Source organism: Camelus bactrianus, chromosome 29 (assembly GCF_048773025.1).
Source record: "Camelus bactrianus isolate YW-2024 breed Bactrian camel chromosome 29, ASM4877302v1, whole genome shotgun sequence".
NCBI lineage: Eukaryota > Metazoa > Chordata > Mammalia > Artiodactyla > Camelidae > Camelus > Camelus bactrianus.
In genome coordinates, this window is record NC_133567.1 from 19610852 (window position 1) to 19877659 (window position 266808).

Consider the following 266808-nt stretch of genomic DNA (forward strand, 5'->3'; position numbering starts at 1 on the left):
CTGCTTAAGGAGTTACATGACTAGTCTTTGTGCTAGTACATTGCTAAGAGTAAATATTACACTTTACGCAGTTCCAGGGAGGATACGGCGCTCAATTTGCCAAGATGTCTCCAGGCCCAGAAAAGTGCTCAGTGAAAGGTCAGTTCACGTTTAACAGTAAATGTGCACGTGAAGTTCAGTCTGTAGTTCAGCTCATCCCCCTGCAACAAAATGATGGTCAGTTTTTACATGAGTATATTTTTTTATGACTTTTAATGAATTAAAGACTGTGGTTCATGGACAGGTGTTGTATAATGTGTAACTATCTTAATAAAAATGATGCTTCATACATTGTTAGAGTACCACAACTTAAAAAAAAAAAAAAAGACTGCAGGTGTACAATGACCAAATCCTGAAATGCAGCCTTCTTTCAAAAGAAGAATGAGAAGAAATTCCGACAGGTGGTGCTACGTATGAGCATGTTCCAGCTTCCTTCTGAGGGACACGAGCAGTCAGAATCATGCCTTCTCTCTGGGGACATGACAAATAGCAGAGTAAATCTGGAGGCATTTGGAATAGGTCCACACTCCACCACAGAGGTGGGCACTGGCTTAAGATGGCCACTGTCTCTAAGAGCAAGAAATTAAGACCAGCAGAAACTCAGAGGACAGCTGTGCCACTAGAATGGGTCCTCAGAGAAGAGAGTGGTCACCAGTTGTCCCGATTTGCCTGGGCCCAAGGAGGTGCCTGGCATGTGGGATTTTTAGGCCTAAACCTCTGACAGTCTAGGACAAACCAGGAGAATTTGACCATCCTAGCAGGGGCTGAGTATTGTGGGGGAAAAAACCCAAAATATAGCCAGCACAGTGAGACCGCTGTTTTGATTTATGGTAGGGCACAGGTCTGGCTTCCAAGGCGTGTGACACACACGGCCCGGCACTCAGAAGGACCCGTGCTTGGTACAACACTCTGCTGTCATCACTTGAAAGTCTTAATAATGTTTGAAAAGTTCCTCATTTTTATTTTGTACTAAGTCCTACAGGTTTTGTAGCCAGTCTGAAAATTATGTAGGAAGGGAGCTGGGGTTTCTGTTTTTATTTCTATGTGTTCTGGTGAGAGATGAAGACGGGCTTTCTCTCCTCCCTCTGCCACTCTCCCACTCTCCTTCCTCTCCTCTTTCTAGTTAAGCAAAACCTATGCAAGGTATTTCTTTACCCATTAATTTTTTAAAAGGCCACACTGTCTTATACACACGTTAATGTATAAAAAGCTGAACTTGGTTCAAATGCAGCATCTCCCCCCTGAATGTGTTTCTCCCAGTAAGGAAAAGAATGAGAAGGAGGAGAGAAGGTGGTTAAAGAAGTTTAAGAAAGTGGTAGAAATACCAGCTGGGAGTCTCCACAGGGGTGAAGCCACACATAACTCTCGATCAAAGGGAAAAACCTCCGGGAAGATGAAAGGGGTGATAATTGTAAGCTGAGAGAGTTTCATAATAGAGGTGAGAATCACAGGCACTTATCTGTGAAACTGAGGGAGAGTTAAAGTTGGGCAGGGTGGGTGGTGGCCTGGAGGGGATCCACTGACTAATCTCTTCTGTGCGAATTTTAATTCTTACCAAGTTATTTCTATTTTTCCTCTTGGATGTTAAAATCAAGCTTTTTTTTCAAACAAAAGGGTGTTTTACTGTGCTATTTACTTGTGCTTTTGTCGTTTTAAATGTGGACCATGAGGAGGACAGGGGATGGTTAGCTGAGAGAGGGTAGGTAAGGCTGAATTTGGAGTGTGAAACCGGGAGGCTGAGCTGAGCGTAAGGTTGTAAAGGTGACCTTCAGGAACTCACTGAGTTCAGCTGTGTTCTCACCCTGACCGCGCCTCCTGACGGGATCCAGAGGGGGCCAGTTTCCCAGGAGGGAGAGGTCTATTCTCGCCCATGGGGGTGGAGGTCGGGGTAGGGGACCGCATTCTCCCCCAGCCTCACCTGAACAAAGCCACCAAGCAGCAATCATCTCTTCCATCGTTGTCTGAGCTGTTCAGGGCAGCAGGGCGCCCGGGCACCACCATTTAGAAAAGGTAGGTGGAGTAGGGCCTGCTGTGAAAAACGTAGGCTCTTTGAGATTTAAAACGTATTTTTTCTTCCTGTCTTTGGATGGATAGATGTTAAAGCCATGTGATAGATGAGGTCCAGGAACAGGAGTTGTTATCAGACAGGGATTCTGCCCCAGGCGCTGAAATGATGCTCTGCTCCCTGTTGTTTCTCTTCCCCCCACCTTTGCTTGTAGGTAATTGGATTAAGAATCACTCTGTGGAGGTCTGGACAGACCATTCTAGGCTTCTCAGGGAGGGAAGAATATTCTGTAAATACAAAGTATGACTTGGCAGGAAAAGAATAATTTTTAAAGCTTAGAAAACTTGGCGGTGTGTGTGTGTGTGTTTGGGTCCTGAGTTTTATAAAACTAAGTGATGAATGACTTCTAGGCAATGAGGCAGAAAGGCAAGACAGAAGTTTCCAAGTGGCTGCCAATAAATCTAGAGCAAGGACACTAAATCCAGGTGCCCTTACTGCTTTCTTGCTAAAATTCCCTTAGACTAAAAATTGTTCCTCTTTCACTCTGCTTTAATAATATTAAGACTCGGGACAGGGTGGCTGATATATAATTTTTAAATTATTGTGCGTATCTACATAGTTGTAGAAGTAACTTTTATGAAATAATATACATCTAAACATTTTGTGGGAGTATGTGAAGTCAACTTAGATCTACTTAGATCTGTGTTGGAAAACAGGCCATATTTATGTGTTAAGATAGAAATTTCTCAGCAAGGTAAATATTTAAAATATTTAAGGAAATGATGACAATGTCAACATTTTATGAAAGATTGAGGTAATTATTATTGGATGTTGAATATTTAATTTCAAAAGATATGCATCTACTCCTCTCTGGTTTAAAACACATCCTAAGCCTTAATTAAAAATCCGTTTTTAGCAGAAGGTTTTGCTGAATATTCCACCAGAGGGCAGCATTTAATAAGAGTTTGATAGAAATTGACATTCACAGTGTAATTTATAGTTTTATAGATTTAATTTGTTTTTTAAACAATGATGTTAGAAAGTACGTACCTTGCTTTCATCAGCATGACTGAAGTGATGAAGCTATGCATGCTTGGTTTCTACAAGGGGTAAATAATTCTTAAAGCAGCACATCCTAAGTTTGAACAGGGTGTGTTTGTTTTATAGTTTTCAAGATGGAAAAGCAATCAAAGGAACTAAAAACAATTTAGGTTGTACTTTACAAGGGCTGGATTGATCCCATTGGCTTTCTAAAAAGGAGTTTAGTTGTTTTAACTCAATCTCCAACACACTGTTTACCCTCCCTGGGAAACCATCCAAATTTGGCCGCATTCCATATGCTAGAAAAAGTTTGGAGCCAGAGCCAAATGTGGGTTTGACTGAGGTGGCAGAACAGCATGAGGAGAGGTTGCAGGCTGGTTCCCAGGGGCCAGAAGCATCACCGCCACACCCGTGGGGCGGTAGTGATCGGGAGGCGGTATGCCTGGCTCATACTTGTCAGTCAGTGAAGGCGGTTTCTCTCCTGTTCACTTGCTATGCAATTTTTTTCCTGTCTTGTGGGGCTGCTTGACTTACTACAGTTTTTAAAATTAAAGAAACACATGCACATGGTAAACAAACAAGATAAGGTGGTGCATGATTAAAAATGTCTTTCCAGTCCTACACACCAGACCCACTCTCCAGAAGTAACCATCAGCAATGATTTTTTGGCATCTCCTGTAGAAAAAATTCATGCAGAAAGATGCTTATATAGGCATATGTATGTATCATACCGATAGGAGCAAGTTATATAGACATTCTCTATACCTTGTTTTTTCTGTTCAGCAATGCTTCTTGGAAATCTTCCGTATCTTATTGCTTGTTTTTTTTCAATTTTATTTCCTCAGTGAGACATACTTCTCAATGGCAGAAGCTTCATTTCCACCCCACCCCACCCCCCTTTCTTTTTTGCTTTACAGTGTCAGAGGGAGTGCTGTCAACATTCTAGGTGTTTAATAGCCGTTCTGGGATTGATTGGCTGGAGTGTTAGTCTGCTCCTGGTGAGGAAGAAGAAGGAAGGGTTATAAGCACATTAAGGAATTTGTTTCGTTCATTTCCAAAAAACAAGAACTGGAAACAGTACATTGGGTCATCTTGTCTAGTGTTTTTCTCAGCTTCTAACGCTTGACGTTGACTGCAAAAGCCGTGCATTATTTTGGTCTGGGTGTTGTCCCAGTTCCTTCCCTTTGTTATTCAACAGTGAGCTGTGCCTTTGAATTAGCAGGTGTTCGTAATCTCATTATTACGACTGGATGCTCTGTGATGACGGGGTATTAAGGGATCCTCAGAAGTCAAAGATGACTATTCATATAGGTCTAATGTTTCCACGTTATGTAGCACTGATCATGGCCCTGCATCTTAAAGTCTGTGTGTGGGGGTAGTTGAAATCTTATGCAGAAAATCTGAGTACTCTTTACCCTCTAGCCTATCAGAGCTTTTATAGCTATGTCTAGCTTTTATAACCTTGATTTGAGGAAATTTTTTTTTGGTTCCCAAAAGCTGTATGAATTTTATCATTTAGAAATCGTCACACCTGGAGACTTGATTGTGGTGTTACCTCTGAATTTTTTTTTTTCAAGTCCTTGCATAGGGAACTAAAGGATGTTAGGCTAAGTGAAATATGTCAAACAGAGAAAAACAAATACTGTGTGGTACCACTTATATGTGGAGTCTAAAATAGAAAAAAATGAACAAACATAATAAAACAGAAACAGCTATAGATACAGAGAACAAACAGGGGGTTGCCAGAGAGGAGAGGGTTGCAGGGAGGAAAGAAAGAGGTGAGGGAGAATAAGAGGTACAGACTGCCAGCTGCCAAATCAATGAGCCATGGGTGTGAAATGTACAGCATGGGGAACGTAGCCAGTAAGCAATACCTCTGTATGGTGGCGATTGTAATTAGACTTAGGGTGGTGATCACTTTGAAATGAATAGACATACTGAATTATTATGTTGTGTAACAGGAACTAACATAGTGGGTTAATTATACTTCAAAAAAGCCAAACAAACTTACAGGAAAGAGAGATCAGATTTGTGGTTACCAGAGATCGGGGTGTGGGAGGGAGAATTGGATAAAGGCAGTCAAAAGGAACAAACTTCTAGTTATAAGATAAATAAGTACTAGGGATATAACATACAACGTGGTGAATACAGTTAACACTGCTGTATGTTATATGTGAAAGTTGTTAAGATAGTAAATCCTAAGAGTTCTCATCACAAAGAAAATATTTTTTCTATGTCTGTAATTTTGTGCCTCTATGAAATGATGGATGTTCACTGAACTTTTTGTGATCGTCATTTCATGATGTATGTGAGTGAAATCATTATGCAGGATACCTTGGACTTACAGTGCTGTATGTTGATTCTATCTCAGTCATGCTGGAAGAAAAAACAAAGGAAAGTATTCCGGTACTGCTTCAAAAATAAAAGTAAAAATAGGGATCTACAACCATTTTCTACTCAATAAAGATTAAGTGAATCTGAAATGTCTGTTTTCTTCTAAGGACCCACGTGTCAGCGAATTGGACTGTTTCCCGAATGTGCTCCCACTTTCTTGCTTCTGGACTTTTTTCTCCTTGTTTGTCCTCAGAAGTTCTACTGATTTCTTAAGGCTTCAGTGCTGCCATTTGCATAAGGCCAGCAGACTTAGAGGGTCCTCTGCATGCCCAGGTGTGTCCATGGACCCGTGGCTCTGGGGAAGACAGCACGGTTAAGGCTTGTTGCCTTCTCTGAGCAGCTCTGTAGGTGATGGGGACTGCAGCCACGTGTGCAGTGCTGCAAAGGAGGTTGCAGGTGTGCTTCAGGAGAAGACAGCAGAAGTGGTAAGTTCATCCTGGGGATGCCACTGTGGTTTCACAGAAGTGATGCTTGCGTTGGTTATTTTTCTTTTCTTTTCTTTTTTTATTGAAGTATAGTCAGTTTACAATGTTGTGTCAATTTCTGGTGCACAGCGCAATACTTCAGTCATATAGGAACATCATATATTCGTTTCCGTATTCTTCTTCTCCATAGGTTACGACAAGATATTGAGTATAGTTCCCTGTGCTACACAGTATAAACTTGTTGCTTGCGTTGGTTCTTTTCAAGGGCTTGAAGGTTCTGGTTGAACAGCTGCAGTCAGTGGAAGGAGACCCCAGGTCTGAACAAAGGCTGTAGGTGTTTTCTAATGGTGGCGTGTGGGAGAATGACAAACCGACTGTGTCTAGAGGGTCAGGTGTGTGGAAGAGGCTGGAGACAGACCATGTCTAGATTCTGAAGAGCTCTGATTGTCATGCTCAGGAATTTGGGATGGAAACCATGGGAGAATCTCATGTAGGGCATAATTGGATGGATGAAGATTGTGTTAATCAAAACAGAGAACATAAGGTGTCCAGGGAGAGGAGAGAATTGTGTGGGTGGGTCTTGTACATACCGAGCATAGGGTGCATCAGGGACTTTTCATTGGTGATTTCTGATAAGAATTTGGGAGCTCAGAGGGGCCAAGAAAGCGGATGTTCGAGTGAAAGATTAACAAAGCATTTTCTTCTTCTTTATGAAAAAAATGACCTTGGGTTAACTTTCTACCTCTGCTTGCCTGGAAATCTGACAGAAGTGAATGCTAGCTGCGTTACCAGGCAACACTGCTTATGGCAAGAATGACCCACAAATGGGAAGCTGCATGTGGACTGGCAGGTCTGTGAGTGAAGAGAACTGCCCTGTGAGAAGGTACAAGTCTGGGCTTCCTGACATAGCAGGGCTTTGCCGTCCCCAGGCCTGGGGAGCTCTGGGTCTGAGACTGTTACCATAGAAGTGCTTCCCGATGTTTGGGACGGCTAAGCCAGGGAGGCTTCTGCACTGTCCTGCATGTTCTCAGGCTCTCATCTCTGACCTGTTGGTGCACACCCTTAAAACCAGCCTCCAGTCAGCTTGGAGCATCCCTACTGGTGCACTGCTTGCGGCCTCTCGTGAACCCATCACCAGGTGAGGCTTCCTGGGTTCTGTAAGTTCCCCTAGCTGAGCCTAAGACTCCAAAGGATTGACATGGCTAGAAGCGAATATTGGATTTACTTATGCATGACAGGGAAAAAACTGAATTTCTTTTTTCTGCCCATAAAAGAGAATATTCTGGCTTTGTGTGACCATTTTCCTCCACTGAACCCCAGCAGTGGGCCAGGTGTATGTCCTTAGCATCTAGCACAGTCAGTGCTGGTCATTAACAGATGCTCAGCCAGTAATTGTTGCATAACTGATATCAGTACATATTTATTGATGACTTTCCATATTTCAAGGACTCTGTTAGTTGCCAAGATACAGACACATGTCAATATAGCCCTTTCCTCAAGAACTTCATTTTCTATCAGACAGAAGGTTATATTTAAATTCTCAAATTTCCCTCTCTCTCTACCAACCAATCACTTAATTATCATTGTCATCCTTCTCCTCATCATATTTAGCATTTATTGAGCACATATTATTTGCCAGGAACTGAGTTTGGGCTTTATGCAGATTATCTGAGTCCTCATAGCAGCCCTATGAGGTAATTACTAAAAGTATCCCCACTTTACAGATGAGAAAACTAAGTCAGTGGAACCAGGATTCAAAATCCAAAGTCTGACTCCAGAGCCCACCTTCTCAGTTACTCTACCCTTCTGCTTCTTGCTGCCATCATCTCAGTGATACTTAGGTGAAATATGTTTCAGGCATTTATCTGCTTGGGCCATAAAAAGGACAAAACTGCATCTTGTGTATGTCTAGAAGTAAATTAAAGCCAGTTACTCTTCAGATGTTTCAGACGTGCAGTGGATTTAGGACTGATGTAGCAAAAATGTCTAGTTCTCATTTGCAAAACTGCTGAGTGAGAAATCATTTAAAATCCTAGGGAGGGCTTTAAAAACACATAAAGAAAAAAAAAACACGAAAAAAAACAACAAAAACAAAAACAAAAAAATCCGATTTAAAAATGGATAAAAGACCTAATAGACATTCTTCCAAAGAAGATAAACAAGTGACCAACAGGTGTATGAAAAGATGTTCAAATATCATTAACATCAGGGAAATGTGAGTCAAAATCACAATGAGATATTACTTCACACCTCAAAAATTTAAAAATAAAACTACCACATTATTCAGCACTCACCACTTCTGAGTATACATCTGAAGTAAACGAAATCAGTATTTTAGGAGAGATCTGCACTCCTGTGTTCATTGCAGGTTTATTTATAATAGCCAAGATACAGAAACAACTTAAGTGTCGTGGATGGATGAATGGATAAAGGTGTGATGTGTATATACTATGGGATATTAGCCACGAGACAATGTGTTTGAAACTGGAGGGCATTACGCTAGATGAGATAAGCCAGAGAAAGATAAATACTGGAAGATCTCACTTATGTGTGGAATCTAAAAAGAAGAAGGAGGAGGAGGAGGGGAAGGGGGAGGGAAAGGAGAACTCAGGAAGGGAATAGTGTGGCTGCCAGGGGCTGGTTCGTAGGGAAGTGAGAGGATAATACTGTATTGTAGACTTGAAATTTACTTGAAATTTGCTAAGAGTCGATCTTAAGCATTCTCACCACATATACGCACATGCAAACAAGGCAAAAACACATGTGAACACACAAAATGTTGGATCTAAAGTTAGAAATTAATGTCTAGTATAGTTCAGATGAAAGCTCAGGCTACAGGACTTTTGGGTTTTACTTTACCGTACATGTGCTAGTTTAGTTTTATTCTATACTTGTGGAAATCTCAGATAATTTTATTTTAAACTTTAATTATGCCTTGAAGAATTTTACAAGTGTTGTTATGGGTTTAACTGTAGTAGAGCGCTCTGCATACTAATACTGAATTTTATTGAGCACAGGGAACTGGAAAGACTTTAATCTGTCCAATTTGTATTGGTAATGCTTGAAAATGCCTGAAAGACTATTTCTCTTTCCTATTTTTGTAACTGACTCCCCCTTCCTCCCCTCCCTTCTTTCACCCTCCTCTGGTTTACTTGGGGAAGGACTGTTTGATCTCCTGCCCTGGCCAGGCCCGCGCATGTACTGCTCCATCATGTTGCTTGGCTCCTCTGCTCCGGGTTCTGCCTCCACTTCCCCCAACTCCTGTGCGAGGCTGCTGGGGGAGGTGACAGGAAGTTTGAGCCTCTCTTCATATTCCTCTCCCTAAGTCTCTGCAAGGCTGTGTGCTTTGGTAGGGAGTCTATATGCTATGTTGTCCAAGTGGGAGGCTTTGAGAGTGAAGTAGGGACTATTAGCAATTACACCAGAACATCAGACAGACACAGAGTGGCAGTCCCAGGCAAGCTGAAATGAAGGTCACCTTAGTACAGGAGACATTTACTGAAGGTTTGTGGATAACAGGAGGGAGACATAGGGCAAGCAACAACTTAGACTTGATTATCACTCACTCATGGTCTCCTTGAAAGTCCCTCAGAGTCCCTACCCTGGGAGATTCTTAGGAGCTTTCCGGTTTCCTCAGGCCTCTCCCTGCTGCCTGTGGCTCAGGTTTGGGGAGAGAGGGATTGGTGTGAAGGGTCCTCTTTGCTGCAGGGTCCAGTAGGGTAGCCATGTAGCCACAAGTGGAAATTTAAATTTAAACTAAATAAATGAAAAACTTCAGTTCCCCAGTAATTTCACCACATTTCAAGTGCTCTGTGGCTCCATGTGGCCAGTGGCTACCACAGCATGTCCAGGATCTCAGAAAGTCCTGTTCAGCACTATACTCTCCTCAGATGGTCCACTTCCATTCTTAGTCCCAGGTCTTTCATCCTCCCTGCCCTCCGCACGCGCACACACACACACACACACACGCACACTTACACACACACACACACACACACTTACACACACACACACACACACACACACTTCAACTGTGTGGATTCTTCTGTTTATTATGCAGAAAAATGGGCCATTCAGGCTTGCCCAAACAGCCTCTTTCTTTTCTACTAAAAAGAACTATCAGAACTCTGAGGTGTTTCCCTCAAAACCAGAGACCTATCTGCCTGGAGAGGAGCGGTCCCTCACTCCTAGAAGGCAGAAGTATCTGCCGTCGGTTCTGGTTTTTCTAAAGTTATGACACTGATTTTCAAATGTGATGTTTGGAAGCCACATTCCACATAAAGTTTTATTACTTTATCATTATATGGTGAATAAAGAAGTATAAGACGTTCTAAGTCAAATCCTTTGTTTATTTGGCTATAAAAAGCAAAGGGAAGAAAATGAAAAAAGAATTACAGCTCAGCCTTTGGCACAGCGTCAACTTTGAAACAGAAAGTATTTGACTTGTACTGGGGAAGAGTCTGCACTGTGTTAAATAATCTTGCCAGATGGCCGTCCAAACAAATGAACTGAAGCAAAACAGGCCAGATTTATGGTTTCACTGCAGTCAAAAATAACTTTTCTATTATTAAAAGTGAATAATTTCATGTTAAGGTGTGGTTTACATAACAATTCGGGGTTGTGAGATATGCTGGAAAGCAGCTGTATTGCAGAAGGTGGTGAACACTTGCCTGAGAAAAGAGGTGCTCATTTTGTCTAGTCAATGCCAAGGGTGTGGGCTTATAATCCAGTTTTTCCAAATGAGCATCAGATTGGGGCATAAGCCTCTGATTGGAAACATGGATTGCTTGAATTTTGTCACAAAACTTTCTTCCATTGCTCCCCCCCTCAAAAAGCTGAAAGGGGAGACACTGCTCTTTGTGGTTTCTTTCTTGGTAACCCGTTTTTTTTTTTCTCCCCAAAGGGAGGATCAGACTCTGTGTGCTGAAATAGCCTTGCAGGTTTATCCTGTTTATTCATCTAATAAACTTTAGAGTGCATTTTGATGTCTTTTCCTTCCAGGTTGGTTTGGAATTTACTCTTCCATTTCTGCCTTTGGTAGAATAGGTAGACAGAAGCCAGGAAATTATGTGCAAGGAAAGGGGTGTGCCCAACTCACTACTGGAGATTCTGGTCAACCACCAGCTAAGGGTCATAAACTAAGGCGCATGATTTGGGAAAATAGTACGAAAGGATGATGGATATTGAATAGAGATAAACACTTTAGGTACCTAAGGCTTAGTTCATGTCTCCCACCTGGCTCTCCTGCATCCTTCCTTTGTATTCATTCATTCATGACCCACTGTATGCTCCGCACTAGAGGAGTAGCAGGGAACAGCAGCACGGCCCCTGCCTTCACCCAGCTCCTGGGCGGTGACTAAGGGAGACCTCACCTCCTCTCTGAGGAGGTGGTGAGGAGTTAGACAGATGAAGGGGTGGGGGTGGAGGTGGGGGCAGGGAAAGGGACAGTGAAACGCAGGGGGAGCTCTCTAGGCAGAGGGAAGACCAAGGGCAAAGGCACTGGGGTGGGATTCAGGATGTGTGTGTAAGGGGCTGGAGGGCCAGCAGGTGGGGCAGGAGTGCCTTTGAACATGGCCGAAGCGGGAAGGGACTCACATATGTCAGCCTTGGCAGGATCTAGAGTTGTATCCTGAGAGCAAAGGAAGTTGGGTCAAAGTGCATAAAGTAGGAATTATATGATCAGATTTGTGTTTTTAAGAGCCCAGTGGTTTCTGCCAGGAGGATGCATTGAAAGGATGCAAAAGTGGCCGAGGGAGATCTGCTAGGTACCGCTGAGCAAGTAGAGGTGATAGAGGATGGGGGCTTCCACCTGGGTAGGAGCAGTGGAAACAGAGTTGAGTATATGTATGAGATATTTAGGAGGTAAAGTCCAATGGACTTCATAATAGATTTGCCACAAGGAGTAAAAGAGAAGGTGGTGTTGAAGATGACACTGGGCTGGGAGGAGCACATCACACTAAAGGTGGAGACTGACTGGGGACAGGAGGAGGAATAGTTCCAAAGAGGCCAGAAGGAGAGTGAGGAGCAAAGCTCTGGTGTGGTCTCACCAGAGGTCCTCTAGGAGTGGGAGGTGGGAGCAGTGCCAAATACATTCTGGGAGATTGCAAAGTCGAGCGGGCTTGTGCCCTGCTCTCCAGAGGAGGCTGCAGGGAGAGGCCATCATGGCACCAGAGAGGCCATGTAAGGGAGGTAGTGTGGCATGTCAAGGTCTAGGATGGCTTGAGCAGCCTCCAATCTCCCAGGACCCCAGGGGAGAGGCAGAAGAGTTGAGACAAGGCCAGGAGGCTGGGAGGGTCCTGGAGGAAGAATGTGGGACGTTATCAGTAGATGAGCTGTGGACTAGGCCAACTAGAGAGCACAGGAGAGTCGTGATGGGATGATGAGTCAAGAGTGGATGATGGGATGGTAGAGACAGGAGTCCAGACACCAGACGGAATAAAGTTCTCCTCAGCAGATGACAGACAGCTCATGACCTTCCGGGACAGGAGACTGTCCACCTCACCAACTCCATGTCTGATCATGGGCAAATGCCCAAAGAAAAAGGAGATGGGGGATAACTTGGGATAACTGAGTTTCATCAGGAACAAAAGAGCCTTGAGAAGATTCTAATATTATAACAATTCAGTGACTAATGGCAATCAAATCTGGAGAATAGCTGGGTTAATCATAAATGAGATTGGGATAGTTAGCTAGCTATTTGGAAGGAAAAAGTAGATTTTAACCTTTACCTGTACCAAATGTTCTAGATAGTAAATAAATAAATAAATAAATAAATAAATAAATAAATAAATAAATAAATAAATAAAAAATAAAATAAATAAAATCTGAAAGAAAGCATAAGGCAGTATTTTCTAATACTTGAGTGTGAGGGCCCCTTCTAAGCTATAAGTAAGATGTGAAATTTTAAAGAGAAACATTGACATATTTAATGATAAAAAGATTTTAAAATTTGCATGCAAAAATATCTCATGACTGAATTTAAAAGGCACACAAAATGGGTATTAATCAGCCATAAAAAAGAATGAATAGTGCCATTTTCAGCAACATAGATGGACCTAGAGAATATTATGCTTAGTGAGATAAATCAGACAGAGAAAGACAAATACTGTATGATATCACTTATGTGTGGAATCTAAAAAATAATACAAATGAATGTATATGCAAAACAGAAATAGACTCACAGGCATAGAAAACAAACTTGTGGTTACCAAAGGGAAGAGGGAAGAGGGGAGGGACAAATTAGGGGTATGGGATTAGCAAATACAAACCACTTTGTATAAAATAGATACACAAAAAGGATACACAGTATAGCACAGGGAATTATACCCATTATTTTGTAATAATGTCTAATGGAATGTAATCTGCAAAAATACTGAATTTCTATGCTGTACATTTGAAATTAACACAACATTGTAAATCAGTTATACTTTAATAAAAATGCACATACATTGGGGAAACTATTATAGCAAATAAGGCAGAAGTTTACATCTTAACAATTCCTACTAATTCATAAGGAAAGGTTAAGATTTCAAACCATAAATAGGCAAAGGACATGAACTGACATGTTGTAAATGATTAACATAAAAAATGTTTAATGTTATTAGCTATATTCAAGAAATATACTTTAAGAATGACATGTCTTTTAATGTCTATCAACTTAGGAGAGATTTTAAAAATGATAATACTCATTTCAGTTGAGCATACAGGAAGACATTGTTGTTGGGATTTTTGTTTGTTGTTGGGATTGTAAATTGAGCCAGATCATTTGGAGAGTAATTTGGCAATCTGTACTAAGGGTTTAAGGAGTTTAAAATTGGAAATAACCTATGTTTTCCAAATAGGGGAATATTTTAGGAAATCAGTATCTATCTACATGTTGTACGATTATCCTTGGCCATTAAAGTAGAAAATATTTAATGACATTGGAGAGTGCATATGCTGTAGCATTAAGTGGTTAAGAGCAACATGCTGAATTATATATACAGCATGATCACAGCCATGCAAATAAATACGCAAGGAAATAGTTGGAAAAAAATGTAGCAATCTACCCGTACTTATTTTTGAGTGTTGTAGTTATCAGTGATTTTATTTCCTTCCTACCTTTCTGCACTTCTGTCATGCAGAAGAATTCTAAGTTGGAAAAACTAGAAAATAATCTTTGTTAGAGGTAAATATGTACTTTTAGCTTTACTGTAGCTTAACTAATGGCTTCTAGTTCTAATGGTTCCAGATGATTTTGTTGGCCAATGCATTTGTCTCAAGCTATTGAAATGGACACTGCTGATGATTCAGATGATACTTTTATGGCCCTCAGTCTGTGTCAGGGGCCATATTAAACTCATTTAGAACTCATCGTACTCATATGAGGTAGGTCATATTATTATCCACATTTTATGGAGCAGGAAATTAAGGCACAGAGAGGTTAATTAATCTTACAAAGGTCACATTGCTAGCAAATGGTGGAGCTGGGATTTGAACTCAGGTAGTGTTGCTTCAGTGGTCCTATCCTCTACACGCCATCTGGTTATATTTAAGAGAATCAACAACCCTGTCTTTCAGAAAACCAGGCAATAGTAAAACCTTATGAAAACAAACTAACACCAGACAACATTAATAAATGTAAAATGACATTCTTGGGTCATGAATCTTACCTATGAAATATGAGAATTAAATTAGATGACCTTTAATACCCCTCGGATGTAAGTTCTATGACTGTATTTACTAGTAAGAAAAATTGACCTTCATTTACTGTACTTCATTTACAGTTATTTTCTCTGCCCATCACTGCCTTTCCAACCTCACCCTTTTCTATTGGAGACCCTCCCACATGGCCCTTGACACCGTCCCTCCCCATAGCCCAGTTGATTGGCTCAGGGGAAAATATATCACCCAAATCCGGCCAATGATTTCTGAGTTTGGAATTGGTGCTCCGGGAGTCTAGCCCAGTCTTGACCACACATGCTGTGAGTTCAACGTGGGCCTCTCGTGGCCACTTTTCACCATGTGCTGGGAAGCAAAGAAAGCAGCTATGTAGAGAGAGGAGAAAAGACACGCACAGGGAAGAGAGGAGTCCCGATCCTGCCGTCCCCCAGAGGCCGGGTGAGGGGACGGGACTGAAAAGGTGGGGAGTGTGGCTTTCTTGATCTTGGGTCTAGGATTCCACAACGTCTGGCAAAGCTGTCTGACCCTGGACCCTACAATACACCCCGTGTCCCCTCAATAAACCCGCTGCTTGTGTTTGCTTCATCTAGTTTGGGATTAATACTTGCTACCACCCATGTAGGACTCATGTGCAGCTGGTCTCCAGCATGTCCGGTTTGACCAACATGGTGAACAGTGAGACACTTTTATATCGAGCCCCTTTGCAAAATCTGACTTGAGATGTTTTCCTGTGATGATCTGGGCATTATCATGAAGTCAGCTAGAGTAAGGAAAGTACTGAGAACCAGAAGTGGCAATGAGGATGATACCAAAAGAGATGGTGAAGGACCTGCTAGCCAGCTGGCTGGAGGCTTCATTCTGGGGTCCAAGGTTAGCTTGCAGGTTTAACTTGGACACTTGATTGTTTTCAGGTTACCTAAGGCTTACCGTGCTTTGGGGGGTTGATTCATAGTCAGCCATCTAGTGAGAGACCCCTGGATCAGTCAGTAGGCCTGTGTCCTGATGCCCAGGGAGAGAGAGTTGTGTGCTACTCAGACCATAGATCTTGACCGACCTGTGTGCAGGGTCCCCCTCAGAGTGGAGGCACTTACCTGCCGGGCACTTCGCCAGCCCCTGCGCGTCCCCTGCAGCATCATCCTGGGTCCTGTCTCTCTTGCTCCTGTTATTGTTGGTGTCTTATCCTTGGTCTTTCTGTTTGCCAGGCAATCCTTGCATATAATTTAGAGAAAATGGGATCCAATTAAACGAATTAGAAGTGGCTGCTTCTGGGAGTGTGATGAAGGGGTGGAAAGGGGCAGAGCAGAGGACCTGCTTTCCATATAAGCTTTTTGTTGCCCTGATTTTTTTCACTGTGTACGTATATTACCTAGACAGAGACAATCACTGTAACGCCCAGATCCCCATTGTAAAATAGTGTCTGTTATGTTTAGTGTCAGCTTAGATCCTCTCTCCTGGGATGTTGACTCAAACCCTTGTGGCTTCCTTCCAGTCACTCTGCATGCTCTTTATAGCACAGACCTATGCTGTAATTTATTTCATTTAGAAATATTCATTTTTTTTCACTTACACATTTATTGAATTCTTGCTACATGCAGAGAATTTCTATGTAGAAACTGTATGTTACTGAACACTTTGTCCTACACTAGGTAATTATTAGGTGATCAGTAGAGTCATTTGGTGTTGGTGATTTTGAGAATGTACATATTCCAAAGGAACTTTAAAAAATGCTACTTAGTGGGCAGGGTATAGCTTAGAGGGAGAGCGCGTGCCTAGCATCCACAAGGTCCTGGGTTCAGTCCCCAGTACCTCCCTGTAAATAAATAAATAAACAAACAAACCTAATTATCCCCCCCCACCAAAAACATTTTAAAAAACACAAAAAGCAAACAAACAAAAAAATAATAAAGATGCTCCTTAGACTGAATAAATGTCCATGCCAGGCTTCAGAATATTCATTTCCTTCTCTCTTTACTTGGGCAATGATAGATGGAGAGCAAAGAGCGATTCAGCCTGAGGAAATGCTCTGTCTGAACAGTTTTTCATTCATTCACTGAAAAATTTATTGAGCACCTATTACGTGCCGGGTAGTGTACTACACGAGGTGGATGCTGCAAGCAGGACACAGCTGCGCCCTCAAGAAGTGTAAGGTCTTGGAGAGTATTTTTTGAGGGGAAGGTAGCTTTCATTTTTTTTACATGAGAAGACTCCATTACTTCATTAGGTGTTTGCTGCAGCATCCCTGTAGATGGTGGGCATTTGGTCAAAACTATTTTTGCAAGTATGTGATTGGCACACAGCTTTGCAGGACAACATCTCCAGATTCTCAGTATTTTCTCCTGCTCCCCCCACTGAGGGCCATGCATCTGGTTAAAAGGCAGAGTAAACCAACCAGCAGAGAGGAGAGAGGTGCTGCCTTAGGATCACAATGGATCCACAGACTAATAGCCCCTTAAAACATCCACTGTGCAGAACATCCACTGGGGAGCGTCAGGGCTGTGGGGACGCCCAAGTCTACCTACACTCTGTGGCCTCAGGACAGTTACTTAACCTTTATGAAGACCTTTCATTCTGGATAAAATGGGGGTGATGGTTTCCACACACAGCTATTGTGAGAGTTAATGAGACAATCATATGGAAGCATCCAGCACATTGCCTGGCACATAGAGGGAGCAAAGTGAGTCCCATCTCCTATCCCACTGCGTCTCAGGAAAAGTCAAAGGGCTCAGGGTCCCCTGTGCCCAATACAAGGGAATCATAGAGGTTCACTGCTGAGGAGCGGGGCTGCGGCTGGCGTGGGAGAAAGCAGTGGGTGTCCAACGGCACGACCTTCTAGTTCTCAAACAGGCTGAGCTATAAAACTGTGTCTCCACTGCTCAGTCTACTAATAGATGAAATAATGATGGCCAAGAGTAACCGAGAAAACATTTGGATGTGGTGTGTAAGCTATTTACTAAGGCCAGACATTTTTATTTTAGAATCTTCTTCAGAAATTGAAAAGAGAAAATTCTGGTATTTGAAGGCACTCATCCAGATATCTGATTCCAGTGTTTGAGTATTTTGCCTTCCATTTGGGGACTACTTCTCTGTGCGGGATGACATGTTATTTTAGGTAATTCTCACAACAGTCTCATGATGTAAGAAACTTCCCTGAACCAAGTGGTACACCAAGAGTCACAGCCCTCCCAACCCCAGCGAAGGCTTATTGGACTAGGAGTAGATAAAGATAGTGCCCAAGCCAGGCTAATTACTTTTCTTCTCTTTTATAATCATTCCCATTATAAGAACAGGGCATATAAAGGTTAAATCACATGTCCAGCTGTCTATCTTGCAAGAGGCAAAACTCAGATTTGTCCCCAAGTCTGTTGAACTCCACACCTGCTGCTTTGCTGCACAATACATATTCTTGGCCTTTGCAGGTGAATATACCAAATTCCAGCGATCCTAGCCTTGGCCTAGAGGAGGGTCTCTGCAGGCTGGCTTGCACCAGAATAGACGTCTCTTTTCCTCTGTTTGCTGGACAGCAGGACCAGCTGCATGGGTGAGCGGCTAACACAGCCGGGCAGTCATTGCCAAGGGAATGGGTGGGAGCTGTAATCATCAGGGCTGAAGTCTAGAAGAGAGCTGTGCCTTCCATGTGTTTCTAAAAATAACATGGATTGTGAGCAGTTGATACGGGGAAGATACCCCTTTGGTTTTAAATTATTTTTAACTGTAGGTAAAACCTCAGTCCCTCTAACCCCTGTGAGCCTTTCTTGGGTATAGTTGGTCATCCTTTATGTAAATAAACAGCCTCCAAATAGAAGCAGATACACAAAAACTTTTATTAAGTGGAAGTTAGACTTCATGGTAATTAACCACTTACAAATGCATTAAAATGCATGTGTGTGGACACCGCAGAAGTCAGAATGGTCTTCCTGAAAGTCCAGTGTTCTGGCTCGGCACGTGCCAGTGCACCCCAAGGTAGAAACATACACGCAGTAAACACAGGTCAACGAGGACGTCAGACTAGATTGGCAACACCATATCCACTGTTACAGCTAAGCATTACAGAACATGAAAGTCCAAAGACCAGAAGACTATTACTAAAGTGATTCTTACTCTAGACCTTTACTTCTACGTAAATGCTTCCATCGGACCAATGCAGCAAACCCTCAACTCTGGGGGGACAGCACCGTTTCTATATTTTACCCTTAAATGGGCCACAGAAACTGTAAACGTTCTGTGGCCCTCCTGATGTCCATTGCAGGTAGATGCCAGCTGTCCCCTTGGGAAAGTGCAGTTCAGTTTAACTGGTGTGAACATTTTATATGGTAAATCTTCCATCTGAAATTTTTCTTCTATTTCAGTTAGCACCAGTTTATCTGAAATATTTTTCCTGGTGTTATATATTTAGGAAACATTTTTTTGTTTTGTTTTGTTTTGAAACCAACACACAAAGTCCCAAACAATGGAAACTAAACACATTCAAAAAGTTGTTTCAGAGAACAGCATTTAGAAAAACAACATCATTTAAACATTTGACAAATCTATGTACAAGGTGCCCAAAGCTGGCGAGGAGGATGGCTGAGGAACAGTCACGGAAAAGGTTTATTAACCTGAACCCCCCACAGGCTGTGTATTTACAGTCGGATAGGTTTTCAGAAATGTAGTATCAGAACATCTGAATTTGGCTAAAAATCCTAGAAAAAGACACATCCCCGACCCTAATAACTTCTAAATAGGTAGCAAACATATCCAGTATAACCACAAGTAACCAGGTTGAGAAGTGTGTTTTTCCGTATTTTACATACACACAGTTGAGAAACTTTCTCAATGGACATAGAAGAGAACCGCGATGGCAGAGAGACAGAGTTCTTTGTTTTAACATCGTCAGATGAAGGAAAGAAATTTTTTTTTCCATGCCGAATAACGTAGGAAAGTGCTGATTAAGGAGCAGATAAATTATTAGGGAAAAGGGTTTCATGGAAACACAAAATCAACATGATGGCTGAAGAAATGTGTGTATATCCTATATGGACTTTCCAAAAAATATAAGTAATGCTCTCTGTGTAATTTTGAAAAAAAAAAAGATGATCAATGGTTTTGCTTTGCTGGACACTATTTTTATACTTTGTCCTTTGAAACTATATAATCCAACCCCTTTGGAGAATAGCTTTTTCCTTAGATTGAGAATTAAACACGATAGACACAACCTATGCTATATTTATCCAAGGCAGTATTCACTAATTCATGCAGTTTTGTTCACTTGCTAATCCAGTGTCACTAGAACATCCACCTCTAAAAAAACTGGGCACATTTTGTAACAGCCAACAGTTTCCATTTCTGCTGAAGAAGTACACTTAAACTATAAACCATTTCTCATCTGTTCACCTTAGTGGCTGAATTTAGAGCCTGAAGTTTCAATGTACTGTCTTTAGAAATGTCAGCTAGAAGTATGCAGATGGAAGTTCTACATCCCCATCATGACAGGCATTCAGGTCTGTTTTGAATAATTTGTGGTTGTGGTTATTCTCTAGGGAAAAAATTTGACTTGGATTTGATACAAAATACTCGTTATTCTTTGAAAATGCATAGTTGGTAATTTTTTACATTCATTCACTGATATTAAAGACTTTTGTAAGCAAGTACTTACCTCCAAATGGTGGTAACGTTGTATTTTGAAAGATCTCTAAAAATTGGAGAGCATTGTCACATTGCTTTTGAATTGGTGCCTAATTCCAAGTGAACGCCTGTCAGTTAACACTAACATTGTACAGGAAGAGCTATTTCTTGTCTGTCTTTCTCTTTACTTCCTTGGCAGGCACTAAAAAGCAACGTTTTCTACTGACAGCATTTCCAATAAATACCCCATTTAAGCCATTTTATAGTTTTGTCTTAACATGTTAGATTTGGTGTAGAAAACAATTTGAAAGATGGCTTAATTTTGAAAGGTAGAGTGTTTTTAAACCTCATCATGGGCTAAGGGCAACAGAGGTTTTGTGATGACCGTGGTGCTCTCACTCCTCGGCCCCCTCATTTGCAAAAGATTACCGCAGGCCACTCGGCAGTGGTATTTGATGATAGTCACAAACCCTTTGGGACCTAGCGATTTTTTCTTATCCTGAGTTCTTCCTCCAAGTATATAGATTTTGATACACGAAACACTTTGGAAACTACACTAGTATCTGGTTATTCCAGAGAGCATATGTTTCAATGGTTGACCATCGTCCAACCATTAATTATAAAAATAGGAATTTCAGGTCACATTGTAGGAAAATATTGATTAATGGCATTTTTTAAAAACATATATGATCCACATGCCTGGATTATTTTACACCCAGGACATTTTCAGTTATTGAAGTTATGGAAGAAGTATGTTTTGGGGGTTTTGAGTTCTTCCCTAAAATCTAAATATATTCTAAAGCTTTCTACCAGTGATCACAGAGGTTCCCCAAACAGTCGGGATACTTTGGAAGAAGAAGCTTTGCTCTCATCACAGGGCTTGGTCAAGTCACAGTCATTGATTTCTAATTAGCAGAGTGTAGGCGAAAAGGCGTAAAAAGCAAAGCAAGGGTTTGTAATCTGCAAATTGATGCATCCTTTTTTTTTTTTTTTCTGGTCCCCCTTGGGTAGGGGTAGTTTATGATTATGCTACACTATAGATCCCTGAGGGGTAATCCCAACTCTGGAGCCACTGGCCTCCAAAGCTCTGCCTCTTTCCTCTCTGTCTTGGCCATCTGTGCCCAAAACATGGGAAGGGGGCGCCACCGGGGTGAGGGACACATGCTCCACAACATGAGCAGATTGGAATAGTTTTCTCTTTGCAGAAATAGAATGTGGAAACAATTATAGCCTGCAGAAGCCATGTCCTTTTCACCTAATAAAGGCCAATTGAGCTTTCTCCTGCTCTGTAACCCTAGGCAGAGGTCAGGGCCCGGAGCAATGAAGTGTGAAGCCCTCTTCCTCTGCCCCATCGCTCCATTGGCTTTGCACTGGAAGGGAAGGGTTGGGTAGAGGACTTGCGAAGGAGGCTTTGAGTCAAAGTGAAAGGATTAGACACCTGCCTCACCATTCTTTATGAGGGAGTCTGACTGCATCCTTTGTGAGGAGTATGGCCCGTTGTATGCCTTACTACTCTGTCTGAACGATGACCAAAAACTCTTCAGATAAATGGAAACATTTCCCTGAAGCACAGGGGGAGTAGCTTCATCGACTGAGCCTAACATGCCAGTCACAGTAACACTTAGCCCCTTGGACCTTAGTTTAACAGGGAGGAATCAGGAGCATGGAAGCAAAAATGTTCAATCCAGAGCTTTTGGAAGCAAACGCACGTAATAACAGCATGGCCTCTTCCTCGGGGAAGTGAAGGCAAAGAGGGGAGAGGAACATTTCACTAGCAAATTCAAGGTGGTTGCGGTAAAATGACTAATAACCAGAATGGGGACTGTCCTCTCTCTCTTAATTTCTTCTCCAGAGTGCTGGTTTTCCCTCTTCAGTCAGAGATGTACCGAGAATTCAGAAGAAAATAGATGAGCAATTTAAAAAATTTTTTAAATATATATATATTTAAAAAAATTTATTATTTTTTTGGAGGGAGGTAATTATTTATTTATTTTTTAATGGAGGCACTGGGGATTGAACCCAGGACCTCGTGCATGCTGAGCAGGCACTCTACCACTGAGCTATACCCTCCCCCTGCAGCTTTTTTTTTTTTTAACTGAAAATTTTGTTCTTTAATGACAGCTCTCTTGCCTTTTTCAGGCATTGCTACTTGCTCCCCTGGTTAATTTTCTGAATTAAAAATTTATGGACTTGATCCTAGTAAGTATGTAAATGTTAACAGTTAATGAGACTTGAGAATTAATTTTTAACACTTTCATAATACAAATAAAGGGGATCTTTTCTTTGGAAGCTGGTAGTTAATTATGTGGATGACATTCAATATGAAAGGATTTTTTTTTTTAAACCAAGGACTACAGTTTAAGCATTGAATTCAGAATCTCCTCCTTCTTTAAAAATCTGTACTTAACTTTCTTTTGGAATGACAGCTTTTTCTTGTTTCCTAGAGCTTGGGTCCCTTTAAGTCCTGGCACTGTCAAGCATTGGTGCCAACCACTGCAAAACGGGCTTCTCCAGCAGAGGAGGACAATGCCCACCTGTCTCCTCCCCCAGTGTTGTATTGCTTTAGAAACAGAATCAAAGTATCATTTATCAAAAAGCCCGTGAATGAAGTAGGTGACAGGCCACCATGGGTTAGGCCCCTTCTAGAAAGCTCCAAGACTGAACTTGGGAATTTTAGGCTTTACCCTAAACTCAGGATGTGAAGCCTGGTGACCTCATGGGAGAAGGGTAAGATGAAATCCATTCATGCACTGGTCAACCTTGTAATCACTCATGATGGCAGAAATCTCAGGCCCTACCAAAGCTGTTTAAATTGCATTTGTACTGAAACATGACTTAACCATATTACCAAGTGTTTCCAACCTGAGTGGTCAGTACTTTTCAATTTGATCATTACAAATCGTAAATCTGAGCTGTTTTCACATTTTTGTTTTTTGGCATCAATGTAAGTTTACATGGATAACAAATGCTGAATGTTAACAGCAAAATAACTTTTTTCCAAGGAGTCAAAACTTTCACTCAGAACACTGTAGTAGCTAATAAACTATAATTGACAACTTAGATGGTTGGAATTTAGGAACTAGGGGCATGGTAGGTACCCTAAAGCGATAAATTTGGGGGTGATTAAGTCTGCATTTGACCATGTGAATGCGTGGGCTCTTTACTTCTATGCTAAAGACCTGGATTGCAAGGATGGGTGGAGAACATGGATCCCTGGGTCTTCTCAGGTTTAGAGTCATCCTGGGAGACTGTTCTGAGCCAGCTCTTCCCCTCCTCCCTGCAGGCAGTAACAAGGCTGGCTCACAGGTTCAAGACCACTTGAACCAGGTTGACCTTGGAGGTGGTGATGGTGACCCTAAATACTGTTATTCTACACTGGGCTCTAGGCAAGGTCAAATGAAGTCAAGTATCTGAAAGAGACATACTTTATTACATATGGGAAAGGGTTAGTGATTATGCCGACACCATCAGGACTCTGGTGTAAGATACAGGCTAAACTTAACTTAGTTCATCCAAACGAAGGAAGCAACTTCTATTTTTTTTTCCATAACACGTTTCTTCCCATTTTGTCTTTGACCTCAGACAAAGATGTTAAGGTTTTCTATGTGGAAAAACCCCATTTTTAAGGTTAGTGGACAATCTAAACTACCTAAGTACCTACCTACCAGTTCTGAAGCAAGGATTTTGCCATGTTGGAGGTGAAACTTAATGGAACTTTCACCCTGGGATGAAAATGCATGGGACAGGATGGAGTGGGAAGGGGTGTGGAGGGGCTGGCAAAAGGCTTTGGCACAAGGAGGCAGCGTGTGCTATCAGACTGCAGTGGCTCTTTGCCAGCCCCTTGTCACAGTGGTCACGGTAATGAAAACAGTCAGAAAGTTAGGATTACAGTCATTCAATGCTTTGGGGCCTGGCCTGGGCATGCCAGGACGCAGAGTGAGAGCTGGATAATACTTCAGTATATTTCGATCAGAGGCAAGGCTAGCTTAAGGATATTGTCTTTTGATATTCAAGTCTTCCATGAGAAGGATTCCTGGGGAAGAAATGACCTCTTTCCCTTCTTGGATGATAGTTGCCCAGAGAGTGCCAATGGTGAGTTTGTGGGGCTGATGGAAGAACTTGACCTGATGGCTATGGAATGCGAAATCTGCTGTTCCCAGCAGTTGAAACTGATGGCCAAAGGCTGCATCCGCCCATGTACAGGTTTTCTTTGGCCTGCACAGTGTTGGCCAAGAATTTGAATTTAGCTGAAGTATCAGGTAACATCCTATTTCCCAGTCGGAAGATCTAGCAGCCCTGGGCCTGATTTCTGCATGGTTCTGATTGTCTAGAGCTGGGGCCCCCTTCAAAGGGGCATGTGTTCTCTGGTTCACCACAATCTCTGCTATTCTCTAGTGCCCTTCTTTTGCCTGATCTGCATCATTCAGTGACAGTATCTGCCTGGTCTTTCTAAGGCATCTGCTATTTACCATTAGGAAGCTTCTATTGAAATACGAAGCAAAACTCGTTTGGTTCAAAACCATGCAGCAGTAAACACTTCTTGGGAACTTTAATGCCAACAACAGAGAGATTCCAAGAGAATGAAGGTAGAGATTTGCACACTGCCTGGTCTCAGAGATGAGGCCGTACACATCTTCCCCTAACTCTGTGCATTTCTAGTCCTCATATGTGCAGATACTAAAGCTCATTTGAAAACAAAGTCTGAGTGACCCTCTGACCACCTCATAGGAGGTGCCCAATGGGTGTACAACCATTCTGTCCCAGCTTTTTTTTTTTTGATGTTATCTGCAAACTTGACTAATCAGTCTAGCTTCTGAATTACTAAAATCTTAGAAGAAGGTGCTTTCTTGTTTTAACAGTGAGTGGGCTAGAAAACACTGTACAGCATTATGAAATGGTTTTGGCCAAGCTCCGAATTGTTTGTGTGGTTAATAAACTCTCCACATAGCGCCCTTCCTTGTCTTCCGACTCTTGGGAATACAGTGACTTCCTGATCTCAGACTCGCGAGTCTGTGAATTCTTCATGTGCAAAATCAAGCACTTGTTCTGATAAGGAAATTAAAGTTCTTTAGTTAGTGCTGAGGACGAAGTTATTTTAAATGTCACTGATCCCCTAAGAATCCTGTCTTTGGGCTCACATGCCATGATTTTAGAAATTTCCATCAAGTGATACTTACTAGTTAAATGCAGCTTTGTGCTTCTGGTAGGCTGAGCAATAAGCTTGTCCTTGTGACAGAATCTTGTCATTTTTACACTAAAGAATGTACAAGTATATTTCTCCCACTGCCAGTAAGCATATCTATTGACATTTTTAAGATTTAAAATATACTTGATGATTCTTAAAATATCTCCCCCCCAAATACTTTGAAAACACACTGGTAATGATAAAAGGAGTAGCTGCTGCCATCTTGATTCTCTTGTAATAATCTTTCCATCGGATCTGCATTTCTACTCTTGCTGCAGAGGGTTAAGTGAAAAGATATGCATCGAAACACTTGCTTAAAAGAGGCATAGCCCTTTGGAGAGCAGGAATTGCTTATAACGTTAACACTTCCTGTCTGGTAAAATATTGTATTTTAAAAAATAAGCTACAATGTATAAAACCAAGGTCATTTCCCACAAAATGTTCATGTTCTTTGTGATTACAAAACACTGCATCTTGTAAAATATTTCCAGTTCTGTTAACTCGAGAAGTTAAGTACTAATGCTTATTATAAAAGTGTCACATTTCTCAGAACTGCAGAAGCCTAAGCAGTATATTTCTTGTCTTATTTGGAAAATTAAGTTATAATTATTGTATTTAAGATTACATTTTGACACAACACATTACCATTGTGATTCTCAGACTCACAAGAAAAGTTATAAAACATGAGATTGTCTTCAAAAAAAAGGAACTATTTACAAAACAGGACCAGATGTAAAATTCCCATTTTGGTTTCTGGTCCTATGACAGATACACCTTTTAAAGCATGTATATCTCATTGGATCTGGGCTTTTTTCAAAGTCAGTCACCATAAGCAAACCAGTTGGCCTTAAATACCTTTTATACTTTCTTGCTTTATTGGTGCGCGTTACTTAGTGATACAGTTGGTACCTAAAAGTGCTAATCTCATTTTATTTACTGACTTCTGGTTTGACTAGTTACAATGCAAAAGACGTAAGGAAGCAGTTCCGATCTGGAGAAATCCCCACAGGTACGGGGAACGGGGAGAGCGTGTGTGCTGCTGGTTGGGTTATTTTCTTAGAGAAATGAGTTTTCCAGTTGACCCGTGTGCCCAGCGCATTCCCCAAAATGATCCATATTCATGAATCCTGCTCTGTTTCCACTCATTTGTATGCACAAATTCTTCCCTGCGTTCATACAGGTCAAAGCTACAGTTGACATGGTCGAGAGAAATTCTACAGGGTCTTGTGAAAAAGCAGCACCTTGTCCACAAAAGTCCATGGAAGTTTGCTCCTTAACATGCCATTAAAGCAAAATGAACATTTATAACGCCCTTCACCTACAGAATTCTGCGTGTAACTAACAACCAGTCATCCAACTGGCTAATTATAAAAAGGAACACCAAGGTGTCAGATTCATAATTACATTCAGAAACAGCCTTACATGAGTCTGCGAAAACCCACCAGGGACTGCGCTGTGGTTCAGATGCCAGCCTCAGAATGCAGGTCTATGAAACAAAGACACAGCTCTGTTTCACAGAGCATTCGTCCGCACCCCCAGAAGTCAGAACTGTCCAGTTCATGTCAATTTATCTTGAAATGATATCATGTTCATTAAAAAAACCCCAAAACCAAAAAAACTGTTCTGACTAGAAAAGATGCTGGAGACAATAGAAGCCTTTCTAGTCTTAGGATCCTCCAGATCTATTTTTTCACATACCCTTTAGTTTTCCCTGAGGAAATGTTTTTTTTTTTTTTAACAGTATTTTGCTACTTTTGTCAAGGAATCCTCTCCCATATGTACAGTTCTTGCCACTTTTCTCTAAACATTCCCAAGTGAATGCTGCGCTTTCCTTTTCCAGTGAAGTCTGATGAAGGCGGTAATGGGTTCCAGTAGTGACAGCTAATTCGGAACCCAGGGCTGCTTTCAGTGTGGCTTAGTGTGACACCAGCGACAGCTGACTTCAACTCAAGTGCTCCTGCAGTTTGATAGCGGGCACGTCTGTTTCAGAAATCTTGCAACATCCATGTAACTATTTCTTGTTGGAAAGCCCAAGAACTGTAACCCGCATCATTCTCTCTTGTAAGTTCTCATCTGCAACGCGGTTAGGACTGGACAAGGAATCGTCTCATGAAGGGCACCCACCCTGCTGGTGCCGGAGCTGTGGACAGGCACGCACATTCCTGCCCAGAAACCCACTGCCCTCTTCCTGACACTGGCTTTTGCCAAATGAGGGAGGAAACTTTTTAGCAAACAAGGTGGAGAGAAGTCCCACTCAAGATGTGCACGGCAGTCCTGCATCCCTGGGCGGAGCCGCTCGGGTGGGAACCTGGCAGCTCCCTTGGAGGTGCCCAGGGATGGTCACCATCGGCCAGTCAGCATGAGGGAGGTGAGCCTGAGCCAGGCCTCCACAGTCCTCTGGTGTCTCTTCTCCGGCCCCCGAATCACTTGCTACGTGGGTACTTCCTCCAGGCGCTCACACTGCCCTCCTATAAATGGGATGGACATCCTCTGGGAAGAACTAAGGTTTAAACGACTGCCTGATGAGCTCTCTCTGCTGTGGAGCTATCTGGAGAATGCCTGTCCATCACCAGGAAATGCCTTCTTTGGAGAGAGGTGAGACATCTTGTCTGAAGGGAAGGGTATCAGGGAGAGAAAAGTTAAAGGCTACAACATGCCTTCTTTAGAAAGACTTTGGGACCAGAACCCACTGCACCGCCATTCTTTTGCACAGACAGGTCTCTGAGATGCCCGTGAGGGGTGGGGCTCCCGGTAACTAGCCACGTGCCCTGGGACCTTCCTTCCCACCCATCTCCCTCCTCCTCCTCCTGCAGAAAAGAGACAGAAAAGAATGTGGTACCACAGAGAAGGCATTAAAAAAATCTTGGGCTTAATTTGGCACTTCATTTAGTTCCAAAATATAACAAAATAGCTCTTTTTTTTTTTTAATTTTAGTGTTTACAATCAGTGCTGTATCTTGCAACTTGTAGCCTTCTGGGTGCCTTGCAAGAAGTTTCGTCCATTTTCTTCAAGGCCAGCCAGGTGAAGCTTGGTAGTCCCCTAGTCATTACATGCCTTGGTACAGGGTGCAGGGGTCTATATGCAGGAGGTACTGAGGGTCTGTGCCACTTGGGAGCTAGAGAAGACAGCCCTGGGCTGACCAGCAGAAAGGAGCCCCCGAGTGGTGGGGAGACGCAGAAGAGTGTATGTAAAGACGGTTTTAGAAAGGAGAAGAAATCCCAGGGAACTGGCATTCAGTTCTACACTTCTGCTTACACCTGTGCATTGGCTAATACCGAGGTAAGGACTGAGCTGGGCTCAGCCAGGCCAGAGCTCAGAACTAGTCATGGGCTGTACTTCTGGGGGCAAAGTCACAGAGCCCCCACAAAACCCTCACTCCAGGATTGCTCCACAGCAACCCTCTCTCCCCACTTCTGTCCCAAAGTCCAGGGGATGGGGGATAGACTGAGCACCTTATCACTTTAATCTCTCGCTCTCTCTTTTTTTTTTTTTTAAATAAAAACCACCTTTATTTCTTTCTTTCTCTTAACGGAGGCACTGGGAATTGAACCCAGGACCTTGTGCACACCAAGCACATGCTCTACTGCTGAGCTGTACCCCCTCTGGATTAGTGACTTAATCCAAAGATCAAGGGCCAGGGAGCTTTGCTGAAGGAAAAAAACCCCTATACTCCAGGACTGCACCCCAGCCATCACTGAAGCACATGGTGCACCTGCTCAAATGGTTGACCAGCACTGGCTTCACTGCAGCCGCTGGGCAATCCAGCCCCAGCTCAGGGCCTCCTGGACCTCACAGCAGAGGCGCCTGTGGGTGAAATGACAGGATGCCTGGCTGGGGTAGAGGATGCAACTATGTCTGAAAAAACCCTTTCCTGGCTCGCCTTGTCAGTACTGAGACATCCATTATAGCTGGTGCTGGGTGGCTGGTGATCAAGGTGCACTACAGCACTTTCTCTGCTCTCTTTTTTTTTTTTTTTAATTAATGAAGGAGAAAACAGTATCTCTTACAAGGAAGAATGTTTAAAACATCATATGAGAGTTTAAAAAATAAAATTGCCAAAATGTGTGAATGCACAAATTGTAGATGTTACACCAACGAGCCTCCTTCTGTTCCTCTTATTTGAAAACAGCGTATCTGTTACGACTAGATGACTTCTTTCTACTCTTTAAAAAAAGTGTATGTACAATCGCTAAGTATATTAAACTTTGCTCTGTGCAATTTCATTTAACATCCCTATGGCTGATTCTAGGCCCCCAGCCCAACACAGTGCATCCTCTAAGGTGCTCTTACTTCTTTGCATAGGTACAGGAGGAGTAACTTTAGCAGGGCAATCAAGAGTAGGGTAGACAGAGAATGAGCTTATTTGTAGGGCTTGACAACTACTCCGCTGTCCCCGCACCACTGCCACCAAGACAAACAATAAACACACCAGGCTCGAAAGTCCAATTAAATGGAACACAGTGCAAGCCCTGGTCCTACTAAACTGAGAAATTCCTATACCAACACGCATTTTCCTTTTGGTGTTCTGTATGTTCCCTTCCGAGCAAATTCTTAATGACTAGCTCCAATATTCTGATAAGAAAAATAAAGGTTTGGACCTTCCCTTTTCCCATATAGTCTTTATATTGTCCATTAACCCATCTCCCAGACACGCTAAAGCATAAAACCTATATAAAAGTGCACTCAGAATGGATGCTGACCCCACGTGACTTTCTGAACAGACGGGGACGTGTAGGCAGGCTGTGCTCTGCTGCCTGAAGCCAACCTGCCAGGAGAGTCTGGAGTTCTCTACCTTTTCTGAAACCAGTCGCGGTGGCGTTTTGAGGGAGGGCCTGATGAGCCATTGACCTGGCAACAGCTGTCAGACGAGCGGCGATGAGCAGATCTGAGTTGTGGCTGGCATCGCATCGCATGAGGAAGCTTCGAGGCTTTCCCAGATGGCAACGTGGGCCAGGTCCTGGCTGCGTTGTGACAGGGAGTGGATGAGCCGGGCTGCCTCTCGAGGAAGGGCTTCCGAGGAAGACTCTCAGATGTTTCCCCTCAGTGACAGCGGCACGTCTTGAACTCAGCTGGGGCTGAAGTCTGCTGGTGATGTCAGTCAAATGTCAATCTTTTTTCGAGCTTCTGCCATCCAGGGCCCTTCAAGCTAACAGCTCTACCATGGTTCCATCTGGGGCCATTCTTCAAAACAAAACAAACAAACCAAAAAGACATAGAAAAGATCACGATGTGTACTGCTCCCAGAAGTCCAGTGGAGAACAGGGAAAAGACTATTCACAACGAATGCAGGGATTGTTTTTTGTACAAACGCTACTGAATAATGTGTAGCCTCCTTTCTTAAGTGTCAAAAAAAAAAAAATCTCAGAAACGGCATTATTCAGAAAGCTTATCAAAATAGACCTTTCTAGGTCAAACGGGCTTGGTTGGTTCAATTGCTACACAAGTCCACAGTTTTCAGACCTAGACATACAGCCCCCCAAAAGGTGGCTTTTCACGGGAAAAAAATAGTTACAGCTGCTGTAGGCTGGGTTCGCAGCAAGAACAGGGAGGGTAGTGACCTTTCGTGGGTTTTCCTTTTTTTCTTTTTCTTTTTTTGCTGTAATTCCACCAAGGTTCCCAGAAGTGCTTTTCCTGGGCTTCAGGCGTGTTCTGTTCGGAAGGAAAAGCGCTTTCTGAGGCCCTGCGTGGAAGGCGAAGGCAGGAGCATCTCCGGCGGGCGCCGGCCAGGGCGGCGTCGTCAGTCAGTGAACCTCTGGCAGGCCTTCTTCCAGCGGCAGGCCGTGCACCACATGTCCCGGTTCTCCATGCCGTACACCTTCCGGCACTTCTTGCCCTCTCCCCGGGGCTTCCTGGAAGACAGGTGAGGACAAGGGGTTCAGTGCGAGGAATCCAAAGGGCAGGCTCTGGAGGGCTCAAAAGAAAGATCTAGGGAAAAAAAAGTCAGGAAATGTAGTAGGAGATCCCTCTAGGTTCAGTCTTTAACCTGTGCTGGGTGTTTTCACAGCCGCTGAAATATTAACATTTGCTCCTTGAAAGAAACTTGGTCTTCTTAGTGCCTCCAGTAGTTTTTAGGCACAGAGTTAGCACTCCGTACAAATTTGGTAACCAACTGAATGAACAGAGAAATTACCTAGCACCTAATAGGTATTCAAGGAATGTTAGGTTTTTTTTTAAATCTTATCAAGGAATGTTAGTTTTTTTTTTTTTTTAATGTTCATAGGGAAAAGGAAATGATCTGTAGGGAATGCCACTGTACCCCATGATAGAAGAACCAGTGATGGAAACAGAGTCAAAAAAATAGGAGAACAAAATAGTGGCATTAGAGCCAAAAAAGGAGACAGTCAGCTACTCCAAACACAGAGTATAGAGGACTCAGGACCGAGCAGGGGCTAAGAGACAAGAGCTGGGAACAGCACCGCGTTCTCCCAAAATTCACACATTGAAGCGCTGACCCCTTGTCCATTTGTGCATGTGTCCATTTGGGCAGCTTCACAACACTGAATTTAAAAAGGGAATACAAGAAATACCAGTAGAGAGCATTACTCTTTCAAGTTTTAAAACATGTACTTTCAAATGCTCTCTTGCTTCAGGAATTTCTAGCATTCTGGTTAAGGGAATCCTGGGGAGGTTGTCCTTGATCTGGGTTAAAAACTGTATCTTGTAGTTCATTTTACACACAGGTTAATGCAACATGGCTTTAAAGGGACCCAGTAGTCAGCATTACCTATTCTGCAAGAAAACTTACTACCGTTACCCTGAAAAAACAACAAATCTTCATTAATAGATAATGGATGGGAAAAGCCATAAGAATGAAAGAGTGTTTCGTCCATTCCAGGGAAATTTTATGAAAGACTGTATCTCTGGTTTCTCTTTTCCTCTCTGTCCTTCTGTTTTTTGGCTAATTCCCTAGAAATGAGGCACGTGGAGTTTCAAGCAGTCATACCTTAGGCTGACCGTCCCTCTGGGTGGGGAGGACAAGACGGTGTGAGTGTGCTGTCTCTGCTCTCCAGTGCCCACTGGATGACTGTGGGTTGGGGACACCTGGTAAACACAAGGAAAACAGAGTTGACTGGGCAGGCTCTCCTCCTCATGCATCTCGTTCACCTCTGCTGTGCGGGCAGTGGTACCCGACCCTTAGACACGGAGGTGAGGTACTTCCTTCCCAGAGACCACATGTTAAAATGGATGGGGTGACGCTCACAGCAGAATTCAAACACATCCCCAACCCGGAAAGACCCAGCAACAATGAATACTTTACAAATCTCCATGACTTCACGTCTCTGCTTTCCAAGTTGTCCATGGTAACATAGTTTCACTTGAGTAATATTTTAAGCCGTCAAGCATATATATTCCTATTCCAAGCCTCACCGATCTCTCTTTTAAAGAAGAAAAATATCTAGAGAGGTTAAGAGAATTGTCTCAAGTTAACAGCTAGTCAGTGGCAACACCCAGGGTGGGCCTCTGCCTTCTCAGTTAGATCATCCATAGCCAAATAATAGATGGCTTCTTGCATGAGATGCCCACATGGCAGACTCTGGGGTCTGAACAGGGATAAAGGCAAGAAGCAAAGAGCCTGGACAGAATGAATGTCATCCTTTCAGTACTCACTATGTGCCAGGCTCTCTGACAACAGCTTTATTTTTCACACTACCCCATGTGATAAGTACTCTGACTGGCCCCATTTTACAGATGAGGAAACTAAGCACAGGGAGGTTAATAACTTGCCCAAGGTCATGGAACGTATGATGGCCAGGGCATGTGTTTAACCTCCCCTGGCCCCCTGCCTCTCAGGTCCCTCTTGTTCTCCATTCCTCTTGGATTTCTAAATTTTTAAAAAAATTTTAAAGCATTGAGAGAGAGTAGAGCTAGGTGAAGAACATTTTTTGTAATAAGCCTTCTTGTCTTTGTTCTGAAATAAAACAAAAGCCTTGGAAAACGGCAGCTTCCCCCGTCCCTTTACTTTTATTTATTTATTTATTAAAGATAAAGCAGGTTGCATTTATTTTTTTTGGGGGGGGAGGGTAATTAGGTTTATTTATTTATTTATTTTAATCGAGGTACTGGGGATTGAACCCAGGCTCTTGTGCGTGTTAAGCATGCATTCTATGACTGAGTTATACCCTCTCCTGCCCTCACCTTTATCTTTAAATAGCAATGGACTGCTAATACAGTGTAAAACCACACAGATGGGGAATTCTCTAGTGAAAGGATAAATCAGAAGCTCACACAGGATTTTAAATGTGGGAAACCTAGTTAATGCAGCTACTCTACATACTTTCTGTCCAAAGCTGTAGTCTAGAACATCCCTGATAACCAACAGATAGTGAAATTAGGGACTCTGTGAAAAGTCCAGGGGCTTGAGATGAGACCAGAGACCAGAGATGTCCACAGTGTCCCCAGGGAGAAGCACTTTAAAATTTAACTGTTGAAAACCGAACAATACGAGGCATCGTGGCTGGCATCCTACCGTGTAAGACATTCAGGAACTTAGGAGGAAAAGTAGCCAGTGCAAAAGCACTCGGAGTGATTCACTATACGACAGAAGGAAATGACGCAATTAATAAAACAAAGGAGAAAACACTCAATTTTGGCTAGTCAGAGAGGTAATTTGAAAAGAAGTCTGAACTGGGCTGTTCCATCTACACATTATACTTGTTTTCACACCAGATGAGCAGTATGGGGTCTGCTCTTGAAAATCCTTCTCAAATCAAAGACAGGAATGAACAGAATTCAGAACAGCAGGTCTCCACAATTCTGTAATTGTAGCTGCCTCTCTAGGTCACAAAGGTTGTCTCACATGTCATATTGAGAGCCACTCTGGGTCTCATTATGTCTATCAAAAAAACAGAAGGTCACCCAAAGGACTGATTGTTTACCTCCGGCACCCACCTTGGGGAATCGTTGTTCTGCCACAAACAAAACGAACACCTACATGTCTAAACGGTTCTCTCTCTTTTTTTTTTCCATTTTTGTAAATTCCTTTAATAGATGTTTCCTTGAATATATACAATATAAACATCCCATCTAAGCAAAGCACACCACAAGTGTATAAAGCAGCTATAATTTTAATACACATTTGCATATATTCTCTCATTTGACATTCACTAAAATATAAAAGCCCATTGACTTCTGTATTATTAATTAGGCACCAGAACCCTACGAATATCATACATTCAGAGTCTATGACTCCAAGCCCTTGGATATCGCTGCCATGCTGCCAGGGTTTCTGGCCATTATAAAGAAAATTAAAATTAAGGAAAATCAATAAAGCTATGTCCTATGAGGGGTAAAATTCTTTTCAAATACTCAGGTAAAATATTAAAAGATGAAGTAAAAACATGTTTTCACTTGTGTTTAAGTCTCTGAATTTTGATTATATTAAAATTTTTCTTTGACTTATTCCCTATTGATACTGCTAATCACTAGTCTGTGAAGTAAGCTGTTCTCTTTTAACGTTTACTGATGAGGTCACCCATTGTATTCTTGCTCTTTGAAAATGACCAGCAGTGACCGCTGTCTGTGAAGCAGGCACCTTCCATAATTACTCCAGATCCATGATACTGTTTTTAAAAAAAAAGTCCAATTCCAGGAGTATTTTCTGGAAGCCGCAAATTCCCAAATCGCCTGCCAGCAGGATACTTTCTCTTGCTGGCCGTTCCTCTAGGGAATTTAATAAATATTCACTGACAGAACACAGCAAAATTGACTGAGCCATTTTCATTTTTATCAGCTCCACGGGAAGCCTTAGTATTGGCTGGAGACCTCTGGGAATCGCCAGCGGTTGCAGTAAGAAGCTTTTGTGAGGTCCTTAGGGAGAGGGGTGAAGAGGAGAAAATAAGGTTAATATCTATTATCATAAGCCCCTTTCTGAACCTTATCAGGAGTTATAAACCCGCATGAGCATCAGCAGTGTGGGGTCTGTGGATATTCTGTGATAAGCTGTAAAAGACCCAATATCTTTTTAAATAAATTGTTAAGAATCAAGTAAATTCATGGTGCATTTTCAGACACCAATTATTTAATACATCAAATCGATATCCACTACTTAAACCCGACGGCATACTTCAGCACTCATTTATTTGCAAATCACCCATCAGCGTGGATTATTCAGGTTTGGAAGAAAAAAAGTGACTTCAGTTTCTATTATTTGAACCTTCAGAATGACATACCCACGAACAATAATTTCAAAGCCAGATTCTTATCAAGTCACTCCTAATGATGAACGCTGTTTGCGGACAGGGTGTCTTTCTTTTACGTTCAGGGTCTAAGTTCAGCTATTAATTTTATCAAGCCTTTGAGAAACATACAAATACATCACCCACACACAAAATCTCGGTCTATTTCCAACAAGTTGTAGATCAACAGCTGAAACTGTCTTTTAGTTTCTAAAATTCCAGTCAAGACACCTTTCTACAGAGAAGCTGAGCTTGTCTGGGCCACGAGATCCCTTGCTGAGTTTACAAATATCACTTAAAAAAAAAAAAATTCCTTCTGGCATTCTGATTTTTGTCTTTTTCTACAATTAGTCCTCTACATTTACGTTCCTTTGCCCAGATTTCTGGCTTTTGGTTTTTCTACTTACTGGAATGCCTGTGAAGGTAACTGGAGGAGATTGCCAAGAAATGCTAAAGCTGCTGCTGTTGGGGGTGAACTTGGCGGACCCCGGAATGGTCACAGGGGGTGTGGCCTGTCAAACAGAAAACAAAGTCGTTAGGAAAGAACTTGTCTCCTCAGTCTTATGCTGTCATTACCCAGGTAGGGCCTCAGAAACGACCTCCGCTATATTAATAACTTAGACTGAATTCTAACAGGAGGAGATTAAACCCAGTCAAAGACGAGTCCCTAGAGAGAAACTTTTTAGACATCCAAGCATTCTGAGGTGTAGAGGGAGAAAGCTTTGGACTGTCAATTTCTGAAAAGAAATTTGATTATACATCCATATACCTATTTTAGGACATCTGTGAGATACAATTCCTCGGGATCAAGTTGGGAAATAAACACTTTTTTAATACAGTGGCGGTGGGCTGTAAATTACAGCACTTTGGGAGGGTAATCTGGCAGTACACATCCAAGTTCTTAGCGTAGTGGCTATTTCACGTCTAGAATTTATTCTAGAGAAATGGATACAAAGCTGTTCATTGCAGAACTACGTATTATACTAAAAAACCTGGACACAAATACCCGGAAATAGGGAAAAGGGTAAGTAAATGATGATATGCCCACAGAGCCACTAAAAATGATGTTGTTCAACATAGAGAAATAGGTTTTCTATAATAGGTTTTGCATAATAGAGAAAGCAGGTTAAATTTGCATTTAGAACAATCTCTTGTCAGTAAGACAAACTGTGGTCTGCGAGACCATTCAGCTTGGAGTTAGACAAGTTAAGTGCTAACTAATAATCTCTTTTTTAACTCATCAAAAAAAAATGATGCTGTTGAAGAATACTCATTGGCATGGGAAAATGTTCATGAGATATTAAGTGGGAAGAACAAAGCATAGTGAAAAGAGTACTATGATAGATTCCATTTAAAAAAAATGAGCATATTTATGCACCTAGAACAGTCTCGAAGGACATACCAAAAACACTAACCAATGGGCTTTCTTGTTGTTGGGACTAGGGACAGATTTTCTTTCTTTGCTTATGTTTTTAATATTTTTATGCTGAACATTTATAATGCCTATAACAGAAATATCCCAGGATTCTGAATATATCGTTCGGGAAGAAACTTCTAGATCACTCAATGTGTGTTCCACCTCTCATTATATTGATAAGCAAAATAATTCAATTCAGTTGGATCAAGCCCATGATCTTGGACCTAAATGCAACACTGATAAACAAGAACAAGTTACTCTGTTTGACCAGCACAGAAAGAGTCAGGAATGAAATTTATTGCATCAACTAATTTAATAATTAGCTCTATTCCATGGCTCTTGAGTTGAAGTCCAGTAAATAAATGGCTGAATTCTTCCTCTACAAGTCCTTTTAGGTTTTCTACTTATAAATATAGTTGTTAGTGACACTGGTTTTGTAACTGGCAACCACTGGAAAATATTTTGGCAATACACATCTGTTCATGTTCTATCCTATGACTCAAAAATTACTCTTCTGGGAATTCAAATTAAAAAAAAAAACTGCCAGTGGCACAGAGGTATCCTAGTAGAGTTATTAATGATAATTAAAAAGCTGGACGGACTAAAAAGCAGACATTTAACAATAAGAGAATGATTAAAACAATTTGATGTTTTGATTCATTTGAATTCAGTTACATGGAAAGTGCTTATAAAGCAAAGATGGGAAAACAATTGCAAATACATAAGGAGATTTTTCTTTTAAAAAGTTACATAGGGTAGTTGAGAATTATGGGGAAAATATTTTCTTAAGATTTGAATGTATGGAAATTTTATTTAACTCAACACTTAAAAGAGTTAATCATTTCTGGGGGAAAAGGATCTTCAGCCATGTCCTGTGGGAGCAGGACTTGTCTCTAAGGTCTTCCCAGACTTTAGAGTGAAGCAAAATCTCCTGGAGGGTCCGTTAAACACAGACTTCTTGGCCCCACCCCTAGCTTCCAGTCTAGGGCAGACCCAGGAAAGTCACAGTTGTAACGAGTTCCTAAGTGATGCTGACTCGGTTGATTTGGGAAACACTGACAACCACGGCTCTAGTCTGAGTTAGCTACCAGTTTAGAAGGCAGGGCATGGAGTTCCAGATTTGGGGTGCAGGACAAAGCTGTCATTGTGCCATTGCTTTTCAGTGCTCACCTTTTCATTCATTTTACTTTTTATTTAGCAGGTACTTATATCACCATGCCAGGCACCCTTCTGAGGGTTTTACAATATTAAGGGTGTTAATCCTCATAACAACCTCTCAGGGATCAGAACTTCAGTCAGTACTGGGGAGTCCAAGAATCCATAGGTTCTGTGTGAGATCTTGGCTTTAAAAGGAGAAAAAGAAAAAGCGAACTCTGCTACTAGGCTACCTCGGATGCACTTTTTCCACTGGGTTATCCTTTACTCACAGGTCAGAATGCTACTGGTTTTGGTCAGGAGGCAAAGTGATTACTCTCATGGCCTTGCCAGTCACCTGGTAAGCGTGGTCGGTGTGCACGAGGTAGAGCGTGGTGGGAGCGGAGCGGCTCAACGGTGTCATCAATTTTGTCTCAGTTTTGGCACAAGGAGCTTCTGTTCGGCTTGAATCTGGGATGGGGAAAGTGGGAGGCGAAGCCAGGGACTGGGAGGGCGAAACCGGGGCCAGGCTGCTTAGTCCATCTGCCACCGAGTCCGTGTTGAGCTTGATCTCAGTGTAGTAAAAGTCTTCCTCTCCATCGCTGTAGTCAGAGTCCCCAGCACGCCTAATGCAAAAGAGAGCAAAACTCCTACTAACCCAAGCCATTTTCTTGCCTTGAATTCTTGTGCGTGCTGTTCCTTCTGTCAGGAATTCTCTTCCTCTGTCCTGTCTGCCTGGCAAACTCTCACTTAGCCTGCAACACTCAACTGCCCCCTTCAGGGAAGCCTTCCTTAACCTCTTAAAGCAATTTCTTCATCAATTATTCAAAAATGATTTATTGAGAGCCTACTGGACAGGCACTTTTTTTTTTGGTGTCTCCTAATATTATAGTGAACAAAACATAAAGAGACTCTGCCCTGATGGAACATATAGTCTAGTGAGAGAGGCAGACAAGAAGCTCACAATGGAATGCATCAAAAACAGTAAATACCTAGGAATAAACTTACCTAAGAAAACTGTAAGACACCGATGAAAGAAACTGAAGATGACACAAACACATGGAAAGATACACTGTGTTCCTTCATTAGAAGAATTAATATTTTTTAAATGACCATACGACCCAAGGCAATCTACAGATTCAATGCAATTCCTATCAAATTACCAATGGCATTTTTCACTGAACTAGAACAAATCATTTTAAAATTTGTATGAAAACACAAAAGATCCCAGATAGCCGAAGCAATCTTGAGAAAGAACAGAGCTGGAGAAATCAGCCCTTGACTTCAGACTATACTACAATGCTACAGTAATCAATGCAGTATGGAACTGGCATGAAAACAGACACATAGGTCAATGGAACAGAACAGACAGCCCAGAAATAGACCCACGGCACTTACGGTCAGTTAATCTACAACAAAGGAGGCAAGAATATACAATGGAGAAAAAGACAGCCTTTTAAGTAAGTGGTGCTGGGAAAACTGGACAGCTACACGTACAGGAATGAAACGGGAACATTCTCTAACATCATATACAAAAAATAAACTCAAAATGGGTTAAAGATCTAAATGTAAGATATGATACCATAAAATACTCCTAGAGGAAAATGTAAGCAAACACTCTGACATAAACTGTAGCAATATTTTTTTTGGATCTATCTCCTACAGCAAAGGAAATAAAAGCAAAAATAAATCAAGGGGACATAATTAAACTTAAAAGCTTTTGCACAACAAAGGAAACTATCGACAAAATGAAAAATCTACTGAATGGGAGAAAATATTTGCAAATGATATGACTGATAAGAGGTTACTATCCAGAATATATAAGTAGCTCATTAGCTCAACATCAAAAAAAAACAAAAAACAAAAAACAAAAAACAAAAAACAAAAGACCCAAACAACTCTATTAAAAAATGGGCAGAAGAACTGAAGAGACATTTCCCAAAGAGGATATGCAGATGGCCAACAGGCACATTAAAAGACGTTCAACATTGCTAATCATCAGGGAAATGTAAATTAAAAGCACAGGGAGGTATCACCTCACACCTGTCAGAATAGCAATCATTGAAAAGAACACAAATAACAAATATTGGAGAGGATGTGGAGAAAAGGGAACCCTTGTACACTGTTGGTGGGAACGTAAATTGGTGCAGTCACTGTGGAAAACAGTATGGAGGTTTTTTTAAAAACTAAAACTAGGACTACCATATGGTGCAGCAATTCCACTCCTGGGTGTATACCCTAAAACCCCCAAAATACTAATGAAAAAAGATACATGCACCCCAATGTCATAGCAGCATTATTTACAGTTGCCAAGATAAGGAAGCAACCTAAGTGTCCATCAACAGATAAATGGATAAAGATGTGGTGTACACACACACACACACACACACAATGGAATACTACATAAAAAAAGAATGAACTTTTGCTATTTGCAGCAACATGGATGAACTTGGAGGGCCAGTGAAATAAGTCAGAGAAAGACAAATACGTATGATATGGCGTATATGTGGAATCTAAAAAATACAACAAACTAGTGAATATAATGAAAAAGAAACAGACTCACAGAGAACAGGCTAGTGGTTATCAGTAAGGAGAGGGATGGAAGTAGGGACAATATAGAGGTAGGGAATGAAGAGGTACCAACTACTACGTATAAATAAATAGGCTAAAAGGATATATTGTACAATATAGGGAACACAGCCAAGTATTTTGTAATGACTATAAATGGAACTTAACCTTAAAAATTGTGAATCACTATATTATAACCTGTAACTTATATAATATTGTACATCAACTGTAACTCAATTAAAAAAAAAGAAACCCATAAGGAAATAGATATTTAATACATCAAGTAGTGATAAATCCCAGAGAGAAAAATTAAGCAGCATTAAGAGTGTCCTTAAGCAGGGCATGTGATGGGAGGCATTCTTTTAAGTAGAGTGTTTAGACGAAGGTTCTCTGAGGAGGTGACATTTGAGCAGAAGTTTGAACGAGCTGAGGGAGAAACCCACGCGGGCACCGTGGGACGTACATGCAGTGCCCTGGGGTGGGCTGGCACTTTCCAAGAAGGGCAGAGAGGCCGGTGGCAGGCGCTCAGGGCACCAGCCAGAGAGTGGCGGGAGGAGAGTGGGGCTGAAGGCAGAGGCAAGATCGCACAGGGCTTGTAGCTCTCAGGAAAGACTGGATTTTGTTCCGAATGTGATGGAAGCCTCTGGGGATACTGAGGAATCTAAGCAACTTTTTCAAAGTTACCATCGCCTGGAGAACAGAGGACACGAGGGCAAGAGGAGGAGTAGGAGGCCGCAAGGAGGCTGCTGAGTGGCTGACAGTGGCTGGATGAGCGGTGGGCGTGGAAGTGACAGAGTTGTCAAACTGGGGACCTGATTTTAAAGGTTAGGCACTGGGACTTAACCCCGAACGTCACATCCGCTGAGCTCCCTTCGAGGTGCGTTCATTTTATTTAGTTCACTTTATTTCATTACTTGGTACCTCTCTGTAATGTTTTCTTAAAGCTCTGTCGCCTCCCTAAGACTGGTTCTCTAGGGCTATGTTTTGTTCATCCCTTGTGTCACGCCACATGTGGTGCATCTGGCATAGAGTAGGTGCCTATTAAACGTTAAATGAGTGAGTAAAGGAAGCTGACGTTGTTGGAACACAGTGATTACCAGCCTGGATCCTGGAGTCAGATTTTCTGATTCAAATCCTGACACCTTTGAGCTGTGTGTGTGATTTTGGCAGCCTACACCCTCATATAAAATGGCATAGCACAGTGCCCCCCACCCCATACCCTCAGGTTCTGCATCGGCAGATGTGGAGTGCCTACTGTATACAGAGCTTAGAAATGCACCACACACGGTGCATTTCTAAAATAAGGCTGATGTTAGAAGGCCTCAGATTTTAGCATCACCAGGAAAACTACCTTCTGGTGCTTTCACAGTTCTCCCTGAGACATAACAGTTATTTTACTTTATGCAAAACTTTCTGTGGAAAAATACAGTCGAATAAAAGATGACATTGATTCACTCTGTTAATTTCTAGCGAAATCATGCACATCTAGCCACCTGCCTTTACGGGATGGCCTCTGGACCTCTCCCTTCCACGGGGCAGCCCCAGATTTCATGACCATGTCCGGCAGGAGCAGGGCACTGACTCGGAATAACTTTTTTCCCCACTTACAATCCCTGTGTAGAAAACTGACGATTCAGATCTCCCCTTCTCCTTGGCCTTTCTGTTCAGCCAGATGGGCGGCTTCTCCCAGCCTGGTTCCACTTCCCCTGAGCTCTCAGGCTGAGGCATCTGGGGAGGTGTCTGTCCCGTATCAGGTCAGCTGGGCTTGGCTTTCTTACAAGCATACCACTGAGGACCCCAGAGAGTGGGCTGAAGAATGCACGTCTGTTCTATTCCTGTCCCCACTTCCTTTCCAGCATGGGGCAGGCCGAGTTGCTACTGGCTGCCAAGGATTACTAACAGACACACAGGCCTGGGGGAAGTTGTGCACCCTACATGGGGGCAAGTCAGGATCGGCCCCCGGTGCACAAGAATAGAGTGAGATTTAAGAGAAAGACTGTGTACTTTTCGCACTGGCATGGTTCACACTGCAGCTACGTAAGATGCAAGATGCCTATCTCGGGGCTTTGGTGTGCTCCCACCCCCCTCCCTCCATCTGCCGGCGGTCACATAACTGAGCTCATGGATCGAGGCAAAGCCGGTTTCCCTCTCCCAGTAGAAAAGAGAGCTGAGACCACAAGCTTCTATACACACACCCCAGCCTTGCAGTCCTGCTCATCCAGGCCCATTCCCAGGCAGTGGCTGGCAGGGCTGTGACTCCTAATTCACCAAGGCACTTTGAAGCGCACAGAGTAAAAAGGGAATTTTAGGGAAGCGAATACAGTGGCTGCACTTGGAATTTCACCCACCATGAGAGCACCCAGGGAGCACAAAGGAAAATGGTGTGAATGCCACTTACAGGCTACAAATACGTCAATGCAGCACGTGTTTCCGCAAGGTGAGGAATAGGATTCGATTTTTCTGGGCGGATGGACTTTAAAACAAACCCCGCAGCTCCTGATTATAGCTTCGGGAAGTTCTTTCTAAACGTTTAAGTAACTCTGAGCTATTGACAATGGGAGCTGTCCTGACAGCGAGGTTTGAGGGGAGACACTGCATTTCCTGCCCCGAAGGCTTTAGGAATAGAAGCGAGTTGCGCCCGTCAGTGTTTCCCATGTGGTGTTTCTTGGAGGATGAGGTGGACCCTCTGGCCAGGGAGCAGGAGGCCCACTTTGCTGGGCCACGCCCACAGCGCTTGGTGAATTTCCATGTGCTGCACCCTGGAAGGGTCAGGCTGTGTCCCCGGCATCCCAGCCCTTCAGGTTAGAGAGCTAGAGCCCTGCTTCTCTCCAGGCCCTGAAGGAGACCCCCACACGAATCAGCAAAATCACCTTAGGACTGGTTTTTGTTTTCTTTTCATACCACTTGTTTTTATGGACCATGCATTTCCTAAATTTATCCCTTGCTGGTCAAAGTGACTGCAGTGTTTATTTCTCAACACTCATCTTGTTGAAAGGACTCCTCTGTGTCCAAGTGTCTGGGGACTTGATCATGTGTTTGGATTCACATTATGCACACTGGCAATGACTTACATCTTCTCAAGGTCCCTTCTAAGTCCCAGAACCCGGGACAAGAGAGACCCAGAGCCTAAAGGACAAGCTGAACCACCACTGCCCCCCAGGGCATGTTGCTCAAAACTGACTTTTATCTTTCCTTAGAAAGGTTTTTCTATAACACAAGGAGAAGGGTCAGTTGTACAAATGAAAGGCTTATTTGAGCAACAGAAACTGAGAGGGCAGGTCATCAGACATCAGAGGAACCACAGCAGGAGCGCTGATGGACCCCATGGCTCCTAAACCCTTTTCAGGCCGCACCTCAAAGCCATGACCGCTCTCCATCAGGAAAAAGGCGCACATTCCCTTTGACAGACAATTTTGGGGGTCCAAGGATCCCCTACCCTAGTGTTTCATCTCTTACAAGTCACTCTCACATACATTTTATTTTTGACCCTCACACATGACCCTGCAGGAATGATACCATTAGCTTCATTTTCAGGGGGAACTGAGAGGCTCAGAGCAGTGACTCCCTTAATATCAGTTCGTAAGTATGTCAGGAAGGCTTTACAACTTCAAGTCCACGTTCTTCCCACTTGCCATACTGGCCTCTGTCATCTGTGGTGGCCACATCCACAGTGATTAGGAAGACCAGGCAAGCCCAGCCCCTATTCCTGTGTTCAGACTTTTCAAGGCACAGGGCAGAGGGTAAGTCTGAGTGCAGGCAGTCCTGGACTGAACTGACGGCGGCTACACCAGGCTCTGAAGGCAGGGCTGCCTTACCCAAGGTGAATGGTCCGGATGTGTTTCTGGATACCTGCTGCAGTGCTCAGCACCTTCCCGCAGTTCTTCCAGAGGCATTTGAACATCACCTTCATGGAGTTCTATAAAGGGGAGAAAGTGACATGAAAACTAGCCCAGCAATTTTTTTATGTCGTCCCAAAGTACTTTTTTCCTTCATTAGAGAAGTAACAGGTTCCCATTCTCTTGACTACAACTCAGCACGCCATTCTAGGAAACCCTCTATCTGGCGGGGACTGTGGTGGCCTCAGATGTTTTTCTACATCCTTCCTGAGTACTGAGACCTGCAGGAGCATTTAGTTCACTGTCATTAAGGTGGCCACAAGGTCAGTTAGGTGTTAATGGCAGTATCTAACGTTCACGGAGCGCTCGGCACATGCCAGGTGCTATGCTAAGAGTTTATCTCACGTAATCCTAAAAGATGTCTAATTATTATCATCACATTTTACAGATTCATGGAAAGCTTCAGTAAAACATAGCCCAGTCAGTGAGCCAGCTTCTAGCAAAGCTGGGGCAGGAATCCGGGGAGTCCGGCTCCGGGAACCACCCTCTCCACCAGGACACAATTCCACCTTCTTCCACAAGGATCTCAGCCGTTACCATGATCGCCACTTCATTATCTTAACTGGCTATAAATTTAGTTTTCAGTGGAGGTCATGGTGATGGTTGAATTAGACAGTTTTCTCTTCACTCTACGTATGACTTTTTCTTCCAACCCTGTGTACTCTGCACAGGTAGCTACTGGAGGGAGGTCTAAGTTCACCAAAAGAGAATGGAAAATCTGCCGCAGGAAAAATGACTGTCTCATTTGTAATGACTCAGGTCATTAGGATAAGCAACTGGAGGGCCTTTTTTTTACAGTCTGGGTTTATGGTTAAAGTTCTTGTTGATCTGCAAGGTGGCTGCACACGTGGGCCCAGAAATGTAATTACACCCAGTGGGGAGACCAGAAACTGTGCTTAAGGATGAGCATTCCCAAACCCCCTCACAGAGGGGAGGCTCGCTTTCTCCTCTACCTCTTCTTCTTTTTTAAAAGATTTATTTTTAAAAAATCTTATTTTATTTATTTAAAAAAATTTGAGAGGGGTGGATTAGACTTATTTATTTATTTATTTTATTATTATATTTTTAAATGGAGGTACCGGGAACTGAACCCAGGACCTCGCGCATGCTAAGCACGCGTTCTACCACTGAGCTACACCCTCCTCCCTACCTCATCTTTTTGAACAAGACATCTCACATTTACTTCCTTTGAATAACACATCTTGTGTTTATTACCCCATCACCCCAAACTGTCAGAGCTCTCGTCCCATAATCTACTCACGCCCAGTATGTGCCATCTCTAAATCTGGGGGCAATGCTGATGAAAAGCTTTGGAAATGCCTGTCATTTTGACCCAGTTCAACTTCAGGGATCTAACCTAAGCAAATCATTCAAAACGTCTGCAAAGATCTGTGTATAAAGATATTAACCACACTGACATTTCGATTAGTGAAAAATCAGAAATAATCTCAAGGTTGACAGTGGAGGGGGGATTGGTTAAACTAATTCCATGTAACTGTATATTAAGGAATCTTAAAAATGAAGTTGAGAAAAGCTTCTCTGATGCGAAGAAACAAGCTCCAAGGCTAGGAAGGGAGCTGCTGGTACTCCTCATTTGCCCTGCAGGTTTCTCGCTGCTCCCTTCCCCACCCTGCTCAGTGCCCTGGAGGTTGACCTTTATGTATCAAGGGGCCCCTCACTGGCTCCTGGGTGGCATTGGCCAGTGGGAGGACAGGGAGGAGGAGAGACTGGAAGGCAGCAGGGTGTGGATTCTCTCAGCATCCTTTCTGCCTGGCCACGGGTGGGCAGCGGCTACATTTTTTCCTCCAAAAGTTTCTACCTCTACTGGCTATTTCCAAAGTGTTGGTCATCCTCTGGGTTCTGGAAACCCCTCTTTACTTGCCTCTTCAGGCTTCGGGAGGGGGTAATACTGTTTGCCCCTGGGGGTACTGAACCACCCCTTCTGATGTCCCCAACCCTAGTCACACCTTTTTAAAGAGCCTCTTTATTAAACTTCTCAATTAACCCATTTGAGTACCACCAGTTTCCTTGAGGACCTTGACTGAAATGGGGGGAAAGTAGTTATACAAGAATATAAGCAACATTATATATTTGGGGATGGGTAGGTAATACAAATAGAAATTATTGCATAGTGGAAATACCAGCGAAGGGTATCTTATTTTGACATTAATTTCCAAACGTAAAAATTACCCTATTTTATTTGATTTGTTTATTTTTTATCATACAGATTTTTTTTTCCCCAAGAGGCCCTCAAAGTGTTATGCCTCTTTTTGTTTGTTTGTTTGTGTTGCTGTTTTTTTTTTTTTTAGGGGAAGTAATTAAATTTATTTATTTATTTAATTAATTTTTTTAGCGGAGGTACCAGGGATTGAACCCAGGACTCTTGCGTGCTAAGCACTTGCTCTATCACTGAGCTATGCCCTCCCCCCACAAATTACCCTATTTTAAATGAAAGACAGAAGTCACCCTATGATACTTGCTTGACTAATTTTGGAGAACAAAAGCTTACTAGCACGGCCATCTCAACTGTAATGAAATCAAGCGACTTTCCCTCCACCTAGGCAAAGGGCGGTTTTGTTTTGAAATAGGGGGTACTGGGAATTGAACCTAGGACCTCGTGCGTGCTAACCACGCCCTCTACCACTGAGCTATACCCTCCCCTGGTGAAGGACGTCCTTGGGTCAAACCACAAGGTCCCTTAAATGGTGGTTAAGTACTTTTCAAGATCTGCTAACTACATCCCATGGAGACAAATCCTTTGTCTACAGACTACTCACTGTTATGCTAAAGGACAGCCAGCCATGGAAGGAGAAGAATAGGAAAAAATAGCCAAATCAACAGTGCCCAGATTGCCACATGGGTCCAAGCTCGCCCAAGGAAGCCCAAACCAAGCAGAACTGCTGGCAGAGTCCCGGCCGCCAAGCCTGAACTTCAGCCCATCTGTGCTCTGCCCTGGCTCCCCGCCGCAGCCCGAACAGATGCTCACAAGGCTGGAGTGTCCGAGCTAGAGGGAGGCCACTGTCGGCTGGGAGCCACAGTGTGCTAGGGTCTTCCACACATCTGCCTTCCGTAGCTGAAGCCCCTGGCGGTTACAAGCAGGATTCATGGAATCTACACGTGCCCAACGTGACATTCGCAGCAGCTCCCAGAAGAGCTCTCCAGAGTTACCCAACTTTGGTGCTGTGGGCTACGACAGTTGGAGAGAACTTCCTGGAGGGTCATCCCCCTTGCAGAAACATCCAGAATGTCTCCAACATCAACTGCTTTGGGGCTATAGGCTGAGATCTTTGGCCAAGGCTCCCCTCGTCTTCTCTCTGCTTTCCTTTCCATGGCGAGCTTCCGTGATGGCTTGGAATTGTTTCATAGATAAGAGTATGTGGAGTAGCTTCTATTTTCCTGCTCAAATCCAGACTGGTACACAGCACTGCTGACGGTCACCTTCAGTTCCAAGAGTGAAAACATGGCTGGATTTTGAAGTTTTATGTAACACACCCAGGGATAAGTTCAATTAAAGCTACGTTCCAGAGGGTCTGTGAGCATCACATATCCAGTTTACCTTACAGCAGCCTGGGGTTAACGTCAAGCCACCTTTTCTGAGGCAGTTGAGAAGCTCCTCAGGGGTGCTTTAGTTGGGATTGAGGTGTGTGTGTGTGTGTTGGGATGGGGGGATGGACGCTCACATATCAAGCTCCCCAGGGAGGAGAGGGACCAATTATTCTGCACAGGCGATGGTGCTGCATTACACATGCTTCCTCAGCCTGCCTCGTGGGAACCCACACCTCTTAGCAGAGGCTCCAATGTCTCTTTCAGGATCAAGAGGTCCACTCAGACCCTCAGGTTCCAAAAGACCAAGAAGTGGTGTCTTAAAAAAAATCAGTAACTGCTTAGAAGGTACAGGGGTTCCAGTTCTCTCCTTTACTGGGAAGGCAGCCTTACACATGTCACTTCGCCACTTTGGGGCTTTATTTCCTTATTTGTAAAACAGGAGGACCGAACAAGGTGAGCGATTTTGGATCCATGAGGCATGTGGGGTTAATGCAAAGTGATAGGTAAATTCAAATGTATACCAAGCAGGGATTAAGCACCTCCCACCTAGATGTGCTGTGTATAGATGCTGTGGTAATAAATAGAACTTAAAAATAACAAAAAGATATTTTTGTAAATGAAATAATACAAAATGGATTCTTTTGTGTCTGGCTCCTACACCTCAGTGTAATGTTTTTGAGATTTGTCTGCTGTCTCGTACAGCAGTCATTTGTTCTCTTTTATTGTGGTATAATATTCCACTGTATGAATGTACCACAATTTGTTTATCCATTTACCTGTTTGCAGAGATCTGGATTGTTTCCAGTTTGGGGTGACAATGAATTAAACTGCTATGAACATGTGTCTACAAGTGTTTTGTGGGCATGGTTTCATATCTCTTAAGTAAATACCTAAGAGTGGAATTACTGGGTCACATGGTAAGTATATATTTAACTTTATAAGAAACTGCCAAACTGCTTTACAAAGTGGTTCTACCATTCTGCATTCCCAAGAGCAACGAATGAAGAGTTCCTGTTGCCAACGCTTGGTATTCTGTACACCAAAAAGTGCACACTGTGGGGGTGGGGGCAGGTACGGCTCGGCGGTAGAGTGCGTGCTTAGCATGCACGAGGTCCTGAGTTCAATCCCCAGTACCTCCATTAATAAAAAGTGCGCACTGTATGATCCCAGGGCAGTGGCTGTCTGTCTGGGGTGGAGGGCGGCATCTGACCACAGAGAACACAAGGAGTGCTTGCCTGGATCTGCATGGTGGTGACTCAGGTGGAGATATTAGTCAAAACTCACTGAACTATACATTGAAAATGGGTTCAGTTCGTTGTGTGGAAATGATACCTAACTATAGAGTAGATTTCAAATGATTTCTAGAACAACAACAAAAGCATTCCTGAATTAATAGAAATCCCTCGACATTACATATTTGCTCAATCAGTGAATTCTAAAAGGGCATCTCATCTTTGGGGACACGTGTACATTTCCTGACACAATCAAGCAGTCCCGTAACTTGGAGAGGTGGGGGCTGGGCTGGATGATTTCCAAAGCCCTTCGAGCTCCAGTGCCTGGGCCAGACACTGCCAGGCAGGCTAGTCTGAGATGCTGTCATTAGATTGCCTAGACCCCACTCTTCTTTGCCCCGATCCTCCCTGAGGTCCATCGGCTCCCCAGCTCTGGCTGGCAATGCTGCGCCATCGCTGTGAAATCCTCCAGTGTGACCCCGAGCTGCTGCTTTTCTTAGCACCGCCCTCCCCAGCAGATGGCTCTATTTCTGGGTCGGCAGTTCTTCTTACAGAAGGCACTTCTCTGCTCAAAATTAGTGGGTGAGGAATTAAGTCAGAGCAGAGACGGCAACAAGTGTACTCGTCTGGGCCTTGGGGCTCAGTCATTCACAACTGAAAGCGATTCACTGCTTTCTGACTCTGCAGGATTGGACGTGCAGGGTGGAGCACATGGTTAGATCCCTGTTTACTACTGCACAGCTCTGACTGAAGCACCTTATGTTAACGGAGCAATTTTCGCTCCGACTTGAGATATCTTCCTGGTCCACAGGTAAAAACGGTTCACGGTCAAGACAGCTGTGAAATAAATGAAAATGATGACGGCTGGAATTTCCTGACTGCCTTTGAGTTGTGCTGATATTCTGAAGTGCAGAGTCCTGAGTCAAATTTCCTCACAGGGCCCCCAATTCCTGTCATGGCTGCCCTCACCTGATGTAGCCTGACCTCTCCCAATAACCCTGAACAAGCCCAACGTGGCTGGGATGGCCGAGGGGCCCAGAATGTCCTGTGCTGCAGTGACAAAGATGCGGTAAACGTGGAGTCAGGGTGGAGGGTGGAGGCAGGGGGCCTCCTCTGCCCACACCCAAGCTTCACAAATTTCCATTCAATGTGTTGTCAAGTGGGTAAAAAGGAAAAAAAAAAATTAGCAGCTAGCATGTATGGCTCCTGTAATCCTCACAACAACTTGATCAATAGGCTGCTATTAATCTCCACATTTTACAGATGAGAACACTGAGGCTTAGAGATGTCAGCTGACTTGCTTAAGGTCACATGAGTATTGGAGCTGTTTGATCCTGCTGAGGCATGGACAAATCCAAAATCTGACAGAGTCAGGGATCTGACATGGACAAAAACCACATTAATAGTTATCAGTGCTTCTTGATGTTCTAGACGTCTTCAGGAACTGATGGTTTGAACTCTCTGCCTTCATAGACTTGTTTTCTCCCAGAAGGCCTCGAGTGGCTATATTTAGGGTCATTGCATCACCTCGTGGTCAGGACGGGAACTGCACCTTCCCGGTAATCCCAGAGTCCTGGCTCACACTACCAGGGTTTTCTCTGAGCAAGGAAGTCAGTCTGAAATTCCAGAGGAAAAATTTTGCTAGCACAGGGCTTGATGCAGTTTGGCTGGCTGACCTCCAGAGCCAGGAGAAAGAAACGTTTCATTTTATTCTCTTTGCATCCTCTGCTACCTTGGCTGAAGGGTTTGCTAAGAGCGATGCGTGCTTCATGCGGGAAGCGGCCCTCCAGCCTGGAGTCCCACTCTCTGTCTTGATTTCTTTGTGAAGCCTCTGCACCCCACTCCCCACTCTGCCATGTAATATTGGCTGTAGCTGGGTCTCAATATTTTCTTTCCATGTTACTCTCTTCTGGGTGGTAGAGGGAAATGTGGTGTGGAGCCTCTGAATTAATTTGCCTCAAGAGTTTCACCGATGCTGTTTCACCTAAGCTGATCTTATCTGCCGTATTAGAAGCGACACAATCTTGGGCAATTCACATAACCTCAGTGAGCCTCTTCTGCACAATGGGCATATGAACATGCCAAGGATCTGGGGGATAATTAAATGACATGCTGCATTTAAAAGCATTTTGGAAACTATTACTAAATATGCAAATGTGGTTATTATCAGCAAATGTTTCTTGCTTACTCCTGAGAGCAGGAGATAATGCCTTGTCTAGGAATGAATCTCTCTTCTTTACAAAGCGGAACAGGAATCACCATTTAGAGGTGAGAGAGAGGGGTCCAGGCCGGATGGAGGTGGGAGAGATAAGAGAGTCTCCACACGGAGGAGGAAGATCAGGGTCGTTGCTTCATAATCAGTACAGGGTGTGCCTTCTCCTCCTCCGCTTTGGGGTCCTAAACTGTCTGTTACAAAGCTGCCACATTCCAGGGGGGAGGGTATAGCTCAGTGGTAGAGTGTGTGCTTAGCATGCACAAGGTTCTGGGTTCAATCCCCAGCACCTCCATTAAAAAAAATTATATATATATATATATATGCACAATCTTATGGTTACTAGGGAAAGGGGGTGGGAAGGGATAAATTTGGGAGTTTGAGATTTGCAAATGTTAGCTACTATATATAAAAATAGATTAAAAAACCAAGTTTCTTCTGTACCGCACAGGGAACTATAGTCAATATCTTGTAATAACCTTTAATGACAAAGAATATGAAAATGAATATATGTATGTACATGCATGACTGGGACATTACGCAGTACATCAGAAACTGACACATTGTAACTGGCTGTACTTCAATAAAAAAGTATACAAATAAGCCTAATTTATTTTAAATAAACTCCCCTCCCCCTCTAAAAAAAAGAAAACAAAGTTGATACATTCCAGTACATGGGGTTTTAGGGCTTTTAAACTCTTTCTACATATGGTTGGTCACATTTAATCTTCACGATTGTCCTGAGAGAGGCTTGATGATACCTGTTGATTTGTTTGTCAAATGAAGAAGCTGATGAGCAGAGGGGTGAAATGCTTCCCTCGAGTTCTCAGGGTAGCAAAGCTGAGTTTAGAATGTGGATCTTCTGATTTCTGATCCGGGCTCCTTCGTTGAACACTTACCATGTTTTCTCTTTATAATACAGAACAGGGGCTCCCACACCTTTTCGACCATGAGCCACAGTAAGAGATACATTTTGTACCGCGGACACATAAATGTACGATTGAAACAAATGCATCAAGATATAATACTTGTCTATTCATTAACGTGTATCAACTCATTAAACTGATTCATCACCCACTAGTGGACTGAGACCTGCAGTTTGGAACATACTGATCTAGAAGGTTCTCAAACAGTCCCCACAGGACATGTGACCATCACAACTGCCCATGGTCTCCATTGGATATTATGAAACTGAGGGAATGAAGAGGAAAATAAATGACTGCAGAGTTTCACCAACTAGTACATATTGCCTAATGGATTAGGCAGTTAACTCTTAGAAATCTTGAGAAATCTGATTTTTAAAACTCAAAAGTAGCTGTATTACAGTTACTGTGTTTCTACCCCATGGTGAGCACAGTATTTATCACTCATAATTATTGTTGCCTCTTTACACATCAGTGTCCCCCCGCTCAACTTTCAACCTTAAAGGAAGGGGTTACGCCTTATCCTCAGGGCATTGAGCACTGGGCCTGCTGGCTGCTCGATAAATATTGGTACACTTAGTACATTAAAAAAATAAGTTGCAACCATCCTGCTTTCTTGTTACTCTCACTAATCTAAGTAACTTAACGTTCAGAAGGCAATGGCTTGGTCTAAGGTACACATGAAAAATTAGGGACTATGACAGACAGAGAAAGACAAATACCATATGATATCACTTACATGTGGAATCTAAAAAAATGACACAAATGAACTTATTTACAAAACAGAAAGACAGAAAACAAACTTATGGTTACCAAAGGGGAGGGGGGGGGAAGGTTAAATTAGGAGTTTGGGACCAGCAGGTAGAAGCTACTATGTATAAAATAGATAAACAACAAGGTCCTACTGAACAGCACAGGGGACTAGATTCAATATCCTGTAATAACGTATAATGAGAAAGAATATATATGTATAACTGAATCACTATGCGGTATACCAGAAACTAACACAATATTGTAAATCACCTACACTTCAATAAAAAAAAATTGGAGACTATGAGCGTCATCCTGTTGGTACTAGTCTGGGGAAACGTAGGTCTGAATAGAGGGAGAGGTCATAAAGAAAGGAGGAGGAATACAATTCTTACTCACTCATTCACTCCTACTGTCCAGACTCCTGCAGAGTGGGTCTGTGCCCTTCAAGGAAATACCACTTTATAGTGAAATTTATTTTCTTTTCCATTGGTGACTAGACTATCCCCTAATCGAGCTGAAGCCTACAGGATTCTGACCAATGCAACGTAATTGTAATGTGAGAGTGTGAATCCTGGCTCGGGGCAACATGAGAAATGAAAAGCTGTGGCGGGCTCTCAGCGTCGCTGGCTCCCTGTGCTGCGAGTCCCGTCCACGAGGCTGGGCTGCACTTGATGGAGCCACGACCACGTGCTCCGAAGGCCCCAGAGAGGAAGTCTGTGCAGCATGAAACGACAGAACATGAGTCCGGGTCCTCGCAGCCTGCTTGCCTGCGGGTTCCTGCTGATACAAGGGCCAGCCTTTCTCCCTGACTAGTCAAGCGAGGACCCAGTGTGTCTGGGGACCCACAGGAGGCCACAACAGCTCCAGGCCCCCTGTCCGATGGACTGGCGTGTGAAATAATGACTCTTCATTCCACCGCAGACTACATTAACGCCCTGCGCTCCAGGCAGAGAGAGTGGCTGTGGCACCACCACCAGTACACAAGCTGCAGGATGCTAAGAGAGATGCAGGGAGGGACGGTGTTGGACCAGTGCCATCTCTTTGTTTTTCTCTTTGAAATGAATTGGGGGGAAAAACAAAGGCCTTGCAGGCCTCCGCGTTTTCTTTGGATTTTTGTTTATGAATAGTCATTAATAATGAAGCTACCAATTACAAATTAAAAGACTAATATATAATAAAGTAATGGTTTCATGTTTACATGGAGATTTAAAAAACTCATGTTAAACTGTTTTCTAGCTACAGTAGTAATATTTCTTTATTCTATGAAATAGACAGGCTTCAAACAATTGTGAGTGAACATCATAATTTAAACGTATGCGAAGAGAATGAAAAGGATACGCGCTTCATTTCTGCAGACCTGGGTCTGAATCCCTTTCTAGCCTCCATGACAGCAGCCAGTTAAGCGTACAAGCTCCCCAGTCCTCAGTCTCCTCATATCAAGATGGGAAAAGAACACTTACCGTACAGGACTGCTGTGAGGATCAAATAAAAGTGTAATCAATGAATTTATTAAATCAATTACATGAGATCTCCTTTTTCACTTCTGACTGAATAACCACATAATCTGGGGTATGTAAGTACTCCTTATGTTCAGATGTTCGCTTTCATGTATGTTTCACATCTGGTTTTATAAAAATAAGATGCAAAATATTCTTCCCAACAACGCTTCAGGGCTCAGCGAAGCAGAAAAGAGGGAAACATATGCATTTTATTTTACAGATGACAAAGTGAAGTCCCGCAAAGACAGCGAGTTAATTACCAAAGCAAGCCTGAAGTCCAGTTTTCTAACTTCCAAATACTGGTTAAGTCCCACGTTCCCCGGTGTTAACTCTCAGCCAGTGCAGCAACTAACAACCAGGGGAGGGGGTGGGGATGAGGTGGGTGGGGGGAACGCGTGCTTGGAAGAAGCGCATCAATACTTTAGTCATTTTTATTTGTCTTCTATCAGGACCCTTCATTCATTTGGAAACTTTAAAGAAAGTTGGTGGGGAACAGAGGTTGCTTCTGTCGATCAAAAGGGGCGAGGAGGGGAGGTGGGGTGCCGGAATCACCACCGCAGGCTCAAACCGGCCCTTGGAAGGCGGACGGAAAGCACGTTCCCGCAACTAAATCCCCGAAACCAACCTTTCGTTTCCTGGGAATGGGCTCATCAAAGAGGAGGTTGCTGGCCTCCGCCTCGTCGATGCCGTCGTCCGGGGGCGCGGGGCTGCGGAAGGGCTTGAAGCTGTCGGCGGACAGCGGCGGCGACGGCGTGGACGGGTTGGACTGGTCGCTGGGGGCGCTCCAGCTCCAGTAGCCGCTGCTGCTGCTGCTGGAGGGCACGCCGCCCGCCTCCTTCCAGGATCCGCTCAGGCCCTCTGCGGGCCACACAGGCACAGCGTCAGCGCCGCCGGGGCCGCGGGGCCGGGGCGGGGGGGGCGGGGGCGGGGGGGGGGGCGGGGGCGGGGCGGGGAGGGCGGGGCGGCGGGGCGGCGCGGGGGCCTGGACGCTACGCTGGCGGAACGCGGCACCTGCCGCCCACTCGGCAATGCGCACCAGCTGAGTATGTGTTACTCTACGTAGATCTCAAAAAAAAAAAAGTTGCATTCGAGTTTATAAACATTTAGTTATTTTTAACCACACGAGAGCAGGTTTTTCTATTTTCTGATGTGTGTTGCTTTGTGCAACACTACTGCCTGAGGATGAAAGTAGAGATGATATGAAAACAAGAAAAAAAAAAGTTCTGTTCTGGGTCACTAAGTTTGAGGAGCTTGGCATTTATGGACTGTATTTCTTTCTTCTTTTTCTTTTTAAATTTATTTTTTTGGGGGGGAGGTCATTAGCTTTACTTATTTATTATTAGTTTTTTTTTTTTCCAGTGGAGGTATTGGGGATTGAACCCAGGACCTTGTGCATGCTAAGCATGCGCTCCACTCGAGCTACACCCTCCCTCTGCAGACTATATTTCTAAGGGGAGAATCATTTGTGGTATTTTACCCCCTAACTTCAACCCCACCACCCACCCACCTGCTTTTTAACTTTTTAAAAGGAATTTCTTACAGGACTGTGGTCCTTGGAAGACATAGGTAAAGTTAGTCTAAGATTTAAGAACCCAAGAGACATAATTTCTAATTAGTTACCTAAAGCCATTTACCATCCTGCTTATTATAACAAATAATAGTCTTACTTTGGGTGTGTGTTTTATATCTTACAAAGCTCATTCACACAATCTTACGCATTCTCACAACATCTTTTTTTCAGAGTAAGGATTACCACGCCCATTTTGCAGACGAGAACCTTGAGGCACCAGGGAGTTAAGTGACTTGTCACGTAATTATGACTAGTAATTACATAACCCGGATGGGCCCTGGCCCCAAACCCTGGTCTACCAGTTGGCCTTCAGTGAGAGCAGCCCCTGTGCTGTGAGCATCCTTCTTTTCATCTGGCAAAGCTGAGAGCAGAAAAGAATTTATTGGTAATAATTACTGCTAAGATTGGAGTTAAATTTTACCTTTCCACTTGTGGGGGAAAACATGATGAAATGCTTGCTAATGTAGAGAGATCTCTGCCCAGCTGGAATGTCTTCAGGGGGCTCTTTTAATCACTGAAGATTTGCTTTACTTTTCAAAATGCCCAGTCTTAATTAGCATTGGTATAAATTCTCCTTTCTTTTTGAATCATATCTCCTCCATATTAATGTGCATTTTGAATATATTAAAACTATATTCTAACTACAAGGAGGAAAAAAAAAATCCCAAAATGCCTCATTAAAAAAATGCTGTTAACATCTGTGTCATTAGTAATGACGTGAAGACAAATGGGAGACCAGCATTCATGGAAAAATTTCCTGACTACCTTCACCTAATTACAGATTTTTAGCATACTCCTCAACTATGTCAAGCAAAAAGTTTGGTTAGATGAACCAAGTTTTAAGTTGAAGAGCAGAAGTAAGTTAACCATCTCATTAAAGCAAGGCTCTAACAGAATGGAGTGGCCATTTATGCAGGCTAACACCTTGACAGCAACAACACCACCAAATTAGCATCACCCTCCCGGCAGTCTACACAGAGACGGATTCACTCCCTGGACCTGAGCCGCCTATTATAAATAAGAAAGCTCCATTCAATACAACACGACTCCAAAAAGAGCCTCATGTAAAGCCTCGGTAATATTACCTGGTGTGACAGACGCACTTGGCAGGCCCAGGAGGCTTATAAATATCCCGCAGCGTGCACTCGTAAAATAAAATAAGTTCATGATGCTAGATGTGTAATCATGTTAAGTGTGAGGAACTGAAATTATTTTGAGAACCAGCTATTGTTCCTGTGCGGTTACCCTGCTTCAAGCCAGTGCCAAAAGTTAATTTGTTTACTGGCGAATGACATTTCCTTTAGAAACATTTTCATCAGAAGGACAATGGGATATAGAAAATATTTCGCAAAAAAGTCAAAACCCATTCATAATAGTTTTTAGAGAACAGTGTCTCCTTAATCTTAAACAAGTATTTACCAAAAAATGCAGACAGGCATTTTGCTGGAATCTCACCCTCTTTGCAGACCTACATCCTAACAAAATGATCCTTTTCCAGTAAAGTGAAGGATCACAGGAGTTTCCAGAATTTCACTGATATACAAAAATCCTGGAGATAATCCTTGTTTCTTTAAAAAAGCCATCATTATCATAAGTTGCTTTTCCCTTCTAAGAATTTGCTTCCTGTTGCAAAATAAATGATAGACAATTTGGGATTACTATTTGGGTAGTTATTTTTTAAGACATAATGAATACTTTATAACTATGCTAAGAAAAGTTTGTACTGGAGAAGCAAAAAGTTTCTTGATTCTAACATTTTAAGGCAAAGGAATATTTAAAATGTCCTCAATTAAAAAAATCGAATGGTAAAAGTTATGATTACATCACAATTACTTTTTTCTCCCTGAAGATTCCATGACATTCTGTAATTTCTTTTTCCTGGAATAGGTTTTGGGGATGACTTCAGTTTTGCTTTTACTATAATCTTTCTTTAGCAGCTTGGCCAAGCTGAGAAAGACAGCAGAAAAGATCAGACTCATCTCAAGAGCACCGTATCGACTCTGTGGGAGGAGGTGACATTACCCCAGCTCATGGTGAATCATCACGGTGGCATTCCTGGTTTCTGGTGTTAATCTGAATTCCCAGCATCTTGATCCCTCTTCCCACTTACAAATGGGTTGGAGCCGGTTTTGGTGAGGACTCAGTGGATGTCCAACAGATTTATTTTAATGCCTCATGCTCACAACTGGATTATGTGTGAACCATACTCTATCTCATAATTGACTAGGCTGGCTTTTGAGAGAATGTCTTCCCTGGCTGGTAAGTTCCACTCAGTGGTTTTGGTGGCTTACATTTCAGTGAACTACAGTGTGGCTTCCGCTCCACGGGTAGTCAGCCCATTGTGGATGCTCTTGCCAAAACCACCAAGTTCTTCGTGTGTAGAATTCAGTCCTTTCCACGCTTGACCTTCTGAAACATCAGATGTCACTCCTTGAAACATGCTTTTCCTTGGCTTCCATGAAATCCCACTCTCCTAGTCTCCTCCATCTCCAGTACCCCCTCAGCCTCTTCCTGGGTTCTTTTCCATACATGATGAGAAACCTCATAACTTCCCCCTCAGCCATCTTCTCTTCACCCTCCACTTCTCCACTACTCTCTCAGGGCGATCGCATCTTCTCTCCTGGCTTCAAAAATGTTGCCTTCCCATTCCGCAGCAGCCCAGCTCTCCCGGGCTGTACCCAAATCTCCATCAGATGCTGCCCCTTGGAGGATCCTCAGGTCCTCCCTACTAAACGTGCTTCAGACTGGACCTGTCATCGTCTTCAGCATCCCCACCTCTTGCTCCAATCATTCACTGAGAGATGTATTCCTCTGCCTTCATTCCCCGTCTCAGGGAAGGGACCTCCTTGCTGAAGCACAGCAGCTGCCCGGAAGTCACCCTTGTTACCCGCTCTCCTTCATCCTCTCTGTCCATCGCCAAGTCCTGTTGCTTCAGCCTGCTTCCCATTTCTCAGCTATGCCCTGTTCGTCCCCACTGTGACCACCAGGTTTCAGGATACCCACCTGGTTTTTGTTTTTTCTTTTTGCCTGTAAACCCAATCATAACTTTCAGTGCGTAAATCACTTGACAGCTCTCCTATATAGCCTCAAATCAATGTCCAAATTCCTAGCCAGGACCCTTGTGGTATGTTTCCTGCCAGACTCTCCCATCGCATCTCCCTTGCCCTCCTGATTTATCATACTGAATTACACGAGTCAGTCCTGTACTGTGACTAAGATAGCAGCTCTGGAATCAGAAAGATATGGAATAGAATTTCAGCTCTGCTCTTTCCAGTCTGTTAATCCCCAGGTGCCTCAGTGTACCCATCTGTAAAATAGTGGTAACATCTCATAAAATTGTTGTGAGAATTACATGAGATAAAGCAAGCTGAGGATTTGGCACATAGTGAAGTGCTTAATAAATGCTCGCCATTAATACAGCCGTGATAGTCTTTTTTTTTTTTGTCCCCAGGGAGATTGTTCACTACCTGGGAGTATGGACATGTTTCAATTTTGCATTTAAGCCATCTATTACAGTACCTACTAAATACGTATTGAATGAAAGAACAGATTAAGGGGTCCGGGGTAATGTTTTTTCAAAACATTTAATCTTCAGAGTTCTTGATTCAGCTCTCTCTCCAATCAAACAGAATAAAAAAATGCTGGGGAAAAACTTCATTAGACCAATCTCCATTTATCTGGGAAAAAAAAAGGACCACAACTACTCAAAGATGTGATGGGGAAGGGTGGTGGGGATTCATACATGTGAGCTGAATGGATGGATGTATGAATGAGATGCAGTGGGGTCTTCAGGACGATGAGGTGGCTGGTAGCTCTGGGGTCCATTTCTTCCACATTTCCCCTTGCTCCCTGCTAATGGGCAAGGGTTCATTGTTCATCGTATTTGGCAGGAATGGGGCCCCTCAAAGACAAGCTCTGTTCTTGGTGTCAGGGGTCCTTCCCTGTGCCGGGTACCCCGGCTTACCGTTCTGCCGCACAGGAGGGCTTCGAACCAAAGGGCTGGTGGACAGGCTGGTGAGTACCATTGCCGCGGTCACCTTGTCCATGTCCAGTTCCTCTGAAGACTTCCTGGAAAACAGGGAGGGGCACTGTTAACCCGGCTCGCTCTGCATCCTCCGTGCCTGTACCACACGCTGCTGCCCACGCTCACCCCTTGAGCTCATCCCCATGAAAATCCAGTGTTTTGTCAGTTTTATTGTACAGGTGAGGAAGCTGAAGTCTAGAGGTGAAGTGACCGTCAAACATACAGTATTAGGAAGAGATGGGTTCATTCATTGGTCATTCGCCTAACAGGTGTTTACTGGGAAGACTGTACTGGGCGAGACACTGTTCCAAGGCGTGGGTAATGCGTGGTGAACCACGCACAAGGCTGGTGGGGAGAAACACAATTATCAGTGAAGAAACACAAGGAACAGGAGAATTTGATAGTGACAAGGGCTAGGCAGGGCATGGACCGTTTGACATGACAGTGACCCTGGGCAGCTGCATTCAGCGGGGTCAGGAAAGGTCTGTCTGAGGAGGTGAAGTGTGGAGGAGGAGAAGGGGAGATGGACTCCAAGCAGAACAGACAACTGTGTGAAGGAGAGGCCACCAGAATGAGGACCGGACAGTTGAAGGGTGACCCGTTGGTGTGAGAAGGGGAGCAGGCTGAGCTGGCTAGGGGGCTAGTGTGGCCGCAGAAGGTGCTCCGATTTTATTTCAAGTGGAACAGAAAGTCACCAGGAGGCTTTAAGCCGTCCCAGTGACATAATATGATTAATATCTTTAAGATCATGACCTGAGCAGCTATACGGAGAAGGGACTTTAGGGAAGGCAGAACAGAAGCAGGGAAGCCACTTAGGAGATAATTGCTGGGAGTCTGGACAAGAGAAAACATGGTGTGGATGAGGGTGGGGGCAGCGGCAGGTGGCCTGGCCAGACTGGCTGCTGTCCTGGGTGCGGGAGGTGAGCAACCGGGAAGGTGTCCAGGTGTTGGGCTGAACATTAACTAGAGCCATTTGCTGAGATGGAGAGAATGGGGGGAATGCAGCCTGGGCTGTTTAAACTCTGCTTTACTGCCCTCTGCTAGAGGAAGGACCGTTCCTCCCAGAGGTGGTCACCAAGTTACCCTTCCAGTGAAGCGCCTCTGAGACAAAGAGATTACTCTGGTTCATTAATTTTGGCCAGTTAACTCTGAATCAAGGTTCAGAAGATAAAGACAATTGTGAACTGGAGCCAGCTTAAGTTTATTTCAATAAATAACTTAATATCGAGAGGCCAAAATGCATGTAGTACTGTGACATCAGATAAATAGTACCACCTCCTGAGAGATGGGCATTTTCGTATCAGGGAACAGTTACAGAAGTCCGACAGAGGATTAATAAGCCATATCGAAGGAGGAACTGACACTTCGACAGATGTGGCTTTCACTCACAGGTATGCTGTATAATTTGGAAAAGCAATGAACTTTTAGAGAGTTCTTAGAGCATCACTTCACAACACAAAGGGAAAGGAGACTCTTGAACTGGAGAAAAACCAAATGGTCCCCAGTTTAGTTGGGCTGGGGAGCTGGTCAATTAATATCATCATGTAGTTACAAAAATTATTACACTTTGGCCCTCCAGTGTTCACCACGCTGTAGTAATTCAGTTAGTAATTCAGTTACTAAGCAAAGGTTACTCTTGCAATCCAAGGTACCAAAAGATGGGAATCTTTGAAATTTTCTTCTGTCGTTTTCAAAGCTCCTTATGCTCTCTCTTGGCAAATTGATCCATCAAAAGACAGATTACTTGTTTCAGAGAAAAATGCTTCTAAAAAGCAAGCCCAAGGGTGCACAATGAAATTCGCTCCACAGAAGTTTTCAAGATAATTTCATACACTTAGGGAACAAAACTACTCTCTCAGCTGGCATACCATCAGGAGATTTTACATAGCCACAATTTACAAGATCCTCGCACTTGGGACCAAAGGTGATGCCAGTTTTTTTTTGTTTTTTGTTTTTCCCCTCGAAATGAGGCCTCCTGAAACAACACCAGGGAAAGAATGTAAAGCACCTGAAGGTAATTTGGAGCGTTTTTTGACTCAATATGCCCATGTAGGCGTGGTCACAGAGGGAAGGAGTTACTTGGGGGCCCTGAAGGAGAAAGGCGTGCTAGAGAGACCGCAATGTAGATGGTGCGGCTCCTCCGGGTGTCTGCCCTGTCAGAGCCCAGCTGTCAGGATCACTCCACGCCAGCAGGGGGCGCGCCCGAGCAGGCCACACTGCCATCTCTTCCAAGACTGAATGACAGGAGTTGCTGACTTCTCTTTCCAACTGTCAGTCTTCTCTTTCTCTTTGTTTACAAAAGGTTTAAGAACCAGGATGAGAGGCCCATGAGTCCGGCACAGGGAAATGGCATGACTTTGTGGGGAGAAGGTTCCCTGGCCACCTGCCCTGCACCCCGAACAGACTTGCTATTCAGTCATGGCTTTTCCCTCTTCCACATCTTGGTTTCAGGGACCTTCATTTTTCCTTCCTCAATCTTTTTTGCACCTTTTTTGATTTTTCGCATTTAATGTGAACATTTTGTTTCAGAGGTCTCATTGACAATTAACTCTGGAGCTGATTTGTGTGTTCTTTAAGTATGAAGATCAATAGAGAACGTATCATGATTAAATATGCATTTATTTTGCATTTCTAAAAGCTGATGCTTCAAAATTATTGTTGAGTAATAACAAAGCAGATTTCCGACAAAGAGTGAAAAGAGGAGTAATTAATAGTATAACTCGAGTGTTCTGGGACTTGCATTACCTTTAAGTTTCCCATTGGCATTGGAGGTTACTAACAACAGCAGCAAATCAAAGGAGCACGCTGCTAATGCCTCAGTTAACCTGTATTTCTCAGGAAGTATTGTTACCACACCACGTGAAGCATTGCCAGATGATGTGGCCTTGTGCTGAGCTGTGTTTTTGTTTTTATCTTTGTTTAATTTCTTTTGGTACAGTGCTATCTAATTACTGATTAATTGGTGCTGCAAATTCAAATCCTTATAATTAAACAGAAAGAGATGATATAGAAAGTAGAATTCGTTACACTTTGAGAAAAATCTCTGCAAAGGCCTTCTGGTAGATTCAGAGCTGTTGAGCGGGGAAAAAGCCCACTGGGGGTGATGTTAAGTATTCCCTAATTTAAAACTGAATTTGAATCTACTGTTGAAAACCTTACTAATCACTTGTTTACAAAAGGCTGAGACCTTTATCAGTTAATCTTTTCTCTCAGACTTAGTGGAGTATTATAGGACCTAGTAATATGTAGAATTATTTTTTAAATAATAGTAATATTCATTGTTATTCTATACGCGATTTGTCCCTCAGGTTGACCTGGCTTTGATGGATGAACAGGATTTCAGGATGGGAGAATCACATTTCAGGCAAGGAATTAGGCAAGTCCTTGGCTTGTAATCTGCTTAGGAGTCCTACTTGAAGGATGTGGTGGGAGATGAGAACACAGCGCCTGGGCCAGTTCGTGGGGCCTCATGTGCCAGGCTAAGTGGTTTGTCGTATTCTTGGAAGCGGAGAGAAGCCATTGAACCTTCACGAGCCTAGGGAAGCGAGAGATGATCAATCTGTATTTTAGAAACGAGTCAAAATGGAAAATTTAATGGAAAGGGAAGAAGCTAAAGGTAGGTTCTTTGGCTATTTTTTATTAAACCTTAATTCAAACCCAAAGTAATAGACTAAGAGACAACTGCTCCTCTCTGAACAGGCCGTGTTTAGTGAGTACAGAAATCCCAGCTGTCTGCTAAGGACGTGTCTCTGGGAGACGCGGTGAAGACAATGGTTAAGAGCACACGCTCCGGAATGAGTCGGATCATGTGGCTTCAAATCCACTCTGCCAGCACTGGCTGTGTGACCTTGGGTAAATTACTTATCATCTTGGAGTCTCTGTTTCTTTGTTAGAGAAAAGAAAAGATAAAAACAGACTTGTTGAGAAGATTAAATGAGAAAACAAAATGGGAAGACAAACGCAAGCACCAGCACACAGCCTCACCCGTGGTCAGGGTTCCGTGACTGTTCGCTATTGTCCACCTTCAAGTTCAAGAGCACGCCCATCGCACACAGCCCCCAGGAGGGAGGAAAGTGTCAGGTTACTTCACCGGCTCTTCCTCCTCAGCACCAGCACCAGCAGTGGTTACTTTGCTCTTTTGTGGGGGAGGGGTTGCAGTGGTGGTGGTGGTGGTGGTGGTATTTTTCACGAAGACCAAAACAGTTATCACTTCACAGGAGGTGCTCTGTAAGAGGTGGCAGCTGGCACAGGGAGGAGCAGCTGCCGGGTCCCTCCCTAGAGCGTCACATCCGGGCTTTGGCAAAGATACAGCTCCTGACATCCTTGAGGGCTCTTGAGGGCTGTCCACAGAGAGCCAAAGCCTAGAGTGTCCATTTGGATTAAAAAAAAATTCTTTTTTAATGTAAGTATTGGGGATTGAACCCAGGACCTTGTGCATGCTAAGCACGTGCTCTACCACTGAGCTATGACTCTCCCCACCCCGTTTGGATTTTATGTTGAAAAAGTTTCTATTTTCAGTCCTCACTCCTGGAGTCTATGTGCTGTGTGCTTGGGGCACCTTTAGTTACTGGAAATACAGTCTCAAGAAAATTCGGCAGAGTCGCTGCCCTCCTGAGCTCTAGTCTGTTGGAGAACCAGACTGTCCTCAGACACACAGAAATAAACATCCACTTAGAGAAGGGACAAATGGCAGGAAGGCATGGTACGGATTTGATGAGGACCTACCCAGATGTTCCTGGCTGGGGAGACTGAAAGCAGGTGTTGGTGTTGCCTCCCTGAGGGTGTGGACCAGCCCTGAGCCGGGTAGTTCAAGAACACAGGCAAGGCTACCTTCAAAGGAAGGGTGAGGCTGAGCGCAGCATGCGTGCCCTTGGAGAGGGGCAGCCTGGGTAGGGTCTTCAAAGTTCCGTAAGGCTACTCATCCTTATCTTAAAGGCTCTGGGGAGCACTGAAGTGTTTCAAGCGGGATCAGGTTGGGAGAGGTCAGGTCAGGTTGGGGTGATGCTATCAGATTTGCTTTTCCAAAAACTCACTCTGGCTGCCATGTGGAAAATGAGTTTCTGGGATTTAACAACTGATCTTTTATCTGAGGAATGGATTGCCTGGTGACTGTGGCAGCAGGTTGCAGAGTGACATCACCTGTGACATGAAGGGGCGGGCAGGCGTGTGTGTGGCATCAGCGACACGGCCCCAGGCGTGGGGTCTCACGCACAGGGGGGCGCTGCCAGTCTGGCCCCGAGCGCCCGGCTAGTGTTCCTGCTGCAAGAGGCACTTTTCTTCTTTTGAATCACTTCATGCCTGAATGCTCTCTGCTTGGAGGGTGCACCCAAACATGGTCTCCCCTGGCTAACCCACCAGCTAAGACAGAAGTGTTTTATACCCCCGAGAGCCGCAAAAGACATTTATCTGCAATTAAAGTGCTGTAGTAACAAATGGAAATAAAAATGAATAATACATTCCTTAGATTGGCACTAATCCAGTTCCTCAGCAACTCCCGAAATCTGCTGTCTAGACTGAGTTCCATTACTTGTGGTAATCTTCAAACTAGGCCTAAAGTCTGAGAATAAAGTCTCTTCCACTCGAAAGGACAAGGTGACATCCCCAGTCTTAGAATTCTGGGCAAGCTTTTACTAAGAGTTTGGAAAACTGGACTCAGTAACTGTTAAACGTGATGAACGTTCCGTCTCAATGGGGAGGCTGAAGAGCCAGGAGAGAAGTGACGATGCCTGGACAAGGTCTTTACTGAGCGACACAGAGTGGAGTCCTGGGCTCGGGTGGAACCCACTTGACACGAAAGGAGGAGCGTCTGTCCCTCACAGCTGGAGGGAGGAAGACTGAGGTGGCCTGGGTGCAGGCACATGTGAAGGTGTGGGGCCCGGGAAGTGGACCGTGTTGCTTTTTGGAGGTCCCTGCTTTAATTCCTTCCTCAGATGCAGATACGTTTCTCCAGAGTGGGTGGTGGGAGAGGGGACTCTGGAAAGCTGAAGGTTTGACATTGCTGTTAAGGGTCACAGGAGAGAAAACTGAACTGGACACCAAAAGACAGGCAGCAGTGAAGGCTCTGCTGAGGTTGGGAACCTTGATTCTGTCCTGGTGGTGACCAGGGGTGGGGGTCTGATAGTTGGCACAGGAGTGTGTGAGGGTAACTCCTGGACAAAGAACATGCTGGGTTTTCCTGGGGGGATGCAATGAAGAAGTGTGCAAGAACGTGGAAGGTTTTGGTAAAACTGCATTTGGAGTGGTATCGGTGGGAGCTTGGCTGGATTAGGAAGTGAGTGAAGGCTGGAGGAAGCTGAAAGATGGGGGAGCAAATGGCGAAAAACCGGAGATCTTAATGAAGTCAAAAAATAAGTGTGGTGGAGATACACATTACTATATATAAAAGAGATAAACAACAAGGACCTACCGTATAGCACAGGGAGCTATATTCAATTTCTTTTAATAACATATAATAGAAAAGAATCTGAAAAGAAAAACTGTATAAGTATGTATAACTGAATCGTTTTGCTATAAACCTGCAATGAACATTGTAAATCAACTACACTTCAGTAAAAAATAAGAAAAATAAAATAAAACGCACTGCCCCCTAAAAAAAAAGATGTGGTGGGAGCAAAAGAGAGAAAGAGCTAGAAGAATGGGAGATAGTGAGCAGGAGAGGAGTATGGGAGGCGAAGTTTCTATACAGAGAGGCATTCTGGGAGAGGCGGAGTCGGGGCGAAGGTTGCTGGGTCATGAAGATTGAGGCTGCATATATAATAGTCACTCATGTCATTCAGGATAGGAAAGCTGTGACAGGGTGGCTCAAGCCTTTAACAAAGGGTGAATGACCAGGATGGCAGGAGAGTCAAGAAGGGCAGAGGTGGAAGGTGGAGGTTTACACAAGAGTGGAGGAGGTAACAGCTCGTTAACAGAAATGGGGACATGGAGACGTACATTCTTGGGCGGTTCCCTACTGCCTTCAGGATAAGATTCAGGCCGCTGCGCAGGACGCTGGGGGCCCTCTCTAGCTGGGTCTCCCCATCTCGCCCCCACTTCATCACCAGTGCTCAGCAGTGCACTCCCCACAAGAAGATGCAGCCTCCTCCCTGTATCTTTGCACAAGCTACACCCTCTGCTTTTGGAACAAGCATCCTTCTCTTTCCACCTGGCCTGTTTCTACTCACCTTCCCATCATCAGCGCAGTCCCACCCCTGGGAAGCCTGCCTACACCTGCCAAGCCGTGCCAGGCGCCCCGCTCCAGTGCTGTGTCCTCAGGACTCAGTCTGGCATCTATTTCCAACACCGAGCACAAAAACCTGGCTTAAGGAAAGTTCTTAATGAAGGGTTTTGGGACAGAGCAGCATTAAGTAGTGGCGGTCCACAGTGGCTGAGGAGTGGCAAGGGGGCCGGCACGGAAAACGTATCTGCAGGACTTCTGCAGTTTTCCTCTGCTCACGCTTTCTCATCTCATTATAGCTGGTAATTCATTCAGTTTCTCCCGTGGAAAACAATCCCTCAAAAACTCAGCTAGTAAATAAATCATTCGCAGGAATGTTTTCCTACTGGCCCTAAAAGACGTTGGCCTATGGATGCAGAATTGACTTTGTGCCGGCGTCTGGGATCATTCTTCTGTATTCACAAAAGCTCACAGACCCATCAGTGAACTCTGGAATGGCGGCAATAACATTATTAAATAATAAGTTCCAAATCCCCTGAAAACAATTCTGTGTGATTAGCTGGACTTCTTGATGTGAGCGGGCTGCGAAGTGTAGCTCAGGGAGGCATCGTGAACATCCCAGGATGGCCTTTTTGCTTTGTACGTTTGGCGTTTCTGATTGCAGCGAACATGTTCTCCCAGGAGCCACGAGGCTGGTCTTAGATCCACGCAGTTTTCTCTGAACACAAAGCCTTCCGTGAACGAGGAAGCCCTTTTGGGATGGCCTTTTAGGCACCAGATGATAGAAGACCGGGGTGGGGGGAGCACCTCAACTCTGCTCTTGGAACAGTGTGTGTTGTGTGTGTGTGTGTTTATCTTTGTGTCTGTGTGTTGATGTCCTGTGTGGGTCTCTCTGTGTATCTGTGAATGTGTGATTGTGTGCATGTGTCCTGTGTGTGTCTGTGTCTATGAGGGTTGATGTTCCGTGTGGGTCTGTGTAAGTTGTCTGTGTGGTCTACGTGGGTTGATGTCCTGTGTGGGGGTGTGTCTCTGTGTCTGTGAATGTGTGTGTATGTGTATTTCTGTGTCTGGGTCTGTGTGTGAGTGTCTACATGTAGACTCGTGTGCGCTCCGTGCTCAGAGGAGGACTGGAAAGAAATCGCAGGTGTTGGTGCCTCAGACCCTGTCTCCCGCCCGGGGACAGCGGCCTCTTTCTTCCTGGCCCTCTGGGATGGCAAAGTCCTTGCTGACTCTCCCCATCCCACCAGCATCTCCCTGCTAGTCAGCAACGGCCGAAGCAAGGCTGTCAGACTGTCTGGAAGGGGCTCGTGGACGTTTCAATGAGCTGCTCACCGGGCTGCCGTCTGTCCAGGCTATTAGGTGGTCAGTCTCCAAACCTGGGGGGAGCACCTCATCGGGCGGGGGCTGTCATGTGTGCAGGGGCGGTGGGGCGCAGGCAAATAGGGTTGAAGCCTGAGTCATTCAGGCCATTTGCAGGTTAACAGTCTGCAGGTTAAACGTCGCAGTTGTCCTCAAGAAGAAAACTGCAGTCACCAAATCACAATCGCATCTCTCACTTCCATATTTCTGTCCAGGTGGGGTCATTCCAGACTTTCTGGCGGAGTTAATTACGTTATTGCCTGGAGGCCTGAAATCCATTTAGACCTCAGTGATGTAAAGAACTTCTAGCTACGTTTATGGTGATAACAGTTATTTTGTGAGGAGAGTCGGGAGAAAACAAATCTAATGTTTCCTGGTTTGCCAATGAAGGGAAAAAAAGGTGATTTTTTCCCCCTTTTGATTAAAAAAAATTAAGTTAAAAAAGACTGTTTCTTCTGGCAAAATCTGAGTAAGATTTGTAGATTGGACCAATGTCAATGTCCTGGTTTTGTTACAGTTATTAAGTTATTAAGACATGAAGAGTACATGGGACCTCTTTGCACTTCTTTTTAAACTTACTGTGAATCTGTAATTATTTCAAAATAAAACAATAATAAATAAAGAAAGAAAAAAAGATTCTGTTTCTTGTTTCAGCTGCTTCTCTTTCCTGAGATAGTGACATCATTATGTTGGCAACAGGTCTAAATGTGGGGCTAGAAGCCAACTTACCTCACTGTTTTTCCAAAGAAAAGGCTCGTATTGTTGCCAACCAAACTCCACCCTGCAACAGGCTTTCCAGGAGCAAGAGAGGGAGCCCCTCCATGGGATAAGGCCACTTGGAGCCACCACTGCCCACGTATTGCAGGCCCCGGGGTTCCCTGACGAGGGAAGGGCCTGCCCTCCAGGAGCGGCCATCCAAACTGGGCAGAGGAGCACTGTCAGCAGGTCGATGAGCTAACTTGCTGTCCTTCTCCAGGCTGAGGGGAATTTGGGGCTGCTTGTTGTTGTATTTTTTAAATTTGGGCTTATTGCATGTTTAGCCTGTCTGGGACCTGCTTGCAGATTTCAGCCACTTCTGGCTACACTCGTGGCAGGAATGACGTCTCCACTGTCTTATGCCTTGAAGAGAAGGATGAACTGCTATGTGATGTAACTGAACTAACCCCTTTTTAAGCTACTCAAGTTCCAGATTTGGCTTAAAAAAGAAAACATGTAATCTTTTTTTTTCCCTCCAAAAATTGTATCTTCTTGCATCTTCCTTCTAATAATAGCTAATATTTGTTGAGTATTCCCAATGCCAGATGCATGATGTGCATTATTTAAAATTATCCTTTAAATTTATTGACATGACTGCCCCATCTTACAAATGTGAAGACTTCGGTAATTTTCAAAGGGCACTAGGTCAGGCTGCTAGGCCTGACTTATCCCAGCAGCCCAAAAGGGTCTTCACTCCACACACTAATGCCACTCTCATGATCTTCTCTATAACTTTGTTTTAAATTTGAGATATACTTGTCATTCTACAATTAAAATATATTTGTTAACTGAACACAATTTGTTTTAGATTACACATTTTTTTCTATATTACACTTGAAATTATCTTCAAGTGAAAAGGATTTCTTTTATATACATAGGTGATTCCACATTAATGAGAGTACAGCATATCAAAGCTCAAGTCGACAAAAGTAGATTAAATTATAGGCTTATTAGTCATACTAAAAAGGGTTTTGCTTTCAAAAGGGTTCTGTATGGATTTCCTTTAAACAGAATTCTTATACTGTTCTTAAAATGCTTTGAAAGATTAAATTTTAATTCAACTCATATACCGGAATTCTAGCCCTTACGCAAATACCTGTTTTATACTGTTGGGTTGAACCATATGAAATTGCCGATATTCACTCTTTTTTAACCTACAAAAGTGGCAGTTTCATATGGTTCAATCTGGTATTTGCTCTTTTTAAGCATTTATCTTTTAAAGGCCAGAAGTGAGCCAGTTTGTCCTCACTTGAAATTGATTGTTTCAGATCAATGAGCCAGACAATGGGTCTCTTTCCTGAGGTCTCTACTGTGGGTAATTTTATTTCTGGAGTTGGCTTTTATTGAAGATAATCTCCAATTAATATAATTCAAACAAGCGTCAATTCAATATCTGCTTTGTCCAAAGGACTGCTCTGGGCAGAATTCCTTGTCCCACAGCTTGTCAATGTTCTCCATGAGACACTTGGAATGACGCCATTCTGGGAAATGAGTGGAACCACCTATGTCGCCCTCTAGAGGATTTCCATACACACACAACGTCACTGGCTCGACTTCCTGGGTTCTTTCATTTATATTTTAACCACGTTACCCATATGTTTCCATCAATTCATACAGCTGTTAGTTGGTGAGAGGTCAATTCAAACTGTCCATTAGGTATCATGTCCCTAGAAAATGGTAATTCTATCATTCTTAAATTTGTTTATAACAGTACAATCTAAGCACTATGAAATCAAACCTACAGATTGAACACCCAAAGGCTGAACAATTGCACATTTAGCTGTGTATGCTCCACGTACAAGGAACATGACTTCCCAAAGGAATAGGCAGGAGAAACTGATACAGTCAGGAACACAATGCAAAGGTTACTGCTGGACATAATAGCCGATCAGCAACACGGCTGGATGGCTATTGGCCAGGGCATATCCAGTTTCCTGTAATAAGAGGTGGATGAATACAGGTTAGAAACGCCAAGTAGGGCTTAGGCTAAAGCTGAGAGAGGTCTACAGTCCAGGGAAAGCAAAGCATTGTAGTTACTACTTCACATTTCTTCTGAAAACAATATACACGGGCTTATAAGGCTCAGATGCTGGAATTAATATTTAATGTAAAAGCATTACTGGAAACAACTGTATAGCTATCAGGTATAAATAGTAATTTCTACCTCGGCTGGTAATTTTGCACTCATTTAGGTTGTCATCCTAGTGTGGCAGCAGTTTACAGGGGCACTTACTGTAACAGCACGTTGATTAAACTGGTGGAATTACCCATTCAATCTATCTTACAATTCTGTGCTATTATGAAGTTCTAAATATTTCAAATGCAAATAGGCCTCCATGAGTTGACAGCTCAGTGGTTACCTGTCTGTCTTCTTTCCTTTTTTTTTTTTTGGGGGGGGCGATTAGGTTTCACTGATTTATTTATTTATTTTTTAACGGAGGTACTGGGGCTTGAACCCAGGACCTCATGCATGCTAATCATGTGCTTTACCACTGAGCTATACCCTCCCCCTCTTTTCCTTTTTTTGAATCATTAGGAAGGCTTATAAATTTGTTTTTCTACATACTTGAAATGAGCTAATAATCTTATGATGAGGAATTAACGAGCATAGACTAAGACTCTGGATTTATTTGAAATCTGATGAGAAAATGAGCCAATTAAAATGATTATAAAAATACGGAGGGAAAAACGCTTTTCTGTATGACATGTCACTGACTCCATGAACATTTCTTTTCTCACTTGGTATTTCTATGAAGGTTCGTCTGGCACAGACAGAAATAAGCACCTGCTTTCATTCGTGGGCAGGTAAAACTTCTAGAAGTTTAGGGAGACAGTCATAGCTGCTGAACAGTCTGAATCTCCCAAGAAGCAGTCACCAAGACGAGATCAGTTCCGTCAGTAACTGACCAGGGAAGATGCTTATGAAGCGCGGAGAGGGTGGGAGCACGAGAAGGCGGGGAGAGCCTGACTGTCGCCTGCCAGGCGTGACACCCGTGAGAAGGAAGAGAGGACAGGAAGTACTGGGTAGGAAGTACCCTGGAGCAGTTCTAAGAAACTCTCAGCTCCAGCTGACGAGTGTCCTGAGCAAAGGGTGCCCATCAGAGGAATCCCAGGTCAGGGAGAATGGTGGGCTCTATCAGCCCTGCTGTGCTAGGCCCAGGAGGGGAGCAGCCAGGGGAAGGTCTTACCAGCTGCAGGGGATTCAAAGGAGTGGCAGCAAGAGGCCGGCCAGCACTGTGTTCCCTGAAGCTGCAGCTTCTTCTGCAAGGAGATCTGAGTGGCGGACCCCCATGCCCTCCCCAAGTACTGTTTCTTTTCGGCAATCATGCAGTTTAATGCACGGATCTTGTTTCTTTCCAACCAAGTTCAAAAATCCCCAGGCTGGACACCTTCACCAGCTTCCCTGAGATACACTCCTTGAGAACCAGCTGTCTGCCTGTGTGTTTTTCCTGATCAGGCCCGGGTTACATCTGCTGTCATGGTACAGAGGAATAAGATGGGCAGGTTAAATAAAGCATCTGAGAGGAATGCCTGTCTCCAGAACTGTCCAAGGACCGCTCCAATATTTACCTTTATCATAATTCCTTTGGCTGGTGGTCCTACTGGGTCAAACCCAGGGTATAACCTACCTCCTTAAATAAATCGTAACAGTTAACATTAACGCAGCATTTGCTATATGCCGGCCACCACTCTAGCCTTTACTTTCAACTCAATTAAACCTTATAATAAGTCTGCGAGGTCAATACTATCATTATTCCCATTTTTTAGGGATGAGGAAACTGTGGCACAGAGAGGTAAGGCAAAGTAAGTGTGGTTATTGGATTCCCATCTTGGCACTACCTCATGTGTTTTGGAACCACTGTTTGTGTCCTCCTCAAATGCTTACGTTAAAGGCCTAACCTTCAATGTGATGGTGTTAGGAGGTACAGCCTTTGGGAGGTAATTAGGTTTCGATAAGGGTATGATAATGGAGTCCCATAATGGAACGAGGGCCCTTATAAGGAAGGGAAGAGACACCAGAATCAGAAGGCAGCCATCCACAAGCTAGGGAAAGGGCCCTCACCAAGAACTGAATCAGTTGGTACCTGGATCTTGGACTTCCTCGTCTCCAGAACTGTGAGAGATAAATGTCTATTTAAGCCTCCCAGTTTATGGTATTTTGCGAAAGCAGCCTGCAAAGGAATTCCTGGACCCAACTCCAGTGTGTGTAGGTGGAGGCTTCCCCACACCAACAAGCAATTCCTGGATGTCTGAGATTTCAGCGCAGATCTGACACCACCTACCTGGGCTCGAATCAGAGTCCACAGGTAAAGGGCTCAGTCCCACAAGACCCCCCCAATGCAGGCTGCCAACTGTGAGTCCAGGTAGTTACCTGTGTTTCTGACTGCCTGACTCCAAGCTGGAGAGTCCCATGACCCCCTCCTTGGGTTCAGTTAATTTGCTGGAACTGCTCACAGAACTCAGGAAAACCACCCACTCAACCAGACTACTGTCTCCTTATACGACGGCATCGCTCACCACGCTACTGCCTCCTTAGACAAAGGCATTGCAGGGTATGCAGCAACAGCCACGTGAAGGGACGCACGGGGCCGGGCATGGGGTGGGGAGGGGGCACAGGCTTCCACGCCCTCTCCGAGCGTGCCACTTGCCCCAGTCTCCACGTGTTCACCAACCCTGAAGCTCTCTGAATCCCATTCTTCTGGGGTTTTAGGCGGCTTCATTACATAAGCACAACTGATTATATTTTGCCCCTTCGTGATTAATTCAGCCTGCAGCCTCTCTCCCCTCCCTGAGGACGAGGGTGAGACTGAAAGTTCCAAATCTCAAATCACGTGGTTGGTTCTCCCGGCCACCAGTCCCAATCCTTGGGTAAGATCCCAAAGTCACCTTTCCTGAAGCATCTTCAGGACTGAGGACAAAGAAAGCAAATACCATCCCATTGCTCTTATTGCTGAGAAATTCCAAGAGTTCTGGGAGTTGTGAGCCAGGAACTGTGGATGAAGACCAAACATATTGGTCATTCAGGTGATCAAATATATGTATTTCTTACAAATCACAATATTTGCACAGCCTGAGCTAAGACAGTGTTTTGACCTGGTGTGCTAGGGAAAGAGGTTGGCAAGAGTTTAGGCAAGTGGATAAGATGCCAGATATGTGAATACAGTTTGCTATACACCGAAGACCGCAGTGCCACACTCACTGGACCAGCCTGGCAGCAGGGAGGGGAAACCTTGGGGTGTCCTGCAGCACTGCAGGGCAGGCACCCAGAATCTTAGACCAGGGTTAACACCACTCTTCCATCCGGCGGTACTTCCCAGCGTACTTCTGGCCACAATCTGAATTGCTTCGAGAGCTGGGCATGCCCTAGCTTGCTGGTGACAGATGTCAGAGACTATAACCAAGCAGCAGCTGGGAGGATGGAAACTGACAACAGTCCTGATGGCCGTGACAGTTGTGATAGGAGCAGCGGTGGCAGCAGAAGTGAATGGTGGCAAACCAGCAACAAACAGTCTTGTGGGTAGTGGGACTAATGATGTTTTGGTCCCATAGAAAGAAGAAGAGAGAAACCCACTGTGAATGATGGGTCAGGTGTAAACTCTGAATTGGGAAAGAAAAATGGGTAAATACATGTTCGCAAGATTTTGAACATTATTTCAGTGAATCGATGGAATCCTTGAAATGGATCCATAGCCTCCAGCAGGTTAAAAACTCGCTGTTTTAAAGAGAAACTATGGAGCTCAAAATACATACCCTGTCTTTCAATGGCCCTGTGCTGAAGAACAGAACACTAGTAAGCTTGTTTTATAAGAAGGCATCCCAGGGGATTGTGGAAACCACCAGCTGCTGAGGCTCAATTTTTTTTTTAATCTCTTATGTTGGTGAAAGTAAAAGGGGGCAGGGGCACAGAACACCAAGCAAATGACATGACTTCTGTAAAAGCAAATTATGCCTTGCCTGTTGTAAGTCCTTGAGGAGATGAATATGCATCTGAGTAGAGGGGAGGCCGTGAAGGGAGTGGCTCACAGCCCTCCACCTTCCTACTGATGCTTTGCTGCAGTGTCTAGCAGGTTGGACCACGCACGGCTTCCAAACCACTTCAAATTGCAGCAGGAATGCACCAAAGGTGACTCCTTTAAAAATGCCTTTAATAGGATTCCATCTTATGGACTATTTTTCAAAAATGGAGTTATCAGGGGATCGAGGGAGCCTTGTCATGAATAGAGAACCAGCCTAGAGAAAACGAGGTAGAAATGAATGGACACTTCTCTGGATGGAGAGTGTTAACCACTGCGTTCCTGTGAAGCTGCTCCTTAGACCATTTTATACATGATCTGGATGAGGGCACAGAAAAAAATTTGGATTTGCTGATGATCCTGACTTCCAGTTGATGAGGAGGGATTTCAGAAGATATTTTAAGCGTATGTTAAATAGACAAAAACATCCATACAACGGATGTGAGACAGTGCAACGTAGGAAATGCATCTAGAGAAATAACATATCACAAACTTCCAGGCACAGGAGATCTGAGTGATCGGTTACAACCCAGAAGAGTTTACTGGGATTAAATGAGAGACTCCACTAATGGGAAAACTACCTCGGGGTCAGCCAGTCGAACCCGTCATCTGAAGCCGCCACTGCCGCCTTCCACAGCATCCTGACCACGTGAACGCTGACCCTCTGCTCCCACTGTGAGGAACCCTTCACCCCAGAGGGAGGCCCTTTTTCGTTCAGACAATTCAATGTTTAGAAAGTTCACCCTCGTGTTGAGGCAACATCAGCTTTTTCCTTAGTCAGTTCAGTGTTCCTGGAGGACAGAGCACAATTCTGATTCCTCTTCCACATAAATGTCACACAGATTTGAAGGGCCAGTATGCGCCCTAGGTCTTTTTCTTTTTTAAACAGGTTAAACATCCCATGTGTCTTCAGTGTTTTGCTCGGAGCAAGTCTAAATGTCCTAATTGTCCAAGCTGTTTTTCCATTGGTGCGATAGCTTTAATTTGCTTCTGTACGCCCAGGACTAATGCAGTATTTCAGGCATCAGGGGACCAGTGCTCTATGAAGGGGACCTTGTTCTGGAGGACCCCCTTTTTATAACAGATTTATTAAGATATAATTTATCACAAAATTCATGCTTTAAAAAAAAGTGCACAATTCAGTGTGGGGTTTTTGGGTGGTTTTTAGTATGTTTACGGAGTTATGCAGCCATTGTCACTTCCAGAATGTTTGCACCATCCCCAAAGAAACCCCGTACCATTTGCAGTCACTACTTATTCCCCACCCTCTGACAACCACCAATCTATTTTCCATCTCTACAGATTTGTCTGTTCCAGACCGTTCACATAAATGGGCTCATTCAATACGTGAATTTTGGTAACTGGCTTCTTTCACTTAGCACACTATTTTCAAGTTTCATCCATGTTGTAGCCTGTGTCAAAACTTTATTGCTGAACTCTATTCCCTTGGATGGATATATCATATTGTATTTATCCTCTTGTTAGCTGATGGTCTTTTATGTTGTTTCCACTTTTTTGGGGGATGAATATTCATATGCAAGTCTTGGTGTGGCCATGTGTTTTCAATTCTCTCTGGTACATACTTAGGGGTGGAATTGCTGGGTCCTATGGTAACTCCATGTTTAACCTTCTGAGGAACTGGCAAACTGTTTTCCACAGTGGCTGCACCATTTACAATTCTACCAGTGATGCATGAAGGTTCCAGTTCCTCCACGTTCTCTTCAATACTTGCCATTATTATCTATCTTTTTTGGTAACAGCCATTCCAGTGGGTGTGAAATCACTTGGATGTGCATTGCTCTAATGACTAACAATGTTGAACATCCTTCCATGTGCTCATTTTCCATTTGTATATCTTCCTTGGAAAAATGGCTGCTTAAGTCCTTCACCCTTCTTAATTGGGTTGCCTTTTCATTATTGAGTTGTAAGAGCTTCTATATATATTCTGGATATGAGACTAATATTAGGTATATGATTTGCAAATATTTTCTCCCATTCTGCGGGCTGTCTTTTCACTTCCTTGATAGTGTCTTTTGCAGCACTGAAGGTTTTAACTTTGATGAAGCCCAAATTATCTAACTTTCTTTTGTCATGTCACCACAAGCCTCATTCAATGGACTCTTGCTTCGGATTCTAGAAGAATATGTTGCAATCCTAAAATGACTCCTTCAGCTCATTATACCTAAGAAACAATTGCCTAGCTCAAGTTCATAAACTCTACCCTTATGTTTTCTTCTAAGAGTGTCATAGTTTTACTTCTTACATTTGGTCTTTAATCCATTTAAGCTAACTTTTTAAATATGGTTGAGGTATGGGTTTAACTTCATCCTTTTGCATGTGGATACTTTAATTGTCTCAGCACCATTTGTTGAAAAGACAATTCTTGAATTATTTTGGCCCCCTTGTAGGAAATCAATCGACTGTAATGGGGACTCCTTTCTAGTAACGATACTGGACATTTGCTTTTCATACTGTTGACTCATACTGAGTTTATTACCACCTAAATCCTCTGAAGTGTTTCACAGTTGTTATTGTTAAGCTAAGTTTCTCCCATCCATCCTGTGACGGAAATTGGGGCCCAGATAACTGACTTCATCTTTATTGCTCTTAAATGTCACCAGTTCAGCAGAATACATTTCAATCCTAAAATGACTCCTCCAGCTCGTTACATTAGAGGGGGCCTGATAACACTGCTGCCTCTTTTCCCCGGATGCGTAGCACCAGCCATCTGGAGTGTGGGTGCGAATCCTTTCACCAGCAGCTGCAGCACTACATGCATATTCTTCCAGTCTGAGAAAACACCATTTTGAGGGAAGTTTGTAGAGACAAAAGAAATAATATTTGACTTAGGAGGAAGTCCTACCGAAGCAAATGCAAACGAGATGTGCCAGTGGGAAAACCTTCTCCTGAACCTCTATCACCTCTGAGTTGAAACTCTATCAGCACTGAAGAAAAGCAGCCTTGTCCTCAGAGCCAAAAACAGTGCTCGACGCATCCCACAGATGTGTGCTGAACAAATGAAGGAATTAAGGAAAAATTCTGCACTGTTCAAAACTCTGGCCTCCTCTGTAGGTTCTTGTCCACAAGACTTTTCCAAAGTTCATCTGAGTATCAAGATTTCTGGTTTTTTTTTTTCTTTCAATTTTGTTTCTAAATTCCTTTTTTGATCAATGAACCATTGACTGTTCCCAAGGCTCTAAGGAGGTATTAGCGACTGGGAGCTCTTGGTACCTTTACACAATCTCATTCCATGAGATTACTGGACACTCTTAATGATCTCCCCTGGATGGCCTCCTCTGAGTACCTCTGATCTTTTTCTTCCTGGCTTCACATATTTACAGCAGCAGTTTTCTGCAAGAAAAGAGGGCTCCAGAATTGAGTTTCTCTTAGCAACCACTGGCTTCCATTTGATTGATAAGTCATCTCTTAAGTGCAATTGTGAGTAACATACAGGTCCCATTCTAGGTCACATACAGGGGACGGTACAAGAGCCTAACAGGGCCAGGACTGTGATATTTCAATATGTCTCTATTTTGTTCAACACAAAATCTCTCTATTGCCACTGATTTTTCTTCTCTGCCATTTTGCCTCCATGCACACAAGGAGAAGTCAGATTTCATATTCATCAATTCAACGGATTCCACGGAAACAATAGTGATTTCTAAGATGAAAAAGAATTATGGATGCGTGCTGATCATACTTCTTGGCTGCCAAAACCGAAATTCTGACTCATCAAATTAAATTACTCATTAAAATACAGGCCAAAAAAGTATACCCTGCATTCAGGTGCTGATGTCTATCAGATAGGACAGGGAATGAGATAATATCACAAAAGAATAATTCTCACTCCCCTGCTCCCATGGGCAGAAATACAGGCTGCATTTCTAGGATTACTGCTAATTTATTAAGTCCACATGAGATGAGAATTAAACTGCCCTTCTCCTTTGTTTTCACTGAGAGTCTCTGAGATGTTTGTTTCTGTACCCCCAAAATAAGCATTTTAATTTTTTCTCATGAGAGGGGCACTGGGACCCCAAAGGAGGGCTCTGCGAGCTTCAGAACAGGTTCTTGAGGGCACAGCCGTTTGGGGACAATATTCCTGGGTGACACTTCATTTACCGCAGTGATTTTGCTATTTGGGTCAGAGTGGCATACTCCTAGGCTCTCTGTACTACTGTGGCTTCAGACTTCTGTACTGGGGGATGTGGGGCTACAAGGAAGCATGAGCCCCAAGAAATGGGGTGAGGTCAGAGGCTCCTCCACTCCCACCTTTCAGAGACTTGCTTATAAGGTTGGTCTAATTCTGCATTCCTTCTAGCTTCCTGCCCATTAGACTCCTCTGCCGACAAGCCCAGCTCCACCCCAGACTAATGACACCAGAATCCCTAGGGCGGTCCTGGGGCAAACCTCCCAGGAGACTCTAAATGAGTGGCCTAGGTTAAGAACTACTGAGTCTGATTCAGGGCTTAACAGGTGAGGAACCCCTCCAGACAAGGGGTTGAAGACTTCTACCAACTCCTTTCAGAGGGACTCTCTCGGTGTCATTTAGTTTCTTTCCTCTTTTATGAGAAACACCAGGAATAGGAGCATTAAACGAAGTTACACGATGTACTGGAATTACGGGAGTTTAACTCCAAAGGCTTTGTCGGTGCTTATAGTTCACAAAACTTTAGGATTCGCTTCAACGCTTAACAGGATCCATATCCTTCTGTCCAGCATGCTTTCTAAAATAGTTCTTTCCCTTGATAGGGTCAAAGGAAATCCGATCACTTGAAAAATAAAATCAATGACTCACAGAAGACATCTTAGTTCATCTGAGACTCTCCATCCTTGGATCACCCAAAGACATCTTCCTTTAGCCTTCCAGCTACAGGTGCTTAAGTATTCAAGAAGACACCTACCATCCTCAAACACTGATACTGATTGCTCACAGGAAACTTACGATGTCAGGATCTGATCCACAGAACAAGTTTTTGGACAGATGTCTAACTGCATGTCCAGAAAACTTCGACGAATCCATTTTGAGTCATTTAGTCTGTTTTTCTTCATAACTTAGCAATTTCAAGCAAAATAGTTACATCGTTGGCACTGGTGTCTGTTCAGTATCCTTAAGATTGCACGTCTGCTCCTAAACCCTGAAAACGAGGGCTCAAGAGTCTATTCAAACTGGGATTACAATATTTGTCGGTTTTATCTACTGAGGGAGCTTTATATTAAATTCTACACAGTAGGCATGTGCTGTCAGGAACAATACCTAAGTGCCAGATCAGCAAGACTTGTTACTGGCTGTTATTCATTGTCAGCTTCTTCTGCTGGTTTGGCTTATCTGCCTCAGGGAAAACTAAGAAAGACCAATTAAAACACTGCTTAAACTTTATCACACTTCCATTTTTAAGTTGCAAAGACATTCCATACTCTAAATAACTCCAGGACTTAAAGCCTCTCTGAATACTTTTAGTTAACATAAAAGCCTCCTTGACAGGGAAAGTTTTAAGTTAAAAAAAAAAAATAGATGAAGCGTCTTAAGTCCAACTATAGTCCATCGATTGCTCTATAATTTTTGCATTAACAGCAGAGCTGTTACTTATCAGTGTGAGAAGACAGTCAGATACCCTGTTGCTCTGTCACAACACCATCCAAGCACACAGCACCACTTATCCACTTATTTTCTGGGTAAACATTCATTGGTTCCTACTATGTGCAACTTTGCGACAGGCACTGAGGACAGAAGATAAAACCAGAGAGCTGTAACTCATGAAATTTACACATTAGCAGGAGGATGAAGAAAAACAGAGACTTTGCAGCCTGCGAAACTGGCTTAAAGTTTCTGTTTGGCTACTTCCTCTGTGACTCAGTTTTCTCAACTATAAGTGAAAATAGTAATTCCTGCTTCTCAGGGCATTGTGAGATTTGAGAAATAGTAACACAAAAGCTTCTGTCTCCTCCCTCGTTCTCTTTGCCAACCTGAACTCTAGGTTCTTTTGACGCTGTTTCTGCAAATTCTTCTGTCTGTTCCCTTCTTTTTATATCCTCTTTCCCAGTCACTGTCCTCTTATTGGGATGATCACCAGTTGGCTAGCTCATCTGCTTAGTTTTTTTTACTCACCCTCCTGGTCACCATCTTTAGTCAATTTTTCAAACTGCCTCATCTGTGATCAGGTTGAAGTTGACCTCTGATGGTGATATTTCTCTTCTCCAAATAAAAATTCTTAATAAGTCCGTATCACCTGCTGAATGAAGGTCAGACTCCTTGGCATGGTATTCAGGGCCATTCATGAGTTGATTCCAATCTAGAATTGTCTCCTTCTTTCTCATATATTTACAGGGTTGAACTTGTAATAGGGAAGAATGAATCTGACTCCACATTAGGTCTGCTCCTTTAGCTCTAGCCCTGTGCTCTGTCTCCTGTGCTTAGTCCTGCTGGTTCTGCACCTGTTGTAAAAGACTGTTGCCTGCGGCCTGAAATATACAGGACAGCCCATTCTCAACGCTCTGATCTTAAAGGGTATAATACTTCCCCATTCACATAAAGATAAAAAGTTTCAGAACAGGGAATAACATTTGCCTTGTTGGAGGTTTACAGGGACACCATGACCTGACCTTCTTGGACAGCTGCAAGAACAAAGGATTCTGACACCAGGAAGTTTGCAACAACCAACCACACCTCCTCTGCTTTTTAGTATAGAAGGAGCTTGAATTCTGATTTGGGGAAGATAGTTCTCCAGGACATTGGTCCCCCATCTTCTCAGTCTGCTGGCTTTCTGTATAAAAGTTGTTATTCCTTGCCCCAACACCTCATCACTGAATTATGTCATGTGGTGAGCAGAATGAGTTTGGAGTTGGTAACAAACTAGTAGGTAAATGTTCAAGTACGCATGCGTGCATTTTTCTAGGCTAAGCTTCAGACCATTCAACAGATTCTCAATTAGCTTGGGGTTTGGGGTGTTTAAGAACTGCTGGACTATGCCTGCGTGGTCTTTTGTCTCTACCTTCCAGTGATCCCTTGCCCGAGCCAGCCCCACAGACTTTTTCATTTGCTTATTAAGGTTGGTGTTGTCTATGAAGGTATCTATGGAGCTCTCTCTGCCTGAAGTGCAGAGACTCCCAGCTTGGCTCATCTAAATCCCACCCGCTCTTTAATGTTATCTCAAATTCCATGTTCTCCAGAAAGTGACAATCACGTCCCCAGTTAGAATTAATTACGGTCTATATTATGCCCCCCACACACACTTTGGACTTTAATTATATTATTGTGGTAGTTTGCATCATTCTTCCCAGTAGCTCACTTTCCCCTGTACCCATGCCCTTTAGGACTTGACACTGTTTTCCTTCCTCTAGAGGCAGAGCACCTTCCTCACCCCATGGTGTTTGGGGGTGTCAGTTCGGAACTGAGGCTTCAAGGCGCATGGCGGGTTTCTGTTGTCCCCTCACACTTCTGCCATCACTGTGAGAAGAACACACTCTGGCCAGCTTACTTGGCCAGGGAAGATGAGAGTCATGTGGAGCAAACCTGAACCCAACCTCCAGTCCAACTGACGCCCAGCCCTGCCAAACCCAGTCTAGATCCCCTGACCCCGGGGCAACCTGCATGGGAATGAGTAAGCAGATATAACTGGTTGCTTTAAGCCACTGGCGTTGGGGTGGTTTCCTCCTTGGTATTGTTATGCCAACAGCCGGCTGGTACAGTTTCTGTATTTTGGCTTTTCACATACACAGGTCTGTTCCGTCCAATAGGCAGGAGCAATACTCTTCATCTTTGTGTTCTTTAGAGACTTAAATCCACTTCTTGCCCAGAGTGGGCATACTATATACATTGTTGTTGGTTTCAATTGGATAACAAGCACTTTATTAAGGTTTAAAATCACCAGAGGGAGCTTCTGGTGAGTGATGTCTTGCTTATCATCAAAGACCACCGAGTGTGCGCCATGTGTGTGGCGGTACCAAAACAATCTGACAAGCCTCCGTGGAATACTTCCAGGACAGATCAGAGCAACAATAACCACTGATTAGTACACAAATAACTGTTAGTTGCTAGGCCAGTAATGGCAGGGTTACTCTTTTCAAAATGTGACATAGGTCAATTATCACAAAGCTTTTAGGAGCTAGGACAAAGGATCCCCTATGTGTCTTGTAAATAGCAGATTTGGGGTCTTTGACATGCACTCAAAGGGGTTTCTAGCTTCCACAAATCTTCTTTGGGGGCATTTTCTTGCTTCTCCCCAAGGGTTTTGGCTTGTTCATGGCTGTTTAACTCAAAAGAGGTTTGTTTATCACTCTGCTTTTAGGAAACCTGCTAGGAGCTGAGGGCTGGGAGAAAGCAGGTCACGGTTGCAGCTGAGAGAAGTAGGTTACTCAGCACATGAGAAATGAGCCGACTCCAGATTGAGAACTGGGTCTGTCTTCCAGCCCAGACTGGCTTCCACATAACTGACCGACGCAGGAAATCTCTTAGCGTGCTTGACATGGAAGACACTAACACTGATGGCATGCAGTCATCTGTCTAGTATTCTAAACACGCTGCTATCTCATTTCATCCTCACAGTAATACCACGGGAAAAGGGAAGAGCTTTAGAGATGTTAATTTGTCCAGGTCCCACGGATATTAAATGCTAAAGCTCGGCTTTGACTTCAAGTCTGTCCGTCTGCCTCTAAAAACCCATGCTTTTCTCAGGACATCACTGCCTCCCACTGGGGATCCCTGCTGCCTCCTTCCATCACCAGATGTGACTCCTTGGATATCAGCCTCAGCCCGGTTACATCTGAGGTTGACAAGGCCCCTACAAGGAGATTTATATTTCTGTGCCCCACCTCCTCACCAAGGAAGTCAGCCCCCAAGGCTTTCTGCTTTCTTTCCTTTTTCCTACCTGTTCTCAAAGTTTCACGGCCAACGCCATGCAGGTTATGAGAGAACTTCTGAACTTTCTTTTTATAAGTGTTTGTGCACAGGAAGTGCTAAAGCATCAGGTGAATTTTCCAGACTAGTTGCGGCCATAGGAACTTCCTAGATACACTCCTTCCTGTATTAGTCCAGAATGTTCCATTTCAGCAACTCGGCATGGAGGAGGCTGAGGGTCCAGGTCAGGAAAGGAGTCATTCTTCTGCTGCCCATGGTCTTTTTCTTCCTTAAATGTGTGTAGCAGCAGTAGTAAGAGCTGCTAAAGCCGTGAGGGAGGAGGGGAACCAGCAGAAGGCTCTTCTCATTCCCCCAGTGGTGAAGCAGGAAACAGGGACAGCTTCCACTGGCTCCACTTTCTCAACCAGAAGGGAAAACAGAAAGGCTGGGACCGAAGCCTTATTGATCAGCCCCTGCCCTTGGCTTAGTCTCATCAATACCAGTCAACCAGCCAGTCAGCAAGGGAGTCAGTGAGGTCGGCGGTCAGCTGACCAGGTGGTCAGATGCTCCCGGGCCAGGCAGAGGTCAGGCGTCCACAACACAAAGGCTGATATTCAATGCCTCATCTTCTAGGCCGGGCCTGGGCATCTTTACAGAGTACGACCCTCACTCCTCTTGTACCACTTATCACACGGTATTCGATTGTGGCTCGGCTGCTCACACCTTCTTCTTGACTCTAAGCTCTGTGAAGGGCAAAGCACTTCCTTTTTTTGATCCTTGCTCTGCATCCAGAGCCTAACACAGTCTGGCCTGTAGGTGATGCGTGAACAGAGATTTGCAAATGAAGTGTTAAATGTTGAGAAGATGAAATTTTCTTTGGAATGATGTAACGCTAAGGAAAGAGAAAGAGGAGGAAGCTTGAGGTTCCTTAATATAAAAAGGAAGGAAATATGCAGATGCTACAACTGAATAGCTTAGGCTGCATGAGAGCAGGGAACTGGGGAAGGTATGGAAGGCTGAGCAGGAGAGGACAGAAGTGGTCACAGAGGCTCTGTATTAGAAGTTGCACAGGGGTTGTCTGTTTAATTAAAATATACTGGTATTTATATAGTTAACCATACTCTGTGATGTGCTTAAAGGTATTCTAAGAATTTTTTTCCCAAAGGCACACAAAAATGAGAGAAATAGACACCATTTTTGGTAAAAATTAGAGCATGTTCAGAGTTGCATAAGACTTTTTAATATCCATTTTCCCCATGTATACAATGGTTTATTATGTTTTTGTAACTAAACTGATTAAGCAGCTTTTGGATACTAAGAGATGCCCTGTATCATTCCTGACCTGTAATTTCTAAAACTATGGTTATTATTTAGCATTGATGGTCTAGTGGAAAACCTCTTAACATGCTTGCTTGGTTGGTTAACCCAAAAAGCTTATTAAAGAGGAAAAAATCATAAAAATGCTGTACATGGACCTTATATTTTTACTTTTAATTCAAAATCAAGATCTTTGAGTAGAGGCTGACTAATTAAGAACATAGACCCTGGAGCAAGACTGCCTGGTTGTATTGCTCTTAGCTGTGTGATCTTGAGCAAGTTACTTTCTCTCCACCTCAGTTTCCTCATCTGTAAAATGGGAATGAAAAGCTATCTACCTCACGGGGCCATTGTGAGGATTAATTAACAAATACAAACAAATTAATTAGGACAAGTCCTGGCTCACAGTAACCTCTTAATAAGTATTAATTATTGTTGCACAAATTATGGATTGTATAAAATATTTAGTTGTGATTTAAAGTGAAACAAAAATGTAGACATTTATCAAGAAAGAGAAGTGCATCGTTTAAAGATTTTTCCAGTCTTTTATAATGTTTTGTAGCACCTAGTGTGTCATTAATTTTTAAAGCATCTTGCCTTTTTCAAAGCAATCAACTCAGTTTTTATAGAAATTATTTGTCCTTACACTTTGTAACTTGTGTGTACATTTTCTACAACTGATCTGAGAATATATTTGCTATGGGGTAAGTGGGTTCTCTTTGTCTGTACCCCAAAGAGGCTTCCCCCACTTTATGAAAAATGGCCACTTTTTCATCCATCTTTCTATAAATTGCTCCAGCGTGGCAGGACCTCCAGGGTGGCAACTCAAGCCAATCGGAAAAATTAGCATTGGTGTCGTAAAAAGTGAATACTCTGAGTACTGGATTAAAAAAAAAATCTTTTGCAATTCAAGTGATTTCCAATTCTTTGGTTTCAAGAAAACTAAAGGAGAACCTAAGATGTCAACTTTGAAATGTGTATAGTTTTCAAAATTCTCTGAAGTTTGCTCAGCATTTGTGAGCAAAGAGCTTTGAAGACCCTCATCTAGAGAATAGCCTATCAGCTTTGAGTTTTAAGCATCGCAATGAAAAACACTGGTTAATCCAGGGAGCGAGTTAACAGACATTCTACTGTTTTAAAGTTTCAAAAGATCTTTCTCACCATTGCTTAGTTAATGAGGGAAGTGCTATTTGGTGGTGACTCACACCCTGATTCTTAACTGGCTTTTATGCTTCCAAAGCCATTCCAAACCTTTAGGTGGAACTGCATATAAAAATAGGACTGCTTTGAAGATTCTTAGAAGGGATTACCTTTAAATAATATTTTATTATTACCAATAATTATCTTGTGATTTTGGAATTTTCAGTTATTTCTCTTCAATGCTACTCAAAGCACTTTGTGGACTGTATTCAGTTGGTGTTTAACAAAGCCTGATGAAATATGTAAGAGGTAGTCAGAAGGGGGTTAAGTGATACTTCTTTAGGAAGTCAAAGATGGTGTCAACAATATATCAACTAAAACCAATGACTCTTCCTATTTATACAAACATACTGGATACAGAATAGCAAGGTCGTATTAATGACCCGCTATCCCCTTTCCAAGCTGATGCTAGGTTTGGGCTCATTCAGCCACATGCAAATACACATGCATGTGTGTATGTACATGACAAATAGGCACCTGCAACATGGCATTCCTTAGGCTGCCTTCTAATGTAATTTTATACACTGTCTCCGGCTGGCTTCATCCGTCATCATGGTTTTAACTCTCAATGGTCACAATGATTCCCCTAAATATCTCCCATCCAGAACGTCTAAAACTACATTCCTGTGCACCGTAATGGAGCCTTTGTCCAGACAGCTGCAGAAGCTAGAAACCTGGGAGCTGTCCAGCCCTCTCCCCACTTCTTGACCCCTATACCCAATTGATCCAAAATTTTATTGATTTTACTCCAGAAATAACACTAAGATCGTTCTCCCATTTTGATATTTTACCACCACTGCTCAATACTGGCCCTTGTTTCTTCTGCTGAGTCCATCTCCCAAAACAACAGCCACTTAACTGGTCTCCCTGCCCTGGTCTCCAATCCACTAACTCCATCCTTTACATCGTTCAAGCAACCTCTTCAGAGATTGAAGGAAATTGTGCCATTCCAGGTCTGAGAAATTTCTAATGTCTCTCCAATGTTTATAATTTGAATTCACATTTCTTTTCTTTTCCTTTTTCATTTTTTTTTTTTTTTGGCTTAAAACTCAAATTTATTACCTAAACAGTCCTGGAGGTCAGAAATTCTAAAGCCAAGGTGTCAATAGGGTAGTATTGAGGCTCTAGGGGAGAGTCTGTTTCCTTGCCTTTTCAAGCCTCTAGAGGCTACTTGCAGTCTTTGGCTTGTAACCCCTTCCTTGCATCACTCCATCTTTCTATCACTGTGACCCTCCTGCCTCCCTCTTACAAGGACCTTGTAATTACATTGGGTACACTGGATAATCCATGTCTCAAAATCCTTACCTTAATTACATGCCAAAGTCCCTTTTGCTATGAAAAATAACATTGAATTTACATTTCTAAGGGTGGTTTATAAAGCCCTTTATAATCTGCCCTTTGTGTACTTTTACAGTGAAACTTCCCAACCCTTAGCTCTGGTCATTCCACCCCTCTTACTTTTCCCTGAGTACACCATACTTGCTTTCATCCACTCATTCAACTATCTGTCACGTGCTTTCTCTGTGCTGGTCACTAGTTAATGCCTGGAGCCACATCAGTGCAGACGTGACCCTGTCCCTGTCCTTACAGAGGCTACATTCTGGGCTTTTCCATGGCCCGTTCCTTCACACTGGTCCAGTTTTCTCACCGGAGAGGTCATTTCCCACCCCTCTCTCCTGTCTAGCAAACTCCTGCTTCACTTTAGGACTCAGCCTATTCATGAGAAATCCTGGAAGGCTGCCTGGACCTCTCCCTCACGTCTACCAGCTAGATATTCCTTCTTCAGGAAATGAACTCCAGGAGGGCCTGGGCGTGACTTGTGCATGGCTGCACGCTCAATGCCTAGAACAGGGCCTGGCATATAGTGCACTTTTAATAAATACTTATCAAATACATCATACCTACCAAAATACCTACCTAGTTACGTGTTTCTACCTTGAGACCACGAGCTGCGAGTTCCTAAGGGTCAGATGCTTATCTAATTTGCTCTTTACCTCCGCTGCTTATCACAATGCCTGCTCCACTGTCAGCAATCAAAAGTGGTGAATATAGCCACACAGACTTACATGAAGAAAACACAACCAAACAAAAAATCCAAAAGCATTGGGAAAAATGCTGTGAGGGGTTAATATTATCCAACCCCTGGAGTGGGAACGGGATGTGGAATATGCATGAGAATTCTAGAACTCTAGGAATAAGACACAGTGTTTGTGTTATGAGTAAAGAGACATATATACATATGATTAGTTAAAAATACTGGCATGCTTCTGTATGTAATTAGAGGTTCGAGCAAAACGCGGTGGCAGCAGGGTGTAAGGAAGCCACTCTGGAAGGCTTCCTGGAAGAAAACCCAGCCCTTGAAAAATTTACCAGATAAGACCCAGGGCACTCAGTTAAATCTGATAATTTCAGATAAACAGTGAACACACTTTTAGTATTATGTCCTATGCAATATTGGGGATATACGAAAAATGTACTCCTTGTTTACCTGAGATTCATATGTAACTGGGCCTCCCGTATTTTTATTCATTAAATTCAGCAACGCCATCTCTGGTTTGTGGAACAGCTTGAGGACAAGAAGAGCAGGGATGGAAAAGCACAAAGAGAATGGCCAGTTATTGAACACGTAAATTGGAGTCTCAGGTACATGGGGGATGGGGGAAGAGGAAGTTACAGGGATGCTGTCAGGGAAAGGAAGGGGGCCAGATTATAGAGGCTTTGAGTGATCTTGACTTGTCAAAGAATATGTCGTTGTCCTGGGAATTTATGTTCAGCAGTGAAACAGAGACTTTACCCTTTATGAAAAATAGAGCGTACACAAAAATTTTTGTGGACATAACTCATCTCCCTGGGGACTTACTGTAACACTGATTATATGAATTCTAAACACATCAGAAGCCATACAGAGCTTGCCCTTAAATGGAAAAAGATATATTTTCAGAAAGTTAAATTAAATGTTTACATTTCACCAAGAACAGCTCTTGGCAATACTGAACATTCAAAATTTTTCTAAATAAATTTCTACTGTATGGTAATTTACAGATATTAAATTAAGATGAAACAAGCTAATGAATATCTACAGCAAAAAGAATAAATTATGAACTTGTTTAGACACTAAATGTTGGTTTAAGGAAGGTTTTAAAGTCATATGTTTAGATAATGAGCACATGAAAATAGTGGCTCTCTAAATCACAGATATAAAACTAATGACTAAAATACTAACACGTATTTATTTTTTATTAGTTATTCTAACTAGTATGAACGTCTTACTTTAAAACAAATCATTCAGATTAACAATCAACAAAAACAAATTAACAATCTGGTTGTTTTTGCTGCTGTGCAAATATCCATATTTGTGTTTATTGATGTTTTAAATTTAGCTCTGAAAAAGCAAGAATTCACATGACATATTTAGAAATCCCTTAAAAAAAATCTAAGCATTAAGGAATATTTTCTGCTATTTTTTTTAAAGGTATAAAAAGATATTTTTGAATAACTGGGTAAATCTGAATACAGACTGGACATTAGCTGCTAATAAGGAAATATTTTAATGTGGTAGGGTTAAATTAAAAATAAAATCCTTTTCCATTAGTACGTACTCAAGGATTATGGGCACGATGATATGTCTGGGATTGACCCTTAAAATACTCCACTTAGAAAGAAAGGGAGTAGCTGAAATAAAACTGCCAAGATGTTGATGGTTGAAGTAGGATGACGGGTATGTGGGGGGGTTCAGTACATGATTCTATTTCAGTGTATGTTTGCAAATTTCCATCATAAAAGGTAAAAAACAAAATAGGTGTTTTTCGTGAATGAATAATTTCCTTGAAAGTACACCCTCCTTCCACTTCAAATTTTACACCCTCCTTCCAATTCAGATTTTAAATATGTATACTGACACAGTGTTACATATTTCTCTTGCAGTGACTGGTTAATAAAGCAGCAGAGCATGTGTATCTTACTAACGATCACTCACTTTTATCAAGTACACCCCACAGACCGGGCACTGCACTTAGTGACTACTGTGCACTGTTCATTTAATGTCTGCAACCACCTTTTGATCTAGGCTTGACTACTATGCCCATTTTACAGGTGGAGAAATTGAGGCTTGGAGAGCTGACATTTCTCACCGAGGTAAAGATAGCACCTGTCTGTGTTGGGATCCAGGCTCAGGCTGCCTGCCTCTAAAGTCTGTATGTCTAACCCTTGCCCATGCTGCCAGGTGGATTAGCAGGACTACGGATGTACTTATAATATATATAATAGTGAGAAGGAAGTGGGAAATGGCTCGCCCGTTTCTCCCTCGCCACAGCCATGGCTCGGGGCCAGACCTGTGATCCCCTCAGATCCAGCCTGGGTTCAGCCACAGATCAAGCCGTTGTTTGAAGCAGAAAAGGGGAAAGATGCTGCTCTCAGACAAAGAGGAGGAGCAAAGACAACCAACAGAAGTCTCTTCTCACTGACAACAGTTCTGCAACTGTTTTTTTTCCTTTTCCCCAATAATACAAAATAACTAAAACGCACAGTTTGCCTTTTTTGTGCCTTCTGATGCCTGGTTGTATTTTGCAGGGCTTCGCCTCCGTTTTAAATCATTCATCACGCGGAGCCTCTTGTTTGGCGCAGGAGGCGGGGGCGGGGGGCCAGGAGGAGGGGGCTGGGGCAGCGCGTCCTGCGTGTGAGCGACCGCACAGCTGCAGCCCTGCGAGACCCCGCCCCATGAGCTCATCCCCTGGCAGCGCCGCGGAGGGTGACATCATGCTTCTGCAGGGCTCCGCCGGCCCGCCGCCGCCGCCGCGGGAGCGCTCTCGCTTTTCCCGAGGACAGGAAAAATTAGCCTCGGTATTTCTAGCTGTTCCTGAGGAAATGGCATTTTATTCAAAGGTGTCGTGGGAAACTGAACACGCTGCCTGCATTAGTACCGGTTTCTGCGCCAAAGAAAAACAGAGCCTATCAGTAAATAAGTCACTGATTACTGTCCTTATCAGACTATGAAGGTAAGCGACGTTCTTCGAAAACAGGGTCCAATTACAATGGCACGAGATAGTCTCGGTGCTTCTTCAAAGTTATTGCAGCTGAAGAGTATAAAAAAAACCCACAGAAATAATATTAAATCGTAATGATCAGTGTATTTTTAGCTCTTGCTGTATACTAGGAATGATGCTAAATGTTTTACATATGTTATCTAATTTAATCCCTATTACAATCTTACAAAGTAGTCATAACCTTCCCCCTCTACCCTCCCTTCACACGCACACTTCACAGATGAGGAAACTGAGGCCTGGAGAGGGAGGTAATTTGCTAAGGTCAGACAGCAGCAATTGGCAAAGCCAGCTGGACTCTGATCCAAAGCCTACATTTTTTTAAAAAAAAATTTATTTTAATGAAGGTACTGGGGATTGAGCCCAGGACCTCGTGCATGCTAAGCATGGGCTCTACCACGAGCCACTAAGGGGTAAACTCTTCCCCGCAAAGCCCTCACTGATCATCGCTGTGCTACATTGCTCTGCAGGCCACAGGACAGGCCTATGCATGGTCACGTTTGATAGTTACTCAATAAAAGGGAGGATTGTTTCCACTGAGAAATCACAGACTACCAAAACTGGGGTGTCTGCCACGCTTGCCATTTCTCACCTCACTAGACACTCCATCTTGTAAAGGAGAAAGTCGAGGAGAGTAGTATTTATTAAGAACCTACTGTGAGATAATAGAAAACATAAATATAAATATAAATTACAAACATAAACATAAACATAAACATAAATATAAATATAAATATAGGTCTCTGCCCCTGGTTCCTAACACAGAGCTCCTAAAATTATAATTTACTAAATGATAAGAACTAGGAGCATCTTTAGTTCTAATACTTAGTCTTTGACCCCGGTTCCTGACACAGAGCTCCTGAATCCCTTGGGATTTTCTGGGTGAGAGGAGTGTCTTTTGTTCTAATGAGGTGGCTCTTGGTGGGCTTCTGCGTTGGGGCTGGTCATCAGCAAGACCAAGCAATGACTAGAAGCTTGGAATTTTCAGCCCTACCTCCCAGTCTCCAGAGAGGGAACAGGGACTGGAAATGGAGTTAATAATTGATCATGCCTATTGTGATGAAGCCTTCATAAAAATCTCCCAAAGTCTGGAGAGCTTCCAGGTTCATGAACACACGGAGATGCTCCTCGCCCCTTCCCACACACCTTGCCCTATGCATCTCCCATCTGTATCCTTTATCAGATCCTTTTATAATAAACTGGTAAACAGTGAGTAAACTCTTTTTTCCAGTCCTGTGAACTGCTCCAGCAAAAAGAAGGAGTTGTGGGAACCTCAGATTTACAGTTGATTGGTCAGAAATACAGATAAAACCCAGACTTGTGATTGGTGTCGGAAGTAGGGGGGATAGTCTTGTGGGACTGAGCCTTCTCCCCGACTTCAGATGCCAGTGGAGGAGAAGAAAGACTAGACAGAGAAGGTGGGAAGAAAACTACTAAAAGGAGAGGAAACGTGATGTGGCAAAATGCTCGCGCGTGTGGCTCTACAGTCCAAAGGATTTAGATTTGGGTACCAGCTCTACTACGAAAGTTGTAGACTCAAAGGCTTTCTCGGTTTCCTCATCCATAAAATGGGGTGATAAAACACTTCTCATAGCATTGTTGTGAAGATCAAGTAAGATCACATACAGTTCTGAACTTAGTGCTGGGCTGATTAGGTATAACGAACTCTCACCCACAGAGAATAGATTTTGATTACTACTGGAACTGCCCCCCCCCCGCCCCAGGGCCAAGGTCAAATTTCTGATAAGCCCTATCAGAGAATCACCCGGATGATGGCTTCTTATCTGTGCCTAAAATATCTGTATATACAATTACACGCCCAGTTCTAACACCTATTAAACTAATTAGGCAGATTGATTTTAACAGCACCAAAATCTACGCTATAGGATACTGGAAACAGAACACTCCTGGGGAGTCGCGCTAAGAAAGGGACTTCAAGCTGCAGTCACACGGCAAAGAAGTAGATTTTTAAAAAAGTAATTCCTATGAAAGGATTTCGTCTCACATTTAAAAGGAGAAGCACATATACTTCCGAAAAATATTCTCTGTACACTTCATGACTATATCTGAAATCATGCTGCTGGTTTAGCAATCCTTCACAGTAGTTGTGGATTTAGCTAATCATAATCCCAGGTGACAAAGTAAAATAATTATCAACAGTAAAAAATATTTTTAAATTTCTAATAAAGAAGCTAGATGTATTTTCTCCAACTGTGGGAACATCCGCATCCCCTACTATTTTAAACTGAATGTTTGCAAACGACATTACTTCTGAACTTTGCCCCAAAACAGTAAAGCTGGCGGTACAAACTAGGAGGAAGTTAATCTCTGTAATGAAACAGAAACCCCTCAAATAACATGAGGTGAATTTGTTACAAAGTGAGAAATGAAAGGGGTGATATAGATGTTTCATATGCCCACGTTTTCATTAAATTTTGAAGAAAGAAATAGAATCGTATAATCTGATAACTGAAACTGACTTCTAAGACACTTACTTTAAATGCTCTTCTAACTGGAGCATTCCAGCTTCAACTAGTGATTTGGTGGCTGTCAGAAGGAAGCAACTACTTTAAAAACAGTTTGGGTTTAACCCATTATCTCTTAGACTGGCCTCTCTTTTTGAATAAATACTTGCCATTTGAAAACAAGCTGCCATGTCATGAGGACACTCAAGCAGCTCCTTGGAGAAGCCCACACTGAAAGGAACCAATTTCCCATCTATATATAAGTGAACCCTCTTCAAATGGCTCCAGCCCCAGCCAAGTCTTTTGATGGCTGTCCCCAGCCAATATCTGATGGCAACTTCATGAGAGACTTCGAGGAAGACCCAATTAGCCACTCCTGAATTTCAGACTCACAGGAACTATGAGAAAGATTAAGTGATTACTGCTGTTTTAAGTTACTCAGTCTTGGGATGATTTGTTATATAGCAATAAATAGCTAATCCACCCATCAATTAAGTTTTAAATTTCAGTTCTTGTTTTTTTCAGTTGGTTCACTTTTATAGTTTCTAGTTCTCTTCTAAAATTTCCAGTCTTTTAAAAAATCTCATGGAACATATTAAGAATATATTTTTTAAAAAGTCACCGTGTGCTAAATTTTTATGTAGAGACTTGCGTTTCCATTACTTGTTCTTTTTCTTGTTTTTTTTTTTTTTTCATTCATACTGTTTTATCTTCTCAGGGACCTGATTACTATTAATTAAGTAGTAGACATGGTAGGTGAAAATCTGTAGAAATAATCTGAAACCTTGATGGCATCCTCTTCCTTGAGAGATACTTTGCTGTTGGCAGGTTTAGAGACCAGCAATCTGGGGTCATCTTGATTCAATTTCAAGGATTAAAAATGATTTGAAATTGAGCTTCAGGCTTTTAGAGGACAGTCGACTTTCAGTTCATTCTTACTCCTAGTGGGTAGCTATTTAGTGTCTTAGTCCAAAGCCTGGAGTATGTACTAGCCTCATTCCAGCTTTGGCAGATTCTAGACTCCAGTTCCATTCCTCTATTCTGTAGGGCTGTCAGGAGGCCTGTTCAGCTTCTCAGCCTTTCAGGTATGTCTTCCAGTGGCCCCTCATGGCAGGCTCACTCCTTTCCTTTCCTTTCCTTTCCTTTCCTTTCCTTTCCTTTCCTTTCCTTTCCTTTCCTTTCCTTTCCTCTCCTTTCCCTTTCTTTCTTTCTCTGTCTCTCTTCCTTCCTTCCTTCCCCTTCCTTCCTTCCTTTCTTTCTTCCTTCCTCCCTCTCTTTCTTTTTCTTTCTTTCTCTCTCTCTCTTTCTTTCTCTCTCTCTTTCTTTCTTTTTCTTTCTTTCTTTCTTTCTTTCTTTCTTTCTTTCTTTCTTTCTTTCTTTCTTTCTTTCTTTCTTTCTTTCTTTCTTTCTTTCTTTCTTTCTTTCTTTCTTTCTTTCTTTCTTTCTTTCTTTCTTTCTTTCTTTCTTTCTTTCTTTCGTCTAATAGCATCACTTCCACAAACCACTCTCATACTGTAAGAATCCGTATTCTTTAAATCAAGTTTTGAACAACTGCCAATCCACTCATTTATGACAAGTCAGCTGGGCAGAGCAGAATATGAAAAAAAGAAAACTTTTGATAGAAATAAACAGTTTCGAGAGAACGTCAAGCAAATTCCTCTAAGGCCAAATCACTGGACAGGCAGGCCACTGCTCCTCAGAGTCAGCCTCCAGAAAAGGGCCAGGCTGTGGTTCTGTGGAGAACCCAGTAGAATATCCCCTACTGTTTTCGGGATCATTTGATACTATCACTATATCGGAAAGCCTACCTAAAAATTAGTTACTGAACAAAAGAAAGAAAGAAATGTTTCAAACACATAAGGAAATCTTATTTTTATAGTAATAAGACTACTAGTAAATATTCACTTCTCGAAAAGGTCAAAATTTAGACCAACCCTCCTACTTAGAATACTAGCTGTCTAGTATAAGATCGAACAAGATAAACTAGAACTTAACCTGTCAGGTACCTTTGATTAGGAATGGAGGAAACAAACCTTACGTGTAAAATGTCATTTTAAAAGGAATATGTATTAAGTATGTATTACAGACAAAACCTCTTTTTTCCTGCTGAAATATAATTTATCTAAACTAGAAAGATGAACATTTAATCACAATGCCTTTGCAAGTTTTACCCTGTATCCCAACTGAGTAACAGGAATTTTAGAAGAATTACAGAATGAGAGAATCACACTCCTGATTTATAGATTTGGGACTCAAATGTTCAGAGTAGGTTATTTGTTGATTGTATTTTTGCCTCCATCATTATCTATTGGTGGCTATCGGCCACCTGAAGCTGGTCCTCACACTATGACATATCCACTAAAGGCAGACTGTATCCAATTAATCATCAAAATCAAATTTCTCGATTCATCACTACCATGTCTCGGATTTGTCTCTCTCTCTAACTTTTCTACTCTTTCCAAATCATCTTGCAAATGGTTTATTTCTCTTACCCTCTCCCTCTGGACACATCCTCTCGGTTTCTATCTGCTTAAGGACCTTCAGTGGCTTCTGGGGACTCAGCCTGGTCTTCAAGACTTCAACGTCATCTGATCTTGGTCTCCGTATTAAAAATCACTTCCCATTACTTTTCAAACAAACCTCTACTTTACATAAGTCAGTCATTTCCGTGTTCCCCACACGGTGCTTACTTTTTGCTTCTGAGATTCTCTTCCAACTTAGATGCTCTCCTTTCTCCTTATTTATGCAAACTGTATCCATGATTTGGTCATCAAATACCAAGGACCAAGCACTCTTATTTATAAGGACCAATCACTACCTTCTCCTATATATCTTGTCTCTTAAACCTGATTCATGCTTGTAATTCCTTTTCTTTGAAATTATATTTTATTCATGGTCTAACATGCAAACATTTGAAGTGCATTATATATCAGCTTTCATTTTATCAATGGTGTTGCAAACCTGCTGAGTCAGGGGATAGAATCTTTATAACCCTCTAAAGTGCCACTTGCAAAATCCATGCTCAACAAATGCCTTTGAAATATATTCAGCCTAGTATCCAAATCTAAGTAACAGGCTTTTCATTGGACCATGATCAGCCTGCTCAGCCTAGGAGTTACCATTTGTTCCACTCCTTTTCCAGCTGCCCAGATGACAAAGCAGGAAGGTTAGAACTCATTTTGGTAGAGACCTGACTCCTGCTGGATTATTTCCTTCCTTGGGTTATGCAAGGGGATGAAATGACAAGCTCTTCTATGTTAATTATAGGTTCTCTACTTCATGGCTCCATGTTTTCAGTATAAAATATGCAGACCTTTTTTCTTGGCCAAATAAAGGATATTTAAACAAATTGGTAAATATTTCCTAGATGACTTAAGCAGGTAATTCTTTTAGACTCATATTCAGAAAATGTTGCTTTGGTACTCACATTTGACAGAGAGAAAGAAAATATAAACAGGAAAGAAGGAATTCCAGTTTAGTACATTAACCGAGGAAAACATTAACTGTCCTTTGGAATACAGTCCACAAATAGTCTGTTTTGCTGCTGCAAGGTCAACAGAATTATCCTGTGGTTTCTCTGCCTAGTTGATAAACTCCTTTAGTTAAAGATTGCTTCATTCCTTTCAAAGGAGGCTGCCTGTATGATCACATGCTATTTCAGTGGACAGTTTTTGAATCTTTTTTTTTTTTTTTTGCAACACATTTTCCCCAATGCATAAAGCCTATTTTGATGAAATAGCAAGAAATACAACCTTCTGCTCCTAAGTTCAGAAGTCTTAGAATTTTGGTAGCTCTTATTTAAAACTTACTGATTCTATACCAGTGGTCCTTTACTCTGACTGTCCATGAAAATTACTAAAGAAGGTTTTAAAACATATTGATACTTGCCCATCACAGAACTTTTCATTTAATTAATCTGGACTAAGGCTTTGGACCCTAGGGTTTTGTTTTGTCTTAAAAGTTCACCAGGTGATTTTAATGTGCAGTCATGGTTAAGAATCACTGTTAAAAGTGGAGACAAAATGGGAGGGCCAGAATAACAGGGGAAGAAAAATAAGTTTCTGAACAGTAATAATAAAAACTACAATTTACTGAGTGCTTATATATGTCTACCAGGCAGTATGTGAACCATGTATCATACCCTGTCAGTTATCTATCGCTGTGTGACAAATTACCCTAAAGCTGAGTAGCTTAAAACAACATTAGTGTCTCACAGGTTCAGGAATTTGGGAGTCACTTGGCCTGGTGTTCTGGTTCAAGGTTACTCTTGAAGTTGTAGGCAAGACAGCCAGGACTTCAGTCATCTGAAGGCTTGACTGGGGCTGGATACCCCTTTTATAAAAAAGCTCAGTGGCAAAGTGGTTGGCAGGAAAATAGAGTTCTTCACTGACTGTTGGCAGAAGGGCTCAGTTCCTTACCACGTGGGTCTCCTCCGAGCTGCTTGAGTGACTTCGCAACACGGCAGCTGGCTTCCCCCTCCCCGAATAAGCGATCCCAGAGAGAGCAAGGAGGAAGTCACTGGCCTTTTATGACCTCGTCTTGGAAATTACACATCATCAATTATGCTACATTTTACTCACTAGCAGTGAATCACTAAATATAGTCTTTTTTCATTAATGTCCTTTTTTCTCCTCCAAGATCCATTCAGGATACCACACTGCATTTAGTTGCCATGTTTCCTTGATCTGGGAAGATTTCTCAATTTTTATAAGTTTTTCAAGATCTTGATTTTTTTTTAATTATTCAAGTAGAGTCAGTTTACAGTGTTGAGAGATCTTGACTGGTTTTAAGGAGTACTGGTCACTTATTTTGTATCATGTCCCTCAATTTAGGTTTATCTGATGTACTTGCTCATGACTAGACTGCAGTTACGAGTTTTTGGAAGGATTAGCACAGGGGTAGAGTGCGTTTCTCATCACACCACCTCAGGAGGAAGATCATATCAACACAATGGCTCTCTCATCAGGTTCACCAGGACCACTAGATTAAAGGGGTATCTATCAGGTTTCTCCACTACAAATTTAGTATTTTTCCTTTTCCATGCTCCCTTCTTTGGAATTGAATCACTAAGTCTAGTCCATACTCAGAATGAGGGGAATTAAGGTCTACCTCCTGCAGAAAGGGTTTCTGCCCAAATTATTTGGGATTCTTTTGTCGGGAAGATTTGGGTAGACGTATTTTAAAGCTGCATACATAAATTCTATCATTTAGTTTTTACAGCAATCCTATAAGGACTACTGTTATTCCTCCTTTATAGATAAGACATCTACAGCTCCAAAAAGTTGTCATATGCCCGAGGTGACACAGCCAGTAGACTGGACCTGGTATTTAACAGGAAGCAAGTCTGATTCCAGAGTTTATATTCTTTTTACTGAACCCCTTAACCTTTGCACTAAATAAGAATTTGCTTTTAGCATCATTCAACTGTGGTTTTAATATTCTAGAAAATTCCCAAGAACTCGTTAAAAAGGGCAATACAGAGCTTGCTTGATTATACCTTGTGGCATATAGTTTCCCAGATGTATGTCTGATTTTCCCAATCAGACTTAGAAAGCAGTGACAGAGTTTCATATATTTTGCTTCCCCTGAACACCTAATACGCAGGCACTCAGGAAATGCTTATTGGCGGGAGAGAAAATGACTCCTCCTCACAGTTTCCCACGCTGTCCTGGATGTCTACCAGGGGATGCCAAAACTTGGAATGGTTGATCCCTTGGTACTCAGCCCCAGGGCTAAGAGCTGAGGGCATGACAGGGTTCACATCAGAATGACTGACTAGAACCTGGGGAAACTGTAGGCTAGAACTGTAGGAAAAGCAGGAAGTGTTCATTGAATCCCTCTTTCTACTTTAATGAGCAATTGTGACTGGAGAGCAGACATCAATTTGGGTTATTTAACAAATGCTCAGTCCACTCAGGCAATGGGTAGAATTTTTGGATTTCAAAAATAGTGTGTTATTGTCATCCCACCAAAGATTAGGAATCACACTTCTGGGTCATACGTAATAAGTCATTTTCTCCAAATCTTGGGTATTTGGGAATCTAGAATCCAGGAATCCATTAGTCTTTCCATCATCCTCTCTTACATGGCAGACAGACATCCAGATGGCCCTGGTGGACGTTTCACACTTTGGTTTCATTGGAACACTGTCTCCCTGGGATACAGAAGCAAACTTCTCTAATGCAAAGGGAGGCAGCAAACCTCCAGTCTTCTCTCCCCATCCTTCCTGACCCTGTCCTGTTTACTGTGTAGATGGATAAATGGAAGAGTCCAAAGGAAGGGGCTAGTTCAGGATATGTTAACATGCTAACAAACTTAGGAGGGGCTGAGCAAAGCCCTCCCTAGGAAGAAAATAGTTCATCAGACAATTCACTGCAAAACATTTTCCTTCCCTTCAGCCTTCTAGCAAGAAAGGATGTTCGGTAGCCACATCTGGTTTCTCTCTCCTCCATTCAAAGCAGTCTCTTAGAGCAGCAGAAAAGGAGGGGAAGGTTGCTTCCTCGCCTATGTCAATAGTTAAGAGACTCTCAGGTCTAGATCTTTACTTACAGACTCCAGGGAAAAAGAAAAAGCCTTCCCACAAAACAATATGAGGCGTAAGGACTCAGAATTTATAACTATGCTTAAGGATGCATCTCTGTGATGTTAGTCGGTAAACATTCTTACGTGTCCCACTAAATAAACATGAACTAAAATGTGCACTGGAAAGAGAGAAGCATGTGCCTGGGGATGTTCAGAAAAGCAGGCAGGTTTCAGAGCTGCCCAAGCAGCTCTCCCGGCTGCACGGTACCATCCTGCACACTTCCCATTCTGGCTGATCTGTGAGGGCGACTGGTAGCTCAGGCAGTCCCGAGTCTCTTCTCCAGCCCATCACCGTCGGCACAGTGAGCTGGGGAGGGCCCAGCAAACTGGGATTCAAATCCCCACTCTGCCACCTACTACGCACGTGACTTAAGCAGGTGAATCACTCCCTCTGTAGCTCAGTTTCCTCACATGTGACACAGAGTCATCAATGCCTGACTGCACAATGGATGCTTCAGTACATGATGGCTTTTATAATTGTCAAATGTCCCTTTCTAGTTAACTTAAGCCTTAAGGACAGTGAAATGTGGCTCTAAATTAAGAAAAAAAGTTAGGAATTTTCATGATAAAACCAAGTGTGTGGCTTCGAGGCTGCGGAAAAGGAAGACATTTCTAGAGTCGAAATGAGGTTAGTGTAAATTGAGGTGTGTTGCAACTGTAAGTTAAGTGCCATATTTTGAAGACTTATTTTGGAAAAAAATCTAAAATATCTTATTAATAATTTAAAAATGTTGATTACATGTTGAAATAATAATGTTTTGAACATGTTGGGTTAGACAAAATATAATTTATTAAAGTTACTTTTCACTTTTTAAAATGTGGCTACTAGAAAACTTAGAATTACACGTGTGTTTCACTATATATTTTTTTGGCCCATGCTATTCTAAGAATGCTGAAGTAGCAGCAAGAGAAATACTTCATTAAATTACACCCTATGCCATGAAAGAGTTAATGCATCTCCCCAAGACACTGCTTGAAAGTAACTCAATCACAAGACAACATGAAGCCAAATATGTCACAAACTGCTAATCACGTCATTAAATATAGTCTCCCCTGTTGCAATGTGTAATCACTTGTGAGAGCAAAGAGCTTAGGGACTTTCAAATCATGGAAAATTTCAAATATCCATTCGAGAAATCTTCTTGTCATCCCTGCTACATTTGTCTTGATCTAATCTGACTGCAATTTAATACAGATATTTTTACCACAATCCGCAAGTGCACTCAACTGGCACAAATATACTTATTTATGTACAGAGCCAGGGAAAGGGTTATCTTTGCTTAAAATAATGTGCTTAACTAATGGACTGTTGCTTTTACCGTTGGGGAGGCCACAGATAATGGCAAGACACACATAACTAACCAATATTCAACATTCATGTAGCTAATTACATGGTTTATTTAAACTAGAGGAAAAACAGATGCATCTCCATTTTTGATTGATCTTCAAAGCTCAGTAGATCATAAACTTTTAACTTATCCCCTTGTGGCAGTAAATTGCTATAAAAAGCAATCAAAACAATATGAAACAAACAAAAAGAAACAACCCCTGTGTGTACTGATGAACTTTCTTTTAGAGCAATCTCTGTTTAATCATTTAAGAAAAACATTTACATTTGGTATGGTCAACTTTTTAAATGTATAAGAATGAAAATTGTGGGTTTTTTTAAAGAAGCAACCCATCTCAAAAAAAATTAATTAAAAAAAAAGGGAGACCTATCTTTTGCATTCCTGTTACATCATGTAGCATTCTTTTCCTTAATTTTTCTATAATATAACTTAAGTATAGGTATTGTCATCTCAACATACTTAATACAAAGAATTTAAAATTCCTAAATTCGTAATTAGGGAACTAAATAATTTTACTTCTTTTTGAGCCCCTCTGGAATTTTAAAGTCGTGTTACATTATATTTTTGATGGCAGCCCTTCCTTCTTCAGTGTTATTATCTACTGTACTAAACTTTAAAGATAATCAAGATAAAAAGAGAAATTTCAATTCAAGGAATCCCTTGAGCACAGAGGGAAATTCCTTAGTTACAGCTGCTGGGGCTGTGACAATTATGCAGCTAAGTTCCAGCACCAGAAAAATGTTCTAAGAGGAAATCTAACTTCCAGAAGAAGTAACACTATGTGTTGATAACGTCTGGTATCTTAATACATCGGCCACTTAACCCAGCCAAAGTTTTAAATCAGGGAAATACCTTAAACTTATAATAAATAGAATTCTCTAAAAAATTCCCATTTAGTTTTTCTAGAAAACATGTGTATCTCAACAGGAAGGATTCCTACGCATAAGTGTATCCATTAAAGAATTACTTTGCAAACTTTGCAATTCCTCTTTCTGAGCACGGTCAAATTCCACAGATCAGATTACAGCTGCAAACACATGCACTTCAAGATGAAGTGGAACACGAACTTGGAACCGAGCGGATTCTAAAGACAGACAGAGTGTACGAAACAGGAACAAGCAGGCCCTTTGGAAAGATAAGGAAAACATCAAAATCGTCTCAAGTGCTCTTAGCTGATTAAACATATTTCTGCCAAGGGAAAGTAGATTTAATTCCCTACCTTGTACCACTCCGACTTTCTCAGGAGTCCTGTGAGGATTGCAAAATGGTGCAATCATTTTGGAGAACTGTGAGAGTTCCTTATAAACTTAAAGAAATACCTACTCTATACTTTCAGGTATTTACCCAAGAGAAATGCAACCTCACAAGGAGAATGTCCTCAGAACTGCCGTGAAGATTAAATGCGATCCCGTAGGTGAAGGTGCTTTGCACAGAATTGTGCGCGTGGTAGAAGCTTATTAAATATTTTCAATCTCCTTTTGTGTTTTGGGGTGTAATCGAGTATAGGATTTCAATATTGCAGACTTGGGCTTATGTCCTGGCTCTGCTATTCACCTGTTGTATCTATTCATCCAACCCTTCTGAGCACCTACTCTGGGTCAAGCACTTTTTTAGGTGTCGGGGATATCATATTGAATGTGTTGGTCCAAGGCTGTACTCTCATGGGGTTTCACTTCTAGTGCCTTGGGTAAGATATTGAAGTTTTCTGAACTTCTGTTTCCACTGCCATAATTCAGGTCATTTCAGCACCTTTGATGGACTGAATTGAAGGGGGGGGCACACGAACCAATCAAATAGAACTTGTACTTTTAAGTGTTTTACAAATCCAGGAGAGGCAGCAGAAATGGATACAAATTCAATGGAGAATAGGAGGTGCTGTGAGAGGGATAAGGACTCAGTGCTGTGGGGGGCTCTGAACTCTGCTTGGTGGCAAGGAGACTGGTCAGAGGAGTGAGTCAGGGAAGGCTTCCTGGAGGAAGAGCATTTAAATGCAATCTGCAGAGTAAACCAGGCAAAAACGTATTCACAAATTCACTGTATTATTGGAAGAGAAAATGAGAAGATAGTTGTGAAAGCACTAATCAGTCCATAAAATCTTTTATAATTTAAAACATCTCTATTTCCACTTTAAGGGCAATAGTATTAAAATGCAAAATTGGTGTGTAGTTCTGAATCCAGTTTATACCCTCTCTGACAATATGTTGTCTTCCCCAATGCCTGTGCTTAATCTGAGCTTTCCACATCTGCTTCCTCGACCCCAGAACTTCGAGCTTTCTGCTTGAAGGAATCAAATAACTGAATACATTGTTTATTATCATACGGGGCCGATTCTGACTTCCAGTCAAGTTTCAGGGATTGGCTAAATTTACAGTCTGTGGTGTAGCTCTGTGGTCAGCCACACTGGCCTCTAAGCATGAAACAGGCTTTGGAAACAACCAAGATTCTTGCTCTCCTGGAATTCATCGAACACTTAATCATTTTTTTTTTTTCAATTTAATTAAAAGGCTCTGTTTATGGGACTTCAATATGGTTTATACCATAAATACCCAGAACTTTAAAGTGGCACAAAAAACACTAAGGCTGCTGAAATACTTTTGATCTGCATATACTGTTTGTTTTATATGCTCTACATACCTCTAGGGAAAAAAAAATGGAAGTAGGAAGTGGGACTGGGGACAAAGGTTTAGAAAATTCCTCTTTCCAAATACTGTGGCATTAAAATGAACTTGGATAAAGGATGCCATTAGGTAAATGCAGACTCTGTTCAGCACATCCTCACCCCATGGCATGCACTGAGGCTGACTGAAAGTTTTCATGATCGCGTCAGCAATTAGCATGAAAATCACTCCAACCACATGAACCTTGAACTATTTAAGTAGCTTTAAAAAAAAAAAAGTTTAAAGTACTTCATTCTCCTCTTAGGAGGCTGCAACAGTTGTTAAATAGAGTAATACTTCTATTAATGGGAAATGTTTATGGAAATGTTATATTCCATCTTCAGAAACAGCTGTATTATGGTCAGATGTTAGAGGTGTTTTCTGGATTGCCAGCAAAAAAGGGGGGTGTGATAAAAAGATGCCCCTCCCCCAGATAACGGCAAGTGTACACCCAGAAACCAAATCAGTAGTATACGTAACAAAAGTGAGCGCCGTGCAAAGTTTAATGGAACGCTTTCCCCAATCTGAGTATACTCAGAGCCCTCTTGTGAACAGGGAAAGTGTTATGATGAAAGAAGAATGAAAGATTTCCTTATTCCTTGGAAAGGACAAGCTGATCAACAATAAAAGGTGCCCGAGGCATCTGGGTTAAGGCCATCGTTAGTCCTGCCAGCCCTGCCATCAATGCCTTCTACTCCCGACCTTGGAGTTCTAACTCTGTCCTGGAAGAGCCTCACAGGCTTCTCTCACAGCGTGGTGACCCAAACCAATGTTTCAGCAATATCCTGCTCTTTTTTAAACCACTATATAAAATCCACATCTTAGATTAGTGGAAATGGTCAAGGAATGAATGGGTAATGATTGTAGGAAATGGCAGGAGAAAAAGCAACTTGTAATATCACATGATATCACTTATATGTGGCATCGAAAAAAAGGACCCAAATGAACTTATTTACAAAACAGAAACAGATTCACAGATACAGAAAATAAACTTACGGTTACCAAAGGGGAAAGGAGGGGGGGAGGGATAAATTAAGACTTTGGGATTAGCAGATACAAACTACTAAACATAAAATAGGTAAACAACAAGGTCCTGCTGTACAGCACAGGGAACAATTATATTCAATAACTGGTAATAACCTATAATGAAAAAGAATATGAAAAAAAACATATGTGTATAACTGAATCACTATGCTGTACACCAGAAACTAACACAACATTGTAAATCAACTATACATCAATTAAAAAAAAAAGAAAAAGAAGAAGAAAAATGGAAAAGCAACTTGTTTTTGAGTGGGAAGAGGAAAGAGTAGGAGAAAGTTCTGGAAAGAAAAAGACTGACCAGGGCAGGGGAGACTTGGCTTAGAACCAGGAAAGACAGCAAATTTTGGAAAGAAAATAAAGAAGGCAGTTAACTGGTCTGAAGGTGTCTTCTCCAATTCTAGTCCTCTAGGAGCCACATGGAGCCTGGAGAGGAAGGCGGGGAGAATTTCACTTCAACCCCTGTTCCTTTAATATGTGTTTATTCAGCATCGAACTGTCTAATCTTTGCTGTGCCTGCTGGGGATCCAGCAGCAAACCAAGCCCTCGCTCTCGTGGAGCTTAGACTGTGGGAAGGTCTAAAGCAGCTGGAGATGCAGGCTCCTCCCCCAACTAGCGAGGTGTGCTTTCAGCCCCTCTGCCCACAAAAGAATGGTCCCTTCCGCCTCCTAAGGACTAAATAAATTTAAACTATCTTCAAATGACCAACAGCCTTTACCTCCCTAGGAGATTACAATCCATTGAAGTCAAGGACTGTATCTTATTTTCTTATGTTATCATTTAATGTAGAGCCTGATGCATTTAATTAGCATGTAGTTAGCGTTCGGCAAATAGCTTCTGAGGAAAACTGTCCCTGTGGGGAGCAGCAAGAAGTGAGCCCTTGTGACGCCGCCCCGGGGGAGTCAGTCACCCATCCAAGGGGGGACCCATCCTCCATCCCTCTTCCGTTCCTTCTTTCTTTACCCGAGGTGATTTTTCAAGCTGGATTTGGTCCATTTGGATTTTTCCAGGAGTGTAGACCTTCTCTCTCCAGGTCTGTGCTGACTCCTTTTAGGTGTTTGTTCAAACAGAACTACTTTAACTTTGGCTTGAATTTAGTACCCAGGAAGCTTCTAGTCACCTGTCCTTTAGGTCGATCAGGACTCCTCCTGGGTGGGCAAGTGAGTTCAGGCCGGGAGTTCAGAGGACTCTTTCCCACTCAGCAAAGGGATGGTCCCTCATTCCTTCCAGCACACCCCCTCAGGCAGCTGCGACGCTGATCAGGGCTGGCACAGGGAGTGATCCTGGGGGTTCACTTAGATCCATCCAGTCTACTCCTAAAAGAGTCAACGAGGGCCGGATGTGCTAGAACTGGGGGCCAGCTGTTACTCCTCACTCTCGCTCACTCAGAGGGGTGGGGACTCCTCACATCCTCAGGCAGCATTCAGTAAGCATTTGTCCAATAGAAATACAATACCAGCTCATATGTCATTTTGAATTTTCTAGTCACCACATTTAAAAAAAGGAAAGGAGAAATTAACTTTAATAATGTATTTATTTAGCATCACATGTAAAATATTGTCATTTCAGCATGTCATCAATATAGAAATTATTAGTGAGATCTCTTTTATCCTTTTCCCCAACCCCATACAAAGTCTTCCAAACCCACTGTGTATTTTAAACTTAGAGCACATCTCAATTCGGACCAGTTGCATCTCAAAGCTCAACGTGGCGACTGGACCAGATCACTCAGCTCTAAGGAGTATAGGGAAATCTCTGAGGACATCTCAGGGTGGTTGTTCGCAGACATGTCTTTTTGCCTTAATATCAGTTTAAGAAAAACAAACGGTTCAGAAACTATCAGCACTAACAAATGATGTGGGAAAATGTTTACTTTTGGAACAGACTACATACTAACTTAATTTTGACAAAAGAATGTTAAAGTGACACTTCTGCTCCATTTCAGCCATTGGAATCTTAATATCTGGACACATCTGAGAAGTGACAAAGCTGAGGACACTTTTCACACTTTCATCCGGTGATCACCATAATGATCACACCGTGAAGTGAAGAGGGAGCCAAGATGCTTCTCACCGCTGGGGCGTTCTGCCCTGACCAAAGGATGCTTCCTGGGGTCTGCCCACTGCATCTTTCTGGGTCTTTGTTTACAGCGACAGGACAAGAGCCCTGCAGAGCGGCAAAGAAACAGACTGCATCTTGGTTTCCAACCTGTGGACCATGATGGTTTTGTGGTCCGCATGGACACTAACGATTGTCCCTCGACAAAATAATATTTAATTTTCAGTCAAAACTATCTATCGACTGCTAGTTAACATATAATGGAAAAGAATCTGAAAAGAATATATATATATATTTATATATATAAAACTGAATCACTTTGCTGTATACCTGAAACTAACATTGTAAATTGACTACACTAACTACACTTCAATAAGAAATTAAAGATAGAGACCCTGTCTATTGACTGCTAATTACGAGGTAAGCACTGTTTCTGGGGCTACACATTGTCCCCCTTCTATTTGTTACTATTTCCCAAATATACATAGAAGATATCATAATGAGTAAAATAAAAATTAATGTAAAAGTATTAATGAATTACTAGTAGTTACCTCGTCCTTGCATCTTCCCCAATCAGTGGAATCTGAAAGTACACGTGAGGATTTGTGAAGTTGCCTGATGTTAAAGTGTGGTCTTTCGGCATCACATGTCACTATCTACCAAGTTGGTCACCACTGTTCTGCTTTCCTTCCAGTGGTCTGGCTCATTGTCAGCCAGGATTCTCTAAAGTTGAGAACCTCCCACTGCTTCTTTGTTGCTGAGTTCATGTCTCTGGTTAAGAAACACTGGTTTTGAACCAACTACATGCTGAGATTAATTGCTTAATGTTAATACATTCAACACAGATGATTGCATTATATAACACGTACCAGCTACTCTGCAGTATCTCCTTAGGCATAATAAGCTTTTACCGTAAAAACCAAACCAACATTAATCTGCAAAGCTGTCATTTTACGTCCACTGCCAAGAAAAAAAAAAAGAAAAAAAAAAACAACAAAGTGAGATAAAGTAAACCTTTATCAAGGAATTGGAACCAATTATCAAACCTGTTCTCTTCATCCCCTTTAGGCAATCTGATTTGTAAGCTGAGGTTCCAAAGTACATTTTATTTAATTGCTGAGGGCGAGAGCTTCAGTAGGTGTTTCTGAGTTAAGCTCTTTATTGTACTGACCTGCTCTGCTTCTGGGGAAACTGAAAAACAACCTTTTAAAGCTAGCATTTCCAAGCTGGTCTACTCAGCCTACTAGCTCTATTTCCTTTCAACTGCATCAAGAGTAAACAGGTAGGGAAGATAAAGAGCCTCCCCTGTGAACAAGCGAAAGTAGTTAGGTTTCAAAGCTGGCTGGTAGCGGGGAGGGTATGGCTCAGTGGTAGAACGCAACCCTAATATGCACAAAGTCCCGGGTTCAATTCCCCAATGTCTCTATTAAAAAATAATTAAATAATATAAAATAACAAAAATACAGGGTCTGAGCATAAGTCTATCATAAAACAAAACAAAACAACAGCTGGTAGACAGTAGCCAGCAACAAACACCCTTCGGTATTTCTGAGCAAACACAGGCAAAGCAACGTTTTTCCTACCTTCTGTAAACAATCTGTGTTTAAATCAGGCATACACAATACCTTCTAAAAGCTGGCCACTGTTGGGTGTTTAATGAATCCCGAAGAGTAAAGAAGCCAGCTAGGTGGTGACTGTTTGATCCACACACCTTGGCTGGAGACCGGAGTGCACAACAAACCCGCCCAGGCTCATGCTTCTGGGTTCTTCTGTCAGGAGAGCCTGGGGCTGGAGGGCAGCACAGCCCAAGTCGCCCCTTCCCGCTAGAAGGCGCTGAGGAGCACTCAGTGCGCACACACGGGTTACATTCATGAGGAAACAATCTTCCTGCCCACCCAGCACTATATTTAGAGCCATCTCTTGGCGTGCAAACGTATATTTCTGGGCTTTCTGCCACTCAGACAAAAAAAAGGACAGGAAAAACTGGTTTGGTTCCAGTGCTGAACCCAAACAACAAACGTTAAATGTGGCCTTCCCCATTGATGCATTTTGGTGTCAAACATCACTCCTCCTTCAAAAGCAGTGAGCACGGGATGTGGCTCTGAAGAATGCTTTTTTCTCCTCATTCTAATGAGTAAAATGTGTTCCACTCTCTAAAGGGATATTTAGTAAAGAAGGGAGCGGTGGAGCAAATTTCTAGGAGAAGGGCAGAATCTCTGGAAATTTTTCAAGTCTGGGGTGGTAGACTTCCCCATAGACGCTGGAGTCCCTGGGAAAAGTTAAACCCCAAAGCTCGCTGTGGAGCTGATGGAAAAAGAACATGCGATGTTAGATCGCCAGGCCCCTCCAAGCCTCAAATGCAGACCTGGGGAGAAACACTCCCTAGCATTTTGCTGCTTTGCCAGGGAACAGCTGGCATTTGAGAACACCAGGTTCTTCACCAGGAGAAGAGACCTTGAGACACACACCCTGAGCAAGCAGCTCCAAGTCTTACTCATACCAGTTCCAAACCGTGGAATGCCGGGCTGTCTCAGAAATGAGCAAGGCAAACAGCTTGCCCCAACTTAGTGGGCCCTTCCCTACTTTTTCCTTCCAGTGTGTCTCTTCTTATAATCATCTTTACAGAGTTTATCTCAACAATTCTGTTCGCACAAGACCCTGCCATGGCACTCACTGCCTAGAAAAGTGGTAGCTGGACAACCGATCTCATCCATAAATGGAGCCTCCAGCAGGACAGTCTTTCAGTGGTTTGGATGAATATTTCCTCCACAGGTCACCTCTAATGACTTCAACAAACATATTAAAGGAAAGAATAAAAATATCTTCAGTTTGGCGGTCATTCTTCCATGCTAAAATTAATACTATGACAAAAAAACTAAAATAAGAATTAAATTAAAAAAAAAAAAACCCTGCACAAAATTTCTTAAAAGTACTAAATGATACGGATGCAAAATAGGTTCACAGGATGTGAAGTATGAACACCCTGAAAGTTGGAGAACAGTGCTGTGCAAAACCTCTTCTAATTTGGGATTTCACAAATGGACAACGGCAAAGGAAACTGACTTGCTGTCAAACAGAAGAACATGCTCAGTGTCCAGGCCTTTGGGACTGTTCCCAAGGCTTCCTTCCTCCAGGCCCAGGGTGGATTGCAGGCCCTGCTCCCCTGATACTGAGAATGGCCTCTCGATTTGCTCAGGTTAGAGGAATGTCAGTGGACGTGACACGTGTCATCTTTCTAATGCTGGTGCTCAGACCTCTGTGTCCTCTTCCTCGCCACATTTACCTGAGCCCTAGATGGACAAGAAGCACAAGCCAGAAATAAGCCCTTGCTGCTTAAATGTTTAAATCCAGTGAGATTTGAGGGGCTTGCTTGTTACCACAGCAAACCAAGTCTAACTGACCAATACACTATATTAGTAAACAATGAACAATAATTAGCAGAAGATAATTGTGTCACAGGTCCTGGTACCAAGAAAGCACTCAAGTCCAGCCTTACAAAGGTCCCCCATCCCCCACAGCTTAAGATGCATAGCCAGTCAACTTCTATGATACCTCCTAGCAGCTCTACCAAAACCCAAAGCAAATAAAACATGTAAGAAAAAGCAGCATAGAAAGAGTCCAGCTAAGGAAAACAGATATGATTGCTGAGAAACAAAGTGATTCCCAGAATCTCTGACTCCGTGATTCTCAACATGAGTGCTCACCTGGGCCCAGCCCCAAAATTCAGATTAACTTGGTTCCAGGTAGACACCAGGCATCTGTCCTGCTTCCCAGGCTCCCTCTGTGGTTTCAGTGTGCAGCCAAGCTTAAGAACCGTGGCGTCGCATGACTGGGCTCTGTTATTTTCCAAAACTCAATCCTGGGACATTAAATATTATAGGAAAAAAGAAACGCACCAAACAGTACCCTTAAGTAGCATGTTCGTGTTACATGAAATGAGTGTCCTTGGATACTGGGGTTACCAGTTTTCCCTTCGTCCAGCAGTAGAACTCATTCCCAGTTCGTGGTTTGTTGGTCATCTCATACTCTTATTCTATCCCTGGAGTCACCAGCAGCAACAGCTCTAACACCAGCACCACAGGAGGTGACTCTCTCCACCAGTCAGGGATACAGGACTCTGAACGCGAGTTCAGTATGGATTCAGGATCAGGTACCTGTCATCTTTCAAAGACTTGTAATTAACTTGGTTAGTTAAGAAAACAAACATTCAAAAGTTTATTTGACCTCACGCATAAAAGTACTCCTTCCTCATTCTAACCATAGGAGAAACACATGATCACCACAGTTCAAATTGTTTAAATGAAAGGAACTCTGTGTTTACTAATCTATATTATGATTTACTTTAACTATTTCACTTCTAGACCAGGTAATATTTGCTACACAAATAATAAGAATAATTCAACTTATTATATGTTCAACAATGCTGTTTCATTTTCTAACCATGTATGATTTTTAACCATGAGATAATATATACTAAAGAAAATATGAAAATACAGAAAACCAGATAGAAAACAAGTACTCATGTCTTATGTGTGAAGCTGGTAGAAGCAAGGATCTTGAATTATGTGATTCTTAGGCTAGTTTTTATACACTTTTTAATCCAAGCAGCTAAAAGCGAATGTCTCAAATAAATAGACCTTAAGATGTTAATCAACACCCTGGCTGTTCTCCCATAACCATGTTTACAAGGAAATTCTCCCACTTTCCTCCTCTCAGCTTTTTTTGCTGCTTTCAAAATTGCCCTCTTACGCCGGCATCTTATCATTTTGAGCACATCCAGGCCTACTAATCACTGTGAGCTTCAGAAGCTACAAAACTGGCTTCTCTGGGGTCTTCTTGGACAGTTTAGCTGACTTGAAATCTCTGTAACAACCCAAATGTACGGATATCTTTGGAAGAGATAAACCAGGCCAAAGCAAGCAGAGATGGTGGCTCAAGGGCATGTGTGTTGCAACACAAGTTTGCGTGTAGATTATGTGGCAGCTGCAGGACAGAATGAAGAGGAAATGTTGTTTTTGAGACAGTTTTCAGAAACACTCAACAAGACTGAAAACAAGCAGAGGGTAAGTGTGATTACTCAGATGTTAGAAGAGAGGCTTTAATACTGAGAAACAAGCCAACTGGGGATTTCTCCTTTCAGACTCCTTAAAAACAGGAAACTTTATGTTGTATGTCCTTCTGAGTACATCTCCCATACGTAATCGCCCCTAAGTAGAAATAAAAAGGCTCATCAGGAAAAATTAGCCAGCTCCCACCTTGAGTTGGACACCATAATTCACATCTTTCTCAGCTCTCCCGCTGACGTCCTATCCATCATGAAAAGGTTTGTATTCACCAACAATAAGCCATGCTCCTTTTAAATTTTTCTTTTCTAGGTGGAGGTCATGGGTTTACTCTGAGCCAACTACTTACTAATTCTCACTGGAGCTCTTAAACCAATATAACGTCCTCGTGGAAGAAACTAGGCAATAATCTGACACCCAGTTTTCTTTCTAATTTTAACTGGATGACATAAAGGTGACATCAGAAAATAAGGGCACTTAACATCACACACTATTCAACTCCGTTCCACCCGCTCATACTGGTTCATGAAGGGCGATCAGGAACACCTCTTCTGACTCCGTGTTTAGAAATGTTAAGTTGCTTGAAAATGGTCAAGTAGGAGTATTTACACCAGAGAAATCAGCTAATGATCAAAATCAGGGCTTCCCTTTTCTTCTGGGGAGCTAATTATTAAATATTTACCAGAAAAACACTGCTTCCATCCATCCATTCAATCATCTAACAAATGTTTATTGAAATCTAATATGGGCTAGTGGACGTTGTGATAAACTTTTTTTTTTTTGGTTTCATTTTTTTTTATTGACGTATAGTCGATTTACAATGTTGTGTTAGTCTCCGATGTACAGCACAGTGATTCAGTTATACATACATGTATTCTTTTTCATTATAGGCTATTACAAGCTATTGACTATGGTAATAAACTTTGAAGGTTTGAAGACAAACCTACAGTCTGTGCCATTAATCAGCTTAGAGTTTAGTTTACTAGAATGTGTGGACCAGTTAAAATCCTAGTCTATCCCAGCTGAGTTAGACGGTCCTCGATGGTGTTAGCATCTTGAGAAATCCTAAAAAAAACTCTAGTAGACTATTAGACAATGAAGGGGAACCTCACTTTTTAAATTAAACTTTTTTTTTTTGGAGAGAACAAAGACTAATTGTTGAAATATTTGATTTGGTGATTTTACAGGGGCCTGGCACACTCACTAAGCTTTTTTAAAAATTAAACTTTTTATTTTGAGATCATTGTAGAGTCACATGAAGTGGTAAGAAATAATACAGAAGTAACCCACCTATTGTACCCACTGCCCTTAACCTCTTTATTGTATTGTGCACAACTGTAGTGCAATATCCCCACCAGGACACCAACACCAACACAGTCAAGGAAGGGAACATTTCCACCACCTCAAGGATCCCTCGTGTTGTCCTATGACAGCCACACCCCCTTGCCTCCCACCTCCCACCCTCTCCTCAACCCCCGGCAGCCACTATGTATCTGTTTTCCATTTCTGTAGTGTTATCATCTCAAAAATGTTAAATAGAATTGCACAGACAGTAATATCTGGGAACAGCTTTTTTTTTCCCCCCACTCACCATACCTCACTGCCAGTTTGTTTGTGTCGCTGAGTAGTATCCCACAGTGTCAGTGTATCACAGTTTATTTCAGCATTTGTCCACTGAAGGTCATTTAGCCTGCTTCCAAGTTTTGGCTATTATGAATAAAACTGCTCTAAAACATTCAGGTATAGGTTTTTGTGTCAACATAGGTCTTCATTTCTCGGGGATGAATGCCCGTGAGTGCAATTGCTGGGTCATATGGTATTTGCATGTTTAGTTTTTTAAGAAATAGTTTTACAGAGTGGCTGTGATATTTTACATTTCCATCAGCAAATATACGAGTGATCCAGTTTTTCTGCATCTTCGCCAGCACTCAGTGTTGTCATTGTTTTTTATTTTAGCCATTCTGACAGGCGTGCAGTCTTTGACTGCGGTCTTGATTCGCACTTCCCTGATGGCTAATGATGTTGAACATCTGTCTGTGTGCTTATTTTCTATATGCATGTCCTCCTTCCTGAAGTGTCTGTTTTATATATTGCTGAAGTCTATTTGCTGATATTTTGCCGAGGATTTTTGAATTTATATTCACGGGAGATAGTGCTCTGTAGTTTTCTTTTTTTGTACTATCTTTGTCTGGTTTCGGTATCAGGGTAATATTAAATTCAAGAGAAGAAAATCCTGTTGTAGTTACACGTACTTTTGTTTACCATGTTCTTTTTCCTTTCCTGATGTTTCAAGTTTCTTTCTTCTATTGTTTAGAGAACTTCTTTCAGCTATTATTTTAGGGTAGATCTGCTGGTGACAAATTCTCTTAGTTTTCCTTCACTTAAGAATGCCTTGATTTTCAACTCATTACTGAAGGATATTTTTGCTAAATATAAATGCTGGATTGATAGTTCTTTCCTTTCAACACATGAAAAATGTTGTCATGTTTTTTCTTAATGGTTTCTGCTGAGAAACCTACTGTCATTCAAGTTGTTTTTTCCATGTAGGTAGGGTCATTTTTCTCTGGCTGCTTCCAAGACCTTTTCTTTGTCTCAGACAAAGAAGACTTCCAGAAGTGTAATTATGCTGTATCTTACTGTGATGGTTAACTGTATCTGTTAACCTACCTAGGCCACACTACCAAGATATCTGGTCAAAATTATTCTCGATACTTCTGTGAAGGTTTTTAAAGATGAGATTAACATTTAAATCAGCAGACTTCGAGTAAATCAGATTAGCCTCCATCATGTGGGTGGACCTCATCCAATCAATTAAATGCCTTCATAGAAAAATGACCTTCCTCCCCTAAGGAAAAGGAAATTCTGCCAGCAGACTGCCTTCAGACTTGAACTACACCAACTCTCCCCTAGGTCTACCCCCTACCAGCCTGCTGCGCCAGTTTTGGACTTGTCAGCCTACACAATCATGTGAGCTAATTCCTTAAAATAAATCTTCCTCTCAGAGAGACAGAACCAACAGAATGTCTGTGTATGTGTGTACGTATTCTGTATATGTGTGTGTATCCCATATGTGTGTGTGTATTCTATACATACATGTATATATGTATCTATACATGTATATATGCATGTATATATGTGTGCACTGTATATACAATACACACATGTGGATATATTTTTGTTTTATAGACACATGTATATATACATATATAGGTATAAATGCACACACTTTCTATTAGTTCTGTATCTTTGAGAGAGAGTTTTTTTTTTAAGGAATTGCCTCACATTATTGGGGAAGCTGGTAAGTCCAAAATCTGCAAGGTGGATAGAGCCAATAGGACATGTGTGTGTGTGTGTGTGTGTGAGAGACAGAGAGAGAGAGAGGGAGAGTGAGAAGAACCCTGACAAATCCATTTGGCATGAAATTCTTTAGGTTTATTCCATTTGAGGTTTGATGGGTGTCTTAAATCTGTAGGTCTAAGTATCTTGCCAAATTTGTGATGTTTTCAGCCATTATTTCTTCAAGTACCTTTTCTGCCCCCTCTCTTTCTTTTCTCCTTCCAGGGATCTGATGACACAAATGCTAGATCTTCTGTTACAGTCCCACAGGTCCCTGAGGCTCTGTTCATTTCTTTTTAGCCTAATTTCCTCTCTGTTGTTCAGACTCAGTACTTTCTATTGTTTTGTCTCCCAGTTCACTAATTCCTCCTCTGACCCCTCTGTTCTGCTCTGTCCATACACTGAGCTTTTATTTAGGTTACTGGATTTTTTCAGTTCTGAAATTTCTATTTGGTTTTTTCAGTATATCTTCTATGTCTCTGCTGAGGCTTTCTGTTTTTCTTTTGTTTCAAGCATGTTCATAATTTTCAGTTGAAGCATTTTTATCATGACTGCTTTTAAATCTTTGTCAGATAACCCTAACATCTCTGTTGTCTTGGGTGTTGGCCTCTACTGATTGCCTTTTTCATTCAGTTTGAGATCTTCTGGTTTTTTTGTTTTGTTTTGTATTATGAGCAATTTTTCAATTGAAACCTGAACATTTTTTATTATGTGATGAAACTCTGGATATCACGTGACCCTTCTGTTTTAACTGGTCTTCTCTGACACGCCTCTGGCAAGGGAAGTGGGGAGGTCTTGTTAAAGTGCAAAGTGGAGGCAGAAGTCCAGATTCCCCACCTGCATCTGTTGACATCAGATGGGGGGCTCCTATTGGGTGGGGATGGGAGTTCCAGTTCTCCACATGGTCTCCACTGAGGGGGGTCATTACTGGCCAGTGGAGATGAAAATCTAAGCTCCCCATTGGCCGCTGGGAGTGTTGAGGCCCCACTGATTCACAAGGGTGGAAGTCTAGGCTTCCAACTGTGCCTGGGCTGGTGTGGGTGGGGTCAGGCCCACAGTGTTTCCTGTGGTGTTTGACTGAAGTAGAATGGTTATGTTTAAGGGTTTTCTGCCCTCCTAGGTTGCCCCTTTCCTGTCTCTGGGCTAAGAGAGAGCAGGCTTTTTGGTGTTGTTTCTGGAGCTTTTTTTGTCTGTGCCATTGGCGTTTCCTGTGTGCCTGCTCCATCAGCAGCAAGTCAGGGGTATATGAAGGACAAAGAAAACCTAGGGGACTCCCCCCACCCACCCCCTAGGTGTCCCTCTGGTCCCGAGGTCTCTAGTCGGTCGGCCTTCTTCTCTCCACTTTTCACCTCTGTGTTTGTTTTATATAAAATGTCCAGAGTTTTTAATTCTTCTTAGGGGAAGGAATAGGGAAAAGTATATTTACTCAGTCTTCTGGAAAGCTACACTCAGCTATTTTTTTTTAAATTACTTTATCACTTTAGGGATAAAAATAAAAGAGCACCACTGGATCCCAACAAATCAGTTGATATTCTTGCCATAATTATGGAGCATCAAATATCTTGCTTATAAAAACATGATTTTGCTTAGATTAACTGCAAAGAATTTGCTGATAATCTATGTAGCGAAGGCTGTGGGTCTGTTTCATTCTCTATTTACACGACATAGAATCGTTTTTGAATTAGCATATCAACTTCTCTCTCTTCAGTTGGATGAAAGCATGGATGCTAATGATTTGGCTGTCCTATCAGTCTGCCTTTCTAAATTTATAATTGTGGATCTGAGAAGCCACGAAAAGTGCTTGAAGGTAAAACAAATTATAAAGCTATTTGCAACGAGTTATTTTTCAGCGTTTATAGAGTAGCCTGGTACAGAACACCCATCTGCATAGGTAAGACCCGTGTAGTCTGAACACAGGTGGGGCCAAGTCTATGGTAGGTAAAAATTTTAGAATAGTAACCCCTTACTTAGTGGAATATCCCAAATATATCATTCTCTAGGAATATCTTTCCTCAGTCTAATTGTTGATTTACTTCAAGTGTGGTGAAAAATGATAGGGTGGAAAAAAAGAGAAAATTATACAGCAAGGACAACAATAAAACACAGTTGTTTGAATATTTATCTTTCCAGACAATTCTAGAGTGAAATGGCAAGTGATGAACATTTGCTCTAATACGTAGATAAATGCTTCCTTACATGGGAGACTTCACTGAATTATTTTTCTTCCTTGATGGGGGAAAAATTCTACTATAAACGGTAAACACTTTGGTAAGATGAACGAATATTTATCTTCATGCTAAAGAGCAGCTCGTAAAGTTGGCTTTAAGAATGTCATTCGTATTACACACGTAATTTTTCAACATTTTAAAACTTCGCATTTCAAAATAATTTTTTTCATGCACTCTTCATAATCATTATTTTTAATAGCTGCACAATATTCCTTGGGGCACTATATTATAATTCATTAAACAGTCCATTATTGCTAACAAACAGTTAACTCACTTGCAGTGTTTCACTTTTATAAATAATAATATGTGACAAAAAAATAATATGTGACAAGTTTTTGCACATAGTTTTCCACCCTACCCTCGACTTTGGATTATTTTCTTAAGCTAAAGCCTGTGAAATAAAATGACTGAATCAATGGTATGATGATTCTTATGACTCATTATAAGAACTGCTAAATTATTTCCCAACAGACTTGTACGACTTTATAAAGCCACCAGCAACGTAAGAGGATGGGAACTTGTCTGCATCCTCTCCAGCTAGTCACTGTTATTGAAAAGAAAAGAAAATGACTTTAGAGTTGAAATATGAATTGCTTAATCTGCACTGATTTATTGGACAGTTGTTTACTAGTTTGACTTCTTTTATGAAATGTCTGTGGTGGACCTTTGCCATTCATCTCTTCGGATTTAGAGATTATCTTAAATCAATTAGAATGACTTTAAAAAATATAATAATCAAAATATTAATGTGCAAATTGTTTCACCAGTACTTTAATATTTTTTAATGTAATACGGTTTTCACTTCTATGTAGTTAAAATGTCTGATTCTTTCCTTTGTGATTCATTCAGTTTATTCTAGGCTTAGAATGTCATTCACTATAATTGCTTTTCTTCTTCTTTTTATACCTGTGTATATTTTTTACTTTCTAGTCAATACGATTTAGTTCAGTGTTTGTTTTGAGTGGAAAGGCAAAGGTGATTTTTTTTTTTTTGAAAATTCCTAAGAATTTTTCTCACTCTGATTTCATGAATAACCCTGCACCTCACTATTACCTACCACGTGAGAAATTCTTACTTATGCCAGGACGTTTGGCTGTCTGTTTCAGCCCACTGGTCCCTACCTAGCTTTGTGTAATTACTGTTTTAACCACTGCAGCAATACAGAATATTGCATGTGGTCAATGACTGGTCAAATGAAAACAGAACCTGGCCATCACTTTACTAAACTCTAGAATTACTTCTATTAATTTCTCATTATTTAAAATTTCTAGGTATGTGATCAAAATATAATACTTTTATCTCTTCTTTCCCAGCACTTATACATAATATCTTACTGATCTGACCAAGATTTTATTAAACAACACTGAATATGAAAGATGACAGTGATCGTTCTTTTTTCTTAAAGACACTGAGAAAAGATGCTTCCAAAAGAATTCCCAAAATATTCTGAACGCAAGCCACTTGAACTTCTGCTGAAAGCCAGGAAATACAATAACTTAACAGCCATACAAGTATTTGAATTTACAACTCTTGTTTGATGGAATCAATTCTTGTAGTTTTGTTGTTTAAACATTTAATTTTTTATATCTTTAAAAAAATTATTTTTGTGTTCTCTATTTTTAAATATTCTGTTTATTGTTTGTTTTTTGTTTTTGTTTTGGGGGAGGTAATTAGGTTTACTTATTTACTTCAGTGGAGGTACTGGGTATTGAACCCATGCTAAGCACGCACTCCACCCCTGAGCTATAAAAAGTTTAATTTTTGATGCACTTCATATATCTATTTTAGGCCAAATCCAGCACAATATCTTTTTTTAAAAGCAATTTTTAAATAAAAGTTATGCATGCAGAAAACAGAAAGTATTTTGTCTTACTTGGTGTCTATAATCAGACGTATGTACCTCTAAATAATGCCCAGGTACTTCTAAATAATGTGGGCAAGTTGACCACAAAACAGGTGTTAGCAGCTGCCTAGCACCCAGCCGTCTCTACCTCCCTTCCCGCTCCACCCTAGCCCTACTTCCCTGGGACTGCTGTCTCAGATCCCCACACAAGCGACCTCACCTCTTTTCCTTACATCACCATTTTTCCTCCCTTCAAAAGATCATGTACAAGCCGTGTTTTCCCTTCCCAACCATCACAAAGCGTCAAAGTCATCACAAGAGACTGTTACTCAGTGCACGAGTGCCTTTACCCAGGCTCCCTTGCCATAGTCTGACACTCTTTCCTACATATCTCAGGAAAATCATTCCTCACTTCACTCCCTCTGCCAGCTGAAAGGCAAGACAGGCATCAGTAAGACTGCACTATAAGAGCTGAAGTCAAATGAGACTTAATATAGCTTCAGGTCTTTGAGCGTCTGTGTCATCGAAAAGACCTAAGTTTCCTGTAGACACTCACAAATCTCCACGCCCATTCTCACCCTGTGGGTTCCTCTGATTAAACTTGTTTTTCTCTCCTCATCAGCATCAAGAGTAAGGAGGCTCATCTTATTGGCTTTTTGTGCTGTTTTACTTGGTTTGAATGAGTGGTACTGGACTGGTTTCAGCTTTTGCTATCAGAAGGGGACACAGCACCATCACCTGTATGATGCAGTCCTGGAGGGGAGGACAGTGGAGGCGGATGAAGGACAAAGGGGAGAAGCTGGGGTCTTGGAAACTGGCAAAAGCAGCAGCTCTGAGGAATGGTCAACATCACCTATCAAGTCCGAACGAGGGCCAGGACAAAGCAAAGGCCAATGGCAGCTCCAGGGCATGCAGTGGTGGGCAGTGGGGCATTCCCGGGGAGTGCGACATGTGTCCAGCTCACTCCTTTGGGGTCATAACAGTACTATAATGCAGAGTTCAGTAGCAACTAAAAAATGCATCTGGGATTGCACAGGGAAGAATGAGTGGTGGTCAGACAGTGTCTAGATCTTGGCCACTGGGATGGACTGCCTGGGTTGGAATCCTGAATCTCGTTTTGTTAGCTATTGGATCTTAGCATCTTTCTTCACTTCTCTGGTGCTTTGGTCTCCTTTATCCAGAAAATAGTTATAACGAATCTCATAGGATTATTGTAAAGACTGAATCCACATATGTAAAGCGTTTGGAACCATGTTTGGTGTATACTGCTACACGTGCATTAGTTATTACTTCTAAAATCATTATCATTATTATTCTTTAGGCAGCAGAGTTTCCAGGTTGAATGAGAAACCCCATATGCCAGATCTGGACACAAACTTGGTGTCTTGCAAAGGACACTAGCACCTGACCGTATTCCTAAAATCCAGACAGCTTTAGTTTTCAATGAACAGACTTTCCAAACCCCAACACAAGGAGAGACTTGGAGAGAAAGATGAAAATTATCTAGCTGGCTTTTCTTTTTCCATTTCTTTGAAGGATGTGCTTCCTGCCAGGTGGCAGGGCTCTCCGTGTGGACAGGTGGGGTGGGGAAAAGACTGACAAACAGTATGTTTTTAAGAATACATTTTATTGCCAATGTATTACATTTTGGCCACATTATGGGTTAAATTCGCTTTGTTTATTTACTAGCCTTTCAAGTGAACTTAATAGCTTTGCTTCCATGAGGAAAATGTACACTGAATTCCATTAATAAATGACTTATAACTAAGGACAATTCATTTGTTGGGGAATTTATGTATGTCTGGAAGACATTTAGCAATATTCTAAAAGGGCCTGCAATAGGATTGCTTGGTAGAAATCCCAGGGAACTTTCAAAGAGCAAAACCCTGTGAGACCAGAAAGCCTGACACCCAGCCCAGTATCAGCTTAATCAGGTCCCTACTTGCTCCGCTGCAGCCTCTGTATCGGGGCAGGTTAATCCCGGCCATCCAGCTGTATCGCCAAGTCCTACGATCATAGCAGCGCCTCCAAAGTTTGCTCAAAATCTGGTTCTCAGCCAGCGCTCAGCCCACACCCTTTACTACTTCCAACTGCGAAACTCAGACTTGATGTTTGGAAAAACACATTTTAAATCCTCTTTAGAACCATGTTCACTGACTGCGCTGAAAGGCTGAAAGACCGGCCACCTTCTAAACTCATCCAGCCTCAGGGACTGCCAGAGCTGGGTGCCGCCTGCAGCCACCAAGAGAGTCCTCTGCCTGGAACCCCTGCCTTACAGAAGAGTCTGTTAGATCATGACTCACGAGGCAAGTGCAGTCTCCTGGGGCCATTTTTAGTGGGAGCTGCTACAAGGGCACCCTTCCTTCTGAGCACCACTGTAGTTTGAAAAGAAATCTGTAAATTACTAGTGACTGGCAGGTGTCAGAGGCGCACGGTACCTTTCCTTTTCCCAACACTTTCTCCCAGCCATGAACTTTAGAAAAGCGGAAGTCTCTACCCTTTGGTTCCTTCAGGCTACTCGGTGTTTGGCTGCAAACTAGGTTGTAAGACAGAAATCACTAACAAATGAAAACCCTGTTTCACCACCAACTCTCCATTTGATTAAAAGGAACAGCATCACAAAGAACACTGAAATTTGAATTTCTAACAATACTCACATCCAGCAAAAGACAGAAGGTTGGTTTATTTAGGATGGTTCTTGCTAAAGACATGTCATCTCTAGAGACGGGGTCCAAACGGAAAAACTCAGGTCGCTGTTTCTGGTCTCAGGTTTGAATTTGATGAGTTAAACTCTGTCAGTGGTTATTCAATATTTACTTACAGAAGTCCTTGTATTAGCCATCAGGAAATAGAATAAAGTAAGACAACAATGAATAAATGGCTAACTTCTGTACGCTTAACTATATTCCAGGTACTTCACAGGCACTTTCTCATTTGAGCCTTACAATAACCCCAGGAAGGAGTTATTATTATCATCACCCCCGTTTATGAGGAAAGAACTGCAGCGAGGAGACCTTAAATAACCCGCCCAAGGGTCCAGGGCTGGCAAGTGGCTGGAGGGCTACACGGCAGGCTGACGCAGAGCCCTGGCTGTTAACCACCGAGTAACACTGTCTCTCACAGTCCTTGACCCGAGGACTTTAATCTAGAAGCAGTTGACATCTAGAGCCACGATAATGCAAGTACAGACATTAAGGCATGAGGCAGGATAAGGTAAATACCCCAAAAGGTGCAGACGGCTCTGAGATTCACATCCGATGGGAAGGAGTGGTGAAGCGCTCATGGGGAGACAGGACCTTGGATGGGCTTTGAATGATGTTTGGGTCTTAGGTGATGCAAGGATGGTGATGATGATGGAGGAACAGCCAGTCTTCCAGTCTTCCAGGAAGGAACAGTGTGGGTGAGTTCAGGAAGACGGCAGGAGCAGGGAGGGTAACGGCAAATCGCACAGTTTGGCTGGAAGGTGAGGGACACGTGGAGAAGAGGAGGGAGGAGGAGGTGGAAAATACCGCTGGCAACATGACTGCAGAAAGCGCCTAATTCCAGGCTCAGAAATGTATCCGAAATTTTTCAAAGAGAGGGATACCATCATCCATTTCTAAGTAAGGAATCCCCACTGATGGCATGGAATCGTAACAGTACTGGAGAGGGAGGGATGGGAGCTGCCAGACTTGGAAGCAGAATGGTTGCTGGGGGAAAAGGAGGACGATGGCATGGGCCCCGGGCTGAATGGTCACATCCCCAAAAGAGACATCCATGCCCTACTCCCTGACCTTATTTGGAAAAAAATGTCTTTGCAGATGCAGTTAAGTTGAGGATCTTGAGATGAGATCATCTTGGATTATCCGTGTGGGCCCTAAATCTAACGATAAGTGTCTTCACAAGAGAAAGTCAGGGGAAGATCTGAGAGAGGAGAGAAGACATGGAGAAGAAGACAAGGCAACGTGGCCGTGAAGGCAGAGCCTGGAGTGACGAGGCCACAAGTCAAGGACTGACAAGAGGCATGGGAGACAGCAAGGGGCCAAGTGTGGCCTCGTCTCCAGGGTCTCCCGAGGGAATAGAGCTCTGCTGGATTCTGGACTTCTGGCCTCCAGAACTATGCAAGAATACATTTCTGTAGTTTTAAGCCACCCAATTTGTGGTCATTTGTTACAGCAGCTCTGGGAACGTACAGAAGCATTCTTACTATGAGGTAGAAAAGTCTGGAAGAGAGCTGATTTAGAGAAATGCTTAGAAACTGACCATTATAATGTATACAGTTTGCAGAAAAAATTTGGCACGTAGGCTAAGACAGTAAGTTGGGCAGAAAAAACAGGGCAGAATCTTTTCCTTTCCTACATCCCAGCTTATTATCATTAGTTTGGTTAAAACCTGTTAGTTTTTTTTTTTTTTTTTGCATTTCAATAGAACTAGCTTTATTATTATTATTTTAAAACAAAAGAAATGGTCTAAAAGCAAATACAGATATGTACCAAGGGATGGATGTGACCTGGTACTTACAAAGGAGCTGTTGTGTCGCAAATGAAAACAGTATGTTAGGAGAGAAGAACCTTTCAGGTGCCGTCTGCTTGAATAATCTGGAGACGCAAGCTTGTCTGTCTAGGTGTATGTTACGTGCGCGTGGACCCCTGTCTCCAGGTTCTGATTCCTTTGGTCTGGGATGGGCTCAGAAGTGGTTTCGAAAGCATCCCAGGAGAGTCTGACACAAGCGATCCTTTAACACAGGGGTCAGCAAGCTTTTTCTATGAAGGGCTGGATTGTAAATATTTTAGGATTTACGTGCCATGAAGTGTCTGTTGCAAGTACCGGAATCTGCTACTGTGGCAGAAAAGCAGCCTTGGACGACATACGACAAATGAGAAGGAAAGGTTTGTGACGCACACCGAAATTTGAATTTCATAGAATTTTCCATGTGTCATGAAATATTATTCTGTAAAAACATGTCCTCCCCTCAACTATTTAACAATCTACGAAAACAGGTGGTGAGCCAGATTTGGTCCACGGGCCGTAGTTTGCCAATCCTAGCGTTCACATGCTGTGGTTTGCAAATTGCTGCTTTAAATGTTAGAGCTGAGTTTTTTTGTTTTTTTGTTTTTCCCAAGCCAGTGGCATGTCATGAAGCAGCAGGAGAGAGAGGAGGACTGAACAGCTGATGAACCAGGACCATGCCCAGCGTGCTGGCAGCCTCTTCCAAAGCAGCAGCCCATGATGTGCAACCACAGTGTAAAAGGGTGCCACTCATGGGAACGTGACCCTCCAGGCATGCTGTGCACTTAAAAATCAACGGAAAGCCATCGTGTTGGAGCAGTGATGGGCAGTCCCAGTGTAGGGACTGTAGCCTATGCGAGAAAGCCTGGTTTCCTCTGCTTTCACGCCGCCGCTTTTTCTCCCATTGAAGAATGTCTCAGAGGATGGAGGCAAGGGAGGGAGAGGGAAGACAGTCTCAAATTCACTCTAATTTTTAAGCCCTTCATAAATTCCAATGTGTTAAATGCAATTAGCAACAAATAAATTTCAATGTATTTCACAATGGTGGCTTGTGACCTGCCACCAAAATTATTAGAGAATTGTGACTCAGAGAAAGCAGGTTGCCTTCTCCATTCCTGGCCAACCATCACTGCTGTCTCCTGTCTGTACCTCTGGCTTCGAGTTAGTGCAGCTGGGGTAGATTTATTTGCAAGCTTCCTCTGTGTGGGTCACAGACACAAGCAAGGACACATAACAGAAATCCACGACAGAACCAAGTTTCAACAAGACCTCAACAGGCTGGAACTCTCAGCTCAAAATAATAAGATGAAATTTAACTAGGACAAATGTAATTGTCTGCATTTACATTTAAAGAGATTCGATTATAAAAGCACAAGTCGGAGGAGAGACTTTATGAGCAGCTGTGCGATGCACAAGTTCACAGAATAAAGGCCTCAGGGATGTTTTTAACCACAGTCTCCACAAGAGCTAGTGAGATGGAGCTGCTAAAGTACTTAATATAATTTTTTGGCCGCATTAACGCAATTACAATGTCGAGATGAATAAGAGTCCACGGTACTCTGAAATAATCAGATGACGTGTAGAGTCCCTCAGCAATTCTGGGCTTTCAGTTTGTAAAGGGACGTTAAAATAAAATAGTAGGAAAGGTTATTTAGTAACGGGTGTGTAAAGGGGAGGAAGACGGGGGTAAGAGAGAGACTGAAAAATACATTTCACTGAGAATATCTGAAGGGGCTGGAGATGTCAGCAGTGCTTTTGAGGAAGGACTTGGAAATATTTAGAAATGAAAGAAGTATCACATTTTGAAGGTTAAACTGCACAATTAAAGCAAAATGGGTCAAAGCTATACATGTACAAAGTCTGTACATTTGGAAAGCAGACCTGAAGGTATCAGATGGAACGTAATGTGTGCTCCAACAGAGGCGTGGATGTCTACCAGGAAACGGGGACAAAAGCGAGAGTGACAGAAGCAGACGACTGTCCGTCTGGCACTGCCCAGGGAGAGGGGCCCGTCCATCTCAGAGGAGTGAGCACAGTCTATTCAAACTGGGTTTTGAAGCCATCCCACATTTAAACCACACAACTTCAGTCTCTGCTTGTTCTTACCCCATGTTCTAGCAACATGGTTAACCTTGGGGTAATCTGACCTCTATTCAGCTTGCCTACTGGGAGACGATGTAGTATATTTCTTATTTTAAAAATTAATAAGCTTTATTTAAAAAAATAGTTTCAGGTTCACAGCCAAATTGAGTGAAAAGTACGGAGTTCACACACACCCTCTGCCCCCCACACGTGGACAACCTCACCTGCTAACCACATCCCCCACCACAGTGGTGCATCTGTAACACTCAATGAATCAACATTCACACATAATTATCACCACAAAGTCCATAGTTTATATTAGGGTTCATTCTTGGCATTGTACATTCCATGGATTTTCACAACAGCACGATGACCTGTATTCACTCTTGTAGTATCGTTCAGTATAGGTTTGCTCCTAAAAATCTTCTATGCCTCACCTATTCATCTGTCCCTTATCCCTTGAAACCACTGATCTTCCTACTGCCCCATGGTTTTGCCTTTTCCAGACTGTCCTATAGTTAGAACCATTGAGCATGTAGCCTTTGGCTTCTTTCACGTAGTAACATGCATTCAGTTTCCTCCACATCTTTTCATGGCTTGATAGCTCATTTCTCCTCAGTGCTGAATAACATTCCACTGTCTGGATGAATCACAGTTTATTCACCCATTCATCGATTGAACGACACCTTGGTTGCTTCCAAGTTTTAGAAATCACAAATAAAGTTGCTATAAACATCTGTGTGCATGTTTCTGGGTGAACACAAGTTCTGAACTACTTTGGGTGAATACCAAGGAGTATGATTGCTGGATCATATGGTAAGAGTATGTTTATTTCTGTAACAAACTGCCAAACTGTGTTGCAAAGTGGCTGTATCATTTTGCATTCCCAGCAGTGAATGAGCGTTCCTGTTGCTCCACATCCTCACCAGCATTTGGTGTTGCCAGGGTCCCAGATTCTGGCCATTCTAACAAGTGTGTATAGTGGTATCTCGTTGTTTTAATTTTCAATTTCCCAATTTGCAATTCCCCAGTGCAATGTGGAACATCTTTTCATATGCTTATTTGCCATCTATGTATCTTCTTTAGTGAGGTGTCTGCTAAGGTCTTTTGCCCATTTTTAAATTGGGTTGTTTCTTTTCTTAGTATTGAGTTTTAAAAGTTCTTTGTGTATTTTGGATAAAAGTCCTTTATCAGATATGCCTTTGCAAATATTTTTCCCCAGTCTGTGATTTGTCTTCTCATTCTCTTATCATCGCCTTTCACAGTGCAGAAGTTTTCCATTTTAATGAGGTCTAGCTTATCAATTACTTCTTTCACGTATTGTGCCCTTTGGTTTTGTACCTAAAAGGCAGCACCATACCTAAGGTCTTCCAGCTTTTCTCCTAGGAATCTTTAAAAAAAAATAAACTTTGCTTTTTAGAACAGTTTGAGATTTACAGAAAAACTGAAAAGATAGTACAGAGGTCTTCTAAAGCCCAGCATCCAGTTTCCCCTACTTAAATTAATACGATACTTATGAAACATTTAATAATTGAGTATCGATACATTCTCATTTACTGAAGTCCATAACTGATTCAGAATTTCTTAGTTTTTCTAACGTCCTTTCTCTGTTCTGGTATCCTCGCCAGGACACCAACGCTAAATTCAGTCATGATGTCTCCTTAGGCTCCTCTTGGCTGTGACAGTTTCTCAGACTTTCCTTGCTTCAAGACCTTACAGTTTTAAGGAGTGCAGGTCAAGTATTTCATAGAACTTCACATCTGGGATTTGTATGATGTTTTTTGCATGGTTATCCTGGGGTTATTGGATTTGGGGAAGAAGATCACGGAAGAAAAATGACATTTTCGTCACATCATATCAAGTACTAGCACAAGTCCATCACACTAGTAACATGGCTTGTCAGTGCTGATGATGACCCTGATTCCCTGGCTGAACTGTATTTGCTAGGCTTCACTGTAAAGTTACCAATCTGTCCTCATTTCTATACTGTACTCTTTGGAAGGACGTCATTTTCTGAGCAGCCTCTACTGAAGGAGTGGAGAATTATCCTCTATGTCCTTGAGGTGGGAGTATTTACATAAATTCCTTTGAATTCTTCTGCCAAGAGATTTGTTTACTTTCTCCCTTGTAACTGATTTATCAAATTGTTTATTTATATACATACATGGACTCGTGGATATTTATTGCACATTTTGGATTATCATCCAATTCTGCTTTATTTTGTTGCTTTAATTGTTTCTGCTTTGTACACTGGAAGCTCTTTCTGTTGAACCTGGGCCCCTTTGATGTGCACCCAGCAATGTGATTTGGTTTTGTTTCCTTTGTTTGTGTCTTTTTTTTACTTCCTTACTTTCTGGCATGATGAGATTCTCCAGGCTCATCTTGTATATTTCTTGTCTCAGTCCTAGAATCAGTCATTTCTTCCAACCCTCGGTTCCTTTTACTAGAGAACCAAATGGAAAACCCAGATATGAGCGCGAGGTGTGCTTGCTGCTGCTGGCGTGCTGTTGCTTCCAGGCCATCTCAGCTGACAGAGGAAGGAAATCTACGTGTGTCCACTAACCCGCGGATCCAAGCATATCTATAGATGTGACACCTGCATTTAAAGCCCCTGCTCATGTGAGTTGCCTAGGTGCTGAGTCACACGCAGGTATCTGGTCACCTCTGAGAGGTATCCAGCTTTTGCATCTGCCTGAAGCCCACCGCCCTGCTACACTGCCATGCACTACCCCTCCCTCGCTTCAGACATCCATGGGGATTTTTCGTCTGGAGAATAAAATATTTGGAAAGATATAATAGTTGCAATCAAATATTTGAGTATGTGTCACATGAAAGAGAGATAATTTGGGGTTGCTCCACAGGGCAGAACCAGAACCAACCATTAAGTTTTACGGAAGACAATTTGAAGTTAACATTAAGAAAAAAATCTGTAAAAATCAGACCTTTATTTTAAAAAGGAACGAGCTGGTTCCAAAAAGTCATAAACTCTGTATAGATAGATGTGCTCAGAGATTGGGTCACCATCAGCTTGTCCAGTCCACCGGGATGTTGTGGTGGAGATTTTCACGGGGTCATATACTGGACTCACTGATAGCCATGTCTCCTAACACAAAAACGTCTTAACCTATAATAAGAGCTGCTTAAAAAAAAAAAAAAAGATCTTAAATTCCAAGACCACAATCTAATCCCAAAAGATTAGAATTTATCATCAAGAAATGGATAAATAAGACTCCCGATTACTATCAGACGAAAAGAACATATTTTCGTAAGTCGCCTTTAGTTGTAAAATACAGAAGTAAAATATACGAAAGAACAGAAGAGTCTTGTTTTCATTGAATAAGTGTGACTGAAGGAGAGGTGGACAGTATCCACTCTAATTGTTAAGATTACAGCAAATATTTGAACCATTGCAATAACCTCTCACAGAGAGAAGATTTAAAGCGCAGTTTTACACCTGCTGCACTCTGTGTGCCAGTTCATCTGATGAGAAGCTTCTGGGATTGCATCCAAGGAAGTCAGGCAATTCTGAACACCTTTTTCAGAAGTGCTGCCAGATTTTTTTTTTTTTTTCTCTTTACCTCTCCTTTTCCTCAAAAAAGTGTGCGCACGGGAGCACGGGTAGGTACATACACACATACGCTTTCACTCTCCTTAAATAAGTGATAAAGATCTAATCATCTCACCGACTCATCACTGGCAACCCAGATGTTCCTACTCAAGAAAAGCATAACACAAACCCCACAACGATTAGGAGATGAAAGAGCTCTCTAAGGTAAGCTTTTAATAAACACAGCCGTGGCATCCTGTGACAGGTCGCCGTATTTAAACATGCAGAATGAAACCATCAGGAATTTAAATGAAAAAGATGTATTTCAACTGAGTCAATGAGAATGGCTGACTCATCTCATTAAAAACAAATTTTTTTTTAATAGCAAGGCACATATTTACTGCCTTGTGTTCATCCCTTTCCAGGAAATTTTCCAGTAATAGCAATCCCAACTCAGTCCCATTCTCCATCCCTCCCATTTCTGGAGTCTGTGGTCCACAACGGAGCTTGCGCCTGAAAATGACCAACGAGTGCCACCCGTATGTTGTGACAGTTCTGTCCAAAGAGATGTTGGGAAGGCGTGAGGCAGTCTTGAGGAAAGGCACATTCAGGGAAAGCTCTTTAAAAGGGGAAACTCAACTTTTCACCTTTTGCCCTTTGCCTTTCCTCTCATCTCTGCCTGGAGAAAGGTGTTATATCGGAAGCTACAGAAAAGGATCCTGGATGACAGCCACCAATGAAAGAACATGGAGAGAGATGTCACAAGAAGCGTGGGCTTCCTATGACATCCGGACCTGCCATATCAACTGTGAAGTGGTTCTTTGAGGCTTCTTGTTACATGACGAGGGGAAAAAAACTAATTTGCTTAAGCCACTCTACATGTTTCTACTACATGTTGCCAAACCAATTTTACCTAGAAAAATAATGTTGAGCACCCTTAAGTAATTTAAAAATACCCACTTGAAAACAGCAAATAGACTAACCACTACCTAACTATTCTTACAGCAGGTCTCCTAAGGACCTCCACTCTGAAATACTGCTGTCTGAGTTTGAATACATACGTGCTCCTGAAAGTTAACGTACCGTTTTCATCAAGAATAGTTTAAAATTAAAGTGGCCATTGTTTGGGGGACACTGGATGCCAAAGCATTACAAAGTGTTACAGTCAAATGAGATGCTATTAGATGCGTCTCAATTAGTTTCAGTTACTGAGCTTCCCTAGACGAGGACACACGGCTGGACCCAAGGGAAAATGGCGGTACACATCCTCCAAGAACACTCATTAGGAAGAAGCCAGAGTGACTGTGAAAGACACAGACGGCACTTTTAGTGATAGTTTTAAAGGGATGAGATGATTAAAAACTGGCCTAACGTTCTGAGGAGCTTTGATGTACAGCACCTACATCAACATGTGCTTCTTTTTTAAAATTATAATCAGTTTACCGTGTTGTGTCCATGTCTGGTGTACAGACAGTCATGCATATACACACATATATTCCTTTTCATATTCTTTTTCGTTATAGGTGGTTACAAGATATTGAATAGAGTTCCCTGTGCTATACAGGAGGTCCTTGTTGTTTATCTATTTTATGTATAGTAGTGTGTATCTGCATATCTTGAACTCCCAGTTTATGAGAATGCCTTGGTGTAATGGTGCCAGGCCCTGGTGGTACGGGAACTAGCTGTTGATTATCATGTCTAATTTTAATCATCATATTTTAGGTTGATATATCAGCAAAGACAGACTATATGGTAAATTTAGGTGAAGTATTATAATAGGCTAAATTAAACTGATTGGTAAAGATGGAAAACACCAAGAACATGAATAATAACTCAAACCAAACCTTGTGGTTCAGCTTCAACAACGAACACTAGATGAATACAGCAAAGTAAGTGTCCCCAAAGCATCTGCCATTACCCCAAGGTTGTGCTTCTGTTTGATGGGGATAGACTATTCGACTCAAGAAAGGCTGTCAAGAAGAAATAGTCAGGGGAAGGGAAGGTCTTCACAAATGTGTTACTTGTATGTTAAGATCAAGTGACTTCTCAATCAACAGGTATTTCCTGATGAGCTTGCACTTCAGCATCTGGTAAGAGAATAAAGGTAAACGAGGTGGGAAGATCAGCGTGGGGCTGTGGGGAGCTGGTCAGAAATGCCACAGCCTTGCCAGCATGCTGGCTCAGCCAGAAGCTGCTGTTCTCACCCTCGAGTGTGCGTCAGTCCCACGTGGGAGGGATGTGGAACAAAAACTATGATGCCTGAATCCCACCCAAGAACTCAGGTTTCAATGGTTTCAGGACCCAGCCCAGGTAAAATATTATTTAAGAAATACTTCAGGTGATTCTGAAGCCAGTTAGGGTTGAGATTCCCTGGGCGGGAGTGATAGGGGATGGGCCTTGAGCTGGACCCTGGGGATGGGCAGGACAATAGATCAGTGGAGAGAAGAAAGATGAGTATTCTAGAAGGAAAAACAAAAAGGGATGGAGAAAGGAATGGCCAAGGGCAAAAGACAGTGAAGCACAGTGGAGACAGGCTGTTAGAAAATTGTGGGAAATAAAAATTACCTACATGTGACACGTACAGACGTAAGACGGGGCCAGATTATAGACGTTTCTTTAAATGGTGGTAGGAAAGGGGAAACTACGGGTAAGGAAGTGACCAGGTGACAACAATACGGGGGCAAGACCAGTGTGGCAGGAGCCTGATGGATCAGTGCCAGCGCAGAGAAACAGACGCGGGAACAGCAGCTAGAAGGCAGATGCAGACGTCCCAGGTGGAATGAGGAGGTGCCAAACTGAGTGGCGACAAACCGGGCAGAGTGGGCGACCTTGAGGGGGGAGAAAAACCTCTGAGGGCGTGGAACCGGGATCACTGGAGGATGCTGAGGGATATCAAAGGAAAAGGGGGAGGAGCAAATGAGAAGAGGGAATGTCAAAGGAGCTCAGGACAACTAAGGGAGACGTAACCAATAATCCAGCTTGAGAGAACTTTGTGAAAAGGGTACAGAGAAGGTCCGTGGCAGGGCTCGTGTCCCAGTGGGGAGGGAGGGTGAATGATGGAACACAGCCCGCACAGTATTTTAAGATGCAGTGTGAGGCTAGGGTGGGGAGGGGAGAGTGGGCACTCTGGCAAAGCATCCAGGTCAGAGCGGAGCTGGTTTAGTAAAGGCATGAGATCCTACTTTCATCCAAGTGAAAAAGGACTGCTCTGCTGGCCAGTATATTCAAGTGAAATGGAATTGAGATAAGAAGTCAAGGTGTAAAAGAGTATTTTCCATGTGCAGACCGACGTGCGCTTTCGGGCGGAATGGGATCATTAACAAGGACCTTCTGTTCACGCTCTGCCCTCGGGGGAGAAGCCCATGAGCAGGGAAAGCGGGATAATGGTGTATCAGTAGCTAGAGCAGCCCCTGTCCCTGGAGATCCTTAAGCAGAAATAGACGCAGAATCGTCCTAGATGAGGGTAAAGAGAGCGCCACCTCCTGTCAGAGCAGGTGGTGAGTGCAGGGCTCCGAGTTACGAATGATCCGAATGATAGGAGGCGAATGATCAGAGGCGAAGGCTTTCCCAGGTGCAGGAAATGACTGGGAGCTTGGAGGCTCACACAGGGGCATTCCCTGTGGGGAGATGACCACTGAATCCTAGCTCTGGGAACCCTGGCTTGTTATCTTATTAGCAGACTGATCCGTGGGCGTGCATAGCTCACCCAACTCCCTTACTCCGAAAGGGACTCCTACCTTCACTTCCAAAACACTTCCTTCCTCTGTGCAGGGAGAACCAGCTGAGGCTCCCGCTGACAAGGCTTCTCTCCGGGCACAGTCAGCTGGGCTCACAGCACGACAGCAGCAAGGTCAGCACGGGAGCAAGGCACAGCCAGGGAAGGAAGTGGGTTTCGTGCGGAGGAAGAAAGGGCCCAGGAAGCGATGCATTATAGTTGGAGAGGTTAAGTTTGAAGTATTTCCAGGACATCCATGCAAGCACGGCAGAGCCCAGGAGAAGGGCCAGGCTGGACTTCCGCTTGGGAATCCGCTCTCACTGGTGGGGGGGGCGCCTGACCGGTGAGTGGGTGGGTGAGCTTCCTAAGGGGACAGCCCATTGTGAGCCTCCCAAAATTTGCTGAGTGATTGGGGAAAGAAAAACAGCGCTGAAAGCAGAGGCTTGGGGCACATCTTATGGGGGTGGGGGGAGTAGAAAGAAGAGTAAAGAAAAGAGACAGAAAGGAGAGGGTCGGTGGGTAGGAATACTGGCAAGTTCGACACCATGAAAGTCAAAGGCAAGAGATTCAGGGTAGTCCCATTTTCACCTATTGGACTGATAAGGATTTTAAACGGAGAGAACTGCTCAGGTTTTCTGGGAGAGCAGTTGCTGCTGGGGATGCAAGCTCGAGCACCTTCTGCAAAGCAATTTGGCAACAGACATCAAAACCTCCCCAAAGTATGCATACTCTTTCATCAGGAATATTTTTTCTCGGGTTTATCATTTGGAGATATGAGAGAAGGCTTAGCGCCAAGATAGTTCACATGCCTGCAGTTCTCTGAGATGAACCCCAGCGATGCCTGCCTCCTGGAATTCATTCCCTTGCAGAATACCCTCCCTGAGTGGGGGCTGGCCTGGGGACTTGCTTCTACAAACAGAATGTGGCAAAGGTGTCGGGATGTCACTCCTTTGATGAGGTTACATAAGACGGCGACTTCTGTCCTGCTGGCGGACACTCTCCCTGGCATAGTAAGTGCATGCGATCCTTTTAACGCGTCTGGAGTAAGGAAGGATTCCTCTTGCTGGCTTTGCTGAAGCAAACTGGCTTGTTGTGGAGGCCCATATGGCCAGGAACTGAGAGCCACCTCCAGCCAGCAGCCGGCTAGGAACCGAGGCCCTCAGTCCAGCAGCCCTCGAGGAAGTGAACTGTGCAACAGTCACATGAGCTCAGAAGTGGCTGCGCCCTTGTTTGAGCCTTCAGATGAGACCCAGTCCTGACCGACACCTTAACTGCAGATCTGTAAGACATCCTGAAGCAGAGGACTCAGCTAAGCTTTCTAGGAAACAGCCCATAAAAAAGATAGCCACCCAATATAAAAATACTCTTCAGAAGACAAATTAATTCCTTGGGGCAGCAAGATATCATGCTGAAAAAAAAACTAAAAAGTTATTTTAATTTCTCAACAGGTCTCACTGATTCCCAGGGAGAAAGCTATGCAACATGAAGTAACAGCTCCTAGACCAAGGAGCTCAAACAGCAGAACTACCGAGGTCCATGCAAACAGCTGCGCCGTTCATTACAAATTCTGCTTCCGTCTGGAAACACACAAAGCTGTGCCTGGGTGCAAACCTACAAGTGGATGTGCGCGATAGTAAATGTGTAAAATGACGAAACTGCAACTAAACTTGAGGCTTAGGGCTGGAGGAAAAACTCTCAGGATTATTTTCCCTGTCTGGCCTATGTGGTCCAATGAGTAGAGCTCCAAGGAACTTCTAAATGTAAGTTTATGAGAACAGAAGTGAGGAGCCACAGCATGAGTGTATGCTGCATGAAGCATCACATGGGGATAGAACAGTGCAGAGCGTGAACACAGAGCTGAGCAAGTCCGCATTCAAAACCAGGAAATGAGTGACATATCTTATTTCCAGGATGCAGAGAGGACCCAGCTGCCTTTCTCTCAACTCCCAACACACACAGAGAACCTCATGAATAGCCAAGAAGCGCCCGCATCCCAAAATGTAGACGATGCAAATGAATGACCCTTGGGCTTCTGAATGGAACTTTTTCTTTTAAAAAAAAATGCTGTTCATTCTGTTTAAATGGCAGAGTATAAAAATGGCACTGTAACTTGTAATTTCGGGATATAAAATGTGAAACATAAAACAAGGGGTTATAAATCAGCGGGAGACCAATTAAAATACTTAGACTGTCATTCAAAAATATTCCACCGAATGTAATAAAATGAGTGGGTGGTTGGTTCTATTTTAATAACCGAAGGCTGCAGGAAGATTTTATTTCTTCAAACTATCAGCCAAATATATCCAGGACTGACTGGAACATGGAAGTACACTTTTACATTATGTTGAGTGAAAAAATGAAATGAAGTGTCTCAAAACACTATTTGAACAGTGTTCTGATTCACAGCAAGGCTCCCTTGAGGATACACTTTGCTTTATATTCAGTATTTTGTGCAGTTAATTTTCTAATCAAATTATATTCTGCTGTTATTTCACCATTTTGTCATAAATATGAAATCAACCAATGGTTCTCAGTGAGGGTGTGCTGGTACTGGGGGCAGGAGAATGCCTTCTTGTACTGGACTGTTCTGCACAACCAAAATTGCCTCCCACACATTTCCAAATGCTTCATGAGTGAAATGGGGTTTTGTGACAGTGATGACACGATGACACTAATCACCCAATGCAAACAACTGATTTTGACTGTGGCAAAATCTGTGTCCTTTAAATGGCATAACCATTTGCTCCTTTGAAAAATAGATCCTTATTTAGAAACCAAATAAAACCTGGAAATACTGTTGAAATTCCAAATTGTAGGATTCTCCCCGATAATACACATAAAAAGTTGCAAGGAATAATTGTAATCATGCACCATGCTGAAGTATTAAATCACAAGATGTTTTAGAGTTGAATTGTATTTATCTTTTAACTTGTAGACCTGAACCCTAAGGTAAAGGCTGACTTCTCCTCAAACAAGACAACAATTGATGATGAATTCTGATGTTTCCTGACTGTCCATGCTGGAAAGAGATTTTATGAGCTCAACTGGCCCAGTGGCCTAAAACATCTGTAAAAACAGGTGACAAAATCCAGGTTTTTGTATGCCCGGGGTATGCAATCAACAGAATGGAAGAATCCAAGTCTCTTAACTTTTAGGGGACATTTTTTTTCCTCTAGTTTACAAATTTGGGGATTTTGAGACCCCATGATATTAACAAAAAATTGAAAACTAACCAAGAGGTCGCTAACATTGTAAGTTGCCCACAATTTGAATATTAAAAACAACCTATCATCTATCACCATGATTTCATAAAAGTAAAGCCATTCTTTTTAAAAAAAAAAATTGATGTGTGTATTTATTTATTTGGTGGGGGAGGTAATTAGGTGTACTTATTTATTTATTCTTAGAGGAAGTCCTGGGGATTGAGCCCAGGACCTCATGCATACTAAGCATGTGCTCCACCACTTGAGCTATACCCTCCCCAGCCAAAATAAAGCCATTGTAACACCAAAAATGTAGGAACTACACGAAAGACTGCCTTTAGGTGGAGAACTTCATCATGGAGCAGAGTGTGGAGGATCCAATATACCACTTGACTATTTTACCGATTCTTTATTTCCTATCACCACTGCAGGCATGCAGTCAGTGTCTACTAAGGTTTATGAGGTCTTTTTAAAATGCTACTGGGATGGAACTATCAGTAGTATGGTCACACTGCAGAAATTAAATATCTTACCACTGACGTAGACAAAGACTAATATATACAACTTCATCCTTCCTCAGTGGACCAGTTGCTTGCTTTGGAAGTTTCAAGCTTGGGGAATCTACGCAGTCATGGAAAGGAACTATCACTGCCTTAAAGCAGGCATCCCACGCTTTTCCAGCACTTTCGCCTTGTGATGCTGCAGCTCTGGCGAACGTGGAGAACAAAGTGGAGCAAGGAACTCCCCGCTCTCTGATAAGACACTGCACTGCGTTCCTGAGTCCACAATCTGGAACCAACACCGACACAGGGGACCCAGCCTTGGTCTAACATCTCCTCTTAGATAACACACGAAATGTTCCTTGGCAGTAATGTCAGTCAACTGAGAGAAATAAAGCCCCTGAGACTCAAGGAATGAACATTAAAACTAGATACCCCATCTTTCTCCCTGTAGGATTATTACTTTTTTTCCTTACTAAATTAAAAAAAATGTGTTTGTTTGATTTTAGAGTCCAAAGGTACAGGAATAAGAGAACAAAGATAAGGTATTTGATCCAATGAATTAAACATCCCTTTTCCAAAAGGTTGATTATAATTTTGACTAGAGTAACAGTGGTCTTTTTAATTTTTCCCTGAATGGTCAGATTTACATGAAACCATTGCCTGGCTTTGCTTTTCAGCTTTTCTCCCTCACTCTACGGTTCTCGCGTCTGCCCGCAGCCCTGCATCACACTCGTGGCACAGATCACCCCCTAAGCTGCCACCTGCTATCGCCTCCCACCTTTGATCCTTTGCCATCATCAGTGTAGTCTTCAAACAGCACTGCTGTGTTCTAACTGCAACAACAAGTGCGCTCCTCAGTGGAAAAATACCACATTCCAGCTCGGTGAAGCAGGTGGTGTGTGCTTCGTAGGATGGAAGAGAAAGTGATATCTCTTCCTCTCAAACAAGGAGGCGACCATCAGCACATCAGCAAATGAAGTCGTGCTCGATGAATTCTAAGTGCCGCCTCACAACTGAAAATGTGGTAAAGTCTGAAAAATCAGCTTTTAGAAAGTGTTCAGGTCCATTATTCCAACCCAAACTCTGAGCTTTAAAAAAAAAATAAAAACAAAAAATGATTTTCCCATCTTTCAAATAATGCAGATAGACCAGATGATTTTCAAGATGCTCATAATTTTTCTTGTTCTGGGAGATGTAAAATCTGACACTGGCATAAAACAATGGCCACCACACTCAGCATTACCCTGGCACGTACCGTGTAGATGCCTGACACGTTTCAGAGGCATCATGTGGACGAAATACCATATTTCATTTCTAGCCCAGGCAGACAGAAGAAAAGGCTTGCGTTTCTGCTTTATGTGGACAATTAGAATTTTTTTGTGTTCTGTTTTATTGAAGTACAGTCAGTTTCCAATGTTGTGTCAATTTCTGGTGTGCAGCAAAATGTTTCAGTCATACGTATCAATTAGAATTTATATAATTAAATTACTTAGAACCTGGGAAACAAAGAGAAAGCAACAATCATATTCGGACTTTGAAGTTTCAGCTGTAGGTTCAGAAAAACTCAGTGCTTTTTCATTTCTGTTCTTGGAAGAAGGTTTTCCCCCCTATTAAGGCTGTTTCCTCTGAAGCCAAATAGGACACGTGGAGTTTCAATGATGTGAAAACCAAACACCCTAACCAAGAGTGGAGCCACCCCTATGCCATTGACAGATCCTTGCAAATGCAGAGAACTCTGCCCAGTTCTGACTGGGGCTAATAAGGAGGAAGATTGATACGAAACAGAGAGATGTGCTTCATGGCAAACTCCTCTGCCAATGGGTAACTTCTCGACGTGACAACTGCTGTTCAGGGCCATGCTGTCCTCGGGCTGATGCCATAGCTACACAAAGAAATCGTTTCTCACTTTTGCACACGGTTTTACCACTCATCGAAGGAATGGCTGAAGCAGAAGCTCCATTTTTGCCACAGATGCTGGAGCAAATTTGCAAACTGGTGTGGTTTCACATGTGATATCAGAAGAAGCCAACATCAGACTCAGTCAGCTCTGCTGGGCACGAATCCGAAGGAAATGCAAGGAGCCTAATTCCAACATAATGACGACTCCCTCTCTTTACAGAGGTGGTTAACAGAAGGGGGGATTCAGTTTGTAGAGAAAATTCTGAGCCTGGACACATCAAACACAGCAATGAAGATCTGTGGACACCTGTTCCTTTCTGGATGTGCTGCTCTGGCCTCTTGCTGGTGCAGAGGGTAGGCGGGAACCTTGTCCCTGGGTGACACGGTCAGGTGGGTCCAGTGGTGGTGGCCCTTCAGCACTGCTCAGCAGAGTTTGCCATGATGTGATGAATGAAGTACGGAGCCCTCATGGCCGAGAGCAATGGATGAGAGCTCATGTACTCAGGTTCCTACGTCCTCAGTGGAGAACAGTGTGTGGGTTTTCTTTTCAATTGAAACATATTAGTTGATAGACAATATTATGTTAGTTTTAAGTGTACTACTTACTGATTTGACATTTGCATACATTATAAAATGATCACCATGCTGAGGCTAGTAACTATCCCCATCCAAAGTTACCGCAACATTATTGACCATATTCTTTATGCTGAATACCACAGCCCTGTGACTTATTTATTACAGAACTGGAGGTTTGTGTTTCTTAATCCCCTATGCCTATTTCCCCTACTCTCCCAGGCCTTTTACTCTCTGTATCTATGAGTCTGTTTATGTTTTTATCCCTTTGTTTGTTTAGAGACACATGTAAGTATTATCATGTAGTATCTGTCTTTGTCTGATTTATTTCACTTAGCATGATACCCTCTAGATCCATCCATGTTGTCACAAAAGTCAAAACTTCATTTTTTTAATGAATTCCATTGTGTGTGTGTGTGTGTGTGTGTGTGTGTGTGTATATATATATATATATATATATATATATATATATATGCTGCATTTTCTTTATTCATTCACCCATTGATGGACACTGAGGTTGCTTCCGTATCTTGGCTACTGTAGATAATGCTGCAGTGAACACTGGGGTGCATGTATCTTTTCCATGAAGAAGTGACTGTTTGCCAAATCCAGTCAAAACAGATGCTGAGTGGGGCAGGGCCATCCAAATCCTTTCATCATTTAGGGATGAAGCCGTACAGGTAAAGCTCACCTCAAGAAAAGCCAGTCTATGAAAATCAAGATGTAAAGGGGTGGTATTTACTTTAAAACAAAATGTTTTAAAGGGGAAAGCACTTCTAGTAATGTGCTCACACTATGATTATGTTTTGACTATTCAGGTTGGTCTGTAGACCATTCGTAAGTACAATTACTGTGCATTCGACTTTTGCGTTTGTTATTACAGCTTTATTGCTAAAGGTAACTTGGATTGATCATGTCTAAAACCAAACCACTTATTTCCCTCCACTCAGTCGATCTTCTTTCGTATTACTTTTTTTTTTTTTTCTTTTGAATAGCACCACCAACCACTTTCTCCATCCAGATGCCCAAGCCAGAATTTCTGGAACCATCCTGAGTCCCCTTTCATCCTTACCAGGCTTCCCGCCTCCTTTATCCCCCAAGTTTGGCAGGGTCTGCACCTCACGCTCTCTTGAACGCAGCCCTCTTCCTGGATGCTTCTGTCCTGGCCAAAGGTTTCACAATGATCCCTCTCAGATTTCTCCACCAGTCTCTTACTCTTTCTGCCTTCAGTGTTGAAACCTGTATGCATGTCCTCCCTACCTCCTCATCTCCAGGGCACACCAGGTGACTTTCCTGAAATGTCAATCTACGCTATCACTTGAATGGCTCTCCATAACCTAACAGATAAAAATCAAATTCTGAAAGTATTCTGAGTTAAGCCTAACTCCCCAGCGCTTGGCTTGGCCTGCCAGAACTGCTAATGGCGGTCACCACAGGCAATGTCAGAGTATCTGGTAGCAGCTAAAAAGGCTCTCTCAGACTCTGGAAATGAAGCTGCTGTCCTATTTTTCAAAAAACCAGAATTGTGGCTATGTCGATACAACCTTTTACCTAGACAGAATTTAAAGATCTCCATAATGATTGTAATTGTACAAACACATCAGTTATTCACAACTGAGAATCATTTTCCCTTTAGGAGACTGACTGGAGTTGTGCTGCAGATTTTTTCCAGCTCAGTATTCCCTGAGCCGTACATGCTGCGGTGTCCCTCTCCTTACATGGGGTACTTCTTCCTCCCCCACTAACCCTTAAGAAACGCTGTCATAGGCAGCTACTTTTCCACGCCGTCATTGTGACTGAGGCACCTTCTTCATGTGTGTCAAGGCAGAAGAAAAGAGAAAGCACTGGCTTAGGGATAAATGGCAAGTTGGACTGAGATGTGTAATTAACCGACGCTTTACTCTGAACCCGCAACCTCCAATGGTCGTCATTAGCCACTGTGCCCACGGAGCCCCTGAAGGGTGCCCAGTCCAAACCGAGATGTGCCATAGGAGTAAAATACACACGGGATTCTGAAAACTTAGTATATAAAAAAGAATGTAAAATATCTCATTAGTAACATTTCATATTGATTAACTAATATAACAAGTATTTGAAATAGTGGTATTTGGGATATGTTGGGATATGCTGAGTTAAATACTATATAGTATTAAAATTTTTTCACCTGTTCCTTTATCCTGTTTGTAATGCAGCTATTAACATTTTTTGAATGACATATGTCACTCATATTAAGTGTCTACTGGACAATGCTGCTCAAACCTGATTCTTTTTAAACAAATAAATGACCACCATCTTGTTTCATTATTTGCCTTTCTGTGATAAAAGCAGAATACAGAATCCATTTTGGCAGTGGGAGGTAGTGGGAATCCAATTATTTCTACCACCCGATTGTTTAATTTTGAACAGAAGTAGGGAGAAAAAAAGATGTTGCATAAAATCTAAACATAAGCCAATTCTTCAGAGGCAACCAGGGGCACCACGAAAGCAGAATAACGGCGCTCCTAAGCGTTATGGGGTATTCCCACACACCCAACCTGTGCAACAGAGTCAGTGGTCCACTTGGCACAATGCTGCTACCGGTCCACCTGAAGTTTCGGTTGTTAAATGCTCTCCATTTTGCTGCCAGAAGTGATTCATACAGAAAAGCACTTATCAATTATTCAAGGACTCTTTGGAAGTGGTGAATCTCACACTTAAAAAAAAAAAGTTAAAGTATAGAGTAATAAACTATAGTTGGTTTACAATACTGTGTTGGTTTCAGGTGTACAGCATAGTGATTCAGGGTTTTTTTTTTTTTTTGCAGATTATATTTCATGATAGCTTATTATGAGATATTGGGTATAGTTTCCTGTGCAATACAGTAAATCCTTACTGTGTATCTATTTTATGTACAGTAGTTTGTATCTGTTAATCCCCAGCTCCTAATTTGTCTCTTCCCGCTTCCCTCTTCCCTTTGGTAACCATATGTTTGCTGTCTATGCCTGTGAGTCTATTTCTGTTTTGCATATACGTTCAATAGTATAATTTTTTAGATTCCACATATAAATGATATCATATAGTATTTGTCTTTCTCTGTTTGACTTTTGAATAAGCCTAATATTCTCTAGGTTACACTTTCAGTATTTTATTCAGTAGTACGCAAATGATGCAGAGAGCATATCCTTTGTTAATAGCAAAGTGACATAAATTATTAATCATTTGAAAAATTCATATTAATACCCAAAATTCAAAATTCACAATGCAATTATAAACAGGTGGCACATTCTAATTTGGCACTAATATGTGCTTATAACATAGGGATATAAAACAAAATTATTGGACTTTGGTGAATTTTAAATGCCATATCTAAAGTCAACACAAATAAGAAATGTGTAAAGTTTCCTTTCAAACAGACACACATACACAACCTGAGCCAAATTTATGTCACAAAACACACGCTTTTCTAAGTTATGGCTAAGAAAATAAAGTTAGCGTCAATCAGTGTTATCAGTGTTAGTACAGGAAAGAGAACTGCTGGTTCTCTAATTTATCTTATTAACTTCTTTCATAGTTTTATAGAATATTATGACAGTGGAGTTGCAGCGTATGTGCATTTAAATTACAGAAATTCAACTATAAGCGTCTGGCAGGAAGAGAGAGCTTAAAACAACAACAACAACAACAGACAGAAATCCTACTACTCTGTTCAATGAAATTTTGAGTAGGAAGGGAGAGAATAATTGTCTGTTTTTCAACTGGTTTCAGATCCCAGGGCTTTCATGGTGGGTACTGGTCTCACAGGTGATTGAAGACTTTGTAAATGGTAACTTCATTGTTACTTAACCTTGACTTAATTGTTGACTTCAGGATCTAAATCCCCAGCAAGGTGTGACTGGACTGGGTACCGATGGCACAAAGTGCTCATTAAGTCACAATGTCAATTACATCGGTTCCTAGCAATTTCCTGTCTCTGTCCCTCTATCCACATGATTACACTTGTGCTTTGGAAAGATCATTTTGGCTGCTGTGTAACAAACAGACAGACTGCAGCAAGAAAACGGGAACAACAGTTACTTGCTGCCCCGAATTACTAAAATGATGGGAAGGGATGGAAGCAGATAAAGGTTTCCTGGAAAAGATGGTCTTTCTAAGCTACTTTGTGGAGATTGCTTCAGTTTGGTACATTTATATTCCCCTCCCAATACGTTTTTTTTTTCCCCCGAAAAGAAAATGTTCAATAAGTAAGCTTAAAGAGATCTTTTAACCTTTTTCCCCTTTCAGTAGTTTCATATTGGTTACAGTGTTTGTGACCTGAAAAAGTTTTTAATACATGTAAATATTAAACACTTGCTCCAGAAACTGCTATGTTTTTGGAGATTCAGAAATAATGATACCAAGCTTGCCTTATCTCTCATGTAACTGCAAGTTTGACATAAAAGACTTTGCTCTAAATGATATATAGAACATTAAAGACAAAGGAGAAAATGTCGAGAAGGCCATTGAAAATGGTAGCCAAATTAATTCACAATTTTCTGTTGTACCCAGAAGATACTGCTGGTAGCTCGGATCCTTTCCTAACTTTAAACTCCAACGTTAACAAGTTTCTTAAGTTTTTTATAAAAAATTAAACAATTCTCAGAAAGGCGATTTCATTTTACCACACAAGTGATATATGTGACATCACTATATTTTAAAACCCTGCAAAACAAACAGTGTATGGCTCAGTTTTCTCTCTTTTTTTTTTCCCCAAAAGCAAACTAACAATCTGGAGTATTCTAATAAACTGCTGTTAGGTCTAGGAACCTTTTTGGCCAAATTTTTCTTTCTCTGTCGCTGCTGGTTTGCTAATAGATTTCTTTAGTTGTAGAGTTATAATTAGGAGACAGTTACCACTTTGCATAATCAAACTGTAATTGCTATTTGGGTGAAATCCAACCAGTTTAAGCATCAGTACTTCCAAAAAAACAATGCCTGGCAAAAAGAGAATAACAAATGCCATGCTCTAATGATCCAGGTTATCTAATAATGTTTGTCTAATGGTTGAGGTTTTTTTCTTTTCTTTTCTTTTTTTTTTTTTTTTTTTTTTTGAGGCTGGATAGGAAGCGATACTGGAATTGTCAATGTATTTTAAGGCATCATAGTTGTAACTGACAATAAATGAATGTGCTCTGACAAACACTAATGGTGGTAATAAGAAACAAAAATTCACTTGGGGTCAGAAACCTACAGGTTTTAAGTCTGTCCCTTGTTCAATTTGTGCTCTAGTGGCTGAATTTGTTTCCAGCGCCCAGAGAATTTCCAGGCATACACATGTCTTGCTCTAGAAGCCAAAAAGCTCAGTTGTAGGCCCTGGCTCTGTAGGGTCAACGAACATAGCTAGGTTGCCAGCTGCCCACCCTCCTGTCCACTTTCTGACCTGGTTCTTCAGCCTTCCTAGGAACTTTGTCAGTTTTTCAGAAAATTCCACCCTTTGTTAAATCAGCCAGTCATTTTCTGTTGCTTACGCCCAAGAAACCTCACATCTACTTCAAAAATGTATCTCAAGTCTGTCCACTTTTCGTCTCAGCTGTCACCACTCTAGCCCAGACTCCCATGACATCCTTTCTGCACCAAGACCGTAGCTTCCCGACTGGTCTCCCTGAATCCATCCTTGTCCTCTTCCAACCCAGTCTACACGTAACAGTTCACGTGCCCATTCCTAAACCCAAAAGAAGTCACGATCATTCTTCTCCAAAAAATTATTCTCACTGACCTAAATATATAATTAAAAACTCTTTAACGCAGTCAGTACAGCTCGACAGGATGTGGCGCCTGCTTCCCTCCCCAACCTCGTGCCCTGCGGCTCTCCCCCATTCTCTGGGCTCAGCCACCCAGCCTTCTTCTCACCCCGGGGCTTCCCTGCATGCGCTGCCCTACGTGGAACGCTTCCTTTCCTCCGTGGTCCACCTGCCTAGCTCTTCTTCACTCTTGAGGTGTCAGTTAAAATGTGCTTCCTCAGAAAGACCTTTCTTTATGCCCCAATCTAAAATAAGTCTTCCTATTTATGACCCTCATGATACCCTGTACATTCCATCTATTAAAATTATTAGAATTTATAATTATGTATTTATTTGGGGGTTGTTTAGAATCTCTTTCTCTCTCTCTTTCTCTCTCTCTCCCCTCAATTCTACGAGGGTGAGAAATATGTGTAATTTATTCTACCTTGTATTCCAGTATCTGGCACATAAAATCCACTTAATTAATAGATTTATTGAATAAATTAAAAACTGAAATGGTCTTTTGGTGATTGAATACTAGTAGAAATTTCATCAGGTCATTCTCATTCATATCATCTTCCTGGTCTTGTTGGAATTGAATAACAAGGCACTGTTTGTTCTCATTAAAAGTCCTATCTGTGTATGTAGTTCTTGTTAATAGATGTCATCCACAAACTATTGGCAAGGCATATAACTGGCTTGTTGTTGGTTGTTAGTCAATTAATGGAATTAGACTCAAAAAGACATAACTCATCTTCTACTGAGTCTGTAATGAGAACTCAGTATTCATGAATGTTCTCATAATGTTAAGCAAGAAACTTTTTTTCTAAATACTTAGAATGATAACCCTTAGAAACAGGAAGAAGGAAAAGAAAACAGGTTACCATTCATCCCATTTTTCTCGATTCTATCCAAAGTGGATCCATAGTTGCTGATGGTGGTTCAATAACCCTGTGGAACCTACAAGCAATTACTAAAGCTTATTTTTAAAGCTGTGGGGTTCCAGCTATTGTTTTTGACTGTTCCAAAGATTTCCTCCCTTTCTTCATGAGAACAGGCAAAGGCATATGATCCAGGCTGGTCACAGTGCTCTATAACCCGGCCATACTGGTTGGTCCCCGAATGGCTCTGACAAAAGCTGGGATCATCAGAGTCCTTACTGGAAAATTTTTGGTGAAGAGAGAATGGAAGATAACCGCTTGCTTTGTGGCTCCCACTGAACCTCTTGCTTCTGCTTAGGTGCTAAAAGGTTAAAAAAAAAAAAAAAATCTGGTACCTCCTCTGTTCATCTTCTCTACCAGGTAGAGAAAGCCATTCATAATGCTAAGAGAGTAGGGGGTGGGCAAGGAGAAAGACTTAATGAAATCAATATGTAGATACGTACAAATTTTTATTTAAATTTTTCAAAGGATAACTGACTATACTATCAAAGCTTTAAAGAAGAGTTAATACTGATTATTTCCAAACTCTTCAAAAAAAAAAAAAAAAAACAAACAGAAGAGAAGGGAACACTTCCCGACTTAGACTCTAAAGCCAGAGAAAGATATTATAAGAAAAGAAAACTACAGGTCTGAATTGCCTATGAATATAGATGCAAAATCTCAACAAAATTCTAGCAAACCAGAGCAAAGAACAAATATCTGTGTGCGTGCATGTGTATGTATGCATGTGTGTGCATGTTTGTGTAGGTATGTGGGTTTTTTTTAATTAAGGTATAGTTGATTTACAATAGTATATAAGTTTCAGGTGTACAACACAGTGATTCACAAAATTTAAAGGTTATTCTCCATTTATAGTTATTATAAATATTGTTGATGCTCCCTGTGCTGTACAATATATCCTTGTGGCTTATTTATTTTAAAAAAGTACTAGCAAACCAAATCATGCAATAGATAAAAAAGATGATACTCCACAGTGCTATTTATCCTAAGAATGCAAGATTGGTTTAATTCTGACAATCAATTAATATAATATAAAATGAAGGATAGAGTAAAGGGCAAAAAGCACTCGATCATCTCAACAGACACAAAAAGCATTTGACATGAATTCAACACCATTTCACTAGAAAAACACTCAACAAACTGAGAATGGAAGGAAATTTTCTTAACCTGACATAGGGCAGTAACCAAAGTCCCACAGTTATTGTCATACCTAATACCAAAGACTGACTGCTTCTCTCACAAATCAGGAGCAAGACAAGATGTCCACGGATATTCAACACGGTACTAGAGGTTTTAGTCAGGGTAACTGGGTAAGAAAGAAATGAAAGGCATCTAGATTGAAAAGGAAGAAGTAAAACTATCTCTATTCACAGATGACACGATCTTGTATGTAGAAAATCCTAAGGAATCCACAAAACCTATTAGAACTAATAAGTAAATCCATCAAGGCTAGTAGGATCCAAAATCAGTATACAAAAATCAGTTTTATTTCTATTCAGCAGCAATGAAAAAAATCTGAAAATAAATTAAGAAAATTTCATTTACGGTAGCAACAAAAATAATAAAATATGAATAAATTTTTTTATAGTACAAAACTTGCACTCTGAAGGTGATGCCTTTTTAGACACAATAGTAAAGACAAGAAAAAATTAGAAAAGCAAATAATCCTAAGTAGTGAAACAGAAGTAATGAATATATGAAAATTTTCGATTAAAAAACTAAGGAAAGTAAAGAGGTCTATAATTTTACAAAGTCTGACAAATTTGGTAGCAGAATAGAAAAATACGTAATTTTCCAGAGAAGATGCTTTTGATTTCACACAGAAGGAAATGAAATTCTAATTACGAAAAGTGAATAGGTAAAAAAGGAACATTTATTCCTTTTTCAGAGATACTGTTTTCCTAGGTAGCTGTCAGAAACCGCTCGAACAAATGCAGAACTTTTCAAACAATTGCTTATGAAGTTGCATTAGAAATGGGTTTTGGTAACAAAATACATTTCACACATTAAAAACAAGCAAGCTCTCGTGCTACAGCATTTCCTTTCTTTTCTTCATTCAACAAATATTTACTGAGCCCCTAGTATGTAAACAAACATTGTTCCAGTGCTAGGGACACAGCATGAATGAGATGAACTAAAATCACAGCCAACGTGGAACTGACTTTCTAGAGGAGAAAAATGACAGGCAAGAAAACATATCAAGGACTAGCATGCAAATTCTACTATGAGTCCACTGTCATTTGGCCATAATATTCTCCTTTGGTTCAGTGCTGCCAGATAGGGTTTAAGTAAAATTATGATGTGGTAGAAGCCTTTTGATATTTCAAACAAACCCACTGGGCCCAGTTCTAAGCTGTAACTGTCTTAAAAGGATTACCATGATATAAACCAGGGATCATCAAACTTCTTCTGTGATGAGTCACATATAAATATTTTAGGCTTTGCAGGGCACCTATGATCTATGTCCCATATTCTTCATTTTTTTTTTAACCCTTTAAAAATGTAAAACTACTCTCATCCGGCAGGCCAAACAAAAACAGGCCAGAGGCTGAATCTCTCCAACCGGTTCAACCAAAAGATCTGAGTACCCTTGCTTTTAAGTGGCTATGCTCAGTCCTACATTTCATGTTTCTTTTATATTTTTTTATATTTATTCTTTTGCTCTTTGTTATTCATTTGCCAAAATCGAATAAAACATTCTTTTCTAGGGCTACAGCAGTTCCAACTGCTGTAGCCTCGAAGTCAGCTCTGAAGAACACGGCCACCTGCTCTATTTCACACAAGCAACAGAAGAAAGTTCTTGGCAGAAAACCCTTCTTAAGTCTATATGCTTGAGAGAGACACAGCGGAGATAGCACGCGCTCTCCCCTGACTTCCTGGGCAGACACATACAAGGTCTAACATCCCCTTACCTTGCTGGAGGAACATCGATGTTGGAAGAAACAACTTTACGTTTTTGCTCAAGGAGACAGATGGAGCGAGTGTTTTCTTTCTCATGGTCAAGCACTCGGTTGGCTTTTTTGGTGTCTGCTGTTTTCACATCTTCCTCCATGGCCAAGGGGAACAGGTGCTGATGAGACATCTTTTTACTAGAGTCACGTTTTAAGTCCTCTGGTTGAAATGTGAAGGTCATTTCCCGCTTAACACTCCCCACCTGTGAAGTGAAAGACAAAAATTCTCACTCACCCAAAATATCAGCTTTGCCCAACTAAGTGCAGACGGCTGTGAGGAGAGATCACAGACTCTGCTGTCCTTGTTCATCTTGAAGATTTCATAGTTTAAAAGGGAAAAATGTATCATAGAAATAAAATAACTGACATTATAAAGTAATATACATCCGATGCCCACCTGTTATATAATGCAAACAGACATCACACACCCAAGAGAAGCCTTTCAGATGAGCAAAAGCTTTGAAGGCTTGAAAGCATAAGACTTCCAAAAAAAATCTAAAAATTTAAAACATTATTGTCTCTCTTCTACAACTGAGAAAACTCAATAAAGCAAATAAATTCTTAAATATTTCATGCTGATTATGCTTAATAGAAGAGAACTAATGCTCATGTTCAATCAAGCCTTATGTCTTTGACTATGAATACTGATCTTCACCACACTCTTTAGTTCACCAAGAATTTTTTATCCTTAATCTAGCTATAGCAGTTAAGATCTTAGTGAAATCCTTTCATTAGTTTGACAATTAAAAAGTCATATTAATTTTTCTTAACATTTTTGATGAAATGCAATGATGATTAAAGTTTAAGATGAATATAAAATTAAACCTCAGGGAATTAAATCTGGTTATTTCAGAATTATAATGACTGAAAAAGGAGACTAAAGTTTAAAAAAAAGGTTTTTGTAAGGCGATGGGTATTGTAAGTGACATTTGGAGCGAACGTGTTAAAGTCCTAGGTGTACCAAGAAGAACCAGTCAATCTGGTAACCTGGAGCCTCATTTATCAGTGGAGCACATTTGAAAATATGCACGTCTGTAAGACATTTCACAGGTCCACACGACAGCCTCTCCCTTTTGTGGAGTTAGTGTGTGGAGTCAGCAAGTCTTCATTTCACCCACTTGTATAGAAGATACACTTGTTTGTTTCATTTTAATTTTAGGTAGGAGGAAAAGCACAAAGAATTCCATCAAATAGAATTATAGTAGTTAGGGTCACAAACATAGTGTAGTTTCAGAATAAAACATGTGTGTTCAGTAATAGAGATGGGCAAAGCATGATATCAATGATTAGAAATTCTCAGATTAAAAGAAAAGTCTGTGGTGTGTGTGTGTTGGAGTCACAGAATCTGCTCACAAAGTATCTTCCCCAAGCCCAGGGATGACTCGCGCTTTGGGGTCACCTTGGCTGGAATGTATCTTTCACGTGAACACAGAACTCTATACCGAGCTCCTGGGTCTCCACGACCTGCACTTGTTAGGGCGGAGAGAAGATCTTCCATGGAGTTCCTGCCAGACCTTGGCCCGGCTCCACCGGAAAATGGTCAGCCACTCTGGTCTGCTCGTAACTCATTCAAAAGTTACCATATTTCTTAGAATGCATGAATTAATGAAGTACAATTAGAGAGAGTCCAAGAAAACTGAGTGCTCTGAAGAGCTAACTGTTCCAATGACATCAATCTCAATAGAAATGAGTAAGAAAATGTCTCACATTTCTAAAATGCAACACGTTTTTAATAAAAAATATAGTTTGGAAAATTGACTGATGTAATTATAAATATTTTAAATATCCATCCCTAATCACTTTCAATGTAACATTTTCTGTCTGGAGGTGGAAGTGAAAAGAAGGGATTTTCTCACTTCCGTAACAGCTCGGTCCCAGCCTGTGTTACAACAGGCATATGCTAAACACCAGGCATTAAAGATAAAAACAAAGATCTGGTCTGATGATTATAAATAGTTTCTCCCTAAGTGTCAAGTATTACATTAATTAAATATTTAAGTAGTCGTTAGTATTAAGTTGTAGCAATAACTCACATCCACACCTCCCTTGGGGCCAACTTTACTGCTTAAATGAATTCAATCCAAAGAGAGGTGGGGTTGGGGGAGAATATTATAGGAAATTTAGCTTTTAGATTCAAAAATTTCAGACAGAAACCCAGCATCTAAAGCAAATTCATACAAAGTAGAATAAATTTCCTATAGAAATGTTATAATTGTAAGTCATGCTCTTAGCCAAGACTTCATAATAAAATAAATTACAATAATATTCAACAAAGTAAACTATAAATCACCCCTAATATATTCTAAACGTAAAATTAATCTCTCAATAGTAATCAAGAAATTTTAGCAATGTAATGAATTACAAAGACTATTTTTTTAAAGCGGAATTAAAATAAGTTGGAAACAACCAAAGAGGATGAAATAAACGTGAGGATGAGTAGATTTGAGAGACTCTGAGTCATCTGTTGGGATGTTTGTAAGACTGGTGGAAGGAATGGGTGACTGGTGTAGATATTCATTATATCCCTATGCTTTAAAGTTTACACACACATATAGAACATGTTCTTTTTAATGTTCTTTTACTCATATCAGATATTATATTTAAAAGATTTTTAAAAGGAGAGTTCACAGGGGAGAAGAGAGTGGAGAGAGTAGCTGAAGTCAAATCTCGAGACGTGGGCTCAGAAATGACCCAGACAAACAGGGCGGTGGCTGGAGAGGATTTTGGACGAGGGAGAATGTTCTAAGGTGGGAGGTAACAGAGCTTGTCTGAAGGTGGAGGCAGGACGGAAAGAAAGGGATGAAGAAGGGCTTGTGGCAGCAGTACATGGAGGCAGCGCCAACATCCAGCTATTATACCCCTAGCAGATTAGCAGAAGAAAGCAGCAAAAAGAAGATATAAACCCCAATTAAATTTGAACTCCTATTAGATTAGCAGATGAAAGCAGCTGAAGGAAGACAGGATCCCATTTATATGAGATTTCCAGAGAAGGCAAATCTATGAAGACAGAAAGCAGATCAGTGATCGCCTGGGGCTGGGATTGAGAACAGAAACTGACGGCAAATGGGAACCTGAGAACTTTTGGCAGTGATGGAAATGTTCTAGAACTAGACTGAAGTGATTTGTACAATGCTATGAATTTATCAAAAAGTCACTGAACTGTGATACAATGGGATGAATATTATCTATCGTATGTAAAACTATACCTCAATAGTACTGTTGATTAAGGAAGAACGAACCAGGTCAGGAGTAACTAGTGTGGAAGGTGTATTCCCAAGAACCCTCAGGCCAGAAATTAGGAAACTGTGCCACAAAGGGGCAGCCACGCAGTGGTGCGACTATCCAGGCTGCTACAGTAGTTGTGCTGTTACATCCTGTGCACAAGTACGATGGGGATGACGTCCAGTCCCTACTCAAGCCAGGTTCCCAAGCCTCTGCACCCATGCAAGAGGGATATCTTTCTAACTTATCCACCTGGAGAAGAGCTTTTTGCACTTCATCTGCCCAAAGAGGGCACTCACTTATTTTTTCCCAATTTCCATAAGGCCTTGGTGACAAAAGGAAACCCTTCTGGTGATCTGCAGGACCTGCCCCAAGTTAGCTTCCTTCCTTGAAGCTGGTATCAATTAATTATGTGACTCATACGAGCAGATATTTTTGTTAGCAGAAAAGTTGAGGAAATCCGAGAAATCACTCTGGGCTGCAGCTCATAAAAAGGCAAAGGGTTCCACAATAGAAGACAGCCGGTAAGAAACAAACAAACAAAAAGTCTAGAAGCCCTGGGTGACAAATAATGAAGACAAACAGCAAGACTGTTGACTAGGAATTTCAAGGAGAAAACACAAGGCAGGGGTTTAGGAATAATCATAGCCTGGATTTTTAAAAAGTGTCTCCTGCACAAGGAAGGGTTGATCTGACTGTGCCCACAGTGATGAGACTGGAAGCTGGAAGGCAATAGTATCTGATTCTGGTTGTCAAATCTCAAGATGGACATTGACAAATTGGAACAAACACCACAGAGTGATCAGGAGGACAAAGGATCTTACTGGGAGGAACTGGGAATATTTTGTCTAGAAACACAGAAGTTCATATAGCTTCTCTTAAATCTGTGTACGGCCCGCTTGAAGAAGAGGAATCTGAGTTTGTCTGTGTTCCTCTAGAGCCAGGATCAGTGGTGCCCCCTTCCACTTCCGGCTAACTCCATTCTGACCGTACGGTTCACTCTCCTCCTCTTCTCTCGCCTCTACCACATTGTGAACGAAACATTTTGTGTCTATCAGAAATATTTACTACTTTTTACTTGCCTGTGATGTCACTGATTTCATGGGCTCCTAACCTGTTAAGCAGGTGGAATCTCAGAGACTACCTAGTCTCACTTAAAAATTTCATTTTTCAATGTATCTGTAGAGACTGAATGATGTACTTTTCATTTTTTAAAATGTTCATTTATCACAAAATATATGCTTGTTGGTGAATTTCAATAAAAATGTGTATAAAATAAAACAGGGAAAGCTTCCTATTCCTCCCCACTCTCCTCTCAACCCTGCGCAGTTAGGTCCAACCTCTACGAAGAACAGCTTTTAACTATTTTATTTTATTAAAAAATTTATTTATATAATATTTACATAGTATTATATAATATATATATTATAAATTAATATATATTATAAATATATTAAATAATATCTGTATATTAATATAATATTTAATGTGTTATTTAAATTTAATTTAAATTAAATTTAAGATGTTTGAATACTATAACATTTCACAAGATCTAATTTTTTAACCCATCCCGTCCTCATAGACATTGAGGTACTTCTCAATTTTTCATCATTAAACTTAAGGCCACAATGAATACCTTTGTTTTATGTATGTATATAACTTTATACAGCTGTGTGAGCATTTCTGTATGAAAAATTCCTGGGGACTAGAACTGCTGAATAACCAATCAGAATTTTCTTTGTGGGGGAACAAACTATGGAACCCCCATATAATGACGTACCATAAAGTCACTAAAAAGAAGAGCATCAGAGGAAACCCACAATCCATTAAGAGGAACACATTTGATTGTAATGTATTACAAGAAACAGGCAAGCTGCAGACTAATATGGTAGGCATGACTTCACCACTTTAAAAAAACAAAGTAGTTTGCTAAAAAGCGACACACTTTAAGAACAGAAGACTGGATGGGCTAAGAGAGCTCTTGCACTGCTTTTCTTATATAGTTAGATCTACAACACACACATACAATTTTTCATTGGAGAGATTATGGGAGATTTTTACTTTTCTAAAGTTTTCAAATTTTGAAAATTAAAATAAACAATTTTTTTTAGAGATTCACAAAAATTACGAAGAATAATGCTCTGTGCTGGTCAACATAGAAGGGGACTTTCAACCACTATGGATGGGAAGACACACGTTGCAGGAGGCCAGCCTAGGGAAAGGCAGAGAATTTCACTGTGCACCCCTTTGTTTCAGCAATTCTACACCTAAGGAGAAAAAAAATCTAAAAAAAGCACACAAGGATATTTATCTCAGAACTTCCTACAATATTGAAAATGCTAATTCCCTAAACATCCAGCAGTAAATTCAGGGTTAACTAAGAATACATAAAATGTATGGTTAAAAACAAAAACATCTCTCTTTATTTATTGAAATGGAAAAACATTTAATACATTAATTGAAAAAAGGAAATCCAAATGAGTTTATGAAATACAATTTTGGGGAGGAGCGATGTGTGTGAGTGAGTATGTATGTATGTATGTATAAAGAGAAAACTAATGCTGAAAGGACATTCCAAAATGTTAAGAATGGTTTTCCTCAGGAGCAGATGTATGGTCCAATTTTGCTTTTTACCCTGTTTATAATTTTTATAATATTCTTGTATAGTTTGGTATTTTAGAACCTATAAAATTATTCATCTCAAAAAATACACTACATTTTTACATAATTAAATTTCTCAAGAATATGGCATTTATATATAAATTTGTTTAACTAATACTTTTTTCTTCTACTAGTTTTCAGTTATTAGTACCTATGCATATATTAAAGGGGAAAATGAATTACTTAAAATTATCCATCCAATTGCACTATTACTTTCATTAATTATCAGTACCTCTCAATCATACTGTACTACAATAACTACCATTGAATTCCTTCTTCCTACTCAACACAGAAGCCCTTCTTACAGCACATCACAGACACATGCTTTTTCCAGTGTGATTTTCTTGCAAGGGAACAGAGCTTCAGTGTTCAATCATATGAGAATACCACCAATTACCCAGTTAACTGACAAATAAAACTCAAAATTTTTATTCCAGTGAACAGCTTTTGTTTTCTTAGAAGAAGATAAACAGCATATCTATAAATATGATATATTTGGGAAGATTGCAATTTTTTAAACAAGAAGTTAACAGTATCTATTTAAATCGCGGATTTCTCTAAATGGTGTCCTTTGTAAACTGGATGCCACTTTCTAAGACAGGGACTGAAGCTCATCAGCTTTTCTCAGTATAAAAACATCTGGTTTCCATAAGCATTTTCTAACAGCACATCAGAAAAGAGAATGGCTTCTAACATCAGCCCACTTACTTGATCAATCCTTCTTTCTTTCCACACTCAAGTGTGTTCCAGGCCACCTTAATCCCGATACCCTCCTCACGAATATACAGTAATAAGAGATGCCAAAATGCACGTGTAAACACTCACTCTTAGAAACTGTCCTCACTTACTCATCTCAACCCAATTAAGACTTGGGGAGTTGGCTCTGGAGATTAACTGGATTTCCAGGAAAAATCTGCAGAAAGCCAACCCATTTGTCTTTCTGTGTAGTTAAGAAAGTAGCATAGACAATGGAATACTACTCAGCCATAAAAAATAATAAAACAATGCCATTTGCAGCAACATGGATAGACCTGGAGAATGTCACTCTAAGTGAAGTAAGCCAGAAAGAGAAAGAAAAATACCATATGATATCACTCATATGTGGAATCTAAAAAAAATGACAAACGAACTTATTTACAAAACAGAAACAGACTCACAGACAAAACAAATAAACAAATTTATGGTTACCAGGGGGGGAAGGGGGTGGGAAGGGATAAATTGGGAATTTGAGATTTTCAGATACTAACTACTATATATAAAATAGATAAACAAGTTTGTACTGTATAGCACAGGGAACTATATTCAATATCTTGTAGTAACTTATGGTGGAAATATGAAAATGAATATATATATGTTCCTGTATGACTAAAGTATTGTGCTGCACACCAGAAATTGACACAACATTGTAAATCGACTATAATTCAATTTTAAAAAACCCCAAATTAGGAAATATTTACTTCTATAAAGTCCAGTATTGCATTCAAGCTCAGCTAAAGTCACCTGTATATCTGTTCCAACCAAATGTAAGGAGAGAGAGGAAATCAGTATCAATATGGGTCGACCTCACTGGAGTTAACTTTTACTGTAGAGAATTTTGAAATTGACACATTAACTAGGTATTCCATTTATTTTATTATATAAGTCAAAGTTTAATTCAACCAGCCACACCCAGTCCACATGAAAACCATGTGGCCTTTTGACTTTAAGTTTTACGCAGATTTTCTACTGCTCAAAGGGTCAGTGTCCCTAACTCCCTTGTTGTCTAAGGGTCAACTATATATTAAAAAATCTAGTGAACAAAGGCAAACTGAGAGAAGAATTTCCAGAGAGTCACACACAAAAAGAATGGAAGTTATGTGTTGACCACAATGTCAATATAAGCCCAAATTATGGCATGACTGTTCAAAAGCCCAAAGAAATATTAGGTTTATTTACCCCAAAATACCATGTATCAGGCACTATATCCTGGGTACAGCAATAAGGAAGAGTATCATCAGGAAAGAATTTAATAACAACACTAACTTTAGTAGTTCTTTTTTTTTATTACGAACATGAGTTAGCAATTCTAATCATTTAGAATTATCTCATTCTAAATAATTTCTCTTCCTACCTGGGAGAATCATTCCTACCAATCTTCCTCCCACCTCCAACCCTGGGTACACTTCCAGAAAACAGATTTGTCTGACTGTCAAATTCATGCGTCTTCCACCAGAGCAATGTCTTTCAAACTTTTTTGACCACAGGCCTCAGTATGAAATATATTTTACATATGACCCACAGTATAAACACACACACACAACACATACATGGTAGCTAGGTAGATATCCAAGCAATGTACACAGACTATGATCACATAATTGATGTAAAGATTTCATAAAATAATACTATCATTACTGGGGGGCAGTGCACTCTAATATTTTTCACTCTATTCTTTTTCATTGAATAAAAAGAAAGAAAAGGGAAAGGAAGGGGGGAAAAGATGGATCTTTTCCTACTAAATTTATTTCATAACTCATTATGGGACCCATCGTTTGAAAAATAGTGCACTGAAGTGCAGTATGCTATTCTTCCTTCTGGATACAGGTGGACAGAATGCAGGTGGCGGGGAGATGTTAGCCTGGGTTTAAGCATTAACCATAGGAATTCTCAAGGTAGAAAACTTCAGGGCTGAATTTGCACACTCCACCTCTGAATTGTTTTGTTTCGTTTTTTCGGTCTATATTATGCTCCAAATAGCTTTTATTCATCTAACCTCAAAACCTAGAAATAAACGTTGGTGTTTTTGTTTAAAAAAAACAAAACAAAAAAACAAAAACAAAAACCATGTGGCCTTTACCTTCAGAATACACCGGAATCCAATCAGTTCTCACTCCCTCCACAGTTTCCATCTTGGTCAAGCCACCATCATCTCTTGCCTGGATTTGCACAATAGTCTCCTCCCTGGATCCCTGTCTATGTCCCTGCCCCACCTCCTCCACTCCCAAGTTCCTTCTCAATAACAGCAGCCAGCCTTGTCCCTTAAAAACCAGAGCCAAGTCGGGGGGAGTGTATAGCTCAGTGGTAGAGTGCCTGCCTAACATACGCAAGACCCTGGGTTCAATTCTCAGCAACACCATTAAAAATAAATAAGAAGTAAACCTAATTACCTCCTTAAACCCAGGGGGGAAAAAAAACAGAGTCAGATCATTCATGTCCCTCCTCAGCCCAGAACCCTCCAGTGTCTCCCCATTCCACATAGGATAAAACCCAAAGTTCGTGCAGTGGCCTCCAAGGTCCCATTTAATTTGGCCTCCTTCTAACGTCTTTTTCTTCCTCTCCCTACTTCCTCCTCCCACTCTTACCTCTCCCCTGACCCTTGCTGGCCCTGAACAGGCCAGGCACACCCCTGCCTCAGGGCCTCTACACTGGCTGTCTCATCTTCCAGGAATGTTCTCCCTTCATTTATCCACACTGCTTGCTTCTTCACCCTTTTAGTCTCTGCTCAAACGTCTCTTTCTCAGTGAAGCCAACTATGGCCATTTAATTTAAAATTGCAGTGCTCCCCTCCCACTCCCTATCTTCCATATTGTGTTCTCTGTTGTTGTTCTACAGCGCTTATAATCAACTGCATAATTTATTATTTATTGTATTTACTGTCTGGGCTGCACCACCAGAATCTTGGTCTATGAGAGGAAACATTTTTTGTTTTGCATACTGATGTTTCCCCGTACCTAGAAGAGCATCTGAAACAGAGTGGGCCCTCAGTAAGTATTAAGGAAGTAAATAAATGAATTTTCAGGTGATTATATGTGTTATATGGTAGCACCTACTAATAATAGTCTAAAGAGGATGGATGCCAAGTTCCAGGAGCTGCAAAGGGTGGGGGTCACAGAAGCCCTCAGTTCAAAAGAAAATTTCCTAAGCTACCAAGAAGGAAATAGTGAACTGTGCTATAATATGGGGAATAGATGAAAAATAAATACAGGATGGCCACCACATTAATCCCTTCCTTATCAAGTTCTCATTTTTTAAAATTGATTTTTATTGAAGTAGAGCTGATTTACAATGTTTTAGTTTCAGGTGAACAGTAAAGTGATTTAGTTTTATTTATATACTTTTTCAGACTCTTCCATGATAGGTATTAAAAGATACTGACTATAGTTCCCTGTGCTATACAGCATGTCCTTGTTGTTTACCTACTGTATATACAGTAGTGTGTATATGTTAATCTCAAACAGCTAACTTATGCCTCCTCTCCACCCCTGTCCCCTTTGGTAACCATAGTTTGTCTTCTATGTCTGTGAGTCTATTTCTGGTTTGTAAATAAGCTCATTTGTATCATTTTTTTTAAGATTCCACATATAAGTGATATCATACGATATTTGGCTTTCTCTGTCTGATCAAGTACTCAATTTTATTTCATGGAGGACTTTATTTTTAGGAATGCAATCCTTATTTTATAAAAAAAAAATCTGTAGAGAAAATAGGGTTTGTTTTACTTTTAAATTCAGGGACTCTGAACCTCCCTTCTACAAATATCACCAGGTTAATCCAGGACAAATCTGCAGAGAGACAAGAAGGTGGAATTTCAGAAGCAAATCACAGTTCAAGTTCTATAATTTTCAAAACTCCTGGGGAGTGAAGATTCCTCTAAGAGCAGGGCATGAAGCAACCTGGTCCCCAGGGACGCTCGGGAACACTTCCACCCATCTGTCTGGGGCTCACAGCAAATCCAGCCCACTCACTCTCCCAATGAATTCTAACACTTACAGTCAAGAATAACGACGATGATAATCAATGTCATCTTTAGCACATTTGGGAGGAATGGGATTTGAGCCTCACCTGAAGTCTTCCCTTAGAAGTTTCTTCCTGAAGAACAGGCAGCTGTTTTGCTGAGGGGCAGCTGCCCTGTAGAAGACTTGTCCATATCAGTGGCTGTAACTGCCACATAGAGACCACAGACTGCCACTGCCTAGGGGAGCTGGGGCCCCTGGGCACAGAACAGGCCTTCGCTGTCTCTGACCTTTCCTCATTGCAGCTTCTCCCCAAGGGATCTCCCAGTCCCCTCTTACCAGAACCTTACTCGTCCATCCCACCAAACAGAGGGGCTACTCCGGAGATAACATACTTCACAGAGCCTTTCTATGCCCCCTACTGGATCCCATCCCCATCTCCCTGAAGCCTCCTTTTTTCCTCTACTGAACAGACAGCCTCGGAGCAGCCTTGTCCCCACCTGGCCTGGACCCTAGCCACAAACACACATAGCAAAATAGAGGAGATTTGTGGCAATTCAAGCAGTGTGCTAGAGTTCATGTTCCTTGTGGGTTTTATGGTTATTTGCCATTGACCTGACCAAACCACACATTTCACAAAAGTGGTTAGACCAAAACTTTTTGGTAAGTTGGAGAACGTAGTTCTGATAGGTGTAAATAAAAGATAAATCAGTTCTCGAAAAGGAAAATGCACAATTTCTCTGGACACAAACAGGACCAAGAAAATCCTTTCTTTCTGGAGTCTGATCTGAGAGACCAGAAACTGATGACAAACTGGTGGCTTGAAGTGACGGGACAGGTGACCAGGCCTGGCCATGGGCACGTGAGAAAGTAGAGGAAAGCAGGGCAGAGAGAGGAGGAGTGGGGTGGAGCAGATTCTGGAGAGAAACAGGAACAGAGGCAGGAGGGTCCTCGCACCTCCCCCCTCATAATCAGAATTCCCACCCCACCCACCTCCCCCCACCTTTCTTTTTTGCAAAACCTGAGCTGGTTCAACTTCTTGCAACAAGAAAAGTTAGACTAACTAACGCAATGCCTTGAATTCCTTTGGCAATAAGGACTATAAATACAGCTTTTCCAATTCATCAGTGGTTGCCACAGGCTAACACAACTTCTTTAATTTTCAGAGCAGATTAAGAAGCAGATTTTCAGTTTAAAAAAAAAAAGCATCTCAGTTGTTAAGGGTTCTTCCTTAAATATACATTTTATTTAAATACAGTTTGCCATTCCTCTGAGCAGTAAACAGCAGGTGAAATTAAAAATTGAAGTTGAAAACTAATGAATTCACATTTTAGCTTGAGCTGTGCTCTGAATTCACAGACAGCCAATTACTTCTACTAGCTGCACAGATGACTGAATAAAATCTGCTAATAAATGCAGCTAGAGTGCATTCAAGAAATCAAACAGTACATATTTAGAATAAATTTGTATAGCTCCTTATCATAAGTTGAATTCTTTAGAATAAAGGTCCGACAGATACATAAGAGAGTAGATGGGAATATGAGAGAAATACCTTCCACTTCGACACAGTCTTTCCTAAGAAGGTAGATGGCTTGACAGCAGGACTGCGCCCGCCCTTGATAATGAGTATAGGAGGACCTTAAGATAAAAGGTGTGCTCCTGGGGTGACAGCCTGGTCACCATCCTCCTACCTGCCTCGCAGCCTGCGGACTTCAGGCTTGCTTAGCCAGCTATAATAAATACACAAATGTGTGTGTGTGTGTGTGTGCCTGCAAGTGTATGTATGCACAAATGAATAAATACAACACACACACACACACACACACACACACACACACACAAATCTCCTAGAGCTTCTGCTCCTGCTAGAACCCTTTCTGGTACAATATAAAGCCCGGTATAAAGTCACTATGCTTCTCCATCCCTCTCCCCTAGTGGTCCAGATGCTAGCTGGAGGCAGAGAACAAGCTTTACTCAGTTTTACATCCCAGACACCTGATATATGCATACTTGGCACATGCTGGGTACTTGGTAAATGTTTATTTAATTAACTTAATTAAGGGATGGTAATATGGCAATGGGGCCAGCTTGTAAGAACTGAAAGGAAGATTTGTAAAATCAGGAGACATTTTGATTGGCATTCCATATTCACAATACTCTAAAGTATACAGAAGACAATAACAATAACAGCAGCAGTAGTAGCAGTAATAATAATGGATACATTTATTAAGCCCTTGCTAAGTACCAGACACTGCATTACAGTTTCCTCATACACAATATTTCACTCCAATCTCAAAAAATCCTAAGAGGAAGACCTTTTTATTTTTCTAACATTGGGGTGCATGTGTCTTTTTTAAAAATACATTTTTATTGAAGTGCAGTCAGTTTACAATGTCGTGTCAATTTCTGGTGTACAGCACAATGCTTCAGTCACATAGGAACATACATACATCCGTTCTCATACTCTTCTTCACCATAGGTCACTACAAGATACTGAATATGGTTCCCTGTGCTATACAGTATAAACTTGTTGTTTCTAAGAGGAAGATCTTATTAACCAAACTTCATAGGTAAGGAAACTAAGGCACAAAGAAGTTACGTAATTGACTCCTGCAAGGTCTTACAGATCTTTTCCGTCATTACTTTCTCCTCTCTACTGGATACTTCCCATTAGTAAACATGTTCCAGTATCTCTTATCTTTAAAAAAAAAAATCTTCTTTTGATCTCTGATCCTGCTCAACCACTATACCTCTGCTCTATCCTATCACAGTCGAGTTATTGATAAAGACATTTACATGAGCTGTCTTCACTCCCCACCTCCTATTTACTCTCCAACATACTGTCATTGATTTCTACCTCCACCAAAACAAAAAGAAAAATCATGTTTTTGCTAGAGTCACAGTGAACTCTGTATCACTAAATTTAATAAATGCATACTTTTAAATTTCTATTCTCAATTTACTTTCCATTCTCTTAATACAAAACACAATTAACATCCTTGAAGCATCCTCTTCTCTTGGCTTTATGATAACAAGACCAATTTCAATTCCTATTTGCAGAGCAAGACGACAGAATTCTCTAGCTACTTTAAGCAGACAGAGAGTTATTGGTGGTTCCTAAATCTCTAAGAAGCCTGGAGAATCAGGCTGGGATGTTCAACAGGACAACTACACAGAGCCACAGGAGGAAGGTCCAAGCACATCACAAGTCTGCACTAGCAGAAGTACCATAGCACTGCCTCCCACCACTCAAAGCCCACGACGGGTACTAAAAGCTAGAACTTCCACGACAGATGCCCCAGCAGCACCAGGAAATTCTGACACTGTGTTTTGCCAGAAGGTTGATTTTGCACATGGCTACCCTTCACTGCCTTACTTGTGCCTCGTCAGGTGCCTCATATGGGTGCACAGCCTTGATGGACCTAAGTCACACAGAATTTAAGCTACAAGGTATCCTGGGAAATTCCAGCCACAGCAGCATAGGAAAATAATATAGAAGGGAATGCAGAGATGCTGAATGAGCCAGTCTACAGCATCACCACACATTTCTGGATTTCTATATTTTTTTCTTTGCAGCCTCCTCTGTCTGCTACCCACAAAACATATTCTTAATCTATGTACTTTTCTCTATTTCTATTGCCACCATCATTGTTGTCTTGGACTATTAAAATAACTTGTGGTCAAATCTACCCACTTCTACTCTTAACTCCCAAGAATGTTACTGAGAGATTCAAATAGGAAAGAAGAAGATCTCATAGCTTTAACACAGCATATACAAATTAAGGCTAATAAACTGCTGTTCTTAGTTATAATTAATAAACTCTTTAAAACATCATTTAAGTAGTTAACTATCTATGTGATAGTTACTATGCCACTTGAAGGTGCCAGAAAGATCCCTCCCTGGTTGAGGTATATATTCCAATGACTAAGAATGATGCCAGAAATTATATCAATAAGGTTAAATCATATTTATATCATTGACCCAGCATCCTTGGTTAAACTATAAATATCCTACGAAAGGGAGTCTATGTTTTCTGTGCAAGCATATAAAACTGGAATCAAATCCCAGCCCTGCCATTTGTTAGGTGATTGGTGTGGGGAAAGTTTATTAACCTCTCTGCACTTCAAGGTCTGGTTCTCATCTACAAAATGGCGATGATAGCCTGGTGGAAATGATCAAATGGAAACATCTAGTAAAGTGATTGATAAATAGGCAATGAACTGTAGCCCTTTCTCTCTGGCAATACCTTACTGGGAATTAGTTTGTCAGAGTAGTTAATATCCACTTGATGGTAAATGAAAAACAAAGTGCTGTAGAATCAGACACAGGCTTCGTGTATCAAAGGGAGCCCACAGACATACAGAAAAAGAGGCTCTCGTGGGGAAAATGGGGCTGTGCTCAGGGAGAATGGTATTGGTCACCAGGGGCAGCCAGAGGCAGGTAAAGCTTCTCGGAGCCTTGGGTGGGAAGTGGGTCACAAGAAAAACAGAAATAGCAATACAACTATTGCTATTATATTATAGAGATAATGAAACCCATCTCTCTCTTAAAAGCTTTTGCCTGGAGTGAGCCCAGTGGGGTGCCATCAATGCCTCTGACCACTGTCCAAATCATCCCGCTTCCTGAGTTCTAACCTCGCTCAGAAAAACACAGGAAACAGGAACCACAGTGGAAGATGGGCAGGAAGCAGGAAGAGGAAGTGTTCAGTGATAGCGCATCACTTCTTGTTTTGCTCTGTATCCCAAAGCTTGTCCAACAACAGTAGCAATCTTTGTTACATCGATGGGATCCTACATGAGTCTCCTTAACAGAGATAGAGGGCGAGCCTGCAAGCTGGAACACACGCCAAATAGATGTTTACCTCCTCACCTGCTGACCCCTTTCATCTTCAATTCAAGAAATGAGCCAAAAGGCAATTCTCCTTTGGCTGTTGCCAGAATGTACCTATGATCATTTCCCACTGCAAATCACATAGAAGAAATAATTTCCATTAATTTTTTAAAAATATATTTAGTCTATGGATTAATTCAACTTACAGTTTTTTAAAAACAGAAATTCAATTGGTATAAACTTTACTAAGTAAAGTACGAACTTCTGTATTAGTTTGTATGTTCGAGAATGGTGGCATTTAATTTACTACTTTCAAAGAGAGAATCTGTAAGAGGTGGAATTCTGCAAGTAGTTTCACAGGCTCTGCAGACTGAAATCCTCCTTATAAACACAACTATGTGACCCTGACCTCCCTGGTATAAGAAATGAAACTTGGCTAGCAGCCAAGAGTACTTACCACGGAACCTACACAGAGCAAATGATTACTATGTGCTTATGAATGTCAAAGATCACACATTCGATTTTTTAGAAGTTGAAGTCTTTTGTTCATATGTTAGCTATAAAGGACATTCTATAAAAAGAAGGTAAAATATGAATAAGCCACAATTTATTCACTACCTTCAAAAGGCAAATAAATTGTTTACAGCCAGAAGCATGTACATTCTTCCAGGAAAACAGCAGACAAGTGACAGACACTATATAAACACCTTCTGTATCTCTGCATGACACACAATTGTCAAGTATATGTTAATACATTAATTTCCAACTAAAACATCTCTTAATTTTCTTATTTAAAGATCATTTTCAGGGGACTCTTTATAAAAGAGGTTGTAGAAAAGATTTCAAAGGAGATAAAAATTCTAAAACTTGAATACTTATTCCAGCCCACACATACACCAATCTCCCTTTTCCCAGTGATGATAAGAAATAAAGGCATTTTAGTAGATCTTTGAAAAGTGTTTGCTTGAAAAGCAGGCATTCATTTAACGAATATTTTACTAGGTATTGTAGGCATAAGGGAGAATAGTGGTAAATACATATACATATGCATATCTGTGTGTATATGTATGTGCACGTGTGTGTATACTAAAAATATGTAAGTCCCTACACTCATGGAGTTTGCAGATCAGTGGAAAGGAGGCACATAAGTAAATGAATCACACAAATGTAAGTAATACTATAACTGCAACAAATGCTCTGAGAGGGAAGTATATGGAGAAGCTATGAGCACATGAAAGGGGAAAAACAATCAGAGGTCTGGGAAGCGCAACTCTGAGAGTCTTTGTCAGTTTGCACAGCTACAACAAAACTACCGTAGACAGCTGGCTTCCACAACACACATTTGTTCCTCACAGTTCTGGAGGCTGAGAAGTCCAAGATCAAGTTGCTGGCAGGCTTGGTATCTGGTGAGGGTTTGCTTCGTGGTTCACAGACAGCGGTGTCCTCACATGGCAGAGTTAGGGCTCTGGGCTTTATAAGGATATCAATTCCACCATGGGGCTCTACTCCCAAGACCTCATCCAAATCTAATTACCTCCCAAAGGTCTCACCCCCAAATACCAATCATACTGGGGATTAGGCTTCGACATATGAATTAGGGCCGGGGGAAGGACACAAATCAGTCCACAGCAGGAAGTGATGGCTGGACTGAGATCTGAGGTGAGGAGGAGCTGGTTAGATGAAGGGTGGTTGTGGCAGGAAAGCCTGGCAAGTTTAAGAGCTTGAAAGAAAGCCAGCAAGGCTGCAGAACAGAGTGAGGGATGGCACAGGGCATGAGACCAGGACAAAGAGATAGAGGGGGCTGGACCACATGCTATGGGCTGAACTGTATCCCCCTCCACACCCAAATTTGTATGCTAAAATCCTCACTCCTAGTACCTCAGAATGTTACTGTATTTGGAGACAGAGCCTCTAAGAGGTGATTAGATAAAATGAGGTCATATAGGTGGGCCCTAATCCAATATGGCTAGCGTCCTCATAAGAAAAGCAGATTAGGAACATATTACACAAACACCAGGGGACAACCATGTGAGGACACAGAAAGGAGGTGGCCATCTTCAAGCCAAGGAGAGAGAGCCCAGGAGAAATCAAACCTGCCAGCATCTTGGTCATGGTTTCGGAGCCTCCAAAAGTGTGAGAATATAAATTTCTGCTGTCTAGCCAACAGAGTCTGGTATTTTGTTATGGCAGCCTTAGCAAACGAAGGCCACACAAGGAGTGGTAAAAACTACGGTCCTGATCCTAAGATCAGAGAATCCACGGGTGGGGTTTAAACTGGGGGGAGCAAGGGTTACAGAGCAGATGTGCCATTTGCTCTGGCTGCAGCGTCAAGGTGAACCACGGAGAGGCTGAGTGGATGCAGGGCACGGAAGGCTGAATAACATCCTCCAAAGGCATCCACATCCTCATCCCCGGGACCTGGCAGTGTTACTTATGTGGCAAAAGTAACTCTGCAGGTGTGATTAAGTTAAGGAGCTTCAGATACAGAGATTATCCTGACTTATCCAGGTGAGCCCTAAACGTAATCACAAGTGTACTTACGAGAGGGAGGCAGAGGGAGATTTCACAGTGGAAGAGAAGGGTATGTAACAATGGAAGCAGCGAACGGAGAAATGTGCTCTGAAAATGGAGGAAGAGCCTGCAACACAAGAAATATCCGTGGCCACGAGAAGTCAGAAAAGGCAAGGAAATGGACTCACCCCTAGAGCCTCCAGAAGGAACCACGCCTGCCAACACCTTGACTTTAGCCCAGCAAGAACCATCCTGGACCTCTGATATCCAAAGTAGTAAAGGTATATATCTGTGCTGGTTTAAGCTACTAAATTTATAGTCATTTGTTACAGTGACAACAGGACCCTGAGACACGAGGAGACCAGCCAGGAGACTGTAAGCCTTGTGGAGAGATGGTGGGATGGTGGCGGCACGTGGTGAGGAGGGGACCTGAGAAACAGGAAGTGAAAGCAACAGGAGGGGAGGCTGGATTTGACTCGGGGAGAAGCGAAGGAGAGGGAGCCAATGAGAAGCATTTGTGTTCTCTACTTCCCTAGCACCACCAGCAGAGTCGGCCAGAGCAACGGATTTACCGTCCCACTTTGGGAGTCTGGGATCTGACCAGGCATTTAGAGATCTGAAGGCAGGAAACAAAAAGCTGCTGTCCTCATTTTACTTCACCTTGAAGCTTCTACATTTAAAAAATCTATCTCCAAACTAAATAAGCTGTTAAAATTTTATGTGGAGATGATCAAAACTCTTGGTTTTAAAAAATAGTTGCAAATGTGAAATATTTCTTGACTTGGACTTCAAGAAAGCCTGGAGTCCCTGGGATGCTTACGGTGAAGATTTACAAATGGAAGGCAGAGGGGACCTATTCTCTTCTTCTCTGTTCTATTTGCTTATTATATATGTATGCTCTCCTCAATACATGTTTGGCCTCTTACGACCACCAAAACCTAACTCACACAGAAGAACATACACTTAGTAACATACGGCCCTGCAGCATCTACGTCACACCCTTCCTCACTTCTGTGCTGGTTCTGCTCCCACGGGGCTCCACACAAACACAGTCATCAGCAGGGCCTTCTTGATGCCAAACCCAATGCAGGTCATTTCCTGCACTTGCACTTCAGCTTCCTCACACCGGAAGCTGACCCTGCCGATAAGAAGAGTCTTGGCTACATTTCGGAAGTTCAAGCATTTGATTAAAAGTGGTGTTGATGTGACTTGTGCTATTTACCTTTCTCACACTAATGTTGTTCTGGCTTCCATCAGAACGAAGAAGAGTGAGTCTACTCCAATACTCTGCCTTCCTCTTCCAAGGGTAGAAGTACTCCACTCGTCTACATAGCAAACTTCTGCAAACATTGCCAAGAATTTGAAAGATCTTTCAGTGTGGAGAAAGAAACTCTCTATCTTAAAAACTGTGGGCTTTACTGTTAGTAAAATGGTAAGAAACTTCCTTCAGGATCATGAATTCAGACTTGCTTATAAAGCAAGATTTTGAAACAGCAGAGGCACACCCAAATACCACAAAGAGAAGAAGAACACACAAAAATCTGCAAAATTACAGCAATCTGGGGCAGTTTCACTCAGGTGCTAATGGCCCTGAATGACATGAAGTTCTCCACATGAAACCCCAGTGGTTCATCTTCAGTGGGGAAGGAAGTACGTGCTTTAATTTTAGAAGATTTTAATAAAAATTGCTAAAGTAAAATGGCTAAGCCCCTAACCTCTGTGACACCAAAAGCTATGTTGCACCATTCACTTCTACTAATACAATAAATAAAATGAAGACTGTCTTGTTGTTTTCTATACCGTTGGGTTTTGTGCTGAATGTTGAAGAGTTTGAAGCAGCTACCTTGGATTGTTATCCGGAAACACTGTTCGTGAATCATGCATGACTAAATCAACCTTTCGGTTTTGCAGAGATTTGCATCCCTGCCTAGGCAATCCAGGGCCACCATGATCTCACTGATGTACTCAATTCATTGACAGTGACTTACACACTCTTCACTGGTGTAGCAGTGGGCTCTTAAGTGAAACTGACATGTAGTTTCCAGCAGCATCTATTCATTTCCCAAGCAGAAACTTTAAATATAATAGATATTTTATCTTGGAGGGTACAAACTAAAAGGCATACCAGACTTACTGAGTAACCCAGCTTTTAAAGCAGACACTTAATAACACACACATACAGACAGACAGACAGACAGACACACACACACACACACACACACACACAGACACACAGACATTCAGGTCCTAACACTTCTACTTGGAAGATACTGTTACCAGTACATTTTTAAATGAATCAAGAGGTCTTTGGGGTTTGCTGGGGAACTAAATAGGTTATCTAAACCAAGTAGTAAGTCTTCCATGAAAAATGCTATAACTATAGCATCATCAGAGCTCTCAAAGGAGGCATTTCTAGCCAGTTTACTGAAGTTTTTTGGGTTTTCTTTTGGTTGGACTTAACCTGGTTTCCACTCACTCCATCTTCATTGGACATAAAAGACAATTGGTCAATATCCTTTTAGATTTTCAGAGGTAACAAGATGCCAAGTCTACCTCACCAAGATCACAGAATACAAGATTTAACAATGCAAAAAAAAAAATCACATTTCTATATACTTACAACAAACACACAGAAACTGAAATTTAAAACACAGTTACACTTACAATTACTCCAAATAAAATAAAATACTTAGGTATACGTTTAGCAAAAACATATATAGAATAACCTGTTTCCAGAAAATTCAAAAGCACCACTGAAAGAAACGAAGGAAGAAATACATGGAAAGACACATCATGGCAATGGACTGAAAGACTCCACATAATAAAGGCGTCAAAATCTCAGCAAGGTTTTTATACACACAGATATGCTCATTCTAAAATGTATATGGAAAGGCATAGGACCTAGAAACTAAGACAATTTTGATAGAAAAGAATCAAGTGAAAGGAGTCACCGCACCCCGTATAAAGGCTTCTTCTGTAGCTACTGTACTCAGGACAGTGTGACGTTGGCAGAGGGAGAGATGCAGGGCTCAAGGGAACACAACAGAGAGCCCAAAAAAGACCCACACAAACATGTCCAACTGATTTCTGTCAAAGGTGGAAATACGGTTTGATGGAGGAGAGACAGTTTTTTTAAACAAATGGTGCTGAAGTGTTGGACATCCACAGGCAAAAACACGAACCAGTCAACCTACACCTCACAGAAAGTAACTCACAACACACCGCTGGTGTGAGTGTAAAATGATACCGTCACTGTAGGAGAAACGATGGCATCTTCTTGTAAGACGAGGTGAAGTATGCCCTTCCCATAACTGAACCAGCAACTGTACTCGTGGACATTTTTCTGAGAGAAAAGAAAACGTACAGAAATGTACATTCATGTACAAAAATGTGTACATGAATGTTCACAGTAGCTTTATTCATAATAGCCCCAAACAGGAAACAAACCCAATGTCCTTCAATTAGTTACACCAGCGGTGGTAACACCAAACCATGGAATACTACCCGGTAATTAAAAGGAACAAACTGCTGATGCATGCAACAACTTGGTGTTGGTTTGAAACCATGGGAGCTCCCCAGGTGAAATCTGGAACTGGTCCTCATACACGGAGAGCAAAAAGAGACGGAAGAAAGAGGCAGCCACTCCGGATTGGTGGGTGGTGGTTTTAGTAAGCAAGGGAAGTTACACACTAGGCTTGTCTTGGGTGACTGCAAAATGAGTGGATCTCCACATACACCCAACAGAATCTTAAAAAAAGAGTTTATACAGGGTTCAGCCACTATTTAGTGTAGATGGTCTTAGCAACCCCTTACTTTCTTAAGGCTACATCCATGAAGCAGCTCCTAGTGTGGGAACAGTGGGCAGAACGAACATTCCCAAGAGAAGGCAAGCAGGGAGGAGCCTCCAATTGCCCAGTTCCAACCCACACGTCAACTGGTGGTCACATTCTCCACAACCTCCTCCAACACTTGGAAGAATCTCAAGGGAATCATGTTGCATGAAAAAAGCCAATCTCAAAGAGTTAAGACTGTATGATTCCATTTGTATAACATTCTTGAATGACCAAAATACAGATACGGAAAACAGATGAGTGGTTTCTAGAGATGAGGGATGCCAAGGTGGGAAGGAGGGAGCTGTGGCTGTACAAAGGCAACCCGAAGGGTCTCTGCGGTGGGACTGTTCTGCATCTTCACTGTGGTGTTGGTCACATGAATCTGCACATCAGATAATGCTGTGCACATACACGGGTGCATGTAGAACGGTAAAATCTGCGTGAAGTCAATGAATTGCATTAGTGCCAATTTCCTGGTTGTGATATTGTGCTAGAATTATGCAAGACGTTCCCACTGGAGGCAACTGGGTGAAGAATATACAGGATCTTTCTGTACTATTTCTTACAACTCTGGGTGAATTTACAATTATCTTTTAAAAGTTTTTTCCAAGAATTAAGAAAAAGGTAAAAATAAAAAAAAGAATATATAGTCTATTTCCATTTACAGGTGAAGAAAGGAGCAAGCAGTAAGATTACACTGCTAGGTAAGAGCTGGGTCAAAAATAAGACTCAGGCCTGTGCATTTTCCACTATACCATAATTCTTAACACAAATAATAAACTAAGCAATTTTATTATTGTCCCATCCCATTCTGGGTGATCAAAATAATTAAGGTTATATAATTAAATTTAATTATATATATAATTAATAATTAATATAGTAATTAACTTCAGTGAAAAATGTAGTTGAAGATACATGGAATAATATTAAGAAAATAAGGGAATATTAAATGTAAGTATTATGTGGTTCTAACTTAAATATAATAAAAACCCAGAGAAAAAAGGTACAGACTTCTGTTTGTCACACAATTCTGCAAATCTGAACAAATCCAAGGCAAATAACCTCATTTATACAGAATAATCCATAAGAAAGAGACTTCTTATCCAGATGCCCAGATCCACCTCCAGATACATTCCACGCTTAGGATACTATGTTATGGGCACAAGGTGGACCACCACAGGGATGACCGGCTAATGGCTACCAGATACCTGCGCTACCCTGCTCCCCACCTGCTCCGCAGCAAGCCCACCACACAAAACATCCCAGGAGAGACCAAGCCCTTTTCTTCACAGAAATAAGCCACACATGGCAAATACATCTAGCCTATCTGAGGTGGAATTCATTATTTCCCTCAGACACAAGATTTAAATTTATTACTATTGTAATCTGCAGCTCAGCAATGACAAAGGCATTACTGTCATACTCAGTTCCATCTTGCTAGCATACACTTCGCAACAAAACCCTGTGAAGGGCTGGAAAGCGGGGTTCTGCACGTGGGGCTGACTCAGTCTGCACTGCGGTGAGTTCCAGTAACGAGGAACATCATTTGGATTCTGGCAATGAAAGTGGATTTTTAGGCACTGTTTACCTTTCTCTGAAGATGATGGATTTTTAAGGTCTGAGGATAAAGATTAAAACTTTTACAATAGTTTTGTAACATCTTGGGAACTTGTTATAAAGCTTAACGTTCAATGAAATATGTTTCTTTTTTAGAAATCAATTTTTCTTGCTCTCCCAGTCAAATATGTGCTATTATTGCACTATAACACTGGGATTCCATTCAGTTCGTTTGGCTATATTTCATATCAGTTTTTCCTGAAATTTTTTTTGTATTCATATTCAATGGTCACTTCTTAGGACTTTACTCAAATTTTTTTTTAACTTGGCTGATTTTGTACCTTTATTTATATTTGCTTTTTAATCATGTACTGGATAGAAATTCATTCTTAATTGTGACTATTATTGATATATATATATATATATTGATATATATATATATATATTCCTTTTCAGATTCTTTTCCATTATAGGTTATTATAAGATATCGAATATAGCTCCCTGTGTTACACAGTAGATCCTTGTTGTTTATCTATTTTATATATATTAGTGTGTATCTGTTAATCCCAAACTCCTAATTTATCCCTCCCTCTCCCCTTTTCCCTTGGTAACTGTAAGTTTGTTTTCCATGTCTGTGAGTCTGTTTCTGTTTCGTAAATAAATTCACTTGTTATCATTTTTTTTAAGATTCCACATATAAGTGATATCATGATATTTGTCTTTCTCTGTCTGACTTACATCACTAAGCTTAAGTCTAGGTCCATCCATGTTGCTGCAAATGGCATTATTTCATTCCTTTTACGGCTGAGTAATACTCCATTAAATATATATATCCCATCTTCTTTATCCAATCCTCTGTCGATGGACACATGTAAGGTTGCTTCCATGTCTTAGCCATTGTAAATAGTGCTGAGCTATGAACACTGGGGTGCACGTATTTTTTAGAATTAGAGTTTTCATCTTTTCTAAATATATGCCCAGGTGTGGTATTGCTGGATCATACGGTAACTCTTATTTTTAGTTTCTGAAGGAATCTCCATACTGTTCTCCATAGTGACTGCACCAACTTACATTCCCACCACCAGGGTAGGAAGATTCCTTTTTCTCCACACCCTCTCCAGCATTTATTATTTGTAGACTTATTGATGATGGCCATTCCGACCTGTGTGAGGTGATACTTCATTGTAGTTTTGATTTGCATTTCTGTAATAATTAGCGATGTTGAGCATCTTTTCATGTATCTGTTGGCCATCTGGATGTTTTCTTTGGAGAAATGTCTATTTAGGTCTTCTGCCCATTTTTTTGATTGGGTTTTTTTTTTTTTGATATTGAACCGCGTGAGCTGTTTATGTATTTCAGAAATTAAGCCCTCATCTGTCGTACTGTTTGCAAATATTTTCTCCTATTCTGTAAGTTTTTTTTTCATTTTGTTTATGGTTTCCTTTGTTGTGCAAAAACTAGTAAGTTTAATTAGTCCCACTTTTATTTTTGCTTTTATTTCTTTTGCCTTTGGAGACTCACCTAAGAAAACATCGCTAAGATTTTATGTCAGAGAATGTTTTGCCTATGTTCTCTTCTAGGAGATTCATGGAGTCCTGTCTTTTTAAAAAGTTTTTAAGCCATTCTGAGTTTCAGTTTTGAACATGGTGTGAGGGAGTGTTCTAACCACACCGCAGACCCTTCAGGCTATCTCCGGACACCCAGACTGAGTCCTGTCCCCGGGTCTGTCTGCTGAAGCCCGAGTTTCAGCACCAGCGGCTGCACACACCAGCAGGTGCGTGTCTCAAGCTGGGAAGTGAGGCAAGGTGGTGGCGAGGACCGTCTGTGCTGGGCTTTCTCTGTCCTGCTGCCGCCAGACAGTAAGGTCTCCCCTGAGCCTCGGAGGCTCCCCATCTGTCCAGGCGGATCTCCCAGCCTGTGAAGGGGGTTCCCAGGGAGAGGGAATCTTTCTTGTTTCATAGCTGCCCGCCAGGGGCGCAGAACCCGTCCTGATTCCTTTTTTTTGTTTGTTTCCCTTTTGTCCTACCCAGTTACATGGTGATCTTTCTTGCAGCTTTGGTTGTATGAGATCTTCTGCCGGCGTTCAGGAGGTCTTCTGTGAGAACCATTCCACATGTTGATGTATTTGTGGATGGAGGGGAGCTCCACGTCCTTTACTCTGCCATCTTGATCTCTGCCCCGCCTCATGGCTTGCTTTTAAATTACAGCCCCATTATTTGCTTTATATATATCACATGCATGATATGGAGTTAAATTCACCAGAAAGTTGTCTTTTTTTGCTTTCGACTTGTATTCTCTAATGTAGAAACTTCCCTGTCTGCACACTGTTTTTCTCAGAATGGATAGGCTATTACAATCTCTTCATAGCTTGTTATTTCTGTATTTATAGGAACACAACTTAAAAGTCATGTATAACACATGCCTGGGATAAAAAGTACTTAATGGCCTCCTTCCCTCCAAAATTACAAAAAAACAAAAACCTCCTTATAAAATGACAATGCTTCCTACGTGACGGCATGTCACCGGCAAAGTCAGCAAAGCTGACGCAGTCTGGCACTAAGGCTTGTCGCCGTCACCCCGTCCTGCCACGAGGCTCCCTCTGGTCCCCTGGTCTCTGCACTTGCTACGTGCTTCTCGCTGTTGTATCCTCTTGCTTTGCTTTTTGCCTAGAGTGTCATTCTCCTCATTCGCCACTTTACAATCTGCTTCTCAGCCCTGAGCCTTGGTTCCAACATCATTTACTCCAAAGCCCACGAGGACTCCACTAAGTAGTTAACTTTCCCCTTGCTGGGTTCCCGGAACACTTCTGAGCTCGTTCCTACAGAACTCAAAAGGCTGGACCGTGAATACTGGCAAACATGTTTGTTTCCCCTATTTGACAGGAACACCTCAGGTGGGGACCATGGGAAAGCGCCTGACGTAAAGCAGGTGACAGACGGAGCAGGCTTGCTTCCTGATCGGCCCCGGCCATTGGCCTGCTAGGTTGGGCTACTGTTCCGTTTTTGGAAAACAGGAGCAAGTTTACTCTCATGATCTATAAAAAAGGCAGGAGCCAAGTACACAGGCTAGGACATTTTTTTTTGTTTTTCCAGCTGACCCGGGCAGGGATCTCTCAGGACTCCCATTTAGAAGTAAGAGCTGAGGGGGGAGGGTATAGCTCAGTGGTAGAGTGTGTGCCTAGTATGCACGAGGTCCTGGGTTCAATCCCCAGTACCTCCAAAAAACCAACTAAATAAACCTAATTACTTCCCCCTCCAAAACAAACAAACAAAAAGATAGAGCTGAGAGAGGAAAAATCCATGCTTGCTCAGGATTCTGTATGTAACTAGCCACGTAAGGGTGGGGCTTACTTTCCTTAGGGGGTGAATGAACCAGAGGGCAATCCCACTTGCAGAGCAACAGCTGGGCAAGGAATCCAGTGCCCTCAGGCAACTGGGAACCCCCTGAAAAACACACTCTATGTTATACATCCAATGTACTAGGACACTAAGGTTAGAACATCATCTCCTGGAAGATCCGCACCCGGAAAGGAAGGGCAGGGAAACAACGTGGGGCTTTGCTGACAAGAACCCTTCGACAGTTGTTGGGGGTGAATGAAATTATCTGGAGATGTACTTCCGTATTGTTGTACTCAGGCTAAAAATAATCATCCCCAAAATGTTAGTACACATATGCCACATAAATCAATTTTTAATAAAGGAAGTTTCTACTGCTTTGACTGATAAATGTAAAAACACTTTATTGTAAATTTCTCTGAAATGTGTTAGTTGCTTTCTTGCTTCTCTAATGAGCACAACAAACTTTTCTTGATAGTACAATGTCACGAAATGGTTATTAAACTGTAACAGAGAGAGATGTGCCCTCAGGGACTCCTTGCCACCATATTAAATGGACCCAGAGTTTTAAAACTTCTCATTTGATATGCTCACTGGCACAGTGTTTTAAATATCGATTCCATATACTCGGTCAACATCAGTTTCATGCTTGCTGCTCTTAGGACATTGTTAATGTGAACAGATGTAATCTCTTCTGCTAATTCCCAACTTTTAATTTGCTGTGGGCCAAGAGATTACACAACCACATTTGTTGGGACTGAGTGTTAAGAGGGAATACGGCAACAGGTTCGGGTTTCCCATTGGACTAAGTACTCCTAGAAAATAAAAAATAATCATTGCTACTTTTGTGTCCCCAGATGCCTCGCATGGGGTTTTGTATGCCACAGCACTAAGTAAATGTTTTCTGATTTGAATTATACAAGTGTGAATTGTATTTTTACATCTATTTCAGCTCCTCAAGTGTTGTTAGCTTACATTTTTGTTTTAAGATCGGTCACCAAGAATAGAGTTTGCCAGATAAGTGATCCCCCTATGAATGGTATCACTCTTGGGGTCTGGAAGGACATGCAATGCAACGTGAAAAATGAACGGAATTCTAGATGATTATTAGCTCCGTCTTTCTTATGGGGACTTCTGAGTTACCAGGACAAGTACTGCTTCTATGATATGAAAAAGCTACATAAAACCAAGGTTATTTTAGCAGTTTTGTGGAAAACAGACTTTAACGAGGAGGGAATGGAAGCAAAAAGTAAGCAATGAGGATACTATAGTAGGCTATACTATAGGACATAAGAATGAGGAGAGTAATTATTAGGGAAGAAAAAAGTGGTAGAAAAAAATAAAAATAAATAAATATGACTTGGTAGTAAATGAGATACAGAGAAGGAAGGTGATAGAGGAAAGTCAACATTATGTTTATACAATGGCATGCTTGTTCTTTCATTTTCTATGTATTTAAACATGTATGGAGCACCTGCTCCTACTCCAGTATTTTTATTGGGTACTGGTCCTACTTGCTAATGGAGAAAATCAGAATCAATGGGTGTTTTGGAGAGGAAGGGGAGACAATGATGAAGGCTTGGAAGTCACTGGGAAACAAGATGAGTATTGCGAGTTTGACATGGGCAAACAGAAGACTAAATAAAGAATGAGTCATAACGGAAAATATCAACATGAAAATCGACCAACACATGGCAGGTGAGATAAAAAACGGGGGAAATCGCAACGAAAGGATTCAAAGTCATTTATTAAGCCATCTTGAAATAGCCATTTAACCTCTGGCCATGGTTGCCTCATGATTAAATGGAAATGACCGTATGTGAAATGACTGTAGAGAGTGCAAGCACTGTAAGAACCCGAGACACAGTCAATGTTCTGCTGTCACCAAACCCAAGTGGACAAAAAGGGGCAAAAACATTCATTTCCCAATACACATTTATTTTAAACAGTAAAGTCTTCTCTCCCAAGTGATATGCTCCAAGTCCTATATTTTTCTCTATTTCTACTTCCCAGTACCTTCCTGTCAACACTGCCAACACTGGCGTTTCTTTTTAAAAAAGAAACGCCAAACTACTGAGCAAAGGAAGGATAAGAGGGGCTGCCTGAACAGAGCTCTCCTTTGCAACTCACTGGGTGCTGCACAGCAAGAGAGCCATTAGAGAAACTTTACCTAACTTCGATGTTGGTATCATAGTCTGAAAAACTAACCTTAAAACAAGGCTTTGAAACAGCAACACTGAAATGGAATTTCTTTACATAGATACAATTCGATTCCACTTCTCTTCTTAGTAAACTAAAAGCATGAATATCACTTGCTAATTGATCCTGGCCAACAAAGCTTAAAGTTTAAAATTCTACTCTCTTTGCTTAGAACAACAAGAGGAAAAAAAAAAGGTGGAGGGCAGTGGGGAGAATAGGAGTCAGCAAATATGAGATTAGACTGGCTTTGCAACTTAGCAAATTATTAACCAGTGCCAGGTTTCCACATTTATAAAATTAAAATTGTAATATTAGCTTTATGCTTTCACCATCCTTGCAGTGGTCATTTCATATTGTTATTATTTATTTGTCTATTTCTCCCACTAAATGGAATGTTCCTTGAGGACTACATCGTTCTTGTTCAACAGTATAATCTCTGCACTCAGCAAAGTGGCTGGTACAGGGTAGCCATGAAATGAACGCAATGTTTGGATATTCCCAGATAAAAGTAATGGCAGAGAAAATTTATTGTTACTGATCTACTTAATTGTGTCTTTTGATGGTCATACATACTTAAATCTGATAAAGTCTAATTCATCAATTATTTTTTCTTTTATAGTTAGTGTCTTCTTGTCTAAAAAGTCTTTGCCTGTCCTAACATTGCAAAGATTCTTCTCCTCTGTTTTCTTTAAGAAGATTTATAACTGTTAGCTTTTATATTTATACCTATGATCCGTTTTGAATTAATTTTTGTGTATGGTGTATGGTAGGGGTAGAGGTTTTTTTTTCTTTTCATTCTATATGGATAATCTTTGTAGGACCATTCGCTGAAAAGACTTTTCCATTTAATTTCTTTGGTGCCTTTGTTGAACCATCTGTGTGTAGGTCTACTTTTTGTTTCTTTGTTTCTGTTGCAGGAATCTACCTTTCTGTCTGTAGCGCCAGCAGCACGCTGCCTGGATAACTCCCACCTATATAGTAAGTCCTGAAATCAAGCAGAGAAAGTCTTCCAATTTTGTTCTTATTTTTGTATTATAGTTATTTTGCATTTCCATAGACATTTTCTATTAGCTTGTGAATTACAGAGAGTCCCATTCAGATTTTCATTGGGATGGTGTTAAATCTGTACAACAATTGTGGAGAACTGACATCCTAACCATACTGAGTTTTCAAATAAACATGGTTTATCAGTTAATTTATTTAGGTCTTCTTTACTTACTCCCATCAATGTCTAATAGATTTCACACTTTTTTTTAAAATACATTTTCATTAATTTTATCCCAGAGTATTTAGTTTTTGATGCCACTGTAAACATTTTTTTTAATTTCTTTTTTTTTTAATGTAGTACATGCAACTGATTTTTGTAAACTGACCTTGTACACTGCAACCTTGCTAAGTGCACTGATCACTTCTAGCAGTTTTGCTATTCCTTAGGAGTATCTCTGTAGACGATCATATTATCTGCACATAGAGGCAGTTTTACTTTCTTTTTGTCTAATCTTTATGCCTTCACTTACTTTTCTTGCCTTATCACACTGGCAAAACATCAACCACAATGTTGAATAAAGGGGTTAGAACACACATCCTTGTCTTGCTCCTGATACTGGTGGGAGAAATGATCTTTCGCTACTAAGTGCGATGTTAGTTATAGGTTTCTCACATATGCACTCTGTCAGTTTGAGAATTCCCATCCTACTTCTAATCTGTGGAGAGGTTTCGTTTTTTTAAAATCATGAATAGGTGTTAAACTTTGTTTTCTCTGCATCTATTGAGATAATCATGTGGCTTTTCCCTTTCAACGTAACTAATATAGTTAATCATACCAATTTATTTTCAAGTATTTAACCAAAATTACATTCCTGGAAGGAAAAAAAGAGAAATTTTGGTTATAATGTATTATCCATTTTTACACAGATCTGATTTGCTAATATCTTCTTTAGTATTTTTCGTGTCTATGTACACATGAAAGTCTGTAACATTCTTTATGTGTAATGTCATTATATGGTTTTAGTACCAGGGCTATGTTGGCCCCATAAAATTTATTGGGGAGATTTCCTCTTTTTTGATAAAGATTTTTGTAGGATTAGTGTTACATCTTTCTTCCTTAAGGATTTGATAGATTTCACTGGGGGACGCATCCAGGCCTGGAGGTTTCCATGTGCAAAAGTTCTCAATTATAAATTCCATTCCTTTAACAGATAGTAGGTTATTCAAACATCCTGTTACTTCTAGCAGTCAGTTTTGTTAATTATATGTTTTTCAAGGGATTTGCCCATTTCAGCCAAGCTGTCAAGTGCACTGGCATAAAGTTCTCTATTAACATAAAGTAATATGTCCTAAGTATCCTTTTTTAAAATTATCCTAATTATCTGTAGATCTGTAGTGACATCCTCTTTCATTCTGGATATTGGTGATCTGTGCTTTCTTTCTCTTTTTAAAATCAGTATAGCTAGGAGTTAATCAATTTGATCTTCTAAAAAAAAATCAGCTTTTGGTTCCACAGATTTTCTCTATTGTTTACTATTTTTTATTTCATTGATTTCCCATCATATCTTTTTTATTTCCTTCCTCTTTTTTTTCTAGCTTCTTTGGATGGAAGATTAAATCACCGATTCAAAGGTATACATTTCCCCCTAAGCAATGATTTAACTTCCACAAACTCTAATAGGATGCATTTTAATTTTCAATTAAATCTCTTTTCTAATTGCCATTGTGATTTCTTCTTTCTTCCAAGTGATTATTTAGAAGAATACTGATTGATTTTCAGATATTTGGGGATTTTCTAGTTACCTTCTTAAACTGATTTTTAAATTTAATTCCATTGTGGTCAAATAATATACTCTGTTTGATTTCAATCCTTTGAAATTCACTGAGACTTAGCTCCCCCCTCCCCAGTATATAGTCTATCTCCATAAATATTTATTATACAATTAAAAGGAGTATTTATTTTTCAATTATTCAGTGTAGTGTTCTAGAAATGTTAACTAGGTTAAGTTGGTTGACAATATTGTTCACGTATTCCATATTCTTACATTTTTTGCTACCAACCATCAATAATTGAGAGAGTAATTGCAATATTCAGCTATAATTGTAGATTTGTCTATTTCTCCCTTTGGTTCTGTAGGCTTTTGCTTCATACATTTTGAAGCTGCATTATATATGTATAAATAGTTAGGATTTTATGTTTTCTTAACAAATTGACTCCTTTAACACTATGAGATGCTATTCTTTATCTCTGATCACAGAGTTTAGGTTCAAGGGCTAGAAAGTGGTCTGGATAGGGAAGCCGTTTTCCTTTCGAAAAGGGATAAATTTCCTTTGCTAAAGTAAAATGATAAAACATAAGACCAGGTTTATAAGCTCAAGAAGCCACTACTTTGCGTGGTAGGGACTCTCTCAAGGCAGGGCAGAGTTCTCCCCTGTCTTGTCTCCTCCGTGACCCACTGTTAGTGCAGGGTGCTAGGAACTACCCTAAGCTATGGATAATGATAGTAGAAAAAAGGGTGCTGGGGTAACAGCTGCAGGTCTGCTACCCGAGGCTCGCGCCCCAGCCATTCTGATCTATTACAGCTTCACTTGCTCATAACTCTAACTTGGGTCACGCTTCCCCTCCGGAGGCCAACAGTACTAGCTGCGTATGAATGATGTTTGTTAAGTAAATTTTTTCCTTCATTTTTCTTAATATAGCTCTTTTGATTTTGTGTTTTTGAATACATTATTCGCAGGGGCCCTCATCTCTGCACTGTGTCCTCAGGGGTAAGTCAGCAGCTCCAGGTCTGCAGAGCAGGAATAATTTTACCCTAAAGAACAACTTTGACTTACCTCTCAACTGGACGAATGGAAATGAGCCCTGAACAGGAATGTGACACAAAGAGGTTAAAAAAGGTCTCAGTTGGCAAAAAGGCCTGAGTGAAAACAGAGAGTCAGGCTTGTGTGTGTGTGTGTGTGTGTGTGTGTGTGTGTGTGTGTGTGTGCGCGCGCGCGCGTGTGTAAGCATACACACTCTTGCATGTATAAAAATCTCAAGACAGTGTTAGGTAAGCAAGATTTTAAGAATGAAACCTCTGTACTCCTCTCCTGCTGCCGGGGATGTATACTTGGAACAAAATTAGAATCCTTAACCTTTCAAAGCTCTGTACTTCTGTGCGGCTTCCAGATGGTCCTCTAAACAAGAGCTTCTTTGTGGTTCCAGGGCCAGTGTCCCCTGCTGCAGGGGTAATAATAGTGTCCGGGTAACTAATGGAGAAATGGGGATTCTACTGACAATGTGTGAGAGCAACACAAACCTACCTCGCTGAGCACCGTGCGCTGAAATACAGCACATGTAACAGAACACAGTGGGTGAGGTGTATGATCCTGGGCCCCGTCCTCCCAGATCCTCCTCCCTCCGGTTTTCAGCTTTATCCAAGCTTTGGAGGACTTCACAAGTTGCTGGCTGGGTGTCTGCTATGTGATCTAGTTTGTGTAAATATAACGTGTGGGTCTTTCTCATGTTGTTTTGGGGTGTTTACTGTTTATACATTTCTTTTTGTATTGAAAGAAAAATAACCAAAGCATTTTTTTTTTTTTTTGGACAAAAGAGTCTGCACCAGGCAAGAGGATCTTAAGCTCAGTGCCACTCTGCACAAAGCGGGAGTTCCTTACCCACACCCTCATCCCGCTCCTTCCCTTACTTCCTATGTTGGACAAGATCTTCTGTCCTGAAAACTTGACTCCTTCCCACCTTTAGCCAAAACAAGCAACAAGACACATACACAGATTTAATTCTTGGGATGACTCTAAATCCTAGAAGACTTGTGTAAAACCTGAATGAACTAGGAGCTCTCTAGACCTCATTTCCAACCCGTATCCCTACGGTTGAGGTTGCGATCATGTCAAACACTGACGCTGCCATCTTTGTGTGGACCAAATATGTGTATGAGCCTCAAATCCTAAGAGAAAAATAAGGGCTGGACAGCAGGGGGAGGGGCTTCCAAGGATCAACTCAGGAGTGGGAGACTGAGAAAGGAAAGAACGTCTATCCAGTTCACTCAGGGACTCTTCTGCTGATATCAGAGTGGACACAAGATTATCTAACAGGATGTAGACTGGATGTTAATTCAACTCCATGTTGACTGCCAGAGAGCAAAGTTGTAACTGGAATTTACAAGAAGGGAGCGAATACAGGTGGAAAATGAGACCTGTCTGTGTCCTTCCTCTGATTCCTTTCCCCTTTTTCCTGAACTGCAGGAGACCGGACTCCCTGGGGCCGTGGTGACCTCATCTTTGGGCCACATTCGTTAGACAGTTGATTTGGCTGTCCTGGATTCTTCCTCCCTCCTCTGGCTGTTTTCTAACACATGTTAACCCTCCTCTTCCTCCTGCCTCCTTTTCTTCCTGAAAAAGCACAATGAATGTATGGAGACTTACTGGTCCTGAAAAATAAAGTGTAACAACACTAATACAGCCGCATGCAAAGGAGTATGGAGGGGTGACTGCTCATGGGGACAGGGTTTCTTTTAGAGGGTGACAAAAATGCTCCAAAATTAGATTATGGTGATGGCTATACAACTCTGTGAACATACTAACAAACACTGACTTGTGTGCTATAAAAGGGAGTGTTACATGGTACATTACGTGAATTATACCATAATAAAGCTGCTGAGACACAGAAACAGAGTCGGAGCATTACATTTGAAGTGTCCCAGGGCTCAGTCCTAGGCACGTGCCCTTCTCTACCTACACTGCTCCCTGGGTGCTCCCACCCAGTCCCCCTACCTAAGTACTGTCCATGTGCCCAGGACCTCTGATTTCTGTCTCCAGTTCCGTCTTCTCCACTGACCTCCAGACAACTTGACATCTCCATACAGGGGTCCAACAGGCACCTCAAACTTGACATAGTTAAGACAGAACTCTTGATCCCCCCTCTCCAACCCAAATCTTTTCTTCCTCCATGCATTCTTGTTTCAGCAACGCGCAACCATCCGCAAAGCTTACTGTCTGTCTCTCTAACTAGAGTGTGAGCGGGAGCGCTTCCCAAGTCTTTTCTCTCCTGTGTCCTTGGAGCTGACAAAGAGTGGGAGCTGAGTGAATAGTTGTTGAATGAAACCACCACAGGATTGAATGAAATAGTGCCCCCCTCCGCCCCCCAGCAAACTTTTTAAACAATCAAACCCTTAACTTGTCACGGAATTTGGAGGTATCTCAATTTTAACACATAAAGATAGGTATAGTTTACTGACAATGAAAAGTACATTGTTTCTATTACGGTTTTCAAAGTAAAAATAATTTTCTCAAATCACCTCTGCTAGAAAGAAAAATTCAAGTGACAAAAATCAATACAGGGAGTTGAGAGAAAGACCTATTTGAATAGAAATCTCCTTTAGACGAAGAATAAACAGCTGGAAAAAAATTGCAGTCACCAACAGATGGCTAAGAGCACATTTTCAGAACCCCTTAAACACCTACCAGACACTCACGTACCGGAAATGCAAACAGCAGGCCCTGCTCCCTTTCCATAAACCCTACCTTGGGTCATTCCAAACCTTCCAGCGGCTCCTCCCTTATTGTCAACCACCTCTTTCCCACGCTAAGATGCTACCGTGCTCAGCGCTCATGTAGGGTCAGGGGTCCATTTTCCTCCCTTTTCTGAGATAATTTTTACTACAAGTAATATTTGAAGACTTTTTCCTTTAGATATTCTTCCCGTGTTCATTTTTGTAAGTTCTAAGATCTTTATTCTAATATTGCTACTACTTTTCTAACATTTCATTAAACTAGTTTTGAGTTGTACATGAACCTGCTAATTGAAAACACTGTCAAAAGCTTACATTTAAAAGATATTACTTATGACACAACATTGTAAAATGATTATAAATCAATAAAAAATGTTAAAAAAAACATGAAAAATATTAAACTCGGGATCCTAACCCAAATTAATAGATATTAGTGAGGTTTGTTCTTCAGCAAGCACTTTTCGCCGACTTGTAAAACATCATGTTGAAACTACATGAAAGTGTTTATGACAAACCATGAAAATTGTATTTCACATTGTTTTAATTTAAAATTTACTCCAAAACAAAGCCATTCTCTTCTTAAATTTCCACTGTTGCTTAGGTAACAATTTCAATTATTTTTTAAATCTGTTGGTCCCTAATGTTTTCTGAAATGTTTGATAAATATATCATTTGGTGAAAAATTACCTTATATAAATATATATGTATATATAAATTTTTTTTTCAGAAACTGCCCCATTCTCTGGGGCTTCTTTTCCACTTTCCAAGATTGCCAAGTTAGCTATGAGAGCCCTTTATAAATTATAATGCATTAAATGTTGAATAATACTGAAATAAATATTGAACAACATCCAATAAAGGAACTGAGCGTTCACAAATGCTTACCCCTTTTATTTGCAGTTTTCATACTGCTGTTGACAGAACACATGTCAATCCTAGTGAACTTATATGTTCTTTACATTTAAACTATTCTGATATTTTCAATCTTTCTTCTCTTTGAAGATGAAAAACATATCATTAAATACACCTGCCTGGACCTCAGCGCCTCATGATTTTCTGCTCCCTGGCAGCTTTGAATTCTGTCGTGACAGCACCGCTCATCTTTCCTGTCTCCCCCAGTGGACTCGTCATGGGGCCTGGTTTACCAAGAGAAGTAGTGTTTTCTACCGGCTTTTAAACTTCACACACAAGAGTGGTATTCACAGATGTACAAGTGAAATTCACCACATAAAATACTCCTTTTTTTTTTTTTGTTTAGAACTTTGATACTGAAGACATTAGCGGCTTTATGAGGAAAAATATTTCAAAGCTTGCATGACCCACTAACAATATTTTAACCCTTCTCCCTGTGCGTGTGACAATTTCTTTCTTTAATAATGCGGTTTTACTTATCTCAAGTATAAGTCACTTATCCATGGATTTCCCATTTAGAAAAATAATTATATCCCAGTATTTCCCAAAAGGTATCCCAAGGGAAAGAGGTGGAAAAAAACGCTCTGTAGTCCAATAAATATGTACATGCCACAGTCCATAGGCACCTCCGCAGAAGCTCAAAATGGCCCTTGGCGTCCCTGCTCAGTACCTTCTTCATAGGCATACGGGTGTTGTACTCCTCTTTCACTTTCCTCTACGTTTAAAACACTTTATAACAAAAAAATTCTGTCTTTTTAACTGGTATTTCTCCAAGCTGTTCAACCACAGAGTCCTTTTCTCCCCATCTACCCAAAGAACAAAGAATGACTTCTTTCTGGGGGGAGGAGGGGTTTGCATGCTCAGCCATTTATTTGTTTGTTTGTTTGTTTGACATATAGTTGATTTACAGTGTTGTGTTGATTTCTGGTGCATAGCATAGTGATTCGCTTATACATACATAGATATATATTCTTTTTCATTATAGGTTATGTTACAAGTTACTGAGTATAGTTCCCTGTGTTATACAGTATGGACCTTGTTGTTTATCTACAATTGACTTCCTCACCAAACAAAAGTGCCACAGGTCCTAGACACCAGTGCAGGGAGGATAGAAAGGGCAAATCCATGCCTCAGAGGTTCCCAGCCGCATGCAAGTTACAGGTGAAAGGTGACATCACTGTATTTCCACTGCAGCTTTTAACGACACACATTCAACGTGTGTGGTAAGCCTCGTCCCGCCCCTCTGGCTTCTAGCCAGGTTTTTTCCCAATATAAGGCCCGAACGGTCTGATGAACCTAAGAGCTAGAATGTTTCTGTCCTCTTTGCACAAGTAGATGAATGATTCCAGCTGACTTCCCTGAGCTGGAAAGGAAGAGTCAAGCTCACCGCGGATACGACGGACAACCACAGAGTTCAGATGAATGGAGTCACTTCAGGAAGCAGTTCTCTGAAGCACCTTCAAAGCATGGGACAAGGAGGAGGTCGTAATAGTCAAAATAACCGTGAGATTTTGGATCCTTGAACCATAAAGGAAATAAACAAACTGCCATCCATGTCTAATTTCAGGATCTCTCTGGGCCATATTTAATAACAACAGGCAATGACAGAACAATATTATCCCAATTTTATTTTAATAACTCTGAAGCACCGAGACATTAAGTAACTAGATAAGGTCATGCAACTAGCAAGGGGAGAAGCCAGAATCTGAACCGAGAGCCTGTGTTACATCGCCTCTTGATTTACACAGGGGTAACGGCGCGGAGAAGGGCAGGGGGCAGGATCATCTGCTTTGATTCAGTCTTGTTCCCTCCCATCTTACTAACGAGCCCACAACAAAGGTGTATTTTCTTTCTTTCTTTCCTTCTTTCTTTCTTTTCTTTTTTCTTTTTTTGTTTTGTTTTGTTTTTTGATGGAGGTACTGAGGATTGAACCCAGGACCTTGTGCATGCTAAGCATGCGCTCTACCACTTTAGCTATACCCTTACCCCCAGAGGTCCTATTAATGGACCCAAATTATCCTGCCTGTAGGCTTTATCAAATCATATCTCAAGGAACACAAACTTTTAAAAAATTGGATTTAATTTAAAATGTCAGAGCACTTTTGACATTCATTTATTTAGACTACCCATTCCCAATACATCTGCATCAGGGTGATTTTATTTTCACTCAACCTTCCATCAAATCAAGAACATAAGGAAAGCAAGCGTGTCACTGGTAACTGTCATCTGTAACAAGGAGACCACGCACTCTGGGTCAGTCATCTCGGGGCAATGCACAGGCAGGACCTTCTTAATTCTTTGCCTCTTAAGCCTCCTTGGTCTCCTGCAAGATGAACGAACCCTTCTGTTATGTTACTGCAAGGTTCTTACCCTAAAATTATAGACTCCCCCTCAAAACTCTAGAGTCGAGTCTATTTCCCCTACATATAAATTGTTAACACTGGATTTTCCAAATAGTATCATCAACGAAGTGTGAGAATTTAATCACTCTAATTCCACTACACAAATCTCACAGTTATATTCTGTTCCATTTCATCCAGTAAATGAGAGCAACAAAGGTTATTTGCCAGATTTGGTGATCTAAACTCATTCTTTGACCAGTCTTCAGGAATTACCTCCTGGACAAATAATCTTCTTCAAATAGATTGGCTACAATCGTTTCACGGAATGACGTCAAAATTACATCTCACACTGTGGTAGCCAAGTAAGGTCTCTTGGCGGATCTAATCTTTTAAAAAATTTTTTCAATTATTCTTTTTTTAGGATTTTTAATTAATTTTTAAAAAATTTTTTGAGTGGGGAGGTGATTATGGTTTTATTTATTTATTTTTAATGGAGATACTGGGGACTGAACTCAGGACCTTGTGCATGCCAAGCATGTACTCTACCCCTGACCCACCCTCTCCCGCTTGGCAGATCTAATCTTGATCTTAGGGATAAAGAGGAAAAGGGGCTTAGAACCTCTTTATAGACAACTTGGCAGGAATCTGCCAGGCTATGGGCTCCCCAGAAGTGAAAGTTGGCCTTATTCACTGTTATTTCCTGCCTGATTATCAGGAGCATGGGAAGCAGTGGCCCAAGAGAAACATCTCTTGAGGGAACGAACAGAAATGCGGGCAGCAAACCTAAAGAAAATCATCCTTATTTCAACAACAGAGGTTCAGCTAGGCTGGAAGGTTGGCGATGAGGGCCTCTAAGCAATCCCGAATATTCCAGGAAGTCCAGCGGAAACCGTGTATTTACCTTAATATGAGCCGGCACAGGGCAACTCAGAGGTCAAGGTGCCTCCACCTCAGCAGACCTCACATCGAGTCCTGGTACAAGACTGGTTGTTCCGTGCAGATCAGAAGTTCTGACAGTGCACTTGGCAGCGGGGAGGGAAAGCTCCCGCTCCTTGCCCCGCCAACCCCCACCTGGGGTGGGAGGACACGGTCCAAGCGCTCGCAGAGGTCAAGGACATCCTGGCTGAAGCCCTCTGCTCCTTCTCACCAAGAGGCATGGGTCAGCGGATTCCAGGTTAAGACCTGACTTCTTGCTTTTCCTCCTCTCTGTCTTAATGCTTGTGCTGCAGAGCACTCCATGGTCAACTAGTAGTAAAATCTGGGGAAGGAGGCGAGGCCCTGGTTAAGGGCTGAGTATAAATGACATGTTCTAGGCCAGTTTACTAGAAGCCCCGCACCGGAGAGTAAGGGAACCAGTTCACAATGAAATGGGGCCGATTCGCCATTTATTATCATCCTCTGAGTATACATGTCCCTCGGAAACTGCAGAGGGAGGGGGGCCGGCCCGGGCAGGATTCACAGAGGGACCGCCTATCCCCCAAAGCCACAGGTGAGACCACCTCCGCCTGAGGTACTTTAGGAAGGAAGAACATTCCAGAAATAGAAGCTGATAAGCAGTGAGTAGTAGATCACTTCAGGAAATTGTGATTTCTCTAACCACAACTCCAAAGGCGCGAACTGCAGATCATTCCAGGCACAAAAGACTAACCCAGGAAGGAGGGTGACGATTTGGGGTTGGCAGACCAGAGCGCTAATCCCGGCCCCTCCTAACTTGCTCAGCAGCTCGAGCCGGACAAGGCACTTCACCTTGCATGGTCCCAGTGTCCTGAGCCGTCAAAGGAGGATATTGAGTTACTAGATAATCTCTGTTTCCCTTCCAAGTCTGGCAGTTGACAATTCAGCGAATGACAACTTGGTCTGGTATCATAAGCACATGCCTCTCCCTCCAGCCAACATAGACCATTTGCAAGACACATACTTGTTAGCAAATTGGAATTCGGCGCTTGCTGCACGGTCCCTGCCAAAGGCTTCTTAAAAGTCATCTGATAGTCAAGAGATAGTCTAATAGACGTGTTAACCATCCCCAAAGAGCTGGCACACACGGAGTAGATCCCACTCGATTAATATTGATTGAGCCCCGAAAGTGGGTGTTTTGACACATACTATCTCACTTAGAAGCCTTTCTTCCTGGTTTTCCAGCAGGTGGACTCTTGATAGAACTCCTAGCAGTCTTTCGTGTCCAGCTTTTACCTCAACTGATTATGACAGTACATTATCAATTCTGTCAGATTCTCCTGCTCTTGTCCCTAAACGAATACACGCATCGTGGAGCACAGTCCTGGGCCTTGTTATCTCAGCCCCCTACTGTTCTGCCTTCACTGAGTAACAGTTTATTTTAGAATCCTTCCTCCGTTTGACAGTGTCCTTGTATTTTTTTTTTTTTAACTCTGGTTGAAGATATTGTTTACCTAGTGTTCCTCATTCAAGGGTCCAAGAGGTGATGGGCTTTTTTTGTTTTTTTTTTTTTAGGGGATGGTGGAATCTTACCACTGCCAATAAATGTGTAAGCTTCTTTGATCAGAAACTGAAAACTGTGTGAAACAAAGTTTTTCTTCTTGTCTCTTTCAGAGCCTAAATTAGTGTCCCTTATAGTAATCAAGATCTCAGATACTTAGCAGCATGTATTCCTCTCTTTCCTCAGCTGTGGCAAATCCTCCCAGGTATAAATGGGCACAAACATCACAAATAAATACAGGGAGATGAACAGTACAGCGTATGGGCGTGAACTGTGGCGCCACTGGTGACCACGTGGCCTCAGGTGCACTACGTCACTTCCAAGTCAGTATACTCAGCTGGCGAATGGGGTCATGTTGATTCCCAAGTCAGAACTTCTCATGAGATCCTTCCTCCTTCATATAAAGCAGTTAGTACCGTTCCTGGCTTTAAGGATTTAGCAAATATTCATTCAGGTTAACGTGATCTTGGAACCCAAGTTGTCCTGCATTTCCTTCCCGTTCTTTTATTGATTTTATTGGATTCCTCTTTGTTTTCTCCACTCCACTAACCCACGACTTTTTCGCCAGCCCCTGGCCCCTTCCTGTCCTTACTTTTCTTAGATCTCATCATTACAGTCACAGCAGGGCCAACTTGATCAGCACAATGCTCTCTCTCTCGTTCCACAGCTCACCTGCCTAAACTGCATCTCTGCTGAATCTAGCTCTCTGCTTTGTCTACAAGAGACGGCAGAGTGTGAGGCATAAGGGTACTAGCTCTGGAGTTAGATGGCCCAGGGTTCAAACACCTGCTCTGCCACCTAACGCCAGTGTATCTTCAAGTGCTTATCACTTCTGTAAAATGAGGATGATGATAGTAAGAATGCCTGACCAGGGATGTAATGAAGTTTAAATGAAACGACACATTTCGATTTGTACTAGCCACAGTAATTAAATAACTTAATAAGCACTAGCTAGGATCCCTTTTGTTATTATTACTCTGTGCTTGAGCCAGTGGAACGAGGCTGGGGTAATCACACACCCAGGCAGACTGCTTACACTGTCAGTGTGGAACCGCGGCATCAGGTGGGTCCTCGCGACAGTCAGGCAGCTCCGTCGGATGGTTCATTTGCTCTCCTGCTCTCCCACAACACTGTCTCCTGACTTCAGCTCTGACTTCAGATCTCCTGCACTCTCAGCTGATGGCCTTCCCTCCAGCTCCATGGGGAAAACAGAAGCCTTCAGACAAGTACTGCTTCATCTGACCACCATCCAATATACAACTACCCACATCTGGACTCACTGTCTCTGCCTTCTCTCTAATTCAGTGGAAGAAGGAGCCTTGCTCTGTCAAAGGCCAATCCTTATATTTGGGTCCCAGGTCCCCTCTCCTATGACTTTTTCCAAGGACTTCCTCCTGCAGTTTGCTCTCTTTTCTCTGCATCTTCGGTTCCTCCCTAAGGTGACCCTCAAAGATCCTCACCTCCTGGTATTCATGCTCTTGCATATCTTCTTGCTTTCAGTGTGAGTAGAACCCATCATTCACCTCTAACCAATAGAATGTGGCAAAGATGATAGGGTCCTGCCCCCATGATTAGAGTGCCTTATATGAGTCTCCATCTTGCTAGCAGACAAGGCTAAGATTCTCCTTGCTGACTTGATGCAGAAAGAGGCCATGTTGAGGGAACGACGTAACAACACCCTGAAGGAGTGGAGGTGGGGGTGGGGTGGGGCTGTAGGCGCTGAGGGCAGCCCATGAGTAACAGGCAGCAAAGAAGCTGGATCCTCGGACTAGAGATGCAAGAGAGTGAGTTCTGCTAACAACCTGAGTGAGGCTAGAAGTGAATCCTGCCCCAGTCAAGCCTCCAGATGAGAATGCAGCCCACCTAACACCTTGATTGCAGCCTTGTGAGACTCAGCAGCAGACCGAGCTAAGCCTGGCCCAGACTCCTAACCCACAGATACTGGGAGAACGGTTGTAAGCCAAAAAGTGTGTGGTATTTTGTTACACAGCAATAGAAAACAAATACACCTCACCCCCTACACACCAGATCATTCCTATCATGCTGTGGTCACTACATTAGAGTCTACAGAATCCTGTCTAAAAAAAATAATCTAGACCATATGCCCTCCAGATTCTCCCCCTTCTCTCTATTCTTCTTTCCAACAAAAGAGTTTAAAAGAATTTTTCATGTCTCACTACATCCTCACCTCCACTCACTGCTTGGGTCTCATCACTGACTTCACATTCTTTTGTTAAGGATACCAATCCATTCCCTGTTATCTAATCCAAACGTACACATCTCTATCCTTATCTTCCTCAATATCCCAGGGGTATTCAACACAGTTCACTACTTCCCACTTTTGGAACTATTTCTTCTCTTGCAAAGTCCAGGAAGGACTTTTCATTTTCTAGTTTTCCTTCAACCTGTTTGGCTGCTGCTTCTCAATCGTCTTTGCTGGCTTCTCCTCCTACACCCAAACTTAAACAGTGCTGGACCCCGGAGTCTGGCCCAAGGCTGTCCTCTGGTGTGCACTCACTTCCTCATCCCAGCTTTAAATGACATCAACATGTCTTCCCAATTTTTCTCTCTAGCCCTGATCTCCCCTCAGCTCCACATCCTATAGCCATGTGCCTACGTGCAGTTTCCATGCAGATATCTGAGCATCAATCTCAGACTTAACACGAACCCTCCCCCAATTCATCGGCAAGTTACCACAGGTGGGTCTTCACAATCGATCCTGAACTTGCCCACTCCTGTCTACCTCCACTCCTAGTCCACACTGCCCTTACCTCTCACATGGACTGCAGTGACTGCCATCTAACCGGCCCCCTTGATCACCCTGCTGTCCTGTACGCTTCAGTCTAACCTCTCCAAAAACACAATACACCTTGTATGCCTGTAAAACTTTCCAAAGACTTCGTACTCTAAAAGGCCCACAGGCTCTACGCTGCTGGCCTCTACCTGCCTCCCTAACATACTCGTACCTGTCAAGTTCCAGCCACACCCACCCTTTTCCCCTTCCCACCTCAAGACTTTTGCAATTCTTACTCCCTCTGCCGGAAAAGATCTTCCTAAAGCTGCATGTCTTGGATCTCAGATCCAATGCCCCCTCCTCAGGGAGGTCTTCCCTCTAGCTGCTTTCTCCTCTTCCTCTTAGACTCTGAGTTACCAGTCTCATTTCCCTCATGGCATGCGTCCCAAGCGCCACGTTTATTTGTTTGCTTGCTTGATTGTTGCTCTGGCTCTTCTTACTAGATGTGGGCATCTGGAAAGTGCTCACTGCTGTGTTCTGGAATAGTACCTGGCACACAGTAGGTGCTCAATAAATATCTGAATAAATGAATGCATCAACATGTATGATAACATTCTCGTACACATTAAAATAAAATGATCTGATTTTATCCATTAGAAAACCTCTTCAGATGCTATGTCAAGACATTCGGCTTTAAAGCAGTAAAAGATTATAAAAATTATACTTCAAATCACTCAATATATAAATTCCTGAAGAGTTATGGGCAAGTCAAAACATTATAAAATGAAGCTCATTTTGAAAGAATTGAACAGAAATTTGTTTAGAGGTGTGAAAAATCTTTTTTAAATAATGTGAATTATCACACACCAGTTATTTTGTTTTTATAGATTTAATTTTTTTCATGCATTGGATTTGCTTTGATCACGGAGCATAAATTATAATTAATTTTTCTATCACAAATTGTGCAACCGCTGTTCAAACCACAAGACACCTTTTCAGTATTTCTAGACAAAAATGCTAAGGAGTCACTACTCTTGTTACTTAATGTCACTGATGCCAAGTGACTTAATTCCAAACCCAGCTACATCCTGTAACCATACAATGCAGGCCTTTTAGTAGACCATGGTAATGAGGGTGGTCATGGTCTGGATTCCAACAAGCAACTGTCAAAAACTATCATCCCAAGTGACCATTTGCTGAAAACTTCTCACTCCCAGAACTGGTACTTCCAGGGTGGTCTAGGAAATAAGTTTGTGCCCATGTCTATTCTGGGCTATTCTATGTTGATGTTTAACATTTCTTTGGAACTGCAATTTCATGCTTTGAGGAGTTAACTTGCTTCTGCAAGCCCCTAAAGATTTTTTTATAAAATAGTCTCTATTAAGTTCATCTGTTTACTTATTTTCCTTCCAGTTATACCAATATCTTCTGAAAACTCCAGTAAATAGCTATTCAGTTGATTATAAGCAACACTCTTGAGAAAAATCACTCACTCCATCGCTTACCACTTGCTGCCCTCAAAACTTCTTAGCAACATACACTGTGCATGAACCTCAACGTGGTTTGCTTTGTCCAATCACATGCCTGAAAGCCCAGCCAGTCAGTTGTGTAATAATAAACCCCTTATCTCCTGAAGATACACAAACGAAAAGATCTCTTGGCGCTGCAGTGCACAGGGGACTTCGCCAGAATTCTCAGCAGAAACACAACCATTTAAAATGCCAAATCCCCCCCTCCCCACCTTTTTCTTCTCATCTGCAATTTTGAGGAGGCAAATAAACCCAAAATGTTAAACAATGTCGAGTTTAAGCAGGGGAGGGGAGGCGGGCACTGCCAAAAGCTGCCAGCAAAATGCATGTAGAAACCCAGGGCTTGGGTTTTGCTGTCCTGGGCTTACCGGTTCCCTCACAGGCGCCTGGAATGGAAACTCATCGACAATTGTTCTTGGATGCAGAAGGGACTGAGGGATTGACAAGAGAAGCCGTTTTCTAGTTTCTATGAGCTTGACTAGTCCTCAGAAAAGGAGAAGGGGACAGTCTTGCTTCCTCCGAGTAGAATCCTATTTCACTGCCTCCTATGTCGCCCGTCCCCACCGGGCGCAGACCGGCGCCTACCTCGTCCCATCTCCAAGTTCCCCGCCTCAGCGGGGAAAAGCGTCCCTTACCAGCACCCACGCTAGACAGCACACCCGCCCCGGCCTCGGAGTAAAGGGGGAGCGGCCGCCCGGGAAAGGTGCTGGGGCCCGGGCGGTGAGCTCATCGGTCCCTTCGCTCTGCCCCGCGCGCGGCGGCCCGCGCCGCCGGACACACCCCTCCCGGCCCGGCCTCTGCGATCGCCGGCCCCGGCCTGAGCCCGCGCCGCGCCGGGGCCCCGGGCCCGTCCCCTCCCCAAGCCCGCGGGACCCGCGCGCGCCCCCGCACCCGGCACGCACCTTCAACGCGCCCCGGGCCGGGCCCTTGGGGAGCGCGCGGCCGGGGCCCAGGGCCACGAAGCGCTCCTCGCCGTCCTCGTCGTCGTCGTCGCCGTCCACCACCTCGACGACCACCTCCTCGTCCTCGTCTTCCTCGTCGTCATCCTCCTCCTCCGCGCCCCCTCGGGGCTTCGCCTGCACTCGCCCGAGCCCCCTCCGCCGCCTGCTCCCGCCCTCCTCTTCCTCGTCTTCCTCCCCGAGAAGCAGCAGCACCGGAGACGAGGCGGCGGCGGCGGCGGCGGCCCCGGCGGCCCGAGGGGGGCCGGTCCCGGTGCTGCGCGGCAGCGGCAGCGGTGGCCTCCAGCTCTCTGGGGCCGGGCCCGGGCCAGGGCCCGGGCCCGGGGCGGGGGGCGGGAGCCCGGGCAGCGCGCCTTCCCGGGCCGGCGCGGGCGCGGGGCCGGGCGGCTGCAGCGCGGCGCTCCCCCGGCGGCTGCCCAGGCTGGAGCGCTTGGCTAGACGCCGCGCCTGCATGCCTGACCGCGGGCTGCCGGCCGCCGCGCCGAGCCGGAGAGTTTGTCACCTCCCCCTCCTCCTCTTCCTCCTCTTCCTCCCCGGGCGGCCGCTGTGGTCGCAGGCGCCCGGGGCGCGGGGCTGCGGGGGGCTGCGGGAGCCGCCTCCCCGCGCCGGCGACTGCCACTGGCTGCAGAGGCGCGGGCGCCGCCTTCGCTGGACCGGCCCGCGGGGACGCCGGCGGCCGGCGGCTACGGCGGGGCGGCGCGGCGGCCGCGGGCGGGGGTGGGTGTGAGCGAGCGGCGCGCTGCCGCCTCCGCCGCCGCCGCTGCTGCCGCCGCCGCCGCCGCCGCCCCGGAGCCGCGGGCCGCGCTGCGCTCCATGCGGCCGGCGGCCGGGCCCGCGCGCTCCGGGCCTACAGCTGCCGTCCCCCGGCGCGAGCTGTTTGTGTTGTGTATTTTCCACCGCCGCCCCCCTCTTCGCCAGCCATTCCTCGCAGCCCTCCGGTCCCCCCGTGCCGACAAAACCCGGACTGGATTTACTTCGCCTATCCACAGCCTCCGAAAATCCGGTGCTGCCGAGCCGTCGGCCCAGCCGCGGGGGCCCTCGCTAACCCGGGGCTGCCCATTCCCTTTGGAGGGAGGAGGGTCGACTTCGCTGGAAGTAGGGCTGGAAGTCCAAGTCGGACTTGGAAGGGAGAGATTTGCCGCAAGTCTTTGCCTGGCAAGGCGGCTACTCTTGAGCTTCCGTGAAATCGGGGGAGGTGGACCAACCCGAGATTTGGGGGCAATTCCTCGCATCAATCATCAGACTCGTTTGGATTTTGGAGGTTCTGTTTAATGACATTGCCGGCCCATCTCTGTCTCCCTGAACACACCGTCCTAGGCACAGCCTTGAGCTCTTTTGGCGTTGTGCTAAGTATTGCAGCTTTTATTTCTGCAGTATTTTATTTATTTTTACGTGGAGTGCCTGATTATAACGACCAATTTCCAGGAAGCCTTCGGCGCGCACCAATGTGTCCACTACTGGCACTGCCGAGGCCTTTGGAGAAACAAACCGGGCGCGAGGGAGACAGTTATTTTATTGTATTTATTTATTTATTTTTGAGACATTTTAAAAATTAACCTGAAGTGAGATCAAGTGTGGAAACCAAGCACACAACTAGTTTGCCACATAACTAATGACATTGTCACTTTCTAAAGATTGTTAGGTGTGACAAAGAAGTGTCATTTGCTACGGTTTGGGATTAGGCTCTATGGTAAGCCCTGTGCCTTACGTTCAAATCGTCAGCCAAGTTCCACCTCTGTAGGTGAGGGCTGGAGAGGATCTCACTTATCAAATACTCTGGCAGGGCCTTCATGAAGCCCGTGTAGATGTCCTCGCTCTCAGCTCCCTTTCATGGTAATTACTGTAGGAGATCTAACATCACGTGCCCTGTTAGACACTTGAAGGCAGCTCATTAAATGCTCGCTTATGGTGTCTTCCAACTGTTGAACATTTCCACTGGGATGATGACAAAGATTCTAAAATGAACTTTTTGTTCTCCCTGAATCAGATTAGCTTCCTGATGTACCTATTTCAGGTAATGACACTCTCATTAGAATCATTCAGGTCCAGAATAGTGGTATCGTTTTACCTCCGGCTGCTACCTTATTCCTAGAGGCAGTTGCCCACAAGTCCAATCCATTGTACTTTTTGAAATGCCTCTCAAATCCACCTCTTCTTTTCCATTCCCAAAGCTCCTACAGAATTTCGTGACTACAAAAGTGAAAGTTTCTAACAAGCTCTCTGCACCCAGTTTCTCAACAACACACCCTCCCTGACCCCCTTCAGACACCAGCACCAGATTCATCTTCCCTGAACTTCGTTCAGATCGAGGCATTTTTCTGGTTGAACTTTTCATTTGTAAATATTTCATTCGAGAATTCAGAGACAGAAAACACAATGGTTTGAGCATTTTAAGAGATGGATGTATTTGATCAAAGCATGGAATGACAGGGGTCTGCCAAGGAGTAAAGTAATCAGTGAGTGTTTGCAAAGAATGGGAAGAATGGGAAAGGGTCACTGAAATGGTTCATCTCAATGGCAAGAAATTTACCTTGGTCGATTTGGGAGATGATTTTAGAGAAAGTCAGCGGGGTCCTTCTCTGACCAGGAAGAATAAAGATCAGAGAGAATGGGGTGGCTAACAGGTACAGGGAGGGTGGTGGAGGGGCACAAAGGTGTAAGACAATTGGGCTAGTGGTTAAACACATGGTCTCAGGAGCCAGAGTACCTGGGTCTGAATCCGGGCTCTGGAACTTACCAGCTATGTGCCTTTACTCACCGTCTCTCTGTGCCTCAGTTTCCTCATCTGTAAAATGGGGATAACAGTAGTACCTATCTAATGGTAAAGTTGTTTTGTAGAATAATGAGTTAACAAGTGTAATCATCTTAGAAGAGTGCCTGGCACCAAGAAGGTCTATATAAGGCCTTGTTATAGTAAATGTATTGATGGCAGTGTATAAACAAGGTGGCTGGGGATACTGTCAAAGAATAACAAGGTACTCCCTCTTAGCAAGCTCAGAACTGTCAATAACTAGCAAGGACCTGTTTGTAAAGCCCGGCTACATCTTATTAAGGGGCTATGGGCAGACCAAAGATAAGTATTTTATGTCTGAAATTGACATACGTGATGAAAAGCAAGTATTTTCCTGAAAACTGAGAGAAAAGACAGAGTACAGTGAGTTAGTGATTAGTATTTGTGATTTAGTGGAAGAAAGACTAATTTACACCACTGTACTTTCTTTCAAAATTGCTTCATGTGCTTTGAAATCAGCTTGTTCTTTCTCTCAGGCCACCTCAGTGGAGCCCACACACACCCATTTTCTGGCCCCACTAGGCCCGAGAGGCTGAGCTCTGAACGGGAGAAAAAGACTGACCGTTGTATTGGGACCATTAAGTTAAGGCTAATGGCACAAAAGAGGTTTGGCCGAAGGTAGCTTTGAGGGGTGAGAAGGATCTTGATTGGCAGGGAGAGCAGCGTTATCCAGGCAAGTACAGACCAACCTCATGAAATCAGAGCACGTGTAGCTACAGCAAGAAGTAAAATCAAGTTACCTAATTCATCAGGAATCAAGAAATATGTCATGACATGGGCTCATGGCACACGGCTCTTGGCACTCGTAGGCTCCGGAGTCAAGAAATAGCTCATGATGCCAAACACATGGGGAGGAGTCAGTGCTCCTTCCTTCTTCCACGTTCCCTAAACATAACAAGTTTTTACTTCTGATGCTGGAAATGCTTGCTATGGAGGATGAGGTGTGCTGCTAAGTCACCGGATACGGAAGGCACGTCTTCCAGACAGTCCGGTTTAACACCTCATCGTTTAAAACATGCCACCATTCATTCAATATGTATTTATTGACCCCTGCTCAATGCCAGTCCTGGTTCTTGGCACTGGTGTGCAGCAGCCAGCAAAATAAGCCCCTCGGGGGAGGTGAGTGGACAACCACCAAAGAAAATAAGTGAACTGTATGATTTCATAGTTGCCACAAGCTCTATAGAGAAAAATAGAGCAGAAGAGGAGGTAGGGAGTGCCGGAGGTTTAACCTAAAGAAGTAAATATTTATTTATTTATTTTTTGGTGGGGGAGGGAGGGAGGTAATTAGGTTTATTTATTTATCTTTTTTTTAAATGGAGGTCTTGGGGCTTGAACCCAGGACCTTGTGCATGCTAAGCACGCGCTCTACCACTGAGCTATACAAGAAATAAATATTTATGTTTAACATTTCTTTAGTGTATTTAATTTCTTATTTATTATGATTTGTAATTATTTATTATATTTATTTATAATGATCTATAATTATATTTACTGAAATATATTTTTAAATATATCATATTTTGTAATATATTTAACATGAATAAATATATTAAAGCAAGCCTAAGAACAGTATGGATTGTAATGCGATTTGAATGAAACTGGCAGCAGTGGGCCATTTCAAGCATTGCAGTGGACTCGGTCTTCTTCCCTTGGATAGGATGTGTTCTCCTCTGCATTCCATGCACTTGGCTGAACAGTTTGAGAAGCGCTGATGAGGGAAGACCAAGGATTGGCTGCGGAGAAAGTGCCACCTTTCAATCACAGAGCAACTGGATGCCTTTTGCCTGGTTTATTTTGATCTTAAATCATTTTTAAGCCTTTGAATTCTGAGCCCCAACAATACCCAAAGCTTTTTTTTTTTTTTTTTTTTTTTGCATGTACTGAGAAGTTGTACGAAGAACATCAGGCTCAATTTAACATATTGTTCAATTTTTTTTAAATTTAAGATTCAGAAAAATAATAATTACACATCCCAAATCATGAGGTGTAACCATAACCAGGGCAGAAATATAACGAATTTTTACCCTCTCGCAAGAGCTCGTTTATGTCCTTAAGAACCTTAATTAGATGGATTCCTTGAGAATGGTAGCTCCTTTTAAAAACTATTTTAAAACTAAAAGTGAAAATTTGCCCTTTAAACAGGTTATAAAAGGAAGATTAAGTTAGTTTTTCCACACTTCTGGGAAACTTAAAAATGATTTCAGATGATGACTGTCATCCCACCGTATGAAAAATAGATTAAGGTTAAGAGAATCACTCATCTATTACACCCTTCAGGCTGAAAGCCTGTGTAAGTCAAGCATAAACCTCCACCCAGATAAATGTTTCTCCCATGAGCAATTAACTCAAACCCTGTTTAACAACACAATGTACTGTCTACATGGTTCTTTAAAATACCTCCCAAAGATTTCTTTCCAGTTTATTATTATTATTAATTTAGTGAGTATAAAACTGATAGTATTACTTTCTTTTTTATTATGTAACATGTATTTGCTATTTTGGGGTGGTATGTGTGTGTGTATGGAGAGAAAGAGATTTTCTTTGCTTCCTGATCATTTTAGTCATCTCATATTGACACTTGAAAGGCAACAGAAAGAACACTGAACTGGGATCTCAGAGGCTTGAGTTCAAATCCTGATCTGGGGATTACTTACCATATGACACCTGTTAAGTCTTCTAATCTCTGCAGGGTTCACAGCTCTGAGGTGAATGCATTGTACTCTTTAAGGTCTTTCAACTCTTGGGTTCCATGATGACTGACCTGAGTATGTTTTAAGTTTAAGATTAAGCCAAATGCCCATGATTAAAGTCCACAAATGGGGTCTAATATGTACAGCTACAAATGTATAGGCTCTCTTATAGACATCGTCTCTAAGCCAACGTGACGTGCTGTGTCTTAGAACTGCCTTCCCTGTTCCTAGCAATATCACCTTTAATTTCATGGGCCCTCCCTGCTTTGCTGGGAATGCAAAAATTATGAAATTTTGCAAACACTTGCTGGCATCTTATTTTACTAGTTATCTTCTTAGTAATAATAAGATGCTGTAACAGCTACAAACCAAGTAGCTGCTATCTTATATTATTTGTATTAACATCTCTTTCCACAAAGTGAGGATTACCCCCACCCAAGATGTATACTTACTTCCTACTAATGATATTTTCGTATCTCTGAAGCTTTGTTCTCATCTTTCGTTTCCTATTGCTTTTTTAAATCTGAGACCTTTCTGGTACAAGTAACTGAAATCCTACCCACCCTAAAGAAAAAAAAAAAACGGGGAAAGGGATTTATCAATTTGGGTAACTCATCTACGAGTTTGGGGAAAGTTAGATTTGGGGCCCATAAGATGTGTGGTCCTCTGTCTCTGTGTGTGTATGTGTGGGGGCCGGTGGGGGGCGGAAATGTTGCTTCATTATGTGGTCAGCTAGAACCAGAGACGGGGGGCAGCTCTGGCCACACACCTCTCAACCCTGTGACTCGGAGCAGAGGAGTTCTTTGCCACGTGCAGCAGTTAAAGAAACCCCAGTACAGGAGCCTGGATGCCCTCTGAATTATGAGTCCACATCTGTGGCCAAGAGTGGAGTGCTGTGGCTGGCGGCCTTCACCAAAGCACGTGGCTTAAGGATGGTTACTGTCCTGAGCAGAAAAAGAACATAAAAGGCCATCATGTCTTATAAATATAACCAATATGATCTAAAATCTGAAGCACAAAATCAATTCAAAGGAAAAAAAAATCACATCAGATCTAATCTCCCTACCCAAGGACAACCACCAATATTGTTTTGATATATTTATTTCAATTTGTTTTCTATGCATTTTTTTGTTTCATATTGTTTTTCCACCTGGTTTTATAATTTAAGCTTTCACTCACAAATGGTCATATAACTTGTAGATGGATCATGAGCTAGTAGGAGAAGAAATAAGTCATGCAAATATTGCAAGAAAACATGCATGAATATTTTTATAAGCCCCAGGGAATGACAACTGTTATAAACAGGATATCAGGTTGGAGCCATAGCAAAAAGCTGATCAATTTGACCAGAGGAAAAAAGCCTTTAAACTTTATGGCAAAGACACCTTTAAAGAGTTTTTAAAGGTAGAAGGTGGTTGGTTTTCAACATAAAACCAAGGATTAAGATACAGACAAAAACAAATAATTCAGTATTATTAAAACAATTAGATATAATATTTACCTATCAGACTGGTAAAAATGTTAAAGTGTTGATAATATTCAGGGTGACTGAGAGTAGGGAGAAATGGGCGCTCTGTATATACTACTGCAATATCTTTCATAATTCTAAAATTCACTTTTGCCACTGGAAGTCAGTGAGTCCACCTCTAGCTGTGGACTCTAGAGAAACATCAGTTCATGAACACAAAGGAACACAGAGAGGGTCTTGGTCGCAGCACTGGTTTTAATAGTAGAATATTGAAAGCAGCGTAAATATTCATCGAAAGGAGAATGGTTTAAAAAGAAGCCTTTGACAACATGGGAACCACCATGCAACAGCTAAAAGGAAGGAGGGAGGTCGCTGTGTACTAAAAGGGAAAAGGTTCAAAGTTTTCAATGGAAAAGGCAAGTTGTAAAATTATATTTAAACATGCTCTCATTTGTGTTTAAAGTAAAACCCCACAAAATAGACTGTACACTCTAAATAGTGTGATTTCAGATGGAAAGGTGGATAGACAGATGAGAAAGTGTCTGAAAGATACTTCCTAACCTCGAGGCAGGTGAGTGAATTGAGGGAAGATAAAGGAGGTCTCCTACTTTCTGTACCTTTTGCTTTTAAAAAACTGTATTCAGATATTACATAGGTCACCTTAAAATAACAAGTAAAAACCGTTCATAGCATAATTTTTACTACAGACTCTTCTGTCCAACCATTGTGCCAAAATTTCACCGTGTCTTGCTATTTTAAACAGGGCGCTGCCAACCTTTGTACAGAAAACACTATGTATCTTTTGGATTCCTTCCTTAGGATCAGAGCCAGAAGTGGAATCAGTGGTCCAAGGGTGTGCGGCTTTCTGAAGGAGTTGCTGCAGTTTACAATCTGACAACCATGGGAAAGTGGCTGATTTCCTGTGCTCTCTGTGGCTTTGATCATATCATATCTCATTCTTTCCATCTTTCCCTTCCTTTGCTACTTTGATAAATGTTCCATCAAATCTCATTTTGTTTTAATTTATTTCTTTGATCATTAACGAAGAAAAGTATTTCCCCATGTGTTCAAGTTTTATTTTCCCTTCTGCGAATTCTTTTCTTATCCTTTGCCCATATGCCTACAAGAGGCTGAGTTTTGCTCTGCACTTATATGAGCTCTCGACATTAAAAGTCCTCTTGTATAGTTTTTGCAAATACTTCCCTAGTTTCGTTGTTTCTTTTTAAATTTCTTCATGTTTTAGATTTATCTGTGGGTCTTTCTTTGCCTTTCTTTGCTGATTTTATTTACGAATTCTTATCACTGTTTTTTCCCCTGAGGTTTTTAATAATAATCTCTACTAAACTTCATCCTTTATCATTTTCCTTCAATTCTTTTTTCTTAAAAAGAAAATTTTTTTTTGCCTCCAGGCTTCCTTTCAATTTTCTTCATATGTTATCCAACAGATTAATTTCCTTATACTACAGAATGTGCCATTGCTGGGATGAATTCTTAAAATTAAGTTTTCAGATTCAATTCTCATTTACTTAGCATTGATTATTTGCCTTCCTGTCTGTATTTCAGTAAATAACCCTTGGTTCATCCTTTCCTTCTAACAGAAATATTTTTAAGCTTAAATAATTATCATAAAAATGATCATATTTCTAATAAGTAATGTTTTTCAAAATACCAAACTTAATCCCTTTAAAGTATTGGACATGAATACAAATGTGAACATACAAATAGCTCATCTGTGGGCACATTCTGTAATAATGGACTTGGTCTATTTCTGCATTGTCCAATACAGTAGCCGCTAGCCCATGTAGCTATGGAGGACTTGAAAGATGGCTAGTACAGATGAAGAACCAAAGTTTAAATTGTATTTAATGCTTTTTAAAGTTTATTAATTTTTTTGGTGGGGGAGAGGTAATTAGGTTTATTTAGTATTTGTTTATTCTTAGAGGAGGTACTGGGGTCTGAACCCATGACATCGTACATGCTAAGCATGCGTTCTACCACTTGAGCTATGCCCCCTTAAATTGTATTTAATTTTAACTAAGTTTAAATAGCCTCTTAGCTAGTGGCTATAGGATTGGACAGTGCAGGCTCAGACCTTCCAAGGGTCCTTTTCTACCTCCCAGATCCATTTTTAGGTGAACGTAGCTGAGCTACCTCAGGAAACAGAGATTACACTCGTGATGCTTTGCTGTAAATCCGAAATCCAAACTGTCATAACTGTGTTTTCTCATCTGCCTTCCTAATTTTAAGAACCTAATGTTTTTTGAATTATTAGCTTATATTTATCAGTTCTCATTTATTACCTTCATCAGGCTTCCAATTAGGCTATTTCCAGGTTCGTGGGTGGTGAGACATGATAAGTACCTCATCTATCCCCTCTGCCTCCAGTACTATTTTTATCTATGCCATTTCAGTTCCTCTGTTTGTTATTTTATTCTCCAGCTATTCTAGGGAAAAAAGTACCTGAATTAACCCAGCAACCTATTACAAGAGTCTTAAAAGCCATAAAATATAATGAGACATTAGCACATGCTGATATAAATGCCCCTGGGATTTCTTAAAAGCTAGTTGTAAATTTTCTTTTGTTGTTGTTGTTATTATGCCTGTTAATATTTTTAAAAAGAGAGACAGAATTTGGCAGAGTGTCTAAAAATTCCTTTATACTAGGGGATAGAATTTTCCCTTAACCAGTGTAGATACAGACCGTCCATCTGGCCCACATGCCTGGAAGGAAGGAGGGCAGAGGGTGGGCAGTAGAAGCCCTGATCATCTTCCATTTCTGTCATTAGGGATGCAGAGATTTCTTGCAAGCTTTTTCTCTCATTTCTTTAAAAGTGATGGTGGAGCTGCTTGTTCCACCACCTCTTGTATATAAACCCACTATCCGCACACCCCTGGTAGCGTCATCACAGCCACAGCTCCACTTGATGGACGTCTTGCTTCCCTTTGCCACATTGCAGGTAAGGCTGACTTTCAAGACCCTTGGTCTAAACTGAAATTTCAAACATGACCCAGTCCAAATACTGCTCTTTTCCAGAAGTTAAGGGAAGGGAAGAGGAGAAAAATGAAGAGAAAACAGAAAAGGAAGGAGAAGAAAGAGGACAAGAAGGGCGAGCAGCAACAAATAGAAGGATGGTCTTGGGTCTTCGGTAATTTACTAGGTTATAAATAATACTCCACACATAAGAAGTTTTCTTCTATTTAGCCTAAGTGTGTCCTTCAGAAAATTAGGGCTATTTTCCTTTATTCAATTCTCAGTGAAAATGAAAAATAGCTAGTTGTGATCTTGGATATAAAAATCATGATCTTCACTATTTTTTAAATCTTTCCTGATAGGTTTTCAATACAGACTATCGGCCACGATACCATAGTCATTTCACCCATGTTGTTTTATGCGTTCCCCCCACCGCCCCAGCTTCTTCTCTATTATTCTACTATTAGTGATACTGTTTTCCTGTTAGTTTTAAATACTTCCCCCCATGCTCACTCCATGTTCAGCTCCTTGTTCTCAATGACCTCTGCATCCCTATCAGTATCTTACAAGCCATCACTCATTCCCTATCTTCTAGAACCTAAAATCTAATGTCACCCTGAGTATATGAGCTGCCACCTTTCAGAATGGCATTCAGCTTGTTACTTAGGACTATACATACTCCTGGCTGGAACTGGCTGCCTAATTTGCAGAGCCCAAAGAAAGATGAACACACAGCGCTACTTGCTCAAAATGACCATAAATTTCAAGACAGACAGCAGAGCATTAAACCAAACATGGGCTCTTCTAAGCATGGTGTCCTGGGTGACAGATGACACCCCCATGAAGCAAGCCCCATTTCCAGCTTTGTCATTGACACTGGAAAGGGTGGGAACAACACACTATTGGTTTCTTCCACTTCCTTTTCCCCAGATTCTTCTCTTTCCTTAGAGAAGGAGAATTCCATGTTAGGAACTGAGAGTTATTTTGTGCTTGGGCTCATGGCAGACTCAGAACCTATCTGTTCTAGAAGGACTGAGGATCTTGTTGGGGTCATGGAAGAATTTTTTGAGCAGGTGAGGAATGTGGCTCAGTGGGCATGTTAGGAGGATTATTCTGAAAGCAGCCGGGAAGATAGACTTGAAGGGAATGTTGTAGGGTCAAGGAGTTCTGCCTCAGTCCAGTGAGAAATGAAGAGAGTCTGAACTAAAGCTACAACAGAGGGTAAAGTGAGGAGAGAGTAGACTTGAGGAATATACAAAGCAGAAATCAACAAAACCGTGTGACCAATAAGATCAGGCAGCACGAGAGAAGAAGGAACAAAAAAACCCTTTTTTTAAACTCAGACTCACGGGACTAAGTTGAACTTAGCGAGAGTCACAGGGGAAACGAAAGCAGAGGGAAGCAGGCTTAGTGGGGAAGATGGGACCATTTGGGAAAATGTTGCATTTGAAATGCTCATGGACATCTGGGGCAAGTCATGTAATCACTTTCTTGAGTGTACTGATTTAGGAGCTGTGCTGGTCCTTGGCCAATTTTCCATTGGATCCATTCCTTGCTCTTCCCTCAATTTGCTCTTTATTGCACGTTGTCAATCTTTGCAGGCTGTTTCTTTCAGAGTCTCTTTTCTGGGGCTGCTTGCTTGGTTTAGCCAAAGAGAAACTGGTGGGAGATTAGAGGGAGTAAGGCAGAAGCCAGGAAATATCTCCCCGTCTCTGCTCTAGGAGTGTCCTCCCACTGGGCTCGTCTCCTCCAAGGCGCTGTTCCTCCACATAGACCAGTGGCTCCAGTTTCCCCCAGATCACTAGAGCCACTGGCCAGGGCATAGCCCCACCTCTTCCTGTCATCCCTCCAGCCTAGTGGGTAGTAGCTTCCTGTCATTAATTTTTGCGTTGTCTCAACACCTTCTTGTTTGTTTTTTTCCCTCTTTCCCATCACCGGTGGGGATAAAATTTCTTATATTTTAAAATGTAGAGTGTTTTCTTTTTTTCTGCTTGGATCCTACCTGATACAGGACTCATGAGCACACATTGATGTTTGTTAAAGTAAGTGAATGTTTTGAGATGGCAGATGAGGACTGAAAATTGTCGACTGAGTTTGGTAACAAGTTGGTGATATTAACAAGAGCGTTTTTCAGGGGACTCATGAGCATGAAAGCCAGATTGCAGTGAATTTTAAAAACGGCTGAGAATTAAGGAAGTAATGAGTGCATATTTCAGTTTTATTTTTTTTTTTCTAGAAATTTAACTGTTAAAGGAAGTGGGGAAGGAAAGAGGATAGAGAGAATTTTTGAAGATGGGAAAGACTTGGATATGATTAAAATAAAATAGAGAAGAAAAAGAAGGGGTAAATGAGAAAGAGAGATGCTAAGAGCCCAGTAGATAAATTGACTGCATTGGCAGAGGGTCATTTGTTTGTCTCAGATAAAAGGAAAAAACCTCAAGAATGATGTAGATGAAGATACTTTTGTAGGTGGAAGGTCAGATAAGAATTTGATTTAGTACAAACTCAAGGGCTTCTATTTTCTCTGTGTAATAGCAGAGGGTGTGCTCGTGGGTTTCCAGAGAGTGGTGGAAATCAGCACTGGTCCCTAAGGGGAATGGGAGAAATAGCAGATACAGGTCAGGGCCAAGTCATGGCAAGATTAAAGAGCGGTTGAAGTTGGCTCCTGCAAATGGTGTTTCTACTGTGATGCTCTCCAGTTTGACAATCTCAACCAGTGATGGGTTCCTTGGTGGACCTTTTTCTCCTATATCCCAGCTTTATCTTAGACAAATATCTTGAATCCAACCAATTCCACCATCTCAATCACTTTGCTTTTATCTTGCACTCATCATCTCTAAGTTGGACTCCCATGCTCGACTCCTAACTAGGCTGATTGCTTTCACTTTTGTCTGTCTGCAGGCAAACCTTTACATAGCAGCCAATGGTCTTACATACAGAAAACAAAGTACGCCCCTCTCCAAGAGCCTCCAATAATTTCCCGCCACATTCAGAAGAAATAGAAATGTCCTTACGAGACCTAAAGGACCCCGTACCATCTAGCCCCATCCCACCTCTCAGTGACCTGCTCTCCCCTCCTTCTGCTCTGTCCACATCGCCTTCCCAGTCTTTTTTGATCACACCAAACTCGTGTTCATGTCAGGCTGCCACACTTCTAGTCCCTCCTGCCAGGGTGCTGCTGCTGGCTCCTGCACTCCACTCAAGCATCTTGCTCAGGGTTCATGTTCTGAAAGAGGCCTTTCCTCCTGACCCTGCTAAAACTGCACTCCAAATCTGATGCTTTTTTCTTCTTTAGAGCACCTATTACTAGCAGCTAAAATATAAGCTCCAGAGGCTGATACATCGTCTGTCTTGCAAGAATAGTGCCTAGCATTTGTAGATACTCAAACATTTCTTTCCTTAATTTAAAGTAATACTCAAATCTAAACAGACATTTCTCCAGTGAAGACATCCAGATGGCCAATAGGCACATGAAAAGATGCTCAACGTCACTAATTATCAGAGAAATGCTAATCAAAACCACAGTGAGGTATCACCTCACACAGGTCAGAATGGCCATCATTAAAAAGTCTACAAATAATAAGTTCTGGAGAGGGTGTGGAGAAAAGGGAGCCCTCCTACACTGTTGGTGGGGATGCAATTTGGTGCAGCCACTATGGAGAACATTATGGAGGTTTCGTAAAAAACTGAAAATAGACTTACCATAGGATCCAGCAGTCCCACTCCTGGGCATATATCTGGAAAAAATTCTAATTCAAAAAGATATATGCACCCCAGTGTTCAAAGCAATGCTATTTAGAATAGCCAAGACCTGAAAGTAACCTAAATGTCCGTCCACAGATGATTGGATAAAGAAGATGTGGTATCTATCTATACAATGGAATATTACTCAGCCATAAAAAGGAATGAAATAATGCCATTTTCAGCAATATGGATGGACCTAAGGATTATCATACTAAGTTAAGCCAGACAAAGAAAGTCAAATAGCACATGATATCACTTATATGTGGAATCTAAAAAAAAGATACAGGTGAAATTACTTACAAAACATAAATAGTCTCATAGACATTGAAAACAAACTAATGGTTACCAAAGGGGAAAAGGATTGAGGGATAAATTAGGAGTTTGGAATTAACATATATAAAATAGATAAGCAACAGGTATCTACTTCCTGTATAGCACAGGGAACTGTATTCAATATCTTGTACTTATAACTTATAATGGAAACTATAAAGATTATTACAATATCTTGTAATAACCTATAATGGAAAATATAAATATATATATATATCTATATATATATACACACACACACACGTGTGTATAACTGAATCACTTTGCTGTACACCTGAAACATTGTAAATCAACTACATTTCAATTTAAAAAAATGAAAAATAAAGTAATATTTGGCTCTTCCATCTCTATCCCCATAAGAATGTTTATCTAGTCTAGTGAGCCAACAAACTGACTTTTGCATCTTTCTGCTGCAAGCGCCAATGTTTCTCAAACTTTAACATGTCTCAGAATCACCCGGAGGGCTTATTAAACACAGGTTAATGGCACACAGCCTCAAAGTCTCTGATTCCGAAGACGTGAGGTGGGGCCGGAAAACGGAGCCATGAACAAGTTGCCAGGTACCTCTGATCCTGGTACCATACTCCGAGAACATAAGAAACACCTGCGACAAACATCACTTCCAGCAGGGTCCCTCCTCCTCACCTGTCTCTCCCAACCCCATCACCCCTTCTGCAATTGCCAGTAGCATCACAGAAAGCCAGGAGGACTTGTGCCTGGACTCTGTTCCTTGAGAGAAGGGCATTCTTGTGAGATGAAGCACAAAGTTTCCATTTCTCACTCTTCGGATTTTGTGTTGTAGTCAGATTCTGAAAAAAGTCCGTGGGAAAAAATGCTTGTGGAACATTATGCATTCTAGTTATGTCAAAATGTGTAAAGGGAATGCTTTTCACTTTCATGCCCTTCATGTCAGGCTTTAGGTCAGTGCTTTCTGTGTCTTGCAGAATACGCCAGGGTCACCAGCACTTCCACAAGGCTGTGGCTGGCCACAGACAATCAAACAGGGCTCTGTGGTGGCGATCGCAAGTCTAGGCATGACAGATTGTTTAACTTCTGCCCTGTGCTATTCAAGGGGAACAGGAGCAAGATTCCATTCTTGAGCTGTGGCTGAGACTTCTTATTTACTCCAGTGGGTCATGGGGGTGGTGGTGAAGGGGAGAAGCTTCTGGAGGTTTTCTCATTTTAAAGGTGTGTGTGATGGTCTGAATGTTTGTGTCCTCCCCAAAGTTCAGATGTTGAAACCTGACCCCCCAAGGGGACGGCATTAGGAGGTGGAGCTTTGGGGCGGTGACTAGGACATAAGGGCAGAATCCTCATGAATGGGATTAGTGCCGTTACAAGAGAGGCCTGGGAGGGCCCCCTCACCTTGTCTACTATGTGAAGTTGCAATGAGAAGACCACTGTCTATGAGGACGTGGGTCCTCAATGGACGCTGAATTTGCCGGTGTCATGATCTTGCACTTTCCAGCCTGCAGAACAGTGAAAAACAAACGTTTGTCATTTGTAAGCCACTCAGTCTATGGTGCTTTGTTATAGAAGCCCGAACAGACTAAGACAGTGTGGATTTGTTTTGTGTGTGTGTGTGTGTGTTTCAGCTTCCACTTAGATGGATCATCCTGGAGCACTTCCGGTCCTCTAAGAGGCTTCTCTGTTTCTTCCCCACCCCAACCTTTTTCATGCACATTTAAACTTGAGTGATAATTCTGAACTCCATAGTCCTTCTGCTTGCTCCCTGATAATCTCCTACAGCTCATTCCCCAGAGCAAAATGACTAAAGCTCTTTCTGAGAATGTAATGGCTGGGGTGGGTGCAAGGGGACCCATTCAAAAGTTATCATCCATTAATACCCTAGCCAGAATTTGTCTGTGATGGGCTAAGCATGCTCTTAGCAGGTCTTTGAACTCAGGAAAGAAAAGTTTTGTGGGAAAATGGTGGGGAGGTGGGATCAGAGAAGGTCTAGGGTAAAAAGAGTGGCAGACAAGTGACCCTTGTGACAGAATTGTTGTTAATCTTGACTGTTATGGTGAGGACACAAATCTACACGTATGACAGTATTGCATAGAACTAAAGCCACACACACACAACTGCATGTAAAACTGGTAAAATCTGAGTAAGTTGGAGTGTATGAATGCCAATATCCTGGTTGTGATATTTACACATGGTACTAGATGTCACCACTGGGAAACTAGGCGAAGGGTACATGGGATCTCTCTGTGTTATTTCTTACAACTGCATGTGAACTTACAATGATCTCATAATAACCATTTTAAAAAAACGATTTCAGCAGCAGCGTCACCAACCCTACCTGGGTGTTCACCTGTGCCAGGTAGACCGTCCTAAATGCTCTTCTCTTCCTAAGGAAGAATGTGCCTATCATCACTCCATGGTTTCTGGAAAATTCTCCATTATACATTGGCATCAAATAACCACATCTGTTTATTGTGCGCTTTCTAAGTGGCCAGCCACTTTTCACAAATCATTCCATTAAACCTTCACAGCAAGTCTGGATGTATTATCTCCACTTTATTGATAAGAAAATGGAGGCGCAGAGAGGTCTTGTCCAAAATCATATAACCATCGTGAGCAGAACCAGTGGAGATGCTTAGATGGGTGGAGCCCAAAGCTACTACCCAGCCTCTGAGCTCTGCTGCCCCCAACGCGGAAACTCCAGACTCAAACAATCATTTAATTTCTCTCTGATGCTAAATGTTTTTCAGTCTCCTGGTGTCCACTGACTAGGCGTGAATCTGCTTTATTTTGCTGGGCTGTGTGACAGATACAGATCTTGCCTATTTATTTTGCAAAGCACACTCTGGGAACTTTCTTTGCTATGTTAATCTAGTCACTACTCAAGGCTTGGACAAGTTTTTTTTTTTTTTTTCACTTACATGGTTCAGTACACACAGCGGCAATGCACTATTTAATGTTTAATAACATCATCACGATGATGGCAGTGACATTTTGCGTTGAGGGTCTGCAGGAAGCAATCAGCATCTCAAACATATAAGCTATCAACTCGTCCAGTTTCTCTCACCCCCGTGTCACTGCAGAGCACCTGGTGGGGTACTGAGGACTTAACTGGTTATCTCTCAGGCCCCCTAAGCGAGGGGGGAACATTCTATTTCTCCATTGCCCTATAATCCCAGAGACTAGACACGCGGAGTCAGAAGGAATTGCCGAAGTTAAGCAAAGAAATTCACAGCACCCTGCCGCAGGCCCCAGGTGACCACGTGGCTGCCTCCACGCTTCCTGTGGGCCTCGCACACTTTCACTTTTCTCCTGGGGCGCCCGCCCACTCCGAGCGACTCCGCGTCCTGGTTTTCCCCGGGCTCCCTCCCGGCGGCAGCCGGCTGCGTGTAAACACGCCGGGCTGCGCGCAGGGCCGCGGTGATTGGAGGAGCGGCGCCTGGCCTCCCCGCCGCAGGGCCGCCGAGCTGTCAGTTACGCGTACAGTGCGGGCTAGATTTTGGCGCCACAGCTGGGAGTGAGGCTTTTGTTCCAAAACAAAAACAAGCGCCTGAATGGCAGGGCTGCCAGCGCCCAGCCTGGCGAGGCGGGCATAAAGGAGCTGCCTGGTGAGTGTTTGTGACCTGTCATTAGAGACAGCTCCCTCTGCTTCTAAATGATCACGTGGAGGCAAGGTGGCAAATTATGTTTGTCCCCACCACCACCACCCTGCTCAAGCCACCGAGGTGACTGTTAGACACCAGGCTCTAATAACCAGCCTGTGAGCTCAGGTGGGAACGCACCTGGGTGGTAATCCACAGTGTCTTTTCCAGCACTTTTTGCCTCCTCTGTCGAAGAACTTCTGTTTTCCCTCTGCAACTGGAAAGGCTGGCCTTCTGGCTGAAACAAGTTAAATGATGGATTCATTTATTCCAGGAAGACAAGCAAGGCATTGAATGTCATAATGCGGTTCGCCTGATTTGTGCTCTCTGGTTAAAAATACAGACAGTCAGTCTCTAGCATATGATTTGTTTGCTTTTTGCTAAGTTAGAACACATCCAGATCCAAGTTGTTACCTACTTTTGAGAAAATTCTTATGGGAAAATCTGAATCACAAACCAGACAGATTTAGGGGTGAATATTCTTATCTCAGAAAGGATCCTTCAAACTCCAAAAGCATTTAAAAGACTTGAACACTCCCCTACGCCCACCCCCTGCCAGCCTCCGGGGTAGGGGCAATATCTACCTCAGTCAGTGGTGCTGATTCATAAAGCATCACAATTAAAAATGTATTCCTTCTACTGTAGACTCAGTCTTGTTGGAATGAAAATGCTTTTGAGGAAATGATGAGGTTAAAAGGTAGTCATTTACACCTCAGTGTAAATGAGTTTAATCACTTCCTTCTTGAGAGCAGATTGTCAAGAAGGGAAGAGACTAGTTGCAACTGGGTTCCTGAAAAGAGACAGAGGAACAATAGGAATGGTAATAAAGGCAAAAAAAGAGTCTGGGGGCCTCAGAACATTGATGTTTGGGGCTTCACAATTCTAGGAAAAGGTAGCTTTTTAAAGAGAGTAGTTTTTTGGTTTTGGATTTTTTGGGTTTTTTTTTGGTATTTTGTTTGGCTTTTGTTTTTCTATCTGTCTGATAGAACTTTCTGTGGCAGTGGAAGCGTTCTATAGCCACACTGTTCCAATGTGGTAGCTACGAGCCAGATATGGTTACTGAGCACTTGAAATATGATTACTGTGACTGAGGAATTGAATTTTAAATTTTTTTTCATTTTAACAGTTGTGTGTGGGTAACGGCACCTCTATTAGGCCATGCAGCTTTGGAGCATTTGAAACATTGAATTTGCCCACAAATCTTCAGGAATAAAGAATTACATGAAGTTAGTGTGATGGCAGCTTCTCAGATGGCCCCCCAGTGACCCTGCCTCCCTGAGGAGACAGCCTCCTTTTGAGCAGAGGCTAGACCTGCCAGCATGCTTCTAACAAGAGAATATGGCGGCCCACTTCTGGCTTCTCTCCTCGGCATGGCTGCTTTGGGTACACTGCTCTCCACAGGGGTTAGGGCGGGCAGCCGGTGGTGACTCCATCAAGGCCCTGCTGCCAGCACCCTTCAGCTATGGGCCCCTTCAGGAACTCCCAGACTGGGCTTAAGTGAATGGCCGCCCTGCTCCTCCAGTGAAAGGCCAGCTTGGAAGGAAAGCCCACAGGGAAAAGTCTGCAAGATGAGTTGTGCTGCTGTCACAGGAAATGGACGCTGGATTACAGGCATGGCAGCTCAGGCAGCAGGAGAAGGTGCAGGAAGAAGAAAGGAGGCAGAAGAATGCTCTTAAACCCCACAGGGCCTCTACTGCAGAACCCACAGCCAAGTCAGTAAAAAGCTCTGGCTCCCTTCCCCAGCCTCTCTCCGGCTTTCTTTTCTATCACCTAGATGCATCATCCCAGCCAGAAGAAAGCCTTCATAAAACGTGCCCCATCTGTCTTCAGAGCCGAAAGGATAGACACCTGTAAGATCACTGCTTGGAAGGGCTGGCTCAGTGCCCTCATCCCCGGCTCCATTCCAGTCCAGCAGAACCCTGCTCTGGGGTATTTGCCCCTCGTTTGCAGGCCACAGGACTGGCCCACCTATGAGCAGTAGCTGCTCTGCGAACATGAAAAGGGGGAACACTTTTCCTGGTTTTATCCAGGCACTCAAGCTTTTAACAGCCCATACACAGCTCCGGCCACGTGCAGCAATGCATTTCATAAATGTTTTGATGATAAAGGAAAAAAAAGAGAATATGGCAAAAGTAGTGGGGTGTCACTTCCAAGGTCAGGTGAAAAAGAGACTGTGACTCTGGTCTGGAGCACACTCTATGGCTCTCTCACTCCTCTGATCTGAGGACAGCCAGTTGCCACTGTCATCAGCCGCCCTATGGGAGGTCCCTCTGGAAAGTAAGTGATGTCCCCAGTCAACAGCCAACAAGTGGCTGAGGCCTGAGGTCCAATACTCCTCAAGGGACTAACTGCTGTCAGCAGCCACAAGAGAGAGCTGGGGAGTGGCTTCTCTGCCATTAGAGCCTCGAGGTGACTGCAGCCCTGGCCGACACCTAGAGTGCAGCCTTGTGAGTCTTGGAGCTAAAGTCACCCAACTAAGCCATGATGAATTCCTGACCCACCCCCGAAAAAGTGAGCTAACAAATGTGTGTTGTCTTAAGTCACTACATTTGGGGGAAATTTATTACACAGCAATAGACTGTAATATGGTTAGGCCTATTTAAAATACATAGCTCAGTGGTAGAGCATTTGCTTAGCATGCATGAGGTCCTAGGTCCCAGTACCTCCACTAAAAAAAAAAATTTTTTTTAAATACATTTGTACTGGTTAGGGGATCATTAGATCCAGGAAACCTCCAAATATCAGTGTCTAATGCAATAAAATTTCTGTTCTTTTAAAAGCCCAATGTGGGTGGTCTTCTGATGGTCATTTTGGGGCTCAGCACCTTTTCAGTTTTGACTCTACCATTTTTAACTTAGAAATCTGTTTTTATTCCAGCCAACTAAAAGACGAAAATTGCAGAGTGGAGCCATGGGTGAGATGTTTTGGTGGGAGAACAGCCCTGGAGATGACGCATACCGGTTCTGCCCCTGTTCTGCTGGCCAGACCTCAGTCAAATGATCCCACTGAACCATCAGTCAGACTGGGAGGCCTGATCTGTGTCCAGGGTGAAGGAGGAGCAGGTTCGGGGACCTTTGGCACGACACAGCATGCTTTAGGGTGGTAAGCTCCTTGACCAAAACAAGCCTTTTCATGCCTGGCCAGACCCCATGATGGTGCAGACAAGACCTCTTCACACACAACAGGGCATGGTGATGACAGAATGGGAAAGAGACTGATTGTGCTCCCTAGCTCACGAAGTTGTCAGAATGTTCTAGTCCTCTAAGTGTCCATGAGTTAGCCCAAAGTTAACCGAATCAAAATGGTTTCTAGGAAGGCCAGGCCACAATTTTGGAAATGATGATGGAAAACACGTCGGTGCATGTTCAGAGGGGATTTCCGAACTCCAGAGTGGGAGCCGGGATGGAATTCCATGAGCTGAGGCATTCCTCAGATGTGATTCCAAAGGTACTGTCAAGTCTCTCATTGCTTCTGAGACCAGCTCGGATTTTCCGGCTGCTGCTCCCAATGTGACCATCAGTCCTAAGGGGTATAGATAAAGGAAAGGAAAGAAAAGATGACTTTGATTGATTTTTGTGGCTTTAGAACATATTTTTTTTGTACAATTTTATTTATTTTGTGGGGGAAGGTAATTAGATTTATTTATTTATTTTTAGATGGAGGGACTGGGGATTGAACCCAGGATCTCATGTGTTGCTAAGCATGCACTCTACCACTGAGCTATACCCTCTGCCTGATTTCTGCGGCTTTAAATTGAGGAGCTGTCACTCTTGTATCAATACATTTTTAAAAAAATATCACCCCTCCTCTCACCTCCCTGCACCCTTCCACCTACCTCCCCCTTAACCTGGTAGCTTGTCCCCAACAACTGAGTCAGTGAAGATGAGGTTGTTAACTGAAGTAGTCACATAACCAAGAAAGAAAGAAAGGAAGGAAGGAAAGAAGGAAGAAAGGGAAGGAGGTTAAAACAAAGAAAGAAATTAAAAAAAAAATAAAAAGAAAGAATGAAAAGAAAGAGAAGAATGTATGGGGCATATCTGAAGGCAGATTTCCCGGGTGCTAATGGCGCTCAGGCTCCTCCGAGGCTGAGGGCGCTCCTCCAGCCAGAAGCCAGAGAAGCAGCTGCTCCAGCACATGCTCAAGGCTGGGAGTCCTGCCCTACTAGTCTGGGCTTCCTCTGTGATACAGAATTTTTAACAGCTTTATTGAGATATGATACACAGAACATGAAACAAACGCATTAATTTAAATGTGAATTTAGTATATTCACAGAGTTGTGCAACCATCACCACATCTAACTTCCGTACGTTTTCATCAAAAGAAACCCTGAACCCATTAGCATTCAGTCTCTCCCTATTCCTGACCCAACACCCTTAACGCAGGCAACCACAAATCTACTTTCTGTTTCTATAGACTTGTCCATTCTGGGCATTTCACGTAACAGGAGTCATATAACATATGCTTTTTTTGTGACTGGCTTTTGTCATTTAGCGTAAAGTTGTCAAGGTTCACCTATGTTGCGGCATGCTTCAGAAGCTTACTTCTTTTCACTGATGAATAATAGTCCGTGGTATGGCTATACCACATTTTCTTTATGCGGTCATCACTCATTGGGCATTTGGATTGATTGTATTTACTTTTGTGTCTATTTAGTATACACCCTGCCAGTGGTCCCAGAGTTGTGGGCGGGATTGGCAGAATGCCAGACTAGCTTCGTATCCACCTGGCCTCTTGTAACAACTTGCCTCCGGAAGTTGTCAGGGAGCATGAGGGCTTTTGTTTTGATCCCTGGAGAAGGATCTGAAACTGAGGCTGCTCTGTGCCCTGGTCAGGGTACACTAAGACCCAGGCTTCCAGGTGGCTTCCCTCTACCCCAGGACCAGCCCAATGTGGATAGGACATTGAGGGAGAGTGAAAGGACCTGACCTAACCCAGCCAGCTGCTAGGGAGCCACGCCAACTCTGATCAAAACGCCAAAGTTCTCCGAGGGCTTGCTCTAGCAAGAAACCCTGCCTGAGCAAGAAACTGGAGGAAGATGTAACTGCGGCTTTCCTCATAGCTGTAAGACATTTTTCTAAACTGTCAATTTTTTTTTTTTTAAAGTGTGGTCAACTGTGCTAAAGGAAAGGCTGGATTATCCTTCTACTTTTTCAATAGAAACACATTACAAAATTATTTTCATAAGAAGAAATAATAAGAGTACAGAGAGAGGAGTGATGTCAGTGAAACTGGTAAAGAGTGCCAACATGCTTCTCCATAAAAGCAAAGAAAAACCTGGCAAAAATGGTCAGAATCAACTTTTTCACAACTCTGGAAACTAACTAAGGGCTTGCAGTAATCGGGGAGTGCTTATTCAAGGAAAATAGTGCATCTCAGTAAGAACAGTCAGCTTTGCAGCATTTTAATCTAGCCTGGGCCCCAATCCCACATCCCAGCTCAGAGGTAGCCTTGAAAAGACAGCCTGCTTTTCCAGTACCAGAGGGACAGAATGGACCTTATTTACAAAGAACTGTAATTTTTTTCTTTTTATCTGGTGACTCCATGGAAGATATCAAAACATTTGTCTTTATTTGCCCTGATTTGGAAGTGGACCAGTTCAAAAGCTACTGGGAAGGAGTGGGGCATTTGTCCAAAGTATTTACAGGCAAATATTTTAGTTGTTGCTGCCTGAGGCTATAGATAACAGTCAGTATAAACCACAAAGCTTGGGACGAAAGGCTGGGAAGTGAGATGTCCTTAAAGGCTCTGAAAACACACACATATTCCTGGGAATCTAGAATGCCATGGGTGCTCAGGAACAACATGAGAAAGCTCTAGGATCTGACCTCTGGCTGACCTTGAGACTCTGCATCAGGAGAGGGCGAAGGCTAAGGCAGAGCTGTGAACTGCCAGGCTGAGTGATGACGACACGCCCACCCCACATACACAGAGCCCCTTGACCAAAATTTTGAAATATTTTTGGTATCAGGCATTTTTACGGAAATAATCTGTCCAATCATTAGCTGACCACTAATCTAACAGAACAGTGACTTCAATGGCCAAGTATGGCAAAGAATACAGGCTTTTCAGAATTAGTTCATGAAAGTCATTATATAAATAAACAACAATAATTAAAATAAACAGCAAACAATAAACCTTGAAAAGAGAAGACAACCTAATTTCCAGAGTTGGCCACATTATAATATTCAAAGTGTTTGCTTTTCAACTAAAAATTATGAAAATGCAAAGAAAAAAAAGAATATATGATGCAAACACAGGAAAAATAAAAGTTAGTAGAAGCTGTCCCTGAGGAGGTCCAGACATTGGACTTACTAGTAAAAGACTTTAAATGAACCACATGAAATATGTTCAAAGAGCTAAGGCAAACCATATCTGAAGGACTAAAGGAAAGTATCAGAATGATGTCTTACCAAATAAAGAATATCAATAAAAAGAAAGTATATTTTTAAGGGGTCAAATAGAAATTCTAGAGCTGAAAAGTACAATAACTAAAATTAAAAATTTACCAGAGTTGTTCAACAGCAGATTTGAGCAGGTAGAAGAATCAACAACTTGCAGAAAGGTCAACTGAGATTATCCAGCCTGAGGAAAAAAAGAAAAAAGAATGAAGTAAAAAATGAATAAAGTCTTAGGAACCTGTGGGACACCATCATAGGCATAAGGCCAGTCCTAGAAGGAGAGGAAAAAGAGGAAGGAGGAGAGAAATGTTTGAAGAACTAATGGCAGAAAACTAAAATTTGATAAAAAGCATACTCTACACATCCAAGAATCTCAATAAACTCCAAGTAGGATAAACTCAAAGAGATCCACAATGATCCACATTATAATCAAACTATCGAAAGACAAAAACAAAGAATCTTGAGTGCACAGAGAGAAAAATGACTCATCACCTCCAAGGGCACCTTAATAAGATAAACAGCTGATTTTTTTTTATCAGAAACCATGGAGGCCAGGAAGTAGCAGAACAAGGCACTTGAAGTGCTCAAGGAGAAAAAAAGTCAATGAAAAATGTCTGATAAAAGTATCTTTTAAAAATGAAGAGAAATAAAGATATTCCCAGGTAAACAAAAAGAGAGTTTGTTGCTACCAGACTCATCTTACAAGAAATGCTGAAGAAAGTCCTTAGGCTGAAACAAAAGGACACTAGATGCTAATTCGTAGCCATATGAAGCAAAAAGTTCTCCAATAAAGTTAACTAAATGAGTAAACATAAAAGACAGTATGGCTACATTTTTTGTTTGCAACTAAATTTTTTTCTATCTGATTTAAAGACAACTGCATAAAGCGGTATTTATCAATCCATCCCGATGGACACACAGTGTACACGGATATAACATGTAGTGGTAACAGCAGTTAACAGTAAGAGCAACAGAGGAAGGAAAACTGAGCAATGCGGGAGCGAATATTTGGCATACTGTAATTAAGCTGGTATTAATCTGAACTAGATTGTTATACATTTAGAGGTTAATTGTAATCCCCAGGGCACCATTAGGAAAAGAACTCAAAAATATGTAGTGGAAGGAATGACAAAGAATTAAAATGGCACACTAAAAAATATATATTTAACCAAAAAAAAGGGCAGTAATGCAGGAATTGAGGGCCAAAAATATATATAAGACATATAGAAAGCAAATAGCAAAATGGCAGGAATTCTTCCTTACAATGTAAATGAATTCAACCTTCCAATTAAAAAAAAAACCAAATTGATAAAATGGATTTAAAAAGATCCAATTATACAATGTCTTACAAGACTCATTTTAGATTCAAAGATTACAAATAGGTTGAAAAGGTAAACCTACAGAGACAGAGAGGAGATTGCCAGAGCAGACTTGTGGAGGGGAAAGTGGAAAATAATTGCTTAATGGGTATGGGGTTTCTTTGTGGGGTGATGAATATGTTCTGGAACTAGATAGAAGTGATGGTTGCACAACATTGAGAATGTACTAAGTCCCACTTGAACTGTTCACTTTAAAGTGGTTAATTTCATGTGATTTGAGTTTCACTGAAATAATTTTTTTAAAAAGAAATACAGAACTGTTACAAGCTTACAACATGAATGAATCTTTAAAGTGTTGTGCTAAGTGAAAGAAAGCGGACACAAAAGACCACACATACTGTATGATAAAATTTATATGAAATGCCCAGGATAGGCAAATCCATAGGGACAGAAAGCAGATTAGTGTTTGCAGGGGAGAGGGACACCGGGAATTGGGACTGACTACTAATGGTGACAGAGATTTTAGGGGACTGATAGAAATGTTTTGCAATTAGATAGTGATGGTTGCACGACATAGTGAATATACAAGAAAATACTGAACTGTATGCTTTCAAACTGTGAACTTTATGGTATATAACTTTTGTCTCAATTTTTAAAAAGTATCAGAGAACAGACATAGGGGAAAAGAGTTGTAGAGGTGTGTCAGCCAGTTAATTCATAACAGTGATTATAAAATTATTATGCCATTTTTCTGAATTTTGTGATGCTTTCCAGCTTTTAAAATTTTTTTTTTATTTATTTCTTTGATCAGGGGAGGTAATTAGGCTTCTTATTTGTTTATTTTAACAGAAGCACTGAGGATTGAACCCAGGACCTCGTGCACACAAAGCATGTATTCTACCACTTGAGCTGTCCCCCTGCCCGCTTTTCAGCTTTTTATTATTTGTAGTTTGTTGTGATGTCTTCTCTCACTCCAAATGAGTATTTATTTTGGTATCTATTTTCTGTTTTTTTCCTCTTTCCTAAGAAGGCTCTTGAAGTTAATTAAACTTCAGGTCCCACAAAACCAGAAACTCAGCCCCCCGTTGCTCTACAAGATTAAGGAATTCTGTCACCAAGCAAGCTGTGCAGTTTCCAGGGGAGTCACTGCCGACTCCTCCACATCTCTCTACCCTGACCCATTGGTCCCTCACTCTCCGGGGATGCCCTTCTGTCCCCATCACTTACACCGCCACTGCCTTCATCCGGATTTATAGAGCCAGGCAGACTCTGGCAATCACCTACCTGTTCTCCAGTTTCACAAACCACTGCCTCCAATCGTCCTCCAAATGGCTGCCAGGGAAAATCTAGCCGAAACACATATTCTCTCCTTTCTTCCCTTCTCATCTCTACCGAGAAGCCTTCCAAGGTTCTTTATCTGTAGGATAAAGAACACATTCCTGAACAGGCCCCAGCCTGTCTTTCCAGACCCATCTCATAGTCTTTCCCTCATTAAAACATGTCTCTGCATCACGACTCATGCCCAACTCTTCCCTGTTCTCCAAACTCCCAAGTTTTCCATGTCTCTTCTTATCTCCTGTGCAGTTCTTCTCCCGCCCAGGGTAACCTCCCTCCTCTTCTCGGGGAGTTCTTCATCTGTCTGTACTTAGCTCAGGTGTTGTTTCTACAAGGTTTCCCAGTGCCCTCTGCGGCTTTTCTCATCTCTGTTTGTACTTACTGGTACAGATACACATGCATTCTACGCATTCACCTGTTTACAAATCACCTCAACATTTTGAACTATTTCCCTATATATGTGTGTGTGTGTGTCTCTGTGTTTGTGTGTGTGTATTATGTATATATAATATATATATTACTGTATGTATATAAAACATACAAATGTTTTAAATTTGTTTCCTAAAGAATTAGGGGTCTATCAACATACCTAAGGCAGGGATAGCATCTTATCTATTTAAAAAATATTTTCCTTGGTAGTTACTGCATTTTCTGCATACAGTATGCACTTACCCACGTGCCAGGCATTGATATCATGGAGTAAATGCTTTCTGAATGTAACTGAATTACAAGTATCTATATACATGTGTGTGTATTTAATAGTTCTTTTCCTTAAGGACTTTAGATATCGAATAAAGAAACAAGCGCACGAGCACAATGAAGGCTACTAGTATTATAACTCAGTGTCAAGCACTATACTGCAGGCCAGTGAAATGGGAGGTGAAGAACCTTGAGACTCCTAACGCAGGGAGAGAATTTTAAGATTTTCAAGGGGAGACAAGGGAATTATTTGATCCCGGTGGGATGCATTTGAGTAATTTAGCATTTTCTTTGGGTGTATGATCTTCTTGTACTGAGATGAAAGACATACAGGAATTTAAGAACTTTTACGACCCCAGTGAAGGTTCCCTCCCGCCAAACGGCAACATCATTTTGCAAGGGAGAGGGAAATGGGGACCCAGCTAGGTACACTGAGTCCATTTGTGGAACCAAAATAAAAGGAAGCGCATTTCGTTTTCCTCCCAGGGGAGGTGGCAGGCAGGGCTTTGCCAAGGACTCAGTGATGGGTTAGGAGAAAGTAGAAGACACCTTCCTCACCTTGTTTTGCTGGACTAGAATTCCCAGAAGACTGCAAAAAACAAGACAAACTTACTCTATTTCTTTGTGTGGGAGGAGGAGGGGAAAGTCACCTCTCTTCTGGTACGCTGACGCAAAGGAGATTTGTAAGCTCCTTGGGGAGGCATGTGGCTTACTTACTACGCATATTTTAATTTATCTTAATGTCTTCGGCTTTCTTCTTTTCTCTCTCTCTGTGATGAGTCTGCTTTGGAAGGCTTGCTCGGATGCTTTTCCCCTTCCTTTCTTGCTCGCGACCCAAAGCCTGCCTGTGCCCAGCACCCAAGCACCGCAGAGACACTTCGGGAGGACTTGACTCTGCCTGAGAGTATGAAGGATGACGTACCAAGAGGAGAAGATACTCTCTGTTCCGGAAGAACTGCTCTTTAATGGGGGGACTAAATATAAATCATGAGATGAACCAAGGGAAGTATTTTGGGTATTTAACAGAAAATCTCAAACCACAGCAAAATAAGTGACTTTGACACTTTGTTCCTTTTTTCCTTCCTTCAGCAAACCACTGAGTGTGGGCTATGTGGCTGGCACTGGGCTAAGCATTTGAATGACACTGATGGATAAGTACCCAAAGGAGGGAGACTCAAAGAATCGTGCAAGTAAATGTAAAGTGTCACTGTGTGCTCAGAAGAGAAGTTAGGGCTGGAGTGGGGTGGGTGGGGTGGGGTGGAGGCACTCTTAGGTAAAGAGGACCTCCCAAGCCAAAGCCCTGCAGCCAGAGGACACGGCCAGTTGGTAAGATTAAAAGAAGGCCAGTGTGGCCATGACAAGATTTGAGTTTTTAAGAAATCACTCTGGTTGCCTAGAGACAGGAGCCAACGTTGATGGAGAGAATTCTTCGGGAGGACATGGGATGGCTCACAGGACCCCAAGTCTGGAAGCACAGCTGGGCCTCAGGGGAGCCTGGAGCCTGGCCTAGAAAGCTTCTCTCTCTCTGTCTGTCTCTGTGTCTCTCTCTCCTTCACATTCTTTCCCTGCTCCTTCCCGTGCCTGCATTCCTCTTTGCTGTCCCTGCACCCCAGATTGGACTTTACCTGATCTTCCAGTTCAAAGACCCAGGGGAGACCAAGGAGATTGCCTAGAAGCTCTGTGCACCCCCTGCCCCTCCCTTGTGGATTCCTTGCTGAGTTAGTTGAGGCGCAGAAGCATGTGGGTGTGTCACATGTGGATTTAGTGTCTCACCCCCAGAGTGCTCAGGGAAGGGAATTTTCACTAATATGTAATGGCCCAACTCCATGTTCTTCTGCAGTGACCAAACAGATTTTAAAAACAGATATGAGGGGTGGCAGTCCATTACCCTGACAGAACAACCATCATTCACTTGACAAACGTATTAACTGTGTACTAGGTAATATGTACTAGGCACTGTGACTGGTCTTGGGGAAACAAAAACAGTCCGGGACCTCAAGCTGCTCATAACCTAGGTGGGAGGCAGGCACATTAACCAACAGAACTTTACATCCTTGAGCACTTTGCAGAATACTTCTTGTCTTCAGTTCAATTTAACTCAATTCAGTTACCAGATTACAGGCACCATGAGAGGGAATACAAAGATAAATGCCTGGACTCTAGCCCCAAGGAGTTCAGAGTCTAGGAGGGAAAACAGACATATCAACAAATATAACAGTGCAGAGTGATAAGTCAGCGCTTGAAGTATGTGAAAACTTCACAGGCAGGAAAGAGAAGGGAGTGGTTATCCCCATCCTCCAAATCCCCACCCCCACCTGGACAGAGTAATTGCTAAAGTAGTCGGGGAAGAGGTGACACCTACTCTGTGCTTTGGAGGTTGCTCGGGCAGTGGGTTGGGGCACAAAGACATAGCCTGATGTTGCTGGAGGATGAAGTGACGACGGTGGGGGTGAGTGGATGAGAAGGTACGGAAGGCAGCAATGTGAGAGGCTTTATGTACCCTGATCAGGAATTATACAAGTTATGGGGAGCTCCAAAAGACCACAGCAGGTAGAGAAATGTTGAATGGTGCAGGAGCATGGAGGATGGAGGGCCGTGCTAGAGGCAGAGGGACAATCTGGAAGGCTATGACCAGATTCCAGACAAGAGGTGATGAGGGCTTAAGGCAAATCCATGGCATTGGGGATGGAGTAGAGAGGCTACACACACATGCAGGAAAACTGTATAGATGATGATGCTACCGGCAGAGAGAGATTCTAGAAAGACAAGGGACCATGGGAAGAAGAGAAAAGGACATTATTTAAGTTGGAGGTAATTAAGAAAGATTGAAGTGGAGATTTTCAGAGAAAAAAAAAGTTGGGTATACATGTCTGGAGCAGGAGGAAAAAGCAGAAGTGAAATGTAAATATGAAATCTTCTGGAATGGAGATGTCAGAACCAATGGAGAGGTTGAAATCTCCTAAGCAAAGAAGATAGGAAAACCCAAGGCAGGACTCAGTCTCTCACAGGATCGGTAGATAAAACGGTTATGGGAAAGATTTGTAAACTAGGAGGGAGAGGGGTTCCTAAAATGGAGAGGATTTCAAAGAAAAAGTGGGCAAAAGTATCAGTTGCTATTACAGAGGGACTAAGAAAGCCTCGGTGAGGATTTGGCAATTAGGAAACTGCTGGAAATCTTTGCCTGCGTTGTTGGGAATGGGAAGCCAGGGTTGGAGGTGAAGAAGTGGGGTGTGAGTCGAGATGACTCCATCAAGAAGCTTGACTGTGAAGGCACGGAGAAGAAAAAGGTCAGTAGTTAGAAAGGGGCACTGGGTTTTGGGAAGGGTTTTATGCTTCAGAATCTTGAACATGTTTATAGATTGAGGAGAAAGAGCCTGCTGAAGGGGAAACTGAAAAGGGAGAGGCTCCCAGAGGGACAGAAGGGGATGGATTCTGAAACACAGTTGGAGACATTAATCTTCAACAAAAGGAAAAACGCATCTTCCTTTGAAATTGTCAGAATGACAATGGATGTAAGAAGGTTTTGCGCGTGCGTGCACGCATACGTGTGCGTGTGTGTGTGTGTGTGCAAGGAAATTTTAGAAACTTTCAGCCTGATGGCTTCCATTACTCGAGTAAGAAGAAAGCCATTTTCAAGGCTGAAGGATCAGGAAAGGAGATAGGCACTGAAGCGCAGACAATATTTTTTTTATCTGCTGTGGACATTGGAGTGATGGAACTTACAAGGTGGAGCTCACTGGGCATTGAAACCACTGGAGAGAGCATAGGTTAGTGGAGACAGCCATCCAGAGGTTCAAATGCCTTGTTCATCTCCCACTGCCAAACCCAGGTCTGACACACCTTTGAGCAGGTCACCTAATTCATAGAAGCTCAGAGAGATTTTATGTGTTAAGTACTCAAGTTAATAAATTAATATAAAACTAATGCAAAAAGAGGAAGGTAAAAATCACTGAATCCGTGGACTCTGCCAGTGGTGACAGAAGGCAGGTTTTCCAGCATTAGACGAATGCTGTCTAGCTGTTCGGGCTTCATTGAAGGCAAGACAATAGAAAATGGGCTTAAATTGCAGCCAAGTGTCAGGAAAGAATGATGTTCTAAGTAAGGGCTCTAAGAGAGGGCAGAGAGTAACCTGCCTTTGGGATCGATTCTTAGGAATAAATCTGCCTCAAGTGGTTCTGACTCCGTCCTCAGAATGGTTTATTTGGATTTTCTGCATTTCCTTTTAGCTCTATGCCAGAGTTTGATGTTAAGCAAAAAATAATATATAGTTAGCACACCCCATACAATGGAGACAGCACATGGTACGTTGTTTATCTTTGCTTTACTTTTTATCTTATTCTCTTCTCTAATGGGTGCATTACAAGTAGCTACTATGTAAAAATAATCTGGACATTAAAGTTAAATAAATCATATGTAATTATTAATTGTGTCATAGCCCCATCAAAAAAAAAAAAAAAAAAAGAGAGAGAGAGAGAGAGAGAGATTCAAAACCTCCAATCCTCTATCCTGCCTTGTTGGTTATCTCTAGCTTGATTAAAGGGAATGATACTCATTTGTAAATGCATTTGGCAAACTTACCCTGCTATTGTTTCCATTATTTTGCAAATTACAGACATTGAGATGAAGGCTCTGTAATTTCCTAGCGTTCCCTTTATTCCTGCTTGGAAAACTGGTATTGCCCTGGCATACTTCCACTTTGCTGTTATTTCATTTGAATGCAGCAAATTCTTTATTATGATTAACAAAGACTTCAGCTCCAGTCCTCTTTGAATATCAGTCTGCTCTTGGAGATGAGTTGATTTTGAGCCCTGCTGTCTCCTTGAATCTCTCTGCTTTCCTGATCTCAAAGATGTTCAACAACAGACACCCATGTATTCTGAAATAACATGTTTTTTTGTGTGTTCTCCCTTTTGAATTTGTTATGTGTTTAGTAATTTTACCATCGTCTGGAACTTTTTTCTCTTGTTTTCAATTGTCTGATTCTAAATGCCTCCTTCACTCACTACTTAAAAGACAGAAAATATTCAGGCAGTTGGGTTTGGTAATCTTGCTGTTTTTAAGCTCCTTTCTCTTTTCATTTTTTCAGTTTTCCTTTTTCCTCATACACACATCTCTTAAGGTTTTACAATATTTTGTAAGCAGTCTTGATACCAGTCACTTTGAGGCATTTCGAATATACAGATGGTTTTCCTTGACCACTGTATATTTCTAATTCATTTGTTAATCATTGCACTGGAATCACTGTTTCCCCAAATCAGGCTCTTTCTTCTTAAATCTTACCTGGATGTCCACCCAATATAATACCCCTGCAGTAGTTCCCACACTGAGAAGGTACTAATTAAATATTTGTCTCCTAAGACCAGTCTTATTGTTACTTGAAAAGTGGGTTCGCCTCTTGGTGGGTGGTGAGCCAAAAAACCCCCCCAAGACCAAAAAAACAAAAACAAAAACAAAAAAACCCCAAACCAAAAAGCCAACCAAGCCAAAGAAGGAAGGATTTATTACTTGCAGCTGTAAGAACACCACACCAGGATCTTTCCCAAAGCAGTATCTCTTGGAGGATCAAAATTGGGGAAGTTTTAAGCTAAGGGTACATGCATATTCATGAAGGGGCTTGAACAGAGAACAATTCAGCATACAGTTGGGGCAAAGGTCGCCAGAGTCCAAGCTTTAGTGGACTGAAGTCACGAGTTGATTGTACATCCCAGGAGGAGGAACTAGGACTCCGTTTTATCACTGAACTGTTGTTTCTTGATTGCTTTTCCTTTGTTCCTGCACTCCCTCACTTGCCTTAAGGTCATAAATTACTGAGACTTGTTCAAGGATAAGCATTATGGCCAGGTTTAGATCACAAAATGGCTTAGATGGAAAATAACTTCTCTTGTGTCAAGAAGGCTATGCCTGGATCTCTTTTTCCAGGGACCCCCTACCCTATCTGTCTGCTTACAAAATTTAGAAAGAACCACATTCAGAGGGCTCTTCTAGACCACAGGGTTTGGTGGAAGATGCTGGAACAAAAACAGGTGCATGACTGACTTGGAGGCTCATCTTCCACGATTAGACATCAATGTACGGAGTTCTCTTAACCTTCTTTCCCCTCATCTTCTCTTGCCTTATTTTCCCCCTCCTCCATCTTCAGTCACCCCTCATTGCTTTAACTCAGCTGTGCTGAGGAGAGGATAGATGAGGTCCCCTTTTTCATACTGGGTAGGTAGCGTTGCTGGAGAATAGGTTCTTGTCTCATGCAAAAACAAATTCAAGAGAGGGGCATCATAAAGCGAAGTACGTTTATTCAGAGAGATACACACTCCATAGACAGAATGCGTACCCTCTCAAAAGGTGAGAGGGAAAGAGGCCATGAAGCGTGGGGTTGTTAGTGTTCATGGGCTGGGTAATTTCATATGCTAATGAGTAGGAGGATTACTCCAGCTATGTTGGGGAAGGGGCAGAGATTGCCAGGAATTGGGCCCCACCCACTTTGGGGCCTTTTACAATCAGCCTGGGAACTGACATGGCACCTGGGGGAGTGTCATTTACCATGCTAATGTATTACAATGAGAGTATAATGAGGCTTAAGGTCTACTGGAAGCTGAGTCCTGTGCCATCTTGGTTCTAGCCAATTTGTCTCGTCTTCAATTGCTGTGTCATCCCTGCAGTGGTTGCGTCCTGCTCACGTCCCTCCTGTCTCAGTAGCATTGTGGAAAATGAAGATACTCTCAGCAGCAATAATATCTCACATTACTGAGAGCTTAGCACGTCCCAGCTGCTGCTCCATCTGCTGTACGTGTTTTATCTCAGTTCATCTTCTCAACCATCCCATGAGATAAGTAATAGCATGAATGTGGGTCCTGATAACTCAGAGCGGTTGAGGAACATGCTAAGGCCCCCCAGCTAGCTACTGAGTAGCAGGTGCAGGATGTGAACCTGGGGTGTCTGACTGGAACTGCACCATGCCAGTGCCGGGGGGGGGGCCTTAGTGAATTATTGGCATGCTATGGTGATTATTACCCGGATATTTATCTCCCGTGTATTGAGCACTACTGTATGTTAGGTGGCGTTTGACTCTCTCATCTTGTCAACTAAAAAAAAAAAGAAGAAGAAGAGAAAGCACAATATGAGAGTTGTGAGTTAAGCTTTATTTGGGGGAAAATGAGGACTATAGCCCGGGAGACAGTGTCTCAGATAGCTCTGAGGAACCGCTCTGAAGAGGTGGAGGGGCGGTCAGTATATATGAGATTTTGGTGAAGGGGGTTACGTGCAGTCAAGCACACATTTTTGCAGAAGGTTGCTGCTGGTCTCTTGAAGGTTACTGCTAGTCATGAGAATCTGAGCTCATAAAATCCTCTCGTGAAAATATCTCTCTGAAGACCTGTTCTGCCAGTTTTTCCCAGAGCACAGGGTGCCTCATTCCTGACCTCCGCCCTGAACTCCTTTTAGCGTGTGCTGAAGGTCAGCGACTGCAGTGGCTTGTGACTTCATCCTTGTAGAGGCAGATGGCAAGTGTCAAATTTTAGTTGGCAATCTCATTTAATTTTCACAATAACCCATGGAATTATGATTTCCATTTTACACTCAAGGCAACAGAATCTCAAAGACATTCTGTAAATTGCCCAAGATCACTCAGCTAATAAGAAGGACTGGCCTTAGCGCTCCGGCTAGCCCCTGCCCCCTTTCACCCCTCTTCAGACTTTTCTTTGGAGGATGTATTGAATTTTTCCTCATTAGCTTGTAGAATCTAATGAGGTCACATGGATGACAATAACTCAGACAATAACTCAATGGCTGGTGTCATGGCTCACACATGTCCCCTCATGCTGGGAGCTGCTTCTGCTCTGTGGGGGCACTGCTGCCTCCATGGGGCCCTCCTCCCCCAGGATGCATATTGTCCAGTGGTCTGTGACAAATGGGGAGAAGGACTCAAAGCAGCCTTAACTCAAACAGAGCTGCTTGTGCCCTCGTGCCCTGATGTCTAGAGCTCCCGTTTTAGTGTTCCCCTAAAAATGTAAGAAAAGCTCTCCTGCTTTTCATTTACAGTCTGTCTGCTGTCTGAGTGCATGGGGACCAGGGCAAGGATCAGGACCTCGTGACAGGTGCCATTCTGTGTTCAGAATCATCCTCCAGTCCACCGACTAAGTGGGCCTGTACCAAAGAGCCCCTAATTCCTGTCTGGGGAAATTCCTTTTCCCCAGTCTATGTGGCCTGGGTGGAGGGTAAGACCTGCCTCTTACTAGGGGAACTGAGGGGCCAGAGCCTCCTCCTCCACAGCCAAGGAGTGAGCATGTGATCTCGTTTGACCGATCAATGGTCTCCCCTGAAACTGTGAACTCTGAGTGAGTGGTACAAAGACAATAGGGGTGGGGAGGCCTTAGGTTGGTCGTCCCAGTAGAAATGCTGCCCGCTGACAGTACAGCTCCTGCCGTGGGTCCTGAGGCCTGGCCCTCACACTGCCCTAAACGTCTGTGGTTTCCAAGCCTCTAGCTGATGCTCTGAGCTGCATCCTTTCAATAAACGGTCTTTTATGTAAAATAACCATGGTGCATTTCTGTTGCACACCATTAAGGAGTCAGACTGAACTGCATATGGGATTACAACGTAAATGTAGCAAAGAACATCTTTGTGGCCTTTTTTTTTTGTTCTCTCCCTTTCATCCACCTCCCCTCATCTTCTCCTCTGCTTCCAAATCCTCATGGATCTGGTGCTGCCCCCACTGCACAGGCCCTCTCATGGGGCTAATTTTACTAAGCTTACCCTCTCCACGACTTAGAGGTCTGGATTTCTTTTTCCACTTTTTACCACAATTCACATGACAACATATTTTGTGTTTTCTTCAGCAAGAACTGCTGTCCAGCAGCCGTTTTTATGGTTGTAAAGGGATTTCATAAAACCATGTATTTTAAATTACAGAATACTCTTGAGACAAAGCCTTAGAGGAATGACATGGGTATTAGATAAAAGAGCAACTGCTCTGGCCCACAGTGAGTTTGAAAACCAGGGCTATAAGCCAGTCCAGGAATACTCCTCACTCCCCAAGAACCTTCCGAGCTGATGATGGCTCTGAATGGGCAGCAGAAAGCGTATTTGACTGGACAGCCTCTTCCCATCTCTGCCACCACCCCACCGTGTAGTTTTGAATGAATCACTGAACTTTTTGGGTTTCACTTTTTGTGAGTGGAAAAATAAGGCATTACTTCAGATTTTCAGTATGTTCTTTCAGTACTACAACTTGGATGTTACAGGTTCCATCGGTATTTGCATTTTAGTAGAAGACTCTTGAAATTTTCAAACTCTTGAATTCCAAGCCAACATATCATAACTATCAGAAAATTAAGCTTTATGACAGGCTAAAAGGACAAATATTTTGGGTTTGCTTGGTTGGGGGTGAGAGAGAAAGGAAGGAGAAGAGAGGAGAGGTATCTCAAATGTTACAGTTCAGGCTTTCTGGCTATTGCAACTCCATAACCAATTCCTTCTCTCATTAGACTAAGGATGCAAAGACCCCAACCACCACACCAGCCTGGTAAGGAGGGGCTCCCTGTTGTGCTTTCATATTTGGTCCAAGCACAAGACAGACATTTTCCTGGTCCTAGTGTAGCATTACCAATGATCACTCAAATGCAACAATATCATCTCACCTTGGAGTCCTTTTGAGACAGAAGGGAAGGGGGCCAGGCAGGACCATGAAGGAATGACACAGCAATTGAGGACAGAACATAAACTGGTTAGAACCCAGATGGCGGAAGAGTTGACTTCCAGTGGACCTTGAACTTCCAGTGGACCACTCACAGGCACCATGACAGTTCCCAGGCTCATCATAAAAGGCCAAAAAGTGGGCGGGATCCAATTTCTGGAAATCCCCATCCCTTCCCCACCATAGTTGGAATAATCCTCCCACTCATTAGCAGATGAAATTACCCGGCCCATAAACACTAACCACCTGCACACTTCGTGGCCTCTCTCCCTTCTGAGTGAGACAGGCCACGTTCTGTCTACGGAGTGTGTATCTCCCTGAATAAACTTACTTTCACTTCACTGTGCCCTGCTTTTGAATTCTTTCCTGTGTGAGACAAGAACCTATTCTCTGGTAACACTGTGGTTCAAAACACAGTAAGTGGATCCACATTTTCTCCTTGAGGAAACAAAAAACCCTGCTTGCCATCCTGCAGGAAGTGCGGTGGTTTCCCTCCGTGTCTCTGTATTGCTGTCCCTTGAAATGATGGTGCTATATTTATATTATTATCTCTGTTACAACTCATACCAATGAATGTTAGCTACAATAATGCCCATAATAGTTACTGTCTCTTCAATATTTACCCTTAAGATACCATGTTTGTAAATACTTTTAAAATATTGCCATTTACTTTCAACAATGGTACAAAAGAAATGTCCTTTTATTTTCATTGTAGATGGGAAAACCAGACAATGAGAGTGTCAGTAACTTTCTCAAAGCCACATAGACTGTAGGAGGCAGAGCTGGGATATGAACCAGCACTCATCTGTCTCAAAGCCCTTACTGCTGGAAAAACACACACACACACACACACACACACAAAAACCACAAACCTTGAAGGAGAAGGATATATTCCAGAGCTTGGGCAGATCACCTCAGGAATTGGAGGCAGACAAGCACCTTTTTATCCCTATTCATTTAGACTCAGGGCTCTCTAAAAGCAGGATGTGGAAGGCACGAGGGTTTGCCACAATATTTGCAGTTCATAAGTTAGAAATAAGCAATCAGCCCCTTTTCACGTAGGGCACTATAATAAACACTGCACAGCCCCTGCAATTTGGTTATGCAAAGAAAACAGGAAACAAGCACATTTTCATTGTGGCTTGAGTCTGAGGAGGGCTGGCTAGATTTTCTTGTCAATACCGCATTTACTATCCTGGTCACGTGAGCGGAGACAGGAGGATGAGTCACAGTTAACTGACTACTAAATTAGGAAAATGTAATCCATTTGTTTCTTTCAAATTTGATCCCTCCAAAGCATTTTAAAGCTTTTTCCCCTCACCAATCACAGTCACCACCTAAAGAGCTAATTCATTCCCAATTTGTGCTAATCTAGCTCTGTCTTATAACTAAATAAATGATCATTTTTGTAGCATTCCTTTCCTATGTGAGGCTAGGGCTTTGAGTGTATTAATTTTCTTCTAAAGAGGCCAAAATCCTGTAGACCTTCTGCATTTGCTTTTCTCAAGCCTGGCCCTCACTACTTATCAAAATACAATGCATCACTTTACATAGTTTATATTTGCTAGCAAACAGCGCTCCAGTTCTTAACCAATAAGAATCACAGATCAGCAGCTCTGCAAGGAATCTAAGAGGTTGCTTAATGTGACTTCCTCATTTTATGGGCAAAACTGAGAGCCAGCAAGGTTTAAGCAATTTGATGAACTCAGGTCTCTGGGTGTCTATCTCCCCATTAAAGCCCCTTTCTCCCTGTTGCACACCAGCCCTTGTGGAAATCAGTGCCTGATTTTCCTTAGTGCCTTAGGGAACCCTGGTCTGAAAGAGTGAAATATATGATGGTCAAAACAATCAAACAAACAAAGAAAACAACCTGTCCACTGCCTGTGCCAGCCGGCAAAGGGGTATCAGGGTGGAGTCACAGGGTGGGAACTCTTCCGTAGAAAGTAATGCAGCTTAATCTCTGGACCTGCACCCATTCGCTTAGTTTACTTTTAACATTTGCTGACTTGAATCAGAGCCTGAATTCTTGTTTCACCCAAGGTTAGTTAGCAATGAGGTCCGAGAGATCTGGATTTACACAGCATAGACACAAGACTGCCTGTTACTGATCTTTATTTTCAGGGTGTGCTGCTGCTCTGTGGAAATCTCTGATTAGTGTTTCTCTAAACGAACAGAGCTGTGCAAAGCACACTTAGTGAACACCGAATAATTGCTGTCAGTGATGGTATTAACAGGGATAAAGAGTGGGACAAGATAGAAAGGGTGGTTGTCAGATAATTCAGGATTGACTAGGTAGGAGAGGGGAGAAATACGTTGAGACGTGGGTGGCGAGGGCAAAGAGATGGGCACAGGAATTGTGCGGGAGACCATGGAAGAAGCAATGTGAATGCAAAAAAAAAATGTATATGTGCGTGTATTAAATGAGAGGGAGACATAGCAACTTTTCCATGAAATTCTAAGCAATGGACTAGTTTACACAAAGCCATCTTAAAGCCAATGGTGTGGTTAATACTTTGTGGGGTGAAGGGAGTCAATGAACTTAATGCTGCATGCATAGCTTTGCAAGCCCTGACTTGTGAGGTAATTCACGTTTCAGTTTTACAGAGAATGTTCACATCAAGGGGCCTCATGTATTAACATTACTGGGTGCAATAAAAAAAGAATAATCAGGGCCTTTTGGAGAGTATGGACGCATTTACTAGGCAGTACAACAGATTTCAGGACATGAGGCACTAATATTTGGCCGCACTTCTGTGGAGCAACAGCTCTGATTATAGAATGTTCTCAATCAGCGTGTGACTCTAGAGGGAATGAATATTGAGCCCGTGGCCAGGGCTGCAACCCCAGGTGGCTCTGACTGTCCTTTAGTAAAAGGATTTCCACATCACCTTCACCCTCCAATATTCTGGACATTTAGTTAATTAATTAATTAATTAGTTTGTTTATGTTTGTTTAGGGGGAAGGTAATTTTATTTATTTATTTATTTGATGGATATTAACCCCTTATGGGTCATATCATATGCAAATATCTTCTCCCATTCAGCAGGTTATCTTTTCCTTTTGTTTATGCTTTTCTCTGCTGAGCAAAAGCTTTTAAGTTTAATTAGGTCTCCTTTCGCTTTTATTTCCTTTACTTTAGGAGATGGATCCAAAAGATATTGCTGTGATTTATGTCAAAGAGTGATTTGCCTATGGTTTACTCTAGGAATTTTATTAGAGTATCTGGTCTTACATTTAAGCCTTTAATCCATCTTGAGTCTATTTTTGTATATGGTGTTAGAGAATGTTCTAATTTCATTCTTTGGCGTGTAGCTGTCCAGTTTTCCCAGCACTACTTATTGAAGAGACTGTCTTTTCTCCATTATATATTCTTGCCTCCTTTGTCAGAGACTAATTAATCATATGTGCATGGGTTTATTTCAGGGCTCTCCATCTTGTTCCATAGATCTATGTATCTGGTTTTGTGCCAGTACCATATTGTTTTGATTACTGTAGTTTTGTAGTATAGTCTGAAGTCAGAGAGTGTCAGTTCTCCAGCTCTGTTCTTTCTCAAGGTTGTTTTGGCTACTCAGGGTCTTTTTATGTTTCTATACAAATTTTAAAATTATTTGTTCTAGTTCTGTGAAAAATGCCATTGGTATTGCATGTGGGATTGTACTGAATCTGTAGATTGCCTTGGGTAGTATGGACATTTTAACAATATTGATTTTTCCAATCCAAGAACACGATACGTCTTTCCTTCTGTTTGTGTTGTCTTCAATTTCTTTCACTGGTGTCTTACAGTTTTCAGAGTATAGTTCATTTGCCTCTTTAGGTAGCTTTGTTCCTAGGTATTTTATTCTTTTTGATATGATGATAAATGGGATTGTTTTCTTAATTTCTCTTTCTGATACTTAATTGTTAGGGTATAGAAATGGAACAGATTTCTGTAAATTAATTTTGTATCCTGCAACTTTACCAAATTGATTGGTGAGTCCTAATACTTTTCTGGTGATATCTTTAGGGTTTTCTATATTTAGTATCATGTCATCTGCAAACAGTGACAGTTTTACTTCTTCCTTTCCCCAAGAGAGAACCACAAACAGCCTCAGACCAAGGACTCTTTATAAGGCCCTGGTATAATAGAACAGTCTGGGTATAACTGAAAATTCTTATTTATGTATGAGTTAATATTTCTTAAACCTTAGTTTTAAAATCAGTTTGGGACATTAAATCTCTCAGCTTCCCACTGCCACCTCCCCCCATGAACTCTGAGGAACAACCACCAAACCAAACCAAACCAAACCCAAAACTGTGCTTTGAATTCTTTTACGTTTCAAAATTTCCAGTGCAGAGGAAATTGTTTAAAACGATTTACTCCAACACAAATAAATGTGAGGGAGAGGGAAGGAAGAACTTGCCAGCTCACAAGACCACTTTTTCTCTACTAACTGCCTGTTTTTGCTGATCTGACAAATTAAAGATATGCTATTTCCTCACAGCATTTTGGTCATACTTGGTAGCAAGATTTTGAAGGAGAAAAAAGTGTCCTGTTTGCTTCCACACACAGGCCTCTTGGACTTTGGTTCCCTGAGTATGATCCTGAGTTTGGAAGCCTTCCAAGTGACAGAAAATTGGCAGCTTCCTCATCACCAATTCCTCGCTGGCTCTTCGGGGAGAAGGGAGTTCTGCTCGGGACTTGGCGGCATTCTTAGCTTGGCGCCCAAGCCAGTTACTCAAAGTTCAAGGAACTTGACAGACAGAGGCTCTTTGTCTGGTGAGAGATGTGAACTAGCTGGGTGGAGCCTGCCACCTCATGCCGGCACCTTCTGTCTCCTTCCAGGGAAGCTTGTTTCTGACCAGGCTCACAATGCCGTGTTCTATGTGAGGAGATCTTTGTCCAGGGAGGGTGGCATCGGTCCCTCACTGGGGTGAGCACTGGACCTCTCAGTATCCCACTCCGTACAGCCTCATCCTGTCCCACAGGAGTAGCGGTAGCGTGTATGCGTGTTTTATCTAAACAGTTAAAAAAAAAAAAAGACAGAAGGCTTAGACAGATTTCCAGGAAACAGATTGTGTTAGTCTAGACTAGTATAATCCAGCCAATTTAATTTCTGAATTTGTGATCATTATTTCCTAAAAAAAGAGTTAAAAAGTGAGAAACACTGTGTGCACTAAGCTTTCAAATGACCAATTTCAACTGCTATAATGGCATCAAGAGAGTTAATATTCCAAGGATTAGCTTTATATATTGTTCCTATGGGGAAAAAGCCTTGTATCGAGGGTGTGGAGAAAAGGGAACCCTCCTACACTATTGGTAGGAATGTAGTTTGATGTAGCTATTATGGAAAACAGTATGGAGATTCCTCAAAAAACTAAAAAAAGACTTACCATATGATCCAGCAATCCCACTCCTGTGCATGTATCTGGAGGGAATTCTAATTTGAAAACACATCCTCAATGTTCATAGCAGCACTATTTACAATAGCCAAGACATGGAAACAACCTAAGTGTCCATTGACAGATGACTAGATAAAGAAGCTGTGGTATATTTATACAATGGAATACTATTCAGCCGTAAAAAATAATAAAATAATGCAATTTGCAGCAACATGGATGGATCTGGAGATCATCATTTTAAGTGAAGTAAGCCAGAAAGAGAAAGAAAAATACCATATGATATTATTCATATGTGGAATCTAAAAAGAGAAAAAAGAAGGCACTAATGAACTAATCTATGAAACAGAAACAGACTCACAGACTTAGTAAACAAACTTATGATTGCTGGGGAGAAAGGGGATGGGAAGGGATAAATTGCGAGTTCAAGATTTGCAAATATTAAGTACTATATGAAATAAACAGCAAGTTTCTTCTGTATAGCACAGGGAACTATATTCAATATCTTATAGTAACGTATAATGAAAAAGAATATGAAAATAAACATATGTATGTATATGTATGACTGAAACATTATGCTGTACACCAGAAATTGACATATTGTAAACTGACTATACTTTAAAAAAAAAAAAAAAAGAACCTTGTGTGGATCTTTAAAAAGTCTCCTTCTTTAAAATAGCAAAAGCAACACATGTCAGTGTTGAAACTTTAGAAAAAAGCAAAAAGAAGAAAATTAAAATCATGTATCTTCTTCTATCTAGATAGAAGTCCACACTGTTCTGTTAGGTAAGAGTTGGCTTTGAGTTAGGTAGAACAAACTCAAATTATGGGTTTAATGATATGCTTCTGGGCAAGTTGACTTACCAATGCATTTATTTTCTCTTTGCAAAGTGAAACACCTGTGTTAGAGGAGTGTTAGAAGATTGTGGAAAAGTTTTGAGCACAAAAATATTTGCTGATTGATAATGTCTGTATTTTATCCCCTCAACTACTGATCATAGCTCATTATTAATTTTGTACCACCTAGTGGTACAAAACGTCAGAACATGAGCTTGTTTAATTGGTCTCAAACTTCGTTCTTCCCTATATTGCTGTGACGTGAATTTATGGCTTCAGGATTCTGGTTCTTGTTTCTATTGCTTACACTTGTCTGGAAGAGGAAATATACAGAGTCGTGTTTTAGAGTCAGCAAGTCTGATTCCATCACTCCATTATTTTTGGCAATAAATAATGTTGGGGCAAGTCTGAGACCAACTTGTTTTTCTTCCTTATAGGTGATTAATTTTGCCTGGTAGATGCCTGAAGATTTTCAAGTTCAGTGGTATACTTAAGATAAACTTTGACATTGATATTCTAATTTAAATGTTCCTGGCATATGGTATTCACTTTCATCCATAGTTTCAATCATATCTTAAAATTCAAATAATTCTCTTATATCTTTGAATACATCTTCTATTTTGAGGCTTTTTTTTTTAACTCAGATGTATGAATTATTCTTTTATTGGATTATGTTTATCTACCATATACATTGTCTTCTGTATAATGGCTTTGTTTTTTTAGATTTGTATTCACTGGGTCAGTAATTTAATTTTCAGCAGTTTTTATTCTGGTTTAATTTTATTAGCTCTAAATGTTGCTGCTTTGCCTTTCAATTTGTTTACTTCATCTAGGAATCATCTTTTAAAAAAAAAGTCTCCTTGCCTTTCTGTCTTACTGATTTGATGTTTTTATTTGATTGTACTATAGGGAGAAGGGAGGGTGAGTAATATACTTCTGTTGCTTGAGTTTTATTTTTATTTAGATTAGAATTTTTGTCTTTTGCTTGCTGTGATGTCTTCTCTCCACTTTATTTTCTTCTGCTTAATGTTTTTAAGTCAAATTTTTTATTTTATTGTGTACTTATTTTCTTGTATTCTTTTATGTATTTTAAATTAAAATTTTTAATTTGAATTAATTGTAGATGCACATGCAATTGTGAGAAATAATGCAGGGAAATTTAAGGTATCCTTTGTTAGTTTCTTTCAGTAATAACATCTTGTAAAAACTATAGTACAATATGACACCTAGGATATTGATATTACTATAACCACTCTTATTCAGATTTCTGCAGTTTTATTTGTACAGGCATATCTCAGAGCTATTTTGGGTTTGGTTCCAGATAACTGCAATGAAGTGAATATTGCAATAAAGCAAGTCATATGAATTTTTTGTTTTTTCAGTGTATATAAAATTGTTATGTTTATATCACACTGTAGTCTATTAAGTGGCTTGCTGGTCATATGGTTTAACTATTTGAGAAATTGCCAAATTGTGTTACAAAGCGGCTGTACCAATTTATATCCTCACTGGTAATTTATGAGGCTTCTAATGTCTCCATATTATCACAGAATTTGGTATTATCTTTTTTTTTTTAATTAGAGACATCCTATTGTATGTGAAGTAGTATCTCATTGTGGTTTTAATTTGCATTTCAGTTAATGATGTTGAGCATTTTTTAATGTGCTTTTTGACATTATCTTCTTTGCCCAAATATTTATTCAAATTTTTGCTCATTTTTTAATTGGGCTATTTTCTTATCATTGAATTCTAAGAGTTCTTTATATATTGTAGATACAAGTCCCATGTCAGATACGTGATTTAAAAATAATTTCTCTAATTTTGTGAGTTATTTTTTCACTTTCTTGATGGTGTCCTTTAAAGCCTAAAAGGTTTTAATTTTAATGAAGTCCAATTTATCTATTTTTTAATTTTGTTGCCTGTGTTTTCATCATATCTAAGAAATCACCATCTAATCCAAAGTCATGAAGATTTATGCCTGTTTTTTCTAAACTTTTCTGAGTTATTTTTATATATGGGGTTAGGTAGGGATCCAATTTCATTCTTTTGCATGTGGATTTTGGTTGCTTCAGCACCATTTGTTGAAATGTCTATTATTTCCCTGTTTCATTGTCTTTGTATCCTTGCCAAAAATCAATTGATCATAAATATGAGGCGTTTTTTCCTCCCCCGATCTCTCAGTTCTGTTCCATTGAGCTATATGTCTGTTCTTACAGTAGTTGTCAATGCCTCTTCCCTGGGCTTGTGTGTGTCCTGTTCCTCCCTACCCTCCCATCCTAATTCTTCCATTTACATGACTGCTTTTAGATGTCATAATTTCCCCTGGAGTCTCACCTCTGCTTCTTCTCTAGAGGAAGCCTTAGATGTTCTATTGCACTCATTTGCCTGTAATCTCTTGGTCCCAGGTACCCATGGGTCTGCAATCATTCCCCAGCTCTCCCTGAAGCCAGTGCTTTCAGCCACCTCCAACTATGTCACCATTCCCAGCTGAGCTCTGAGTCAGGCGTGACAGAAACCAGTCACGGGGGTAACCCTCAGACAAGCCATCCTGAGAAAGGAACTGGTATTTGGGTGGCTTCCTCCTTATTTTACAGTGACGGGGTGGGGATGGGGCAAGGTGAGCAAAAATACCAAAATTTTCCACTGCTTTGAGGGTGGCTTCTTGTTTAGGGATTTGCTTGGTTGTGGCAGATCCCACCTGGTGTCTATAGTTCCCACAAAACTGCTTTGGTCTCTGTGTTGCTTTCTTGGTGTTTTGGCGAGAGAACAACAGCCTGGAGCTTCCTAGTCTGCCATCTGGCTGGCATCACTGCCCTGTTATGCCATCTTCAAGTCTCTCACAGCTGTATGTATTCCCTGGGCTCCGGCAACAGTGTTTCTCACCCTTGGCTGCACAATAGGTCACCTGGGGAGTTTAAAAAAAAAAAAATCCTAATGTCCAAGCCACATCCCAGATAAATTCATCAGAACTTACAGAAGTTGAACCTGGCCATCAGGATTTTTTCTTTTTTGATACATAAAATTTACTGTTTTAACCATTCTTTAGGGTAGAGTCTATCAAATCATTTACTTCAGTACATTAATATGTTGTGCAACCACCATCACCACCCGTCTCCAGAACTTCATCATCCCCAACAGAAACTTTGTGCCCACCAAACACTGACTCTTCCTCCCCTCTTCCCCTGCAACCCCTGGTAACCACTATTCTACTTCCTGTCTCTAGGAGTTTACCTATTCTAGGTACCTTGTATAAGGGGAATCATACATTTGTCCTTTTGTGTCTGCCTTATTCACTTAGCATGTCTTCAAGTTTCATCCATGTTGTAACACGTGTCAGAATTTCCTTACTTTCTACGGGTGCACAATATTCCATTGTATGCATATACCACACTTTGTTTATCTGCTCAACTGTCAATGGACACATGGGTTGTTTCAATCTTTGGCTATTATGAATATGCTTCTACGAACATTGATGTACAAGTATGTGTTTGAGTCCCGGCTTTCAGTTCTTTTGTGTATATACCCAGAAGTGGAATTGGTGGATCATATGGTAATTCTGTGTTTAATATTTTGAGGCACCTACATCGGTATGCCTTGAAGTTCCCCACATGACTCCAGGGTGCAGCCCAGTTGACTTTCACTACAGTAGAGCCTTGCCTGAATCCTTCAACTAAATGTAACGTCTTCCTTCTCTGAGCTCAGTTGGCATTTTAATGAACTTTTGTTATGGCTCCTGTTTATTTCTGTGTTATTTATATTGTTATACATATTATTTGTGCTAGAGGCTGAGTATACAGTGACAAGCACAACACCCATCAAACTAACTGCTTTCATGAAACTTACAATTAAGTGGAAGGGACAGATATTAATTACACAATCATATAAATGTATAATTACACACTGAATTATCTGCTATGAAAGAAAGAAACACAGTTCTATTGAGGGTAAATTGAAAAAGAAACTGACCTAGACCAGCGGTGGGGGTCAGAGAGTCTTCCTTGAGGAAGAGATACCAGGGTTTAATTCTAAAAGATGATGACTTAAGTACACACATAGTGAAGGTCATTTCAGATAAAATAAACACAGGTTGGATGGATGAAAAGAAGGTCAGTTTGTCTAGGATATGGGTAGCAAGGGGGCGTTGTTGCAAGATGAAATTGGCTATTTGCAGGGGACACAACACCCAAAATCTTGCAGGTATTTTAATGATTTGGGTCTTTATGCTAAAGCAATGAGGAGCCATTGAAAGGTTTTAAGCAGTGGGGTGACAAACTCGGCTTGGCATTTAGAAAAGATCATTCTGCTGATGTGTGGGGAGAAGGGACTGGATGGGGTTAGAGTGGTTGTGGGGAAACCAGGCCATTACAGTGGTCCAGATGGGAGAAGCTGGTTCCTTGGACTGGGTAGGTAGCAGTGGTGATGAGGGAAAGTGTCAGAGTTGAGAAATATCTCAGATGGATGACCCCTGATGATGGATTGGATACAAGCAGCCAGGCGAGGACACTGTCAAGGCTGAGGTCTACTTTTCTGACTTCCCCAAACCTTTTAGATGATAACTATGCTTGCTTGATTAAACTTTGCATACCTCCAAAGTGTCCTGCACAAAACATGTGCTCACTGAAAAAAAATCTGTAAATGAATGAAAGAGTCAATAAACCAACCATTGTACTATTATATTGAACACACCCATATCAAGCATGCTAATAATGCCACCCTCTAGATGCTTTTCTTCTACAGATGGATATTTGCACGATTATCTCAATTGAATAAAATTCAGAATACTTTCTCCTTCTGCTGCAGCTAGCATTGTGCTAGGCACTGGAAATACATGTAGAAGTAATTTATCGTCTGCTTGTGGGTAGTTCCAAATACAATGGAGAAAAAGACATACAAATAAATAATTACAACTAAATAAAATTGTAGTAATAAATGCACGCTTTAATTGCAGGAGTACAGAGGAGGTAGTGATTAATTTTTTTTTTCCTAAGAGAGCTAGGAAGATTCCCAAGGCAGAAATGTAAGGGTGACATATTCCAAGCTGAGCTTTCTTTCCTTTCTTTTTTCTTTTTTTTTTTGCATGTTTTAGGGAGTGGCAAGCATATTGCGTGAACAACGGGATACCAGACTGGGAAGAGTGAGGAGGCCAAAGTATATGTATTCCATGGTACACTGGCCCTCAGATATTTTTGTAAATCAAAGGATTTCATGGTCAGATAACTTTGGTAAACACTGATAATTACATCTTGGAGATTTGTGTGCACATTGGCATAGCAAAGGCTCATAGGATAGGAATTGGTTTAACTTTGTTCAATACAGTATTTCTCAAACACATTTGACAGATAAAACCCCTTTTCTCTCATATAGCATACCACACACATTGACATCCTGCAAGAGACGGCAGTTTGGAAAGGGCTCTATTGGACTATAGATCGGAGATGGTTTGTATGGTTTTGCAGTCATTAGGGTCAAGGCATACAGTGTGTTTTTGGCTACTAATGAGTTTACATGGTGTGACAATGAATCTTTCAAATGGAACACTGAGCTGAGCCAGAAATGATACAGAGCAGGGTCCAACGCTCCTAGCAGGAGGCAAAAGGGGAGAGACACCGATTGAACATTTACTAAAACACCCAAAATGCCACTTCAAGAATAGAAAAAGACCGATGGCTAGACTCATAAATCCTCGTGACTCTGTAACTGGTGGATTGTTTTATAAACACCGTGAGATATTGTCAAACTGTCATAGTGGCGATGTTATTATTGCTAACTTGTTTAGTGTTGTTTTGAACTATTAATCCTTTTCAGACGGCTGCCCCAAATTCTAATATTTGAAAGGGTTCCATGAATAGAAAAAGTCGAGACCCATTGTTGCATCCTGGTCAGTGTCTGAGGGACAGCAGGGTGTCATTCCCGATTCTCAGTGGCCAGCCATCGGTGGGCGGGGGTTCCAATCAGATGAGCAGAGCTCAGAGGCTGGGGGTCTAGAACAAGGCTATTGTTTTTGCATGTTCAGCATTTATTTTCTTTTCTGGTAAAACACCCTGATTTTCCTTTCGGGAACAATTTCCTGAAATCTATTTTGCGTACTTGAGTGTACAAGAGCCATCGTATCCCCATGTGGTAGAATAATAGCATGTTACTCTGTTCTTCAACCTTCTATATCATTTTTCTGTTTATAAATTCTTCTGCTACCCAACTGCATGGGATTCTTCTCTGATGATTTTGTCCTAGGGAGCAAAATCTTTTTATTTTTTAGGATCCTTCATACAGGTCCTAGACAGTACATGTCATATTGCTGGGACTAAAACTAAAACACATGAAAGATGACTAGATCTAGCATACAGTATCTCCTCAATCAGTGATAGACTTGCGAAAGCATTTCATTGCAATGTAAATTACAGGGTACACACCCCCGCCCACGCAACTCTTATTGTCTTTGAATATTTGTTAACTCTTATTTTCTCTTTTCTTTCTGGCTTCTTCAGGGCATACCCATAAGTTCAGATCAGATGGCACCCTGGCAGCTTCAATATTATTCCAAGAGAAAAATAGTATTATCTTGGTATTCTGCCCGCAGAAATCTGCTTTTGTATTTTCTAGGGTTAAAGGTCTTGGTTTGCAAGCCTCAGTGAGCTTTCAAGTATTTTTATTTGATTTTCCTTTTGAAGCTCCTGCAGCTCTTCCAAGTCTAGAGTAAAGTAATTCTTCCTTCTGTTCCTGGATTTCTTTCAAAACAAACCAAAACAAAAGAAATCTCCATTCTCTAGTCCTCTCTGTTTGGAATATGGCTTAGAGCTCATCTCAGAAGACGAGTTTTACCTGAGGAAATTTGGTCCCAAGATGTTGATCTTTCTTTTACAATTGTACCGTCATCCACACTTCACTTTACATTTAAATGCTTTCACTTGGATGAGAGGAGTTTATTCAAAATCATATGTACTTTTAGGTGAGTCTCATATATTTTTTCATGACGTCAGATACTAACACTAATAGAGTAGTGAGAATAAAATCACTTCTCCATTAAGAAGGTTTTTATCCCTCAAAGTAAAATGTAAAGGAAATGCAAATGATCCAACAGAATAGCTCTGATTTTCACTGCCGGGAGTGGTAGACACTGTAATAGAGAGGATGGTAGATGAGCCCAACTTGTTTCAATAAAACTCACTAGGATTTAGGACGAGACGACCATGACTTTTTTGATGTTTGGAAATGTTGAAAGGTTTCAGTGCCAGAGTAAACAGAAAGTAGACACAGTTGCCATCTTAGATATATTTTTTAAAGGTCTCAGAAAAGTTTGCCCTTCACGCATTTGTATTAGGGCACAAGGAAGGCCTTGGTTCTGACTTGACGATGTATGCAGGGAAAGAAAAGATTTGTCACTGACACAGAAGCTTCCCAGACCAAGACTGGATCAAGCAGGATGTTAAAATGATGCACTTTATATGAAAAAGCAGGACATTGGTGACTCAAAGGAAATCTATAGCATAAACAGGTACAGTTAACACCCCCAGTGATCTGAAATCATTATGGAAAAATGGAAACTTCACACAGGTACAATGTTTAGATAACATCCATTTATTCATTTATTAAGAAAATAATTAAATTTCTACTATATCCCAGGCAGAAAGAGATAGCCCCTACCCTAGTGCAGTTTAAGTTCCAGTAGGAGACAATTTATGTAAACTAAATAGATTAATTTTTTTTCTTATTGGCAGTAATTCTTATTTTATTAAGAAAATGAACAGAGAAATTGATAGTGGTAGGAGTTGGGTGTGGACGAGGTGAGGACTGCCCAGGACAGTTGGACAAGAACTCTTTTTGGAAGCATCTGAACCAGAGCTGAGTGATGAGAAACAGCCAGCCCTGTGAAGGGGGGCAGTGGAACATTTTCAGCAGAAGAACAAACAGCGAGAGCAAAGACTTTGAGGTCAAGACTAGAAAGAAGGCAAGTGTGCCTAAAACAGAAAAAAAAAAAAAAAAAAAAAAGAAATCGGAAGGTTATCCACGTAAGCACCAAATTTCGATGCATTTTTTCCTCTTTTTTGTCAACTTTACTGAAGTATAATTTACTTTAAAACAAAATGCATGTCGTTTAAGACTAAAACTCATTGAATGCTGACCTGTGTATTCACTTTTGCTTACTCCAAGATCTCATACATTTTTCTCTGGTTTTCTTTTAAGAGTTTTATAGTTTTAGCTTTTACATTTAGGTCTGTGATCTACTTTGAGTTCATGTTTGTGTTTAAGATAAAGGTCAATGTTTACTTTTTCCCCAAAGGTATTTACTTGTTGAATCAGTTGTTGAAAAGACTGTCCTTTCTCCATTGAATTACCTTGACATCACTGTTAAAAATCAATTGACTCTATGTGTATATCTCTGTTTCTATTTTGAACCATTGATCTATATGTCTCTATTTTTATTACTGCCATACTGTCTTGATTATTTGAATTTTAGAACCAAAGTATCAATTTCTACAAAAAAACCTGCTGGGGTTTTGATGGAAATTGCATTTAATCTATAAATCAATTTGTGGAGAACTGACATCTCAGCAATGTTGAGTCTTCTGATCTGTGAGCACTGTATATCTCTCCATTTATTTGGGCCTTTTTAAATTTCTCTAATCAATGTTTTAAACTTTTTTGTTTACATGTCTCATATATTTTGTTAAATGTGTTTCTAAACATTTCATGTTTTAATGTTATCATATATAAACTTTCTAAGGTTTATTTTCTGATTTTTATTGGCCATATGTAGCAATCCTATTGATTTTGAATATGTTGACCTAGTATTCTGCAATCTTGCTAAATTTACTTATTCATTGTACTAGGTTTTGCTTGTTTGAAATGGATTAGAAAAGATATTAGTTGAACACACAGTCTTATATGTTTGCAACTGAAGTTGAAGGCAAGAGGCAAGCAGTGGTGCTCAGGGTTCAGCACATCTGAGAACGTCTGGAGGCTCTGTAGAGGGGGCTGGGTACACATGAAAACAAGCATCCTCCTGGGAAGGTCCTCATCCTAAACAGCCTACAGACGAGTCATGTTTGCTTCAAGGATTATGAATTTTTGGAATGGAGAAACCTACGCGAGGCAAGATCTTTATTTGCAATAAAGACCCTAAAAAAGCTATTTCACTAAAACCTTTAAAAAAAATTGAAGTATAGATTATTTACAATGTTATGTCAATTTCTGGTATACGACATAGCAATTCTATGTTTTTGTAGATTAAACTCCATTTAAAGTTATAAAATATTGGTTATAGTCCCTGTGCTGTACATTACATCCTTGTATCTTATTTATTTTATACCTAGTAGTTTGTACCTCTTAATCCACTTCCCCTATCTTGTCCCTCCCTCCACATCTCTCCCTACTGGTTACCACTAGTCTATTCTCTGTATCTGTGAGTCTGTTTCTGTTTTTATATATTTTTTGAATTTCATATATAGGTGAAGACATACAGTATTTGTCTTTCTCTGTGTAACTTATTTTGCTAAGTATAATACCCTCCAGGTCTATCCATGTTGTTGCCAATAGCAAAATTTCATTCTTTTCTATGGCTGAGAAATATTCCATTATGCCCATATACCATGTATGCTTTATCCATTCCTCTGTTGGTGGACACTTAGGATGCACCCATGCCTTGACAATTGTAAATAATGCTGCTATGAACGTTGGGGTGTATAGATCTTTTCAAATTAGTATTTTTGTTTTCTTTGGATACATACCCAGGAGTGGAACTGCTGGATTGTATGGTAGTTCTATTTTTAGTTTTTTGAGGCGCTTCCAGGCTGTTCTCCATAGTGGCTGCACCAATTTACATTCCCACCAACAGTGTACTGGGGCTCCTTCCTCCACATCCTTGTCAGCATTTGCTATTTGTAGACACTCTGATGATAGCTGTTTTGACAGGTGTGAGGGATTATAGAGTTTGTCTGACATGAGTATTGCTTCCCCTGGTTTCTTTCCATTTCCATTTGCATGGGGTGCCTTTTAATCACCTCTTTTTCAAGATGTATGTGTGTTTAGGTCTGAAGTGAGTCTCTCGTAGGCAGCATACAGATGGATCATCTTTCTGATCCAGTCAGCTGCCCTATGTTTTTTGACTGAAGCATTTAGTCCGTTGATTTTTAAGGTGATTATTGCTAGGTATGTACTTAATGCCATTTTGCTCCTTGTGTTCTGGTTATTTTTTGTGGTTCTTCTCTGTTCTTTCCTTCTCATGGTCCCTTCCCTTGTGGTTTGATGATTTTCTTTAGTGTTGTGTTTGTGTTCCTTTCTCTCTAGTTTTTGTGCATCGATTGCAGGGTTTGATTTGGGGTTACTATGGAGTTCATATATGTGGACCTATAACCATATCTATTTGTTTTAAACTCATAGTCATTTGACCTCAAACACGTTCTAAAAGATCTACATTTTTTACTCCTCCTCCCCCAACGTTTTGTGGTTTTGATGCCATATTTTATATCTCATGCCTGCCCCTCAACTGTTTATTGTTATTATAGTTGATTTCACAATTTTTATCTTTCAATCTTTGTGCTAGCTTATTTAAGTGACTGACTCACCACCTTTACTATATGTTTGCCTTTAGCAGTAGGATTTTCCCCCTTTCTACAGTTTCTTTTTTTGTTGTGAGCCTTTTCTTTTCCAGTTAAAGGAGACCTTTTAACACTTCTTGTAAGGTTGGTGTAACACTGATGAGCTCTTTTACTTTGTGCTTGCTTGAGAAGCTCTTTCTCTCTCCTTCAATCCTGAATGATAATCTTGCTGGGTAGAGTGTCCTAAGTTGTGAGTTTTTCCTTTCAGCACTTTAAATATATCATGCCACTCCCTTCTGGTCTGCCAAGCTTCTGCTGAAAAATCAGCTTTATGGGAGGGTCCTTTGGGAACCCCTTCCAATGGGGAGGTATCTGTTTTTTCTTGCTGTCTTTAAAATTCTCTCTTTATCTTTAACTTTTGCCATTTAAGTGGTGATATGTCTTGGTGTGGTTCTCTTTGTGTTCATCTTGTTTGGGACTCTCTGTGCTTCTTGTACCTGAATATCTGTTTCCTTCTTCAGGTTTGGAAATTTTTCAGCTGTAATTTCATTAGATATATTTTCTACCCTTTTCTCTCTCTCTTCTCCTTCTGGGACCCCTTATATTGTGAATGTTAGTATGCTTGATGTTGTCCCAAGAGGTCCCTTAAGCAATTCTCACTTTTTCAAATTTATTTTCTTTTCGCTGTTCTGATTGGGTGACTTCCATTATTCTGTCTTTCAGATTGTGTATACATTATTCTGTGTCACCTAATCTGCTATTAATTCCTTCTAGTATATTTTTCATTTCAGTTATTGTATTCTTCTGCTCTTACTGGTTCTTTTTTATATTTTTTATTTCTTTGCTGAAATTCTCACTGCATTCATCTAGTCTTTTCCTAAGTGCAGATATCATTCTTATTTCTATTTCTTTGAACTCTTTATCAGGTAAATTATTTATTTGTGTTTCATTAGGGTTTTTTCTAGGGTTTTTTTTCTCTTGTTCTTTCATTTGAAACATAATCCTCTGTCTTCTCCCTTTGCATCCCTTTCTGTGTCTCTATGAAATTAGGTGAAACAGTTACCTGTCCCTTTCTTGAAGGGGTGTCCTTGTGTGGAAGTGTCCCTATGCCATCTGCCTGTGCCCGGTGGCTTTGGTGGAAGAGCTGGCTCTGAAGTGAGCACTGGCCATGTCTCCCCCGGGATGTGCTGGCGGCTCAGCCGTGGTGGGAAGCAGAGCTGGAGTGGGAGGGGCTAGAGCCTGAGCTGGGTATGAGCCAGGCAGGGTTGTTCCAACACCACTGGCTGGAGCAGGATCCCTGAGGGAACCAGGTTTCTCCTGGGTAGGATGACAGTCTCTGCCTTGGTTAGAGGTCAGATCAGGGCTGGAGGGGGTTGGAGCCACACTACTAAGCAGATTTCCCTCCGTCCCAAGTATGCTCACGGACAAGTGCTCTGCCAGCGGTGGGCTCAGCTCTGGAGCTGTTTTGCTCCCCGTTGAGTGAGTGCACTGATGTGTACTGGCCGTGGCTGCCTCCACCCTGGTCAGGGGCAGGGCTGGGGCCGAGTCGGTTCCATTCCCTCTGCCTTAGTGGGGAGCAGTGCAGGAGCAAGAGGGGCTGGAGCAGGAGCTGGTGAGGGCTGAGGGCTGAGGGCCCTGGGGGCCAGGTGCCTGGCTGGACAGAGCCCCAGGCACTATTCCTTTGCCACCTCCGTGCTGTGACTAGGAGGAATCAATTCTATGTGCTAGATCTTTGAGAGCAGAGTCTCAGGTTCTGACAGCCCTCCAGTGAGTCCCACTGGTTTTCACACCAGCTCAGGGTGCTCATCTTCCCGGTGTCAGGCCCCGGGCTGGGAAGCCTAATGAGTGGCTCAAACTCCTCGCTCCTCGGTGAGGTTCCCCAAGCTATAATGCCCGTCTCATCTCCTGGGTGCCCCCCAAAGGGTGTAGGCCCCAACTGGATCGCTTCTCTTCCCCTCTACCAGACTCCATGTGGGTCTTTTACAGCCTTGGTTTTAGAAGAGCCATCCTGCTAGTCTTCAGGCCTGTTTCAGCGAGAGTGGTTCTATATGGAGCTGTAGTTTTGATGTGTTTGTGAAGGAAGGGGAGCTCAGCATCCTCCTACTCCTGCATCTTGATCCCACCTAACAACATCTTTAAAGGCAAGTAATCCTTAGTGAGCCACTTGGGATAAAAGGTAACCAGACTCTAAACAAAGAGGAAATTTTATTTTGTTTTTTCTGGTGATATGTGTGTGGGGTGGGGGCGGTGGGAGAGAAAGAGAGAGAGAAAAGGAATTTAATTTAATGAGGATTTAATGAGATAGCAGGACTGACAGGTAATTCAAAACTAAGCAGCTGGCAGAGAATCCACATCTCTCTCCTCCCTTTCCCCACAAACTCTGCAAACACTCCCCACATCACAGAAACTTAAATGAAGTCTATTATATTAAAAAACATAAATGATGTGTATGGTTGATTGCCGAGGCATGAGCAGGAGCCAGCAGTGTTCAGGAGAATAAAGGAAAAAGTGTGGCAGACTTGGGAGCTCTACAGGGCTTGGAGAAGGAGGTCAAACTGACCTTGCCCATAACTCAAGGGCCCGGCCACTCCAACTAACATCTGGAATTCACATGTGGCAACGAAGCCTGCACCTGCCTGTCTCACCTTTTGCGTTCATAGCAGTGTTGAGAAATGGACACACGTGCAATTTTGCAGAGGGCTCGTCAGCGTAAGATTGACGGCAATTCCACAATCCCAAATGTCACATTTGCTGGTCTGTTTTCCACCTGCTTGGGGAAGAGCTTCTCTGAGAGTTTGCATCGGGGACTTCCCTGTGCCCTCTGGTCATTTTAACTCCGCATCTGAGACTATGCCCAGATAGTTCATCTATTCATTCATTCATTTATTCACTCATTAATTTAAAACAATTTTTGAGAACCTACTATATGCCAAGCATTGTTTTAAGTACTGGGGATTCAGCAACAAATAAAAAAGACAAAAATATTTATCTTCATAGAGTTTATATAGTAAACTATTTCTTTTGTACCAGGACTTGGGGCTGATTTCATAGCATCACTGGAAGGAGAAAATAACCACATGTCATGATAAATGCCCTAATGGAGGTAAGTGCAGGTTATGGTAGAATTGGTGAGCATGTCTTAGGGAATCAGGGAGGGCTTCCTGCAAGTGGTGTTGGCCTTGAGTAGGACAAGCATGGAAGAAAGGTAAAATTTTCCTCCATCTTCTTAGGGGCTTCAGCGGGGACTGACATAAGACAGATTAACAAAGGAAATACATACACGTTTTATTTACGTGGACATGGGAGCCACAGGAAAAATGAAGACTCAAAGAAATGACTAGGCCTAAGTATTTATATACTGGGTTGAACAAAGAGTAGCGATTGTAAGAAAGTAACTAAAATATATGGGGGAACCAAAGGAAGATAAGAGTCATTTTAACAAGGTCTGTTTGCACAGATTTTTCTAGGCCTTCCTTCCCTGCCTCTGATGATGAGAAAGTTTCTTCCTCCTAGGAGTGAGGGCACCATTCACGTGGAAATTTTCTCTCCTGCTTTTAGGAGGAAAAGGGGAGGTCAGAGTGCCTTCCCTGCATCTGCCGTTTTTCAAGTGTCTTTCACTCAAAATAATATGCCAAACAGTATATTTTGGGGTGGCCTGGCCTGAACTCCTTCAAGTGAGTTAAGTAGGTGAGAAAGTGAGGCAGAGGGACAGTCGTAGGTGCAGAGGCCTGGGGGACTACCCCAGCGTGGCTCTGGTATTTGATGGTCTAATATTTTCTTATTGCTGCTACAACACATTACCCAAACACAGATTTATAGTTCTGGAGGTCAAAAGTCTGGAACGGCCTCACTGGTCTAACGTCAAGGTGCCCACAGGGCTGCATTCCTTTCCAGAGACTCTAGTGAAGAACCCATTTCCTCACTTTTTTTCCAGCTTCTAGAGGCCATGGCATTCTTCGTCTTGTGGCCTCTTCTGCATCTTCAAAGCAGGCAGCCTAGCATCTCCGAACCTCTCTGTGCTTTCACTGGCCCTGTGGTTTGATTGGGCCCACGTGAAGAATACAGGATAATCTCTGCAGCTCAGGGTCAGCTGATTAGCAGTTTTAATTTCACCTGCCATCTTAATTCCCCCTTGACATGTGAGCTTTACATATTCACAGGTTGTGGGGATTGAGACACGGACATTTTTTGGGGGGGGCATCTTTCTGCCTATCAGAGATGGGGAGCTCCAGAAGGATATTGTAAGCAGAGAAGCCATGTGATCGGATTTGCATTCAGAGGAACAGCCTCTACAGTCGTGTGGAGACTGGGCTGGGGGTGCGGGGAGGTGTGGCAAGATGGGGTGGAGCTAGGGTGCAGAGACTATGAGTAAAAAGCCCAGTTAAGAGACCAGTTCAGTAATTAAGTGAAAAATGATGAGGGCCTGTACACATGCACTCTAGGGAATGTAACCCTAGGATTCTTAGAAAAAAATTAATCTAATTAAGTTCGAGACACACCCCAGAGTAAGGAGAAGAGGAAATTGTTTTTTAATCCTGGTTTAACGCAGGAACATCTGTGGAGCAGAGGCAAAGTCTTCATGCAGCATTTCCTTACTTTTCCCAAGAAGAAGGTTTGCTTGGTTTGTACAACGGGGCTGTCGGACTAGGCCATCTCTCAAGATTTCTCCATCCTAACTTCTCCGATTCTGTGAAAAGGAGATGGGGCTTATCTCCAGCTTATTTAGATTGGGGCTTAAAAATAAATTAACACATAGGACTGAAAAGACCTGTGCGACTATAACAACAGAGCCAATGCTTGGGCTCAGAGTCACCGTGTCACTGAAAGACAGATGAGAGCAAACACTTCCATGAGTCCCCAGAGCTGGGAGACTGATATTCTCAGGGTGTTTTCAGAAAAAACTTAGCAGGTTTTAGTTTCAACTCTCTTTCACCTTGCAGGTGGGAAGAGTGAACTGAGGATGTGATTCCTACTGTGTCCATCAGGACTCCTGGTGGCGACCGAGGGGAGCTGATTCTGCCTTGGGAGGATCTGGAGGACACAGAGATTGGCTAGGGTGATGATGTCTGGGCTGGAGGGCTATCAGAAAGCAAGGGAGCACGGGGGCCTCAGAGCTGGGGACACACACAAGGGGTTGCTGCAGAAATGTCCGGAACATCGTGCAGCCCCTGTTTCTGTACAGTATATGACTTCAGATTGTTCTCTCCATCTTTGGGTTGCTAGGTGGAGAGTCAAAGTTCTGCTTGGTCTGTTGGTCAGGTATACAAGCCCTTAGCTGGGAAGAATCTGGCCCCTCCCTCAGCTTGGTTTCCCATCTAGCCCCCTATTCACAATAAAAAATCTACGAGGAAGGACAGACCCCAACAAATGTGGTTTGTGGGAGTGGAATGACTGGTAGCTAGGTAGCCAAAAAATGCCCAGTGTCTTCTAATCCATCTATCTTGCTTTTTCTCTCTGGCCCCTTCACCTCCTCTTGGCTGCCTTTTCGTTTGTTAACTTGCTGTATAGAAGGTACGCCACATCAATTTAGACTGGTGTAGAATATCAAAACGAATATACGTATGTATATGTATGACTGGGACATTGTGCTGAACACCAGAAACTGACATATTGTAGCATGACTGGGACATTGTGCTGTACACGAGAAATTGATGCATTGTAACTGACGGTACTTCAATTAAAAAAAATACACTGGTATAAGATTGGGCCCAGTTGCCAGGGTGAGTTAGAAAATGAGATTTTAAGAGTCACTTTGATTCTTTTTGAGATTGTCCTCCTGTTATAGCACCCTGAATGCTGCAAATCTAAACTCCAACCCAGATGGAACTTTTCAGCCAATTTCTAATTCGTCTTGCTGGCGCACAAGCTGCTTCTGAGGGCTTCCCAGCCACGGCTATGTGGGCAGACAGAACAAGCGTGGAGAACAGCCTTCAGGGACCATCGCCTGGGAGATGGGTGCATTTGCAACAGTGATGTTTGACCACTCTCCCACAATGCCTGTCCGGTATCCTGGCATGCGTGTGTTAATGCTAGTCAGTGCTCAAGGCAGAGATGAGCTACACTGACTGCTTTGTTCTCTGGGAGTGTCTGTTTCCTGTTCAGAGGACCGGAGATAGAGAGGGCTAGTCATTATTGCTAAATTTCACTGTGATATTGGTCCAAAGTGAGTAAGCAAAATGAAATCCAGCCACTTGGGAAGAGCAAGGTCTGGCTTAAGGGATCACCCTCCGTGTATCTGGCTGAGAGGCTGGAACCAGCACATTGGATGACAAGAGAGCCACCAAGGGCGAGGCTAGCTGACTCCAATTCTGTGGTGGTCCTCATGCTGGTTGCAGAGAAGCAGACAGGACAGCCACTTTTCCCTCTTTCTGCATTATTATAATTTTGCGGGGATACTCAAAGACAGACCCACTGTGGCTGGAGGCTGGCAGAGGGGCAGATCCTCAGACACTCATCTCAGCACAGCCAGGGGGTGTGGGGGGTCAACGCAGTGACAGGTCCTGGGAGGAATTGACATCATCCCCCAGAGTCAGGATGTGTTCCTGATTGTTATCGAGTCCAAACTTGTTCTGCTCGCCACACGACAGGCCAATAACTGGGGGATAAGGTGCTGGGGCAAGGAGTAATGACTTTATTCAGAAATGTGGCAGACTGAGAAGATGGGGGACTAATGTCCTGGAGAACCATCTTCCCCAAGTCAGAATTCAGGGTCCTTTTATTCTAAAAAGGGGAGGGGGTGCGGTTGGTTGTTGCAAACTTCTTGTTTTCAGAAACCTTTGTTCTGGCAGCTGTCCACGTGGGTCAGGTCATGACGATCTTGTAAACCTCCCACAAGACAAATGTTATTCTCTGTCCTGCAACTTTTTATCTCTATATGAATGGAGGAGTGCTTTACCTTTAAGGTCAGAGCCTTGAGAATGTGTTATCCTGTATATCTCAGGCTATAGGCAACATTCTTTTACAAAAGACTAAGCACAGGAAACAGAGCACAGGGTTAGACATAAAGGAACAGATCAAATACGGAGTTAGATTTGTTCTTTCCTGTTACATGATCTTGATGACTGGAACCTGGGAGGCAAGGGGGCGATATCAGGGAGAGCAGATGTGGAGAGAGACAGTGGCTGGACTTGCACTGCTGGGTGGGACAGGGACGTGGGTGCACCCACAGGCACCCGAGATCACCATTTAGAAAGAGCCCATTCCTGGAGACCTGCCCACCGGGATCCTCCCTCAGCCTGCGTGAGACTGTGGGGTAGCACCAGGGGGCGGGGACTGAGGTCAGAATGAGAGGTTGCCTCCAGTGTGCATGTCCCCTGATTCTCCCCGTCAAAGAGCCAGAATTTGGACGCCTGCAATGACAGAGAGACTGAACCTCCAGGTTAAAGGTGTTTCACATCTTTTCTTTCCACCTTCCTTTCCTGTGCTTGCACTCTCCCCAAACCCTGGAGTCACCTAAAGTAGCAAGTAGAGGGAAAGCAAGACAAGCAGATTTGGATAAGAAGAGGGAAAGAGCAGACCCCCCACCTCCATCACTTCTGAGCCCTGCAGAGAGCTACCGTCCAGGGAGTCTGCGAGAGAATTAGGTAAGAGTTGATGTTCAGTTAGGAAGTAGTGGTCTGAGTTATAGACTAGGAATCTAACTCAGGTTTTTAAACAGATACTTTCATAAGTTGGAGTGACGTGAATACACATAACTGGAAAGAAAATGGTGAAATATGGCAACCCCATTGCCATTCATTCATTTATTTTTTCATTTTACAAATACTAACTGAATCTTGCCAGGAGACGGCTCTGTCTATAGAGCTGGTCTTTCCGTCTTTAGCAGTGAGGGGGACAAGCCCTTTTTGGCTTTCTACAGCTGTCATAATGTTCTCCTGGTGGCTCCCAGGGCCAGCCTCCAGAAGACCCTACCCTGTCCTTTCTCGCCGTTCCCAGCGCTGTGTAGTCTAAAGGGCTCACGCAGTAAATCAGAAGAGCGATTCTGGGCGGAGAAGGATCTCTTTTTTTTGTACTCCGGCAGTTTGTTTCCTAAATATCCCTAAACGAGTCAGGGACCAGAAGTGGCGAAACGTTAACCCCTCCGAGTCCTGCCTGACGGCTTCAGGAGTCCCAACACCACCTGCCGCTCTGTTCCTGCCTCGCATCCTGGGAGGAGGGAGCCGTTTCTCACCTCTCTGTCGCTGAATTAGAAGTTAACCGCTTTCCGCAGCTGAATTAGAGGCTTGTACCGCAGCCAAAACACAGTGTGGATGAGACAACTAAAGATGTCTTTTTTCAAGGGAAACAAAGAAATTAATTAAAGCCAGACAGGAAGCGTCTCCTGTGTGGTGTCTGGCGTTGAACCCTCCGTCGGGCCTGCAGGCGCCCACGGGGAGGGGGCGATGTGGCGGGTGGTGGTTGGGAACCTAAAGCAGACTCTGGGGTTCATAGAGGACCCCTCATGGGATCGGCGACTGCCACCACTGTCAGTGCTGGTGAGCGGGCTGGTGGCCCGTGCCCACAGCGAGGGAGTCGGTGTCCTGCGTGTGTGTGTGTGTGTGTGTGTGTGTGTGTGCGTGCAAGTGTGCAGGGGCCTGTGTAGGGCCTGGGTGGGGGAAGGGTTGGAAGGACATTAAAAGAGTCATGACAACGATAAATGGGTACCTTTTCTTTCCCCTGTGTAAAGGGACAGGGTCTCTGAAGGAAGGAACAAAGAAAACTAAATGTGTCGGGAGGAAAAGCAGTCAGGCTCTTCCATCAAGGTTATTTCATGCAATTCTTTGAGGTGAGCAAGGCCCCGTTTTCAGAGATGAGTAGAGCAAGATAGACAAGAGTGGCCAGTTAACCTGGCAAAGGTTAAATGGCGAACAGACGGCATTATTGGGATGTGAATTCCGGTCTCTGACAGCACAGCGAGGAGGCAGAATCCCCTCCCCTGCGCTGCCTCTCCGACAGCCCCTCCTTGAGTGCCTTCCAGGGCCTGAGCCTGCTGGGGACTTACTAAGTGGAACTAACCCCAGAGGAAAGTCACTTTGCCTTTCCAGGCCTCTGGGCCTTCATTTGCAAAAGGAGGCAGATGAATGAGGTGAGCTCAGAGACTCCTTTCAGCTCTAATATTCTGTTTGTGAACCCCGAAGGAATGTGGGCAGTGCGGTGAGGTGGGGAAATCCAGACTCTAGACCCAGTCGGCGGTGGTGGAAATCTTACCGCACCATCCATCCCAGACTCACACAGCAGCCTTTAGTTTCTCAAAAGCTGACTTGGAATCAGACACGAATCTCCACTCTTCGACTGCAGCCCTCCTGCTTTCAGAGGGAAATGCAATGGCTGGCACATTGAACTCTCAGTAATTGTTTTATGAATGAATGAGAGATTGAATGGAACCCGGGGCTCTGTTGGCCCTGTGTGTATGTTGTGGGAGGGATGGGGTGGGGGGGGCGGGTGGTGGGTGGTGGGGAGTGAAGGACCTGTGTGCAGAGGCACGTGAACGTAACAGAACGTAACATGATATTTACTACCAAGGCCCATTAGTGAAGTCTAGGATCTTTTTTTTTTTTTAAAGCAAACAAAGATGGCGTTTCAGTGGGTGGGGAAGTGACTGACTTTGACGTGGTTACCTTGTAGACCCAGTTATACAGCTCAGCACACGCTGTTTCGTGGAAGAGAAGAAAAGAAGCAAAACGTTTAAGCTGCTGCCTGTTTGTCTCTGCTGCAAAGAGGGAGACCTCGCCCAGACGATGTGTTGTGTCTAGGAGCCGGCTCATGAGTCTTAGAACATGTGATGGAAGGTCTGGGGCTCTGCGGAGAGTGGAGAACGGAACTGCGCAGTGTGTTCAAAGCAAGAGACTGGGAGGCGAGCGACGGGAGGGAGGAGGGACGTCAGGGGCGGCACCGGCGGGGCAACTGCGATGCTTAAGATGCAGTTCTAACTTTTACCTGCAGCGGCATTTCTCACCTTTGGAAGTGCTTCGTGTGAGTGGTTTCAAGGGAAACTGAAAAGGTGGGGTCTGGGTCATCGAAGAACAGGGAAGAGACCAGCTGCAGGAGCGAAGGAGGGAGACGGATGGCTCAGCGCCAAGCTCGAGCGGTGCCTGCCAGGACCCCCGCGCTCCACAGCAATCTCGGGACAGCCTTGAACTTCCCCCTGTATGTGGGCGCCGCGTTTGCTGAAATTGCGGAAGAGAGCGTGACCATAGCTGAGATCATGCAGCCTGGTCATGGAGCCCTGAGGGTGCAGGGCGTAGCAAAGGCAGGGAGAGGGCATTTGCTTTAGGGAAGAGTCAAAGCAGAGCCTGCATGCACACGGCTGCTTTATCCCAAGACTCAGTGGGAAACCACTGGTGCCAGGGGGTATGAATATTTCACATTTTCCTGAGGAAACAATCTGTTAGTTTTACCCTTCCCCATATAACAAGATATAGATGGTAACACAAGTGAGAGTCACTGGGGACAGTTGAAGGTCACCAGACCCAACTAGTTATGAAAAAATGAAGTGAGAAGCCCCCCGGGAGGGAAGACCGCGTAGGAAACAATGCTAACAATAATTGTGATGGACAACAAGAATCTCTGGACTTAAAGCGCTTCGTTTTCAAAGCTTCCCGGTAATTAACGAGTAAGAGGAGAGAGTAGGGAACATGTTTGTGGGAAAATAATTTTTACGTCAATGCAAGAACTGTTCCTTGGGTGTTACTGGACTGAGCAGTCGAGAGTGTTTAACTCCCTGTTGGTTCTGCCTTCCCGCTAAGTCTGCTTTATTGAGCCTCTGTTCAGTTACTACACTGGTCTTCATTCGGGGGACTGCAGTCTTTCGTTCAGCGCTGGCCATGATGATGCTATCATGTAACACTTACTCCCTGGGGCTGGGGTTAATGTCCGCTAAGTTAATGGAAGAGAACTGTGAGTTTTCGGCAAACCCCTGTTTTGAAGCCCGCATGTGGAAGGGACCTACAATTTGGATCATGTCTGGTTAATCATGTTTCAGAGAAAACTCCACAGTTTTCCAATTTATTATAATTGGAGGGTTTACACCCCCCTCCATGTCATGATGTTATATATCTTTCACCAAGAAGCTCAAAACAATATTACTGATTAATTATGAAACCAGTAGGTACATATTAAAACCAACAGGTAAATATTATATTACTAGCTATGAAAATGGAGATGTGGGTATTCTAAGCTCAAAATGAAATCAATAGTTACCCCGCTTCAAACCCTCTCCTTCTATATTTGTGGTTCATTGATACTATCATCATCTAGCCAAGAAACCCAGGAGTCATCTTTTCGTCTCTGTGCCCCCAATGCCCTAGATCTTATCAGTTGCCAGATCCCTTCTGTTCTACTACCTAATTATATATAGAATTAGTTTTTTTTTTTTTTCTGTCTGCTCTGGTCGAGCCCTCATCATATTCAAATTGGTTTCAGCATCCTCCGTACAAACTCTGAGTGCCTCACACAGAAGCCCCTCAACTCCCTGCCATTGTATCTGTAAATGTCACATTCCTCCCAAGGTTGAGAGATCCAGGGACATGGGGAAGTCTGATCCACATTTGTGTTGCTAGCACACAGCCTGGAGCCTGGTACGATGGCACCCCGGAAACCTCCATCCATCCTTGAACTTGTGTTTTTGAAGCTCCTACTGTGTGCAAACACACTCGTAGGTGAATGAGAACATGGCAGCAAACAAAATGGATACTGCGGTCCCTACATACGTTGCTTCTTACACTGATGCAGATATTTAACCCTTTATAAAGAAGTTTTGTAAATGTATGGAGTCAAATATATGTGTCCTTTAAAAATATCATTTGTGTTTTTCGTGGACAGTTGACCCTTGAACAACACGAATTTGAACTGTGTGGGTCTACTCACTAGTGGATTTTTTTCAGTGAATTTGTACTGCTGTTCTACCCAGTCCACAGCTGGTTGAATCCAAGGATGTGGAACCACAGGGATGCAGGGCGAACTCTCAAGTTATCCTCTGATCTTCGACTGTGTTGGGGGTCAGCATCCTGAACTCCCCACATTGTTCAATGGCCAAATGCTTAAAGAATCCTTTGGTTCTAAACTATAATAAAAATCTCCCTTAGAACAATCATGATTAAGAACTCAGGCCGTCTTTGTCGCTAAAACTCGGGCAACTTAGTTATTCTGTGCTTCACTTTGTCTTTCTTCTATCGCTGCTTTCTGGCGCTTTCTGGCACTTTCTGGCACATAGTAAATGCTCAGTAAATATTCATGGTCTGAATCAATAAATAGGTTGCCTATGGTTTCTTTAGTTTTCCTGTTAGCTTGTTTCTCTACTTTGATGTTGCAATTAATATTATATTTTATTTTGGACTTGAGCATCTTAAAGCTGTTTGCTTTTAATGCCTTGTCTATTGTGGAAGACAACCGTGCCAGGTTGTGATACTATTTATCTGGGTGTCAGATGTATCCCTTCCTCTCTTGGCCACCACTTTTGGGGCTGGTTTAATTTGGGGGTCATCCCTATGTTGTCCCTCTGCCATGTCTTCAGAAATTCACAGTCACAGAGAAGCTTTTTGCAGGAGAAGAGCTCCAGCATAAAATCCTAAGAGTTTATAACACTGGTCCAAGGGAGGCTCATAGGATTATGGATGATAGAGAAATATGAGAATTAAAGTCAGATCAAACATTTATTGAGTGCTTGCTGTGTGCAGAGAACTGTGGTATATGCCATGGGGAACACTTAAGAGCTAGACTGTGCCTCAAAGGGGCAGCTGGGAAAGATGCTGTCCACTCTGATCACATTTGAGATGACATCAGGACATGCAGATGGAGAATCTTGGAAACAGATGTGGTACCTGGTAAATAGTTGGCTCCAGACCCACTGTGGTCCAAACTTGAGACTTTAAGAATCATCTAGATTGAGAGCAAATACTTAGAATGGTGACTTTAAGGTAATGTCCTTCATCCTTAAAAAAAAAAAATTTAAAAGAATCATAGCGCAGATTCACAAAGGTAGGAAGGTAGACCAATGAACAATTTTTAATAATAACAAAGAAGGGTGGGGTATGTCTGGCTCACCTTAACGAGGGTCTCGGAGTTCTCCACTCCCCTTCGTGAACACACACCCTAGAATTGGCAGCACACTGCTGGCCAGATTGCCCAAACTACTCCCTTTCATAGGTGACTAAATATATACCGAGTTGCTGAGCCCCAGAATGTCAGTTTCCCCAGGGAGCCCCGGGGGAAACTGGATTCTGTGATCTAAAGACTCAGAACAAATTTTGAACTCCGAGTCTCTGAGCACAGAATGGAGTTGGGCCTAACAGCCTGGGGAAAGGGGAGCGAAAGGAAGGGGGTGGATCTGAAAGGGAGATGGCCAGGCTCTTCCTGCGTTTGCCTGGAGGTTGCCATCAAGCTTTGCATCCTGCGCAAGAAAGCAAAGCCCTCGGGCGAGCTCAGACCTGGACACAGTCCCTGGTGGGCGGCCTCTGCGAGGGCACAGCAGACATTCACTGATGGGCAGTGATTTAAGTGATACCTTGGCCCCTTCTTTGCCTCCTCCAGCTTCAGATATGCCCGGCAGCTTCACGGGGGTTTCCGCCATGAGCGTTAAGGGTGGTTTTGGCTCAAGACTGCAAACTCCTTAAACTGTCAACAGTCCTATGAGTAAGTGGGGATAGTAACCTACTGTACAGGGTTCCTTAAAAATAAACAGGTCTGTCCGGTGCAAACTGGGAACAGGCTGAGTATTTATAATTGAGCAGATGGGAGGGGCGGAAGGAGGGAGCATGGAAAAGGTCCAGAGAAGGGGGTTGGGTCTGAGGTGGTCTTATTAGAGGTAATTTGTGGAGTTAAGGGGCACAGACACAAAGGAGACAGGAGCATGCCAAAGGGAACCCTCCCTTGCTTCACCGTCAGGCCCCCAAATCTGTCTTTGGTGATTGGGGAGGGGCCACCAGGATCAGATGCTGGTTAAAGCATTTGCTCTGAGACTTCCTGCCGGTTTACACCCCCATCTGCCCTCACGCATTTTACTCCTGGCTTGGGGCATTATTTGCTCTCAGCTTGTGTTTCTTTACGGGAATGGGTGGCTGTAAGGTTAGATATCACAATTTTCCCAGGTCTTGTGAAGAGTGTCTGTTAGCATTTATAGAGCATTTTACCTTTTACGAAGGTACCTCGTGGGCGGTTACCTAGACAACCTACACTATTATCCCTCCCTTCTTGTGTGCAAATGGGCACAGAGAAGTCCCACAGCTTCCTCAAAGTCACCATGGAGCCGGGACTCAAACTTAGGTCCTTTTCTGCAGAATTTGTAACTCTAACCACGACACCCCACAACCTGCTCCTTAGGCCCACCTCCTTCCAGTCACGTGGTCAGTCAATGCTTAAACCCCCCAAACCCAGCCTGTGCCCTCAGGGCACATAAATTAGCCACCCTTGATCTTCCCAAATGCCAAGTGAACTTTAATGAGCTTTTATATAAAACTGATCTTTATTGCAATTAAAAAAGAACAAAGACAGTTTGATAAGTGCCGTTAATTACAACGTACCTGATATTTACATGTAATTATACTTTTATATACAGCTTAAATCAGGTTCCTTACATGTAAACTACAAGATATGACAAGTTAAACTCCAGCCTTCTGGGAACAGTCAGAATAGAAATACTATGGGCAGAAACACAGAAAACAAATACCCATTTCAGGTCCTTAGGTACCGTTACTGGATGAACGATCAAGATCTGGCCACAGAAGAGAATTGTAAATGTGCATCAAATTGAAACTTGTTCTTAACATGATGAACAGTATTGCTATTATATAAACCCTAAACATAATTAATAATTGGACCATTTAACACAACACAATATCAATTTATATAGCACCTTTCTTACAGAGTTCAAAGCATTTGTATTTCTCTATATTGTCTCATTTGTCCTCATAACATCCCTATGAGGTAGGCAATGGTTGGTATCATTATCCCCATTTTGGATATGGAGAAACTGAGGCACAGAGTAGTTAATCATTTGCTAAGGTCACACAGTAAAGTCAGTGCTGGAACAGGGACCACAGAACCATGAGCTTGTCTCCAAAACCAGTGCTTCTCTTTAAATGAAACTGTCCCCTCTGAGAATTTAACTCATAACCTCAATTCACTTTTCCAAGAAATAAAAAAAAGAGTGCATTTTTTTCTCTCATAAAAATCACTGAAATACTATAGGCAAAAAATAAACACTCTGGGGCAGATGTTAGAGCGATGCTATGTTCTTCTTGGAAGAGTTTGTGGAAGTCTTTTGTTGGTTTTGTTTTTTCATCATGAGAAGTTTCTTTCCCCAGTTTAAAAAAAGCTATAATGAAGCATATTTGAAAGGAGGCGCCTGGTTGCCTACGAAGGATAGTGTAAGGAGCCACATATGCTCTCCACCAATCAGGTTTATTCCCAAGTTTACAAAGAAGAAATTGTTGAAACAATAATTTAAATCTTTGCGATAATTTTTCTCAATCTTATATACATTTACTGTGTGCTCCTTAAGAGACTCAGAGTGGTAGGTAGGGTGTTGGAATCAAACACTTTCCCGAGTCACACACACAGGAGCGGAAGTCTTGCCCACATCACTCTGTTCAAGCTTTACATCTAATCCTTGCCTTACCCGCCCCTCTAGAATCAAATACGTAGTTGATGCTCAGAAAAACAAACAAGCAAACAAACATTAAAAAAAGTGTCAAAATCTGAGGCATACAAGACTCTCACAAATGCTTGTTGACTTGGATGTAAAATTCAGTTTTCCCAACATCTTTCACGAGCTTCTCCCTAACAGGCGAGCACTGTGAATGGTCGTGCCAACTTTCCAGGACATCAGTAGGCAGCCCACAGGAATTAAGTTTCTAGTATTGCTCCAGGAAAAACAAGAGAAGCTTCTATTTAAAAAGACAAATGTGAAAAAAGCGAGCAAGCTTACTGGACGGGGTCATGAGCATGATGTCAGGTTCACAGGCGGGTTTTACATTAAAAATACATAACAACTTGTCAAAGTGATGTTCAAAGACCAACTCAGGCCTTTGGTGTTAGTCTCTTCGCCTGGGGAAAAGGCACTGCTGTCTTTCAGGGAAGTCTTTACTACCTAAATGGGGAGCTAAAACTACATTTTTTTTTCCTCCTTGGGCTTAAAAAAGGAAAAGGAAAGAGTTTGTTTACACTCATGGTTTCCAACTTGTTGCGTTAAAAAACAAACATAGCAAAATAAAACCAGACGTTACAACAAGATGGTTCTGAAATGCAGGCTGCAGGGGCCGAGACCGGTCTCTCTCTTTTAGCCTTAATTATGCTGCTAAGGGTGTCTAGCTGGTATACTAGGTAGACTTTTAACAATTAAATGTATAATGAGAATGAGCAAATACCTGTTCTGTTAATTTGGGAAAAAAATTTACATTCTAGAAGACCCATTCAAATAATTAAGTTATGATGATACAGAGTGAAGTTTAAAAAAAAAAATCCAAACTAAACATCCTGGATCGTTAGGTGCATAGAAAGTGAGACCCTCAGCCACTGTATCTC

General features: G+C 42.1%; 1 protein-coding gene, 2 long non-coding RNA genes and 2 other non-coding genes across 13 annotated transcripts; 2 read left to right on the forward strand and 3 right to left on the reverse strand.

Moving 5' to 3' along the window:
• Positions 1-18362: 18362 nt before the first annotated feature.
• ZNF704 (zinc finger protein 704) lies at positions 18363-197159 on the reverse strand. Of its 2 annotated transcripts, XM_074354861.1 has the most exons (9): positions 196463-197159; positions 150195-150436; positions 60241-60344; positions 55332-55564; positions 44461-44561; positions 38436-38703; positions 35934-36038; positions 32295-32392; positions 18363-31200 (listed from the first exon to the last, which is right to left on the reverse strand). In XM_074354861.1, the coding sequence occupies exons 1-9, from the start codon at positions 196970-196972 to the stop codon at positions 31089-31091; spliced, it is 1773 nt and encodes a 590-aa protein (XP_074210962.1). In that variant the 5' UTR covers positions 196973-197159; the 3' UTR covers positions 18363-31088. The 2 variants fall into 2 exon arrangements, with proteins under 2 accessions (XP_074210962.1, XP_074210963.1); XM_074354862.1 differs by lacking the exons at positions 18363-31200; positions 32295-32392 and adding an exon at positions 34401-35158.
• On the reverse strand, positions 28881-28952 carry TRNAT-GGU (transfer RNA threonine (anticodon GGU)). The gene has a single exon. It is a non-coding gene; the product is annotated as a tRNA-Thr (tRNA).
• TRNAT-AGU (transfer RNA threonine (anticodon AGU)) lies at positions 176707-176779 on the forward strand. Its single transcript has one exon. It is a non-coding gene; the product is annotated as a tRNA-Thr (tRNA).
• LOC141575510 (uncharacterized) lies at positions 177274-196455 on the reverse strand. The gene is made up of 2 exons (XR_012503132.1): positions 189744-196455; positions 177274-188823 (listed from the first exon to the last, which is right to left on the reverse strand). It is a non-coding gene; the product is annotated as an uncharacterized LOC141575510 (long non-coding RNA).
• A 29022-nt stretch (positions 197160-226181) lies between the features above and the next one.
• Positions 226182-262381, forward strand: LOC141575529 (uncharacterized). Of its 8 annotated transcripts, none has more exons than XR_012503167.1 (6): positions 226186-226324; positions 238113-238319; positions 253342-253414; positions 255252-257894; positions 258977-259075; positions 259915-262381. It is a non-coding gene; the product is annotated as an uncharacterized LOC141575529 (long non-coding RNA). The 8 variants fall into 8 exon arrangements; XR_012503166.1 differs by having other exon boundaries at positions 226199-226340; XR_012503168.1 differs by lacking the exon at positions 238113-238319 and adding an exon at positions 252298-252452 and having other exon boundaries at positions 226213-226340.
• The last annotated feature ends 4427 nt before the right edge of the window (positions 262382-266808 follow it).

Excerpts from the sequence above, each read along its gene's own strand:
- ZNF704 (XM_074354861.1), bottom strand. The coding sequence starts at position 196,972 with ATGCAGGCGCGGCGTCTAGCCAAGCGCTCCAGCCTGGGCAGCCGCCGG. Across the intron at positions 150,437-196,462 it reads CGGCCCGGGGCGCGTTGAAG|GTGGGGAGTGTTAAGCGGGA; the intron begins GTGCGTGCCGGG and ends TTCACTTCACAG. Across the intron at positions 55,565-60,240 it reads CCCTCCTGTGCGGCAGAACG|AGGGCCTGAGCGGATCCTGG; the intron begins GTAAGCCGGGGT and ends TGTGGCCCGCAG.